The sequence below is a fragment of the Dendropsophus ebraccatus genome, chromosome 1, assembly GCF_027789765.1.
Source record: "Dendropsophus ebraccatus isolate aDenEbr1 chromosome 1, aDenEbr1.pat, whole genome shotgun sequence".
NCBI lineage: Eukaryota > Metazoa > Chordata > Amphibia > Anura > Hylidae > Dendropsophus > Dendropsophus ebraccatus.
In genome coordinates this window covers 35931780-36220137 of record NC_091454.1, presented here as the reverse complement: position 1 = coordinate 36220137, position 288358 = coordinate 35931780, and the positions used below count along the sequence as shown (strand labels likewise).

Below are 288358 nucleotides of genomic sequence, written 5' to 3'. Positions count from 1 at the left end.
TTTCCTCTACTTCCTGCATCGTCACTACCTGCTACTCATGGGCAGGAAACACTCGCTCAGTCAATAAGTGACTGCAGACTTGTCCCAACTCAGTCACTGACTGGCTGAGTGGGCATTTCTCAGCCAAGTCATGATGTTGCAGGAACAGAAGCTACAAGAGGCCAGTAGGGGTCTGGGAGCGGTGACACGGGGACGGGTAAGTATAGTTCTTTATTATGTTCCCCCTACTGCCTCTGCATTTGTAACTTTCGGTCAGCGTTCTAAATTAAAGTGGTTATCCAGCATTAGAAAAACATGACCACTTTCTTCCACAGACAGCACGGCTTTTGTCTCCAGTTCAGGTGCGGTTTGCAGTTAATCTCCATTCACTTCAATGGAACTGAGTTGCAAAACCTGCACCCAAACTGGAGACAAGTCGTGTTGTCTCTGAAAAAATGCAAAAATTTTGAATGCTAGATAACCCCTTTAAGTATGTTCTATTGTGATTTGTATGTATCAATTAAAATATTTACTGTATAATGATTTAGTAGGTCAGTTCATTTTAAAACCAAGTCACCTATATACTAAAACTAGCTATACACAGCTAAATGTTGGCCAAAGCTGACGATTTCAGCCGGACAACTGGACTATCTCTTTAATATAGGTAGTGATGGGAGAGCTCGAGGGAAATAATAGTTTACCAATTAAACTGCCTTACACTTTTGTTTTTAGGCAGGTAAGCTGCCATTGGAGCCATCTGGCAGTGCCCCTCCTTGCCAAAAGTCATGTGCCGATACTATTTGCTTTATTCAAAAACAGACATATCATTATGAGAGAGCATGATAATAAGCACTTTAGCCGTAACGGAGCGAGTGCTTTCTAAAAAGTGATGAGCTTATAATAATGTTGCATAGTTTCCCTGGATATCAATATAGTATTAAAATGGTATTTGGGTTCATAAGAATGTAAATATATGGCTGATAGCACTGTAAAGGTAAATTGTGATATACACCTACCCAGGTCCTCTGCAGCTCCTGTACCAGAGCCTTCTAGTCCTCTGGTCATCCCTTGTATGTCATCCCAGTGCCTATTTTGCAAATCACTGGCCAAAGTGGTGAGTAGCAGAGGACCAAAAGGAACTGGAACAGAAGTTGCGGGGTACCAGGGTTATTTTTACAGTGTCCCCAGCCATATATATGAAAATTATTATGAACACTGATAACCCCTTTAAGTATGCATGTGGCTTTTTGTGCACTTTGTTAAGGGTTGGTTTGCAAGTTCAGGAATTTTACACGAAAAAATTTGTGAACCTGACAAACAGAATTTTTTAAAACTTTGCTCATCTCTAATATATATATGTACAGTGGTACCTTGGTTTAAGAGTAACTTGGATTAAGAGCGTTTTGCAAAAAGAGCTCACAGTTTATCAAAATTGTAACTTGGATTAAAATAATTGCTTTGGTTTAAGAGCTCCCTGTACTGGGTGGAAGGGGGAGTGGGTGAGGCGCATGGCCTGCACAGGGTGGTCTACAGCACAGTATTCTGACCCGGGATGTCTCCCTCACCTTCCAAATAGTAGCAGATCCACTCCTGACTGGGGCTTGCATCAGGGGACTGGAGGTAATCTTTTTATAGCTGTAACCCCTGTATCCCCGGACTGAGAGTTCTTTTATTTTGTGCCCACATATACCCTGCTCATTCCTTCATACTCCCTGCAGTGTCTGTCAGTCCTTGTGTTTCCCATCCTCTCCATTCCTGCTATAATGTGCCTGCACTCACACTCAGCTATACACACTGCTGCTGTAATGTGCCTGCACTCACACTCAGCTATACACACTGCTGCTATAATGTTCCTGCACTTATACTCACTGCTGTGTAGAAAAGTTTTTGTCACTTTACTCCTGCACAGCTCTGTGATTTTTCCTTCCTGATTGGTCCATCCTGAACACACACACCCTTCTCCATTGCTGTCATGTGACCACACAGACTCTGACAAACTGCACCTGTTTTTCAGGTTTATGCACTTACCATACAATATACACCCCATGCAGATTGCTGTACTGTACAGTAACTTATAAAATCAAGGATTACAAGTGCAGGCCCGGAACAAATTATGCTTGCAATCCAAGACACCCCTGTCCACATATTTGTGTGTGTGTGTGTGTGTATATATATATATATATATATATATATATATATATATATATATATATATATACACATACAGGTATATATTGTCTGTCTTGAGTTTTGCCTTTTGTGATTGTCTGGTCATTAAAATACAAGCTGGGCTTGAAATTTGCTCTTGAGAGAATAATATGTGTGCAGATTCTACTAGTTCAAAGGTTAAGTGGCAATGCAGATACAACATGGAAGCTGCTATGCCCTATCCATATGAGGGGACAGTGTAAAGGAATTGATAAAACTGAAGTATAATATAGGGACCCAAGGAATGAACAAGGTGCACAGTGTCAGGTATACATGTCAGGTTAAGTTAAGTATGTGACACCTGTACTTTACTTATATGAAACATTTTAGGCAATGTTCTTATATAAAAAATATAGCTAGAATTAGATTGAAAAATGATTTGTTTTCTGCCCTAAGAAGACATTATATTTTTAATAGCAGATGGTTTTCACATGCAACAAAATAGACAATGAGCTTCCTATTTACCGGGTAACTTTCATATACAAATATATTCAATGGTCTGTTGTTGCTTTAAATTTAGAGCGTTTTATGGCTCTATGCAGTTCAGTACTTTATAGCACTTGCTATAAATCTTTAGGCCGCCGACCATCGAAATAAAATATAGTTATCACATAACATTCCCATCCTTTCTATGCAAGTTACAGTAAATGAAGTCAGTTTTGCAAATCCTTTGAACATGAGATTTATATGAATAACCTTAATCAGAATGAATGTTTCCCTGCAAATAGCGTATTCTGGTCATGTGTATGGAGACAGACTATTTCCTAATAAATCATGAGGGGAGCAGCAGGAGAGGCCGCTGTAGACCTGTTCAACAATGGTGTCTCAGTCCAAATAGCTTTTGAGTTTAATGAGAAGACTGAATGTGGATATTACACTTCTGACCCTGTGTTCGCTTTTATGTCACACTCCTTATATGACTCCCACAAAAAGAAAACAATGTGGATCCATTTCCATTTTATATGCAAGAGCACAACATAACAAATGAGTTCTTATTATTGCCAGATTTTCATAATTATGGACCATAAGATATATGGAGTAAACATGCATGTGCCTTTATATATATATACGTGATTTATGAAAACAAAATATACATATTTATATAGATTATTCCACTATACAAGTAAGACTTAATAGCACAAAGGAAAATAGGCAAAGGCTACTACAGTCAGTTGGGCTTATACAAATGTTCTCGAATAAACTGGCAACGTGCATCTTATAGCCCAATCAACAGCAGCTCAGACTGAAGAAAGATCAGGTCATTTAAGGCTGCCATCACACACAGCAGTTTTTTTGGCTTGGACTTATGTTTCTACTTACTTTTGGATCCACTTTTGGCTTTGGCTCAAAAACTGCAGTGGCAGTTTACAAACAACAAACAAACAAAAAAATGCCGGGTGTGCCAGCAGCCTTAAAGGGAATCACTAGGTTTATGGTGCCTTAAATGAGGGCAGCATAAACTAGTGACATAAATACTGAACAGAATGATATATTACTTACATCATTCTGTTTAGCTGTTCTCCTAATATGCAGGAGAATGGGATTCCTGCCACCTAGATAGATAGATAGATAGATAACTGCCAACCAGTAGCGAGTAGGAGAAGTTTGCTGAAGCTCATGAATATCCAGGACTACTGACCAAACTCAATGGAGAGGACTATGTATTGTCCATGTTATTCAGCAAGATATCTCCGAATCAGCTGCATGGCACAATGTAAGGGATACAGCATTCTGTTTTGCATAAACCTACTGACAGTGTCTCATTAAAGAGGTTGTCTGGCCAGGACTCCTTTTAAACAGGTAGTTTATAAAAAAAAAAAAAAAAAAAAAAACTTTCAAATCAACTGGTTCCAGAAAGTGCCAGATATTTGTAATTTACTTTTATAAAAAAAAAAAAAAAAAAAAAAAAAAAAAAAAAAAAAAAAAAAAGGCGTCTGCACTTACATTGTCTGCACCTTGTCCTATTTTATTCTTTATCATGGAGAAAGACAAAGAATTTTATCTGGTGAGTGCAACTCTATTTCCTCTTCTACATACATGACTATGTTATTTTTATATATTTTTTTTCACTCACCACTTTCCTGATCATAGAGTATAAAAGGACAACAAAAAACTTTAAAAGCAGTCTCTCTGGGCTAAAATAAAAATTAAAAATTCAGTTCCCACTGCTCATCCTCTGCTGTTACTGATCTCCTCCCGATCCAAGGAAGTACTGTACCTTCTGAATCATTCACAAATGGCAGCAGTGATCCATCTAGTGATTGGTTGAGCAGGCATTTCCTTGTGTTAAGAGGAGAATAGGAAGCGAGAAATTGATAGAACAAGCTTTTGAAAAATTTCGTAATATATTTAATCAATAAACATGCTTTTCTCTTCACTTTTGGGCTATGTTCACACACAGTCAATATGACATCATTTAACGGCAAATAACGGCCATTATTATAAGGTTTTATAAATAACGGCCATTATTATTATAACGTTTGGTGTTATAAAATGACAGTCATTATTTGCCGTTACATGGCAGCCGTCCAATAAAAATGGTTGTCATTTTGACGATGTGTGAACATAGCGATAAGGAGACTTTCCTTTTCTCCTTTCCTAAAAACAAATCTTTCCCTCTGAAAACCTTGCTCAAATCGACTCACTATAAGGTTTACATTCCAAATGCCCACCAATGTTTATAAAGAGGGGAATGGGGAGGCAGGAAAGTGAGTGGTCAGAGACAAAAGCAGGCACACACACACTTTAGCAGCTTTATTTCTCACCCTTTTGCAGCTTAGACTGCTCATTACTGCTCTACAATATCCTCCATGATTCTGCTGCTTCTGACAGTGTGCCATAAAGCTCTAGGGAAGCAGAATACCCTCTTCTGTGAGCTGTGTATAAGACACATAGCAGCTAATCTCCACCCACAGGCAAAAAATAGCCATGCTCCTTATACTGTACAGACATAAACACCTTATCCTGAAAAGCTACAATAATTGTTGTCACAATGTAATTTTCCCGCAAAGCAAAACAGTAGTGTTCAAATGTGTCCTGTGTTAATTTTTGTTCTTTTTTTGTGTTTCTTGTGAAGAGCTTTGTGGGCAAAATTATAGATTTTGTATTGTATTCTGAATCTGATAGACAAGCAGTGCAATTACTGTCACAGAGGCACTGGTAGAATGATAAGTAAGTTGAGGTTGGCTGCTGCATTTGGCATAGACTAGAGAAGAAGAATTTAGGTAGGCTTCCCCAAGTTGGCAATTATGTTCATACTGATGATAGTATAATCATAGGTAGCATGAAAAAAGAAGCATTCACACTTTGCTGGGGTTCATACAAACCCGAACGATTGGCTTTTGAATCCCACTGTTTGCTCGCTCCATGAACAAGGTGGATACAGCACAAGGATGGCCTGTAAAACATGGATACAGCCTATGGCATATGGCTGTATCCATGTTTTTAAGGCAGTCCTTGGGCTGTATCCACCTTCTCCATGGAGAAGCAGACAGCGGGATTCAAAAGTCAATTGGTCAGCTTCGTACGAACTCTAATAAGGCCTACTTCGCTCAACTCTAGTAGAGATCTGTGTACAGCAGCTTGGCTGCTTACATACAGTATTAGGTAGAGCAGGCACTGATAAGTAACATAGTTGCGCCTGCAATCGGGTCAAAAGTCATGTTCTGTTTTAAGTGTAGGCTGCAGGCCCAAAGCTGCCTATGGCTTACACGGACAGTTTAACTAGGTTTACCTTGATATTTTTGGACACAGCCTCAGTTTAAAGGCCCTATTACAAAAAGCAGTGTAATAGGAGCGACGGCAGCAGACTGCCGATATCTCCTATGGGCTGCCCGGACGATCTAAAGATCATCTGGGGGTCACCCCTGCTCGCTGTAATAGTGCCAGCAGTTAATGGAGGAACAAGGAGCAAGCAAATGCTCACCGGACAAGTCGGCGCTCGCTTGCTCCCAGTAATCGCCCCATGTAATAGAGGCCTAAAAAGACACAAAGGACAGACTCTGCCACCTTCAGGTGTAGTACAAGGAAGCCATCTATAGTACAATCATAAGGCTGTGCAGTTGGAGGGCCCCAGCCTATTGTTAACTGAACACATCCGGGAAGTAAGCATAAGGTTACGTTCACACAACGTCTTTTCCTAGCAGTATTATGCAAATTTATCAAAAAGATGGCCAAAATACAGGCACAAAAAGATGTTAATTGAATATAGCCTTAAAAAGCCAAAAAGCCAAACCAAAAAGATGTAGCTAATGAACATTTGTATGATTTCACGGAAAACTTGGTCTTAATGAACAGTGCCTATGTCAGGAACTGTCCAGAGCAGAATAGCTTTTCTATGGGGATTTTCTACTGCTCTGGAGTGTTCCTGACATGGACTGAGATGGCAGCAGAGAGCACTGTATCAGGCTGGAAAGAATACCCCACTTCCTGCAGGGCATACAGCAGCTGATAAGTAATGGAAGTATGAAGATTTTTTAAATAGTAGGAAATTACAGATCTCTGGCACTTTCTGACACCAGCTGATTTGAAAAAAATAAAATTGCTTGACTAACTCTTTAATAGGGTCAGTATACTTCCAGTGAAAAAAAAAAACAAGACAAGTGCTTTAACAGACAGTAGGAAAACCCAGTTGGCAACCTGTTCATCGTGTAGAAAAGAGTGAAAGCTTCAAAATTAATAGCGCAGCACCGACAATCTTTCCACATGCCTTGAAGTTACCATCATAGTGTTAAAAATAATCCACTTCATGGTCATCAGGTTACCAGATATAATTCTGAGATTTTAACATGGAATATATGCAGATTCTGAACCAAAGTTCACGTGCCATTCATTGTGTGCACATTGCCCTAAAATGTTCAGATACATATAGGACCAAAAAAAGAGGCAATTCTGCTTGAGACATCCAGCCCATATATACTCGAATGGGAATTCTGGGAAGAAAGGATATGCAAAGTATCTCTTTTATACAACTTTTTTAAGGTTGCTTTCCCTTTAAGACAGTGTTTTACTCCAAGTAGGACTCTTAGGTTGCCTATACTACTTTAATAATTCTAAGCCCAACAATCATCAGCCGACAGTTCTCTCTCCCATGCTCCCCATACACGTGAACATTCAGCATAACCAAACATTATTTCCAAGAATAAAGGGGCCGGGCAGAGAAATTCTATCATGCCTGACACCTATCTCCACCGATATTATCTGTCCATGGTGGAGACTTGGAAGGGCCGAAGCTCGTTCCCAGTTTGTTGCTGGCATTGTTACACGTACCGAAAGCTAGCAGGTAAGAGCGGGGGGGAGACACGTGAAGCTGCAGGAGGGGCTGCACTGGCGGCCCATAGGAGATAGCAGAGTTCCGCTGCCGCTGTTCCTATTACACAGAATGATGGCCAGCGGACCATCGCTATCGGCATCTTTTTTTTTTCAACGCGTTGAAAGACAACAATCGCATGTCGGCAGATCGTTGCCTTTTAACACTACCTATTACACCAATTATGGTTTGTAAGTGCTTATTGGCTGTTTATAGCCTACGGAACCACGGCCGTATGGATTTTATGCCGCTATTCATTAAACAGTGGCTGTACAATATAGACTGTGCACACAATTTAAAGTATGGCTCCCGGCTTTACGTTACATTGTGCTCTATGGCTTATTGGAGTGCCCGCATTCCAATTAACATGAAGTGATCATCACAGAACGGCTGCTGTTTTGCCATGTGTAAACATCGCCTAAAACCAAGAAAAAGCTAATAAAAAAAAAAACTGGGAAAGATGGGAAACTCATATACCTGATATGCCAACCGAAAATATATGGAGACTATACAGTGCATGGAATTTGGTAATTCACTGTATTATATTATTTTTAAAATTACATTATTAAACACTCCCAGTATCTTTGCTCATGCCTAAAGTTCTATTTGTAAAAATCTACTCCTTTGCAGTTTATAGAAGGAGCGAATTTCCGTTTAGCTGGAAAACGACAATTAATCACCAATTATAGAATGTTAACCGCCATTGTGAAATATGCAAATAACATTGTCTGTGAACAAGATCTAAATGGACCATTGTCTCTAGTTTTTTCATGGCTTATGCATACATTATTTGATTCTATAGTGGGACTTAGAGCTGCTCTGCCCGTATATTTAGTTTTATGAAGGGGTCTCATGTGCGCACTCAATAGGGTCATCCCTTCACCGGATTAAAACTGGGTCGTTTCCATATCCATAAAACTTTTCTCTCATAAATCTGCATAAAAGCTTCCCAAATTGTGTTATGCAAATAGGGAAGCATTGTGAAACAGAGGCTGCCTTATGAAATAAAAGAGTCATCCTTGATGGATATTTACATATATTTAACTTGGAGGGTACCTGGAAAAAAGTTGCCTGCAAGTATTTCAGAGTGCTTTATTTTTAAAATTTTATTATTATGACCATCTTTGTTCTAACAATTACTGTTGTTCTAACAATAATCTTAAGGCTTTGGGCTTTATTTGCATTTTTGATGTCTTTTGTTTTTTAATATTTGTCATCATTTATTTTCAGCTGTATTTTTTAGCATTTTGGGGCTACAGCAAAAGCTATAGCCTAAAATATGGATATTTGAATTTGGGCATAGTATGGTCATAAATGGCCACAAAAAGGACCTGCTCTTATATTTATGTAAACATTAAGGCCATACAATTAATATACCCGTATTTTTCGGCGTATAAGACGACTTTTTAACCCCGAAAAATCGGCGTTAAAATCGGGGGTTGTCTTATACGACGGGTATGGTTGCCCCATACGGTGGGAGGCTTAAAAATTGCTCCATCCCCACTGTATGGAACGACCACTACAAAAAAAACCCATTTAACTCACCGAGTGCCCGTTCCTGGCCTCCACGCGCCGTTCCCAGCGCAGGCAGTGTGACGTTCACTACCTGCGCCGGATGAGACGCTCGGCTGCCGTGGAGAGGTTCAGCGATCTCCGCCTCCGTCGCAGGTAGTGTACGTCACACTGCCTGCGCCGGGAATAGTACCAGAGGCGCGCTGATAGCGGGAACAGGCCCTAGGTGAGTTAAATGTTTGTTTTTTTATTTAGCTGCAGTTAACCCCTGCCTGACCACAGCAAAGCTCCGGTCAAGCAGGGGTTAACATTTTCCGGCGTATAAGGCGAACCCCTCACAATTTGCTTAAAAGTCAGGGGTCGTCTTATACGCCCAGTCGCCTTATACACCGGAAAATACGGTGTGAAAAGTCTTTTTACTATTGAGTGCAATAGTAACGCATGCATAGGAGGCATTTCGGCATAAGCCTTCCTCAGATATCTGTGGGCACTGCAGGATATTTTCTAGTATTCAGTCGGTACCAATATTATTGTCTGGAGACTATGTGAAGAAGAATACAATTACTGTGGGCCTCACAATGGTGGCGTGACAGGTGTTTTTCTAGTACATGAGTAGAGGGTTGGTAAATGAATGCTCTGCTTACCTGTAATTAACAATGTAAAATGAAATAATAGAGCGTAATTTAGCCTTCTGATTACTAAGGCTGGTTAAGACAATTGGATAAACCATAGGGAGCGCAAATTATCAAGGAAGTATTAGCTTAAGGCTCATTTCACACTGCATCTCAGGGTCCGTCAGAAGTATACGTATTATTATTACTATTTGTGTTTAAAGCACCCATGATTTCAGAGAATGTATGATAGATATCACATATTGCCTGTCACCAATATATATAGGGTTCTTTGTTTAAAAAAATAAATAAATAATTATATATATATATATATATATATATATATATATATATATATATATATACATACACACACACGCATACTTCACTGTGCAAACCATATTTTAATCTTTATGATGGCCTATCAAGTCTCATCTGACAGCTGTTGGGAGACAGGGATTGGCCGCTACTCCCATAGGCTTCATTCTATGGTTTGCCAGATTCAGCTGTCCGCCCGAAGAATGAACCCGCTCATTCTTCGGGTCGATGGCGGAATCTGGCAAACTATAGTTTTCCGTTGGGATTCCGTAGTGTGCACACACCCTAAAGCAGTAGCAGAAGCATGGATGCCATGATAAGGTTCACAAAACGATTTTCAACAGCCATTATATCCCTCTTCCTTTCTCCCGTATCCATAGACTGGTATTGCTTGTAATTTGATCCCTGAGCTAAATACTTTACATAAACAAGGATGCTGCTGAGCCAAATTTGCCAGTTTAGCATGAAGAGTGGGTGAGGAAAATTTAACAGAAGGAAGCATTTTTGTCTGATAAGATATATCATGTTTCTTATAGTCACTTGTATTATAGATTACATTTAAATAAAACAACAGTTTTTATCAGAGTAGCATAACCTTTGTAGTCTCCTTGACCCTTGCCTTCCATGAGTTCAGTGTATATTCTGTACCTGAAAGACGGTGTGGCTTTGACCATAGTAGCCCATTAGTGTTCAGCTTAGCCTAAATCTTATCAAAGCAATTGTACCATCATCAGGACTGAAATAGTTTTTTTGCAGTACCTGCTCGGCGACGCGACCCCGCTTCATTCTCATGGAAGGGGTTATCGATACACCAGGGGGCCCCAGGACCAGTGTTTAAGCAGAAAACTGTGCCAAGAACTATGAAAAAAGGACTGTGCCACAAGGATCTCCACGCTGATCCTGGTAATGGTACATTCTCTTAAAAAAAATAAAAGGCAAGTTGTGATTGGCTGCTATTTAGAAATCTGACTTTTTTTGGTCTAAGTTTTTAATTTATTTCCCCAGAATGTTTGCTAGAAAAAAGACTGTTTACCAATGGCATACTTCGATAGTAGCTGTGGAAGTACTGTAATTTAACTGATGTACAGTATATCTGGCTTACCTTGTTGATCCCCAGACAGGAGACCAATAATATTGTTTTGCCCAGACAGCTGTGGATGCTCATCCAGAAACAGTCAAGAATTCTGGATGTCTTGCTAAGAGACAATTGGAGAAACCCTTTGGCAGCTTTTTTTTTTTTCTGATCAGAAAATACTGAATTCACTACTGATGGTTTCCTGACAGTAATTACTGACTACTGTCAGGCAATACTGATGACTTCCACCAATCTGCCTACTGATCTGGATTTCCTGACAGTACAAATGGATATGTTGTGTGCATCTAGAGATCTTTGGGGGTGGGTCCCAGTGGTTTGACACCCTCACAATCTGACACTTATCCCCTTAAAGGGGTTTTCCAATTTAGAATACTTGTCCCCTATCCAAAGGATAGGAAACATGTATGAGATTGCGGGGTCTGACCTCTTTGCCCCATGGGGATCCCTCTATTGGCCACTTGGCTTCTTTGTTATAAATCGAGCTGCAGATCGACGCTTGACCTGCAGGTCTATTTATTCTCTATGGAGCTGCCGGAAAGAGCCAAGTGCTGTACATGACTCTCTCAGGCACAGAGGCTGGAGAGAGGCCCATATCTGTCCCTTATCCTGTGGCTAGGGGAATTTTAAAAAAAAATCACCAAACCCCTTTAAAATACAGTGTCATTTTATTATCATTTCATATTATTAAAATATTTAAAAAAAAAACAGAAATAGATGTGATGGTATTATACCTTATTAATTATATGACCTTTTTTATGCAGAAGTTCCATTATAGAATTCTATTTTAAATACATATTTTTTTATTTAATAGCAAACATTAAGTAAAATATAGGAACATCTGAAAAATCTGACTAGATATTTGTTCTTTTGGTTACAGGTTGGTTTCTATGGTTGCAGTGCTGGATACTTAGCAGACATACACACACTTTGATTTTTTTTCTCAATGCCTGTCAATTCCCATGTATAAGACCCGACCTCAGACATTATCCACATTAAAAAGTGAGATGTTCGTCCATATCATGTAAAAATAGTTAAAAGCTTATTAGAGTCATTCATAGCAGTATGATTTCCCCGACATCTCAGAAAGACCCCTAGTCCATCCTTTCAAGCTATTGTGGAGGGAGCAATTCAAATCTCCTTTTGTCAGCATGAATGACCACTCTTAAAGCTCTTTTATGCCAACATATTCCCTACAGGCATATGCCCTTTAGCTCTATTACTGATTTACCCAAGTATTCATCCTCTACCTTCTGCTTTTCTTTTTGACTTGCTGAAGTTCCGAATGACACGAGCCTTTTGGTTTTTTGCTCACCAAAATGTAGAGACCTAAAATGAAAACAGTGTTGTATACCTCATATCCTTTCTGTTTTAGGAAGGAAGATTTTCTAAATGATAGATTTTATTTCATTTGGTCCTTTAACTGAGTAGCACTTGTTTACAGAACCGACACAGGAAAGTTTCTCCGATCTTATGTATATAAAAAAAAAAAAAAAAAGTCAAACAATAAAATAGTAATAATAATAATAATAATAATAAAACATATTATATATATATATATATATATATATATATATATATATACATATACACACATATATAGCTCACCAAGTTCAGTGAACAATCAGGCCTCTTGAATAATTCACCATTAGTCAGTGGCATGAATTGTTTTGAACCTTCCTGCAGGGGTAGGACTTGTAAGGTGTTTGGATCCATCATACAAGGTTAAAATCATAAGCTTTCATTTAGTCTACTAAACACATGGGGGAGGGGGTATTTATTAAATGATTTCTGGTGTAAAAAAGTTACGGTTTAGTTGAAAAACTGAGTAGAGCACAGCGCTAAAGGGGCATGGCTAAGGCAGGCTGCCAGTTTTACTATGTTTAGTAACTAAGTAATAGAAGAAATCTATACCAGCTCTGAGCTAGCGTAGATTTCCTTGTGCAGCATATAGTCCAGAGTTATTAAGAAGACAATGGGGGAGATTTATCAAACATGGTGTAAAGTGAAACTGGCTCAGTTGCCCCTAGCAACCAATCAGATTCCACCTTTCATTTTCCAAAGAGTCTGTGAGGAATGAAAGATGGAATCTGATTGGTTGCTAGGGGCAACTGAGCCAGTTTCACTTTACACCGTGTTTGATAAATCTCGTCTAGTGCTTCTAAATGAAGCTTGCAAAGTAAAATGCATTAGGAATATGCTTAAAGTGAACCACTAGAATAGTGTACCACTAGATAAACATTTCCATATAAACTGATCAGTGCATCAGAACACACTGTAATGGTGCCGTCCATTCCTCATATCGCTGCCTGGTTCCCAAGATCTCTTCTGGTTTGTATATATATGCAAATGTGCTTGTTTGGTCCACTGGAGGCGGGCCCAGCAACCCAAGTGCACCGATATCTCATCACCTGGGTGACGGGCCACCTTCAGTATAAAGTCTGTCCCTGGCTGACACATCACTATGGGGAGGAGATATGAGTGCCCTAGGGAGCTGGGTCCACCTCCAGCACATTTCCATATATACAAACCGGAAGAGATCTCAAGAACAAGGTGGCAATATAAGGAATGGACAGCACCATTACAATGTGCGCAAAAACAGCAATCAGGTTATATGGAAATATTTATTAAGTAATTCTAGTGGTAAATTCACCTTAAGCAAATTTTTGGGGGAAAAAAACGAAAATCTGAATAAATCTAGTTGTACATTTGCTTTAAGGCAGGGATGTGATACACCAGACTTAGTCTAGTTGGTCTCAAAACACATCAGATTCAGGATCCACCAGAGGGCTCTTAGCTTGGGCATCCTGGATGCCACAACTAAGAGCCTCCTGGCTCAAAATGTACCAGCAAAACCACCAGGCCAAGTGTTTTTAAGGGACTTAATAAAGGTTATGATTTTAACTTTATGATTTAGCCTATATAGACAAGATTGACTGAACATATAGCATGTATAAGCAGTTAAGCACCCTTAGGCTATGTTCACATTACGTATCAGACCGGCAGTTCCGTGACCCCGGTTGGGTCACGCAACAGCTGGTCTCAGCCTGGATCATCCCGGACGGTACTTAAGTACCAGCCGGATGATCTTTCCTGGCCGCAGAGCTCTGATGCGGGCACATCAGCACGCGCTCGCATCAGAGCTTCCCATAGCCCACAGTGAAGCAAGCGTCCGGAGCTGCTTGCTTCACTGTGTGAACTGACATGTCAGTTTTTTCCGGCACTGCACGGGATCCCCGCCGGAGCGCATACGATATGTGTACGCTCCGCCGGGATCCCATTGAAAATAAGGCATTGTTCCACCCCTCAAAACTACGGCCGTAGTTCTGCCGCGAGAACTACGGCCGTAGTTTTACGTAGTGTGAACATAGCCTTATAGACAACCAGTAATGATAATGCTTGTTAACAGTCTTTACAAGGTTTAATAAACAGTGTGGCTGATCAGTGGATCATTTGTGCGGCTATTAGAATGCATCATTTGCTAAAGATCCCAATTAAACAGGGCGATGTGCAGCTGATAATAATTTGACAGTAATTTCTTGTTCATGGGCTGATCGCTGGCCCTTTTACACAGGCTATTGTAACTATTGGCACCAAGCATTTCTATGTATGCTCATCTGCACAATAATTGCCCCTGTAATCAGGCCCGCTTCTGCCATGAGGCGGAATGAGCCTTCCACCTCAGGCGGCAGATTTTGCGGTCCAGCAGGGGGCGGCATTATGTCCCCCCTGCTGTCATTTTTGTTAAGTATCACTTAACAAAAATGACAGCCGCCGCTCACCTGTCCCGTCGCCCGCGCTCTCCACATCCCGTCAGGTCCCGCGATGTCACCCTGCAGCTGTCACGGACCTCCAGGCTGTGATGAGTGCCCGGGGTCGTGGGGGACGCGCTGGGGTGATCGGATCGCGCGGGACCGCCCCGCGCGACCCGATCACCCCACTCACTCACCACAGCCTGGAGGTCCGTGACAGCTGCAGGGTGACATCGCGGGACCTGACGGGATGTGGAGACAGCAGAGAGCGCGAGCCGGCTGCGGTGTGGGACAGGTGAGTGGATGGCTGCGGCGGGGGGGGGGGGGTGCAGGCAAACCTCAGGCGGGCGAAACCCCAGAATCGGCCCTGCCTGTAATATTGCCTTAGGATATAGCTATATTCTGTACAGCAGATCTAGTATTTTATATGTTATCTCTGATGTGTGATTTCTTAAAAAACAAAGAGAACATATACTGTACCTGAAACTAAACTTTAGCAGATTCTTAGCAATTTTAGTTAGAACAAGTGCCTTGAGGTGACATATAGGCAACCCCCCCCCCCCCCCCCAAAAAAAAAAAAAAACCCTAAATGTCTGGGGATTTAACATGTATTTAGTTCTTTAATTTCTAAATATATAAAAAAAAACTTTTTGCTCAGACAGTCCATAATGTTATCAGTATCTCATTGTGGTAGCATAAAACATCCATTCTTCTAGTACTCCAGTACCACATCTACTACATATTTCCAGTAGTCAGTGCTTAACTAGAGAATTGCCCAAGGCTAACACAAAGAGGTACAGTAGTCAACACTGTAGAAGACTAGTTATGTAGCATTGTACAGTAGTCCATTCAGGATTAGTCCATCTCTAATTTTTATTATTTTGCAATTTGATTGTTTATTCATGTTCAAATGGATGGTCATTATATATATTATATTATATTATTTTTCACTATGCCATTTAGGTCACTGAGTGTACCCCATGTGTATCCAGTCCTGAGGATATTTTTAGCTTTCTTTCTCTGAAGCAAAATTATACTTATTTTTAAAAGGACACTACAGGAGGTAAGGGGCATGTACAGGAGCGGATACTCCTGTCAAGCAAGACCCTTGACAGGGGTACCTATTTAGCACAACAAATGTAGTAAGAGGCGATGCATGTCTATGTTGCCACTCACGTAGTTGTCAAAATCACTCGCTTCTGGCACTAAGAGTGGTTACATCTGTACATTATTCCCAGACCTTAAAGGGGTTGTCCGGCGATAAAAAATTATTCACAGAATAACACACATTACAAAGTTATACAACTTTGTAATGTATGTTATGTCTGTGAATGGCCCCCTTCCCCGTGTCCCACCATCCCCCACCCGTGTACCCGGAAGTGTGGTGCGCTATACATACCTGTCACGTGCCGACCACGGTCTCCGATCCTCAGCAGTGACGTCTTCTTCGGGCGGCCAGCGGATCTTCCCGAGTGCTGGCCGCCCTCTGCAGCGTCATCCGAAGCTCAGCCGCGATTGGCTGAGCATAACTGTGCTCAGCCAATCGCAGCTGAGCAGCTGATGACGTGGCCGCGTCATCAGCCGCTCAGCCGCGATTGGCTGAGCACAACCGGATTGCCGGTTGAGTACCGGGGCCATGTTTTACATAGCACAGTGGGAGTGGGGGTATGTTGGGGATATGGTTCAACAGTGCAGTGCCTGAGTGGCGGATGAGGCCGGCGGGGGGTGTTACAGCGCGTGGGTGCTGTGGGTGAATGCAAGGGGTGCCGTGGGGGGGGGGCGCGATGGAGCTGCGGCCTTGGGTGAATGCTGGGTGGTGGTGTATGATGGAGCTGTGGCCTTGGGTGAATGCCGTGGCGCGGGGGGTGGCGTTCTATGATGGAGCTTCGGCCGCAGGTGTTTACCGGGGGGGGGCAGTATGGGAAGTTGGGCCACTGTGGCTGATTGCTGGGGGGCAGGTTGGTCGTGGGTGAGCACGGGGGTGGTGGTGGTTGTGGCTGCGCTTAAGCAATGGGGAGTTCGGAAGCTGGGGTTCACACAGTGTAGGTGACCTGGCGGGGGGGCTGCTGTCAGAGAGGGAGACAGTGATCAGCGGCAGCGTCTCAGTGTCCTCCCATTGAAGAGAGGGAGGACACGTGATCCCGACTCGGAGGGTGGGGGCCAGGAGCAGGGAGCGGTGACGGGTTGGACTGAGATTTAATGATTCTATGCCTTTAGTGGGGGTGACTGCACCTATATAACAGCAAAACTGTGCAGAATCCATAATAAATTAATATTAGTAAGATGGAAAGCTATGGGTGGGCAACGTATTAATACCCCTTTAATTATAAATCCGATCTATACCATATTTGTTGAGTTGGATTATTGTACTAATGAATTTGTACCTATTGTTCCTGTTTATGTTTGTTATGATTATATATATTTTGCTATATATTGCTATGTTTGTGGATTAAATAGCTATATGGGCTGTGTAAGTAGACATGTGACTTACCTGGATCAGGTGCTCCCGTGTTTGGTGGGCGTTCCTCCTTCAGTTTGACGTCATCACATCCACATTTAAACCTGATGAAACAGAACAGGGGGGAGATTGCCGGTTAAGTGCTGGGGCCGCGGGAGTGCGCACGGGGGGGAAACGATGTGCCCCAGTGGGGGGGAGGGGGGCGATTGCCGATTGAGTTCCAGGGGCTGCATTTTACACTGCAGGGATGCCATGGATGCGCGGGGGGGGGGGGGGGGTATTGCCGGGTTGATTACCGGGGGCCACGTTTTACACAGCTTGGGGGGAGGGGGTATGTTGGGGATATGGTTCAACAGTGCAGTGCTGGGGAGGGGTGGTTGCTGGATGAGGCCCGCGGGGGGGGGGGGGGGGGGTTACAGAGCGGGGGTGCCATGGGTGAATGTGGGGGGTGCTGTGGGTGAGTGCGGGGGGGGGGGGCTATATGGGCTGTGTAAGTAGTCATGTGACTTACCTGGATTAGGTGCTCCCATGTTTGGTGGGCGTTCCTCCTTCAGTTTGATGTCACATCCTATGTTCATTTAAACCTGATGAAACAGAACAGGGGGGAGATTGCGGGTTAAGTGCTGGGGCCACGGGAGTGCGCACGGGGGGTGGGTGGGGGGGGTTGGGGCAACCGGTGTGCTTAGATTTAGACTTATTGACCAGGATAAAAATGGCAAGTAAATGTTGGCCAGTGTGCCAAAAAATGCCTCACAATCCTGGTGGATGAAGTGTTAGACTAGAGAGTTTATACACCATCAAAATGATGGCAGTTTTTATTGCATGGTCGTTATATGTTGTCAATTGACATCATTTTGACGGCCGTCATGTTGACGGTGTGTGAACATAGCCTAAGTATGCTATAGATTAGATAAACAGCCTGATACACTTTGATAAGTCTGGTGTATTCTTATGATCACATACATTATTTCCGTCAGATTTTTGGACACTCTTTTTTCAAACAAAATCAGGGGTGGAACTGTCTTTCCATTTTAAAAATTTGCACAGCTAGGCTATGTTCACACAACGTCAAAATGACGACCATTTTTATTAGACGCTGTCATTTAACATCAAATAACGACCGTTATGTAGGAAACAATGTCGTTTTGAAATAAAGGCTTTTTTTTTGCTGTTAGATGACGGCTGTCCAATAAAAATGGCCATCATTTTGATGGTGTGTGAACATAGCCTAGCTGTGCAAATTTTCAAAATGAAAAGTCCAGTTGAACTCCTGATTTTGGTTGAAATACTGTGTGTGAACATAGCAAATTGTCTAGTCTAGCTATAAAATATAGGGAACATTAGGATAGACTTGTTTTCTCTGTCAAATTTCTACTGCATACAAAGCAGGAGCAGAAAAGAGATCAAAAACAAATCAGGGCTCAGTGAAATAGGACGGATACGGCAATGCAGACAAAGTTCCACTTTCAGCCCCATGTCATGATTCACAGCTGCCGCTAAACTCCAATATTGAAATAAGTCCTAAAGTCCTTTCAGCGAGATTAAATGCAGATGACATAGTAACAGAAAAGTCAGTGTTAAAATAAACGATAGAATGCTAACAGGATAGAAAAGTGTGAAATCAATGCAGAAGGACAGAGAATAGCGGCCCATACAGACCTCTATTTCATACGCATGCATCTTAGACCAATTGACTCTGGACCTATTCAGATGGTCAGCTGGAGTCTTTTCAATACCTGAATGGACACATATTTGGAAAACACTATAATCTAGAAGAAAACACATACATGTACCAGACAGGGAAGAAGAAAGGAGACACCAAGCATGATCTGATACAAGTAATTAAAAAAAAAAAAGGAAATTAATAGTTATCAATGAGGAAAACATTTACTATGTGTATTACAGCATTACAACAATTAAGACTATATGCACTATCTACAACTTCTTTGCTGGCTCTGAAACCAAAAGGTGACAGTAGTGTTTGGTACAATGGTGACAAGAAAAACCATAAAGCCAGGGCTGTATTAAAGGGGTAGTGCGGCGCTCAGCAATTATCCACAGAATAACACACATTACAAAGTTATACAGCTTTGTAATGTATGTTATGTCTGTGAATCGCCCCCTTCCCGTGTCCCCCCACCCCCGCACGTGTACCCGGATGTGTGGTGCGCTATACATACCTGTCACGTGGCGACCCCCGTCTTCTGTTGATGCAATCTTCGGGAGGCCGGCCGACTCGCTGCTGCCGTCCCGCATGCCGGCCCCCCTCTGCAGCTTCATCAGCAGCTCAGCCGCGATTGGCTGAGCATAACTGTGCTCAGCCAATCACGGCCGAGCAGCTCATGACGCGTGTCGCGTCATCAGCTGCTCAGCCGCGATTGGCTGAGAATAACTGTGCTCAGCCAATCGCGGCTGAGCACAGTTATGATGCGGCAGAGGGGGCCAGCAAGAGCGGGTCGGCCGGCCTCCCGAAGATGACGTCTTTGAAGAAGATGGCGGACGGGGTCGGTCGACAAGGATCAGGTATGTATAGCGCAACACACTTCCGGGTACACGTGCGGGGGTGGGGGGACACGGGAAGGGGGCGATTCACAGACATAACATACATTACAAAGTTGTATAACTTTGTAATGTGTGTTATTCTGTGAATAATTGCTGAGCGCCGCACCACCCCTTTAACAGCTGCTGCTGCCCTAGGCACTAAACCTTAAAACGCCCCATCTTGGGGAACGTGGGGGACAATGGTCTCGGCCACATGCATTTTTCTACATGGAGAAACATTGCCTTAATCGCGTTTTTCATGGTTTTTAACGACTTAAAACAAACAATTTTCCACATTGAATCAATGATTAGAGCTGTCTGCATATTGTCTGAAGGAATTATCACCACAGGATTGGTAGACAATAACTTGAGGCGTCACATTTACCACCACCATACCAGACCTGACCAATACCTCCATACTGTGACTGGATACCACTGCCACACCACACCTGACCAATACCATCATACTGTGACTGGATAACATTACCACACCAGACCTGACCAATACCGCCATACTGTGACTGGATAACACTGCCACACCAGACCTGACCAATACCATCATACTGTGACTGGATATCACTGCCCCACTAGAACTGACCAATACCGCCATACTGTGACTGGATAACACCAACACCCCAGACCTGACCAATACCGCCATACTGTGACTGGATAACACCAACACCCCAGACCTGACCAATACCGCCATACTGTGACTGGATACCACTGCCATACAAGACCTGATACCACCATACTGTTACTGTATAACACTGCCATACCAGAAACCGAACAATATCAAACGGCCAGTTATTTTTAATGCCAGTTACTCTTGAAGTCTGAGCTTTAGATGTTCCATCTGTGTTGAAATGGTCATTGCTATTGTGCCGTTCCATGTGCAGTTCGGCGTGTAGGTACACAGCTTGTGTTGGGGGAATGGGGTTTCCAAGGCAACCGTCCCGCACCTGGCAAGTTCCATGCACTAGCCGTAAAAACAATAGGGATCATGCACAACATTGCCAGGCATGGGACAGTTGCCTTGGCATGAACTCTTCCGTGAAAAACCCATGGCAATGACCATTTAATAAAAAATAATTAAATCACCTTTACATTTAACATTTTAAATCGTGGCAATGACAATTAAAAAAAATAATAATTAAATTACATTTGCAATGCGCTATTCCAGAAATGTGAACTTTTGCTGCAAACAGTTGATCCTTAAAGCTTTGGTCACAAAGTCACATAGTCGTAGTTAAAGGCCATAGTGGGGTTCCTTATGCAAATTGCTTGATATCACTGTACGCCTGTAATGACATTTTACCTTTCAATACACAGAGATAATTTTATCCATACATGTTTGTTCTACTAAGTTAGCTCAATAACATTTCTGTTCTGAAAGCAATGCAATGCTCTGCTAGCTGCAGAAACGCTTCAGCTGTCTCACCAATGCCCGAGAGCTCAGATAGCTCCTTCAATTGCTTTAATGCTCCAATAATTGTTTTGTTAGGGTAACTGCTCACTATACACTTCAATGGTCTAATAGCTGTTTCGATAACTGTGCTGATAACTTCAAGCCCCTGATGGCGATATCTCTGCAACCATCAGTCGTATCAAGTAGAAATGTTGTATTCTTCTAGCGCAGAAACTGATTGCCTGTAAAACAATGTCATTTGATTAAACTTGTAATAGCTCTCCCTATTCTCAGCTTCAATACGACCTTGGTTGACCAGTGGCCATCCCAAAGCTGAGCCGCCGCTATTCTTCTCAGCATGTGACAATAGCATCTCAAATCCCCTTGATATATTTCTTTTGTTCATATCAATCCAAGGGTATCACATTAATTGTTAGCCTGTCATCTTATTATTTCAATAATAGCTTAATCTAATGAAATCTCTGCTTTAATCGTGCTCCTCCCAGACTAAAGAAGTTTTATTTAACAGGATCAGGAGAAGAAAAAAAATTCTGTAGAATTTTTAATGAATTTGAGCTAATTGTGAGTTAATTTCTGCAGAAGAACATTTGCATGAAAATAACATAATAGCACGCATCCCACATAGTAAGGCAAAATCCTTTACCACCTGATATGTACACGATACCCTAATAAACATAAACAATGGAGTAGATTTAATATTGTTAATGTACAAAAATAAAATTCCGCACATGATTTGCATCACCACATTAATTACAAATTTAAGGCTTCCCTTAGACAGCGATTTCTCTTTTTTATTTTTTTGGTCTGAAAAAAAAAAAGCCAGGCATTTCTCCTGCTTTGTGGTGGTTTATCTGACGTTCTCAATTTAGTGTCAATTAGCATATGAATTTTTATTAATGGGTTGTTATTATTATTATTATTATTATTATGAATAAAGTGATTCTTCCATCATGTGATTCCCGGATTTCTATTAAAGAATTGGGAATAAAATGGCAGAAAAAAAAATCCAAATGTATATAGTCATGATGTTTTCCTGGCACTTTAATCATTTTATAGATGTCTATCGGTAATGATAAAAACAACAACACTGCTAGGAAAAAAAAAAAGATTTTGCAAGACTGTGAAAGAGCAGTAAAATGCCAAAGCGGCCTGAAAGGAAAAAAAACAAAAACACCAAACACAGAAGCATAATGTTGACTTTTCATTTGATTTTTCCCCATTGAAAAAAACGCCCAGTCCACCCACCCATTTATTTTTATTTTTAAAGGTCGTCAAAAAGAGCATGAAAGCATGAAAAAAATGTACAGAGAGTACACTGATATACTGTGCACCACTAATCATTTTTATTAACCACATACACCCCTTTTAAGGACACACTCTCCCCTCACAATATAATGCCTCGTTTAGCGCTCCACATACCATATAATGCCCTCAAAGTGCCCTCACACGATATCAAGTGACGCAATGCATAATTATCTTATAACAATGTTGCAGATAAATATTACCATATTGCCTTCATCCTACTATTGAACGAAACAGAAAGATATTACCAAGGATTCCATTACAAAATCTCACACCATGACCACTACCACTACCACTATAGACCCTATAACACAGTGCAGTTACATCTAGTGACTCACGGGGGGGGGGGGGGGGGTCGTCTTCTCTGATCACAGTAGTTCACTTTTCCTTTTTCTCTCCATTCAGCCCAGGCCATTTTGAAGTCTTCTCTTGGCCATGAATCCTTTCTCCAGAATCTGCAGGAGAAAAATTTTAGACTCCTTGCACAAATAATAGTTAGGTCCACCCTATATAGTACTAAGGCCCCTCTGTGTCTCCATATCGTTTTAAAGCCCCCTGTCTCCCCACATAATAGTTAAGTATGCCCTGTACTCATATATAGTGGTATGGTCCTATATAGTACAGGCCCCTCTGTTTAGATTCCCTATAGTATGGGACCCCTCTTTCTGGCCTCAAGTAGTATGGACCCACCTCTGCAGGTCTTATATAGTACCTGGCTCCCCCTGTGCATCCCCCATTCCCACATAGGGCATGACCCCCCATGGGGGATGCAGCCCCCTTATGATATCAGCCTTTTCACCCTGTGCAGCCTTCTCATATGGTATAAGCCCCTCCGTGCAACCCCCATACAGTATCTTTCCCCCTCTTGCAGCCTCATATATCGCCGCCCCCCCCCCCCCCCCCCCTGCAGTCTCCTTATAGTATCAGTTCCCCATTCTCTGCAGGCCACATATAGTATTAGTTATCCCATTGCGGAAAAAAAATAAGAATAATAATAACAACACTCTTACTCACCTAGCTTTCACTGGCTGCTGGTTCCTCCGGCATCTTTTTCCTGCTCTGTGCCTCTTTGCTCTGATGCGCAGTGATGTTGATACATTGCGTCGGAGAAGAGCGGCTAACGCAGACATAATGTTGCTTGCGGTAACAAGACTTGCGGTAACTCACGGTGACTGAAAGTGCAGCCGGATGATCTTTACTGCTGCTGAATTCAGATGCGCAAAAGAAGGGTCCGTGAAGCCTCAGTTACGAGTCTCAAAACACGGGTGTGCCTGCAGCCGAATTCCTGGAGCCGCATGCTCAGTTTCTTGTGGCCGGAGTGTATACTATGTGTATACACTCCGGCTAGGATTCCTTAGAAGGTACCACTGCGTAAGTCCCATAACGGCTGTGATTATTACGAAACTTACGCAATAAGAAAGAAGAAAATGTAATAATAATACAATTATATACTATTTTAGTTATACACAGATAACTAAAATAGATGCTGGAAGGTATACATCATTTTCTATGTTAGATCAATAAGCACGCATAAAAATGATGCAATTAATGGTGTGTTCACAAGATTTTTAGTTGCAATTCGTGAAAACAAAGTCAGGATTGGAATTGAAAAGAGGAGAAATCTCAGTCTTTCCTTTATTACCTGGTCTCTGTTTATAGTCTGTTTTTGGCTTAGGCTTTAATATTTGCATTTAAAAATGTAAACACACCCTTAGACATCAGGGACAGCTGTAATGTAGAATACACAAATCTCTTGTGACTCTTTGGGTCCACATTGTATTGGCGTCTTCTTTAGGGCATAGACATCAACCAAAATACACCACACACAAAATATGTGTTGAAAAGCAGTTGTGGGAATCAGAACATGTGATGTCATCAGCATAGTTCAAAAAGGCTAATTAAGATTGACAGCAGAGAATGAGTGTACAGCGCTTGGCTATCTCTGGCGGTCCCAGGAACAATGAATGGAGCAGCAGTGCACATGAATTACTGCCACTCCATTCTAATGCGCGGCATTCTCGAGATTGCAGTGGAGTCCCAGCAGATGGACCCAAGCCTTCCCCACCATGAACATATACTTACCTCCTGTGGATAGCGCAAAAGGTGTTAATGGTGAGCAGGGGCGTAGCTAGGGGTTCAGCCTAGGGGGGGCGAGCAAGTCTGAGTGGGCCCCCAACCGATTATGTTACCCAAAGGGAACCTCGCTTGACAACAATGCTTTCTAAATAATAAAGGGTATATTCTGCTCCATTACTCATAGTGAATTAAGAGCAGTGTTAGAGGCTTCTACATTTACATATATAGACACATAAAATGAAACAGTGACTTACAAGGGGTGTCTTCTCATCGGAGTCGCTCACTATCCCAATGTCATGGATGTATGGGCAGTATAACAGGTTCACCTGAGATCTGTAGTTAAAACTGTAAAAAAAAGTTAAATCCATTATGCAAAGACTATTATTTTCCCTATACACTGACTGACCCATATACCATAGAGGTAGATAATTTGCATTCTGCCTAAGACAGGTGCATCACTCACAGGGAGGTACCGCAGGCTCAATCACTAGCTAACTCGGGCAGCCACTACAGGCTGCTGCACCCTGCTCTCTGTGATCCGAATCACAGCTTTCTGATTTAAACATACTTGTCCCTTATCCTGTAAGAGACTGGGGTGGAGGGGTCGGACCTCTGCCCCCATTCCCCCAGGATCTCCAGATCAGCCCCCAGCTCCTCTATGAAGCTGCCAGAGAGAACTGGGCCAAATAGGGTTAAATCAGAAAACCACTGTTTTCCACATGTCCAGCTCCCCCTGGTTTCCACATGTCCAGCTCCCCCTGGTTTCCACATGTCCAGCTCCCCCTGGTTTCCACATGTCCAGCTCCCCCTGTTTACCAGCTCCCCCTGTTTCCACATGTCCAGCTCCCCCTGGTTTCCACATGTCCAGCTCCCCCTGTTTACCAGCTCCCTCTGTTTCCACATGTCCAGCTCCCCCTGTTTCCACATGTCCAGCTCCCCCTGTTTCCACATGTCCAGCTCCCCCTGTTTCCACATGTCCAGCTCCCCCTGTGTCCACATGTCCAGCTCCCCCTGTGTCCACATGTCCAGCTCCCCCTGTGTCCACATGTCCAGCTCCCCCTGTGTCCACATGTCCAGCTCCCCCTGTGTCCACATGTCCAGCTCCCCCTGTGTCCACATGTCCAGCTCCCCCTGTTTCTACATGTCCAGCTCCCCCTCTTTACCAGCTCCCCCTGTGTCCACATGTCCAGCTCCCCCTATGTCCACATGTCCAGCTCCCCCTGTTTCCACATGTCCAGCTCCCCGTTTCCCCATGTCCAGCTCTCCCCGTGTCCACATGTCCAGCTCCCCCTGTGTCCACATGTCCAGCTCCCCGTTTCTACATGTCCAGCTCCCCCTCTTTACCAGCTCCCCCTATGTCCACATGTCCAGCTCCCCCTGTTTCCACATGTCCAGCTCCCCCTGCTTCCACATGTCCAGCTCCCCCTGCGTCCACATGTCCAGCTCCCCCTGTTTCCACATGTCCAGCTCCCCCTGTGTCCACATGTCCAGCTCCCCCTGCGTCCACATGTCCAGCTCCCCCTGTTTCCACATGTCCAGCTCCCCCTGTGTCCACATGTCCAGCTCCCCCTGTGTCCACATGTCCAGCTCCCCCTGTGTCCACATGTCCAGCTCCCCCTGTGTCCACATGTCCAGCTCCCCCTGTGTCCACATGTCCAGCTCCCCCTGTGTCCACATGTCCAGCTCCCCCTGTTTCCACATGTCCAGCTCCCCCTGTTTCCACATGTCCAGCTCCCCCTGTTTCTACATGTCCAGCTCCCCCTGTGTCCACATGTCCAGCTCCCCCTGTGCCCACATGTCCAGCTCCCCCTGTGTCCACATGTCCAGCTCCCCCTGTTTCTACATGTCCAGCTCCCCCTCTTTACCAGCTCCCCCTGTGTCCACATGTCCAGCTCCCCCTATGTCCACATGTCCAGCTCCCCCTGTTTCCACATGTCCAGCTCCCCCTGTTTCCACATGTCCAGCTCCCCCTGTGTCCACATGTCCAGCTCCCCGTGTCCACATGTCCAGCTCCCCCTGTGTCCACATGTCCAGCTCCCCGTTTCTACATGTCCAGCTCCCCCTCTTTACCAGCTCCCCCTATGTCCACATGTCCAGCTCCCCCTGTTTCCACATGTCCAGCTCCCCGTTTCCACATGTCCAGCTCCCCCTGTTTCCACATGTCCAGCTCCCCCTGTTTCCACATGTCCAGCACCCCCTGCGTCCACATGTCCAGCACCCCCTGCGTCCACATGTCCAGCTCCCCCTCTTTACCAGCTCCCCCTGTGTCCACATGTCCAGCTCCCCCTGTTTCCACATGTCCAGCTCCCCCTGTTTCCACATGTCCAGCTCCCCCTGTTTCCACATGTCCAGCTCCCCCTGTGTCCACATGTCCAGCTCCCCCTGTGTCCACATGTCCAGCTCTCCCTGTGTCCACATGTCCAGCTCCCCCTGTGTCCACATGTCCAGCTCCCCCTGTGTCCACATGTCCAGCTCCCCCTGTGTCCACATGTCCAGCTCCCCCTGTGTCCACATGTCCAGCTCCCCCTGTGTCCACATGTCCAGCTCCCCCTGTTTCTACATGTCCAGCTCCCCCTCTTTACCAGCTCCCCCTGTGTCCACATGTCCAGCTCCCCCTATGTCCACATGTCCAGCTCCCCCTGTTTCCACATGTCCAGCTCCCCCTGTTTCCACATGTCCAGCTCTCCCCGTGTCCACATGTCCAGCTCCCCCTGTGTCCACATGTCCAGCTCCCCGTTTCTACATGTCCAGCTCCCCCTCTTTACCAGCTCCCCCTATGTCCACATGTCCAGCTCCCCCTGCTTCCACATGTTCAGCTCCCCCTGCGTCCACATGTCCAGCTCCCCCTGCTTCCACATGTCCAGCTCCCCCTGCGTCCACATGTCCAGCTCCCCCTGCTTCCACATGTTCAGCTCCCCCTGCGTCCACATGTCCAGCTCCCCCTGTGTCCACATGTCCAGCTCCCCCTGTTTCCACATGTCCAGCTCCCCCTGCGTCCACATGTCCAGCTCCCCCTGTTTCCACATGTCCAGCTCCCCCTGTGTCCACATGTCCAGCTCCCCCTGTGTCCACATATCCAGCTCCCCCTGTGTCCACATGTCCAGCTCCCCCTGTGTCCACATGTCCAGCTCCCCCTGTGTCCACATGTCCAGCTCCCCCTGTTTCCACATGTCCAGCTCCCCCTGTTTCCACATGTCCAGCTCCCCCTGTTTCTACATGTCCAGCTCCCCCTGTGTCCACATGTCCAGCTCCCCCTGTGTCCACATGTCCAGCTCCCCCTGTTTCTACATGTCCAGCTCCCCCTCTTTACCAGCTCCCCCTGTGTCCACATGTCCAGCTCCCCCTATGTCCACATGTCCAGCTCCCCCTGTTTCCACATGTCCAGCTCCCCCTGTTTCCACATGTCCAGCTCCCCCTGTGTCCACATGTCCAGCTCCCCGTGTCCACATGTCCAGCTCCCCCTGTGTCCACATGTCCAGCTCCCCGTTTCTACATGTCCAGCTCCCCCTCTTTACCAGCTCCCCCTATGTCCACATGTCCAGCTCCCCCTGTTTCCACATGTCCAGCTCCCCGTTTCCACATGTCCAGCTCCCCCTGTTTCCACATGTCCAGCTCCCCGTTTCCACATGTCCAGCTCCCCCTGTGTCCACATGTCCAGCACCCCCTGCGTCCACATGTCCAGCACCCCCTGCGTCCACATGTCCAGCTCCCCCTCTTTACCAGCTCCCCCTGTGTCCACATGTCCAGCTCCCCCTATGTCCAGCTCCCCCCGTGTCCACATGTCCAGCTCCCCCCGTGTCCACATGTCCAGCTCCCCCCGTGTCCACATGTCCAGCTCCCCCCGTGTCCACATGTCCAGCTCCCCCCGTGTCCACATGTCCAGCTCCCCCCGTGTCCACATGTCCAGCTCCCCCTGCGTCCACATGTCCAGCTCCCCCCGTTTCCACATGTCCAGCTCCCCCTGCGTCCACATGTCCAGCTCCCCCTGCGTCCACATGTCCAGCTCCCCCTGCGTCCACATGTCCAGCTCCCCCTGCGTCCACATGTCCAGCTCTAGTCTATTCCTAAAGATACAGACTGCCTGTGCAGTCTGTATCTTATGCTTTTACCTATAGCTGTGTAGCGGAGCAGTAAGGCCGGGGGCGGCCATCTTGATGACGTCAGTGGTGCGTTCCAGCGCTGGAACGCAAGGGACGTCATCAAGATGGCGCCCGGCTTTACTGCACCGCTACAGAGGACTGGGTAAAGTATAAGATACAGACTGCACAGGCAGTCTGTATCTTCAGAAATAAACTTCATGAAGATACAGACTGCCTTTGCAGTCTGTATCTTATACTTTACCCAGTCCTCTGTAGCGGTGCAGTAAAGCCGGGCGCCATCTTGATGACGTCCCTTGCGTTCCAGCGTTGGAACGCACCACTGTGACGTCATCAAGATGGCCGCCCCCGGCCGTACTTCTCCGCTATACAGGATTAGGTAAAAGCATAAGATACAGACTGCACAGGCAGTCTGTATCTTCAGGAATAGACTTAGGGAGAGAAAATTCAATAGCGATCTGAGTGGGCCCCTGCCAGAGTGGGCCCGGGGGCGGCCGCCCCCCCTGCCCCCCATCAAATTTCGCTACTGATGGTGAGACAACTTGTTTAAAACTAGGAGATAAGGCATTACCGTAGCTACCAGGACCGCTATTTATTTCTGTCGACTGCTCAGTTCATCTCTTTCAGTCTTCCACTTTAGCCTACAGGCTCATCCAGAGCAGATAGACAGTCTCTTGTTCCTGGCACTTGGTTTATCTCACTGAAGTTTTGCTCTTAGGGTCCTATTCGACGAAATGATTTTTAACGATTAACGACTAACGATAAACGATCGCAAACAAATGTTAACTTGAAAACGTTCACCATATTACACAGAACAATAGTTGTTAGTTACGATCATTACTACGATCGTTTATTCCATCTGATCCCAGCAAAACAATGGACAATGCGCAATTACACTAAACGATTAGTGAACAAATACGGAACTTGAGCGAACGAATGTGGAATTACAGCGAACGATTAGCTAATGATTAGCTAATGATTTTAGGGTCAGATCTAAATCAACAATCAACGACACAAATAATTTTTCAATCGTTGCCTGCAATTACACAGAACGTTTACACAGAACATTACACGTTTAAATTCGAATGATATAATGAGTTTTTGCACGATAATCGTCCCATGTAATAGGGTCCTTAGGTCAGCCCAGCATCTTGTCTAATGGTGCCTGTGCACAGGCTGACTGTTTTGCTAAATTGCCAATAGCCTACCTGCTTATTTTAGGGCTGCTATAAACAGTCTTGTTCCTCTGTAATACACATACATGGATGGTTGTTGTCACACTGAACTCTGAAATGTCAAAAGAAGATGCTGACTAATACTTGCATGGAGAGGCATGGGTCCCATTAATTTCAATGGTCTAAACATAGTCAACTATTGAGCTGTAAGGGCTATTTTCCAAGCAAATAAATGTTTTGGCTCAGGCTCAAGAGCATGGATTTATTTACGTCAACTCATGTATACTTTGGGAAAATTATCCTAATCATTAGCTGACTATGGTCGGCCACTTTAAAAAAAAGGGGGCGATGCCTCTCTGTGTCAGCATGTCATTGTCAGCATGACGTTTTGATGAAGAATTTGTGCTATGGAGGGTACAAACATGATGCCTCACTTAATATGCCTTTTTCATGTACTACAGAAAAACAGCACCATCACACTGCTCCTACTTCTACATTGAACCCTGCATGGCAGCAAGGAACTCATGTCTTCCAGTGACCAGCAACACTAAGGCCTGTGGACCATAGACAATACAAGAGGCAACACATGGGGCCAGAAACACAAAGGACAACACAAATACTGTAAGGCTCTAGACACTCAAATGACTCCACTAAAGTCAATGGGGACTATGTACTGTTTGGGTCTGTCATATCTGTTGTTTTTAATTACCTGCTCCTAGGACAGAGCAGAACAGAAAACATTATGATGCTATTGTTATTCACTCAGTATTGTCCTATATTTACAAGGGCAACATGCAACTCACTGAGAAATCATGCAACTCACTGAGAAATCAGAGTCAATGCCGAACATACAAGTCTATAGAGAGGAGGGTGATAAAAAGGTAGATGCAATGGGAAGTGAGTGTTGAGACCAAAGGCAAACCGAGAGGCAAAAAGACTACACAAGAGTATTAGAAATCCCCTCTAGCTTGATTTACAGCTTAGACTGTTCATTGCTGCTCTAAAATGTCATTCATGCTGATGTGGCTTTTTAGGTGTCTTTAAAAGTTTGGTTCAACTTATAGGAACCACAGTAAAACAGTTAAATGATTACAGGCGTACTGAACCAAACTTTTTGCAAAGTTCAGAACAAATCTCGGTTTGTAAGATTTGGTTCGCTCATCTCTATTTGTGTGTATAGACAAGAACAGGACCGTGTTTTTTTGAGCAGCATAAAGAAACCATCATGGAGGTTGGGCTCCACCAACTAGGTAAGGGAAAACTGCAAATTAGAGATGAACTCTGCAGAGTAGAAAAATAGCCATATACAAGTTATACAATAGACATGAATACAACTACTCCTGTACACAGCTTATGCTTGGAAAAAAAAAATAATAATAATAATAAAGTTACATAAGGTTACTACAAAGGGTTTTTTTGTTTTAGAAAAAAATGTGCTTTAATTTTCAGTTTAGATTTTTCTTATGTTGTAAGTCTGGATGGCAACCTCTCTAACTCTCATTTACTGTTGTGAACCTAGGAAGTTGAATATATTACATTTTTTGTCTCTTCTTCCAGCGGGTGTACATCATGTCTGTGTTCCCTTTCCTTTTTTTATGTACAAAGGGCCCCTCCGTTTCCTAGAAATCATGGTTATATAAGCTTTAGATCCTCAATGAGTGAGGTTGAAGGGGTCATAGGTCATAACAGGGCATCACTCTCAGACAACCTCTCTTCAGCTGTTAATGTTAGCTGTGGAAACTGTTCTGAGCGCACATCCACTTGAGACTGTCCACAAGCCACTCACCGCTCTCTGAGGATTTATACTGTTGACTCTTCTGACATTAGATCCAGCTTCCCTTTAAGCCCCCAAGGTATGGAGGCTTAAAGACATTCATTGAAAAGGGAAGAAATCCTATTGCTGCTATTCTCTCCATGAAGGCAAATATACTCCAAACAGAACAAGAAAAAACTGCACTTCTGCCCTCTATTCACCTGCTGAAATCATTGCAATTGTCTAAAAAACATAAGGGCGCATTGTGTCTCTGAGAAAAACGACCCCTTAACAATGGTACTATTAAATAAACAAACACATGTAGAGCTTCTCACTCCAGAGCTTCCCCTATGTAATAAGATATTTTATCAGGTACACTTGTATCTAGTCATTCTAAAACATACACGCTGCAGTTGTATCATAATGGTCAATAGGTATTTCCTATTCCTACCATGCTTATATCTAAGATAGAGGATAACAAGCTGATGGTTGGCCTGGATCCCCAATGATCCTGTGAACAGGGGCGCAATTTCCCCATAGTGAATGGAACGCTTAGCGAGCCTGTGCTGCCACTGCGCTTCATTCATCCTCTATGGAGCAATTGAACATTTCCAAGTTTAACGCTTGGAAGCATTCAGCGGCTCCATAGAGAATGAAAGCCGACTGCGATGGTTGTGCAGACACACTGAAACCTCCCTTCACTGTGGGGCGATAGTCCCTTGTTCTCAGGATCGGTAAAGGTGTAGCTGGTTGGACATCGAGCAATCAGCTTATTTCCTATCCCATGGATGCCCAGATGAAAATACCCCTTAAAAGGGTACGTTCACACTTACCGGATCCGCAGCTTATTTTCTGCAGCAGATTTCATTTAAATAACTGAACACAGCATTAAATTTGCACCTTAAAATCTGCTGCGGATCTGCTGCGGATCCTGTAGGTGTGAACGCACCCGGGGGCTAGGTTCACACTATGTAACTGTGCGGCTGTATTTTTTATGCGGCTGTAAATGTGCGGATGAAACTCCGGCCGTGGGAAAAAAATAGACATGCGGCTCAAAACATACGGTCATTTACTTGGAAATCTGGTTCAACTAAAAATAACAAATAAAATCTTAAGAAAGTGATGCAAACACCTCTGGATGCATCTGGGAAAGCAGGGAAACAGTTTACATGAATTGCTATTACCGGGGTTTGCGATCCTCTGCACTATAGCCGATGTCTCTCATGGTTAATATATTAAAATAATGAAACACATTTTCGTTGTAATAAAGTGCCTTTCGTTGGTCAATAATTTAATTCTAACAAATCCATCATTTTGCAATTAAATATACTGTTAAAATAAATAGATATATAAATAAATGTATATTTATATATATATTTATTTTTTGACAGTATATTTAATTGCACAATGATGGATTCGTTAGAATTAAATTATTGACCAACGCAACTGAATTTATTTCAATGAAATTGTGTTTTATTAATTAAATATTAATTAGTACAGGAAGCTCCATAAGCCGTTAATTCATATGCCGGCAATAGAGCTTTCTGTACTAATTATCACTTTACTTTAATGAAAACATCAAATGTTTCTTCTAATTATGTTATCACAATAGCATTATTAGAAGAAACATTTAGAATTATATGTGCGCTCAGCTGATTGGCTGATCGGCTCAGCGCACATATAATGAGTCGGTCCGCAGTACAGTGACTTCATTGTGCTGCGGACCAGCGAAGAGGCAACATCGGGGTGAGTATAGAGCTCTCCCCACCCCCTCCCCAGCACTGCACCCCTCCCAGCAAGGAAGGGGGGGTCAGTTAACCCCTTCCTTGCTGGGATGGGTGCAGTCTGACATCAGTCTGGCCCCCAAGGGGTTAAGGGGGATGCAATACATCCTCCCTTAACCCCTTGGGGGCCAGACTGTAAGCAGCGATCTGTAAAGATGCTGCATACTGTAAGGAGCACAACACCGCTCACAATGATGGGTGTTGTGCTCCTGTTTGTGTGTTTTTTGTGTGTTTCTCCCTTTTTGTTTTTCAGATATCGGTATCCTGGGGATTACGTCGGATTCCGTGGACTACGTTGATGACCAGCGTTTTTTTAATGTTTTTTTTTTTATAAAATGGTCAATGAGGGGTGTGGGGGTGTTTTTATTAAAATTTTTTTACTTGTGTCTTGTCTTTATTTCTTTACTTTATAGACTTAGTAGTGGAAGCCGTCTAATAGATGGAATCCATTACTAAGTCGGGGCCTAGTGTTAGCCGGTATAAAATGGCTAACACTAACCCCCCATTATTACCCCAGTACCCAATACCACCAGGGGTACTGGGAAGAGCCAGGTGCCAGTGGTCCCGAAGCGTCAAAACTGGCGCTCCTGGACCGGGCGGCAGCAGGCTGGTAAGATTTAGGCTGGGGAGGGCCTAAAACAATGGCTCTTCCCACCCTGGTGTTACCAGGCTGCTGTCGTTTGGTTTTTAACCCGGCTGGTTATAAAAATAGGGGGAACCCTATGCGTTTTTTTTTATTATTTATTTTAAAAAAAACCGCATAGGGTCCCCCCTATTTTTATAACCAGCCGGGTTAAAAACCAAACGTAATAATAGGGGGTTAGTGTTAGCCATTTTATACCGGCTAACACTAGGCCCCAACTTAGTAATGGATTCCGTCTATTAGACGGCTTCCACTACTAAGTCTATAAAGTAAAGAAATAAAGACATGACACAAGTAAAAAAAATTTTTGATTCAAATAAAAACACCCCCACACCCCTCATTGACCATTTTATTAAAAAAAAAACATTAAAAAAACGCTGGTCATTGACGTAGTCCACGGAATCCGACGTAATCCCCAGGATACCGATATCTGAAAAACAAAAAGGGAGAAACACACAAAAAACACACAAACAGGAGCACAACACCCATCATTGTGAGCGGTGTTGTGCACCTTACAGTATGCAGCATCTTTACAGATCGCTGCTTACAGTCTGGCCCCCAAGGGGTTAAGGGAGGATGTATTGCATCCCCCTTAACCCCTTGGGGGCCAGACTGATGTCAGACTGCACCCATCCCAGCAAGGAAGGGGTTAACTGACCCCCCCCCCCCTTCCTTGCTGGGAGGGGTGCAGTACTGGGGAGGGGGTGGGGAGAGCTCTATACTCACCCCGATGTGTCCTCTTCGCTGGTCCGCAGCACAATGAAGTCACTGTACTGCGGACCGGCTCATTATATGTGCGCTCAGCCGATCAGCCAATCAGCTGAGCGCACATATAATTCTAAATGTTTCTTCTAATAATGCTATTGTGATAACATAATTAGAAGAAATATTTGATGTTTTCATTAAAGTAAAGTGATAATTAGTACAGAAAGCTCTATTGCCGGCATATGAATTAACGGCTTATGGAGCTTCCTGTACTAATTAATATTTAATTAATAAAACACAATTTCGTTAAAATAAATTCAGTTTCGTTGGTCAATAATTTAATTCTAACGAATCCATCATTGTGCAATTAAATATACTGTCAAAAAATAAATATATATATAAATATACATTTATTTATATATCTATTTATTTTAACAGTATATTTAATTGCAAAATGATGGATTCGTTAGAATTAAATTATTGATTAACGAAAGGGACTTTATTACAAAGAGAATGTGTTTTATTAATTTAATATATTAACTATTAGAGGCATCGGCATTCGGTATCATTGCCGGCTATTTTTGAAGTACTCCGTACGGACCGCCTGTCAATCCTCGGCCGCATCTCCAGCCGCAAACAATGGTCTTGTTCATTTTTTACGGGTCCGTTTACGATAGGGCCGTAGATTCATACATAGTGTGCACTGTGCAGCCGTATATCCTATACTTTCCAGCGTACGCATGAACCACCAAAAATACCGCCGCACAATTACAGCCGCAAATACAGCCGCACAGTTACATAGTCTGAACCTGGCCTCAAAGGGAATTTGTCAGGTCCCTGCCTTTTGGAGTTGCAGAGAGGAGTGGCATTTCAGATTCCAAGGAAAATTATACAAGCAGATAGCTGTGGCACTTCAGATTCTGAGGAAAAATGCAATTTTATAACTTTGCAAATGGCCATAAGCAAAGACAAAATTATCACCTGTTTTATCTCCTATCACCTATCTGCTCGTGTCTGTAGATCTGTACCTGTTACAGACCTGACAGATTCCCTTTAAGTCAGTGGTCACAAGCCTATAGAAATGATGAAGTTTCTAGATAAGGCTGGGTTCACGCTACGTTTTTGCAATCCGTTTTTTTCATCCGTTTTTTTTTTTCCGTTTTGATCCCTTTTTCCATTGACTTCCATTATAAAAAAAAATAAAAAAACTGATCAGTTTTTTTTAACATACACAAAAACGTAGCTGGCCCTACTTTTGTGTCCGTTAAAAAAAATTATCTGTTTTGATACAGGTTTTTTACAATGGAAGTCAATGAAAAAACACATCAAAATGGATGCACACAAGCGCATCCGTTTTTTCATCCTTTTTTTATCGATTTTTTGCAAAAAAACGGATGAAAATAACGGATTGCAAAAGCGTAGTGTGAGCCCAGCCTAACTGATGCAACATTATCTTAATTTCAGTAGAAATCTGTGCTGAGTAATGGATTGGGGGGGGGGGGGGGGTCTATGGGTTGCCCCTAGCAACCAATCAGATTCTACCTTTCAATTTCCAAAGAGTGTGTGAGGAATGAAGAGTGGAATCTGATTGGTTACTAGGGGCAACTGAGCTAGTTTTTTTTTCACTTTACACCAGTTTGATAAATCTCCCCCACTGAATCTAAAAATTTGCTGTAAAATTGCATGTACAATTAAACACCTATATATATGCATACACTTACAACTGGAAGACACTCATGCACAGAAATGTCTCAATACATATATACAATTGTGTCAGAGAGTGGTACTACATGGTGGTGCAGATACTAGAACGTGTCATGTTATGCCAAATGGTCAATAACCAAAGTAACAGGCCATGTGGTGAAAGTGCAGAGGCCAGTAGGATTACCAAGAACCAGTAATACGGCCGATTAGTATACTGCAGTGTTGCATCTTACTGTAGGTGCTATACAACAAATTCAGCTCTGCTACACATAGGTATTTGTACAACATAATTACACTATTCATATTAGAATTCCAATGCGATTGGCGCTTCTAAAAAGCAAAGACATGTTGCAAATCTTGTTGAACTTTTGTTCCACAATAAATATTAACTGACAATGTTATTACTTCTCGGGAGACATTTGTACAATGTATATTATCCCACTAAGAAAAAGGACTGGATGAGTTGGTGCAAGGGTGAGGTGCAAATGAGCCTATCCGACTGAAAGAAAGAAGGGTCGCCTAGGTCAACAGGGACATAAGCTTGGGTTATCCAAGTCATTCTTAGGCCAATTAGCTAGATTTACCCCCCAGGCTGACAGTCCTCAGCTACAGTCCTTGGCTTTTATTACAAGGGAAATATACAAAAATCACTAAGAAATGTCACCAGTTATAAGAAAAATAATATACCTTATTAAACCTCATGGAAACCTAAATATCAGATTCTTCAGATTTTGTTTTAGGGATCTAAAGTTACCAAAGACCTTTTAGTAATTTTCCGTCTTTATTGACAATACCCATCCTACATCCTCTGAAGTTCTGTATGTGCGTTTAGGATTTGTTGAAAATGTTGGCACAGATACAGCAAGGAGATCCATATCAAATCCTTTATCATTCAGCATCCAGAGATATTAAATGGGATATATTAAACCCCATTTAAAGGTAGTATAAAAACCTCCTTATGGTGCGTTCACACCTACAGGATCTGCAGCTGATTTTCTGCAGCAGATTTCATTTAAATAACTGAACACAGCATCAAATCTGCTGCAGATCTGCTGCAGATCCTGTAGGTGTGAACGCACCCTTATAGAATATTGATCACACTGTGGGTTTCATCTGCAGAATGCTTATAGTTGTTTTTGGTAGTTTTTTCTTTAAATTCCAAATGAAAACTTGGAGATAGAATTCTAGTTTAGGCTTATAAACTGCAAAATTCTGACCAAAATCAATGGACTAATGCACCATGTTTAAATACAGAGGTGATTAGTATACATTTTATTTCCCAATGCTTATATAGCACCAACATATTCTACATTGCTGTACAGAGGTAGCCATTACTGACATCAGTGAAACGTTGCTTTAAAAATATGAGCATATGTATGATATCTCTGATCACTATAACATCTAAAGTTGTGCACAACATACAGTATAAGGCTATGTTCACACTACGTAAAATAACGTACCGGCTAGTCATGAAACTGACCTCAAAATAACGGCCGTTGAAAATAACGGCCGTTATTTTGAGGTCAGTTTCATGACTAGCCGGTACGTTCGTAATTCTACGGCCGTTGTTTTGGCCTCAATACGCTACGGCCGTTATATTACGTAGTGTGAACATAGCCTACTACTGTATGTTGTGCACAACTTTATATGTTATAGTGATCAGAGATATCATACATATGCTCATATTTTTAAAGCAACTTTTCACTGATGTCAGTTTAATTTTGATTCCTAGCATGGTTATAAACGGGATGAAACAGGTCATTTACTTTAAATACTGCGCCCATCCCGAGAAACCACTCAGAAAATGTAACATTAAAATCAAGTTTAATTCGGCGGATATAAGTTTTACGTTCGCGGCCGCATTGAAATCCACGGCCGTTGTTGCAGTATTACCGGAAATAATTGACATGTTCATTTTTCACAGGGTCCGTATAAACAACGGCCGTTATCGGATTCGTAGTGTGAATTAAACGGCCGTAGTTACATTGCATTGCAGTCATTATAGGGAACCTTAAAACAACGGCCGTAGTTTTGCGGCGCGGACAACGGCTGTTATTTCACGTAGTGTGAACATAGCCTTAGGCTATGCTCACACTATGTAAAACAGCGGCCATTGTTTGACACGGCCATTGTTGGCAGAGTCAAACAATGGCCGCTGTTTAAGGCATGATTCACACTGCGTTTTTCCTATCCGTTCAACATATCCCCATCAACATATTTTAATTGGTTACTTTTAACGGACAGAAAAACAAAGTCAACTATATTTTTATGTATATAAAAAAGAAAAACGCATCTGTTCCAATCCATTTTTTTAATTTTTTTCAATAATGGAAGTCAATGGACGAACAGTTGGCACACAATTGCATCCATTTTTGCATCAGTCCCCCCCCCCCCCCCCCCATAAAACGTATATGTTAAACAGATAGGAAAAGCACAATATGAACCCAACCTAACATGTTCCTACAGCCGATACTGCATTATTGGCTGGTGGAACATTATTTAAAGCCCATTGAAATCTTCCGGACATATTGGTGTGCCTGAAAATAAATTAACAATTGATTTTCATGCACAATTTGGCTGTCAATTATTTGCAGCCTCTGTTTGCAAACGACAGCCGGAAATAATTGACATTTGCGGGTATTTTGCGACAACGGCTATTCTTGTCATAAAAAATACATTGTGTGAACACAGCATTATAGTAATGCTACAACTGTTACTACTGATCGATTCTTATCCGAACTGTGGGCATAAAGTTATGAGCTTTGCCTTAGGCCCTCACAACATGTTAGGCTCCAGTGCATGTCTGTTGAAAGCCTCTGTGTCACATTGAAGATGCTGGTAAACATTGTATTTACATGTAAAGTGATGACATCATGAGGACCTCATCCAAATGAAGCCCCTGGCTACAGATGTGGTCTGAGATTTACATAGAAAAAGCCTATATCCTATACAAGTTCACAAGGGATACACCTATTTGTTTAGGCCCTTTTATGCCATGTACAGAGGCAGCAAAATGCTAGTTGAGCACTGTATGATTATATATGTGATACACTATTAGGCTATGTTTACACTACGTATAAATATGGCCGTTGTTGCCATCGACAACAACGGCTGTACTTTATGCGCCTGTGAATACTGCCTATTGATCTATGGGATGGCGGCCGGAGTATATACACATAGTATACGCTCTGGCAGGGATCCCGTGCGGCGCCGCAAATAACTGACATGTCAGTTTTCTGCACCTGCAAATCAATGAATTGCGGCCGTAGGAAACCCTGTCAATTCACACAATGAAGCCAGCGGCTCCAGGTTGATCAGGGCAGAGCCGGTCGTTCACGTAATATGAATATAGCCTAAGAGGGGAGAAGTCGAAATAAAATTTGCAGGGCCTAAGATAAACATATACTGCAGAGTTATAAAGCATATACAGCTGTGGAGTCTAGGGACCCTCTTACATGGGGAAATAAATAGCTGAACAATTATCAGCTGACAAAAGAGGGAATGATACAACTTAAAGGGGTAGTCCGCTCATTATTGATAATGATGGGGCTGCAAGAAACATAAAAATACACGTATACTTAACCACCTGGGGAGTGCCTGGGAAGTGGGATGGGTAAGTACACATGTTCAGTATTTTCCCTTCAGCCCCAGAGACAGATTAAATTATTACTAATGACTGGACAAGCCCTTTAGAGGGGTACTCCATATATTTTTAATTTATTTCAGTTGCTCTCTGCTGCCACCTCTCTCCTTGTCAGGAAATGCCAGAAGAAAAAGAGGTTTGCAATCAAGATTTACTACTTCTCTGACAGTTCCTGACATGGACAAAGGTGGCAGCAGAGAGCACTGTGTTTGGGTACATGCATACTACGGAATCCCAACGGAAAACTCGTTGCAGATTCTGCAGCTCGCACCCGCTCACGGACTGTGGCTGCCACGCGAATTTCCACCTGTTCCATAGACTCCATTCTATGCACGAGCGATTCCGCCATCCGTCTAAAGAATGAACAGGTTTATTCTTTGGACGGACAGGGGAAACCACCTGACCATAAAATGAATTCTAAGGCATGAGCGGAGACGCCCGCGCCCGCCGGAGTCCACGAGCGTGTGCAAGCTGCGGAATCAACAATGGGTTTTCTGTCAGGATTTCGTAGTGTGCACGTACCCTTAGGGCCCTATTCCACCGGACGATTGTCGTTCGCATAATCGTTAACGATTAATGATCTCAAACGACCGCTATTGCGAAAGACCTGAAAACGTTCACTCATTTCTATGGAACGATAATCGTTACTTATGATCGTATTTGCGATTGTTTTTTCTTCGCTATTTCTTCGCTATTGCATTCGTATCTACTGCGAACGACATCTTATTCCATGCGAACGTTTTGTGATCGAGCAACGATAAAAATAGGTCCAGGTCTTATAAAGCGATCAACGATTTCTCGTTCAGTCGTTAATCGTTAACTGCATTTCAACTGAACGATTATCGTTATATATTATATAACGATAATCTGAACAATAATCGTCCGGTGGAATAGGGCCCTTACAGTGAAAAGAATTTTTTTTTTTTTAGAATTCATTTACAAATATGCATAACTTTCTGTCAACAGTTGTTTTTTTCCACAGTCCTGTCGGGACTCCCACAATCACACTGCTGATTGTTTTAGCTGACTGACGGCGATCTATGAACTTCCACCGTGCGGTCAATTCAGCCACAGGCAGGCTCTATGTAATAATCGCAGATAACACTGATCAATGCTATGCTATAGCATAGCACTGATCAGTTTCAGTAGTATAATGTAAAAATATAATAGTCCCCTAGGGGGACTTAGCAAGTTTAAAGTAAAAAAAAATTTAAAAAAACATGACATAGCCCCTCCTCCAATAAAAGTTTAAATCCCCCATTTTATTAATAAAACACATAAATATAATAAAATAAACATTATATATCACAGCATGCGTAATTGTCCGATCTATTAAAATAAAATAATATTGTTCCATCATGGTGAACAGCATTAACAAAAAGCTGTAAAAAAAAACGCCAAGATTGCAGATTTTTTTTATTACATTTTATATTTAAAAAAATTATAAAAACTGATCAATATATCCTATCTACAAAAATATGGTACTAATAAAATCTAGAGCTCATGTCACCAAAAAATGACATTCCATACAGAACCAAAGGCGAAAAAATAAGTGTTATAAGAGTTACAATAGGGCCATTTTAATCATACCTATTTGCAAAAAATTTTTACTGTTAAAAAAAAAAAAAGTAAACCGTAAACATGCATATTTCTGTATTCGGACTGACCTATAGAATAAAGATACTATGTCAGTTTTACTGTAAATATAAAAAACCTCCAAAATTAGCAGAATTGCATTTTTTTCTCAATTTCACTCCATAAATAATATTTTCGGGGTTCCTTCATACACTTTATGGTAGATTGAAATGTGCCATTACCAAATACACTTGCTCCTGAAAAAAAAACAAGCCCTTACATGGCCCTGTAGTTGGAAAAATAAAAGAATTATAGTTCTTAGAAGGCGAGGAGGAAAAAACAAAAACTCAAATTTGAAAATTGTTGCAGTCATTAAAGAGTCACTGTTGTATTTTTTTTTTTTTTTTTTTTCAGAAATCAATAGTCCAGGCGCTTTTAAGAAACTTTGTATCTGCATTTAAAAAGCCTTTTCCCAGGTCCCCCCCTCCCTCCTCTTTTCCATCCATTGCAAAAAATCAGGAAATTGTGACTTGTTGCATCAGACACAACCCAGTCTGTTCTAGGGAGAGGGGAGGGGGGAGGAGGGAGTTAGCCGACAGCAAAAAGCTGAGAACAGAGGATTACAGGCATGGAGCTGGGTGACAGCTGTAATCAGAGCTCAGAGAGGTCAATGGTGACTGTCAGAGGAGATAAAGGGTGATGTTTGTAGATTAACTCTTTGTTGTCCTGTTTTGGTCTTTTATTTAGCTCTCTTCATAGTAGAACAATGAAGACAGAGGGGAGAGCTTCAAACTGCTTTTTCATGATAAAAATGCATTTTTCGGCTAATAAACCCAAATATAAAGTTTCTTAAAATCGCCTGGACTATTGATTTCTGTAAAAAAAAAAATCACAACAGTGACACTTTGAGGTTATTTTAGGCTCTGTCCTTAAGGGGTTAAAGGATTTACTACCAACATCTTGGAGCCAGATAGCAAAACAAAATCTATAAACAGAGTCCCCCCCAAGTACTATTTATTATAATGGTCTCTTTCTTATGGTTTAAAGTACCTTTTGGGTGCATGATTATCTTTGCATCCCCATTTACATCCTGATTTAAGCAACACTCAAATATATTGGTGCCCAATTATACAGTGCAAAAGTTTTTGTCAGGTGTGGGAAAAATTTTGTAGCAGGGAGGTTGTTCCAAACATCTTTTGTAGCTGTAGACTTGCTGAAATCCTTCTGTATCTTCCAGACAGACTTCATAATGTTGAGATCAGGACTCTATAGGGCCATATTATCACTTCCAGGTCTCCTTATCCTTCTGGACAGTACAGTACCTGCATATGGAGCCATAGTATGGCATAATGCCTTATCCTGTAAGATACTACAACATGAAAAGGTGTGGTGTGTGAGGGTAATACTGTAAGCATGGAGCCAAGTAACAATTTTCTTAATTGGATTCTGGTTTGATGATATTACCCAAATCCTACAGTGAAATAGGATGCACAAAAAGTTGTTGCCTTGGGGAGGAGAAGGTTTGAGCTTTTCAAGTCTCTTTCTCTAAATGGAAAAATAATAGGATTTTTTCTAGGATTCAAACTGATCTTCAAATGAGAAAATCCTCTGTTTGCCTTTTTTTAAAACCATGAACACAAATCCAAAGCCGTCTTAAGCCAACTCTATGATCAGGTCTTTTGAACTAATTGCTAGTATTGTGTGTTATAGGGATGGATACAATTCTGTTGTCTGGAAAGGATTTCCAGCTTCTGGGATATGATCAGATTAACTTTATTACATTTCTGTACTTTTATTAGAAGTTTGGAGCAATTTATGATGATTTTGTGGAATCTTGGACAACAGAACTTAATTCATAAAAAACACACGGGCTTAGACTAATTCTTAGTCAGTGTTAACAGACTAGAGAAAAAACACCAAATTTAACAATGTGGATCAGGCTGCTTGATAACTGTGTTGTATTCATAAACTGACTAGCCTAAGGGCTCTAATACATGGCCTGATGCGCAGTGTAAGCTTACCGAGCCTATTGCACGACTCAATGTCTGTGTAGCCCTTGCTGGTTTTGCTGAGCCTAGTTGTGTATATAGAAAATAATAAAGTTATACTTACCTCTCCAGGCAAGGAGTGATGCGCAGTTGGTGGCCGATGATTTTTAAACTTGCTGAAAGACAACAATCAGCTGATGATCAGCTCCTCGGCTGATCACTCTCTTTATTACACCGGGCGATATCTGCCTGATTCAGTAGATACTCCCTCCAAGTAATATTGTTTGGGATAAACTGTGGAAGAATTGTGCACCAGAATTCTTGAGCATTTTTGACATGTTGTAGCATCTGAAGCCAATCCCTTTTATAAAGCCAACAACCGCTTTTTAATGCAAACTGTCATGGTCAAGAATTGTGGTCAACTTTTGCACAGTTTTTGTTTTGTTTGATTTATGAAGGAAAAAAAAAAACACACAAAAATGCCCAAGAAACTGACAACAGTCCTGGCAGAACCTGGACTCTTGGCAGCTATGTTAGTGTAATTCTAAGAAGGGAAAAGACAATGCTGCACATTATATACACTAAGCCACTGCTTCTCATCAAAATGTAAACTAATATTATGCTAAGTTTACACGGAACAATATCGCATTTGAGTGATAATCGTACCGTGTAAACCCAGCAAATGATTAAATGACGAGCGAGAAATTGTTCATTTTGATCTTTCAACATGTTCTTAAATCGTTGTTCACTGAAAATTCGCAGATCGCTTTGTGTAAGCAGTCTTTCACCGATTTATCCTATGTAAAAGATGGGCTTAAGCGAACTTAAAAATTATCGCAATAACGATTTTTCTTACGAATTTTCAAACAATTTTTCTAACAATTTATTCGTCTAAACGCTGAACGTTATAAAAACCAAATCATTGCTTCAAAATCGTTAAACGATCGATTGGGCAAATTATCGCTCCGTGTAAACGCAGCATTAGAAGTTAGCATTGCTGCAACGCTACAGAGTCCAAAGAAGAAGCAATCAAGTAGTCCAGCATCCCCATTGCAGGCAAAATAAGCAGCTCTGGGCCATAGTACCCCACCAGTGTAAACAGATAACCAAGTTCACCTTTCTATGTACTCCCAAGCAACTAACATAAGACAAGCTGGGTGTTACCTTCTTGCGCAGTCTCTGCTAATTAAAAACACCCAAGTATGGTTGAAGTGCTGAAACCAAGGTGGCACAATTTACTGTATGTTTAATGTAATTTAATTTAAGGTAATTCTAGGCAGACACGGCTGCGCATCCACATACTATATACTGTTCCACTGCTCAATAAAATGAAAACTAACATCAGCCATAGCCTACATTATATTATTTGCTTTGTTCCTTTAATTGCAGGCAGAAGGCATTGTTCTAATATAGTTTCATTTCATTATCCCGACATCTATCCCATCTTATGTGTTGTATATGTTAAAAAAAATACATTTTTAAAAACTAAAATCAGGATTTTAACTCTTTTTTGAACTCTGAATAGGGAAAATTATTTAGGAAATTGAGAAAACTGGCCACCCTGCAATCCACTCTGTCTCCTGCTCCCTCCCGCCTCAGGAGACAGAGATTATGTGACCACTGTCTCGCATTCAGTTTGTTAAGGACCTTTTATCATGCAATAAATCGTTGAATCGTTTTGATCTTCTGGTGTAAACCTGGCAACAATCAAATGATGAATGAAAATTTGTTCGTATGTCGTTGATCGTATCTTTTTAGTTGACCTCAAAAACATTGTTAATTGTTTGCAGGTCTTTCAGTGTAAACACGCATCATTCACAGTATTTATTACGAATGCAACTTTTCTTAGCGATTTATCTTTCCTTTGCGTTAAAGAAAAAAACATTGCTTCTCATTGCTAAATGAGCTCTAAAGAGATTTATCTGGATGTTTAAAGGGGTAGTGCGGTGGTAAAGGATTATTCACAAAATAACACACATTACAAAGTTATACAACTTTGTAATGTATATTATGTCTGTGAATGGCCCCCTTCCCCGTGTCCCACCACCCCCACCTGTGTACCCGGAAGTGTGGTGCGCTATACATACCTGTCACGTGGCGACCCCCGTCTCCGATCTTCAGTCAGTGACGTCTTCTTTGGACACCCGGCGTAAAGCTCCGACTGTCCCGAATGCCGGCCGCCCTCTGCAGCGTCCACCGATGCTCAGCCGCGATTGGCTGAGCATAACTGTGCTCAGCCAATCGCGGCTGAGCGGCTGATGACGCGGCAGAGGGGGGACGGCGGCAGCGATTCAGCCGGCCGGCCGAAGATGACGTTTGGCACAAGATGGAGGACATGCGCGACACGGATCAGGTAATGTATAATGCACCAACACTTCCGGGTACACGGGTGGGGGTCGTGGGACACGGGGAAGGGGGCCATTCACAGACATAACATACATTACAAAGTTGTATAACTTTGTAATGTGTGTTATTCTGTGAATAATTCTTTACCGCCGCACTACCCCTTTAAAAGGACCCATAGCTGAGTAAAGACTAAGGAACAGCAAGAGATACAGAGAAGGCAGAAAACTGCATCAGAGCGGGACTACTGTAAAACCACATGAATAGTATCGGGTAGGGGGGGGCATAGGTTAGAGCCTTGCATTGTTTGGAGGTTTTTTTTTTTTTTAACAAGGCTACATGGAGTTCTTTTTTAACATACATTTTAACCCCTTCAAGACCAAGCCTATTTGCACCTAAAAGACCAGGCTCATTTTTCAAAATCTGACCTGTCTCACTTTATGCGCTTATAGCTCAGTGATGCTTTAACATATGCTAGCGATTCTGAGATTGTTTTTTCGTCACATATGGCACTTTAAATAAGTGGCAAAATTTGGTCACTACTTTGTGTGTTTTTTGTGAAAAACATCAAAATATCATAAAAAATAAAAAAAAATAGCATTTTATGAACTTTGAAATTCTCTGCTTCTAAAAAAAGTTACTAAGTCACATTATCAATATGTCCTCTTTATTCTGTCTTCATTTCATAAACATATTTTACTTTTTTAGGGTGTTACAAGACTTAGAAATTTATCAGCAAATTACCACATTTTTGTGAAAGTTTCCAAAACAGATTTTTTTAGGGACCAGTTTTTTTTTTTAAGTTGATTTAGGAGGTTTGTATACTGGAAACCCCCATGAATGACCCCATTTTGGAAACTACACACCTTGAAGAATTAATCTAGGGGTATAATGAACATTTTAACCCTACAGGGGCTGGAGGAAAGTATTCACCATTAGGCCGTTAAAAATTGAAAAATTAAAATTTTCCAATAATATATACGTTTAGATGAAAGTTTCTAATTTTATAAAAGGAACATGAGAGAAAAAGCACCCCAAAATTTGTAACGCAGGTTCTCTTGAGTACTACGGTACCCCATATGTGGGCGCAAACCACTGTATGGGCACACAGCGGGGCTCAGAAGGAAGGGAGCGCCAATTAGCTTTTCCATTGCAGATTTTGCTGAAGAAGTTTCCGAGCGCCAGGTGCGTTTGCAGAGCCCCTGTAGTGTCAGCAGAGAGAAAAAACCCCATAAGTCACCCCATTTTGGAGAGTACACTCCTCAAAGAATTCATCTTGGGGTAAGATGAGCATTTTGACCCCACAGGTGTTAGAGGAAAGTATTCAAAATTAGACAGTAAAAATGAAAAACTCGAATTTTTCCAACAATATATTCGTTTAGTTTGAAATTTCTCAATTTCACGAGGAACAAGAGAAAACAAGTACCCCAAAATTTGTAATGCAGGTTCTCCTGAGTAAAAAGTTACCTCATATGTGGGCATAAACCACTGCATGGGCACACAGCGGGGCTCAGAAGGAAAGGAGCGCCAATTAGCTTTTTCAATGCAGATTTTGCTGAAGAAGTTTCTGAGCGCCAGGTGCGTTTGCAGTGCCCCTGTAGTGCCAGCGGAGTAAAATCTCGCCATAAGTCACGCCATTTTGAAAAGTGCACCCCTCAAAGAATTCATTTTGGGGTCTGGTGAGCATTTTGACCCCACAGGTATTAGAGGAAAATATTCAAAAGTAGACAGTAAAAATGAAAAACTCAAATTTTTCCAATATTATGTTCCTTTAGTTTGAAATTTCTCACTTTCACGAGGAACAGGAGAAAAAACTCACCCCAATATATGTAATGCAGGTTCTCCTGAGTAGAACGGTACCCCATATGTGGGCATAAACCACTGTATGGGCACACAGCCGGGCTCAGAAGAGAAGGAGCTCCAATTAGCATTTTCCCTACAGATTTTTCTGAAGAAGTTTCTGAGTGACGGGTGCGTTTGCAGTGCCCCTGTAGTGTCTACAGAATGAAACCCCCCAAAAGTCACCCCATTTTGGAAAGTACACCCCTCAAAGAAGTCATCTTGGGGTAGGATGAGCATTTTGACCCCACAGGTATTAGAGGAAAGTATTAAAAATCGGTCAGTAATAATGAAAAACTCGATTTTTTCCAATAATATGTTGGTTTAGTTACGGCAACCTGGGGTAGTTACAGGCAACCTGGGGTGGTTAGAGGCAACCTGGGGTGGTTAGAGGCAATCTGGGGTGGTTACAAGAAACTTGGGTTAGTTACAGGCAACCTGGGGTGGTTAGAGGCAACCTGGGCTGGTTACGGGCAACGTGGGGTGAATACGGACAACCTGCTGTGGTTACAGACAATCTAGGGTGGTTACAGGCAACTTGCTGTGGTTACGGGAAACATGGGGTGGTTACGGGCAACGTGGGGCGGTTACGGACAATCTGGGGTGGTTACGGACAACCTGGGGTGGTTACGGACAACCTAGGGTGGTTACAAGAAACTTGGGTTAGTTACAGGCAACCTGGGGTGGTTAGAGGCAACCTGGGCTGGTTACAGGCAACGTGGGGTGGATACGGACAACCTGCTGTGGTTACAGACAATCTAGGGTGGTTACAGGCAACCTGCTGTGGTTATGGGAAACATGGGGTGGTTACGGGCAACGTGGGGTAGATACGGACAACCTGCTGTGGTTACAGACAATCTGGGGTGGTTACGGACAATCTGGGGTGGTTACGGACAATCTGGGGTGGTTACGGATAAACTGAAGTCCTTATAGGTAATCGTGCGGTGGTTACAGTCAACGTGCGGTGGTTATGGGCAACGTGCGGTGGTAACGTGTATTCTGGGGGGTTACGTGCAATCTGGCGTGATTACGGACAACCTGAGGTGGTTACGGGCAACCTACGGTGGTTACGGGTAATCTGGGGTAGGGTTAGGGGTAATTTGGGAGTAAACTGCAATTATTACTATAATAAAAAGTGTGTTTTATTTTTTTGTATGTTTTTCACTTTTACACATTCATTTTCACTGTATTACTATGATAACTGTGATATTTTCTATCACAGTAATCATAGTTCAGTGACAGAGACCAAATTGGTCTCTGTCACTTTAAATTTTCAGAGTTGGCTGGGAAGCGCATGCACACTTCATAACCAGCCAGGACGCCGAGGAGGAAGGACCTCCCAGGATCAGGTGAGTATATGGGGTAGGGGGGGGGGGTGACTGGAGGGGTGGGGGGGCGACTTGGGGGACGGACACATCACTTTTTATCTCCTGTCACCAATCATTTATGGCGACAGGGGATAAAAAGTGCCGGCGGCACATGGCACAAGCGATCAGCGGTATATAGTATATACCGCTGATCGCTTGTATCGGGACCCCACAGGGGGGTCCCCGATTACTGCCCCATGCTCTCCGCTACCTCCGGTGGCGGAGAGCATGGGGCTTTCATTCATTTTTTCTTTTTGATCACTGTGAACAGACTTAGGTCTGATCACAGTGATGGCGGCGGCCATCTTGGATCTGATGGCCGCCGCGGGGAGGGGGGTTAGTGTGACTGGGGCACTAGGGGGGCTGATCTGGGGTCTGATTTTACCTATATAACCCCTTAACGACCGCGGGCGTATAACGACCGCGGCGGTCCCAGGTGCCGCTTGTAGCCCGGCACCGCAGGTATTAGCGGGCGCGGCCCGATCGCCGCGCCCGCTAATACAGTAATCGGATGCAGCTGTCAAAGTTGGCAGCTGCATCCGATTACCGTTTGCAGCGTCATCCCTGGTGTCTAGTGGGGAGATCGCTTCTCCGGGACGTTGTCCCGGAGAAGCGGTCTCCGTTTCTGAAGCCGGACGGGGACCGCTCCAAGATGGCGCCGTCCCCGGCTCGGCACTCGTTTACTTTCGGCTGCAGCAGCCGGAAGTAAACAAGTGCCTATCTCATGGATCTCTGCAGCATATCAATGCTGCAGAGATCTCTATGAGAGATCAAAGCACTTATACTATAAGTCCCCCAGGGGGGCTTCTAGTATAAGTGTAAAAGTAAAAAAAAAAAAAAGTATTGTTGTCAATAAAAAGCCCCCTCCCCTAATAAAAGTCTGAATCACCCCCCTTTTCCCAGGTTATAAATAAAAGTAAATAAATAAACAAACATGTTTGGTATCACGGTGGGGGGAGATGAAATACAGCGGCGGCACCGGTCCATTAGATCAGCGGTCACTAAGGGGTTAATAAGGATCTGCTGCGGGATCGCAGCTGATTCTCATTACCTCCGATGCTGCAGTCAGATGATGCTATCTCTGCAGCGATCCCGTTCTCATCATAAAACCCCGTCAGAGCAGGAACGTATATATACATTCCTACTGCACGGGGTATGTGCAATAGGAACGTATATATACATGTTACTGACGTGAAGGGGTTAATTAAGTGTAGAAGCCCACGCTCCACTTTTGCAGTTCCTGATTCATGTGGGTCCCTGGTCTAAATGGTGTGGTAATAATGGTGCACAATTATTTAGGCTGTCACGAAGCGGACGGTCTCTGAAAAGATCATCCTGGCCGATACTGCAGTAACAGCCAGGCAATCTTTCAGCCCACAGAGTTCTAATGCGGGCGCATGCGTGCGCGCCCGCATCAGAACTCCCCACAGCACACAATGAAGCAAGCGGCCAGAGCCGCTCGCTTAATTGTGTGAACTGACAGAGCTTTCTGCGGTCGCTAGGGATCCCGGCCGGGATCCTATAGAGAGCTAAGCCGCTCACTTCATTGTATGAACTGACATGTCATTTCTTTGCCGCACCGATATACTATGTGTATATGCTCCGGCCGGGATCCCATAGAAAGCTAAGCAGCGTAGCTTTTCGTAACAAGTACGGCTGTTGTTGTCGAGTGCAACAACCGCCATGCTTTTATGAAAAGTTACGTTGTGTAAACATGGCCTAAGGCTGTGTTCGCACATCGTAGTTTCTTGCTGCACTGTTATTTCAGTGAGAACACTGCAATACTGCATCAGTACCGCAATGTAACTGCCACATATATGAACAAAAGCTAAAAGTTTTTATGCAAGACTTTTACATTGACAGCCATCAATGTCTAATTAGATGGGTGCATTTACATAGAGAGATTTATCTGACAGATTTTTGAAGCCAAAGCCAGGAAGAGACTTTAAACAGAGAACAGGTCATAAAGGAAAGGTTGAGATGTCTCCTTTTTTCAAATCCATTCCTGGCTTTGGCTTAAAAATCTTTCAGATAAACCTGTCTGTGTAAACGCGCTGTGTGCTGTGCTGCACAAATTTTATTTCCGTTAAAAACAACTGACACAAAGAAGAAGTGAATTATCTATTATGGAAGCTGAGCTGCCGCAACCCAGCACATCCTTTACACCAGGGATGGGAAACCTTCGTCCCTCCAGCTGTTGAAAAACTACAATTCCCATCATGCCTGATGGGCAAGTTTCACTTTACACCATGTTTGATAAATCAATCAGTCAGTTAGTGCACTAGGTCCATTTTACTAATGCCTTGTAGTAAACTCATCCAGGCCTGCATCTACGGCGTAAATCATGATAAATCCTCCGCTGCCTGGCTGTCCCCCCGCCCTGTCCGCCCATCAGGCGAGCAGGGAATACGGCAGGCACATGCCAGGAAGAAGGGGCAAATGGGTGCCTTGCATACACCAGGGGTGCAATCAAATGTCCCCTCAAAAGGGGAAAAAAAGTACAAACAATGTCCAAAAATAAGGACAACAGAAGTACATCCATATAATTAAAAAAAAATAGAAGGAAAACCCAGCACCCGCTATTTTTTGCAATGTCTTTTGTTCCATGAATGGAAAGTACTCACACCGGATGCGTTTTGGCTCATCAGTTAGCCTTTATTAACTGTGTAATTACATACATTAAAATGGCATCTTATATAGAGGACAACAAGTCGCAGCATTATCACGCCATGCTGGGTTGCATGATGTGATAATTGCAAAAAATTGCGAGTGTCGGAAATTTCTTCTATTTGCTATTTGCTCAGTGGGAGTGCCGACCTTCTAAACTTCTGCAAGTCTGCATCACACCAATCAAATATATATACACACACATATACATACATATCAAAGAAACAGATTCATTTTTGTAGGTCGCAACAGGTTGCAGAAAAAAATGCCCTTATTGCAGTCTTTTAGTTTTTTTTTTTTCTATTTGATTTATTTTCTACTTAGATTTTCTTAACTGGACAATAGTTTGAAAACAATCGCTGTACACATTTGATACATCAATGAAAATAAATAAAATAAATCAGAATTCATCATTTTTTTTAAACAGGTTCGAGTGAAACCATTGGCAACCCTGGCAACGCTATCGGTTACATCCGATTTTTTTTTTCCGCTCCACAGTTGAGATATATTTACTCCCAGCCCATCCCACTCGGCTTTTCACTCCAACAGCCTCTAAACTAGAATGCTAATCTGGACATTGTAATGTAAATAGGCATATGAAGTGCCCACTTGCTGTTGTGAGTTCTTGTATACCCTGCCAATGTTTTAAGAAAGGCTCCATTCAATGTCTAACTGAACAGAAAATTAGCTAAGTCAAATCTCCAACTGTAGACAAGTATCTGGGCATATTAAAGGTTCATTTTGCAGAAAGGCCGTGTGCATGTTAAGTGTCCTGTCACACCATCGAGACGGGAAACAATCCAAGTGCCTCATTTAAGTGTTTGTAGATGTTGCCAAGAAGAGTGTCCACATGAGTCTCTCCGGGTGATTCTCTCAGCTCAATGGTTTAATGAGTTGATAACTGCATTGGCTTTGACATCTACAATAGAGTATTAAAATCTATTTATTTGCTTTTAATTGTGTTCCTTGAGGATTTGTTCATACAAGCCATCGCTACCATTTTATGACGGTGTCATCATCTCTTGTGTAGTTGATGTTTATGGATTTTTTTTGCTTTTCTAACACATTTATAAAGAATTCTTGCTTAGAATTATTTACCACCCATTCCAGAAGACTCTTTAAGTTTTAAGTATGATGCTAGATAGACATTTCTCAGTTAAAACTTTCACATACTCAAGTGTGTCTTTTATTTTCCGTAGGATAGCTGTCAAAAATCTCTTTCAAACCATCTACTCCTTTAAAAGGGTCTTTGATCCTTTTAGCCATTGGTGCAGGCAGCAGTCAGTGACCTCAGGTTTGCCTCCTATAAAGTGCATAGTGATTATCTGGGTATCCTCTCCAGTAAGACAGTACACCTCCCCCGATCAGAATTTATAGCATGTATGTCACGAGCCATCAAGCTGAGACTGTGTCCAAAAGTGTGAAAGGGAAATGTCCTGGCCTAAGGATCAATAATCCCTAGGTCACTTTGCTTTTCATAAGGATCAGTAAAAGAGGTCAGAGTGACCAGTGAAAACTACTCCGAAAGTGGATTCAACCGGTCAAGATGTCACCTTAAAAAAAAACAAAAAAAACCACATATGCCATTGCTTGTTGTGTTATCTTTTGTACAGTACAGTGCTCTAAAAAATCTAAGTGTTAATAGTTTATTTTCATCAATTAATAAAAAGCCAGTATCAATGGTAGAGATGAGCAAACCTTGCGTAGACTTGGCTTCCTCTGAACCCGAACATGCAACATTTGATTAGCAGTGGCGAAAGAAACTGGTTGCAGCCCTAGGGAGTCCTGGAAAATATGGATACAGCCATAGGCTATGTTCACACAATGTTGTACGACGGCCATGAATCTTACAAAAATATACATTACCTCTCCATCTAAAGGATCCCGTCCGGAGTGTATATGCATAGTATACGCTCTGGCCGGGATCCCTAGCGGCGCCGCAAACAACTGACATGTCAGTTTTCTGCAGCCGCTATTCAGTGAATAGCGGCCGCAGAAAACCCTGTCAGTGCACACTATGAAGCTCCATAGTCTGCTGTGGGGAGTTCTGATGCGGGCGTGCACGGATGCGCCCACATCAGAACCCTGCGGCCGAAAAGATCATCCTGCCGGTACAGCAGTACTAACAGGGATGATCTTTTCAGAGACCGGCCAGAACAGCCGGTCTTAGACTATGTTCACACGTCGTAAGAGACCGGCCGTTCCGTGACCCCGGGCCGGGTCACGGAACGGCCGATCTGTGCCCGGATCAGAGGTACCTGCCGGATGATCTGTCCGGCCGCAGAGCTCTGATGCGGGCGCATCAGCACGTGCCCGCATCAAAGCTTCCCCCTGTACACAGTGAAGCGAGCGGCCGGAGCCGCTCGCTTGACTGTGTCAACTGACAGGGTTTCCTACGGCCGCAGAAAACTGACAAGTCAGTTATTTGCGGGGCCGCATGGGATCCCGGCCGGAGCGTATACGATGTGTATACGCTCCAGTCGGGATCCTATTGAAACTAAGGCATTGTTCCACCCCGCAAACACTACGGCCGCTGTTGCCATCGGCAACAGCGTAGTGTGAACATAGCCTTATACATAGTCTGCACATGGCCATAGACTGCATCCAAGCTCTTCAGCCAACCGGTAATCAAATGCTGCATGCACAAATTTCGCTCATCTCTAGTCAATGGACCTCTTTTACTAACGTGCTTTGGTCATCTAATTGATTTTTTTTTTTTTTTTTTTTTAATTTTTTTTTCCTGTGGGTTTCTTGTTTTTCCACATTTACCAAAGTCATGTTCCCCCAAAAATCTCTGCAAACTAACACAATCATCATTTTGTGTTTTAGGGTGCGTACAGGATCCGCAGCAGATTTGATGGTGCAGATTTGATGCTGTGTTAAGTTATTTAAATTAAATCTGCTGCGGATCTGCACCATCAAATCCGCAGCTATACGGTACATGTGAACCCACCCTTAAACCCAAAAAGTGTTAAAAACCACCATAACCAACATACTTATTAAAGAAACTGTTACCTTTTTGACGGCCTTTAAAAGATGAAAGATCAAATGGCATTAGTGATGAAGCCTTGACCACAGTTTTCCAGTAAGTGAGAGACCTACTGGCTGAATGTATAGCTTTGTATTTCATATAGAAAGCAGACAAAAAAATAAATAAATGAAGTAAATTGCAAAGATACAATATATCACCTCCCCTTTGTTTGTCTTGATAGCAAGTACCACCATTAGTTTCTATCCTTAATTGATTCAATTGTTAAATAAAATCTCACTGTGCCTACTCTTTACTTGAAAATGATAAAGAAAATTACCTGCAGTCAAATAAAGATGTCTTGTAGAATAGGAATCATATTTTTGAATGCTGTGCCCATGTCCCTTTGTACAATAGTTGACATCCAATTAGAAATGTAACCCTAACCATAGTCTATATTAACCTATTCTTTCCTGAATAATACTTGAGGAGGAGCAGCAGGCAATTTTTTGCTGATGCCCCTTCAAACATCTATCAGATGCAAATTGTAGGAGCCTGTCAGCATTTCTAACCATGATTGAGATGCACAAACAAGAGTCATGTACTTATATGTGTGGCACATAAAGGATCAGAAGAAGCCCACTGTGTTGGCTGTACTGGAGGAGAATGAAGTAGAATGAGAGCGGAGTGGAGTTGCCTCTTATTAGCAGAAAAATGCACAATTGCAATGAGGTTCAATTTACCAACTTGTTCATTTCTTGTTGGAGGGAGAATAGATTTTATTTTCTTCTTGATCTTTCTAGCCTAGAAATCTTTTATATCTCAACTTTTATATTTTTTTTTTATTTGTTTAGTTTACCTATAAAACAATCAGCCATAACAATTAAATCCACCTGCCTAATACTGGGAACCATGGAGAAGTGGAGATTCCTTAGAACCCAGATACAAGTGAATGAGTATGCCCTGGTGGGTGCATGTGAGACCTCCACTCCCTGCCCTGCCATTCAGTGCTTTTCTTGTGATGCAGGTGCATTGATAATATGTGGTATGTGCAGATAACACTGCGTTAGCACAGACTGGTTAGTATGTTCTAAATGAGACAGCTGAGACAGTGTATTCACTAATAAGTCCAGGGGACCATTTATCAGATTTTTGGGTTTTCTGTGGTGTACGCCAGGCGTAAGCCCTGCTCACCTGATGGACAGGCACAGCAAGGCTAATGCCTGCAAACAAGCAAAAGCCATAGCAGAAATCTACACTGTATGACTACACCAGTCCCCACTGAGTATATCTATTAATAAGTCTAGGGGGCACAGTATATATCTACTAATAAGTCTAGGGGGCACAGTATATATCTATTAATAAGTCTAGGGGGCACAGTATATATCTACTAATAAGTCTAGGGGGCACAGTATATATCTACTAATAAGTCTAGGGGGCACAGTATATATCTACTAATAAGTCTAGGGGGCACAGTATATATCTACTAATAAGTCTAGGGGGCACAGTATATATCTACTAATAAGTCTAGGGGGCACAGTATATATCTACTAATAAGTCTAGGGGGCACAGTATATATCTATTAATAAGTCTAGGGGGCACAGTATATATCTACTAATAAGTCTAGGGGGCACAGTATATATCTACTAATAAGTCTAGGGGGCACAGTATATATCTACTAATAAGTCTAGGGGGCACAGTATATATCTACTAATAAGTCTAGGGGGCACAGTATATATCTACTAATAAGTCTAGGGGGCACAGTATATATCTACTAATAAGTCTAGGGGGCACAGTATATATCTACAAATAAGTCTAGGGGGCACAGTATATATCTATTAATAAGTCTAGGGGGCACAGTATATATCTACTAATAAGTCTAGGGGGCACAGTATATATCTACTAATAAGTCTAGGGGGCACAGTATATATCTACTAATAAGTCTAGGGGGCACAGTATATATCTACTAATAAGTCTAGTGGGCACAGTATATATCTACTAATAAGTCTAGGGGGCACAGTATATATCTACTAATAAGTCTAGGGGGCACAGTATATATCTACTAATAAGTCTAGGGGGCACAGTATATATCTATTAATAAGTCTAGGGGGCACAGTATATATCTACTAATAAGTCTAGGGGGCACAGTATATATCTACTAATAAGTCTAGGGGGCACAGTATATATCTACTAATAAGTTTAGGGGGCACAGTGAATATCTACTAATAAGTCTAGGGGGCACAGTATATATCTACTAATAAGTCCAGGGGGCACAGTGAATATCTACTAATAAGTCCAGGTGGCACAGTGTATATTTAATATCAAGTCCAGTGGACACAGTTAGTATTGTAGTTATTTCATAGGAGATAGCTTGTGACATTATTATATCCAGGGACACATTGTTTTGGTGAATTGTATTCAGGGGGCACAGTTTGTGTACTAGTATTATATGTAGTGGGGAACAGTATGTACCACTATAGAGAGTATGTCTGAGGCAGGGCCGTATAAATAGCTGCTTCTTCCCTAGGCACTAAACCTGCAGACTCCCTATCTTCACTCACCAATTAGCATCAGGATTTTGCAGTTTCTAAACATCATATTCATATCTGATCAGTCTTAGGCCGCGTTCCCACATTAACTGTACATCACCAATAGGCGTATGGCCAATAATCCTGGTAACAGCACATGACTACTGAGGAAAAAATGGCTACCTGGTTTCGGCCACATGCATTTCTCTACATGCAGAAACATTGTCTGAATGGTGTTTTTCATAGTTTTTAACTGCTTAAAACATAAACAAATTTCCACATTAAATCAATGATTAGAGCCGTCTGCATATTGTCTGAGGGAATTCTCACCACAGGATTGATAGATTGGTAGGTAATAGCTCCAGACCTGACCAATAATGCCACACTGTGACTGGGTAACACCGCCACACCAGACCTGACTAATATCGCCATACTGTGACTGGATAACACCACCACCCCAGACCTTACCAATATCGCCAGCAATATCGCCATACTCTGAATAGATAACACTACCACACCAGACCTGGCCAATACCGCCATACTGTGACTGGATAACACTGCCACACCAGACCTGGCCAATACCGCCATACTGTGACAGGATAACACCACCACACCAGACCTTACCAATATCGCCATACTGTGAATAGATAACACCACCACACCAGACCAGGCCAATACCACCATACTGTGACTTGATGACCGCCATTCCAGACCTTACCAATACTACCACCATACCCCCTGTTCCCCTCGGAAAGACACCAGATTTACTGGCATGTCTGAACGGGAGGTGGGGGACTAAAGAAATAAAAAAAAAAAAAAGTTGTTTCCTTCCCCCTGCTCCCTGGTGCTGCCCCCCTGCAAGGTGCTGCCCTAGGCACTGGACCGTGGGAGGAACCAAAAATGTCTAAGCAACAAGCCCAGAAGATGTCATGGACACCAGATGAACCAGATGAACCAGAAAAGGAAAACAAACTAGAACACATGCAGAGACTGTAGAGACGGTATCTACCACTATATAGGCAATGTACCAGAGGATATTGGTCTGTGTATAATGTGTTTTATTTATTAACACTAGTGGTAATATGTGGCCACTATGGTCAGGTTCTACCCCCCCTCCCCTCCTTGATGTGTTCTGTCCTATTTATCCTGCATTCCTTTCCCCGCAGGGAGATGAGGGCAGGCAGGTCTCAGAAGCAGCTGGAGACTCTTGAGGCCTACAGTACAGTAGTATGTGCAATACTACTTTTTAGGAATGTGTCACTGATTCAAAAGCTCTGAGCATCATTGCAAATTCCTAAGTTCAGTCTGCTCAGCAGTCTATTGTGACATTTTACAAGCCCCCCTACAGAACAATTGGACACTTCCTTATCAGTTTGACTTTTGCCCTGCTAGTTTGTGCTTGGCAATTTCCATGACAAAGAGACAACAATTTGCCTTGTACTGTAGAAGGAATTTGTACTTTTCTTTCTATGTGTTGAACATTGACAGTAGAAAACTGTTGTCCAAGCTTAGAATGAGGATTCGCTTTTCCAGTTACAGTGCCACCTCTGTCCATTGGCTGGGTCTGGTATTGCAGCCTATTCCTACTGACACTGCTCGACGCTGCTCTTCAAAAGATTTGTTTATAGATGTTTCCCACCACTGGTGGGGTGCTCACTTGTCCAAGAATCCAAGACCTGCTCTAATCCAATATAATGATGAAGAGAAAAAAGAGGGCACTCACCACTCCAAAAATGTGACTTTTATTTGTTAGTGCAGATCAGCATCCATCTCTTGGCAGCTTGTGAGGACGCTTAACACCTTGCAGTCAGTGACAGCTGATCCTTCATAGGTTAGACAGTGACATGCCATAGGTTAAATACCTACAGTGATGACGTGCATGGAGAGGGTGTTACTGTGATTTTTAAAAAAAATGGCAGCAGGTGTTTTGGACAGGCTGGAGAGCGGTAGAATAATAGGTGTCTGCAGGCCACAGTAAAGCATAGTTTGGTTCTGTGCAAGTTCTGTGCTATATCTTCCTTCTTCTCCTGCTCTCTAAAACTCAACATAGACAAAACGGAATTAATCATCTTTCCCCCATCTTGCTCCACCCCACCGTCTAATCTGTCAATCACTATTAATGGCTGCACTTTGTCCCCTGTCCCCCAAGTCCGCTGCCTTGGGGTCACCTTTGACTCTGCCCTTTCTTTTAAACCACATATTCAGACCCTGACCACCTCCTGCCGCCTTCACCTCAAAAACATTTCCAGAATCGGCTCTTTTCTCACCCCTGACTCTACCAAACTGCTGATACATGCTCTCATTATCTCCTGCTTGGACTACTGTAACATTCTCCTCTCTGGCCTTCCATCTAACTCCCTTGCTCCCCTCCAGTTTATCCTTAACTCTGCTGCCCGACTAATCCACGTTTCCCCTAACTTTGCCTCAGCCTCTCCCCTCTGCCAATCCCTTCACTGGCTCCCCATTGCCCAATGTATTCACTTTAAATTGTTGACCATGATGTACAAGGCCATCCACAACCTGTCCCCTCCGTACATCTCTGACCTGATAACCCGCTACCATCCCTTACGCAACTTTCGATTCTCCAGTGACCTCCGTCTGCACTCCCCCCTTGTTCATACCTCGCACAACCGTCTCTAAGATTTTGCCCGAGCCTCCCCCATACTCACTACCCTGACACATCCGGCTCTCATCCACCATCAAGTCCTTCAAAAGTAACCTGAAAACCCATCTATTCAAATTAGGCTACAACCTATAATTCTGCATCAGCCTTGACTGGCTGCACTTTACCTCCTGTTTCTCTCCCATTACCTTAAAGATTGTAAGTCCTCGGGCAGGGTCCTCTTCCCCCATGTACCAGTCTGCCATTTGCTTTCAAGTAATGTGTTTTTGATCTTGTAATGTTCCTGTTTGTTACCCCCTATCTCTTGTATAGCGCTCTGGAAATAAGGGCACTCTATAAATAAATAATAAAGTTTGAGTTGGCGATTTGGTCAGGATTAATGATGTCATCAATGCTAAGAATTACAGAAAGATACTTATTCATTACCCATCCGGGAGGTGTCTGATTGTCTCCAAGTATGTTCTGCAGTAGAACAATGACCCTCAAACATACAGTCAATGTTATTAAGAACTGCCTTCATCCTGAAGAACGTAAGAAGCGATGGTAAGGCCACCACAGAACCCTGATTTCATCATCATTAATTCTGTCTAGGTTACATGATGAGACAGAAGAATCTGAGCAAGACAACATCTACAGAAGATCTTGGTTCATTCTCCATGATGTTTGCAACAACCAGAACTGATGCTGTTGTGGCAAAGGGCAGTCACACCAAATATTCATTTGATTTAGATTTCTCTTCTGCCCATTCACTCTCATGTCTCCTTTCTACTTACCATTTACCACTTTTAGCTGTGTTGGTTCCTCCCTAGAGTTCTATACGTGTTTCCCCTTTAGGGGAAATATTATGCCTAAAAAAAAGTTACGAAAGGTGGAAGGATTCCCGCCGGTTGTTCTTCTGAAAATAAAGAATTTAAAAAAACCTATAAATAAAAAATATAATAATAATAATAAATCTTTATATCAAACATTTATTTTTTAGAAACAAGCTTTACTTCCTGTGTTGTTGAACGTTCTTACTGAAAATGAATGAATGAATGAATGAATGAGAATGTTTCTGCAAGATGAACATGCCTCTTCAGATGAAATCTCTGTAGTAAATCTATTGAGTGTGAATACGGCCTTAGGCCAGGTTCAGACTATGTAACTGTGCGGCTGTATTTGCGGCTGTAATTGTGCGGCGGTATTTTTGGTGGTTCATGCGTACGCTGGAAAGTATAGGATATACGGCTGCACAGTGCACACTATGTATGAATCTACGGCCCGATCCTAAACGGACCCGTAAAAAATGAACAAGACCATTGTTTGCGGCTGGACATGCGGCCGAGGATTGACAGGCGGACCGTAAGGAGTACTTCAAAAATAGCCGGCAATGATGCCGAATGCCGATGCCTCTAATAGTTAATATATTAAATTAATAAAACACATTCTCTTTGTAATAAAGTCCCTTTCGTTGGTCAATAATTTAATTCTAACGAATCCATCATTTTGCAATTAAATATACTGTTAAAATAAATAGATATATAAATAAATGTATATTTATATATATATTTATTTTCTGACAGTATATTTAATTGCACAATGATGGATTCGTTAGAATTAAATTATTGACCAACGAAACTGAATTTATTTCAACGAAAATGTGTTTTATTAATTAAATATTAATTAGTACAGGAAGCTCCATAAGCCGTTAATTCATATTGCCGGCAAAAGAGCTTTCTGTACTAATCATCACTTTACTTTAATGAAAACATCAAATGTTTCTTCTAATTATGTTATCACAATAGCATTATTAGAAGAAACATTTAGAATTATATGTGCGCTCAGCTGATTGGCTGATCGGCTCAGCGCACATATAATGAGCCGGTCTGCAGCACAGTGACTTCATTGTGCTGCGGACCAGCGAAGAGGACACATCGGGGTGAGTATACAGCTCTCCCCACCCCCTCCCCAGCAAGGAAGGGGGGGTCACTTAACCCCTTCCTTGCTGGGATGGGTGCAGTCTGACATCAGTCTGGCCCCCAAGGGGTTAAGGGGGATGCAATACATCCTCCCTTAACCCCTTGGGGGCCAGACTGTAAGCAGCGATCTGTAAAGATGCTGCACTGTAAGGTGCACAACACCGCTCACAATGATGGGTGTTGTGCTCCTGTTTGTGTGTTTTTTGTGTGTTTCTCCCTTTTTGTTTTTCAGATATCGGTATCCTGTGGATTACGTCGGATTCCGTGGACTACGTCGATGACCAGCGTTTTTTAATGTTTTTTTTTTATAAAATGGTCAATGAGGGGTGTGGGGGTGTTTTTATTTGAATACATTTTTTTTTTAACTTGTGTCTTGTCTTTATTTCTTTACTTTATAGACTTAGTAGTGGAAGCCGTCTAATAGACGGAATCCATTACTAAGTTGGGGCCTAGTGTTAGCCGGTATAAAATGGCTAACACTAACCCCCTATTATTACCCCAGTACCCAATGCCACCAGGGGTACTGGGAAGAGCCGGGTGCCAGTGGTCCCGGAGCGTCAAAATTGGCGCTCCTGGACCGGGCGGCAGCAGGCTGGTAAGATTTAGGCTGGGGAGGGCCTAAACCAATGGCTCTTCCCACCCTGGTGTTACCAGGCTGCTGTCGTTTGGTTTTTAACCCGGCTGGTTATAAAAATAGGGGGGACCCTATGCGTTTTTCTTTAATTATTTATTTATTTAAAAAAAAAAACGCATAGGGTGCAATTAAATATACTGTCAGAAAAAAAAAATATATATAAATATACATTTATTTATATATCTATTTATTTTAACAGTATATTTAATTGCAAAATGATGGATTAGTTTAAATTTAATTATTGAACAACGAAAGGCACTTTATTACAAAGAGAATGTGTTTTATTATTTTAATAGATTAACCATGAGAGACATCGGCATACTGCAGAGGATCGCAAACCCCGGTAATAGCAATTCATGTAAACTGTGTTCCCTGCTTTCCCAGATGCATCCAGAGGTGTTTGCATCACTTTCTTAAGATTTTATTTGTTATTTTTAGTTGAACCAGATGTCAAAGTAAATGACCGTATGTTTTGAGCCGCATGTCTATTTTTTCCCACGGCCGGAGTTTCATCCGCACATTTACAGCCGCATAAAAAATACAGCCGCATAGTTACATAGTGTGAACCTAGCCCCCGGCAGTGTTCCCACACATTATTTTGGGCTATTTTTTTTAACCAATAATGGATGGAGAAAAACGAGCAAAAAAAACTCTTGAAAAACTTGTTGGAACATAGCCTTATACAAATAGGCTGAAAATATGGACCAAAAAACTGAGTGGGAACATAGCCTTAGACAGTTTTCCTAATCTTGATATCTCAAGTGCTACTCCACTTACTGATGATAATCTTCACAGTGTCCGACGCCTTTGAAATCCTTTTATTGAATGTGTCCTGATTCATATCTTCTTAAGATTCTTTACTGTCTAATGCGGTATTCCAATTTCCAACATATATGGCATTTACAGGGCATATGTTATTATAGGATATATGAAATAACCCTTTTATGGTACAACAATATTATTAGGTAAGCATACCGTAATAATAGCGACTACTTTTTAATGGACACCTTGTAATTTTAAATGTGTAAATCAGATTTTAGCAACCAAAAAAACACCAACAGAGGAAATCAATCACACATACAAACTACACCCCTATTCATCATCCTGCCATTCTCTTATCTCACTACTGTTGACCTAAGGAGAATTAGGTCTAAATTTAAATAAAGATAACAATAATTTTCCACCAAACCAATACATCACTTGAATCAGTCTAGATCTTACATTAAGTGGCAATAAGAGTCATGAGCCTGATGGAATCTAAGCATATATATCTCTGTAAAACCTTTGAGAATACAGATAGCATGTGGCATAGTATTAATAGTCAGAAGCTTTCAAAACACATTGGGGGGATTTATATAAAAATTTTATTTTGTATGCCAGGTTTAAGGTAAAAATGCTACAAGTTTATTATCCCCTTCTCGACCCCAAATTTACCATTAAATGTATTACAAAGCCAGAACATTATATGGCAAAAGAGAAAGAAAAATAAATTAGGCTGGGTTCACACTGTGTTTTTGCAATCTGCTTTATTTTATTGATTTTATGCAAAAAATAGATGCAGGTGTGCATTTGTTTTTATGTTTTTTTCCTTTGACTTTCATTATAAAAACAAAAATGCATTAAAAAATTATTCAAAACACAGGCTTTTTTTAGCGTACACAAATTTGACCACATTTTTGTGTATGCTAAAAAAAATGCATTTTGATCTTTTTCATAACTGAAGTCAATGGAAAAAATGATCAAAATGGATGCAAACAAATGCATCTGTTTTTTCAATCTTTTTTTTTTTCCATAGAACAGATGACATTTTTTTTTTTTTTAAATGCCAGCCTTACATGCTTTATTTAATCAAATGGGCTGTGCAAATCTAACAACACTAAATTTGGATACTTTTTGTTCTATTGTACCTGTGGTGGACTTTTTTTACATTTACCCTCGGCCGTGTAGGTGGTAATTCGTGACACCAGCACTGTAACAGTACACAGGTGTGATGTTAATACCTGCTTTGTATGGTCGGTTTGTTGTCCCCAAATGGTCGGTAACCTCCAGGCTTGTTACAGGTCCCTTGGCCACTTGTCTCGGCAACCAGGAGTGGTAGTAGACCCATCTGGGATGTCGGTACCGCAACCCACAGAGAAGGGGAAAAATAACCCAAGGTGGATGGTGGTGTGTGTGTGCAGGTGCAGTAATACAAAACAAAGTCCTGTGTGTTTCATACAAAAATAGAACAGTTTACTGGATAATGTTGCAAATAGTACACGTAATGCAGATAAGATAAATATTACTGTACACGCAGTGCAAATCTTGATACAAACTTGGGTGCTGACAATAAAGAGAAGATAAGAGAAAGAAAGAGCTTTTGGTAGAAGTAGTAGTGCTTTGTATGGGTAGAGAGAAGAGGGGAGGAGTTGCCAGAGGAGTCCTTGCCCAATGTAGATCCTGTACTTTTCCGGAACTGTAGTGTAGATATAAGTAGATAAGCGATACTCGTACCACCTTCTGCCCCCTAGTATTGTAGAACCCATTATAGGTGGGTAGCAGGAGCCCCAGTTGTCAGTTATCTGGGTGTAGCAGGTGCTTGAGACTTCCCAGTTGACCCGCGATACGCACTAGGATACGTAGACCTATTACTGATCTAATTTCCTTCATGAGTTTAACTATTCTAAACCCTCCTGTGAGTGGTGGGGATGAGTGTGAATAAGAGAGAGGGAGAAAAAGATAGGACAAAGCACCTGTGAGTGGTCAGCATAGAAACACGTGACACAATACAGTTAACCCATATTGCTCCTTCAGCTGTGTATAGGAAATATATATAAATAATAGTGACACCTAGTGGGGAAACTAAAGTACTACATACACCACTTTAACCTGAGTGAGAACTTTAGGACAGGTGCACAAGAGGAAACACCAGTGGTGGGACACCACATACTATTAAAAAAAAAAAAATCACCATGTATCACCATGTTCTGACTATACCATTTTTATTTTACAGTACGTCATTTTAGAAGTGGGATCAGGAATATGGTAATTAAATAGTATAAACAAATCCGGACAGAGTCCTCCATTCTTCAGCATGCTATAGCCATGTTGTATCAGCAGATCGGTCACAGCAGGCATTGAGGCCTAGGGCTGCTTTGACAATGCACTAGCATCAATAATGATCAATGATGCATCTAAATACTGTTTAAATGCCGCAATTGCTGTTGATCGCAGCATATAAATGACCATTATTGGAGAAATCACCAATGTTAGTGTCAGCTGTACATAGCCTCCGGCACCTGCCAGTATAGCTTGGCTCCTGAGTATGCTCCCTCACTAGACCCATGTTGTACCTGTATATTATGGGTCAGGAAGGGGTTAAGATACACAGGTCACATAATAAATTTCACACATCTGTGACTATGTGTCATGAAACTACTAGGTCTAGGAGACACTGAAGTCTCTTCCATCCATGAGCTAAAGCAAACTTCTGCGATACTGTACATTATAGTAAATTTCAATATATTATAAATTGAAGTAGGGTGTGTTATGGGAGGCCACACCCCCTCCTAATAAGTCCTGCCTATTTCTTAAAACCGGCATTAACAGTGCAACAAATAGAAAATTTCTGTACTAAATTATTGTTACCCCAGAAAACGATCAACGATCAAGCATTTGTGACTATACACATCAATATTGCACCACCAGCCATAACTAAAGAGGTCCTGATCCTAATGGTCACAAAAGAAGCTTAACCCCTTAATGGCTATACTTACATCTAAACAACAAACGCCACCATCTTAACTTCTTAATGACACTGTAGATTTTGCCCTTAAGGGCGAGGCCAATTTGTGCCTATTTTTTTATTAGTACCATATTGGTGTAGATAGGATTTTTTTTATTGCTTTTTATAATTTTTTAATTGTATTTTACACTGATTTTCCAAGTGATAGGAAGCTGAAATCATGAGATGTCTCGCACGAAAAGAGCTGAATATGGTGACCCAACACAGACTATGTTTAACATCACAGCCTGAATCCAGGGAAGGAAGGAAGGAAACTTCTTAATTCATGCCATTGTTATGGAAGTCACAGTGACATTAAAGGTGACCGTATGACACATGGGGCAGGTTTGGGTACTTGGAGGATGTATCTATGTCCTCCCAGGATTCCTCTATATGCAAATCACTGCTGATACTGATCTAATTGTTGCTGGTCATAAGGTCACTATTGAGTTCATACAGTAAGGGAAAAAAAAAAAAAAGGAGGGTCCCCATCTCACTGGGATATGATTAAAAGTGGTTAAAAAAAATTGTTACAGCTTCGGCTGTCCAGGCATTATGGGAACTAAAGGGGTTGTCCTGTGAAAATATTTTTCTTTTAAATCAACTGGTGTGAGAAAGTTATATAGATTTGTAATTTACTTCTATAAAAAAAATCTCAAGTCTTCCCATACTTATTAGCCGCTGTATGTCCTGCAGGAAATGTTTTTTCAGTTTGACACTGCCCTCTGCTGACATCTCTGGCTGAGACAGGAACTCTGTCTTGGTTTTCTATGAATCCCCATAGAAAACCTCTCCTGCTCTGGACAGTTCCTGTCTCGGCCAGAGGCGTCAGTAGAGAGCAGGGTGTCAGACTGAAAATAAAACAACATTTTCTGCATGACAGACAGCGGCTAATAAATATAAGAAGACTTGGGATTTTTTAATACAAGTAAATTGCAAATCTATATAACTTTCTTACACCAGTTGATTTAAAAGAAAAAGATTAGACAACCCCTTTAAATTTGTACAACAGCAGGAGGCTGCAGTTCCCCATCGCGGCTTTATAGAGGCATTCTGAGTCCCCTCAGATCCATGTGTTACAACTATTTTCATTTCTTTCCTCATTTTGGTTTCAAAATACCGATTTACAATACTGGCCAAATCTGTAGCATGTTAATAAGGTCTTAATATGACCATACACCTTCAATACCTGTTTCCCAAACTCGGGCTCCAGTCCCCCCCACATTCTACATTCAGCTAAACGTTCATATATTCCCAGTGATGGATTCAGCTCTCTTTAGTATGAAGTGTATGGGCACCTTTACACTGTCAGTACAGTGGATGAGATCGTATAGTTAATTCATCAGCTGTAAGCTGTAAGAAACCGATTAGGTCAAGGAGACACATGGCACCTTTCATATATCCAGTTGTGCTTCCAGAACACAGTAAAATGCATTTATTTTCTGTGCAAAATGTCAAAAGGATTTTCCAAAGCTATTGAAGTTTAGCAAGCTAGAATACCTCCTTGATCCCCCTCCCATCCCTGACCCTGCTTGGGACACAGACTTCAGATAGCTGTCAATCAAGCAAGCAAGATCAGGGGTAGAATTTGGAGAATCCACAGTAAAATCTGCAGCTCTTTGGTGCGAATCTGCACTCTTTGGTGCGGATCTTTATTTCTGTTGAAACGTTGAACATATTTCACCTACAAATCGGGCAACTTGCCCACTTCCTGCGATAATACCCTTATGGTATGCAATAGCTGTCAATGTTATATAAGCAGCACTAAAAACAGCACAAATTTTCAGAGCGTAAGTCTTAAGCAGTATTAATAAGCACATTGGTAAATCCTTTAACTTAAAGTTATACAGATTTGTAACTTCTAGTTAAAGATCTCCAGCCTTCCAGTACCTATCAGCTCCTTTATGCCCTGTAGGAAGTGGGGTTATTTCCAGTCTGACACAGTGCTCTCTGCTGCCACCTCTGTCCCAGACAGGAACTGTCCAGAGCAGTAAAGGTTTTCTATGGGGATTTCCTACTGCTCCGAACAGTTCCTGATGTAGATAGAGGTGGAAGCAGAGAGCACTGTGTCAGACTAAAAAGAATACACCACTTCCACTAAGGATTTTTAAACAGAAGTAATTTACAAATCTGTATAGCTTGCTGAGAACAGTTGATTTAAAAAAATGAAAAATAAAATAAAATAAAATTGCCAGAGTACCCCTTTAATAAAAATCAGCACACTTTTGTACATATTTTAAAATCTTGAAGGGAAAATAATGTTTGATGAGCATTATTATAATACATAATACGTTGTTATATATATTACATTATTTCTTATGTGCATTTTTTAGATATTTTGGTACATCCATTTTCATTTACTATCACCCTCATAGCGTGACAAATTTGTTGTATTCATATATTTTCAAAGCATTCCTCTCTGTATTATATCAGCGAACACACAACAAATAATTATGAGTTCAATGGAGTGATTTCCTCCGCAATATCCCCAAAGGAACCTGCAGAAGACAAATTGACTTTTCTCTAGTGTCATGCTATTCATCATTCTTTGACATCTGCACAACAAGCCTCAGACCAGAATAGACCTGAGTGACCTGCTTAAGCAGGTTACCTGCCCGACATACAGGGGGCTGACTTATAAATGGCTGAGGGCTCTGGCTATGGTACACAATTGTCAAGTTACATGATAATGTATGGTAGCCAGGCAAACATTGTTTTGTTGTGCATGAATGACTAACAAATTGATGTGCGGAAAACAGTAACATCTGTCCCTTGACCAGTGCCTGTGCTATACACAAAACCCAGGGACTGTGACATGCAGTATGTTAGTATTAGAAAATAAAGTGGAACAATTTTTAATTTACAGGATACATTTTTTTTATTGAGTTTTCAAGCAAATAATCGTGTTTATTTTTTATTTATCATTTTATTTTTATTTTTTTTAAATATAAAGTAGGACTAACATTTTGGATTCATTAACTTTGATATATATATATAATATATATATATATATATATATATACATATATATACATATATATATATATATACGCCAATGTAGTTTCAGGGTGTGTTCACGGATTTCACGTTGCGATTCACGTACTGTCAGTTTGAATATAATTACATACTCGCAGCAGAATTTTCAACCTGCTGCGAGTATGTGAATGCTGTCCCCCTTTACCAGCGACGGCCCAATGAATACTTTACCGGTCCGTGCTTCGGCCAGCTTCTGTGGCTCTCTGCATCCTGACGCCCCACTAAGCCAATCAGTGTCCCACCGCAGCCACTGATTGGCTGAGCAGAATGTCAAGATGCTGGGAGCCACAGAAGCAGGCCGGAACGCGGACCAGTAAAGTATTCACCAGGGTGTGGCGGGTTAAGGAGGCGGGGTTTACATACACACAGTGGGATGAAAATTTTGCTGCGAGTATGTAACCCTATTCAAACTGACAGTGCGGGAATTGCAGCGTTATGTGTGAACCCACCCTAAAACGGGTTGTCGAAGTCTAGAGAAACATGGCTGCTTTCTTTTAGAAACAGCACCTCTCCTATCTTCAGTTTGGGTGTGGTTTCGCAGCTCAGTTTCATTGAAATGGAGTTGAATTGCAATCACAAACCACATACATGCAAGGTTTACATCCCGACCTAAGGAAAAAATGCATGGAAAAATCTATCTTTTGCACCACCTGAGCGTGCCCTTGTGTAGGCAGACAGATTTACCATATCTTAAGTTTTGTCAGAAATTGATGTAAGTTGTGCAGAAATCTACTCCAGCTTTGAGCAGATTTCGAAGTCTAGCACAAGTGAGAGATGTGTCAAATTGTAGAGACTCGTGTGGCTCATGTTACTGTATGTCAAACAACTTTTACTCAAGGTGAGTGGGCAACATAAGATGCCACTCTTAATACATTTCCCTCATGGTTATTATTAGGCCCAATGATGCCATGACAGCTGAAAGCAGGTGCAGAAGCATTTAATCGAAAACTGCAGCACCTGAATGTGTAAAAAGGTGTCTGAAAATTTAAAGATGGGGTGCTGATGTAACCATGCACAGACAGACATGTGCCACATTACTTCCTTAAAGGGGTTATCCAGTGCTACAAAAACATGGCCACTTTTGAAAACAACACGACTCTTGTCTCCAGTTCAGGTGTGGTTTGCAATTGAGCTCCATTCACTTCAATGGAACTGAGCAACAAAACCCGCCCAGGCTGGAGACAAGAGAGGGTCTGTCTTTGGAAGAAAGTGGCCATGTTTTTGTAGTGCTGGATAACCCTTTAATGACCTAAACTTGCAACATAGAGTGCCATCACACTATTTTTATGCCCTAAGTGAACAAGGCTAAGGTATAGTAACTTACATAGATGCATGTATCACTGTATTGTAATCACAGGGAAGGGGCTCTCTCTTTAGTTTTGCTTATTGGAAGGAGGTCCCTGATGTGGTATACCCACCCATTACACATTGATGGTCTACATAAAAGGGGTTATCCAGCGCTACAAAAACATGGCCACTTTCTTCCAGAGACAGCCCCACTCTTGTCTCCAGCTTGGGTGCACATTTTGCTGCTCAGTTCCATTAAAGTGAATGGAGCTTAATTGAAAACCGCACCTGAACTGGAGACAAGAGTCGTGTTGTCTCTGAAAGAAAGTGGCCGTGTTTTTGTAGCACTGGATAACCCCATTAAAGAGATCAGCACTCGTGTCCTGTTTGTTTTAGTAACTTGTAATTCCCCATGAGATAACAATTCTCCATTCCAAATATTCTTAATAGAAATGTAAAATAGAAATAGAAATGTAACCAGCTACTTTGGAGTTGTGTCTCTAATTAGGTAGTGTGAGACTGATCAGGAAAGATAAAGGGTTCTCTTTAGGGCTCAACCAGGGGTATTCTGATTTTTGTAAGTTTTATAAAAAAAAATGTGATCTGCCTGTTTTTCCACAACCAGTCCCACTGTAGAAAACTTCTTGTGTTCATGTTTTTACTTTAAAGGGTATTCTGCCCATTCATACCTTTTCGCGCTCCCCCAGTGTCCTCTGTCAGCATGTTTTGGTCCTTGCCGAGACAATCTCACCTCCATTTTCGAGATGGACTCATCCTGGGGAGACAGCCCACTCAGCCAATCACTGACAGAGATTGGGCAGTGTAGCAATTGTGCATGTGGCCCAATGTGTGTGAAATGCTAATGCCACCTCTATGTTTCACTTGGAAATTTTCTTATTTCCATTCACAACATCTGCTTTTAGGCTGGGTTCCCACTACGTATATTTCAGTCAGTATTGTGGTCCTCATATTGCAACCAAAACCAGGAGTGGATAAAAAACACAGAAAGGATCTGTTCACACAATGTTGAAATTGAGTGGATGGCCGCCATTTAACCCCTTAAGGACCGGGCCTGAAATGGCCTTAAGGACCGGAGCAAATTTTATGAATTTGACCAGTGTCACTTTATTCATTAATAACTTCGGGATGCTTTTACCTATCCGGCTGATTCTGAGATTGTTTTCACGTGACATATTGTACTTCACATTTCTTGTAAATTGGAGTCGATACTTATAACGAATCTTTATGAAAAAAACCAAAATAGCGTGAAAAATTGTGAAAAAATGCATTTTTCCAAGTTTAAAACTTTTCTGCTTATACAGAAAATGGTTATACCACATAAATTATATATTAAATAGCATTAGCAACATGTCTACTTTATGTTGGCGGCATTTATTAAACTATATTTCATTTTTTATAGACAATAGAAAGCTTAAAACATTAGCAGCAAATTTCCAAATTTTCAGTAAAATTTCAAAATCAGATATTTTTAGGGAACTGTTCAGGTTTAAAGTGTATTTGAGGGGACTGTGTGTTAGAAAGCCCCACGAAGCACCCCATTTCAGAAACTGCACCCCCTAAACTCTGCAAAAGCACATCCAGAAAGTTTTTTAACCCTTTAGGGGAGTCACAGAAATAAAAGCTAAGTGTGTAAGAAATTTGAAAATTTTAATTTTCTGTGCAGAGATTTTATTGTAATCCAATATTTTTCATAATTATAAGCTTATTACCAGAGAAATGCACCCCAATATTGATTGCCCCGTTTCTGCAGTTTATAGAAATACCCCATATGTGGCCCTATTGCGCTATTTGACGCAACCACAAGCCTCAGATATAAAGGAGCGCCTAGTGCATTTCAATGGCTCCGTTATTTTTGGTCATTTTTGACTGTACCACTTCAGGTTGGCAGAGGCTCTGGGGTGCCAAAACCTAAAAAACACCCCTAAAGGGACACCATTTAGAAAACTACACCCCTCAAGGAATGTAACAAGGGGTGCGGTGAGCATCTGGACCCCACAGGTGCTTCACAGATTTTCCGAACAATATGGCTTGAAAAAAGACTAAAGTATTTTTTACACTAAAATGTTGTTCTAGCCTTCAATTTTTCATTTTCACAAAGGGATAAAAGGAAAAAACAAAACACAAAACATGTAGCGCAGTTTCTCCCGAGTACAGAAATACCCCACATGTGGACATAAAGTGCCAAGTGGGCGCAGGACGAGCCTCCAAAGGGAAGGAGCGCCAATTGGCTTTTGGAAGCTGGATTTGGATGGAATGGATTTCAAGGGCCATGTCGCATTTACAGAGCCCTCGTCCTGCCAAGACACTGGAAACCCCCCACAAGTGACCCCATTCTGGAAACTACACCCCTCAAGGAATCTAACAAGGGGTGCAGTGAGCATATGGACCCCACTGGTGACGGGCACAAATGTGGAAAAATGTGACGTGAAAGTGAAAATTTTCATTTTTTCACTTTCATGGCACAAATGTGCCCGTCATCCAGGGGTCCATATCCTCATTGCACCCCTTGTTAGATTCCTTGAGGGGTGTAGTTTCCAGAATGGGGTCACTTGTGGGGGGTTTCCAGTGTTTTGGCAGCACGAGGGCTCTGTAAATGCGACATGGCGTTCATCATCCATTCTAGACAAATCCAACCTCTAAAATCCAAATGGCGCTCCTTCCCTTCGGAGGCTTGCCCTGCACCCACATGGCGCTTTATGTCCACATGTGGGGTATTTACGGACTCGGGGGAAATTGCTCTACACATTTTGTGTTTTTTTTTCTCTTTTAACCCCTTGTGAAAATGATAAATTCAAGGCTAGACCAACATTATAGTGTAAAAAATGTAATATTTCATTTTCACGCCACATTGTTCCACATTTGTGCCCGTGTGTGTCACCAGTGGGGTCCATATGCTCACTATACCCCTTGTTACATTCCTTAAGGGGTGTAGTTTCCATAATGGGGTCACTTGTGGGGGGGGTTTAACTGTCTTGGCAACACAGGGGCCTTTTGAATGCAACATGGCCCCTCGAAATCCATTCCATCCAAATCCAGCCTTCAAAAACCAAATGGCGCACCTTCCCTTTGGAGGCTTACCCTGCACCCGCATGGCGCTTTATGTCCACATGTGGGGTATTTCCGTACTCAGGGGAAATTGCTCTACACATTGTGTTTTTTTTTATCTTTTATTCCCTTGTGAAAATGAAAAAATCAAGACAAGATCAATGATTTAGAGTAAAAATTTCAAAAAAATTAAACTAAATGTTGGTCTAGCCTTGATTTTTTTCCATTTTTACAAGGGGTTAAAAAAGAAAATAAAAGCAAAACGTGTAGGGTAAATACCCCTACACGAAAATACCCCACATGTGGACATAATGTGCCATATGGGCACAGGGCAAGTCACCAAAGGGACAGAGCGCCATTTAGAGGCTGGAATGGAGGATGGAGGCCATGTCGCAATTACAAAGCTCCTGTGCTGCCAGGACAGTAGAAACCCCCCACAAGTGACCCCATTCTAGAAACTACACCCCATAAGGAATCTAACAAGGGGTGCAGTGAGCATATGGACCCCACTAGTGATGGGCACATGTGTAGAACATGTGCCGTGAAAATAAAAAATACCATTTTTTTCATTTTCACGTCCCAAATGTGGCTGTCACTTGGGGGCCATATACCCGCTGCCCCACTTGTTAGATTCCTTATGGGGTGTAGTTTCCAGAATGGGGTCACTTGTGGGGGGTTTCTACTGTCCTGGCCGCACAGAGGCTTTGTAATTGCATCATGGCATCCTCTAATGGGAATGGCGGCCATACCTATTTAGCTGGGGAAAAGGGACAATTCTAATTTATTTGGGGGTATTAGGCCAATTATTAGTTTATAAGGTTGAAAATGACAGGTGTCCATCAAATTCAACCTGTGTTGATCCAGAGGAAGGCAAAAAACCCTCGTGAGGCAGACGACAGTAGCCTCATCACAGGGTAAAAATTCCTTCCCGACTCCATAATAGCGATCAGAATAATCCCTGGATCAACGTGACCCCTGAAATAGGAATAAGGGACAGAATTTAGAAAATGTAGAACCCCAATGACGTGTGGTGCGCCTTGAAGCGATCCAGTATGCAGAGGCCGGGGGGATCAGGACAGGTGTCACACTGGAAAATGGTGTCCTTCCTGATCCCCCTGTTACCCCACACTCTACACTTCTTCTAGGGTCTCCCTTTCTCCAGTGTGGGGGACGTCACCTGGAAAATGTTGTCCTGGTGCGATACGGGGTCCCTCATATCCAGAAGCGCTGGGTCTGCTCCATGGCTGCTAAATATTAGGGCTCTATTACTGCTTCTGATATTTACGGATCGTGCCGCAAGCTACAGTAGCTCGGGCAGCGAGGGACCAGAAGAGGGGGTGCTGGTATAAAAGTTATCCCCGTACAGGTGGTAACCTTTATCCAGCAGTGGGAAGATCAGTTCCCGGACGATCTTCCCACTAACTCCGAGGATGGGGGGGGGGGGGGGAGGGGGCATCTGGGGGCTGGATTCGGGTGTCCCTTCCTTCATACACTCTAAGGGTACGTGCACACTGTGGAATCGCGAAGGATAACACTTTGTGCATTCCACAGCTGGCACCCACCGGCGGACTGATGCAGGCGTGCGTCTCCGCCCGTGTCATAGACTCCATTCTATGCACGGGCGGATTCCGCTCTCCGTCCAACGTGTTGATGGAATGACGGATGATGGAATCTGCCCGTGCATAACATGGAGTCTATGACACGGGTGGAGACGCGCGCCTGCATCAGTCCGCCGGCGGGTGCCAGCTGCGGAATGCACGAAGGGTTATCCTTCGCCATTCCGCAGTGTGCACGTACCCTAAATCTGTAAGAGTACCCTGAGGTACGCTCACAGAGTTTGTAGAATTTCACGCCATACAGTCATCTCTTATTGGGATGGTACTGGCGGAAAAGACGTGTCTGGGGGGCAGCGTACGCTACGCTACCCCCAGACACGTCACTGGATGATGAGGAGGATGAGGATGAATGGAGGAAAGAAGGACCCCCCATTCATCCTCACTGGCTGTTTCAGTGTCGGAGGCAATAATAACGTATGCGTCCGAAACCGAAAACACGCCGGGGGCCACTTTTATATAGGGATTGGTATATGGGGTATGTAGTGGTGTAGTGTAAAACTTTATTCAATGTAGTGTAGTGTGGTGTAATGTAGTGTTTTTTTACGTGTTTTTTACAGTAAGTATAAAAAAAAACCTACGCCAAAAATGGTGTTGCTGATAAATGCCGCACTTATGTTCGGCACTTATCAGCAGACCGTGGCAGTAGGATATAAAAAAAAACACCCTACGCCAAAAAGGAGGAGTTGCTGATTAGCAGCACACTTTCGTGCGATGCTGATCAACACTCAGCGGCGATAGGGTGCGGAAAATGGAAAGAAAAAAAATTGGGAAAAAAAAAATTTACTACATTCTGAACATCCCTGTAGTGGCTGATACGTGTATTACACTTATCAGCCGCTAGGGGGCAGCAGAGCGCAAGATCCGAAAAAAGACGACGCTGGAGCCGGAAAAATACGAAAAAAGACGACGCTGGAGCCGAAAAAAGCCGATCGGGACGTCACGGAAGAAGCCGAAGACCCGACAAGATGAAGAGGACGCCGGGAACCCGGAAGACGCCGATCAGGACCCCGGGACAGGTGAGTAATGTACAAATACCTGCTCTGGACCCCTCAGCTACCTAGCTGAGGGGTCCAGAGCAGGTATTTATTACTTGTGGGGACTCTGATCGCCGTGAACGGCCGGCCGGCCGGGACGGTGGTACCGTGACCACCATTACTTTTTACAGTAATGGCGGTCGGTGCCGTCCTCGGACAGCACCGACCGCCATTTTTTTCCGGGTCATCGGGCCACCGTTGGCCCGGAAAGGTTCCGAAGGCCGCTATGGGCTTATCAGCCAATAGCGGCGATCGTCGGCATGGGGGGGGTTAACAACCCTCCATGCCGACAGGGAGAGATGGCCTGCTATGTATTATAGCAGGCTATCTCCCCCGATCGGGACCTGGCCGGCCGCGGCGCCCTCTTAAAGGACCCGCGTACCGGTACGTCATGGGTCCTTAAGTGACAGTGATCCATGACGTACCGGTACGACATGGGTCCTTAAGAGGTTAATGGCAAATACTTGCTGTTATTTGAGAACAACGGCTGTTGTATTGAAATAATGGACTTTATTTACTGTTATATGGCGGCCATCCACTCAATTTCACCATTGTGTGAACAGAGCCTTTCTGTGTTTTTAATCCACTCCTGGTTTTGGTTGCAATATGAGGACCACAATACTGACTGAAATATACGTAGTGTGAACCCAGCCTTAATGTGGAGAAAAAGGCTAAAATAGGACATGAGTGTAAAGGTGTCCACATACTTTTAAGTAGCTATGCCTTGGCCCCTTCCTTTCCCGTATGCATGTATGCTCAGCTGGGCATGCATGTGTTTTTGCGATTGGGGGAGACAATGTTGTCATTGGTTTATTTCTATGGAAGAGAAAATTATGAGTTGTTAAAAAACTTCATACACACTGGGTTCCTCTAATGTCTAGTATGGAGTGGTACAGTCAAATAGCAACAAAGAAAGCTGTAGTTCGGCACTACCAGTAGTAGTCAGCAACGACAATGATGGTGCTCAGTTGTGATAATAGAAATCCAGCCAAAGTATCCAGCCACAGTAAACAGGAGAGCCACTCACCAGTTACTGTCCTCTTGCTTTATTGTAGAAATCATGTAAAATTCATAACTCGAACAAATACAGGTGAGGGAGGACAAACACACAATGCATAGCAGCAAGGGGCGTTTTGCGCGATGGCGCACTTCATCACGGCTAGGTACCTAGTATGGAGTGGATCCAAGGTTTTATTGTAAAACAATAGATATGTGAACCTGCTGATACAATTTTAATATTATTAATGGAAACAAGAGAGATACTGTTCCCGTTGATTCCTGTCAGAATTAAATACATCAAATTGTGACTTCAAATTGTTTAAAACCATATCTACATCCGCTTAGTCAAATCTTGTAAATTTTCAAAGAAAACTCCTAATCCTATATGTCACGTGCTGACTTATCCCAGGCCAGCATTATTAGCCCGACTTACAAATCAGTTTTTTTTCAAAGCCGCATTTAACCTAATCATAAAATCAGAATGGGATCAATGGTTCATGCCTACTTTGTACCTGTGCTCAGCTTTCACTCACAAAGGGCGAATTCACAAGGGATTTGATCTGTATAGCTTGGATTTGCACACCTGTAGGGGCTATAGATGGTTGCTCGGCAGGGTTTATATGAGTCCTCCGTGTGGGAGGGCTAGCTGCCATCCATGTTTTAATCACTGACAAGCTTTTGTACAGTGAGCCACATGTCATTTACCTCCTGTTGTTAATGGATGTGCTACTGCATAACAATACCTTAGGATTCAAAACTTAAAAAAGTGTTGCCTCCAGCTGATAGTATTGAAAACTAATCCACAGTTACATCATTAGTGGGGTTTAAAAGGACATAAGTCTATCAAGTTCAACCTTTTCTAGATCTCCTTTATGTTAATGCAAAGGAAAGCAAGCCAAGAAACCGCAGGAGAGATCTCTAAACCGCCTCTGCTTTGAGTCGTGCATGTAATGTGGTTGTAGCTATGTGTTTGTATGTGGGAGGCAGATTTGCTGAACCAAAATTCCTCACTTGACTTTGTTGTCCGTGCTGACACTCGGATACATGTTTTACTGCAAGAAACAAACTGTTGGCTGAAAAGAAAGGACAAGCAAAGAATTCTATATTTGTGAAAGGAAGACGCTGATGACGGCGGACAGCTTATGCAACCACCTTTTTTGGGTTTTGCAATAGACAAAACAGCTGTATAGGAGGCTATGACATCCAGATGTCGCTGTATACTGTGTATAGTTGGCAACCTAGTACACATGCATATGAAGTGGTAAAAATTACTCCATTCTGGACTGAGCTCCCCCCCCCCCCCCCGAAAAAAAAAAGATCCAGTTGGCTATTTGATCTTTATTTGGATCTCAGGTTAGGTCATCATTATTCATGATATGCAAATGAAAGCAAGACTTTATTTTTTTTTTTTTTAAGTAATTGTCAATATGATCATATTTACCTAAACTATAAGATTAAAAAAAGATGACTAATTTAGGGCTATGTTCCCACTTGATAATAATTATATTGGTGGAGGCGGCCATTTCGTTAACTAGACGGCGACTAATAAAGATCATGATCATTATTAGCAGCCATCTATATTACAATTTGTACTGGGTTCACACTACGTATATTTCAGTCAGTATTGTGGTCCTCATATTGCAACCAAAACCAGGAGTGGATTAAAAACATAGAAAGGCTCTGTTCACACAATGTTGAAATTGAGTGGATGGCCGCCATATAACAGTAAATAACTGCCATTATCTCAATATAACAGCCGTTGTTTTAAAATAACAGCAAATATTTGCCATTAAATGGCGGCCATCCACTCAATTTCAACATTGTGTGAACAGAGCCTTTCTGTGTTTTTAATCCACTCCTGGTTTTGGTTGCAATATGAGGACCTCAATACTGACTGAAATATACGTAGTGTGAACCTAGCCTTATAAGGGTATAAACACACACACCATATACGCAGCGTATTTACTGCTGCGATACGCAGCAAATACGCAGCAGATTAGATCTAAATAACTGAACACAGCATCAAATCTGCACCATCAAATCTGCTGCATATTTGCTGCATATCTGCTGCGTGTATGGTGTGTGTGTTTATACCCTAGAATGACAAAATCCAGCGTAAAAAGTACCATCCTCAGCAGTGCATGACATGAGGCCAGTTATTGGCTGCAATGGTTATATGGCTATATGGCATGGTATCAATACAGCCAAGTAAGCAAAGACTAGAGAGTAGGACTGGAGAATAGGGTATTTTTTCCTCACCTCAATATTTTTTTTTCTTAATTTGGAAAAGTTTTTAAAGGGGTATTACCATACCCAAACGTCCTCCTCTACCCACAGGATAGAGGATTATCCCCACCGATATTGAGAATGAAATGCTTCATTAATTTAGGCTTTCTGAATATCGCCAAGCTCAGCCATCAGCAATACAGAACAATGAATTAAAATGTACCTGTCGTTATAACTTTCAAAACCTATATCAACAGTAGATGTAAAATAAAGCCGTTTTTCACTTTATATTTACATACATTTATATATATATTTTTTTAGTTATCATGGAAACATGGCACTTACTGTTTTCTGTTTTTTTTTCAATGAGTCTAAACACAGGAAGTCCAGTGTTTCCCAGGTCATCTGAACACTCACAGAGAAGGCCATCATATGTTTGATGGACACATTGAGCCGTGACTCTCTGTACTGACCGGGACTAAAAATCTGCATTCAGGAGACTGGACCTTGACTTCTGGTAAGTATAGCTTTGTTTTTCAGGATGATAACTAAAAAAATAATAATGAATGTATATTGCAGACAATGGCCATGCATGCATATGTGCTCTTCATCCATTTGGGAGAACAATTTTCCTCCATTCTCATGAGCAGTAAGGGTCTCAGCAGCTGGACCTCCAACAAACAGCTTACAGAAAAACTAGTCCATACTCGTGAATGCACAGCTAGCAAATACAAGTTCAGCACCAACTTGAAGAAAAAATATCAGCAAGTTTAATTGCACTTCCTGTATGCGTTTCCAGCAGCGACATACCTCCTCCTCTTACTGGTGCTGGTCTCCTGAAGCTTGTAAATCCTGCAGTTTGAGAAATTACATTTAAAATTAAATTCTACAACTTGTTCATTAAGTAACCCCTTTGGAGCACTAGGGGTATTCCTCAGCCCCTCAAGAGCACCATTTGGCCCGCCCACCAGCTTAGATGCTCACACCTACCGATGCATACTTCAGCCTGCTGCTTAAGCATATGCTGGCAGGCAAGTCAAACGGTGGCCTGTGGCTGCCGAGGGACTACCCCAGTTCGCCTAATGAGTTAATTTGCATATTTTTACAAGACTAAATTCGGCAGGACTCAGAAGAGCAGCCTCAGTAAGATGAGGTTTATACTACCCCGGGCAAAGGGGAGGGGGGGGGTATTATTCTTAATCACAACCCCACAGGAACTACCTGCTCAGCCAGTCAGTGACTGCAGCAGTGTCCCGCCTTAATCACTGATTGGCTGAGTGGGCTCTTCTGAGTGAGGCAATAAAGTTACATGATCAGGAGCCTGGTGGGGATCTGTTCTTGCTTGCCCCACCCCCTGGCCCCCGCCCCCATACAGAAGTTTTTCACCATTGTCAGGACTATCTCAGCTATTATTTTACCAGAGCTCATTAATATTTGAAAACTGAGCTCTTATTGATTGCTATGGGCAACATTCATACTATATAACTGCTTAATAAATATCCTGCATAATTTTTAAAAATGTATCTTCATTAGTGGCTTATGTATAAAATGTAGTGGTCAGGCCATATATACATCTATGTCCCTGTAATGTACATAATGCTCAATTCAACAGTGTATCCAAGTGATCTTGCTAATAACACTAATTCTGAACAATGTGGATCACACATTATACAACACATTGCCGGAATGGTGCTAATTTGTGTCCTTATATTGTTAAATCCTACCTTTTTTTTCATCATTTCATTGTGGGTTTTACATTTACATTTCTCATTATTTTCCATTCATTTAGAAGACCACTGACTAATGACTAGGGGCTTGCAAAGCTGTATATTTCTATTATTTATGCATGCACAACGAGTTTTCATTAACTATAGCATGTGGTTTTGAAGTATTGATCATATTGAGTATTTAGGAGGGACAATAACAATTACGGTTATATGGAAACTGGGAAATGACATCAAATGCTGCGTTTTAAGGTATGGTTTTATGTAAGGTAATTGAGATACAAAAAAACATCTACACAAACATATTGTTTACCTGCAAAACTATGCAGCCATTATTGAATAGACATTGCTGAGAAACATGCAAAACTGTCCAAATATTTTTGGATTCATTCCAATTTCATATAATCTCTGTTTCATGCTATATTGTTTCTAAGGTAAAACATTTTATAATTTTGAATCAAATTAAATATATTTATGTTTGAGAATCGACCCATAAGAACCAAAAATAGAATACATAACCTCAATGAGTGTCCAGCAGGGAATGACTGAGAGCGAAGGCACCCTATACTTAACATTGAGTTTCGATTAGAGTCCGCAGCAGGGATACTGCTTAGGATTTCCGCCTATTATTATTTATTTATAAAGCGCACTTAATTCCAGAGCGCTAGCCTATTTTCCTTAGGGCCCTATTACACCAACAGATTATCTGATATTTTTTAAGCCAAAGCCAGGAATGGATTTGAAAAGAGAAGAAATCTAAGTATTTCCTTTATTACCTGTTCTCTGTTTATAGTCTATTCCTGTCAGATAATCTGTTGGTGTAATAGGGCCCTTAGTCTGCACATAACCTAGCATTCCACCATTGGCCATTGCAAACAATCATTTGTGTTAAATTTTCACCACTTGTCATTATCTATTACGTACACTATGTAATGTCAAAGAGGGTTTTCCAGGATTTTCTTTATTTCTTAGCACAGGACATCAATATCGGACCAGTAAAGGGTGCAGCTCCCACCACCCCTGCCAATCAGATGATTGGACCACATTATTGTTTATGTTAAAAAAAAGGATGCATTTTGATCCCTTTTTTATCCTTTTTTTTATAAGGGAAGTCATTGGAAAAACAAATCAAAGTGGATGCACACAAATGCATCCATGTTTTCATCCGCTTTTTGCATAAAGAGGATGGAAAAAAAAAACGGATTGCAAAAATGCAGTGGGAACCCAGCCTACCCCTTTAATTCCTCGAATGTTATTTTTCCCTTTGCATTTATACATTTTTTTGACATTTAGGAATATTTTTACTTAATAACTACCTAATAACATTTATCTAACAATAACAATTATCCTTAGTATTGTAACATATTGTAACAAAACTGAAAAAAATATTATCATGTAAGGTGATATTTTTGAATATAAAGTTGAGGTTTTCTGATTTGTTCGCTATACACAGAATAGGGAAAAATTATAGGATCACAGGGGGAACAACCTCTGGGCCCCCTGGTGGTCACTAGATTGGCACCCCAGCTCCCTTGCTATAAATGGAGCCGTGGGTCGGCTTGTAAACCACAGCTCCATTCATTCACCGGAAAGAGTCGAGTGTTGGTTGGCAAACCCCTTAAAAAAAATGTAAAAAGTATTTTTAAAAGCATTCACTAACTCACCTCTTTAGGATGAAAACATTTTTAATAATTTTAATAATTGCTTTAAAAGCCGGACATTATTTTTCGGTCGTATTTTTGGACAGCCATAATTTTGATGTGACCATATTTTGGTAATTACAGCCACAAATAAAGAGAATGATAACTATTTGGCCATAATTACCAAAATACGTATTTTTGCCTCCAAACATCATCTGTACAAATACGGCCCAAAAAAAAAAAAAAAAAAAAGTTTTGTTGACACATCTCAAAGAGAATAATTCTGCCAACCACTTTATGATTTTTTTTTTAGAATAAATTTTCTCTTGTTACAATATGTCATTCAATGTATCTATTATTTTATCATTATTACATTAAAATGTATAAATCAATATATATATATGTAAGAAATCTGAATAAATATGAATATTAATATTAATTTTTAAAAGATCAATAAAAGATTTTATACTTGCCTTCCTGAAAGAAAAAAAAAGCATAAAAATATACCACCAACATTTTGTTTAGCTACTACATTTGTAGGCAGTTTGAAGAACAAAAAAACACACAAAAAAACACACAAAAGCAACTTTTAAGGGCAGTAAAAGATGGCACACTGCACTTTCACCTCTGAACTTTCATAAAACTCACTTTGTCACTATCCAGGAAATAGCTTAAAACTACATGGAGAAGACTTATCGTATAGACAGACAAGCAAAAGGTGACCAGCAATTAGAAAATTGAAGCAACTATTGTATCACAAGAGCTGAAACAGAATTATTTTGGTCACTTAAAAGAAAAAAAAAAAAAGCTAAAGTCATATATATTGTTTTGGGTGCATAAAGCTCAGTGAGCCTCCCGTATTTTCCCCTTCAGCCATGACACATTAGATTATTCTACCACAAATTATCCCATCTGTCCCTTAGTTTCCAACTTTTTTTTTTGGCTCTTCCAGAATCCACCCCCAGCTTTCGTTCACTGTCTCAGCTATTCTTTGGGCTTTAGACTAAGTGTAAAAGTGGCAGGGGGCCCTTATTAAAGGCTGCCCCTCCTTCTTTCCCTCAGCAGCGGCCTTCCAGCCAAACTGCTCTTGTATTACTTTTTGATGAGTTTTCAATTTAGGCCTGCAGACAGGGGGAGAAGGCAACTTTAAAAAAAAAATGCAACAGATGGGGCCGATTGTGTTCTATAGGCAAATTAAGGAAGACATCTGTAGCTTCAAAATACTGGTGGTCTGAAGCAATTAGTCCTCAGTGAAAAGGGGCCTCTCACTGCCTGCTCCATCCAATCGAATCTAAGGGAGGGCTCACATTACAATGGCCTTGACCACAATTCAATGAGCCAAAAAAAAAAAAAAAAATTAATCTAAGAGGAGCTACAAGCAAGGCAGGAGTTGGAAAGCTAAAAGAGGCAAGGTTACTTAGGTTTCTGCATCGGACGTCTACTCAGTTTTAACTTTTTTCTTTTTGTTTTGGTTTTAGTGTTTCCGTAAAGTGGTGACTGTATTTTTGTAGAATAAATGTTTTCCTTTCGCGCTCGTGTTTGATAGTTTAGAAAGTGGACACTGAAAAGACTCGACAGTCTGACAAAGTCCCAGCATCAGAGCCTGTTACACAGAGCCTGTTCTCTAATTACAGCGACTTCTATGATTCTGAAGTGTCACCTTTAACACACGAGCGATGGACACCGGCTGGGTTAATCCAAGGAGTTAATCTCTAAAATACAATCTATCTTCACATTGGAGATATTTTCTGAGGATTAATTCTATTGATCAGTCCGGTATTTCAGCTTATTCATGCGTTAGCTTGCATGTTTCAGAGGGGGAACAGAGGGTGAAGGAAACTGTCACCTCGCAGTTACACCTACTGCTATTGTTCACCTGAATGTGTACAGCTAGTGCTTTTTCTAATATATATATATATATATATATATATATATATATATATACCTCTGTGATGCATATGGGTGGATAAAACAAACACTTTTTTTCACATACATGAAGTACTTTGATTATCTATTATATATATATATATATATATATATATATATATATATATATATATATATATACACATACATAATTTTATGCCAATCAGCCATAACATTAAAACCAGGTGAAGTAAACATTGTGACAGGTAAAGATTATCTCATGACAATGGCACCTGCCAAGAAGTGAAAGTCCAAGGCAGAATAACTGGTAAAACTGCAACAGTGTCATGGACAGTCAGGGCTCACTGGGGCATTGTATTAGTGATCTGTTCCAATCCAGTAAAAGAGCTACTGTAGCATAAACTGCTTCAAGGGGTTATCCCCCTAAGAGCTAAAAAATGAAATGCTCCCAAGCTTAGCTGGTCTTACTCACCAAGTCTCCTGAGTATTTTGAGCTGTTTCCAATCTTTCTAGCTGCTGCTGTTCCTTAGTTACAAGTTGTTTTTTTTTGTTTGTTTTTTTTAACTGATCTATACCCTAGATGGCGCTGACCAGCAAACTACATTTCCCATCATGCATTTCCCTGATTGATCCATTTGCATACTCGCCCCTTTACTTTCTTTCCTGCCCGCTGCTGTCATTACTATTGCACAGTAAACACAGGATTGTTTTTTCATTGATTTAGCATTACATCATCCCAGTATGTATTCCATACTACCTGATGATGTAGCAGAGCTGATGATGTTGCTGAGCCATTTTTGGTTATACATGTATACTAGACAGAAGGTGGTAGTGGGAAGGGGCATTGTTTAGAACATTGCTTTTGTTACCCAGATAGCCCCTTTAACCCTTTAAGGACACATTCTGCGCCGCAACCCCGCTCTAAATCCCACTGTGCTATATGCAGCCGGGGACCGCGGCTATTATCGTCAGTTTATTTAGACAGTTAAATCCCCTTGATTGCCCCTCTGTGGTGGTCTAGTGGAGAGATTCCCCCCCCCCCCTCCCGTGATGCGAAGGGGAGATCCCTTCTTTTGAGCCGGCTGGGCCTCAGCGACTGAATGACACTGGTCCCGGCGTGTCAATCGATAGATCTGGTCTGCAGCAGTCCAGAGGAATACAGCACTGATTTAATGGATCTGTGCTGTATATTTTGTATACTACACTGATCTATATGATATATTAGTGTAGTTATATTAGAAGTCCCCCAGGGGACTTCTAATTAATGTGTGTAAAAAAGAATGTTTTTATTAATAAAAAAATCCCTTCCCTTAATAAAATTTTTAATCACCCCTCTTTTCCCATTTTATAAATAAAAATAAATAAATAAAAAAGTAAAACATATTTGGTGTCGTAGTGTGTGTATTTGCCCAAACAATAAATGGTGTAAGTGCAAAAATGTGCATTTTTGGTCGCATCAAATCCAGAAAAACTGTAATAAAAGCAATCAAAAAGTTGCATATAAGGAAGCAAGGTACCGATAGATAGTACAGATCATGGCGTCAAAAAAATTACACCTTACAGAGCCCTATAGACCAAATAATAAGAGCGTTATAAGCATGGTCATAGAGCATTAATGCAAAATTTAGATCTGCCACTGCAAAGTTCAATTAGTGGTGCAAAAAATAAGGGTTGATGTGGATCTGTAGGTGAAAAAATGCAAGTGCTATGGCCTTTTAAACATGAAGAGGAAAAAAATGAAATGCGAAAACTAAAACTAGATCCGACCCTTCCCTTCAGTAATACGTATATATGTGTTCCTACTGCACATACCCCATGCAGTAGGAATATATATATATATATGTTCCTGACTGAGGGGCTTACTGATGTGTGCGGGACCGCTGCAGTGTGTCCAGGGCCGGAGGTAATAAAAAGCAGCTGCGAACCCGCAGCTGCGCCTCATTAACCCCTTAAATGCTGCAATCTATAGCGATTGCGGCGTTTAAGGTACACAGTTACAGAACATGCATCAGATCAGCCATCCATGCGTAGAGTCTGCTCTCAGGCAGGCTCTATGCATAGATCACCGATAACACTGGCATAGTGAAAAAAAGTGTAAAAAAAAGTGTAATGAAAAAAAGTTTTTAAAACTATTAAAAAAAAAACCTTATAAACCCCCCTCCCAATAAAGGTTTAAAATACCCCTTTGCCCATTATAAAAATAAAAATATAAAAAAAAAAAATAAATATATTACATATCGTAGGGTCCAGAATTGTCTGATCTATTAAAATATAACATCATTGTTCCCGCAGGGTGAACGGTGTAAGCGGAAATTTAAAAAAAAAAAAAAATTATAAAATGCTATCAAAATTTTTCTGTTACACCAATATGATAGTAATAAAAACTAGAGATCATGGCGCAACAAATTAAACCCCAACCAGTTCTGTAGGTGGAAAAATAAAAGCGCTATGGCTCTTAGAAGGTGGGGAGGAACATTGCGTTAATTTGACCAGGACATCTGTGCATGCTCTGTCTTGAAGGGGTTAAAGGGTTAAGGCCCTATTCCACGGAACGATTATTGTCCGTATTCGGCCGATATCGGCCGCTACGGATGATAATCGTCCCGTGGAATAGAGTGCAACGATCAGCCGACATCGTTCATGTCGGCTGATCGTTGCAGTCGCTTGTTTTTCAACATGTTGAAAAACAAGCAACTGATATAGCAGCGATCTTCTGCCGGCGCTCCGTTGAACAGGAGCGTCGGCAGCAGACGCTGCTATATCCTATGGGCTGCCCGGACAATCAGCGATCACCCGGGCAGCCCCCCAGCAGCTCCCCGCCGCCCCCTCCCGCACTCACCCGCTCGCTGCAGCCGCGATGAATAGCGGCAGCAGCGAGCGGGGAACGAGGAGCAAACAAGCGCTGAGAGCGTTCGTTTGCTCCTCTAAACAACCTGTGTAATAGGCCCTTTAGATTGGCACTGATGTTTCAAACAGTTTTTTCCATCTGATACCCTATGTGAGTCTAAAGTTTTGGCCAACGCCTAAACCTCAAAGAAGATTATTTACACATTAAGACAAAAATGCTAGAATGCCAGAAAAACACGCATGCACCACATTGACATTTTTGTGGCATAAAGAGCTTAAACAGCAACAGCAAAGCAAGGAAGGGGTTAGACTAAGGACTGAACTGCTGCTGCTAATAAACTAAAGAGAGGAGGAGTAAAATTTTATTGAGGAGGTGGCACTGTGTACATTAGTAGGGAGAGCTGCCCAGAACTTTGGGCTCTCAGAAACAAATTGATTTACCTTTTAGGGACAGCGTGAATCCTCTGTAGGCTCACAGATTGCAAATAAACACAGTCCAGGCTCTTTCTCTCTTCTGCATATAGCAGTAGCTAAGCCCTACCTACACTTCCTGTGTTTTGTCTTGGTCTCTCTGTTACTAGAGGCAGGCTGAGCCTAACAACAGGTAGTGAATAGCGGATCGCATGGAAATGAGACAGGTAGTGGTCATGTCTTCGGTTTATTTTTATTTATTTATTGGGGGGGGGGGGATTACTGAGACTATCAAATGAAGCTAAAATGTTTGAAACAGCAGTGACCATTTAAGAAGAGAATCAGACTCCCCAACAAATGACAACTAAACAATGTTGTTTGCTAAGACATATTGAGGGAATTACTTGGTAGTAGCATGTAAGTCTTGTGTGACAATGCTGCGATGCCACTCTGTAGAGATGATCCACTGGTTGTAGGAATAAATAAAATTTATTTTTTAGAGGTGTGATATTCAATATCACAATGTGTGGTTAGTGGCAATCGCAAGCTGTAAAATGTAGAGCAATCACAACAGTAAATTGCATTAGGGGGGAAGAAAGATGATTAAGCTGACAAAACACAAAAAACTATTAACAGCAATAGTACACAAAAAGCTAACTATTCAACCCATTTACAACAAAAAGGGCTCATCATGTACAACACTGGAATTTATAGCAGAGTAACCATTGAAAATGGTTTGTATCCAAGGTTAAAGTCAAAATATCCAAAATACAGCAGAGACACAAAAGGAGGTTAAGAATTTAATTGTGTGTTAACAGAAAAAGTAGGATGGTCAAGCCTTTCATGTGTCTTCATGAGTCATTCATTGAATCTCTATGGGAGTGTGGCATCAGACAACAAGACATATAGGACCCAAGCCTGTATCTATCTTACATTGTTCTGTCTGATAGCATCGCACTGTACTGTCCAAGAAGGGCATTGAAAGGATGCAGAACATCTTAAAAAAAGGGAATCATTGTTATTGTAGACTAAAAAAAATTAACACAGGACTTTTTAATATAAAACATCCAGAAATGATATCTTAGGAACCCTTTTTAAAGCATACTTGTAACAAATTCTGAACCTGGAGCAGTGTGCAAGAACCACACTGGGTTGTTACTGTGTGCAACCCACATTCTGATGCAATTGAAGTTGTGCGCATTACCGACCTGGTGTGGGGGTCTCCATGGGTATCCATATATCCCACAACCAATGGATTGCATGCCGGATTCAGACTTCATGAAAGGTACAGTTTAAGGGGTTCTCTAATGCCCTAATTTTTTCAAAGGTTTAAAAATATGGGCCGCCTCTGACTCATCCAATTAATTTGCAGGACTCGATAGCATATGTATAAAAGTGGCCCAAGTGGTCCATTAAAGTGAATGAGACCACAACAGAATAAGTCAGCATCCATGTTTTGACTGGATCCAATATGCAGCTGGGACCAGTGTCGGACTGGCCCACCAGAGGATCCTCCGGTGGGCCCCCAGCTTTAGAACCTGCACAAACACTGAATTACATGTTGTTTTTCACTGGTCCTTCATTGGTGGGCCCCCAGGATCATTTCCTCTGGTGGGCCCAAGACACCCCAGTCCGACACTGGCTGGGACGCAGTGCATTTTAATTTTTGCGTGCCTATTTTCCTCCCTGGTTTTTAAAAAACATAATTCTGTATTTTTTTATTTATAAGGGCTTGTTTGGTCTCAGTTCTATTTATAAACCAGTATTCAGCAGACAAATATTTGTTAGATGCGACTTTTTTTTTAATCTGCCGGTTATGAGTATTCACCCAAAAAGTTCCTATAATCCGGGATTAGCGCCCAATTTATAATTTACGACTTTTTAAAAAGTCACACAAACAAGTGCAGGCTTACGTCTGGTCAGTACCACATGAAATATAACTGCGCAATTTTTTCATTTTTGTGACTTTTTTGGAAACTTTTTGCTTCGATACATTCACTATGGCCGTGCTACATTCTAATGAATCAGATATTGGAACAAAATATACACCAATCCCCATTAGAATAGCTGCACACATTAGACTTTCACTGAAAAAACACAGATCCATAATAACTACAGTTGTATGCATGAGGTCATAAAAATCAATAGGTCCGCAATCTGGACAGGATATGTGAATGAGTGAAGGGGGCGTAACTTTTTTTATTTTAAATAAATTAGCAATATATATGAATATCCACTTTATAATGCACTTAGGGTGTACCTTACCCTATATTGTTTTTTTGTGTTTTTTCCCCCAAAAAATGCTGACTTGAGATGACTGGAGGAGTTGCTTGGTGGTACTGTATCTGTACGCAAGGTTTCAGAGGTCACTCCCCCTTTATCAAGCGTGAATCTCAACTCTCGAGCCTCCATTTGGACATGCAACAACAGAGTTTGATGCGTGTCTGTGCACTAGGATGATTTAACATTTTGTTAAATCACCCAAGTGCATCTTATGCGAAACGTGCGTTGGGGTAAAAGCCGTGCACACATACACCGTGGGTGAGTTTGCACTAGAATATTAATGATTACATTCAGAGGCGTAGCTAGGATTCATGGGGCCCCATAGTAAAAAAAAAAAACGATATGCCCCCCCCCTCCCCTACACACTAATATATATATTATATTAGTTATATTATATTACATATTATATACTCGGTGATGTGGTAAAAAAAAAATTGTCTTGTGGCCAGAGGCAGAATCCTATAGTTATATACATAGGTGCAGGAGAAGACTACTTTTTGCTTAACCCTTTATTTACTGCAGTGTGTGACCCAGTGTTCTCTTACATGCTGCAACACAAAAAAGGGTTAATACAGAAGACAATTAGCTCTCTCCCTCCTGCACTGATAACCCCTGACCTCTGCAGGAACTCAGAGAACAGAGGTTATCGGAGTAGTCAGGCAGAGAGCTAATTGTCTTCTATATTAACCATTTTTTTGGGTTGCAGCATGTTAGAGAACATTGGGTCACTTACACACTACAGTAAATAAGGGGTTAAGCAAAAGGACACAGGAGGCTCTTATCTTCCCTGGGCCCCCTCCCTCCACGGGCCCCATAGCAACCGCCTTCCTTGCCTCTATGGTAGCTACGCCACTGATTACATTTTAACCTGGCATATTCCATGGTGCGCTATGCTAATAGCATACCGTGCAAGTGCAATTGATTATGGGTGCAGAAGACTCCAGTGTAATGCTGGACTTCATGCTCCTGTACTCTATGGGGTGCTGCTGTGTCATCTGTGTCTGTGTCCTTTTAAACGCACAGAAACAGCTGATAGGAGGCAGAGGGCAGGGTGCGACAACCTCTCTGCCTTTCACTGATCGTAGCAGTGATCTGGAACAGCTAGTAATGTCTTCCTGGTCAGCCTACTCCACGAAATAGGCGATCAGCCTAAATCCGGAAGCATCTAGGGGAACACAACAGCTTGGGAGTGATTGGTGGAGTAGTGTTTTTTTTTTATTTACTTTGCTTATGAAATCTATCCAGGAGATGGTGAACAAATATGGGGGATTATGACTACATGAGGAAACAAGAAGGGGGGATTATGGCTACAGGAAAAGACATGGGGGGGGATGAGGTTGGTTAACTACATGAGGAAACAGGAATGGGGTTTTGACTAGAGATAAGCGAATCACCTCTTTTGATCTGCGCTCCGCTCATCAGACCGTCAACTTTCAGCGTTGCTCCAATCTCTGACACTCCTCCCAGGATGCTGGGAAAAGCCGAATCCAATCCCGGGAAACTGAGAGGAATTTCCCAGGATTGGATCCAGCTTTCCTCAGCATCCTGGGAGAAGTGTCAGGGAGTGAAGCAGTGATTAAAGGTTGGCGGCTTGATGAGCGGAGGGCAGACAAAGTGTTTTGCTTCGCTTAGATTAGATCATGTTTAGTTTAGACTACATGAGAAGGGAGATTATGACTACATGGGGACACAGGAGGGGATGACTATTACTACATAAGGAGACAGGATGGGATTAGGTCTACAGGAGGACGCAGGAGGGGATGATTATGACTACATAGAGAGAACAGGGATTATAATAGTGTGGAGGTGCAAAAGGATCTCACCTAGTGTCAGGGCAAAGGGGAGTTATTTACAGCATGGACGAAAAGAAGGAGCGGATTACTGTGTGGGTGTCAAATAGGGGGAACTACAATAGATGCTGCGGGGACAAGTCAAGGCTAATATAAGTCTTCATGATGGCCTAGACCGAGAAGAAAAGCAAGAGTGAACGACTCTGAGGTTAGAACATGTCCCCTCTGAGTCACTGGATGTAATTGCACCCTGATCACTATACTATGTGGGGGTAATGTTGTACAGTGGTTTTTATTAAGCAGCAGTATTAGTGGTATTGTTCAGTCATTAGTAGGGGTAGCATGTTCAAGATGTGGTGGTATTATTTTTCCCTTGTGTAGTAGTAATATTGGTGATAATATTTAGTCATTATGGGGTGGTGATATGTAGTCATTGTGTGGTTTTATTATTTGGTGTTTATATGATGTTCTCAGTATATTGAGCTTTGTTCAGAAGCGGTATGATGGTAATATGTATGGTGATTTTCTGCATGTAGAACTTCCCTTACTTATACACTATTTCAGTTCTTGTCTCTGGCAGCAGAAACGCTAGAATCAGCCCTGTATGAGAGCTGAAAACCAACCGAGAAATGAAGCCTTAGCTGTGATTGGTTGCCATCTATCTGAAACAAAGTCAGAAACATTTTTGTCATATTGTGGGCCAATGTATCATAAAACAACTGCCTCACAAAAACTTGGATAAGTAAAAGTTTTCCCAAGCTATTGGCATGTAAATTGGCACACATCAGATTTGTAAAATGTTAGTTGGTCATATGAGGGCAAAAATACCCCTTTTCTGAAGGGGTAATTAAGTCGGTGTCTCTACGTTAGACTCCCCTATATGAGTCAGAGCAGAGACAATATGTATCAGCTGCTCAGTTGTGGTGAGCCTGGCTTATATGTTTTACATGGATAGCCATGGCAAATGAAGTCATTTTAGAAAATTGTTCATATTCGATATTTCCCTTTTTTTTAACAAATGAGGACAATAAGCTAACATTTATGATTCTGGTAATATTCCCTTAAACTTGCAGCATGCAACCTTTTACTAACCGTACAGCCTACATAATTTAGATGTTGTTTTAAAGACTCACAATTGTATTTGGCCTTTTTTTTAGTTGTCAGTCTCTGTTGTAACCACAAATAATTTTCTAAAGAGCACAAACCCTTCAAAGTGAAGTCTTACTGTCTAAAGTGGCAATTTGTAAAAGTCAACCTTAAAAGGATTAGAAATTAACCATGCATGGCACCGTCATTGTAGAGTCTCAGCATGGATGCTCCAGTCTACAGTATGCATTACCGTGCTATTATGGCCTGCAGGGACCATTGTCTAAGAAAACATGCATTTTGTACGCCTCATATTCCTATTCATTCAAACATTATTGCACATGTGTCCATCTCTACAGGCAGGGCCTGATGCGACACATTTTGTGTCACGGTGCATACGTTTATGCCGACACCCCCTCCTAGTCACACACTTTTTATATATCCTACACACAGCCTACGGTAAACTACACTGTATATAAAGTAGAGCACAACATTGTTAGTTTTGCTAATTTATTGGCCACTAAGAATTTAAAAGGCTATCGGCCATTCAAAATGACTCCGTATGCTAGGATATCACCAGGTTGTGTGCTGATCAGTCACAGACCCACACTGATCTTAAGAACAAAGGGAGTGGGAGCCCTTCTGCATTTTATCTTAAGAGAACAGTGAAAGATACAGGGAGATCCAAAGGGCCACTGTTCTTTATTGTTACATCCTAGTAATATGATGTCCTAGCAATATGCTGTCACCAGCCCCAATGGAAAGAGTATTCCCCAATTAAAACAAATGTTTCCTTGGCCCCCTAAAATTTTAGCACTTTAATTTTTTCCTCTTTTCTTCTAAGAGCCATAACTCTTATTTTTCAAACTACATAGCCATAAATTATACTGTGATACATGAAATAAATTGTCAGGTGAAACTTTAACCCTACTCGTATATATAAGGCCATAGCACTTGCATTTTTCTACCTAGAGACCCAGATGAGCCCTTATTTTTTGTGCCATTAATTGTACTTTGGGGGTTGGGGGGGTTGTTTCTACATCATTTGCCCTAGGGTAAAACTGATGTTTTTTATGTTCCTCAAGTCAGTACAATTACAACAATATGGAACTTGTATAACTTTTATTTTATTTGATGGCTTTTAAAAAATGAAATCCTGTTAAAAAAATAAATGTTCCTATTTCCATGCTTATAGCGCTTTTATCCTTTGGTCTATGGATCTGTGTGAGGTGTCATTTTTTGTGCCATGATCTGTACTTTCTATCGATACTTTGATTGTGTATATGCAACTTTTTTATCACTTTTTATCACAATTTTTCTAGATTTGAAGCGGCCAAAAAAGCACAATTTTGCACTTTGGAATTGTTTTGCGCTTACGCCGTGCGAGATCAGGAATGTGATAATTTAATAGTTCAGGCGATACCAAACAGGTTTATTTATTTATTTTTGGGAAAAGGGGGGTGATTCAGACTTTTATTAGGGGAGGGGATTTTTAATTAATAAAAAAAAACCTTTTTTTTAATTTACAAACTAACTAGAAGTCCCCCTAGGGGACTTCTAGTATAACTACATTGATCTCTCATTGGGATCTATGCAGTATATATACTATTATCTATTGCTCTCGGCTGCTGCAGCTGAGGACAATGGATTACCGAGCCGGGAATAGCGCCATTATGACACTTTGCTAGTGTGAGATCTGCAGTAAAAATGCACTGGGTGAGGGGAGAGGCTATGTGAGTGGCCTGCTTAGTCACTATGATGTGTTGGTGGGATCGGAAGGGGAGAGTCCTGCTATATGACTAGGTAATGTTCAGTATGTAATGGTAAAGGTCAGGAGGGGGAGCCCTGCTATGTCACTACTGTGTTAGGGCAGGGGGCTGGAAAGAGAGGGGGGGTCTAGGTTTGACATCCATTTAAAGGAAAGGGCTGAAGACCTACTGTGATAACAGTCTGCAAACGGTCTGGCCTGGCATCTGAATGTATTTAGTAATCTGGGGTTATAATTTATTTAGGGGTCTGAGTTTATTTGTATTAATATAGAGAGGAGTGATGTCTGCAGAAGGGAGGAGCCATATATGTATCAGAAGTAAAAAGAATTGATCATGATGGTTTGAGAAAGAGAACAACACTGATGAGACGGACAGAAAACATTATAGACATCCTGACATGTCTGTTATAGAAAATAACTGTATTATCCATGGGATAACATTTCTGGAACATCTTTATTATATACTATAACTCTGTGTTAAGGCCTTCTTAGACTCCCTGTGCAGCCCAAGTCTAATTAACATCTGGGGGTTACCAATCCTCTGGTCTGTGAAGTGTACGAAGCGGAAAGGTAACACACAAACAGGAGAGGTGCTGTTTCTGGAAGAAAACGGACATGTTTTTCTAAGCCTGGATAACCCCTTTAACCCTTTGAGGACCAGGCCCAAAATGACCCAGTGGACCGCGCAAATTTTGATTTTAGTGTTTTCGTTTTGCCCTCCTCCCCTTCTAAGAGCTCTAGCACTTTCAGTTTTCTATCTACAAACCATGTAAGTGCTTGTTTTTTACAGGAATAGTTGTACTTTGTAATGGCGTCATTCATTTTACCATAACATGTATGATGGAATCCCAAATATATTATTTATGAAGATATAAATTGGTGAAATCGTAAAAAAGAATGCAATATGGTAAGGTTTGGGGGGTTCCTGTGTCTACCTAATGCACTATATGGTAAAAGCGACATGATACCATTGTTCTATAGGTCAGTCCGAACACAACCATATGCAGGTTTACGCAGATTCTCTAATGTTATATATATTTTTTAAATGAAATCCTTTTTTTTGGCAATTAATTATAAATAAAATGGGACTATTGTGACGCTTATAACAGTTTTATTTTTTCACCTATGGGGCTGTATGGGGTGTCATTTTTCCACCATGATCTCTAGTTTTTATTAATACCTTATTTGTGAAGATCGGACGTTTTGATCACTTTTTATTAATTTTTTTTTTATATAATGTAACATTAAATCGGTAATGCGCGCACTTTTTTCCCTCTTTTCGTCTACGCCGTTCTCCGTTCGCAATGACGCTTGTAATATTTTAATAGATTGGACAATTACGCACGCTACGGTATATTATATGTTTATATATTTATTTTTATGTTTTATTTATAAAATGGGAAAGGGGGGTGATTTCAACTTTTATTGGGGGAGGGGTTTTGGGGCAGTCTGTTAGTGTTTTTAACTTTTTTTTTTTTACACATTTGAAGTCCCTTTGGGGGACTTTTACATACACTAGTGTGATTACACACACTGATCATTGCTATGCCATAGGCATAGCATTGATCAGTGTTATCGGCGATCTGCTCATTGAGCCTGCCTGTGCAGGCTCAGTGCAGCAGATCGCCGATCGGACCACACGGAGGAAGGTGAGAGACCTCCGGCAGTCCGTTTTACCGATCGGTAAGTGACAGGGGACTCTCCCTGTCACTTACACTTAAACGTCGCAGCGTTTAAGGGGTTAATGACACGCGGCAGCGCGATCGCTGCAGCGTGTCATTACCGGTGAGGTCCCGGCTGCTGATTGCAGCCGGCCCCCACCTGCTATGAAGCGGGAGAACCACCCAGGACGTACAGTTACGCCCTAGGTCGTCTGGGGACAGACTTCCATGGCGTAACTATACGCCCTGGGTCGTCTAAGGGTTAATAATACTATGCAGAGCACCAGTTTACACCTAGTATATGATTAATATATGCTCAGTGTATGGCGGTTAAATTGGTGCCTGTATGGTAACTGCATATACCTGTGGCTGGCTATATAAGTAAGTGTTCCTATATTCCATATTTTTTATTTTCTTCTTGTCCTGATTGTGTGGTTTGTAAGGGCCCTATTACACGGGACGATTATCGTGCAAAAAATCGTTAAATCGTTTGAATTGAAACAATAATCATTCTGTGTAATTGCAGGCAACGATCGAAAAATCGTTCGTATGTCGTTGATCGTTTATTTAGATCTGAAACTTAAATTATTGTTAATCTTTGCTAATCGTTTGCTCAAGTTCTGCGTTTTTTCACTAATCGTTTAGTGTAATAGCACATTGTTCATTATATATATATGTATATATATATATATATAATGTATATGTATATATATATATATATATATATATATATATACACTCACCGACCACTTTATTAGGTACACCTGTCCAACTGCACGTTACCACTTAATTTCTAATCAGCCAATCACATGGCGGCATTTAGGCATGTAGACATGGTCAAGACAATCTCCTGCAGTTCAAACCGAGCATCAGTATGGGGAAGAAAGGTGATTTGAGTGCCTTTGAACGTGGCATGGTTGTTGGTGCCAGAAGGGCTGGTCTGAGTATTTCAGAAACTGCTGATCTACTGGGATTTTCACGCACAACCATCTCTAGGGTTTACAGAGAATGGTCCGAAAAAGAAAAAACATCCAGTGAGTGGCAGTTCTGTGGGCGGAAATGCCTTGTTGATGCCAGAGGTCAGAGGAGAATGGGCAGACTGGTTCGAGCTGATAGAAAGGAAACAGTGACTCAAATAGCCAACCGTTACAACCAAGGTAGGCAGAAGAGCATCTCTGAACGCACAGTACGTCCAACTTTGAGGCAGATGGGCTGGAGATTCGCATCATGGATCTGCAGCCGACAAATCTGCGGCAACTGTGTGATGCCATCATGTCAATATGGACCAAAATCCCTGAGGAATGCTTCCAGCACCTTGTTGAATCTATGCCACCAAGAATTGAGGCAGTTCTGAAGGCAAAAGGGGGTCCAACCCGTTACTAGCATGGTGTACCTAATAAAGTGGCCAGTGAGTGTATATATATATATATATACTGTATATATATATATATATATATATATATATATATGTATCCAAATCTCCAATGGTCCCCTGGAGCACCATCAAGTACATTATCATCAAATGGAAAGAACATGGTACTACAACCAACCTGCCAAAAGAGGGCTGGTTACTAAAACTCTCAAACTGGGCAAGAGAGGCATTAAAGCACAGAGACTAAAAGTAACCCTGAAGGAGCTACAGAGTTCCCAAACAGAGACTGGAGTATCTGTCCATCCGACCAGAATAAGCTGTGCACTCCATAGAGCTGGGAAGAGTGGAAAGAAAAAAAAGCCGTCATATTTAAAAAAAGAGAAGGCTCATTCTAAGTTTGCCAAAAGGCATTCAGGAGACTCCCCAAATGTATAGAGGGAGGTACTCTGGTCAGGCAAGACCAAAAATTTTTACTTTTTAGACAAGGAAAACGCTGTCACAGGCACAAAACCAACACATCTCATCCCCCTAAGAACACCAGCCCCACAAGGAAACATGGTGATGGTAGCATCATGCTGTGGGGATGTTTTTTAGCAGCAGAGATGGCGAAACTGGTCGAGGAGAAGATGGTGGTGATAAACATAGGGATATTCTTGAGCAAAACCTGTTTTAGGCCATGTTCACACAACGTAAGTTCCGTACTAATCACAGCCGTTGTTGCAACGGCCGTGATTGGTACAGAAATTACGTTGTGCTGCAGGCCAATGTGTAAATGTATTGGAATGACCTAGTCAAAGGCCAAACTGTAATCCAAATGAGAAGCTGTGGTCAGATTTGAAGACTGCTGTTCACCAGCCTATGCCAATCAAACTGAACAAGCTGGAACAAGTGGTAAGATGTGGCAGCTCAAAGACTTATTCAAAGGGACTTGCAGTTTTAATTGCTGCAAAAGGTGGCTTATAAATTACTGACTTTAATGGGGTGAATAGTTTTGCACACTGAATTTCTTGCCCTATTTGTTGTTTGCTTCACAGCCTTAGGCCATGTTCACACAATGTATATTTTCGTAAAAGTACAGCCGTTGTGGCCGATTGCAATAACGGCCGTGATTAACCCTTAGAGGACCATTTCAATTTTTGCGTTTTCGTTTTTCCCTCCTTGTGCTTAAAAGGCCATAGCACTTGCATTTTTTCACCTAGAAACCCACGTGAGCCCTTATTTTTTGCGCCACTAATTGTACTTTGCAATGACAGGCTGAATTTTTTCATAAAGTATACTGCGAAACAGGAAAGAAATTCAATGTGTGGTGAAATTGGAAAAAAAAACAAAAACAAAAAAAACGCATTTCGTCCCGGAGGAGCGATCCACCCCACTAGACACCGGGAAACGGCTGCATCAAGTAATCGGATGCAGCTGTCAACTTTGACAGCTGCATCCGATTACTTTATTAGTGGGCACGACGATCGGACCGTACCCCCTAATAGCCGCGGTCCCGGGCTACGAGCGGCACCTGGGACCGCGGCGGTTCAGAGCACAGCCCCGCTCTGGGGCACCAGGGTCACCTAGGGGTTAATACGAAAATATATGCTACCTTGCCGTCTATGGAATCCCGGCCGGAGCGCATACACCTAATATACGCTCCGGCCGGGATCTCTAGCGGCGCAGCAAACAACTGACATATCAGTGCACATGGTGCACACAGTGGAGCGAGCGGCTCCAGCCGCCTGCTCCATTGTGTGCAGTGCAGTGCAGTGGAACGGCCAGTCTCATACAGCGAGTGAACATAGCCTTAGGGTACTATTACACGGCCGATTATCGCTCCGTGTAATAGACACAACGATCAGCCGATGATCGTTGTCATCGGCTGATCGTTAATATAGGTTCTGACCTATAATTGTTGGCCACCGACCGCGCACCGCTACGTGCAATAGCGGTGCGTGGCCGGCGGCTGACGATTTGCAAAATAAATACATTATCTATCCTGGTCCAGGGCTCCTCTTCTCCCCGGGTCCCACGCGCAGCAGCTTCAGAGCGGCCTGTCTTAGCTGACAGGACGCTCAGCCAATCACAGGCCGGGACCGCCGCGGCCAGTGATTGGCTGAGAGCCATGTCAGTTAAGACAGGCCGCTCTGAAGCTGCTGCGCGTGGGACCCAGGGAGAAGCAGAAAGCAAGAGGAGCCCTGGACCTAGGATAGGTAATGTATGCCATACATCTTCTTGGTAATGTATGCCAGTTTAGCAAGGGCTACAAGGACATCAGTAACGATCCATGCAGCCCTTGTTAAACAATTATCAGGCCGTGTAATAGGCCCAGTAAACGAGCGCCGATCTAGCAAATCGGCGCTCGTTTACAGTTATTATTGGGCCCCCATCAGCCCGTGTAATAATACCCTTACAGAAGACAAGTAAATTCACATCTGCTGCTGGTATTGTATATCTATCTAGAATAATGACAAAGTCAGCTGCTGGGACTGGATGTTATTGTCATGTCAGAATTCCTGCTTATCAGAGGATCTTCTGGTCAGCTGAATCATCAAATCATCAAACATAGTGCATAGTAGAATAAAATTCTAATGTCAATTAGAGTACAAACGATTACCATAGTTCACCATCCTGGGTGAGAAGCATATGCATAATAGCTGTATATCTGTACTGTTAGGTAGAGAGACAGACTATCCATTAGGTAAATAGACAGACCCCCATCTAGCTTGTTTCACACATAGCAGTTTTTTTTTAAACTGTCAGTGCAGTTTTTGTGCAAAAGCCAGAAGTGAATTCAAATGGGATGGAAAATATAAAGGCAGGACTTGTACTTCTCTTTCCTGTTGGATCCACCTTTTGGTTTTGGCACAAAAACTGCACTGGTAGTTAAAAAAAAAAAAGCCATGTGTGATACTAGCACCAGGCAAATAAGCATAACACCCATTAAATACATAGGCAGACCCCCCCCCCCCCCCCCCATTGAGTATATAGGCAGAACCAGTGTCCCTTGCAAAAAAAAAAAAATCTTCTGGTTCTTTTGCATCAGGTACAGCAGTATGCTTCACTTCTATGGGAGTCTTAAGAAACCAGTTCTCATTGGTCTTTCTGCTGCAATCATAAACTTCTCTCTTTCCCTTAGGATAGTGGGCCCTCCTGGATAAAAATGACATGGAAAGGACCTAGAATTTTTAGTTGACAGTAAATTCAACTGTAGCAACCAGTGGCACCTGAAGGAAAAAAGGATTCATCAACACAGAAGAGATTCTTTACTGAAAGAGCAGTGGAAATGTGTAAGAGATGTGACTGTTCACAACCACATCAGGTGAGCCGAAACCTGGATGTGTGCTACACATATTTTTAAAGTGCTATACTGTGTCACCCTATGAGGCGCTCTTGCCTTGCATTTTTTCTTTCTATTTCCCATATTAACTCTATAAGAGGAAGTGGTCATGAAGAACTCAATGGAAAAGCCTTAAAGGGCCTGGGTGCATTTCTAGAATGTAATAATATTATAGGTTGTAGTTACTAGATTCTAGAGTCATTGATCCAGAGAGTTATTCTTATTTTTTTATTTTGCTACATTTGGAGTCAGAAAGGAATCTGTCTCCCCAAAAAATGGCTTCTACCTCATGGAGTTTTTGGTTTTCTTTACCACAGGATGGGAATATGTCTTTTTTTTTTTGCCTTACAAACAATGCTACTATCTAAAATACCCTTATAGAGGGAACTTTTTGCCTTTATTATATATAGGCAGAAACCTGGCAACCAGCAGCTGGTGGGTGGGGAGATGGCAGTGCACGTAGCTCACGGCACAAACAAATGCTGGTTTTATGAGATTCACTACAGAAAAAATGTAAGTCATACATGGTTAGAATCAGGGTCTCCATCACTAGTTTATCCTGCCCTCAGATAGGACACCATAGACCTAGTCACAGATTCCCTTCATTCACCTCCCAATATTTAAGGAGCTCTCTGCAGATGACACCCACCATCAGCAGCTGTCATCAGCGATAACTCCAATTCCTGCCATTTAACCCCCCCAGTGTCCAGGGCTTGTTGTCAGGAGGGAAAAATATAACATTAGATATCAACACATCCCACAGTGAATGCAGTAAACATTGATTTAAAAGCGAGCAAAACTCCCATCTACATACCGGACCCACACAGTTCAGTATTTAGAAAAATTTAAAAAAATTATAAGGATCAGAATATAGCAACACAAAGCAATTATTTTAAAATACAGTCATAAAACAAAAACTACATAAATGGAAAGCCTCACCCTCATGGAAAAGGGTTTGAACAGAAAACTGCAGGAAAAACGTTAAAGAAGGTCAGATGTTTCCTCATAGGCTGTATTTTTACAGTGGCTTCAGACACAGAGATTTGTATTTTCTTATCAATAGGCAGGTAAAGTATACACGAAACAACAATATTGGCTGCAATAAAACAATTAACATTCAAAACTGACCATTATAGATAACACTTTGAATGGAACTGTCTATAGCACTGGCATAACTAAAGGATTTGGCGCCATCTCCTGGACAAATTTCTGTATAACACTTTACAATATATAGCTCGCATTCACTGCTGCAGCTATGTTTGTTTACAAGTTAAAGGGGTTATCCAGCGCTACAAAAACATGGCCACTTTTCCCCCTACTGTTGTCTCCAGTTCAGGTGCAGTTTGCAATTAGGCTCCATTTACTTCAATGAAACTGAGTTTCAAAACCCTACCCAAACTGCAGACAACAGTAGGGGGAAAGTGGCCATGTTTTTGTAGCGCTGGATAACCCCTTTAACCTCTTAAGGACATAGGACGTACCGGTACGTCCTATGTCCTCACTTGCACTTCAAAGCGGGGCCGCGCGGCGGCCCCGCTTTGAAGTGCCGCGATCCCGGATGCCGCGTGTAGCCCGGGACCGCCGCTATTAGCGGGCACGGTCTGATCGCCGTGCCCGCTAATTAGCTAATCGAAAGCAGCTGTCAAAGTTGACAGCTGCCTCCGATTACCGGAGGCAACGTTTCCCTGGGGTCTAGTGGGGGAGATCGCTCCTCCGGGACCTTGTCCCGGAGGAGCGATCTCCGTTACTGATGCCGGCCGGGGACGCGTCCAAGATGGCGCCGTCCTCGGCTCGGCACTCGTTTGTTTCCGGCTGCAGCAGCCGAAAGCAAACGAGTGCCGATCTCATGGATCTCTGCAGCATATCTATGCTGCAGAGATCTCAATGAGAGATCCAAGTGTATATACTAGAAGTCCCCCAGGGGGGCTTCTAGTATATGTGTAAAAAAAAAAAAAAAAGTGTTGTTTATAGTAAAAAGCCCCCTCCCCTAATAAAAGTCTGAATCACCCCCCTTTTCCCAGGTTTTAAATAAAAGTAAACAAATAAATAAATAAATAAACATGTTTGCTATCGTGCGTAATCGCCTGAACTATTAATTAATCACATTCCTGATCTCGTACGGTAAACGGCGTCAGCGCAAAAAAATCCCAAAGTGCAAAATTGCGCATTTTTGGTCGCATCAAATCCAGAAAAAATTTAATAAAAAGCGATCAAAAAGACGTATATGGGCAATCAAGGTACCGATAGAAAGATCACATCATGGCGCAAAAAATGACACCTCGCACAGCCCCATAGACCAAAGGATAAAAGCGCTATAAGCCTGGGAATGGAGCGATTTTAAGGAACGTATATTGGTTAACAACGGTTTGAATTTTTTACAGGCCATCAGATACAATATAAGTTATACATGTTACATATCGTTTTAATCGTAACAACTTGAGGAACATGCATAACAAGTCAGTTTTACCCCAGGGCGAATGGCGTAAAAACACATTTCCCCCAAATAAAAGAAATGCGTTTTTTTTTTCAATTTCACCACACTTTGAATTTTTTTCTGGTTTCGCAGTGTACTTTATGCAAAAATTCAGCCTGTAATTGCAAAGTACAATTAGTGACGCAAAAAATAAGGGCTCATGTGGGTTTCTAGGTGGAAAAATGCAAGTGCTATGACCTTTTAAACACAAGGAGGAAAAACCGAAAACGTAAAAACGAAAATGGGCCATGTCCTTAAAGGGTTAAGGGGTTTTGTTCAACACATTAGTACCAGCCCAAAATTGGCTAAATGACCAGGCTGATTTTTATTTTTACATTTTTACATTTTCCTTGTCCTTGCCTTCTAACACCTAAAGCGCTTTTATTTCTCCATCTACAGGGCCATGCTTTTTTTTCCAGGAACTAGTGTACTTTGTGATGGTGATTTTCAATCTACCATAACATGTATGACAGAACCCCAAAAATATTTATGGGTCGAAATAGGAAAAAAAGCTATTTTGTTCCTGTGGAAACGTAATGTACTTTACGGTATAACTGACATGTTATCTTTATTCTATATGTCAATCCAAATGCACCAATAGATAAACAGTAGTTTCATAGCTTTTTTTTTCATAGCCTGTCAAAGTTGACAGCTGCATCTGAAAACTTACTGCAGCCTATTCCCTGGTGTCTAGTGGGGCAGATCGCCCCCCTGCGACACGATCACGGAGGGGCGATCCTTGCTTCTGACCTGGGCCGGGGTCTGCAACGTAATGGCGCTGATCCCGGCTTGGCACGCTATCGTTTTGGCTGCAGCAGCTGAAAGCAATCGAGTGCCGATCTTATTGATTTATACAATATTACTATACTGCATAGATTTCAATGAGAGATCAGTGTACTTATACTAGAAGTTCCCCAGGGGAAATAACCCTAACCCCAGGGGGGCCTCTAGTATAAGTGTAAAAAAAAACAACCTGTTGTTATTAATAAAAAGCCCTCTCACCTAATAAAAGTTTGAATTAGCCCCCTTTTCCCATGTTATAAATAAAAATACATAAACAAACATGTTTGGTATGGCCGCGTGCGGAACGGCCCAAAATATAAATTTATCACATTCCTGATCTCGCACAGTAAACGGCGTAAATGCAAAAAAATCCCAACGTGCAAAATTGCGCATTTTTTAGTTGCATTTAATTCAGAGAAATTTTAATAAAAAGCGATCAAAAAGTCGCATATGCGCAATCAAGGTACCGATTACATCATGGCGCAAAAAATGACACCTCACACCTCAGCCCCATAGACCAAAGGATAAAAGCGCTATAAGCCTGGGAATAGAGCGATTTTAAGGAACATATATTTGTTAACAATGGTTTGAATTTTTTAAAAGCCATCAAGTAAAATAAAAGTTATACAAGTTACATATCATTGTAATCGGACCGACTTGAGGAACATATATAACAAGACAGTTTTACCCCAAGGCGAACGGCGTAACCCCCCCAAAAAAAGTGTTTTTTTTCCATTTTCACCACACATTTAATTTTTTTTCTGGTTTCGCAGTGTACTTCATGAAAAAATTTGACCCGTCATTGCAAAGTACAATTATTGGGGCAAAAAATAAGGGCTCATGTGAAAAAGTGCTACGGCCTTTTAAGCACAAGGAGGAAGAAACGAAACCGCAAAAATTTACATGCTGCGATTGCCTCATTTAAGGGGTTAATGACGGGCTGCAGCGTGATTAACGGTGAGGGCCCGGCTGCTGATAGCAGCTGGTATTCACCTGCTATGAGGCGAGCTCAGCTCCGGAGAGAGATCTCTAAATAAGAATTGAGAAAGGCGGTGGAGACCGCAGAAACGTTGCATCAGACTCGCTTTTTCTGTGTTGCACTGTAATTTTCTAACTTTGAAAATGGAATAAATCACTTTGTTTGATCTACAAGATGTGCTGTGGGGAATTCCTTAATATAACTAAGTGGCTTTTGGTCAGAGCCGTCCCTGCTGGCACTCGAACTCCACAAACTGGTATAGTGCTACCTGTATACTGTGATATTTAAAGGAGTAGTTTAGTACACGTGGGTATGCCTGAAAAAGGCAGTGGAGATTGCAGAAATGTTGCATCAGACTCACTTTTGCTGTGTTGCACTGTTATTTTGCTAATTTTGAAAATGGAATAAATCCCTTAGTTTGATCTTCAAGACGTGCTGTGGGGAATTCCTTGATATAAATAAGAGATCTCTATATAATTATAACACTGTACACTAACATTAGCACAACAGACTTGGTGTAACTTAGAGTGTGAATAACATAATATAAAGTTCCAAGGTTAAATTGTGGAATTGATCTGCTCTTTATCCCATCCCTTGAATCTCCCCTGATGCCTATTCTAAAGCATATTTACACGGAACAAATATCGTTTGAATTTGCACAATAACGATCAAATTCGAATGATAATCGCATGTGTAAACGCAGCGAATGATCAAACGATGAGCGAGAAATCATTCATTTTGATCTAACAACATGTTCTTAAATCGTTTGTCGTTTGTAAAAAATTTGCAGATCATTCTGTGTAAACAGTCGTTCACCGATTTTACCTATGTGCAAGATAGGCTTAAGCGATTGCAAAATTATCGCAAAAATTTTTTCCGTACGATATATTGTTATGTCTAAACGCTGATCGTTATAAAAGAAAAATCGTTACTTCGAAATTGTTAATCATACGAACGGGCGAATTATCGCTCCGTGTAAATGCAGCATTACTCGTTCTGCTTCACAGTGCTACGGTACAGTGCTAATGACAAAACTTTCTTAAAGGGGTTGTCCAGGCGAAAATCTTTTTCTTTACATTACACTACACTATCTTTTTCTCTACATTACCAGGTCCCCGCTCCTGCTTGCTTCGGCGGCTCCCGACACGTTCTGCCCAGCCAATCAGTGCGCCGCCGCAGCGCACTGATTGGCCGGGCAGGCCGTGAAGACACCGGGAGCCCCGAAGCAAGCAGGAGCAGGGACCCCGTAATGTATAATGTCCGGCGGCTAGGGGGTTAATGGGGAGGGCTGCAGACAAAATCCTTGTCACATCCCTGCTGCGAGTTTCTCTGCTAATGAAAGTATAGGGCTGGAATCTGCAGCGAGTCTCGCTGCAAAAACGCAGCAAGGAGACTCGCTGCAGATCCGGCAAGTGGGTTTGTACCCTAAAAGCTGTGATACACTCCTAGGAGTGCAAAGGCTGGATGACGCGTTTCGCGCATGCGCGCTTAATCATGTCTGCAAGCCACAACCAGGTGCATAGATTAAAAGACCAAGGTTGGCCAATTGGAAAGATTGTAGTATATCACATGTTTATGAACAAATATGTCGTCATCCTACAGCTGCATAGGCTTAATAATCGCTTAATAAGTCGCTACAAATGTACAATATACAATATTTTTGTTTAAACTTGTATCTACGCTTCTGCAACTGTTACTTTGGATATCAGGAAAACCTCTTAACATGTTACGACTTAAGCTGCAATTGCTATACATGACCATAAGAGGCTAACATAACATGCATATATAAGACGCAATGGCAACAGGATTAGCATATAATCGAGCATCAAAAGAGCACACTAAACAAACATCATAAATCAAAAGTCAAAATTTGAAAGTTGATACTTAAAGCCACATCACATTTAAACCATATGTCCGTCTGCTGACTATACCAACAGGATTAACATGTGTAAACAGGCGTCAAAGAAACGCACTAGCCAAAGATAATAAAAAATTCAAAATTAAAAAACAGAAATCAAGCAGCAAAACTGAAATCAAGCAGCAAAAATCAAATTTGAATGTTTACGTTTGCTAGCTATCAAATGCAATTCAACAGCACATAGGTTTGAAAAATGAATTATCAGGTGTATATATGATGTTAAAACTCCCCCTAGTTGTGATAAATAGGTATATATAGCGTAGATTAATGGGTGTGCATGTGCACCTTTCCCACCAACCTAACCAATATTGAAACCAGAGAAGCACATGCAATCTGAATAAGTCTCAAATTTCTTTTGGATATTTATATATGAAATTTGCATGTTAGGTCCTCTAATAGTGGAACAACAAATCATTCTTAAAGGGGTAGTGCGGCGGTAAAGAATTATTCACAGAATAACACACATTACAAAGTTATAAAACTTTGTAATGTATGTTATGTCTGTGAATGGCCCGCTTCCCCGTGTCCCACCACCCCCACCCGTGTACCCGGAAGTGTGGTGCGCTATACTCACCTGTCACGTGCCAACACCCGTCTCCGATCTTTATTCAGTGACGTCTTCTTCGGCCGGCCGGCGAACAGCTCCGTCTGTTCCGAATGCTGGCCGCCCTCTGCAGCGTCATCCGATGCTCATAACTGTGCTCAGCCGATTGCGGCTGAGCACAGTTGTGACGCGGCGGAGGGGGGACGGACGGCAGTGACTCGGCCGGCCGTCCGAAGATGACGTTTGGCACAAAATGGCGGACGTCCCTCGACGCGGATCAGGTAATGTATAATGCACCAACACTTCCGCGTACACGGGCGGGGGTGGTGGGACACGGGGAAGGGGGCCATTCACAGACATAACATACATTACAAAGTTGTATAACTTTGTAATGTGTGTTTTTCTGTGAATAATTTTTTTGCGCCGCACTACCCCTTTAAAATTTAAGCCCCTTGGGGTCCTTGTATGGAGACGAAATATGTTCTCAGCCTCGATGTGGAGAAGCTTTTTTTGCCAATCACCTCCTCTGATAGGTTTTTTTACCTTTGCAATGTTAAGAGGTTTTCCTGATATCCAAAGTAACAGTTGCAGAAGCGTAGATACAAGCATAAACAAAAATATTGTATATTTTAAATTTGTAGCCTCTTTGCAATTAAGCCTATGCAGCTGTAGGATGACGACATATTTCATAAACATGTGATATACTACAATCTTTCTAATTGGCCAACCTTGGTCTTTTAATCTATGCACCTGGTTGTGGCTTGCAGACATGATTAAGCGCGCATGCGCGAAACGCGTCGTCCAGCCTTTGCACTCCTAGAAGTGTATCACAGCTTTTAATCAAGATGAAATAAAGTTCAAGCTTTTAGCAGTATATCCTTTTTTCTTTTGGAAGTGCTGGATCCATCTACACATTTTCCCCTTGGAGTTTCTCTTGTATATAGATTTGTAATTTACTTCTATTTAAAAATCTCAAGTCTTCCAGTACTTATCAGCTGCTGTATGTCCTGCTGGAAGTGGTTTATTCTTTTCAGTCTGACACAGTGCTCTCTGCTGACATATCTGTCCATGTCAGGAACTGTCTAAAGCAGCAGCAAATCCCCATAGAAAACCTCTCCTGCTCTGGACAGTTCCTGTCTCAGACAGAGGTGGCAGCAGAGAGCACTGTGTCAGAATGAAAAGAAAACACCACTTCCTGCAGGGCATACAGGAGCTGATAACTATGGGAATACTTGATTTTTAAATAGAAGTAAATTACAAATCTATATAACCTTTTGAAACCAGTTGATTTGAAAGAAAAAGATTTTCACTGGTTAACCCTTTAAATCTAATGTCATCATGTGATTCAAGGGAAAAAAGGCAATATGCACATAGACATGACATTTTTTTTCTGGTGTCTCCCCTTCCCATAGAGGTCAATGAGAGAAAAACTGCAATGTTTATTGAAAAAAAAAACACCCAAACGCAGGCCCTGTTAAACATACTGAAAAACGTCAGACTCCCCTGAAACAAATGTGGGTATTGCAATTTGTTTTCCACGCTGTCTCTAAGCTACATCTAGATGCAATGTTTTTGAGTTTAGGCTTAGGGCCCTATTTCACCAGACGATTATCGTTCAGATTATCGTTAAATCGTTTGAATCTAAACGATAATCGTTCGGTTGAAATGCAGTTAACGATTAACAACCGAACAAGAAATCGTTGATCGCTTTATAAGACCTGGACTTATTTTTATCGTTGCTTGTTCGCAAATCGTTCGCATTGAATAAGACATCGTTCGGTCATTCGTAGTAGATACGAATGCAATAACGAAGAGAAAACGATCGCAAATACGATCATAAGTAACGATTATTGTTCCCTGGAAATTAGTGAACGTTTTCAGGTCTTTCGCAATAGCGGTCGTTTGAGATTGTTAATCGTTAAGGTTTATGCGAATGATAATCGTCCGGTGGAATAGGGCTTATAGCATAGCCTTAGGGCTTATGGCATAGCCTTAGGCTATGTTCACACAACGTTTTTTCAGCTAAGTTTAAAATTACGTCCATTATTTTGAGTCAGAAATAAGGGACGTCCGTTAGCAGCCTGGCCTTCCCTTAGTGCAATGACGGCACATTATTTTAGTTTGGGGTTACTAATTGGACTTTGGGTGTGGCTTAATTGAAAAATCCATTGAATTTAATAGTAAACCCTTAACGACATCGGGCGTAAATTTACGCCCCCGCGCCCTAGTACTTAGCGCAAAAGTAAATTTACGCCCGATGTTTCCCTGATCGCTGTGTTCTCCCCGTGCCGACGATTGCTGCTATCGGCTGATCAAAAGAGATCAGCCGAAAGCAGCTGAATACAACTTTCCGGGTCATCGGTGACCTGGAAAGCAATGGCGATTGGTGCTGTCCGAGACAGCACCAATCGCCAATAGTGTACTGGGGAAAGATGGCGCCGGTGCCATCCCCACGATCGCCATGATAGGCCATCCAGTACCGGCCGGCCCATAACGGCAATCTAAGAGTTAAAAAAAAGTGTCCGGCCGGGTTCTGCACCCCTCAGCTAGGTAGCTAAGGGGTGCAGAACAGGTGTGTATAGTGTAGTGCACTATACTCACCTGATTCCGGCGTCCGGAGCGAAGATCTGCGGTCCCCCGGCGTCCTCTTCTCGTCGGCTCACTTCCGGGTTCGGTTGGTCTTCGCCAGAAGAAGAACCCTGTATCGCACCAGGACATTTTCCAGGTGACGTACCGCACACTAAAAATCTGGAGACCCCAGAAGAAGTGCAGAGTGTGCCGTAACAGGGGAATCAGGAAGGACACCATTTTCCAGTGTGACGCCTGTCCTGATCACCCCGGCCTCTACATACTGGATCGCTTCAAGGCGTACCACACGTCATCGGAGTTCTACATTTTCTAAATTCTGTCCCTTATTCCTATTTCAGGGGTCACGTTGATCCAGGGATTATTCTGATTGCCATTATGGAGTCGGGAAGGAAGTTTTCCTCTGTGATGAGGCTACTGTCGTCTGCCTCACAAGGTTTTTTTTTGCCTTCCTCTGGATCAACACAGGTTGATTTTGATGGACTCCTGTCCTTTTCAACTTTATAAACTAATAATTGGCCTAATACCCCCAAATAAATTAAAATTGTCCCTTTTCCCCAGCTAAATAGGTATGGCCGCTATTCTCATTAGAGGATGCCATGATGCAATTACAAAGCCTATGTGCTGCCAGGACAGTAGAAACCCCCCACAAGTGACCCCATTCTGGAAACTACACCCCATAAGAAATCTAACAGGGGGGCAGCGGGGATATGGGCCCCTGGTGACGGCACATTTGCGCTGTGAAAATGAGAAAAATGGTATTTTTTATTTTCACGCCACATTTTCTACATATGTGCCCATCACCAGTGGGGTCCATATGCTCACTGCACCCCTTGTTAGATTCCTTATCGGGTGTAATTTCCAGAATGGGGTCACTTGTGGGGGGTTTCTACTGTCCTGGCAGCACAGGAGCTTTGTAATTGAATCATGGCCTCCATCCTCCATTCCAGCCTCTAAATGGCGCTCTGTCCCTTTGGTGGCTTGCCCTGTGCCCATATGGCACATGATGTCAACATGTGGGGTATTTTCGTACTCAGGGGAAACTACCCTACACGTTTTGCATTCATTTTCTTTTTTAAAACCCTTGTGGAAATGAAAAAAATCAAGGCTAGACCAACATTTAATGTAAAAAAATGTTTAACTTTTACACTAAATCATCTTGTCTTGATTTTTTCATTTTCATAAGGGGTTAAAAGATAAAAAAAAATTCCCCCAAGCGGGTGTAGAACGAGCCTCCAAAGGTAAGGAGCGCCAATTGGCTTTTGGAAGCTGGATTTCACGGGCCTTGTTGCATTTAAAAGGCCCTTGTGTTGCCAAAACAGTTGAACCCCCCACAAGTGACCCCATTATGGAAACTACACCCCTCAGGGAATGTAACAAGGGGTGTAGTGAGCATATGGACCCCACTGGTGACGGGCACAAATGTGGAACAATGTGGCGTGAAAATGAAATATTAAATTTTTTACACTATAATGTTGGTTTAGCCTAAATTTTTCATTTTTACAAGGGGTTAAAAGAGAAAAAAAAAACAGTCAAAATGTGTAGAGCAATTCCCTCCTGAGTCCGTAAATACCCCACATGTGGACATAAAGGCCATATGGGCGCAGGGCAAGCCTCCGAAGGGAAGGAGCGCCATTTGGATTTTGGAGGTTGGATTTGGCCAGAATGGATGATAAACGCCATGTCGCATTTACAGAGCCCTCGTGCTGCCAAAACACTGTAAACCCCCCACAAGTGACCCCATTCTGGAAACTACACCCCACGAGGAACCTAACAAGGGGTACAGTGACGATATGGACCCCTTGATGACGGGCACATTTGTACTGTGAAAAAATGAAACTTTTCCCTTTCACTTCACATTGCTCACTGCACCCCTTGTTAGATTCCTTGAGGGGTGTAGTTTCCAGAATGGGGTCACTTGTGGAGGGTTTCCAGTGTTTTGGCAGCACGAGGGCTCTGTAAATGCGACATGGCCCTTGAAATTAATTCCAGTGAAATCCAGCTTCCAAAAGCCAATTGGCACTTCTTCACTTTGGAGGCTCGTCCTGCGCCCGCTAGGCACTTTATGTCCACATGTGGGGTATTTCCGTACTCAGGAGAAACTGCGCTACACGTTTAATGTTTTTTTTTTCTTTTATCCCCTAGTAAAAATGAAAAAGTGAATGCTAAAACGACATTTTAGTGTAAAAATTGAATTTTTCCTTTTTTACACTACATTGTTCTGAAAATCTGTGAAGCACCTGTTGGGTCCAGATGCTCACCGCAGCCCTTGTTACATTCCTTGAGGGGTGTAGTTTTCTAAATGGTGTCCCTTTAGGGGTGTTTTTTAGGTTTTGGAACCCCAGAGCCCCAGCCAACCTGAAGTGGTACAGTCAGAAATGACCAAATATAACGGAGGCGTTTAAATTAACTAAGCGCTCCTTTATATCTAAGACTTGTGGTTGCATCAAATAGCGCATTAGGGCCACATATGGGGTAGTTCTATAAACTGCAGAAACGGGGCAATCAATATTGGGGTGCATTTCTCTGCTAATAGGTTTATAATTATGAGAAATATTGGATTACAATAAAATCTCTGCACAGAAAATTAAGATTTTCAAATTTCTTACACACTTAGCTTTTATTTCTGTGACTCCCCTAAAAGGTTAAAAAACTTTCTGGATTCATTGTGTTGGCCCCTCATGGGCGCATGTCCTTTCTTGATATTTCTTCAAAATTGCTGCACCTCAAGGTGCTTTGTTCATTCTATTTTCATAGCGTGGATGCGTAGCTACCCTGTGTTTCATTATGCTCCTTACGTTGCTGCAAATTATATGTAAAACATGATGTGCTATGTATCACGGTTATACTTTATGCCACTATAACTGAATTTTTTGGTCATTGATTTGACATGTTGTACAATTTTCTCTGTTGGCTTCTTAATAAAATCAGAGTGAACACTAAAAAACTTTCTGGATGTGCTTTTGCAGAGTTTTTGGGGGGGGGGTGCAGTTTCTGAAATGGGGTGCTTTGTGGGGCTTTCTAACATACAGTCCCCTCAAATTCACTTTAAACCTGAACAGGCCCATAAAAAATATCTGATTTTGAAATTTTACTGAAAATTTTAAAAATTGCTGCTAATGTTTTAAAGGGAACCAAATTGGCTATAAAGCTAAGGAAATGTGCTGGTAGATAAGTCAGCACACTTCCTAACCATCCCCCTGTCCCATGTACATAGAGCCTGCAAAGTTAGTTTATTAGTCTCCCGGGCTCTATGCAAATTACAGTACTGCGCATGCGCAGCTTAGTAAAGACAAAGGTCTCTATGTACAGGGGACGGAGGGGACAGGGGGATGGTTAGGAAGCGTGCTGGCTGATCTACCAGCACGTTTCCTTAGCTTTATAGCCAATTTTTGTGTGATTGGTTCCCTTTAAGCTTTCTATTGTCTAAAAAAAATTAAAGATAGTTTAATAAATGCCGCCAACATAAAGTAGACATGTTGCTAATGCTATTTAATATATAATTTATGTGGCATAACCATTTTCTGTATAGGTAAAATGGTTTCAAAGTTGGAAAAATGCATTTTTTCACAATTTTTCAGGTTATTTTGGTGTTTTTCATAAAGATTCATTATGAGTATCGACTCCATTTTACCAGAAATGTAAAGTACAATATGTCACAAGAAAACAATCTCAGAATCGGCCGGATAGGTAAAAGCATCTTGAAGTTATTAATGAATAAAGTGACACAGGTCATATTCATAAAATTGGTCTCTTTCCTTAAGGCCATTTCAGGCTCTGTCCATAAGGGGTTAAAGTTCCCGATAAAACTGTCCGTTATTCAATGCATTGTGTGCATTTGACGTCCGTCTTCCCATTGACTTCAATGCAAAAGCAGACATTTTTTTAAATATCAAAATCGGACCCCTTTTCTCTATTATTGACATTGTGTGAACATAGCCTTAGGGTGCGTTCACACCAACAGGATCTGCAGCAGATTTGCAGCAGATCCGCAGCAGATTTGATGCTGTGTTCAGTTATTTAAATTAAATCTGCTGCGGATCCGCAGCAGAAAATAAGCTGCGGATCCGGTAAGTGTGAACGTACCCTTAGGGTGCCTTTACACAGAGAGATTTATCTGACAGATCATTGAAGCCAAAGCCAGGAACAGACTATAAACAGGGAACAGGTTATAAAGGAAACACTGAGATTTCTCCTCTTTTCAAATCCATTCCTGGCTTTGGCTTCAAAACTCTGTCAGATAAATCTCTTTGTGTAAAGGCATCCTTAGGATGGTGCAACAAATAAATTAATGAGGCCAAATGCATAAATGTAATAATAATTTGGAGTAGAAGGTGAAATGTTTTAACACACAAACGAAGGTGTCATGCTGCGTTTACACGGAACGATAATTTGCCCGATCGTACGATTAACGATTTCGAAGTAACTATTTTATTTTTATAACGATCAGCGTTTAGACGGAATGATATATCGTACGGAAAATTCGTTTTGCGATCGCTTAAGCCTATGTAAAATCAGTGAACGACTGTTTACACGGAACGATCTGCAAATTTTTTGCTAACGACGAGCGACAATTTAAGAACATGTTCAAAGATCAAAATGAACGATTTCTCGCTCGTCGTTTGATAGTTCGCTGCGTTTACATGTACGATTATCATTCGAATTCGATCGTTACCGTGCAAATTCGAACAATAATCGTTCCGTGTAAACGCAGCATTAGAAAAAGTGGTTAAAGCATGAGAGTTGTGCCAGGTGTTATAAAACATCATTAGGTCCAACCTGATGTTGTTTTCCCCCCATGACAGATTCCTAAATTGGATAGGGCACCGCTAATAAATCTCCCCATTATCTATAAAAAAAATCTTCAGAGACCAAATAATAAGTGAAAGTGAAATACAAAGTTTAATCACTTACTTAACCCCTTAACCCTTTGAGGACCAGGCCCAAAATGACCCAGTGGACCGCGCAAATTTTGATCTTAGTGTTTTCGTTTTTTCCCTCCTCCCCTCCTAAGAGCTCCAGCACTCTCAGTTTTCTATCTACAAGGCCATGTAAGTGCTTGTTTGTTACAGGAATAGTTGTACTGTGTAATGGCGTCATTCATTTTACCATAACATGTATGATGGAATTCCAAATATATTATTTATGAAGATATAAATTGGTGAAATCGTAAAAAAGAATGCAATATGGGGGGTTCCTGTGTCTACGTAATGCACTATACGGTAACAGCGACATGACACTATTATTCTATAGGTCACTCCGAACACAACCATATGCAGGTTACACAGATTCTCTAATGTTATATATGTATTTTTTTTTATGAAATCCTTTTTTTTTGGCAATTAAATATTAATAAAATGGGCCTATTGTGACGCTTATACCGGTTTTATTTTTTCACCTACGGGGCTGTATGGGGTGTCATTTTTTCCGCCATGATCTCTAGTTTTTATTAATACCATATTTGTGAAGATCGGACGTTTTGATCACTTTTTATTGATTTTTTTTAATATATAATGTAACAAAATCGGTAATCTGCGCACTTTTTTCCCTCTTTTCGTGTACGCCGTTCACCGATCACAATGACGCTTGTTATATTTTAATAGATCAGACAATTACGCACGCTACGGTATATTATATATTATATCTATTTATTTATTTTTATATGTTTTATTTATATAATGGGAAAGGGGGGTGAATTAGACTTTTATTGGGGGAGGGGTTTTGGGGTAGTGTAATAGTGTTGCCATAGGCATAGCATTGATCAGTGTTACCGGCGATCTGCTCATTGAGCCTGCCTGTGCAGGCTCAGTGTAGCAGATCGCCAATCGGACCGCACGGAGGAAGGTGAGAGACCTCCGGCGGTCCGTTTCAACGATCGGGACCCCCGCAGTCACACTGCGGGGGTCCTGATCGGTAAGTGACAGGGGACTCCCCCTGTCACACTTAAATGCCGCGGTTTAAGGGGTTAATGACACGCGGCAGCGCGATCGCTGCATCGTGTCATTACCGGTGAGGTCCCGGCTGCTGATTGCAGCCGGCCCCCACCTGCTATGAAGCACGATCCGCTCCGGAGCGCGCTTCATAGCGGGAGAAACACCCAGGACAGACATCCATGACGTAACCCTACGTCCAGGGTCGTCTAGGGGTTAAAGATGTGACTAATTTAGTTTTTTCCTCCTTGTGCTTAAAAGGCCATAGCACTTGCATTTTTCCCCCTAGAAACCCACATGAGCCCTTATTTTTTGCGTCACTAATTGTACTGCAGTGACAGGCTGAATTTTTTCATAAAGTATACTACAAAACCAGAAAAAAAAAAAAGTGTGGTGAAATTGAAAAAAAAAACACATTTTTTTTATTTGGGGGATGTTTGTTTTTACGCCGTGCGCCCTGGGGTAAAACTGACGTGTTATATATATTAACAAATATATGTTCCTTAAAATTGCTTCATTCCCAGGCTTATATCGCTTTTATCCTTTGGTCTATGGGGCTGTGTCAGGTGTCATTTTTTGCACCATGATGTGTCCGACTTTTTGATCGCTTTTTATTACAATTTTTCGGGATTTGATGTGACCAAAAATCATAAATTTTTCACTTTTATGCTTTTGCCGTTTACTGATCAGAAATGTGATATTTTAATAGTTCAGGCGATTACACACGTGGCGATATGAAAAGGGGTCTGATTCAGACTTTTATTAGGGTAGGGGATTTCTTATTGATGAAAAACCTTTTTTTATTTTTTCAACTGTAACTTTTAGTCCCCCTGGGGGACTTTTATTATTACTGCAGTGATCTCCTATACAGATGACTGCAGTGTACTTACAATACACTGATCAATAAGATCGGTGTTAGATTGCCTAGGGCTGCTGCAGCCAGAAGCAATCTATTGCCGACATACAGACGCTGAGGCCCGGCCCGGGTAGGAAGAAGGGATCGCCCCTTCACGATCGCATCGCGGGGGGGCGATCTCCCCCACTAGACACCAGGGATGGGGCTGTAATGTTAGTTAGATGGAGCTGTCAGCTTTGACAGCTGCATCTAACTAGCTAATTAGTCGGTCGCAGCGATCAGCCGCGGCGGCTAATGCGTGCGGTCCCTGGTTGTACAAAACAGGCGGGTGCCACGTGCTGCAGAGAGCGCCGGGAGCCCTCTCTGCAACTCCTTAACGGCGGCATGGCGGGTATACCCGTCATGCGTCGTTAAGGGGTTAAAAAGCTACAAAATCCTTTAATAGAAACCATCTAGCTGGTCTGTGACCATCCACTTGATGTTCTCTGCCATGCTTACCTGTATTGATGCTCATTATATTTGCCTGTATGTATGATTTTTTGTGTTTTACACATTGAAAATCTGCTGGTATGTCTAGCGACAAGGCAGGTGTGCCTTTTAGGAGATAGCAGTCTGATGGATATAGGCAGAGTTCATTTCTATAATTTGTGGTGTAATATATGATCATAAACATTCTATTGTTAAAAGCAGTACTCTGGAAAAAATGTTTTTAATTAATTGGTGCTAGAAAGTTATATAAATTTGTAAATTATTTTTATTTAAATATCTCAAGCCTTCCAGTACTTATCAGCAGAAGTGGTGGATTCTTTCCATTCAAAGGGTGGGTTCACACTATGGAATCCGCACGGATAAGTTCTGGTGGATTCCGTCGCTTGTACACACTCATGGTTATTACTTTCGGCGGACAGTGGAATTCACCCACCCATACAATTGAGTCTATGGGACGGGTAGAGGTGCGCGCCATAAGCGGGTATCAGCAACTGAATCCGCCAGAACTTATCCACGCAGATTCCATAGTGTGAACCCACCGTAACACAGGACTCTCTGCTGGAACCTCTGTGTGGCACTGGGGATTTGTTACTGCTCTGAACAGTTCCTGACAAGGACAGAAGTGGCAGCAGAGAGCACTGTGTCAAACACAGTTTTTTACAAATCAGATTCAAAAATTTTTTTTTCCCTTCAGGACTGCCCCTTTAAAGGTTCTCTACTATCTATGCTTTCATACTATGAATAGTCATAAAAAAATGTCTAATTTGGGGTAGAAAGTGTATTCTTTTGGGATACCTAGAACATGCCTACCTCATCAATAAATAGCTAAAGGTCCTTTAAGAAACATAAAAAAAGGTCTTCTTAGCACCCCTCCGGCTACGTCACGACCCTGCTGACGGATACCATGCTCAGCCAGTCAGTGACTTGGGGGGGTCCCTAACGACACTGCTGCAGTCACTGACTGTCTGAGCGGGCTAAATGTCGTAGTGATCAGATTGTGCAGATTCTTCTGCAAATAAGCTTTCTCCCAGGGGAGAGCTACTTTGCACATGTACCTGCAGAGCAAGCACAATCAGTAATTAAAGAGATCACTATCGTGGGACATGGACATTTTCTTTAAAAACTTCTTTGGTCTTTCTTTTGCCTTTTTTTGAGATGCATCTATATGTCATAAGAGGATGCTCGCTATAGTACAGAACCTCTCTCACCCTCGCAGAAACCTTAGACACTTTGACATTCAAACACTCTGACTCCCTCCTGCCACTCTCTACTATATCTTATTTCAACTAGACAGATTCAGCCGCAACCTTTAACAACTCCACAATTACCTCATCTCTTGACTCACGGCACTCGAAGAAACCCTACTTCAAGAAAGACTTCCAGATCTACAAGCAAGCACTCCTTAAGTTTAAATCTGCCCTCACCACTGCTAAACAGGACTACTTTAAATCCCTCATATCTTCTCTCTCTTATTGTTGCTCAGCCAGGTAGTGACTGGGGTGGGACACCGCTGCAGTCACTGATTGGCTGAGCAGGCTAAATCCCACCCATCTGTGATGTCAAGTCCGGCTCGTGACATACCCGGGAGAAGGTGACAGCCGGTGGGGTCCGGGAGCTCTGTGATGCAGAGCAGCACAGACTAGGGGTGCAGTAAGCATCGCAACATTTACACGTCAGTGACAGGAATGGCTCCTGATCGGTTTCCCTGACTGCAGGAGGTATAATACTTACTTCTATCATCCAATTAGTGATCTTCTCTTAGAGCCTGCCTCAGGAAGACTCTATGAGAAGAGCGCAATTAAAACTAGTAAACAGACAATACAGAAATTCATATACCAAGACAGAAAGCAACAAAATAACAAGTGTGCATGCACACTTGTTCTGAGGAAAGGAGAGGTTTCTTCCGAAACATGTCAACCTCGTGCTTTTAAATAAACTTTTATTTTTGGTTTTCCATTACATGAGTATTCCACATTGGTTTTTGGCAGCAGCGCTGGATTCACGCTACCTAATATTTCTTTTTATCTTTTTTATTTTGTTGCATCTATATATGGGCCCCTTTTGGGAGTATCTTGCTGCTGGTACTTCTAGCTCAGCAGCTGCCGTGACCCTAACCTCCTACTTCAGACGGACATCCAGTACCCCTTTTGGGGTGATTTTGCATCAAGTCCAAGTGGCTACAAGGTGAGCACAATATCTCCCTTCCTATTTTCTACAGCACCCTCTGGTATCACACGAGGAGCCGGTGCCTTGTTTTTTTACTCTCTCCCTTTTAGTAAGACATAAAGTAGAAATTAATCTTTGGATCTGTCTAGATGTATATATTTTACTCCAACAATAAGTATAAGCAGCCCCTGCAATAATATATAAGATAAGAGAGTGCACATCTCAACTGACTGGACCTCGACCAGACAAAATCATCTAAATGAGCAATGGAGACAGCACATGTTGTGAGGAAAAAAACTTGACTTTTACACCCTCTTGTGCAATGTTTCAGCTAAACTTTAGCTTGAGAAAGGCTAAAGTATAGCCGAAACGTTGCACAAGATGGTGTGAATAAGTCTTGTTTTTTTCCTCACAACCACAAGTGCTGTCTCCATTGCTATTTTTGAAGTCACAAAGGTTACGTCTGAGAAGCTATAATGGAAAGAAAAAAATAGTATATTCACAAAGGATTAGGACACAGAAAAAGATTAATAAGATCATTACCATGCTGTGTGTACAGGGAACTGTAAATTACAGTAAGTATAAATCTGTGTAAGTAAAAGACAGGAAGAGGTCTGGGTGTATAGGGAGTCTAATGTACTGACAACAGAGCACTGGGTGGATGTGACACGCTTCTGAGGTAAGTTGCTTTAGCAGGACCTGCTTACCTAGATAATCATTGCATTAAGCACTGTGCCAGCCCAGGCCCTACTTAGATGTCCTGTCTTGAAAGTAGAAACAAGCAGTGACGAAAGGGTGGAGCTGGATAGGGAGCTGTGGGGAATCAGGATAGGTGGGCATCACTCATTTTTATTTCACCTCCAGAGAAAATATCAAAAATTGCATAAAACAGAATAACCCAATGAAGATGTATGAAGTATTTACAGTCACTGGCTGTACTTTCAATCAATGGTATAAAGCCTGCACTGTTCGAGAATAGAGGCCGTTGTTGACCACATTTCTGTATACGCAAAAAAAAAAAAAAAAAGAACAGATGCGTTTTGATCCTTTTTATTAAAATGGGAGTCTATGGGAAAACAAATGCACACAAATGCATCCATTTTTTAATCTTTTTATTGTTGCAAAAACAGATGAAAAAAAAAACAGATTGCAAAAAGGTTGTGTGAACCCAGCCTTATTCTGACATATTTCAATTGCACAGTCAACAAAAAATTACGTTTCGAAATCCATCATGTGAACTTGTAAAAGATGGATGCAACTCTAGAGCTTTCTGGAAAACATATACAGTATACAGCCATAAAAAACCTATGACAATATCCCTGTTTTCCAGGCAGCCCTAGGCCTGCATCCATCTTCTCCAGGCAGCAGGATTTAATAGCTGAGTTATCAGGTTCGCGCGTACCTGAATTTACTGTAAATTCGCTCATCTCTAACATTTTATGAAACATGGCATTTTCGATCTATAGTATATATAAGTCCAAAAAAGTAAAGCAATAACTGAATGCAATCGTTCATTACAAGGTTTCCATGATCCACTTTTTTAGAAATGTTTTTCCTCTTATTAAATATTAGCTATTTGAGTAGAATATCTAGAAGGGAAAAAAGTGCCATAAAACCATAGAGATCCAAAAAGCAAAAGTAAAGTTAATTACTTTAAATGAAGAGTGACATATTTGTATCAGCCATATGGCACTTCACAATTTTATGAAATTGGTTTCTTCAATTCATAAAAATCCAATAAAATGCACATTTTAGCTTTCAGTCAGTTTTAAAATATAGCAATAAAATTATCTCTGCTGGCTATACCTGTTACTTAGTTCAACATGAATTCTTTACTCCTCCGCCATAAAGTTATGTCACAGCTGTCCGAAGGATAGTCTAGGCTGCATATGCATGGAGATTGCAAATCTTCCCATCATAATATTAAAGTCTCCCTCATGACTCCTGGACACATTATTCATCTGATAACCAGAAACACCTGGCTACAAGGAATTTCCTGCTACAATTCTGCCTTCATTTCCTCCAACAGTAAAAACCTAATGCTTGTAAAGGTGAAAGAAAACAGCCCTTAATCACATAACTCACCACTTTTGCCACCATTACACTGATACTACGCTTTAAATTAAATTTTAATTCCCACCTGATGTCTCACTATGAATTATATTTATATGAACCATTCGCCTCATACGCATTGTCTGTTTGGGATGATTTGTAACCGTTTCATTAGTAAAACTATTTTGAAGTGGACTTTTTCCCAAACTGCATGGACGGAGAAAACATAACATCTCAGTATGATACCACTGCTGATCTGCCCTCAAAAAAATGATTGCTTAGGGAACGTATCACTAACATTTTTCCCAACCAAAATACTATATATATATATTTATTTTTTTCCCCCCAATCTGTTCCTGCGTATGGGTAGGTTCACACATAGCGACTCGCAGCGGATTTCACATTATGAGTTTGGCGGTGAAACCTGCTGCAATTCCTACTACTGTGAGTTTGAATGAGGTATGTAAATGCCAGCCCCCTTAACCAGCCGCCGCCCGGAGAATACTGTACCTGGTAACGCTCTGGCTGCATCTGAGGCAGGTTCTGCTCAGCTAGTCAATGACTGCGGTGGGGCTGTGCACTGATTGGCTGAGTAGGGCCTACGGGAGCCTCAGATGCAGCCGAAGAGTGGACGAGGTAAAACATGCTCTGGTCAGTGGCTGGTTAAGGGGACCGGCATTTTCAGACTCGCAGCAGAATGTAACCCCATTGCAACTCACAGTGGCGGGAATCGCAGCGGAAGACAGGAATGACTAATTGACAAACCTGGGAGAATACTGTGGGCATGGTGTGAGTGCTGAATGACTTTTTGAATGACTGTTTTTGTTTGATAATAGATACAAACCCATAAAATCTATGTTCACAAACCCAAAAACCTATATTACAGTTTTATTGCCAATGGGTGTTGTCATCTTGGATAAAATAACACTGAATACATATTTCAGAAGAAGAAACAGCTTCTAATAGACAGTAGGGAATGTGTAGAGCCCAGAATAGATATACTGTAGTATATTGCCCTGCTACACAAAGCAAAGATATCTAGATGGACGAAACATTGTATTCTGGCTAGAACATTGCTGTAAAACCCCTCCCCCATGTATCTATACCTTCAGCCACCATCTTTGTAATAAAAGTAGGCACAAAATAAAAATGCTGCACATATATATATACTAGGATAGATAGATAGATAGATAGATAGATAGATAGATAGATAGATAGATAGATACTATAAATAGTGTGTTGCCCTGATACACAAAGAAAATATTTTTAGCGGGTAAAGTCTTGCATCAAAATCATTACTTTTCTCCTCCACATGTATCTTGGACTCCAGCCAAACCAGCCTCTACCCATCTAACAAAATCGAAAACAAAATAAATATACTGCATGGGATGGATAGGTAGATAGACGTTATCATTAGCAATTATTGGCCCATATAAAAGTTAGATATAAAGTTCAGATCAGACATATTAAAGTTTGACGCAAAATGTGAGTGGATTATACTGTAATTAATCACCAGATTGCCATTTCACAAATAATGATTGCTAAGTCAATCAGTAAAAAGTTGATGTCTGCAAGCCTTTTGACTTTTTCTAAGGTAGAACACTCTGGATTACAAAGATAAAACTTCATTTTTAGTAGTCAGTCTTAAGCTATGTTCAGACATTGTTGGACACCCAGCCGAGTCACGGAACGGCTGGTGTCAGATAAGATCATCCCGCCCGCATGAGAATTCCCCGGAGCCGCACGCTTCACTGTGTGCACTGTGAGGTTCTCTGCGGCCGCTATTCAATAAATAACAGCCGCAGAAAACTGACATGTCAGTTTTTTGCGGCGACGCTAGGAATCCCAGACTGAGTGGATACTATGTGTATACGCTACACCCGGGATTCCATAGACGGCAACGTAACGTATATTTTCGCATTAATCACGGCCGCCCATTGTTGCAATCTGCAACAACAACCATACTTTTACGACAATGTACGTTGTGTGAACATGGCCTAGAATTGAAAGGAAAAATGGCTGTTTTGCAACGTATCACTAATCAACCCACCTAGGAGGGAAGACTTCACAGTGACTGCATTTGTAGAACATTGACAAAGGCCAAATATTATGGTTAAAGGGGGCACAAGAAAATTATATAAATTTGTAAATTATTTTTACTTAAAAAACTCAAGTTTTCTAAAATGTTGTGTCTTGAAGGAATGGCTACTGATGTGATGAAAATTGTAAAAAACTGACTTTCAACATTAGTCTAAAGATTGTGTAAGACATGACCTTGTGTAAACATAGCCCTACAGTATAATTCTTCAGTTAGGATTTATTTAAAAAAAAGCTTTTACATTAAAACAACTTTTAAGAGTCTTGACACAAGAACATTGGGGGGGATTTACTAAGGTGTTATCCAACGATAATCTTTATTTCTTTCAAATCAACTGGTTTTAGAAATCTACATAGATTTGTAATCTATTTCTATTTAAAAATCTCAAGTTTTCCCTTATCAGCTGCTGTATGTCCTGCAGGAAGCATTGTTTTCCTTTCAGTCTGACACAGTGCTCTATGCTGGCATCTCTGGCATCCCTCTGCCCCCTCATATTTCCGCCGCCGTCCGCCTTATCGGATCTGACAATATTCCCCTACCCTCCCATACTGACCCAGTGTTTATACCTTGCCTCTCTCGTATGTACCATGCCATATTGTTTCTCCCCCCCCCCCCCAGCTTTCCCTCCTATTGTCCCCCTATACCCACTTGTCCTTTTCCCTACTCTCCCCATAGAATGTATCCTCTGCATGCTACTGACCTATCTTACTTTGTGTCATTATGTAATATAATGTTACATGCTATACTGTATATCATGTTATGTATATCCAGTCACAACTTGTAGATTTTTAGCACAGTATATTTTATGATTGACCTCCATCCCTATGACAGATATGTGACTAGTCTTTACCGTATACCTTCTAGTAGATATTATACCCCCTATTTGCTAACCCATTGATTGTGGATCCAGAAGATCACTCACCATAGATTCTGTTATAATACTGTGGCCACAATTTTGCTAGGTGAACATTACATGTACTATGTTTTACTTATTAATTATTTTACTTTATATACTAGGTTACTTTATGTACTAGGTTATTTGTGATTTGATCTTGCATTGCTTCATTATTATTATTATGCATTGCATTATTCACACCAGGTACTCATATGCATGTTCTTTCTTCACAGCGACGTTGAAAAAGACCCTGGCAGGGTCGAAACGTCATCAGTCGCCCAACAAAACTAATAATTCTATATTCACCAGTGTGGTAATAAATGTTGTATACATACCTGGCCTATTCCTTTGCACGCTGTAAATAAATTGTTCAACATTTTTGCATGAAAAGAGTGCTACGGAGTCTTCTATTACTATATATTGGGGCGAAAACCCGTCCGTAGAAGCACCTACCATCTATACCCGTTGTGCACCCCTACCTCTACCTATAGGCATCTCTGGCAGAGACAGGAACTGTCCAGAGCAGTAGCAAATTCCCATAGAACACCATAGAAAATTAAAGGGGTAGTCCAGCGAAAATCTTTTTTCTTTCAAATTAACTATTGTCAGAAAGTTAGATAGATTTGTAATTTACTTCTAAAAATCTTAAGTCTTCCTATATTTATTAGCTAATATATGTCATGCAAGAAGTGTTGTTTTATTTTCAGTCTGACACCACAGTGCTCTCTGCTGACATCTCTGGCTGAGACAGGAACTGTCCAGAGCAGGAGAGATTTTCTATGGGGAGTGCAGATCATAAGATCGTTTCCATTTTGCTATTGTAAACTGTAAATACCAAAATTAAAATGAAAATATGCTGCAATAGGTAAATATATGGTAAAATAGCCAGGTGGTTTTAATGCAAAAAGATTGCATATAATATATTAAAACAGCATATTTTATGCTTAAAACAGCAAATTTTTCTTTCAGTTTTGCTTTTGTAAGCGCAAAATTTGAACGAAAATATGCTGTACTACATAAATAGATAGTAAAATATCTGGCTCCTTTATTGCATTATACGCAATCCGCTTACATTGACCCCTTCTCAATACGTATATATACATTCCTGCACTGAAAAGGCTTTTTATGTGTGCAAGGCCGCTCCAATGCAAGCATGGCTGTGGGGGTCCCGATCACTTACACTGACAGGCGGAGGAGATCTTCTTACCTCCGTCCTGTCGAATCAGCCATCTTCTGATAGAGTCTGCCCTCAGACTCTATTAAAAAAAAAACACACACACAGAGGGAAAAAGAAAAAAACGGGATTGTTGATTTTTTTTAAATTATTTTCAGAAAAAAAATAAAAAAACGATCAAAATTTATTTTACACCAATATAATACCAATAAAAACTAGAGATCATGGCGCAAAAAATGACACCCCAACCAGCCCTGCAGGTGGAAAAATAAAAGCGTTATGGGGAGGAGGAGAGCACTGCTTCATTATGACCTGGGCATCCGTGCATCAATGACCTACGGTCATGAAGCCGCTAGCTATTTTACTACATACAGCATATTTTTGTTCTAATTTTGCAATTTTTAATGTACAGTAGCAAAAGTAAAAAGAAAATATGCAGTTTTAAGTTAAAGGGATTATCCACCTAAGCTAAAAAATGAAATGATAGCTGTTCTTACCATGTTGCCTGGAGTATTTTGAGCCATCTCCTGTCTTTCTAGCTGCTGCCATTCCTAAATTACAAGTTTTTCAAAAAGCCGGTCTATATCCAAGATGGCGCTGGCCAGGAAACAACACTTCCCATTGTGCATTTCCCTGAATGGTCTGTTTGCATACTCGCCCATTTAGCTTTCTTGTCTGCCCACTGCTGGCATTACTATTGCACAGTAAACACAGGACAGTTTTTTTCATTGCTTTCGCATCACATCACCCCAGTATGTATTCCATACTATCTGATGATGTAGCAGAGCTGACATGCGCATGGTGTAGCAAAGCTGATGCGCACATGGTGTAGCTAAGAGATGCACAACGGGCATCTGTTTACCGGGGGTGTAGTGTAGGTTTATATCTCTGCTTGCTGACTGTAAATGAAAACTATCTAGTTCCATCCAGACTCTAAGAACGTAACACTTACAATATACAAAGCTGTGACACAAAGACAGGTACATATGCCTGCATTCACTGACAACAAGCAGAGATGGAACTATAACCTTTCATATTACAGAAACCCAGGCTCAGGGATACACGTAATGCTGCTTTTACACAGAGCAATATGGAGACTATGGAAGCAGCACTTTCACTATTAGTGAACAGGTGCATGCAGATGTCTCTAGGGTGTCGGATTACCAAGTCAATAGACAGCTAGCCCGACCCCAGAGAGGAGATCACATGCCCTGTGACTTCAAAGGGAGGGGGAAGAGGGAGCAGCATATAGTCAGAGTGGACACAGAATAGATGATGAAGTCCAGAGCCGGTAAATATGAGGGGGGAACTGTAACTTTACTGTAAGAGCAGTGAGACTGTGTGAGTCTGTAGGTGAATGCAAATCACTTTCAAACACAAAGAATACACAACCCCTGCTGCATTCTTTAAAAAGAATTGCAACACTGCCTCTTAAAAATAAAACATAAAAAATGATAAAAGTCTTATGTACCCCAGAAGCGACAAGTCCGGCAAACAAACAAGTTATCGTATAGGGATGTCAACATTATGTTTTTTGGAAGAGGCAGGGGCGTAGCTAGTGTGTATGGGGGGGGGGGGGGAGCAAATGTGTGTGGACTTGTGCACCAGCAGCCTTTTCATTGGCTGGAGCGCATCACATGGCTTCCAGCTTGCCCTGATTGGCTGAGCAAGCAGGAAGCCATGTGATGCGCTCTATCCAGTGAAAATGCTGCTGGTGTGCATGCGGATCAGCAGCCTTTTCTCTCCCATTCACTTCACTGCAACCTGGAAGTGAGGGAGTTTAGAGGACAACGGCAGGAGATTCAAGCGGCAACCGAGGGATGGTGGGTATAAAGTGTGTGTGTGTGTCTGCGTTTTTTTTTTTTTTTATGGTATCGCCGAAGTTGTCCTTTAAAAGGTGTCAGCTGGTTGTGTTCTTATGCTGGGATCATACATGTATGTGCAATCCAAGATATGTGATGAGCTGCTAAACATCTATTTCCTACTGGATCTCCCTCCCCTATCTCCTATCATCTATCTAGTATCTATTTGTCTAATATCTATCAGATAGCTATCAGGATAGCTGATGGGCCTAGCATTGGGTACATATATACTAGCTACAGGGTAAAGCATTTTTAGTGTACATAAAAAATAATAATATATATATAATATTAACCCCTTAACGACATTGGGCGTAAGTATACGCCCCCGCAGGGTGGGCTTTAACGCAAACGGGCGTATACTTACGCCCGATGTTTCCCCGATCGCTGTGTGTTTACACACAACGGTCGGGGAAGATGGCCTGCTATAATGTATAGCAGGCCATCTCTGCTCGTCCGAGTTAGTGGGGAGATCATTCGGGAACTGATCTTCCCAATGCTGGATAAAGGTTACCACCCGTACAGGGATAACTTTTATACCAGCATCCCCCTCTTCTGGTCCGTCGCTGCCCGAGCTACTGTAGCTTGCGGCACGATCCGAAAATATTTTCCATTTTGCTATTGTAAACTGTAAATACCAAAATTTAAATGAAAATATGCTGCAATAGGTAAATATATGGTAAAATAGCCAGGTGGTTTTAATGCAAAGGGATTGCATATAATATATTAAAACAGCATATTTTATGCTTAAAACAGCAAATTTTTCTTTCAGTTTTGCTTTTGTAAGCGCAAAATTTGAACGAAAATATGCTGTACTACATAAATAGATAGTAAAATATCTGGCTCCTTTATTGCATTATACGCAATCCGCTTACATTGACCCCTTCTCAATACGTATATATACATTCCTGCACTGAAAAGGCTTTTTATGTGTGCAAGGCCGCTCCAATGCAAGCATGGCTGTGGGGGTCCCGATCACCTACACTGACAGGCGGAGGAGATCTTCTTACCTCCGTCCTGTCGAATCAGCCATCTTCTGATAGAGTCTGCCCTCAGACTCTATTAAAAAAAAAACACACACAGAGGGAAAAAGAAAAAAACGGGATTGTTGATTTTTTAAAAATTATTTTCAGAAAAAAAATAAAAAAACGATCAAAATTTCTTTTACACCAATATAATACCAATAAAAACTAGAGATCATGGCGCAAAAAATGACACCCCAACCAGCCCTGCAGGTGGAAAAATAAAAGCGTTATGGGGAGGAGGAGAGCACTGCTTCATTATGACCTGGGCATCCGTGCATCAATGACCTACGGTCATGAAGCCGCTAGCTATTTTACTACATACAGCATATTTTTGTTCTAATTTTGCAATTTTTCATGTACAGTAGCAAAAGTAAAAAGAAAATATGCATTTTTAAGTTAAAGGGATTATCCACCTAAGCTAAAAAATGAAATGATAGCTGTTCTTACCATGTTGCCTGGAGTATTTTGAGCCATCTCCTGTCTTTCTAGCTGCTGCCATTCCTAAATTACAAGTTTTTCAAAAAGCCGGTCTATATCCAAGATGGCGCTGGCCAGAAAACAACACTTCCCATTGTGCATTTCCCTGAATGGTCTGTTTGCATACTCGCCCATTTAGCTTTCTTGTCTGCCCACTGCTGGCATTACTATTGCACAGTAAACACAGGACAGTTTTTTTCATTGCTTTTGCATCACATCACCCCAGTATGTATTCCATACTATCTGATGATGTAGCAGAGCTGACATGCGCATGGTGTAGCAAAGCTGATGCGCGCATGGTGTAGCTAAGAGATGCACAACGGGCATCTGTTTACCAGGGGGTGTAGTGTAGGTTTATATCTCTGCTTGCTGACTGTAAATGAAAACTATCTAGTTCCATCCAGACTCTAAGAACGTAACACGTACAATATACAAAGCTGTGACACAAAGACAGGTACATATGCCTGCATTCACTGACAACAAGCAGAGATGGAACTATAACCTTTCATATTACAGAAACCCAGGCTCAGGGATACATGTAATGCTGGATATGAAGGACCCCGTATCGCACCAGGGAAACATTTTCCAGGTGACGTCCCCCACACTGGAGAAAGGGAGACCCCAGAAGAAGTGCAGAGTGTGGCGTAACAGGGGGATCAGGAAGGACACCATTTTCCAGTGTGCCACCTGTCCTGATCACCCCGGCCTCTGCATACTGGATCGCTTCAAGGCGTACCACACGTCATCGGAGTTCTACATTTTCTAAATTCTGTCCCTTATTCCTATTTCAGGGGTCACGTTCATCCAGGGATTATTCTGATCGCCATTATGGAGTCGGGAAGGAATTTTTCCCCTGTGATGAGGCTACTGTCGTCTGCCTTACGAGGGTTTTTTGCCTTCCTCTGGATCAACACAGGTTGAATTTGATGGACATCTGTCATTTTCAACCTTATAAACTAATAATTGGCCTAATACCCCCAAATAAATCAGAATTGTCCCTTTTCCCCAGCTAAATGGGTATGGCCGCCATTCCCATTAGAAGATGCCATGATGCAATTACAAAGCCTCTGTGCTGCCAGGACAGTAGAAACCCCCCACAAGTGACCCCATTCTGGAAACTACACCCGATAAGGAATCTAACGAGGGGAGCAGTGGGGATATGGCCCCCTGGTGACGGCCACATTTGGGCCGTGAAAATGAAAAAAATTTATTTTTTATTTTCATGGCACATGTTCCACTTATGTGCCCGTCACCAGTGGGGTCCATATGCTCACTGTACCCCTTGTTGGATTCCTTATGGGGTGTTGTTTTCAGAATGGGGTCACTTTTGGGGGGTTTCTACTGTCCTGGCAGCACAGGAGCTTTTTAATTGCGACATGGCCTCCATCCTCCATTCCAGCCTCTAAATGGCTCTCTTTCCCTTTGGTGGCTTGCCCTCTGCCCATATGGCACATTATATCCACATGTGGGGTATTTTCGTACTCAGGGGAAATTACCCTACACGTTTTGTGTTCACTTTCTTTTTTAACCCCTTGTGGAAAAGGAAAAAATCAAGGCTAGACCAACATTTAGTGTAAAAAAATGTTTAATTTTTACACTAAATCATTGATCTTGTCTTGATTTTTTCATTTTCACAAGGGGTTAAAAGATTAAAAAAAACACTAAATGTGTAGAGCAATTTCCCCTGAGTACGGAAATACCTGACATGTGGACATAAAGCGCCATGCGGGTGCAGGGTAAGCCTCCAAAGGGAAGGAGCGCCATTTGGCTTTTTGAGGCTGGATTTGGCTGGAATGGATTTCGAGGGGCCATGTTGCATTTAAAAGGCCCCTGTGTTGCCAAGACAGTTGAACCCCCCCACAAGTGACCCCATTATGGAAACTACACCCTTCAGGGAATGTAACAAGGGGTGTAGTGAGCATATGGACCCCACTGGTGACTGGCACAAATGTGGAACAATATGGCGTGAAAATGAAATATTAAATTTTTTACACTATAATGTTGGTTTAGCCTTAAATTTTTCATTTTCACAAGAGGTTAAAAGAGAAAAAAACACACAAAATGTGTAGAGCAATTTCCCCCCGAGTCCGTAAATACCCCACATGTGGACATAAAGCGCCATGTGGGCGCAGGGCAAGCCTCCGAAGGGAAGGAGCGCCATTTGGATTTTGCAGGCTGGATGTGGCCAGAATGGATGATGAACGCCATGTCGCATTTACAGAGCCCTCGTGCTGCCAAAACACTGGAAACCCCCACAAGTGACCCCATTCTGGAAACTACACCCCTCAAGGAATCTAACAAGGGGTGCAGTGAGGATATGGACCCCTTGATGACGGCCACAAATGAAATGTTTCCCTTTCACGTCACATTGTTCCACATTTGTGCCCGTCACCAGTGGGGTCCATATCCTCATTGCACCCCTTGTTAGATTCCTTGAGGGGTGTAGTTTCCAGAATGGTCACTTGTGGGGGGTTTCCAGTGTTTTGGCAGCACGAGGGCTCTGTAAATGCGACATGACCCTTGAAATCCATTCCAGTAAAATCCAGCTTGCAAAGGCCAATTGGCGCTCCTTCCCTTTGGAGGCTCGTCCTGTGCCCGCTTGGCACTTTATGTCCACATGTGGGGTATTTTTGTACTCGGGAGAAACTGCGCTACATGTTTGGTGTTTTTTTTTTTTTTCAATGAATGCTAGAACAACATTTTAGTGTAAAAAATAGAATTTTTCCTTTTTTACACCACATTGTTCTGAAAATCTGCGAAGCACCTGTGGGGTCCAGATGCTCACCGCACCCCTTGTTACATTCCTTGAGGGGTGCAGTTTTCTAAATGGTGTCCCTTTAGGGGTGTTTTTTAGGTTTTGGCACCACAGAGCCTCTGCCAACCTGAAGTGGTACGGTTAAAAATTACCAAATATAACGGAGGCGTTGAAATTCACTAGGCGCTCCCTTATATCTGATGCTTGTGGTTGCGTCAAATAGCTTAAAGGACAAGTGCCATGAAAAACTTTTTCCCAGTAATTGAAGCACATTACAAAGTTATATAACTCTGTAATATGCTTCAATCACCTATCTGCCTCCCTTCCCTGTCTTTTCCCCCCTCCACCCCCCACCAGGAAGTGTCCTGACTCACACAGACCTGATTACTGTGGTCACAGTCACCAGGCAGCTCCTTCTTGTGAGGATGAGTCATCAGCAGGAGGGCTGCTCTAGGTCCTGTTACACCAGCCTCCCCCTCCCCTCTTTGTCAGGTGACTCTGCTTGCTCAGCTTATCTTCTCTAGTGACATGACTCCTTCCCTGAGTCCACCAACAGGAGAGAGGGTATGAGGGGAGGGGGGAGCTGCCTATGTGCCAGAGTCAGTCTGAGGGAAGATAAGCAAGTGAGATGTGACAAGTGATGGCTTGCAGTTTTTCAGCCAATGGGAGCTGAGCAAGCCTGTCACCTGACAAGGCAGGGGAAGGGGGAGGCTAATGTAACAGCAGAAGGAGCTGAGAGAAGAGCTTGGTGATGGTGACAGTAATCAGGTCTGTGTGAGTCAGGACACTTCCTGGTGGGGGGTGGAGGGGGGAAAAGACAGGGAAGGGAGGCAGATAGGTGATTGAAGCATATTACAGAGTTATATAACTTTGTAATGTGCTTCAATTACTGGGAAAAAGTTTTTCATGGCACTTGTCCTTTAACCCTTTAAGGACATGGCCCATTTTCATTTTTACGTTTTCGGTTTTTCCTCCTTGTGTTTAAAAGGTCATAGCACTTGCATTTTTCCACCTAGAAACCCACATGACCCCTTATTTTTTGCGTCACTAATTGTACTTTGCAATTACAGGCTAAATTTTTGCATAAAGTACACTGCGAAACCAGAAAAAAATTCAAAGTGTGGTGAAATTGAAAAAAAAAAACGCATTTCTTTTATTTGGGGGAAATGTGTTTTTACGCCATTCGCCCTGGGGTAAAACTGACTTGTTATGCATGTTCCTCAAGTCGTTACGATTAAAACGATATATAACATGTATAACTTATATTGTATCTGATGGCCTGTAAAAAATTCAAACCGTTGTTAACCAATATACGTTCCTTAAAATCGCTCCATTCCCAGGCTTATAGCGCTTTTATCCTTTGGTCTATGGGGCTGTGCGAGGTGTAATTTTTTGCGCCATGATGTGATCTTTCTATCGGTACCTTGATTGCCCATATACGTCTTTTTGATCGCTTTTTATTACATTTTTTCTGGATTTGATGCGACCAAAAATGCACAATTTTGCACTTTGGGATTTTTTTGCGCTGACGCCGTTTACCGTACGAGATCAGGAATGTGATTAATAGTTCGGGCGATTACGCACGCGGCGATAGCAAACATGTTTATTTATTTATTTATTTGTTTACTTTTATTTAAAACCTGGGAAAAGGGGGGTGATTCAGACTTTTATTAGGGGAGGGGGCTTTTTACTATAAACAACACTTTATTTTTTTTTGTTACACATATACTAGAAGCCCCCCTAGGGGACTTCTAGTATATACACTTGGATCTCTCATTGAGATCTCTGCAGCATAGATATGCTGCAGAGATCCATGAGATCGGCACTCGTTTGCTTTCGGCTGCTGTAGCCGAAAACGAACGAGTGCCGAGCAGAGGACGGCGCCATCTTGGATGCGTCCCCGGCCGGCATCAGTAACGGAGATCGCTCCTCCGGGACAAGGTCCCGGAGGAGCGATCTCCCCCACTAGACACCAGGGAAACGTTGCCTCCGGTAATCGGAGGCAGCTGTCAACTTTGACAGCTGCCTCCGATTAGCTAATTAGCGGGCACGGCGATCAGACCGTGCCCACTAATAGCAGCGGTCCCGGGCTACTCGCGGCACCCGGGATCGCGGCACTTTAAAGCGGGGCCGCCGCGCGGCCCCGCTTTGAAGTGCAAGTGCGGAGATATGACGTACCGGTACGTCATATGTCCTTAAGAGGTTAATAGGGCCACATATGGGGTATATCTATAAATTGCAGAAACGGAGCAATCAATATTGGGGTGCATTTCTCTGCTAATAGGTTTATCATTATGAAAGATATTGGATTACAATAAAATCTCTGCACAGAAATTAAACATTTTTAAATTTCTTACACACTTCGCTTTTATTTCTGTGCAGTTTCTGAAATGGGGTGCTTTGTGGGGCTTTCTAACATACAGGACCCTCAAATACACTTCTAAACCTGAACAGGTCCCTAAAAATATCTGATTTTGAAATTTTACAGAAAATTTGGAAAATTGCTGCTAATGTTTTAAGCTTCCTATTGTCTAAAAAAAATGAAATATAGTTTAATAAATGCCGCCAACATAAAGTAGACATGTTGCTAATGCTATTTAATATATAATTTATGTGGTATAACCATTTTCTGTATAAGCAGAAAGGTTTCAAAGTTGGAAAAATGCATTTTTTCACAATTTCTCTTGTTATTTTGGTGTTTTTCATAAAGATTCATTATGACTATCGACTCCATTTTACCAGAAATGTAAAGTACAATATGTGACGAGAAAACAATCTCAGAATCGTCCGGATAGGTAAAAGCATCCCGAAGTTATTAATGAATAAAGTGACACAGGTCATATTCATAAAATTTGTCTCTGTCCTTAAAGGGGTAGTCCACCCCAAAAAATTTTCTTTCAAATCAACTGCTGCCATGAAGTGCCAGAGATTTGTAATTTACTTCTATTAAAAAATCTCAAGCCTTCCAGTACTTATCAGCTGCTCTATGCCCAACAGGAAGTTGTATTATTTCCAGTCTGGAGAGCAGGAGAGGTTTTCTATGGGGATTTGCTCCTGCTTTGGACAGTTCCTGACATGGACAGAGGAGGCAACAGAGAGCACTGGGTCAGACAGGAAAGAAAACACCACTTCCTGCTGGACACACAGCAGCTGATAAGTACTGGAAGACTTAAGATTTTTTAATAGAAGTGAATTACAAATCTCTGGCACTTTATGGCACCAGTTGATTTGAAAGAAATTTTTTTTTGGTGGACTACCCCTTTAAGGCCATTTCAGGCTCAGTCCTTAAGGGGTTAATATTGTTACGTATATTATTAATAATAATGTTGATAATCCCCATACAGGGACTGGATAATACAACTAAACTTTCACTGCATAATATCCACTATATAAAGACCAATATTCTCCCTAAGCAGTGACCATGTAGAGGTAGATCCAGCTGTGCAAAGGTTACGCAGACCTTAGAAGTGATCTTAGTGAAGTAACATCCAGTGACTCACAGTAAGCGTCTTCTCTGTATATTGCAGAGGATGTTTTTGCTAGGAGTTAGCTTTTTCTTCTCTTCTCCATCAGGCTCGCCCATCATGAAGACTTCTCCTGGTGATGCCTCGTCTCTGCAGTATCTACAAGACAAACAGCTCCTTGCTCCTGAACCATCTCCATACAAAGTCCCCATCAGTATTGCTCCCCAACGTAACAGTGCCCATTTTATACCCACAAGTAATATTTAGAGCCAATGTGGCTCCTCATATAATACCCAGGCTCCCTCATATAGTAGAAAGGCCACCATCTGTACCCTCATATAGCACATAAGCACCACCCTCTCATGCCTTTATATAGAAGATAGACCCTCTCTGTCCTCCCTATATAGTAGTCAGGCCCCTCTGTGTCTCCATATATTATTTAGATCTCCATATCTATTCTTTATGTGAAAATCCTCCTCCAGTATGTATTACCTATTCCAAACCCCCCAATTCCCCCCAAACAAGGGAACCATTTTGTAGTTTTTCATGCACCCGGAGCAAAGATTCAGTTTGGCACCCCACTTCAGGAAAGCTTCTTTTAGTGCCCAATAATGCACCATTTGAATATAATACCGCCACACACTGGCACCTTTGACCACTTAAAGTGACTCTGTACCCACAATCTGTCTCCCCCAAACCACTTGTACCTTCGGATAACTGCTTTTAATCCAAGATCTGTCCTGGCGACCATTCGGCAAGTGATGCAGCTATTGTCCTAAAAAAACAACTTTTAAACTTGTAGCCCCGTGCCCAACGGCCGTGGCTTAGAGTGTCTGTGCATTAGGCTGGCACAACCTCTTCATCCCTCCTACCGCCCTCCTCCTCATTAGCAATGCTCCAGGCAGATTTTCTCCTATTCATCAGCTGTGTGAACACAGCACATGGGCTGGATCTTTAAGGCATCAGTGTAGTTTTCACTGCAGAGGAAAGAGGGTGGGGAGGAGGGACGGAGGGGTGGTGCAAAGTTAGGGCACAGATGCTCCAAGCCATGGCTGTTGGGCACAGGTCTGCAAGTTTAAAAGTTGTTTTTTAGGACAATAACTGCATCACCTGCCAAACGGACCCCAGGACAGATCTTGGATTAAAAGCAGCTATCCGAAGGTACAAGTGGTTTGGGGGGCAGATTGTGGGTACAGAGTCACTTTAAGACAGTACCACATAAATATAATACTGCCACACACTGAACTCTTATGGAGACAATTGTTTTGTCAGGATTGGTGTGGGTCCCAGTGGTCATCTACAGTTAGGGGATAACAAGCTGTAATGGAAATACCCCTTTACTACACATGTTCGTAACAGTCACACATACACCACACTCAGTAGACCCATTTAGCATAAACAAATAGGGGGAAATTTATCAAACTTTATGCAAAAGAACAATGCTGAGGTTGCCCCATGCAACCATATTCCAGCTGGATCCTGACTGGTTGCTATGGGCAACTAAACTTTCTGCATAAAGTTTGATAAATCTCCCCCATAGAATCATACAAACACAAACAGAGATGAATGGCCTCTCTTACCTACATACATGCACCCTCACTCACACATACATACACCCTCACTCACACATACATGCACCCTCACTCACACATTCATACACCCTCACTCACACATTCATACACCCTCACTCACACATACATACATGCACCCTCACTCACACATACATACACCCTCACTCACACATACATACACACATACACCCTCACCTACTCATACATACATACAGGCACCCTCACTCACACATACATACACCCTCACTTACTCATACATACATGCACCCTCACTTGCACACATACATACATACACGCACCCTCACTCACTCATACATGCACCCTCACTCACACACATACATGCACCCTCACTCACACACATACATACATACATGCACCCTCACACATACATACACCCTCACTTACTCATACACATACATACACCCTCACACATACATACACCCTCACTTAATCATACACACATGCACCCTCACACATACATACACCCTCACTTACTCATACACCCTCAATTACACATGCATACATACATACATGCACCCTCAATCACACATACAAACTCTCACTTACTCATACATACACACATACATACATACATACATGCACCGTCACTCACTCATTCATGCACCCTTACTCACACACACATGCACCCTCACTCACACATACATAAACCCTCACTTACTCATACATACGCAAATAAATAAATGTACCCTCACACATACATACATGCACCCTCACTCACACATACACCCTCACTTACTCATACACACATACATGCACCCTCACTCACATACATACACACTTACACATACATACATGCACCCTCACTCATACATGCATGCACCCTCACTCACTCATACATACATACACCCTCACTCACCTGGCTGTGCAGGGTAAGGACCTCCGATAAGGACAGTAGTCAGGCAGTGGAGGCAGCTCTGCAGGGGGCCTCCCTGACGATGACGCTGTGCAGGCTTGTGCTGCGTGTCCTCTCCTCCCCCATGCCCCAGACCAACCGCCAGGGCAGCCTCAGGGACAGCAGACAGTGATCGCTAGATCATCCGGGCAGCCCATAGAGTATAGTGGCAGTCTGCTGCCGCCGCTTCTGTTCCACAGTCGTTTGTCCGTCAACCTGTTGAAAGACAAACAACAGCAACGATCAGTCGACATCATTCATGTCGGCTGATCGTTGCTTTCAATTACACGGGGCGATTATCGGACGAATACGGCTGATAATTGTTCCATGTAATAGGGCCTTTAGGCTGACATGTCTCCAGACTTCCCTTCTGTCAGTGCCCTCTGTGCTGTGCTCCCGGCATAATGTTCAGGTAAAGTAGCACAGGGACACTGATGCAGCACTCAACACTGCCTCACAAAAAGCTAGGAAAATCAGCTGCCTCATAGAAGACCCAGCGAGGGAAGATAGCTCCTCCCATACATGAGACTGGTCACATGGGCATGACATCATACGTTTTAGTCTCAAGGCCTATGCCTACTCCCCCTCTCACCCAGGGCAGCTGCCCCGGACCTACAGTGCCGACATCTCCCCCCTGTAGTTATCTCCTCACTGCTCTGTAGGCACCCCATCTGGCACACAAACAAAAAAGAAAGCCATACTTACCTGGTGCACGGCTCTGTAATTAGGCTTTGTCTCTCTCCCCTCTCCTGCACTGTGTGCTTGGGAGGGAGCGGCCTCTAGTGGCTGGAGGCAGAATACTTCTGCCTCCGGCTATTACAGTGATTGGCAGACTGGCAGCCTAACTCTGCCATTCACACTGCAGTGTGGTTTGTGCTCCTTAGGAGACCATGCAGTTAAATGCCCAGGCACAGCACCTGTCAGAGGAGTGGGCCCCCCCCAGGAGCAGGGTGCCTGCCAGGTGCTGACGCCGGGCGCCACAACTGCCAAAAGACGTCTTAAGGCTGTCTGGAGTGTTCAGTGCCGCAACCTCACCCCTCTCAAATTTCACTAGTATATACAATATAATCTCTGACAGGTATGGATATAGTTTATAGTATCTGGCAGGTGTGGATATAGTGTAAAGTATCTTGCAGGTATGGATATACTGTATAGTCTGGCAGGTGTGGATATAGTGTATATACTGTATACTAGTCTCTGGCAGGTGTGGATATAGTGTATATACTGTATACTAATCTCTGGTAGGTGTGGATTCAGTGTATATAGTGTAGTCTCTGGCAGGTGTGGATATAGTGTATATCCTGTATACTAGTCTCTGGCAGGTGTGGATATAGTGTATATCCTGTATACTAGTCTCTGGCAGGTGTGGATATAGTGTATATACTGTATACTAATCTCTGGCAGGTGTGGATACAGTGTATATAGTGTAGTCTCTGGCAGGTGTGTATATAGAGTATAGTCTCTGGCAGGTGTGGATATAGTGTATAGTCTCTGGCAGGTGTGTATATAGAGTATAGTCTCTGGCAGGTGTGGATATAGAGTATAGTCTCTGGCAGGTGTGGATATAGTGTATAGTCTATGGCAGTTATGGATATAGTGTATACACTGTATACTAGTCTCTGGCAGGTGTGGATATACGGTAGTCTCTGGCAGGTATGGATATACTGTATATAGTCTCTGGCAGGTATGGATATACTGTATATAGTCTCTGGCAGGTGTGGTTACAGTGTATATACTGTAGTCTCTGGCAGGTATGTATATACTGTATATAGTCTCTGGTAGGTGTAGATATAGTGTATATACTGTATATAGTCTCTGGCAGGTGTGGATACAGTGCATATACTGTAGTCTCTGGCAGGTGTATATATACTGTATATAGTCTCTGGCAGGTGATAGATATACTGTATAAAGTCTCTGGCAGGTGTGTATACACTGTATATAGTCTCTGGCAGGTATGGATATAATGTATATAGTCTCTGGCAGGTGTGGTTACAGTGTATATACTGTAGTCTCTGGCAGGTATGGATATAATGTATATACTGTAGTCTCTGGCAGGTATGGATATACTGTATATAGTCTCTGGTAGGTGTGGTTACAGTGTATATACTGTAGTCTCTGGCAGGTATGGATAATAATAATAATAATAATAATAATAATAATAATAATATAATAATAAATTTATTTGTATAGCGCCAACAGATTCCGCAGCGCTTTTTTTCTATGCATACAGTACAGAGGTACATAATACGCAGTTAAATTGGAATAAATAAGTACATAGTTAATAAAAATAACAAAAAATACAAAATACAGAGTATAGACGAGACCTGCTCGTTGGAAATTACAGACTAATTTTCATAGACACCAGGCATAAGTGCTTTATTTGTCCATGGTCCAGCCATTGTACATAATTAGAATTACAGGATGAGCCAGTAACAACGCCAATGTCTGATGCAGGTAAACATATAAAGTGCAGGAACAGTCAGAGAAATAGAGCAAGGGAAACAGAAGGGGGAAACAGTTTAGGGAACGTTATAAGCGAGCCTGAAGAGATGAGTCTTCAGGGCACGCTTGAAACTGTGGGTATTGGGTATTAGTCTGATGTGTTTGGGTAGGGCATTCCAGAAAATTGGTGCAGCACGAGAGAAGTCTTGGAGGCGGGAATGAGAGGTTCTGATTATAGAAGATATTAAGGTTAGATCATTTGCAGAGCGCAGAGCACGGGAAGGATGGTAGGTGGAGATGAGGGAGGAGATGTATGGAGGGGCAGAGTTGTGGAGAGCTTTATGGGTGAGGGTGAGGAGCTTGAAGTTGATTCTGGATTTGATGGGTAACCAGTGCAGTGACTGGCACAGAGGAGAGACATCGGTATAGCGGCTGGAGAGGAAGATGAGTCTGGCTGCTGCGTTCAGGATAGACTGGAGAGGGGAGAGCTTAGACAGAGGAAGACCGATTAGTAGGGAGTTACAGTAGTCAAGACGGGAGTGGATCAGGGCGACAGTCAGAGTCTGAGCAGTGTCAGTGGTGAGGAATGGGCGGATTCTGGAGATGTTTTTGAGATGGAGATGACAGGAGCGTGTAAGAGCTTGGATATAGGGAGTAAAGGATAGATCAGAGTCCAGCAAAACCCCCAGACATCGAGCCTGATGCACAGGAGTGATGCTAGTACCACAGACTGAGAGGGAGATGTCGGGTTTAGGTTTGTTAGAGGGAGGAAATTCAAGAAGTTCAGTCTTAGAGAGATTAATTTTGAGAAACAGAGAGGTCATAGTGTTAGAGAGAGCGGATAGGCAGTCACTAGTATTTTGCAGGAAGGCAGGGGAGACATACACGGGAAGAAGTGTATAACTGGGTGTCATCAGCATAAAGATGGTATTGGAAACCAAACCTGCTGATGGTCTGTCCGATGGGGGCTGTATAGAGGGAGAAGAGGAGGGGACCCAGGACTGATCCCTGGGGAACCCCAACAGTAAGAGGTAGGGGACTGGAAGTAGAGCCAGAGAAGGATACACTGAAGGAGCGGTCAGAGAGGTAGGAAGAGAACCAAGAGAGAGCAGAGTCCTTGAGGCCAAGAGAGCTGAGCATGGAGAGGAGAAGCTGGTGGTCCACAGTGTCAAACGCTGCTGAGAGATCCAGGAGAATCAGCAAGGAGTAGTTTCCTTGTGACTTGGCCTTCAGGAGGTCGTTTGACACTGTGGTGAGAGCAGTTTCAGTGGAGTGAAGGGGTCGGAAGCCGGACTGTAGAGGGTCAAGAAGAGAGTTATCAGAGAGATAGCGGGTTAGGCGAGAGTAGACAAGACGTTCCAGGAGTTTAGAGATGAAGGGGAGATTGGAGACAGGCCGATAGTTGGCTGCACAGGATGGATCTAAAGAAGGTTTTTTCAGCAGTGGGGTTATAATAGAGTGTTTGAATGAGGAGGGAAAGATACCAGAGGAGAGGGAGAGGTTGAATATTTTGGTGAGGTGAGCAGTGACAGCAGGAGAGAGGGACTGGAGGAGGTGCGAGGGAATAGGGTCACTAGGGCAGGTAGTAGGACGAGAGGAGGAGAGGAGCTTGGAGACTTCTTCCTCTGTCACTGGGTCAAAGGCTGAGAGCGAAGGGGGAGAGGGAAGGGGACCTATGGGAGAAGTAATAGGAGCTATGGGACTTTGGGGCTGGGAGGTGATGTCGGAGCGGAGAGTGTCAATTTTGGTTTTAAAGGAGGCCAGGTCTTCAGCGCAGAGGTCAGTAATGGGTGTCTGAACTTTGGGCTTAAGAAGAGAGTTAAAGGTGTTGAAGAGGTGTTTTGGATTGTTGGAGAGGGAAGAGATGAGAGAGGTAAAGTAAGCCTGTTTGGCAAGGTGGAGGGCAGAGTAATAAGATTTGAGGGTGAATTTGTAATGAATGAAATCAGCGGAGGTTCTCGATTTCCTCCACGGACGTTCGGCCATCCTGGAGCACCGCCGAAGAAAGCGAGTTTCCGGGGTGTGCCAGGGATATATTGTATATAGTCTCTGGCAGGTGTGGATATAGTGTATATAGTCTCTGGCAGGTGTGGATATAGTGTATATACTGTATATAGTCTCTGGCAGGTATGGATATACTGTATAGTCTCTGGCAGGTGTGGATATAGTGGATATACTGTATATCAGGTGTCCTCAACTGGCGGAGCGCGGTCCGGACCCGGACCGCGGCAGCCAGCTGTCCGGACCCCCGCCGCGGCGCTGCTCCCTGCACAATAACTATCTATGAGCGCTCGTAACGAGCGCTCATAGATACCGGGCAGCAGCAGCACTGACAGAGAGGAAGCCATTGGCTCCCTCCCTGTCAGTCACCTCTCACTGGCCGCAGCGGTCACAAGACGCCGTGCTCCCCCTCTGGTGTCGGTGCCGAGTGATGTTCCTGCGCCGGCGGGGAGAGCGGCCTCTAGTGACCGCTGCAGTGCGGCCACAGGAGGAAGAGAAGAGGACGCGCAGGACTTAGGTGAGTATGTGTTTTTTTTTTTTTTTTATGCTATATGAGAGGGGGAGGGGCTATATACAGGGTGGGAGAGCACAGGGGGAGAGAGCACAGGTGGGTCTATATACAGGGGGAGAGAGCACAGGGGGGCTATATACAGGCGGAGAGAGCACAGGTGAGGCTATATAAAGGGGGAGAGAGCACAGGGGGGCTATATACAGGGGGAGAGAGCACAGAGGGGCTATATACAGGGGGAGAGAGCACAGGGGAGCTATACACTGGGAGAGAGAGCACAGAGGGGCTATATAAAGGGGGAGAGAGCACAGGGGGGGCTATATACTGGGAGAGAGCACAGGGGGGCTATATACTGGGAGAGAGCACAGGGGGGCTATATACTGGGAGAGAGCACAGGGGGGCTATATACTACAGGGGGAGAGCACAGGGAGGCAGCACAGGGGGGCTATATACTGGGAGAGAGCACAGGGGGGCTATATACTGGGAGAGAGCACAGGGGGGCTATATACTGGGAGAGAGCACAGGGGGGCTATATACTGGGAGAGAGCACAGGGGGGCTATATACTGGGAGAGAACACATGGGGGGCTATATACTGGGAGAGAGCACATGGGGGGCTATATACTGGGAGAGAGCACAGAGCGGCTATATACTGGGAGAGAGCACAGAGGGGCTATATACAGGCGGAGACAGCACAGAGGGGCTATATACTGGGAGAGAGCACAGAGGGGCTATATACAGGCGGAGAGAGCACAGAGGGGCTATATACAGGGGGAGAGAGCACAGGGGGGCTATATACTACAGGAGGAGAGTGCACAGGGGGGACTATATACTACTGGGGGAGAGCACACAGGGGCTATATACTACTGGGGGAGAGCGCACAGAGGCTATATACTACTGGGGGAGAGCGCACAGGGGGGGGCTATATACTACAGGGGGGGGGCTATATACTACTGGGGGAGAGCTCACAGGGGGGGCTATATACTAGTAAGACAGTCACCCCCTGTGTACCTAATTTCAAAGGGCCGGTGAGAGAGAGAAAATGACAGTTTTCCCACTAATAAGCAGCAATTCTGTATGTAAATAGTTCAACGTTTGTGAAAAGTAACAAAACACATTTACTACTGATGGCAGGTGTGTATATTCTGTAGTTTCTGGCAGGTGTGTATACACTGTATATAGTCTCTGGCAGGTGTGTATATACTGTACTCTCTGGCAGGTGTGTATATACTGTAGTCTGGCAGGTGTGTATACACTGTATATAGTCTCTGGCAGGTGTGTATATACTGTAGTCTCTGGCAGGTGTGTCTATACTGTATACAGTCTCTGGCAGGTGTGTATATACTGTATATAGTCTCTGGCAGGTGTGTATATACTGTATACAGTCTCTGGCAGGTGTGTATATACTGTAGTCTCTGGCAGGTGTGTGTATATACTGTATACAGTCTCTGGCAGGTGTGTATATACTGTATACAGTCTCTGGCAGGTGTGTCTATACTGTATACAGTCTCTGGCAGGTGTGTATATACTGTAGTCTCTGGCAGGTGTGTGTATATACTGTATACAGTCTCTGGCAGGTGTGTATATACTGTATACAGTCTCTGGCAGGTGTGTCTATACTGTATACAGTCTCTGGCAGGTGTGTATATACTGTAGTCTCTGGCAGGTGTGTGTATATACTGTATACAGTCTCTGGCAGGTGTGTATATACTGTATATAGTCTTTGGCAGGTGTGTATATACTGTATACAGTCTCTGGCAGGTGTGTATATACTGTATATAGTCTCTGGCAGGTGTGTATATACTGTATACAGTCTCTGGCAGGTGTGTCTATACTGTATACAGTCTCTGGCAGGTGTGTATATACTGTAGTCTCTGGCAGGTGTGTGTATATACTGTATACAGTCTCTGGCAGGTGTGTATATACTGTATATAGTCTCTGGCAGGTGTGTATATACTGTATACAGTCTCTGGCAGGTGTGTATATACTGTATATAGTCTCTGGCAGGTGTGTATATACTGTATATAGTCTCTGGCAGGTGTGTATATACTGTATATAGTCTCTGGCAGGTACGGCCATACTGTATACTTGTTACATGTACAATGATCCTGATGCAGATCTCCTCCCAGGTACAGAGCCATGAGGCAGGGCCCGCACACTGCAGCCTGTCCTCCGGGACCCCCGCTCTCTCCCGGCCGCACACTGCAGCCTGTCCTCCGGGACCCCCGCTCTCTCCCGGCCGCACACTGCAGCCTGTCCTCCGGGACCCCCGCTCTCTCCCGGCCGCACACTGCAGCCTGTCCTCCGGGACCCCCGCTCTCTCCCGTCCCCATGGATACAGGCGGCCCCCGGCTCCCCTGACACGGACACACCGGAGCCCGTACTGCAGACACAGGCGCCGCCGACCAATAGCGCAGAACCTCGTGTGTTAGCAACAAGGAAGACTGGAGCAGCACCAATGGCGAGCAGCGTTACAGCCCCGCCGCCTAGCAGTGACGGAGACACCGAGCGCTCCTCACCCTGAGCATTCCTGTCAGCAGCCGCCGCCTCACTACACGACCTGATGGGATGTGACGCCTCGGGCCGCGCTGCATTGTGGGACTGAGTGACAGCCGCCGCCGCTGCTGCTGAGTCTTTCCAGTTCATGCAGGGACCGAGCGCACAGACAGGAGACATTATACTGTAAGTAACAACCATGTCCTGCATAGAGGGGCCGCGGAGCAGTGTCTGTGAGAGCGCCCCCTAGTGCTGGAGAGATCCAGGGGGCTGGAGGTGCCTGCACCGGGGCTCAGCTGTCACCACCTGCTGCACTTGTCACTTCTATCACTTCTACATCATTGTGTGTATGTGATTGCTGCTCTGTCTCCTTATCTGACACCTCTCTCTCTCTCTATACACCATGTATAACAGTTGTCACATATGGAGTATATACTGGTGTATACTGACACAATGACATCACATCTCCATGGATTCATGCTCTTCGGGTGCCCTTAGCTTTTAGCATAGGACACTGGTAACACTGTGCAACAAGTTTAGAAAAGTCATGAAACATGTTCTATAGCAGGACTGTCACCACAGCCGACCAGTCACCAGAGCCGACCAGTCACATGGTGAGGGCTCGGTCACATTTAGTGTCATATATCGATATTATGACCGAAGTTCTGGTCCGACCATTGGTCTAATCATCCCAACTGACTGCAGCCTAGTGTGAGAATATTCCACTAATATAATATAATAATATGCTAATATAATATACTAATATATACTAATATGCTAATATAAATGCTAATATAATATACAAATATGATAATAAAATATACAAAACTAATATAATATGCTGATATAATATACTAATATGTTCAAGAACGAGGATACAGTTTCTTTTCAAATGCAAGTGCTCTTGTTCAAAAAAAGTGAAATCACAGACCATAATATGGTGACACCTTTCTATAGGAGTCTATGTAGAACATACAAATGTGTCAAGGTATAAAACATGTAAAGTACATACACAATACAGTATATACACAATGGAACAGTAGGTAATTCTAGTATAGACCAGGTGTAGGTAGGGGGCATAGACTAGGTAGATGATAGGTATAGCTGTGAATAAAGGTACATAATGTTATGGTGGGCTATGGGAGAACCGCTGTTATATGGCTCTACCTACATATACTACCGTCTTGTATTCTTTCTTCTACCATCTACTAACACAGGTACCTCTCTACTTTATAACCCCTCAGACCTTCTACTGATGCTACTTCTGGCTTACTGTAACCTGTATAAATATACAGTTACTACCATTTGTTTATAGCCTCTATATACCTATGATACACCATCTGCCACATCTCTGATGTTTTATATTGATAGACTCCTATAGAAAAGTGTCACCACCGCAAGAGCTCTTGCATTCGAAAACAAAAACTGTATCCTCATTCTTTGGCATATTAGTATATTATATTATATTAGCATATTAGTGGAATTTCTCACACCCAGAAGTCGACTTTCGACGTGCTGTTCTTTCAGTCCCTTACTGCATCAGTGTATGCCTCCTATGTATGGCCACAATGGGGAGAATATACTATATACTGTAGTGCATGTTTTCTAGCTGCCTGGTCTCTATTGTGTCAGTGGGAGCCCATGTCTAAGGGCCATATTACACAGGCAGTCACAGGGACATGTCTTGGTGGGGGTGTCATTGCTGAGACAATCGGGAGAATGAGCCAGGAGAAGTGCACCCCCTTGCACTCAGCTATGTCCATCTAGGTAGCCCCATTGTAAGCCTATGGGACTGTCTGGATGGAGATGATTGACAGCCTGTTCATTCTCCCGATCTGAGACCCCCACCGGTCAGAACTTTTGGCATGTCGCTGTGACATGTTAGATGTTTGTATTGGTGAGGGTTAGAGACCGCCAACTGCTCCCCTTCACTTCCGCTATAACCAGTACAAAACTTTGAACATGTTGTACACTTTGTGATGAATTGCGCTAATGGACCAGACACAGTTCTTCTTTATAGGGGGCAAGCTGTACTAAATAAGTGGAAAATTTCTCACACGCTCAGTACTTGGAACTCATTTTAGGGTACAAACACACACCGTATACGCAGCAGATACGCAGCAAATACGCAGCAGATCTGCAGCAGATTTGGTGGTGCAGATTTGATGCTGTGTTCAGTTATTTAGATCTAATCTGCTGCGTATTTGTTGCGTATTTGCTGCGCATCGCAGCAGTAAATACGCTGCGTATACGGTGTGTGTGTTTATACCCTAAGTCAGTATTTTTTTTACCAAAATTGGAGAAACAGAATAAAGCTATAATGTGAAGATTTGCTTATTATTCTGTGTAGCTGCTTCCACCTGAGCATATTAAGTGCAAAATTGGGCAGCAGTACTACAAACACCAGTCCTGAAACTTAAATGAAATAAAAATTAAAAAAAAAAAAAAAGTAAAAAAAGAAGAATCCAAGCCCTGATATTTACCTGAATTGTACAACACTGTCCAGTCATCACAGTGCTTAAAGGGAACCTGTCACCCCCCGTACCGGGGTGACAGGCTCCCGACCCCCCGTTAGAGACCCCTATACTTACCTCATCCCGCCGGGTCCCGCTTCTGGATTCGGTCGGGTCCCGGAGATCTCAGCCGCTGCAGCCCGGCGCGCGCGCTGAGAGATGAGTCCAACACCCATAGAGAATGACAGGAGAGTCCAGCGCTCCGTCATTCTCTATGAACGGGGGGTGACAGGTTCCCTTTAAGGGGTTTACTGGAGACATTGTTCTATACAGTTAATGGCGGCTCTGCAGGGCGGCAGCTTCTATAGTATTCTAGTACATTACATATAGGACTGTGGTGGTGAGAGGTGGAATACACACAGGTTGATGTATATATGAAGCTGTAACTTAGTTACAGGTACTTAAGGAGTGAACTTTGTCTCTAATTATAGGGAAAAGAATGAACACCTGAGGTCACAGCAAGGAGCGCGTCTTCTCTCTAATACAACCTGCTGTAATTCTACAAACTAGAAAATTCTCACTTGTGATCTTATGACTTTAATATTTCAATAATTGTTTGATTCTTTTCCTAATACTTCAATGATCTCTCTCCCTTCCCTGTGACCTTTCCCCATATCTTATCAAACTTTGATCATCCTATAATTCTTTCAGTATTGCTGTGACTCCTCTATTACTCCTCTGACGCTTCTAGTATTGCTTTGACTTCTCTATTTCTCCTCTGACTCTTCTAGTATTGCTGTGACTCTATTTCTCCTTTGACTCTTCTAGTATTCTTGTGACTCTTCTATTACTCCTCTGACTCTTCTAGTATTGCTGTGACTCTTCTGTTTCTTCTGGGACTCTTCTATTTCTCCTCTGACTCTTCTAGTATTCTTGTCACTCTTCTATCACTCTTCTGACTCTTCTAGTATTGCTGTGACTTCTCTATTTCTCCTTTAAATCTTCTACTGTTGCGGTGACTCTAATACTTCTCCTCTGACTCTTCTAGTATTGCTGTGACTGTTCTGTTTCTCCTCTGACTCTTCTAGTATTGCTGTGACTTTTCTATTTCTCCTCTGACTCTTCTAGTATTGCTTTGACTTCTTTATTTCTCCTCTGACTCTTTTAGTATTGTTGTGACTCTATTTCTTCTTTGACTCTTCTAGTATTCTTATGACTCTTCTGTTTCTCCTCTGATTCTTCCAGTATTGCTGTGACTCCTCTGTTTCTCCTGGGACTCTTCTATTTCTCCTCTGACTCTTCTAGTATTGCTGTGACTCTTCTATTTCTCCTCTGACTCTAGTATTTTTGTCACTCTTCTGGCTCTTCTAGTATTGCTGTGACTCTTCTATTTCTCCTCTGACTCTAGTATTTTTGTCACTCTTCTGGCTCCTCTAGTATTGCTGTGACTTTTCTATTTCTCCTTTAAATCTTCTACTATTGCGGTGACTCTAATACTTCTCCTCTGACTCTTCTAGTATTCTTTTGACTCTTCTAGTATTGCTGTGACAATTCTATTATTTCTCTAACTTTTCTAGTATTGCTGTGATTCTATCTCTCCTCTCACTCTTCTAGTACTGCTGTGACTCTTCTAGTATTCTTGTGACACTTCTATTTCTCCTGACTCTTTTAGTATTGCTGTGAGTCTTCTATTACTCCTGACTCTTCTAGTATTGCTGTGACTCTTCTGTTTCTCCTCTGACTCTTCTAGTATTGCTGTAACTCTTCTGTTTCTCCTCTGAGTCTTCTAGTATTGCTGTGACTCTTCTAGTATTCTTGTGAGTCTTCTATTACTTCTGACTCTTCTAGTATTCTTGTGAGTCTTCTATTACTTCTGACTCTTCTAGTTTTGCTGTGAGTCCTCTATCTCCCCTCTGACCCTTCTAGTATAGCTGTGACTTCTCTATCTCTCCTCTGTCTCTCCTAGTATTGCTGCGACTCCTCTATTTCTCCTCTGACTCCTCTAGTAATGCTGTGCCTCTCTTCAGTAATTTCCTGGACATTCCCTGTTAGGAGGACCCATTAGTGTTGTTGCCCCCCCCCCCCCCCCCCCCCCCCCCCCCCCCCGCTGGTAACACCACCAGGTCTAGACAACATAGGACATCGTATTGCTGGGATAGCAGGGGAAACAAAGGAAACAAACTTGTGCCCCATACTGCGTTCTCTTGTTGGAGTGGGGCCCAGCATGACATCTTTATGGACATGGGCTGAAGTGATATCTGGATTTCATAATCCAGAAAACCATATTCAGTATTTTTCTTCAGGTGTATACGGTACGGCTAAAACATATACAGCTGTACAGCACTAGGTATATCCATGACTTTCAGTGCAGAACAGCAGACTACCCTATTCTCTATTAGAAAAACAAAGCAACCTATGCAAACCTGTTAGACGTATGTACCCAAGGGAAATTTCCTTGGAACAGGTTTGGTCCATGGAAGCATGTTGGCACGTTAGTATATGCTTGTATACCCCTCAGCTTTGGTATGCAAATATGCCAAGCAAATACACTGTGCACAAGGCAAGCAGGGACTGACATCTACTGTAGTCTCTTCATGACAACTAATGTTCTTACTATTTAAGGATTAAAGCTTACTGTACATACAGTGTCCAGTTCACCCTACATAATGTACCTCGCCTTATACTATATACGTTGTGTTATGACTTTATGGCGGCAGCTTATAATATGACTTCTTGGGGTTAAAGTCCTGTAGAGTTTTTCACCATTGATACTCACTTCCTGTTTCTGCTGTTTGCATACACACAGGATAATATTCTTAGTTTTCTGTGTATTATTAAGCGTTTGATCTATCCACAGGTTGTATAACACACCATCAGGATGTCAAGCAGAGGTGGAAAAAAGAAGACCACCAAGACCTCAAGGTCAGCAAAGGCGGGCGTCATATTCCCGGTGGGGAGAATGCTGCGTTACATTAAGAAAGGCCACCCGAAATACCGGATAGGAGTTGGAGCACCTGTCTATATGGCCGCTGTGCTGGAGTATCTGACCGGTAAGCGTGCCTGTGTGCCGTACATTACAGGGTACAGGAGCTCATGTCCTGTCATAGTTTAGGCTTTTTTTACACTGTATCTCACTGAACTTATTCTGGGAAGGATTCCTCTGATGGATCGCTTGCATCACCTATAGGCTTCCATTGTAAAAAAAAAAAAAAAAAAAAAAGAAAACTAAACATATAACATACGATATATGGTATTTTTACTAAATGCCTTTGTATGCAGTCAAACAGCTAATAAACCCTGAAGTATTTTATCATAACAGAGCCCAAAATGTCTCTCCTTGTCTCTGTCGAGGAATGGGCTACTTTAGGTACATAGGGGGAGATCAAACATGGTGTAAAGTGAAACTGGCTCAGTTGCCCCTAGCAACCAATCAGATTCCACCTTTCATTTTCCAAAGAGTCTGTGAGGAATGAAAAGTGGAATCTGATTGGTTGCCAGGGGCAACTAGGCCAGTTTCACTTTACACCATGGTTGATAAATCTCCCCCATAGACAGATGTGGGAACATACATGCAGCACTCTCTGTCCAGGGAGAGAAGGGTTACAGCTATGAAGAGATTACCTCCACAGTCCTGTCCCCTGATGTAAGCCCCAGCCTGAAGTGGATCTGCTATGATTTGGAAGGTGAGGGAGACTTCCTGGGTCAGAGTACAGGGCTGTAGACCACACTGTACAGGCCATGCCCCTCCCCCACTCGCGCTCCCACCCAGTACAGGGAGCTCTTAAACCAAAGCAATACTCTTAAATCAAGTCACAATTTTGAAAAACTGTGAGCTCTTAAACCAAAACACTCTTAAACCAAGTCACTCTTAAACCAAGGTAGCGCTGTAATAGATTTCTTTGCAGTAGTAAATAATCCCCAGTATGTCTGACTGGTAGCGGCTTTCCCCGACATAATCACTTGTTGGTCATATTAAACAGGGATTAAACAGAAATGATATATGACAAAGCTTTATAAAGAACACAAGGTACATACAGCAGAGTAAGAAGTCTATAGGATACAGCAGTCTACAGCCTGCTCCCCTCCCCATGGACATGCAGCATGGAGCATCTCCCTGGGATATAAGACAACGCTGTGTGCTTACATCACCTGAGAAGCAATCAATGTATATTTGTTTTCTAGTTTCTGATTGTTACCTTTTAACCCCTTAAGGACGGGGCCCATTTTCGTTTTTGCGTTTTCGGTTTTTCCTCCTTGTGTTTAAAAGGCCATAGCACTTGCATTTTTCCACCTAGAAACCCATATGAGCCCTTATTTTTTGCTTCACTAATTGTACTTTGCAATGGCAGACTGAATTTTTGCATTAAAGGGAACCTGTCACCCCCCGTGCCGGGGTGACAGGCTCCCGACCCCCCGTTAGAGACCCCTATACTTACCTCATCCCGCCGGGTCCCGCTTCTGGATTCGGTCGGGTCCCGGAGATCTCAGCCGCTGTAGCCCGGCGCGCGCGCTGGGAGGTGAGTCCAACGCTCATAGAGAATGACGGAGCGCTGGACTCTCCTGTCATTCTCTATGGGTGTTGGACTCATCTCTCAGCGCGCGCGCCGGGCTGCAGCGGCTGAGATCTCCGGGACCCGACCGAATCCAGAAGCGGGACCCGGCGGGATGAGGTAAGTATAGGGGTCTCTAACGGGGGGTCGGGAGCCTGTCACCCCGGTACGGGGGGTGACAGGTTCCCTTTAAGTATACTACGAAACCAGAAAAAAATTCAAAGTGTGGTGAAATTGAAAAAAAAAACGCATTTCTTTTATTTGGGGGAACTGTGTTTTTACGCCATTCGCCCTGGGGTAAAACTGACTTGTTATGCATGTTCCTCAAGTTGTTACTATTAAAACGATATATAACATATATAACTTATATTGTATCTGATGGCCTATAAAAAATTCAAACCATTGTTAACAAATATACGTTCCTTAAAATTGCTCCATTCCCAGGCTTATAGCGCTTTTATCCTTTGGTCTATGGGGCTGTGTCAGGTGTCATTTTTTGCGCCATGATGTGATCTTTCTATCGGTACCTTGATTGCACATATACGACTTTTTGATAGCTTTTTATTAAATTTTTTCTGGATTTGATGCGACCAAAAATGCGCAATTTTGCACTTTGAGATTTTTTGGCGCTGACGCCGTTTACCGTGCGAGATCAGGAATGTGATTAATTAATAGTTCGGGCGATTACGCACGCGGCGATACCAAACATGTTTGTTTATTTATTTATTTATTTGTTTACTTTTATTTAAAACCTGGGAAAAGGGGGGTGATTCAGACTTTTATTGGGGGAGGGGGCTTTTTACTATAAACAACACTTTTTTTTTTTTTTTTTTACACATATACTAGAAACCCCCTGGGGGACTTCTAGTATATACACTTTGATCTCTCATTGAGATCTCTGCAGCATAGATATGCTGCAGAGATCAATGAGATAGGCACTCGTTTACTTCCGGCTGCTGCAGCCGGAAGTAAACGAGTGCCGAGCCGGGGACGGCGCCATCTTGGACGAGTACCTGGCCGGCATCAGTAACGGAGATCGCTCCTCCGGGACAACGTCCCGGAGGAGCGATCTCCCCCACTAGACACCAGGGAAAGGTTGCCTCCGGTAATCGGAGGCAGCTGTCAACTTTGACAGCTGCCTCCGATTAGCTAATTAGTGGGCACGGCGATCAGACCGTGCCCGCTAATAGCGGCGGTCCCGGGCTACACGCGGCACCCGGGACCGCCGCGTGGCCCCGCTTTGAAGTGCTAATGAGGACATATGACGTACCGGTACGTCATATGTCCTTAAGAGGTTAAAGTGAATGTACCATTGTTTTTTGTTTTGTTTTTTTACAGTAGCAGATTGGCGCTGGCGTGGGGTTCCCGATGGTGCTGACTTTTTTTTTGTTCTTTTTAAAATGCTGTACTCGACGATGTTCTTTGGCCGTGCACTAGCGCTACCATATGTCCTCCCATCTATGATGTGGTTCCATTAGATTCAAAGGAGCCACGCCACAGAGGAGAGGGGATATGGTCCCACTGGGGTGCCGCAGGCCTGCCCCCAGTGCATAGGGCCAGGCCTGGTGCACGGCCAAAGATTGGCGGCGAAAAATGTTTTCATTCAAATCAGCTGGTGTAAGAAAATAGATTTGTAATTTATGTCTATATAAAAATCTCATGTCTTCCAGTACTTATTAGCTGTTGTGTGTCCTGCAGGAAGTGGTGTATTCTTTTCAGTCTGAGACAGTGCTCTCTGCTGCCATCTGTGACAGGAACTGTCCAAAGCAGCAGAAAATCCCCATAGAAAACCTCTCCAGCTTGACAGTTCCTGACATGGACAGAAGTGGCAGCAGAGAGCACTGTGTCAGACTGGAGCGATCACACCACTTTCTGCAGGACATACAGCAGCTGATAAGTACTGAAAGGCTTGAAAATGTTAAATAGAAGTAAATTACAAATCAATACAACTTTGTGATTTGAAAGATATAAAAATCTCCCAGAGTACCCCTTTAATAGTTAAGTATCAGAAACTAGAAAACAAATATGCCTTGTGTATTAGGTCTGCCTGATTGCTTCTCAGGTGATGTAGTCACACAGTGCTGTCTAATATCCCAGGGAGACGTTCCTGCATGTCCATGGGGAGAGCAGCAGGCTTTAGACCGCTGTATATCCTATAGACTTCCTACTCTGCTGTATGTACCTTGTGTACTTTATAAAGCTTTCTCATGTATCATTTCCTTCAATATGACCAACCAGTGATTATGCTGGGGAAAGCCGCTACCAGTCAGATATATGGGGGAGATTTATCAAACTGGTTTAAAGTGAAACTGGCACCCAATCAGATTCCACCCTAGCACCCAATCAGATTCCATCTGACATTTTCCAAGTCTGTGAGGAATGAAAAGTGGAATCTGATTGGTTGCTGGGGGCAACAGAGCCAGTTTCACTTTACACCATGTTTAATAAATCTCACCTAATACTTCTAAATAAAGCTTGCAAAAATTCTTAAAATACATTAAGAATATGCTTAAATTGAATGTACCACTAAATTTACTTAATAAACATTTCCAAGTAAACTGATCGGTGCTTCCGCACACATTGTAATGGTGCCGTCCATTCCTCATATCGCTGCCTGGTTCCCAAGATCTCTGGTTTGTATATATATGCAAATATGCTAGTTTGGTCCACTGGAGGAGGGCCCAACAGGTGATAAATCTCCCCCATAGGGTCTAATTTACTAGTGCAAAGAATTCTATTATGTGTTTTAGACCTAACTTCAGCGACTCTTTTGAGCCTTGAGTAACGCATGTGGCGTAACATTTTGGTGTAGAGCAAGCCTTCTAATAGTTGTTCTATACTAGACAGTCCACATATGAACCAGATTTACCATCGGCTTGAAACTCTGTGGACTGGTTAATTTGTAGACTGTCTACACGGTACTGAAACCTGAAGCTTTGTTACCAGTTTTGACTTGTTGAAGTTAACTGGTAAAATCTGCAGTATCTTAGTCGTATTAGAATATACGGTACCCTAATGCCGCCTTCTCACATGTACAGCAACATATTCCCCCATTTGCTACCAGTAGCCGCACAATGTTACCGGGATCATCAACAACATCCCAGGCTATTGGTGACAGCACGGGAGCATGGCTTAGGCCGCATGTGGGGACTGGAAATGTGGTTGAAGTTTTCACAGTCCAACAATTAAACAGTATTAGTTAATCTTCATCATAGTATTTCATGGAAACCATTTATCTGTTTGTCTACTATTACAAGACTCTCTCCACCCCTAGAGAGTGATCCTGAGCATGGCATCTATGACGTTCATCTTGACATGTACAGTCATATGGACAGATGTCGTGATGGTAGTCTTGTGTTTTAAGACTCTGATATATTCTCTTGTTCATTTATTGAGTCCGACAATTTACCCACAAGTCTTTACCAGATCTGCAGGCCTCAGGTCTAACTGAAAGAACTGTTTGCCATATGAGAGGTGTGTAGATTTCAGCTACACCATTTGCCAGCTCTCTGGCCTCTGGGGTTGCATGAGGCCACGGCCCCTTTACAATAAACCCCACCTATTTTTATTTATTTTATTTTTTTAGTGCTATTGTGGACGTAAAAAGACAACAAGTCAGAAGTCAGAATTTTGCATAATTTAATGTCAAAAACCTGGCAGACAAGTATGATGAATTCCCCCTTTTGTATTTCAGCGGAAATACTGGAATTGGCTGGAAATGCTGCTAGAGACAATAAAAAGGGAAGAGTGACTCCCAGGCACATCCTCCTCGCTGTAGCAAATGATGAAGAACTGAATCAGGTGGGTAACTACAAACTGTGGTTTAACCTCTAGGACATACATGTACCTCCAAATATATCCAGATGAACAGCAGCTTAAACGGATACTGACTGCATGGATATGCATATATTCACACTGCCAATTTCTAGGTGCCGATCACAGAAGCATCACATAATAAAAAATAATAATAGTAAAATTTTTTATTTATTTAGCATCTGCAGATTCCGCTCCACTTTACAATCCAGGGGATAAATACATAGATGAAAAACAGACATAACAGAGATACACGTGTAATTATTTAGCCTTACATGAGGAGTAAGGCCCTGCTCGCAGAAGCTGACAGACTATTAGGGACGTACAACAAACAAATAGTAAAATATGGAAATCAGCTCACCTCATAAACTCTGTGTGCTCCAAGGAAAGATAGGAGGGTGCACGATATTCTCAGGCGGGACCAGAGAAAGTACAAACAGTGAAGGTATCCGCCACTCTAGTAAATTAATGAGAGACATAACTATGCCCATGTTCTGTGATCTTGTGTCTTTGCTAAAAAGCATCTTTATTCTGGGCTAATGATGTTACAGAGGGGTGTCTGTGACACTGTCAGCGCTGTATGTATGTTGAATATACAGAGGAGGGCAGGGTGGGTGCTGACAGTGTCACAGACACACCTATGTAGCACCATTTTTACCGACGCAGGATCACAGAGCTTTGGCAAAGGCTTTAAAGGAAATCTTACTACTTTTATTCTGTCCTATGTATAAAATAGAAATACCGAGATATATTTACTTTGTAAAAATGGTGTATTTTGCCTGTTATTCCCACCATATATTGCTAGCACATGACGTCGCTTTATGATCGATGGAAAACTGATATTAGTGGCCCCTACTGATCTTTAGAATGAAGGGTATAGTGCTGGTATATTAGTGTCACCTTGACTGCATCTTCTCTTCAAGGTAGGGCCCAGGTACCCATCATACAGGGCAAAGCAGTGTGGCCTCTTTTTTAAGGTAATACAGTCGGCAGAAGTAATGACACAGGCTTGAAGCTGGGATCATTGCTGTGCATTAAAAATATATAGGGAAGCAGGGCTAAACCAGGATCAGTGGTGTTGCAAGGTTCAAAACCCCACTGGTCATAAAGTTATGACAGGTCCTTTAAGCCAATTGTATAATTTAATGTTGGACACTAGGTGGCGGTGTTGTATTATGTATCAATTTACTTATTACAAAATGTACTTGTATTTTATCTCATTTGTGATATATGGTATTTAAAGAGAAATTTATGCATATTTTTTTTTAGCGATTTAATTTTAGAAATAACTTTGTCGTTATATAATATATAAGCTTATGTCACAACTAACACTTCTCATATCGCTGTGAGTACAGAGGTATAAGTGATGCATAGACTGGACTAGCTACAAAGCATTAACGTGGTTCAGGCAGACTCAACATACAATGCTATAGACAGTCAGGACCTGCAGCACATGTGAATAATTTACTTGTAAAAACCCCAGTATTAGTGACTGCAGTGATTGGCTGTCTAGTATCTCCTATCTACAGTACAGTGTGATATTACATGTCCTGTGCTGCTCTTTTCCTTTGCCAGGATGAGCTGCTCCTTTAGGGACCCTGTGTGATCTGTACAGGACCCTAAAACACTCCAGTTCTCTACATAGAAAATCATTTACAGTCTCCAGTCGCTCTGACTGTTGTATGTAAGGACTTTCTTTATCTATATGAGTTGTCTGCTTACTTTTCTTTAATTCTTAATTTTTTTTTTTCACATTTTGCATAGATTTTTTGGAAAAATGAACATTTGGGCACACAACTGTATTTTATTTATTGCTATTATACAATGTTATATCTGCAGTTTTCCAGACTGTAATCTCTATTGAAGTAAATGAAAATCCCCCAAAAGGAGAGACAATAAGGGAAAGATAGAACGTGTTTAAATTAGCTTTAACAATCACATGAATTTTCTGCTGATTTGATATAAATGTATTTTTAGTTGCTAAAAGGTGTCACAATTGCAAGTGGTGGTGTATTACCAAATATTCACCCTGAACTGCTGGCTAAGAAGCGGGGATCCAAAGGAAAACTGGAAGCAATCATCACACTGCCACCAGCCAAGAAAACCAAAACCATTTCACCAAAAAAGTCAACGGCAAAGAAGCCAGGTGCCAAAAAGGGGGTGAGGAAATCCAAGGTACGTTACTTACTATAATCTATATCATAAAAATGAAAGTCTGTCTGTCTGTCTGTCTGTCTGTCCCGTATAGACTTCCAAACGCCTGAACCGTTTGACCCCAAATTTGGCACACAGATACATAGGGTGCCCGGGAAGGTTTTAGCGAAGGTCCCGTCCCTGCCAGATGTACAGGAGAGGAGGGGGAAGAGCGGCGCCCCATAGAGATGAATTGGAAAATCTCCACACTGTACACAGGAGATATAATTAGCTGCAGCTGCCCAGAGAAAACGGCAGTTGGGAGCCTTAGCAACCAATAGGATTACTGCTTTCATTTTCACAGGGAGTTGTGGTTGCTAGGGCAGCTGCCTCACAACATCCACAGAAATAACTGATAGACCCCCTACTCCATCTATACAGTATATGTATATACAGGACCCCCTACTCCATCTATACAGGTATACAGGGCAGTATTACCAGATGCTGCTGCCTTAAAGGGGTAGTTCACCCCAAAAAAATTTCTTTCAAATCAACTGCTGCCATGAAGTGCCAGAGATTTGTAATTTACTTCTATTAAAAAATCTCAAGCCTTCCAGTACTTATCAGCTGCTGTATGCCCAACAGGAAGTTGTATTATTTCGAGTCTGGACAGCAGGAGAGGTTTTCTATGAGGATTTGCTCCTGTTTTGGACAGTTCCTGACATGGTCAAAGGAGGCAACAGAGAGCACTGTGTCAGACAGGAAAGAAAACACCACTTCCTGCTGGACACACAGCAGCTGATAAGTACTGGAAAACCTGAGATTTTTTAATAGAAGTGAATTACAAATCTCTGGCACTTTATGGTACCAGTTGATTTGAAAGAAAATTTTTTTGGGTGGACTACCCCTTTAAGCACTAAACCTAAGGATGCCCCATCCTCACTCACCAATTAGCAATTAATCTTGCAGTACATTCATCCAGCTATAAATAAGTGACTGCCTTGTGTAAGTCATAGAGCAGGGGACTGTTATATTAAAGCGGACCGGTCACATTTACACCCTCTAAATTGCCACCATAAGGTTATTTATAATGTTTCCTAGATAGCGTGTGCCCACACAATTTCATTTTTTTCCTTTATATTGCAAGAGACACAGTGGCATATTTTGGAAATATATTCCCTTTGTGTGTAGCGTTACAGTGGCTGTTTAAATGGTGAAGACGTAATGACAGGTTCCCTTTAAAGGGACTGTGAACTTAGTCTTTCTGGATAATATTTTTTCACTGATTAAAAGGCACAATAGTAATACAATATCATTACTCTGCATTCTTCAAAGGTTTTCCTGGGCAAAATGTATTGATGATCTATCCTCAAATAATACCCCATATGTGAGGAGCCAACATCCTGTTTGCTAGGCCTGCCATACACAGTGAAACATTGCAGATGGCTCCATGCATTGGGTAGTGGCCATTCTGGGTTATTGCATCAGCTCTCATTAATTGCTATGAATGCTGAGACACAGTAGGGAGCCATCTGCGTCCTGCTCTCTTTCACTGTATACATCAGCTCCACAGCTTTGGCAAAGTGCAGGATGTTGGGTCAATCTGCGGGATGTTGGGTGTCAGGAACCCACCAATCTTATATTTATGACTTATCTTGAAGTTAGGCCAGGGATGGGGAACCTTAGGCCCTTCAGTTATTGAAAAACTACAATTCCCATAATGCCTTTTAGTTTTAGCTTTACCTTAGCCTGTCCAAGCATGATGGGAATTGTAGTTTTGCAATAGCTAGAGGCCCGAAGATTCCCTTTCCCTGGGTTAGGCCATAAATCAATTTTATTTGGTGCACCCCTTTAAGTTTTAGTTGACTCTTGTTAATTTCCAGTTTGAGAAATTTCTGATTCTGATTTTTCCTAATGTGCAGCTAATTTACTATAATTTTTTTTGTATATGTGTGTAGAAGAAACAAGGAGAAGTCAGCAAAGCAGCTAGTGCGGACAGCACAACAGAAGGGACACCAGCAGATGGATTCACAATACTGTCCACCAAAAGTCTTTTCCTCGGGCAAAAGGTACGATTTATTTAAACAAATATACCAAATCATTTATTATATATAACAAACTTAGATATAGATTAGTATATAGTTGGGGCAGTAAATAAATAGAATGTAAAATACATATAAGTACCCAACCATAAGTTAACAAAGACAAAGTGGGTCAAACATCAGGATGCCAATGTTGAGGAGCTGTGCCCACACGATCAGGATCTGGAATATGGATTCATACTATATCTACCCTAATGCTGTAACAGCAGAGCAGAGGGAGCACCCTGTCAGTGACAATAGGGGCGCCTTCATGCAATTTTGTGTTGACGTGTAACGTTTTGTAAACAGTACATAAAAATATAAGTTCACAAATGCTAGTCAGGTGACAGGACCAGATGTTCTTCTTTATTTCTGCGGGCACTTTTGGCAATTTAAATGCTTTACATGGATGGATGGAGCCTGCAAGAGCAAAAGCCATTTTTGCAGAGCGTCTTTCCATTGTGGCTCATAAAGAGGAGGTCTTGAAGGCAAATAATTGATTTGGACTTTTTAAGGGCATTAAAGATTTCCAAAGGGTCAAGGGACAATGTCAAAGGCCCACCTATCATTATACATACTGTTATAAGTTAGATTTTTGTCTGCTGGGCTAACCAACCATCTAAGTGAATGGGAGCCTCCTAAATGATGGAAGGAATGGTCAGTTGGGTTTTACTCCGTCTTCTCTTTTTAGCCTGATAAGCCGATGCCAGATACCTCTTCACATTCAGAACACATACATGGCCCATTTGTATCTACATGTGTATGGAAGGATCAGAAGAGATAGCTGTTAGCCAAACACTTGTTTGGCCAACAGCTATCAAAAGTGTGTGGCCAGCTCTGGTTTGGTTGTCCTGACCTTTGACCCACCTTGTATATTGCATATCAGCTATGATTACCAAAGCCAAAGAGTAATTCCCATTCCTAGAGATGGCTCTACAACAACAACAACAGTAGAATATATAAAACACACAGCTGCTAGCTAGATGGTTGGGTTCTTATTCTTAAGACCCAATGCTGATCATGCTCCGCCACTTTTGGTGCCCCTCACCATTAATAATGTATTGCATGAGTTGATTTTATTGAGAATAATGCAGTTATTATATGCCAGCTTTATATGTATGAGATGTTAGACTTGTTTTGAGCTAATTGTTAGTTCATAGAAACGGTCAGCAAACTAACCAGGACGCAGTCACGCTATAACCTGTTTTTTATTTGTACTTGCATTTTAATTTTGGTGGTCGTGCATCTATCTCTGTCGCTTGCTACTTTGCTGCTGTCCTGGTCTCTTCCCGCTGCTCTACTACTTCCCCGCTCATGCTTTTCTTTGCAGCTGAACCTTATTCACAGTGAAATCAGTAATTTAGCCGGATTTGAGGTGGAGGCTGTTATCAACCCTACCAATGCTGACATTGACCTTAAAGATGATATAGGTAAATGGGCTATGGGTTTTATAATAGCTAATGGTTCAGAGATAATTTTAGATTCCAATATTGGCAGAATTACATTTAGAAAACTCAAATAAATCTATGTATTTAACCTCATATTTGGAGTTATTAGCCTATTTTTTATCTAAAAAACTACATTATGGGCAGTTCCCAGTATATGTTTTGTTATTGCCTCCTATAGGAACATTGTCAGTAGAATACAGGCGCCAAATACAGAAACTGGTCTTCTGAGAATGGACAGATCACCCTGACATAGTTTTAAGAATATCTATGAAATTGGTTCAAAGGGAAAAGTAGAGGAGTTGGGTATAGAAATCATTTTCACAAACACGGTAATGTCAGTGCTTAGGCCCTATTACATGGAGCGATAATCGGCATAACCTGGCAGATTTGGATGATTATGGCTCCGTGTAATAGAGACAACGATCAGCCGATGACAACGATCATCGTCTGATCGTTGGTTTATGTTTGGGCCTAAAATTGTTGGATGCCAACTGCGCATCGCTGTGTGTAATAGCGATGCGTGGTCAATGGCTAACGATTGCCCAAACACCTGTTACCTTACCTCTCGCCGCTGCCAGACTCTCCTGTGCTCTGCAGCTTCCCGGTCCCAGCGGCTGCATCGTCTGAGCATCCTGTCAGCTGACAGCCCGCTCAGCCAATCACAGGCTGCAGCGGTCCCTGCCTGTGATTAGCTGAGCTGCCTCTCAGCTGACAGGACGCTCAGACGCTGCTGCCGCTGGGATCCAGAGAAGACCGAGAGTGGGGAGAGGTAACAGGTGTTCACTAACGATGTCCATGCAGCCCTTACTGCCCAATTATCGGGCCGTGTAATCAGTCCAGTAAATGAGCTCTGATCTAGCAGATTGGCGCTCGTATTTAAAAATGATCAGGCCGTAGTGTAATAGGATCCTTACTATACGCAACTGCCCAACTTTTCCAAAAGCTTTGATAAATGCGAACCAATGTGCCTGTATTATAATGACCTGTGTAAATAGTATACACACAGAATACAGTCTACCAGAAAGGAGTATGCTCAAGGCTAAGTTAAATAGAAAAAAATCCTATACCCACCAGTGATTGCCTTAGCGGGCAGATCCTCATGCCATAACCGACGCAAGGAGGTGATTTGCAGCAAAGCCAGATTCCGTGACAGTGGCAGTAGAGCGAGGAAGGTAAGTGTGGGATAGTTTCTGTTTAATTGTGCCCTGAGCACAGTTACGTAGAAATAATCCCCCATAATAGCCTTGTAATGGCACTGAGATGTCAGTAGTGCAGCATCATTCACTCTAGATTTAATCAAGCTTCTAAAGGGAACAATTTCAAAGGTCATTATTATGGGAATTACCCATAATGCAGTAGCCAAATATAGCATCTGAATACAATACTAAATGGTGACATTTTGTTCTACAATTATCTCGCACTATTAGCTGCCTTGTTTTTTCTTTTCGCTTATGGTATTTATTTGCACTCTGTTTTGCAGAAGATCATTTCTCAATTTAACCTCTATCTATAGGAAATACAAGTCTAATATACAAGCGGATGTGATGCTGCCACAATTGACACTATAGGATTGTGCGTGTCACACTAATTAATTATTATTACATGTGTCTGCTCATTGCTTCCATTTGTTAGGCTGGGATGATATCTACTAGGCGCATTCCGATAAAAGAATTTATAATTTTTTTTTTTTCAAATAACATTATCACTCTATGATATGAATTTCTTATATAGTGCAATTTTTTCAGTCAGTAATTTACTTCTAATAAAAAAAAAATCCAGTCTTCCAGTACTTATCAGCTGCTGTATGTGCTGCTGGAAGTAGCATATTCTTGCTGACACCCCTGTCCATGTCAGGAACTGTCCGGAAGTACTGGAAGGCTTGAGTTTTTTAATCAAAGTAAATGTCAAATTTCTTACACTTTCTGGCACCAGTTGATTTTAAAAGAATTAATTTTTTTTTTTTTTTGCTGAACTACCCCTTTTATAAGATGACACAACAGTTGGAACAGTAATTATTTATGCTATTGGCTGCTTGTACCATTATTGTACAAATAAATTGCAAGAGCTGAACATCCTGCTAATTTTTAAAATGTTTTAAAGTTGCCAATTTTGATCAGTTTTTTGGCATGTCATGAGTAAAATTGAGAAATATTTTTTGCGGATGCTGATAATTTACTTCCACTTCTCTCTTGGTTTTTATGTAAGTTAATGGAGCTGGTTGTAGTAATTACATTACTCAGATTGAAGAGGGTCACTCACAGATAGTACTGGATGCTTGTTCGATAGCTCACAAAGTCATTATTTTCTGTCAGGTCTGATGTTGATATAGCACAGGCCCTCAGGAATAAAGGTGCCAAGCACCTATGGTTCATTCTGTTTGGAACATAATAAAAAAGAAAAATAGGATGTCAGGCACCTGGGCAGCCAAAGCTTTAACTTAGTAGAGATGTTTCAGATAAAAGTCACCTTCCTCAGGATTTGGCAGTCTTGATCTTCTCTCTGCTTTCCCCAGTTCATGACACTAGGGAAATGCCTCAATCTACCTGCCAGCATAACCCTGAATCACAGAGCATAGGTTTTAGAGGATTCATAGTTTTAAGAATGGAAATACTAAAAGGGCAGACGAGATGGACCCAGTGGTCTTTTTCTGTCGATAACCTTCTTTTGTTTCTATGCTTTCCTTGACTCGCTATGAAATAACAATTCTGGGGTATCTATTCTCTGTTAATTATCTATTATTCTTTTTTTACAATTGGTAACGTGTGTAAATTGTCAACAGGGTGTTATTATTCTTTTTGTCAATAGGGTGTGTTTTAAGATTTTCTGAAGCTGTCAGCCCAGACTGCATAGTGTCAGAGTGCATAGTGTCACTAACTATTAAAAAGTAGTGTGAATAGTATGTGACACTATGCAGTCTGGACTGACAGCTTCAGAAAGTTTTAAGACACACCCTGTTGACAAAAAGAATGGTAACACCTATTTGTCAATTTAGTCATACATTTCCAGGAGGAAAAACAGTGGATGGTTAAAATGTGGAATTCTAAGATAGAAAGTTCCAGAAGGCTGTAAAGAGACTTGACTAGATCTTAAAAAAATCATCCACATGCTTCTCTGCAAATTCTGGGGCTTTAAGTACATTTTTCAAGTACCCTTCCTATTTACTCAATGTCTGTGCCATTAGTTTTGCCATTGGATATGCTAATGAGGGACTAGTCTGTCATATGGGCAGCCACCACTTTGAAAGTCTCTGAATATCATTGCAGTTTACAGCTGTCAGTGGGACGTGTATATGGTGCTCTCCACGATTAAACCTAAGCAGTGTAGATGCCAAGTTGACAGTGTAGGCCCTCATTAGAATATCGTATGTCCAAAACTACAGCACCAATAGCTTAGGATCAGTGAGAACTATAATTTGTATGGAGCAATGGCTGAATGGCGGGGATAAAGTTTTTAGAAGAAGCCACATGTCCTCTTTTAAAGAACTGTATAGCTCCATTGCCCAGAAAAAAATACTTATTTTAAGTAATAAGTACCGTATTTTCCAGCGTATAAGACGACCCCCAACTTTTCCAGTTAAAATATAGAGTTTGGTCCATACTTGCCGTATAAGACTACCCCTCTTCAAACGCACATGAAATAAAAATTATTATAAAACATTAGACAGCAGCGAGATCTGAGAGGCAGAGAAGTAAGATGTACGGTAATACCGGTAGGATACAGGGGCGCACCAGACGGGTGAAAGCGGTAAGTTTTTCTGGGCACAGTGCCCTTCTACCGTATCTCCTTTTTTCTTTTTCTTTTTTTTTTAATACCCCAGACGCCTGCAGCTTGCTCTGTCCTTCATATGGTAAGATGACACCTGGCCTATAAGACTTCCCTGACTTTTGAGAATATATATATATATTTTTTTTTTGGGGGGGTGGGTGGGGTTAAAAGTAGTCATATATGCAGAAAAATACTGTAATTTTGTATTCTGAAATAATAAAACTGGCAAAAATTAAAATAACTGTTCAGAAAAATTGTGTACCATTGAGCAGCACATCGATCAGTGACTGACCCTCTTTAACAGGCACAAGAATTTCTGGAAGTAGATATGAGGTAAAATATATGTGATTATACAGTAATATCTTTCCTACAACCAGCTTGCTTTTCTTCAGGACCAATATAGTAATGGATATCTGCAGATATCTGTAGATAAATCAACCACACTGCTGTGTACATGTGTAAGGGAATCTGTCAACTGCAATTGACATTCCAAACTGCTGACACTGTTAGATAGCCAATAGTACAAGGAGACACGTGGTACCTTTCATATATCTGTCTGTGCTTCCAGAATGTAGAAAAAATGCTTTAAGTCTTCAGTGTAAAGTATTTCCCAAGCTCCTGATCTGCTGCAAGCTGAAATACCTCCTTGCTCCCCCTCCCGTACCTGACTTTGCTTCCAGACCATGCTGACTGTCAGTCAGGCCAAGACAGGTATGGGTGGGAGGGGGAGTGAGAAGGCATTCCCGCTAGCAGCGTTTCAGGAGATAGGGAAAGCTTCTCTTTGCACTAAAGAATAAAAGCATTTTTCAACAGTATGAATGCACAACTGGATATATGAAAGGAACCATGTGTTTCCTTGACCTAACAGCTATCTAACAGGGTCAGCAGTTTAGAACCTGAATTGTAGCTGACAGATTCTCTTTAATGTGGACAATAATGAGAGACATGAATGGCTGCCATGACCTTAGATCTGCTTCTGCCTATCTGGACAGCTGTTTCTTTTTTCCTAAACTTTTAAGGAAGGACGACCAGGCAAGAGGTAAAATCATACTATATGTCCTTTGTGTTCCTTACCCCTCGTGGTTGACGTACATGTGTTTGCCTATTATAGTTGCAAGTTGTAAAGGCTGACATTGCCACCCTGGAAAGTGATGCTGTCGTTCATCCGACAGGCTCTGACCTCTACACCGGTGGTGAAGTAGGTAATGAAAAGTTTAGTGATGCAGAGTTTCATATATGTATGCATGGTTACTTAGGAGCAAAATCTTACTAACTTCTCCAGCTAACCAAATAAGTATTGTATTTAGACCTTTACCTAATCATGGCGAGACAATATTAACAAATGCATGTAGCCTTATCAATACTCCTGGGAGCCATGACAAGCCTATGGCAGGCCTCCTAGCATTCTCAGGAATATTGATTCTGATCACAGAATGGCTCCTCCCTTGTATATACATATAAGTCATGGTTTTATTTCTCTCAATGATAAACTCTTTGCTTTTTAATTGCAGTGTATCTGTGTCTCCTACATCACATCTTGTACTGGTATCAGGGTCCACCATCTCTAAAATGAGAAAGTGAGAATGATTTGGCCCGCCACTACTTTTCTTTCATTGCATCCCTAAAAATAATGTTTACTACGGTTCCCCTGCAGGCTTTCTTATACCTGCACCAACACCGAGGCCATCAGGGAAACAAAGCTGTCAAGATAATCCTGTATAAACTGGACCCCCCCCCCCCCCCCTTATTGTGCCAAGAGATGGGGGACCCGGTGCCAATAAGGGTTGTGGAAACAGGAGAGCTACAGATTTTACAGTTCTGTTTTAACCTAGCTTGTCCATGTGGTTGTTTAAAAAATATTTCTTAAAACTCTAACTGCTGTTTTGTTTTTAAATAATTGAAATCTATAGGAAAATGGCCAAAGAAACAGTACAAGGAATACTGTAATGTAGTGCGAAAAAACTTGTGTCAAACAGCACTTACACAAGGAAGCTTGAAACTAGATTATACTGTACATAATCCTAAAATCTTGCAGTTTTCATTCTCACCACTGGTACTTAAACTAAGCTGAGACTTCCTGTTGTGTCTGTGGTGATAAGAGGAGGCTGCAGTAAAGTGATCTGTATAGCATTACAGTGTCATGTGACACCAGTACATAGAGGAGACAATAGCAGCTCCCTGTGGAATGACCTCTTCAAAAGTCACAGAGTATGCTCAGTAATGTTTTAACATTCATCCCAAGGGAACAGACTCTTGTCTGTTGTCGTCTATGTCCATGAGCCAGGCTGTAACGCATGTCACTAAATGCTGTTGAAAACAGCTCAGGTAAGATGGTCGTCCCCATAACAATGTACAAAAATTGAAATAAAAAAAATGACAGTCAGAAAATAGAAACAGATTAGAAGAAAAGAACAAGTTTTAGTAATACAAAATCTAGGTGACACATTCCCTTTAACCGCCAAGTCACTTCCAATGTCCACCCTGCATCCCAAAAAACATGGAATAAAAAGCAACCAAAAACTTTTACCCTAATAAAAACTACAGCTCACCCCACAAAAATAAGTTCTTACACAGGTATCTCCACCCTTCCTTTTTAAAGGAAAAGTTGTGATTTTTTTTTTAATGTATTATATGGGGAAAGGTTAAATTAAAAACATGACCAATTCAGCAAAAAACAAGCCCTTATTATGATAAAGTTAAGTGTTATGGCTCTTAGAAGTAAAAACAACAACTAAATTTGGCTACATCCCTTAGTGGTAATAACTTTATTTTTTTTGTGCCTAATGATTGTAAAAACCCTGTTGGTTCTTACTTTTGTGTATATTTTTCTGCATTTTTAATGTAAAAGCTGTAACGGCGGTTTTAATTAAAAACGAGTCCCCATATAGCGTTAAGAATACAAATGCTGAGAACTCAAACAGAACAGATGTCCACCTTACCCAATACATACTCAGAACGCTTTCTTCCACTACCTTTCAATGTCGCCGTGACCTCTGAGAGCTGTTTCTTGAATGGTGTGATAATATGGCAATTCTCAGGAGGGAAGAATGTATATTCAACTGTGATGCAAATCCTTGCAGCTGTTATATACGGCAAATACGTCAGCACATCATCTGCTAATAAAATACCAAGGAGCACCACGTCCATTCATTCTTTATCTAAACATTCCTAAATGGCCCCTCTCACCCAGCACATTGGGGTCTGCTCCTGCTCATTTTACACTTGCCGTAACCTGAGCTGGATGAATTAATAGATTTTCGAAGGCTATGTGCACTCTCGCAACCATTATGTTATTGTTCCAATATAACTAAAATGCAAAAAGAAACAACTTTGCTAATAATATTGATTAATCATATCCTGCCACTTTTCATCTCTACCGCTTCAATGCAGACCTTTAAATCTCTCTAGTTACAGAAATAAACCCTGTGTGGTCTAATCCTTCAGCTAGGTCACTGTACATTGACTATAGATGCCTGCACTGTGTTCTTCCTTATATCTGAGCTCACAGCAATTTTTATAAACAGGCTACAATATGGTAAAGGGGTACTCCGGAGAAATTATTTATATTTTGCTGATACATTGCTTTAATAAAGTTATATGAGTTTGTAATATAACTTTATCAAAGTAAATGTATAACTATTTACTTTTTCACTTCCATTGCCTGGCAGCGTTAAAGCGACACTGTACCCACAATCTGTCCCCCCCAAACCGTTTGTACCTTAAGATAGCTGCTTTTATTCAAAGATCTGTCCTGAGGTCCGTTCGCCAGGTTATTCAGTTTTTCTCCTAAAAAACAACTTTTAGACTTGCAGCCCTGTGTCAAACGGCCGTGGTCTAGAAAATCTGTGCCCTAACTTTGCACCACCCCTCTGTCCCTCCTCCCCACCCTCTTCATCACCCTTTTCACCCCCTAGAACATTTTCTCCTCTCTGAACATTGCACAGGTGCCTTAACGATTCAGCCCATGTGCTGTACTGACACAGGTGATGAATAGGAGACAATATGCCTGGAGCATTCCTAATGATGGAGAGGGTGGGGAGGAGGGACGGAGGGGTGGTGCAAAGTTAGGGCACAGATATTCTAGGCCACGGCCGTTTGACACAGGGCTGCCAGTTTAAAAGTTGTTTTTTAGGACAATGACTGTATCACCTACCGAACGGACCCCAGGACGGATCTTGGATTAAAAGCAGCTATCTGAAGGTACAAGCGGTTTTGGGTGGGGGGGGGGGCAGATTGTGGGTACAGAGTCTCTTTAAAGGGAAATATATTCCCCTCTGTTGGCACTATTAGTGTTAGGAATCTTAGAAAAAAAATGAACTCAAGAACTAGGGTTAGTTAGGGGAAAGATCAGAAGCAACATGACAAAATATTACTTTATTAAAAGAGTAGTAGATGCCTGTAACAAGCTTTCAGCAGAAGTGGTTGGTAGATCTACAATAACACAATTTAAACCTGCCTGGGATAAACATATATCTATCCTAAGATAATAAGAAGGAAAATGCTAAAAGGGCAGACTAGATGTACCTAGTGGTCTTTTTATATTTTTCTGTTTCTATGAATTGCTGGGCTGTCCTTGATCACCTGCTCTGATCAAGCACTGCCATCCAGCGCTATATAGAACAGGGTCCTATTCTCCCATGTACTGTAAAGTCTTATAAACAGTACACGAGGAGAGGCTGTCCAACACGATTGCTATGCGGCCCGTTCTTGGGAATAAACTGGCAGCATGCACAGGAACTAGGCCGCGGTTTAAAAAAAGGACTGCGGCACCGGCATCCCCATGCTGGCGCCAGTCTACTCATGGAAAAAAAACAAAAAACAATGTACCTAATTGTACATTCGCTTTAATAAATCTGACTGTTAGGGCCCTATTACACCAACAGATTATCTGAAGGATAATTTTTAATCCAAAGTCAGGATTGAATTTGAAAAGAGGAGAAATCTCAGTCTTTCCTTTAAGACCTGTCCCTTGTTTATAGTCCATTCCTGGCTTTGGCTTAAAAAATCTGTCAGATAATTTGTTGATGTAATAGGGCCCTTAGTGTCAAAACTCACCACAATACAGACTGATTGAAAAGAACATTGGTTTACAGGCTTCAGAGTTGTGACCCGCTGCGATCCTGCGTTACAGACTAGGGGAGTGCATGGCAGCTGGCCGAAGGTCTGACTCTTTTTTGCTTCACAGACTGTAATGAAGGGAAAGAGTTGGATTTGTGACAGCCGGGGAGAGATGCATGCTACCATGCACATTTTCCCTGACTGTATGTCAGGATTGCAGTGGGTCTGATCAGTGAGGCAACCAGTAACCTTAGACTTGTCTGATGACATCCAAAAATAGGAAAGTCTGTATTTTAGCCACAGTGGCATGCAAACTGCACAATGTGAACAGAGGTGTTGGAGTTCTGACCATGCTGGGTGTGTGTGGGGTCTCTTTAAGCTCTTAGTCACATATAACTTGTTCTCTTCGTTACTGCCTCTGGGACAAACAAGGCGGATGTTTTGCCAGCCTCCCATCGGCTGTATCTCTGGGGTTTTAGCAGGTCTCAGGAGTGAGATGCACTGCAATCAGTTACTTTTGACATGTCTTCAGACATGTCAAAAGTCAATGGAAATTACAGTTACTGTAGGTTTAAAAAAATGTTAACTGGTGACCATTATTACTAGAGATGAGCGAATTTGCCGAAGTTCAGGTTCGTATGCACCTGAACTATCGGCTTCTGATTCCCGCTGTCTGCAGCCTCTGTAAACAGGGTGGATACAGCGTAAGGACAACTGGACAGTGCCAATGTCTGTATCCCAGTTTTCCGGGCGGTCCGTAAGGGTGTATCCACCCTGTTCACAGAGGCTGCAGACAGCGGGAATCAGAAGCCAATAGTTCACGTTCATACGAACCCGAACTTTAGCAAATTCGCTCATCTCTAATTATTACCTAAATTCTTAGATTACTAAAGGGGTAAGGTAAAATACATTCTGAATTATCCCTTCTCCTGGGGGCTAACAATTCATTTCATACATGCCATATCTTTTCTGTCTCCTTCCTCCAGTTTTAAGCCTGCTGCTTTTGCTAAAGACACAAAACCGTACGTGAGCTGTTCACTTTGTCTCCCCCTCCTCCCTTCCGAGACGGCTCATGTAAATAGAGTCCCTGGCAGGCTGTTTCTGCTTTATTTGAGGCCGGGAGGATTAATAACTGTGAGTTCACAATTAACCTGACTTTAGATCACCCTCCCAGCATCATAGAGTATAGGAACAGCCGACCAGGGACTCTGTTTACATGAGCTGTCTCAGGAAGAAGGGAGGAGGAGGGGAAGATGGAGAGAGCAACTCACAATACAGTTGTCTGTGTCTTCAGCAAAAGCAGCAGGCTTAGAACTGGGGAAAGGATTTCTCTAGGAGGAGGGATGATTCAGCATTTATTTTACCAAACTAAATAACCCCTTTAATAATCCAAGTGTTTTGGTAATAATGAACAGTCACTGCTTAAGATTGTTTTTCCTATTTTTCTTAGAAAAATATAAATTTCCCAAATTTTTTACTCTTCAAATGACTAAAATGGGTTTCTCACTTTGATATGTTACTAGTACAGGTAGCTGGCTGTGCTTTTGTTTTTGGCATAGGTCCCCAAATTAGACAAATGTTATATTAATTTTCTCATTTGGACGAAAACAAACAGAAGAACAAACCTCTCTCTGTACTATTGTTTGGGGGCAGCCTAGTATTCGGACAGATCCGCTTTAACGTAAGTTTGTTGGTAAGGGTAATTTTTACATCTTGGTCATTTTCACCAAAAAAGAGTTGGTCCCTACTCTCATAACAGTCGACACTGGCTAAATGTGTAGCTTGCTGCTCCTTCCACATGATGCAAAGAACATTGAAAAATAAGCCACTGTACTTGACAGGTGTCAGTAGAGGCTGCTGCTAAACCTTTTAACAAAGTTGTTGGAGCAAGAATGGAGGCAGGTTCATAGAACGCGACACTTAACTCGGTAATTAATTAGCGATTATCGTAAATCAACTAAAAAATTATTTTGTTAAGCCATAGCCCAGAATAAGGTTTGCTCTCCTATATAGACTTTAAACTGGATTTTCTTGATAGTTGATATTTTCATGTGATTCTCAGTCTGGATTGTTCTGTCTCTACATTAATTTACGCTTTATGACAAAAATCAATGAATGTGACGTTCGTAAATTGAAAAGTGTAACTATATCTGCATTTAACTGATACATTGTTTCTTTATAGGCAGTGCCTTAGAGAAGAAAGGAGGGAAAGAGTTCCTGGAAGGTGTCATTGAACTGAAGAAAAAGAATGGGCCCTTAGATGTAGCTGGAGGTAACAGCTTTACGTTGTGTTTTTGCTAGAACGTTTATACTGACTATCAATCCTTAAAAAAGATAATTATTGTGAATTTGGTGGGGAGTGAACTACCAGAACCCCCATTATTAAGCACATAAAAGCTGGGTTCACGTTACGTTTTTGCAACTTTTTTTTTTTTTTTTTCAAAAGGATGAAAAAACAGATGGAGAAACGAATGCATTTGTGAGCATTGACATCCATTATAAAACAATAGAAAGGATTAAAACGCAATTATTTTTTTTTTTTAACTTACACAAAAATGTTGTCGACCACGTTTTTGTTTACGTAAAAAAAGACAGATGCATTTTCATTCCTTTTTTACCATCAGTCAGGTCGTGACGTGTGCTGCATCAGAAATCTGGGTGGGGGTCCCGGAGCAGCGATCTGGGGCTTAAAAGGCACTGTGAGAGGTGTGGTTCAATACTGTTTGTTACTTTCCCCATGCCCCTGCCTTTAAAAAAAAAAACAAAAAAACAGGCCTCTCTTTTAAGGCTAAGTTCCGTAGTAGTCATGGCCATTGTTGCAACGGCCGTGATTAGTACGGAACCTACGTTGTGCTGAGGGAATCCTGGCCGGAGTGTATACACATAGTATACACTCTGGCCGGGATCCCTAGCGGCGCCACAAGAAATTGACCTGTCAGTTTTCTGTGGCCGCAGAAAACCTTGTCAGTTCACACAATGGAGTGTGCGGCTCCGGCCGCACGCTCCATTGTGTGCAGTGGGGAATTCTGATGTGGGCACGCACAGATACGCCCGCATCCGAATTCAGCTGCGATGAAGATCATCCGGCTGGTACTGCAGTACCGTCCGGGATGATCTTTTCTGTGACCGGCTGTTCCGTGACCCAGCCAGTCTCTTAGGCTATGTTCACATGTTGTAAGTCTATAAGCTCTGATTGCTTAGAAAGTTGAGTATTTATTTGTAATGCAGTAATGGTTCAGTATGTGTCTGTATGCACTGTAAGTAAAAGCAACACCATTGCCCAGGCCATATAAGCAAAAAAGCTTGCTTTAGAAAGGCTCCAATGATCTGATTCTTGCAGTTGCACACATGTAATAGGGGAATACCTTACCATATTAATTCACTGAAGTGCTGAAGTGTGTGTGTTTATGGTCACACATTTTTACATGGTTAAATAATAAGCAAAGAGCCTGCAGAAGTTAAATAGGAGCCTGTTTCTCTGTAACCAATGAATTTTATTTCATTGTATTTCACTCTTCCGCTCAGTTGCATTTACAGTTGTGATAATGGTTTACACAGTATATAAACCACTGGCTGCTTTTTGTTACCCTGCAATATTCCCCCTAGTGTGTGCACTTTCAAGGACAAGAAAACTTCCCAGACACACACCATGGATAACTTCTAATTCTGCAAGAAAAGTTGTAGTGCTAAGGTGAAACGCTTAAGTTGCCATATTGGCCCCATTTTGCATATAATTCCCCATCTGATTACAGGAATGTCAGGTTGTTTTATTAGATTTCTCCTGAATTTATGAAGCATTCTCCATATGCCAAATGAAACAGTGGAACATAAATTAGAACAAATTGGAAATGTCCAGAGCTCAACTTCTTCAATATGTTAGGGAACAACGCCCAACTGCACAATTGTTCCTGGTACTCCCCTTACTCTATGAAATTTATAGGTGACCCGGGTTTTCCTGCAATCACTTTAATTTTGGTCCTTGATGATGGCTCTTTTATGTCCGGGCAGAAAAAGAAAAAGCAATAACATCGAAGGAATGAGCGTGTTCATACCAAATAAAAGCAGGTTTTTTGGTCACCTCCTGAAAGATGTTGATCTGAAGAACACTGGCTTTCAATTATGTGCGCATATTGCAATATTATTGCACAGCAGTGTCTTGAATTGTTTAACTTTAAAGCTGCAGATGTATCATGACACGGATCGGTGAAGTGTAACTGTGAAAATCACCGTTTCGATAAGATTTTATGACCATGTTTGCTAAGAAATTTCATAATTGCGATCTTTGAAAGACGGCTGTGAGCACACATGTGTGGAGACCGCAGGATAAATGACTTCTATAGAATAACAGGGCATACATGATAAACATGGATTTGTGTAGACCGGGGAGCATCAAAGGCACGCAGTCATTACTGATAATTTGTGTTACAGGCTAAAATATATTGGTTCGCTCGCAAGAGCAGATGATTTGATGGCAACTTATTACCTAGAGAACATCTGCCATACATCCATAAATCTGAAGCGTCCTTCAAGCTCGAGGTGCTTTAGTAAATGTAGGTCAGAAGCATAGAATACTGTTTCTGATGTAACAGGCTGTTGGGAATGCAGTCGAGTTGGAGTTCATAGGTAATATTTTATTAGGATAATGTATAACAACTGACTAAAGACAGACTAAGATAGTTCTCTTCAACACTAAATATCTCAATAATGGTATGGTTCCAATGAAACCTTTACTGAGCATGTATAGGATATGAAAAAAGACACTGTAAATGGGCTACCTGTATATATCTTTTATGGGTCTGCCTTGTGACTGAGTGCCACTTCACTATTTTAGTAGTGTTCCAGTGTTGTCTACTACAGGACTCTTAACGCTGAGCTGATGATCTCTAGAATGCGCCCTCGATTACTGATTGTTGAGGGTCCATCTACAGATAATGAGGGACTTAAAGCGACTCTGTACTTACAATCTGACCCCCCAAAACCGTCAGCTGCTTTTAATTCAAGATCTGCTTGGGGTCCGTTGGGCAGGTGATGCAGCTATTGTCCTAAAAAACAACTTTTAAACTTGCAGCCCTGTGTCAAATTGGCATGGCCAAGAGTGTCTGTGCCCTAGGATTGCACCGCCCCTCTGTCCTTCCTCACCGCCCTCTTCACCATAAGGAATGCCCCAGGCAGGATTTGTTCTATTCATCATCTATGTGAACACTGCACTTGTGTTGGATAGTTAAGGCACCTGTGCACTGTTCAGGCAGGTGGTGAATAGGAAAAATCTTGCCTGGGGCACTACTAATGATGAAGAGGGCGGGGAGGAGGGACGGAGGGGTGTCGCAATCCTAGGATATGGGTACTCTAGGCCACGCCAATATGACACAGGGCTGCAAGTTTAAAAGTTGTTTTTTAGGACAATAACTGCATCACCTGCCGAACTGTACCCAAGCAGATCTTGGAGTAAAAGCAGCTATCCGAAGGTACAAGCGGTTTGGGGAGGTCAGATTGTGGGTACAGAGTCGCTTTAAGGCTCTATTACACAGAGATTTATCTGACTGATCATTGAAGTCAAAACCAGGAACAGATTATAAACGGAGAACAGGTCATAAAGGAAAGACTGAGACTTCTCCTCTTTTCAAATCCATTCCTGGCTTTGGCTTCAATAATCTGTCAGATAAATCTGTGTGTGTAATAGGGCCTTTAGTGTGAGTTGATGCCCAACAGCATTGCCCACCACCCAGTGTGCAAACACCACTAATCTCCAGTATGTAGGATTGCCAGGAAGATACTACCAGTCAGCACAAGCAATGATAAAGCACCTCTATTAGTGATGTGCTTGTCAGTGTAATAGCGCCTCTTTACTGTGATACTGTGATACTACATTACTTGTGCCTGGTTGAGCCTCTCCAATGAAAAAAATGAGAATAGCTTGATTTTAGCATCTGTCTACCTAGACATAGTAACTTAAAGTGTCTTTCTCGGTCTGTTGTTTCTTTTCTGCTCAGCCGCAGTTAGCTCTGGTCACGGATTGCCCGCAAAGTTTGTAATCCACTGTAACAGCCCGAGCTGGGGCTCTGATAAGTGTGAAGAGCTTCTGGAAAAGACTGTGAAGAACTGCTTGGCTTTGGCAGATGAGAAGAAAATCAAATCGATTGCTTTCCCTTCAATTGGCAGCGGAAGGTGAGTGATATCTTACTGTTACAGCTGGTACCAATGATGTGCAAATTCACATTTTACTGTGTACAAATATAATCTACATAAAAATGTTATAAAATTTTCTTGTCTAGTACTGAATTATCACTGGCTTTATAATTTGTACTCACAATTCTTCAGGCTTCAGAGCGGAAATCTCCCATCATCACCTGCTCGCTTACTGTCTGTACCTATTCTGATGATTGCCTTTTTAAAAGTGATCCTTTTCATTCAAAGTAGAGTATCTCTTCAAGTGCAGTACAGCAGAGGTCAAACTAGAACTCCTTACAGCTGTTAGCCTGTCTGTGAAGTGTTGATGGTCTCCAGTAATATGTTATATGTTATAGAATTCTGAATGCAGCTCTGGGCTATATTAGTGCTAAATTGTCTTATTAAACATTAAGCAGTTTGATCTATGGGCATTATGATACATAGCAGGAGGGCCCATTCAAATCAATATATAGCTTTGTAGGAAAAGATTTAGTATGTCTTTTCTAGTTCTAGTGCTTATTCTGCATTTAAGAGTCCAGTGGGTAGTACTGATCAGTAACATACAGCTATCTCTTTATGCTTATACCGGCCCTCGTGGACTCCTAAAGGGAATCTGTCACTAGGTTTATGGTGTCTTAAATGAGGGGAACATAACTAAGTGACAGAAATGCTGAACAGGACAATATATTACTTACATCATTCTGTTCTGTTGTTTTCCTTATATGAAGGAGAATATGATTCAGCCCACACCTCTCTCCCCAACCCCACCCTCCAGCTGCTGATTGACAGTTAACTGCCTATACACAGCTTGATAACTGCCAGTCAGCAGCTGGTGGGCAGAGTTTGCTGGTGCTCATGAATATCCAGGACTACTGAGCACACTCACTTAATTTATTGTCCATGCTTTTCAGAAGGATATCTCCAAATTAGCTGTACAGGACCATGTAAGTGATACATCATTCTGTTCAGCTTGTCTGCCACTAGTGTGGGCCAGTTCACACTGACTCCGCTGTGGAATTACGACGATTTTGCTCATTGTTAACTGGCTCTTATATAGGGTGGCATAAACCTACTGACAATGTCTCTCTAAAGTGTACCTGTCACTTGTTTTTTAGATTTGATTGGTAAGGGTCTCAGACCCCCACCGATCACTAGAACAAGCAGCATATGAAGCATGCACATAACCAAGAAGATGTCAAAGACTTCCATTAGGAGGTTGTCTCTGTCATGTGTCTCACAGAGATGAGAGAGAGTGCAATTAGCACGCATATCTCAAAGCTAGTTCTAGCAATTAGAGTCTAAACAGTCTAATTAATCTCTGTTAAAGCAACTCTGTATTTACAATCTGACTCCCCCCCCCCCCCCAAACCGCTTGTACCTTCGGATCGCTGTTTTTAATCCAAGATCTGTCCTGGGGTCTGTTCGGCAGGTGATGCAGTTATTGTCCTAAAAAACTGCTTTTAAACTGGCAGCCCTTTGTCCAACGGTCGTAGCCAGATTGTGTATGCATTAAACTGGCACAATCTCTCTGTCCCTCCTCCCCGCCCTCCTCATCATTAGGAATGCTTCAGGTAGATTTTCTTTTTTTCCTCACCTGTGTCAGCACGGCACATGGGCTGGATCGTTAAGGCACCTATGCAATGTTAAGACAGGAGAAAATGTTCTTGGGGCATTACTAATGATGAAAATGGCAGGAAAAAGGGACGGTGCAAAGTTAGGGCACAGATACTCCAAGCCACGCCGTTTGAGTCAGGGCTGCAAGTTTAAAAGTTGTTTTTTAGGACGATAACTGCATCACCTAACGAATGAACCCCAGGACAGATCTTGGAGTATAAGTGCTATCTGAAGGTACAAGTGTTTTGGGGTGGGCAGATTGTAGATACAGAGTCGCTTTAAGCTCAGAATGATCAGTTTTTTATATCAGCTAAAAGGATACAAGTTATAGTAAAACTATTTTAATAGTTTTGTTTTTATCACCATATTCAACTGCACTTTGTAGTTCTAAGGGTAAAGAGACAAAATTAGAGATGCAGAGATACACATGTAACCATCAAATATCAACTAAGTGAGGACCTTGGTGGCAAGAGCCTAAATCTTTTCCCATAAAACTGTACAGTGGTACCTTGGTTTAAGAGTAACTTGGTTTAAGAGCGTTTTGGTTTAAGAGCTTACAGTTTTTCAAAATTGTGACTTGGTTTAAGAGCATTGCTTTGGTTTAAGAGCTCCCTGTACTGTGTGGGAGCGCAAGTGGGGGAGGGACATGGTCTGTATAGCGGGGTCTACAGCACTGTACTCTGACCCAGGAAGTCTCCCTCACCTTCCAAATCATAACAGATCCACTTCAGGCTGGGGCTTGCATCAGGGGACAGGACTGTGGAGGTAATCTCTTCATAGCTGTAACCCCTCTCTTCCCGGACAGAGAGTGCTGCTATACTGTGCCCACATCTGTCCTGCTCATTCCTTCATGCCCCCTGCAGTCTCTGTCAGTCCTTGTGTTTCCGATCCTCTCCATTACTGTACAGTAACTTATAATATCACATATTCTGCTGTTTCTGAATGTTTGTTTCAGTTGTTTTACATGTTATTCAGAATAATAAATCATTATTTTGGGGTGTGGAACCAATTGTTTGCATTTGAATGATTTCTTATGGGAAAACACTGTATATGATTCTGCTCATTCCTGCTCTGTAACACAATGCTGGTGGATAGGACTGCATTTTCATGGGGACAAGCTCCCTTTAAATATTACAGCACAGCATCAAGGTAAGTAATGAAAGGAATGAATTCTAGAATATCAAATATACTGGGATGGGTGACATCCACACGTACAATTAAATATACAGTCATAAAACATACAAACTTTACTTACTCTGTGATTCTTAGCAGTCAAGGCATTGGTATAGCTACTCTATACACATGGTGCATTCACCATACCAGCACAAAAGATGCTTTTATCTCTTTTACCTGAGTTGATTATCAGCAGTGAACGTGCCAGCCAATAATTGTCTGTGTAGTGATTTTTAGAATTTTCTATATTTCTAGCAGTAAACACTAAAATTACTTTTCATGGCAATCTATTTCACTAGTCCTAACTAGCTGTAACTTTTCCATGAGAGATGTAGAAGCTCATATGCTATAAAATGCTTGCAGTAGACGTTAGAAGGGTTCAGCGTACAGTGCACATTGTTAGTGCTTCTTCACTTTTATGCCTTACATGTACTATAGCTCAAGGATGTAATGTAGCCATCAAGCTATTAGGCAAAAACATCATTCATTAACCTAAATTATTTAGTCTGACACTATGTATATAGGTTTGTCTGCAATCAGATTTACAAGGTGATTTCCAATTTTTATTTCCTCTTCCCACTGTCGTCTAAAACTAGAACCCTATGCAAATTTCATCTCCAATTCCAGAAATCTATTAATAAAAGAACCAACAATAATAGTTATACTTCTTATTCCTGCATACAATAAGTATATAGTGGGCTTTATGGACATTGATAGGAACTCATATTAACTTCATGGAACCACACTAGTTACTTGGTAGAATGTTAACCTAACAGTACATGCTGTAAGTACATGTCATGAAGAAGTATACTGGCAAAGAAAGTGGGTTCTTATTGATATCATGTTAGTCATATCTTTATAAGCTTCTTTTACTGCTCCTCAGTTGCACTGCATAGAACATCAGTAGATGGGGGTGGGGCTTAGCTATTGCTTTGTGCAGGAGAATAGGAGAAAGACTCTGCAACTGTAAGGTTTCCATCCTCCAGGTGATCTTTACTGTCCAAGGTAATTCAAATCTCCCTCTTTCCTTTATCTAAGCAAAAGTAGTAGTAGGTTCAGTGCTTAGTGTAACTTCTTCCTTGCTGTACTGCGGTTGTATGTACACAGTGTTGCCTCCTGAATCTAATTTCTTCCTCCATTTAGTATGCAGGTTTGTCTTTGGCAGTCACTCAGCGCATAATGTAACACCTTCCCGAATGTGCTGCTGATGATTAATTTCTACTAATATAGCCTTTTGCAAAACAAGTGCATCAATGATCCCCTCTCCCCCTCATGCCATTCATAGTACTGTACTGTCTAAGTCATCAGCCCAGCTCAGTGCTCTCAGCCTTGTTCAGTGTACTTTCACTAGCACTATGTCTTGGCATAACAGAGAGAAGTCCTGCCTGTGCTGTGAATGAATAAAATCAGGAAACCTGGAAACTGCCTAGGAAGAAAGAAGGTGCTTTTGGGACAAAATAGGAATAACAATGATAGCTTTATTTGGACAATGCATTTTTAGGGGTTTGCACTCCTTTTGGTCAATTCAATGATAGATGGGGTATACAAAATTAAATACATAAAAAACCAGAAGGGAACACCTTCCTTAACACAAATAAAAGTATCATACAAAGAGTCAAAACCCCACTTACATATTTAAAACTTACTTATATTTAATTAGAATGTTGTCTATTAAGAGGGTTTCTGAGCGATAACTGGCAGATTCATGTGTGAAAAGAAAAATCAAAATGAATATCTCATAGTAGAAACTCTTTAATCAAAATAACCCTATAAAACAATGACATAACTGGAGTGAGTCTGTATGTTCAGAGATAAATGCAACAACTCACTGCCAAGCTAAGCAGCACTATGTTGGGCATATAGCAGAAAGATAGACTTGGTGAGGAAACTGATGACATGAAAACACATTTTTACAGGTTAAAGGGGTTATCCAGCGCTACAAAAACATGGCCACTTTTCCCCCTACTGTTGTCTCCAGTTCAGGTGCAGTTTGCAATTAGGCTCCATTTACTTCAATGAAACTGAGTTTCAAAACCCCACCCAAACTGGGGACAACAGTAGGGGGAAAGTGGCCATGTTTTTGTAGCACTGGATAACCCCTTTAAGTGCTGCCTTATTTCATACACACATACACACAGTGGTGCCTTGGATTAAGAGCAAAATTCGTTCCGGGTCTGTGCTTGTAATCCAAATCCACTCTTAAACAAAGCAAATTTTACCATAAGAAATCATTGAAACGCAAACAATTGGTTCCAATACCCCAACACCCCCCCACCCCCACCCCACCCCCAAAAAAAAAAAAAATTATTCTGAATAACAGGTAAAATAAATGAAACAAACATGTGGATATTTGGATATAGTTGGATATTTAATATTATTAAGTTAAGTTACATTAAGTTACTGTGCAGTATAGCAGTGATTTTCAACCTTTTTTGAGCCACGGCACACTTTTTATACTTAAAAAATCCCGGGGCACACCACCAACCAAAATGGCACAAAATGACACTAAAACAGTACATATTATACATATAGTTAATAATATAGATTCTAAATGTATTTATACTCACTCAGTGTGAAACCTGGGCCTGTTTTCTTCCCCCCCCTGTGCTTCTCTCCTGTGCTTCTCTCTACCATACTTCTCCCCCCTACTTCTCTCCTGTGCTTTTCTCCCCCATACTTCTCCCCCCTACTTCTCTCCTGTGCTTCTCTCCACCATACTTCTCCCCCCTACTTCTCTCCTGTGCTTCTCTCCCCCATACTTCTCTCCCCCATACTTCTCCCCCCTGCTTCTCTCCTGTGCTTCTCTCCTGTGCTTCTCTCCACCATACTTCTCCCTCCTGCTTCTCTCCTGTGCTTCTCTCCACCATACTTCCCCCCTGCTTCTCTCCCCCCTGCTTCTCTCCTGTGCTTCTCTCCACCATACTTTTTCCCCCTGCTTCTCTCCTGTGCTTCTCCCCCCCCTGCTTCTCTCCCCCATGCTTTTCTCCTGTGCTTCTCTCCCCCATGCTTCTCTCCTGTGCTTCTCTCCCCCATGCTTCTCTCCTGTGCTTCTCTCCATCATACTTCTGTCCCCCCTGCTTCTCTCCACCAAACTTCTCTCCTCCCTGCTTCTCTGCGCTGTTTCTCTCCCCCCCCCCCTTCCTCCTCACCTCCTCTGAGATGGTCGCCGCTGCTGTCCGCCTCACCTACTGGCTGCCCGTAGGGCCAGGACGTGATCCTCCAATCAGCGGAGACCGGGAGCGTGGTGCGCTGCGGCGGGCTGTGATTGGATGCGTGCATCACGGCCCGCCGCAGCGCATCACGCAACCACCCACATTATAATCCGCCACTGATCGCTGCGCATTGCCGGGGAACAAAACACAGGGGCACCATAGTTTGGGGAACTCTTCCGGCGGCACACCCGACCATGTGTCACGGCACACTGGTTGAAAATCACTGCAGTATAGCAATCAGCATGTGGAGTATAATGTATAGTAAGTGCGTAAACCTGAAAAAACAGCCGCAGTGTGTATAGCTGAGTGTAAGTGCAGGCACATTATACCAGCACTGTATATAGCTGATTGTGAGTGCAGGCACATTATAGCAGGAATGGAGAGGATGGTAAACACAAGGGCTAACAGAGACTGCAGGGAGCATGAAGGAATGAGCAGGACATATGTGGGCACATAAATGCAGCACTCCTGAGAAAGAGGGGTTACAGCTAGGAAGAGATTAGCTCCACAGTCCTGTCCTCTGATCCAAGCCCCAGCCTGAAGTGAATCTACAGAACGTGTAAATGTAGCCTAAGGGCGGACGTCCTATGTGAGCACTGCTAGTGAACAGCTCAGCTCTGGTCCCACTGAACTTGAGAGAATGAGAAATAGCTGTGCACCATGGAGGGGACCCTCGGGGGCTCAATAAGAGCAGTGAGACAACTAAAATCACTTTGTCACCAATTTGAAGGGTTACTTGAACAAAATCATACAGGTTTAAAAAATATATATTTTGACACAATAGGTACCTTTTAAATAAAAAAGATAAGATAATAGAGAAGAGTACACTGTGTGACTCTCGTGCAGAAATAGACAATGGAGTACTGAGATGTAGTGGCAAATGTTCAAGAAGCTTCATCTATGAACACCTACGCAGATCATTTAGCATTGCTTGTCCAAGAAGCTTCATCTATGAACACCTACGTAGATCATTTAGCATTGCTTGTCCAAGAAGCTTCATCTATGAACACCTATGTAAATCATTTAGCATTGCTTTTTAGCTGAGTTGACTTCTGTGCCAGTATGTTGAGTCTTCTGTCTTTCTTATTGTCAGTGGTAGTCATGGACCAGGCCCTGTACCTTATTACTCAACTAGGAATAGTGAGATAAGAATACCCACATTACAGAACATGTGCATTGTTAGCATTAGGAAAGAAAATTCTTCTTCTTGGGGTTTCCATTCATTTCAATGAAAAGAGCAGTCTCTTTAAAAAAACAATAGAAGCATTCCTTCCATCTACCTGTGTATTCACTGTAGTGCAACCAGAAATGTTTAGTCTTTTCTTCCTGTGCATTAACTCTGTAAATGTTTGTTTGTTTATTTATTTATTTATTTTGAGGGGCGCCTACATATATCGTTATGAAAGGTTATTCAGGAGCTAAAAATATAGCTGCTTTCATACAAAATAGCACCACACTTATCCTCAGGTTGTCTGTGGTATTACATCTCCACTCCATTCACTTCAATAGAAATACAGCTATCACACAGAAACTGTAGAAGAGAGTGGCACTTTTTCTGGAAGGAAGCAGCTAATTCTGGATAACCCCTTTAAAGCTTGATTCAGTAGAGTGCAGGGGTCTAGCTGTTACAATACTGTAAGGGGTTTATACAGGATTAGAATAAAAGTGTCTGCTTATTTTCCAGAAAAGCATCAAATCTGTCCTTATTATTGCAGCTCATCATCATTGTAATGAACTGAGCTGCAAAGCCAGATGCAGACCATGGGCAAGGGCGGCCTACATCCTGCTCCTCTTTACCACATGAGTCTCTCAACGGCTGAGGTAGAGAGTGATCCCTAGACCTCCTTCCTCCTCTGTGTCTTCTGACACTGCATTTTACTAGCTAAGGAGGTGTCTGAACATCTAGAGAGCTTGCAAGCAGGGAAATGGGGACTACTAGGTGCCAGAAGGTGAAAGAGATGCCATTTATTTATTTAAATATATTTTCATTTTTAAGCATCGTAATGGTTTTTGAATTGTAAGTGTCTGCCATTTTTGCTTTGCTTTCACCTGTAAAGTCATAGAATTGCCCCATTATAGGCAATGTTGATCAAGATCATTTTCCAAAAATGATCTTATTAGTAAAGGACCTGAGAATCAAAGTGCATTATGAGAACACTATACAGTACTTTTAGTGGTGCAGCTGCTGAACTGAAAACATCTGTCGGGCAGACACGACTTCTGAAAGCAACAGAAACAGCTTAATTCCTCTTTATAACTGCAGAATAGGATTATGCTTTGGGCAGAAGGATCAAATAAATCATGTTCTACTTCAAGGAGAGAAAAGAGAGTTATGTTCACATAGCTGAAATGAAACACAACTTTTGCGCAGTATTTTTATATGTATGGTGTTGGTACAAATCCCACATTTGTACTTTAAAAACCTTTTTTTTTCCATTTGTATCCATCATCAATAACCCATCTGTCACTTTCTATAATTTTCTTCATGATAACTATAATGATGGTATCATTTTCTATTTCGAATTGTAAAACTAGAATATAAATGATTTTTTGAAGGGAAAAAAAAAGAAGCTTGTTCCAAAAATGAAAAATGGAAGTTAAAGTTCATCTACATCCAGGGTTTTACTTCACAATCCAGGAAGATCACGTTACTGTGGGTACTTCACTTATAGTTCTACTTAGCTGTTCAAGTACCTACTGTACCTGTGACAGTGCCGACTCGGAGACACTGTGGCCTTTAATTTTTCCCCTGAGAAATCAAAAGTTTTTTTTTTGTTTTTTTTTTAAGTTTTGAAGGTTTAACACATTAAATATAATTTTGCACTTGAGGGGCGGCCATCTTGTACACCCTGTTCCAGTGCTTAATGTACACAACAATGTTACACCTTCTTTGTAAGGGCACTTTGACAAACCATGCAAATAACATAAACTCTGTTCACATTTACATTGAAGGCTCCATTTAGAGCCCCACATCTCACATTTTATTACATTTGACATAAAAATAGTAAAGCATATGGCCCTGTTTTAGTGCTATTTCCAGTTAAGTAAGGTAAATGGGTTCTATCCACTGCTTGCCTTTGGTATCCATTGTGAAAAAGCCATCATAGCCATCCTATGAGGGAACAGAAAAATACAGTTCAGAAAACACGTGACAACATTCTTACAGGTCTTAGAGTGGGATACTGAGCTTCAAAACTAATTTTCACAAAGGTTTAGATTTACATTTATTAGTGAGCACATTTATAGAAGCACTGTGTAAAGGCCGTATTACATGGCACAATAATGAGCGCGAAGTGAGTGCCAAACTGCCATGTCAGCTATTGCTTCCTCCTCGATCCCCGCTCGCTGTCTGCACAGAGAGGCTGCTGAGAGAAGCAGGAGGGGCTGTCCGGACGATCCTTAGGTCCTTGCCTATTTAAGTCACTGGCAGTCTGCTAACCCCGGCTCCTATTACACATCGCGACAAGCAGTAGACAGGCCAGAAATCGGCCAATTACAGTGAATAATCGTTTGGTGTTATAGGGCCTAAAGTCCAGAGGTACATAATGGGGAAAACATCAAAGTGCCTGAATTAGAATGGTATTTACTTAGCCAGGAGCATATTTTTATAATGTGGCCTGGGGTACAGAGAACATAAAAAACAGGTGTACTTACCTAGTTTGCTCCCCCGCTGCAGCAGTTTGTTCACCACCCAGTCTCGGCACAATCGTCCTCTTCTGTACTTCTGAGGATGTGGACATGAAATGCAAGCTCAGCATGAAGAAGAGGAGGACTTCAGTGGAGACTGGGCGGTTGGAAAACAGGTCGGGTAAGTTTACCTGTTCCTTACTTTCCTTGTAGCCTGTGACATGTTAAAAAAAACCTGTTCCTGGCTGGACTACCATTTTTAAAGGGACTATTGTAAGATGCAGTGTTTTAGGTGATACAATAGGTGAGATAAGTGTCTGATCAGTTGTCTCCCAACTTTCGGGACCCCCATCAGTCACAAGAACAAACATCCCAAGTACTTATTTCAATCAAGGTGATAGTGAGAGAGCACACTGCCATAACAAGGGACTGCCAAGCACTGCTTCATCACTGAAACAGCCAGTACTTATCAGGATAGGTGAGAGGAGAAGACCAAAAGAGAAGAGCGAGGACAATTCTGAACATAAATGTTTACCATAGGTAGTTGTATCATGGGACTGGCAGAACCCACACCTGTAAAGTTTACATGCCCATTGATTGTAAATGCCTTCTTTATTTTATGTGATACTCCTGTGCTGTACAAGACCTAGAATTGTGGCCTTCATCCCCATCCAATGGGTTTCTTACCACATAACCCCCTCCTGGATTCCTCCAACTGGATATATCTTTAAAGGAGAAGTCAGGCGAAAATTTTTATTAAAGTATTGTATTGCCCCCCAAAAGTTATACAAATCACCAATATACACTTATTACAGGAAATGCTTATAAAGTGCTTTTTTCCCTGCGCTTACCACTGCATCAAGGCTTCACTTCCTGGATAATATGGTGATGTCACAACCCGACTCCCAGAGCTGTGCGGGCTGTGGCGGCTGGAGAGGATGATGGCAGGGGGACACTAAGAAACACAGGGCGCCAGAGGAACACTGAGCATCCCTCTGCCATCATCCTCTCCAGCAGCCACAGCCCGCACAGCTCTGGGAGTCAGGTCGTGACATCACCATTTTATCCAGGAAGTGAAGCCTTGAAGCAGTAGTAAGTGCAGGGAAAAACACTTTATAAGCATTTCCTGTAATAAGTGTATATTGGGGATTTGTATAACTTTTGGGGGGCAATACAATACTTTAATAAAAAATTTTGCCGGACTTCTCCTTTAAGTATGAGATGAAAAATGCTGTGCTTTATAGGTGTGTGATCTAAGATATGCCAAAAACATGATAAAATAGATTGTATAGTAGTAAATATAAAAAGGCAATAGTGTGCTGAATGTACATTGTGAAGATAAAGAATGCATTTTGTTTTTTGTTTTTATTTTTACATTGGGTTGTAAAATAGAAGTAGAGGATTTAAGTCCTTTTGTTTAGTTTTTGTTGAATGTTATTGATATTTTTACTCTCTACCCCTCTGGTTTTACAGAAATGGCTTCCCGAAACAGACCGCCGCACAGCTTATCCTGAAAGCGATATCCAACTACTTTGTGTCTACAATGTCATCTTCAATCAAGACTGTGTATTTTGTGCTTTTTGACAGTGAAAGCATAGGCATATACGTGCAGGAAATGGCAAAGCTCGATGCCAACTAAGCCTCTCAATCCAGCAAACCCCTTCTGCCCAACTCTTCTCTGTACTAAAAATACAACATTTAGCCCTTTTTGCAAGACTGCGCCACGGTTTTTAAAAACCAGGTTCATTTGGGAAAGCGAGGATTCCACTTGACCTTTCCAAATAGTTTTCCTTTGGCACTGATAGCTGGCATTACATTTTTTTGATGCACTATATCTGAGGCGTTCTCATTAATTTACAAGATTTTTATAGTTTTATTTTACTGAGGTATGAAATTATACAGATTGTAGTCGGGAGTATATTGTATTTTGTATGTGGACGACACAGAAGAACTATTTTGTAAATGTGTTGTGGTGCTTTTATTGTTAAGTATGTGGTGTTCTATTTTACCCCTTTGTAAAGAGAGATATTCACATTGTGTCTAATGTCTTTTAGTCCCTTATTTAAACACAAAGTTGTCTTTCTGCTTCTTTTATGGTAGCCCCATTGAATCAGCTTTCTAAGTAACCTCCAATGAATAAAGCAATGTCCGTAATTCTGCACCATTAGCTCATTAGGGATATTTTACAAGCACAAGTAAAGTAAATGTAGGAAGTTAGAGCACTGTTTTAGGACCCAGCAGTAATGAAGCCATCTGTTATTGAAAAAAGTAATAAAACAGATGGGTGGTGAACTTAGAGGGACATTGCTATGGATTACATATTCTGTGCATTAAAATCATGAATTTGCTAAATAAATGTCACATTTTGTTCTCTTTCCTGTTTTTATGAATTTGACTGTGTGCTGTAAACAATATATGGGCCATGCCATTCCCAATATGTGTTTTTAGTGTCTTTATTACAGCCAAACGTCTGCTGATCACCATACGCGTGTACTATAGACACTAAAATGTGGCCACATTCTTTTATTCTGGAACCTGCCTTAAAGGGGTTGTCCAGGGAACAGAAGATGGCTAAAGCTTTCTGCTCCTTGGTGCTTAAACCTTTTCTTTCCCCCAAGATGTTGGGGGACAAGGTCTCAATCATTACATGTAAGCTTGAAGACGCAGTGCAGCTATTTGACACCGCAACTTAGCCCCATCCCTACTTTAGATGTGGAGTCTCGGGAAGTGAGTTCTGGGAAGCAGAAGGCTTCAGCCATCTTCTGAAATCTGGACAACCTCCTTTAAGTTGTGGACATACATAGGTTTTTCATTTTTTAGACCTGTGTAACATTAAGAATACAGTCTAATCTGCCAGCATCATGTTTAAGAGCAGAAGGAGCTGAATTTCGGGCCAGGTAATTATATAGGTAGTCCTACTGTTTGACAGCTTGTATATGTTTGTAAAAGTTTAAGGAGAACTGTCAGTCAATCAGTTAAGACCGCCTACATGGCAGAATGAACAGTGATTTACATTAATAAATGACAAGTTATCCTGGAACTTCTCAACAAGATGCTGGCAGATTAGATGGCATTTTCAAAATAGATTCCTTTCATTTTTTTAAAGTTTTTTTTTTTTTAGCACAAAATCCTTATGTTGCATGTTGATCAAGTCTGATCAACGCTCAAGATCAGGAGGGAAATATCTCCTTTTTAGAGAAGATTTGTTTATGGCTTCTCTTATACTGGATCAAGGTGGGAAAAGGTCTAAGGGTCCTATTACACGGAGCAATTTTTAACGATAAACGATCGCAAGCGAGATTGTTTATCGTTAACCTGAAATTGTTCACCATATTATACAGAACTATGGTCGTTAGTTATGATCGGTACTTCGATCATTATTGCGATCATTACCATGATCGTTTATATCTTCTGATCACAGCAAAACAATGAACAATGTGCAATTACACTGAACGATTAGTGAACAAATGTTGAATTACAGCGAATGACTAACGATAATTTTAGGTTCAGCTCTAAATCAACGACATAAGAACCATTTCTTGATCGCTGCCTGCAATTACACAGAACGATTATAGTTTAAATTTGAATGATATAACAATTTTTCGCACGTCCCATGTAATAGGGCCCTAAAGTTGCTTATGCTGCTCCTCTTTTTTCCCTCATCCACTTGGCTGAAGTTGATCAAAGTGAGTTTTCTTTTTTGTTTCTTCAACCATATGAACTATGTAACATTTGCTTGTATACAATAAGTCTCATGTACATGCACCTTTCATGAGGTTATAGCACAATAAAAACCAGCAGTTCATAATGAAAAATCATGAAAATCTTTTTCTTTTTTGTACATGATATACTAGCATGCTATAAATAAAATTCTTTACATAGAGTCCTCCTTAAATCTGCTTCAGTGTATGGGTAACCATTTCAGGCCTTCATAGAAGGTACACATGTGTAGGCAGATATTCCATTGTTATCTAATTATAGGTGTTTTCCACAGATAAATATAAATTTACTATGTTAGATGTTGTATAACACATTTTTAACTAGACCCATTTAAAAGATGCTCCTCTAGATATTTTTTACATAATTTTTATAGCTCCCTCTGGTGTTTGTTAGATTCGCTCTCAGAAGATCCACCTAATGTTTTCAGCATAGGTCACACATGCTCTGTAGCCCAGTCCTACTTCCTGGATCCACTTGTACACTGGCTATAGAGTCATTGCCGCTATAGTGTAGTCCAAGCAATAAAAAATCAGTGCTCTAGAAGTTTTTTTATTACCAGATTTAAACCTATTAGGTGGAGGTTCTCAAGGTGAAACAAAAGACCAGGAGGGGGCATCATAACATGTATGTTATTTAATCACTACAGACAGGAGATTTTTTATTAATGACTGACATAGTAATATAATTTTGTAAAAACTAAAAAAAAAAAGACATATGCCCATCTAGTTCAGCCTATTACCTTATAGTGTTGATACAGAGAAAAGTATTAAAAAAAAAACAAACACTAGAAATGATCAAACCTTGAGCATGCTTGGGTTCGTCTGAATCCAAGCGCGCAGCATTCGATTACTGGTGGCTGAAGTTGGATGCAGCCCTAGGAAGTCCTTGAAAACTATGGCCTATGGCTGTATCTATGTTTTACTACCTATCTTTTTAGCCACCAGTAATTAAATGCTGTACACGGTGGTTAGCACATCCTCTAATAGACACCAATTTTCCTCATCATCTAGAAAAAAAAAAATCTTTCCCATCCCCATCCTGAATCAACAACTCTTCTTCACCATCTAGTAACTCTACCCTGTAATATTATACTCCAAAAACGATTCAGGCCCCTTTTTGTTAGGTTTACCATGAAAACATTGTCTTGCAGAGAGTTCTATAGTCTCACTACTATTACATTAAAGAATACCTGTCTATTTTAGTGTAGAAACATTCTTGCCTCTAGACAAAGGATGCCCCTTGTTCTTGAGCAGTGTTTCTCAACTCCAGTCCTGTAGACCCACCAACAGGTCATGTTTTGCGAATATCCCATACAACGAACAGCTGTGGCAGTTACTGGTGCATTGACTATAATTATATCACCTGTGAAATAGTCACAACATGATCTGTTGGTGGGTCTTGAGTAGAGATGAGCGGACCGTCGGACTTTTGGCCCGACGGTATCGGCGCTCTCTGATCATGCCTGTGATCCCGGCCGCATTCTTGCGCTCCCGTGAATATGCGGCCAGGATATTCCAGGGAATTCAACAGGGATTCCCTGGAATATCCTGGCCGCATATTCCCATGAGCGCAAGTATGCGGCCAGGATCAAAGGCATGATGAGAGAGCGAACTGCTTTCGGACCAAAAGCCCAAGCAGTTCGCTCATCTCTAGTCTTGAGGACTGGAGTTGAGAAACACTGTTCTAGAGCATGAGTCTCCAAACTACGGTCCTCCAGTTGCAATACTACATTTCCCATCATGCCAAATCCAAAGCTTTGGCTGTCTGGGCATGATTGGAATTGTGGTTTTGCAACAGCTAGAGGGCCGCAGTTTGGAGACCCATGAACTAGAGTGTAAATTGACAGGTGATTTAACGGAGTAAATTAAAACGGATCTAGCACTAACCTTGTACATATGGGGAGACATTTATTATGTGGTGTAGCTTTCATTTTGTGTCGCACAGTGCCCACTTCGGAATAAATCTATTTCCAAATGCCTGTTTTGCGAATTATTCATCCCCAAGTGGGCTTTCTGCCCAACTCACATCAGAGGGGCGGGGGGGGCGTAACGGGTGTGCGGCTGCACGTGGAGGGGGGGTGGCCTCTGTGTGCTCTGCATCTAACATTTTTCCGGTGGAAAAATTTTACAGAAACCTACTCCAGCACTGAACTAGCATAGTCGGACATTTACATTTTTCAGGGAAGTGTGCAGTTGATAACAATAATTTTAATCGCCACACAAGCCACAAGCATTTTCTCTGTACATGGGCCGGTTATCGAGAATAAACTATTTGCTTTATGTAGCAGTTATAATGTCCCCTTTCTTGTTATAAAATGTAGCAGTATTTATTGTCTGGGTTGGATAACAGCACATTTGGCCTCAGCCTCATACTGTGTACTTATCAAGACAATGAGAAATATGTTTAAAGGGGTACTCCAGAGAAAACAAACATTATGGGGCATTTATGAAGACTGGCGTGCAAGTGCACCGGTCTTAAATTAGGCCTCGCCTCCAATTAATTTGTCAGATTCACAAAGGCGCACTCCTGAGCAGTACTAGATCTCCGCCTGCAAGCAGGCGTAAATCATGGTGAATTTGGTGCAGTAGAATTTGGTGCCACGCCTCCTCCCCTCCATGTTACCGCACGCCGGCCCTTTAGACGAGCAGGGGATACAGCTGGCGTACGCCTGGGAAAAGGGGCAAATCTGCCCCTGGTGCCAAGTTATTCACAATTTAAAATTACTTCTATTTACAAAACTCAAGCATTCCAGTATTTACCAGCTGCTGTTTACTGTGCAGTAAGTGGAGTTTGCTTTCATTCTGACACTCTTTACTGTTAGATTTGTCTCTGAAAGAAACATGTCAGTTTTCTGCGGCTGCAATTCATTGAATAGCGGCCGCAGAAAACCCTGTCAGTGCACACAGTGGAGCGAGTGGCTCTGGCCGCAGGCTCCATTGTGTGCAGTGGGGAGTTCTGATTTGGGCGCGCACAGATGCGCCCGCATCAGAACTTAGCGGCACTAAAGATCATTCGGCCGGTACCGGCCAGGATGATCTTTTCAGAGACCTGCCATTACGGACCCGGCTGGGTCATGGAACAGCTAGTCTCATACGTAGTGTAAACATAGCCTAAACATGTCTTGCCAACCACAGATAACTGTGTATCCGCTTCATACACATTAAGGCTATGTTCACACTATGTATCTGTGCGGCTGTATTTTTTACGCGGCTGGAAATGTGCGGCTGAAACTACGGCCGTGGGAAAAAATAGACATGCGGCTGAAAACATACGTATGTATGCAAACATACATATATATGCAAATCTGGTTCAACTAAAAATAACAAATAAAATCTTTAGAAAGTGATGCAAACACCTCTGGATGCATCTGGGAAAGCAGGGAAACAGTTTACAGGAATCGCTATTACCGGGGTTTGCGATCCTCTGCAGTAATGCCGATGCCTCTCATGGTTAATATATTTAATTAATAAAACACATTTTCGTTGTAATAAAGTCGCTTTCGTTGTTCAATAATTAATTTAAACGAATCCGTCATTTTGCAATTAAATATACTGTTAAAATAAAAATAATATAATAAATATATAAATAAATGTATATTTATATATATATATTTATTTATTTTTTGACAGTATATTTAATTGCACAATGATGGATTCGTTTAAATTAAATTATTGAACAACGAAACTGATTTTATTACAACAAAAATTGTGTTTTATTAATTAAATATTAATTAGTACAAGAAGCTCCATTAAACCGTTAATTCATATTCCCGGTAAATAGAGCATTCTGTACTAATCAACACTTTACTTTAATTAAAACATCAAATGTTTCTTCTAATTATGTTATCACAATAGCATTATTAGAAGAAACATTTAAAATTATATGTGCGCTCAGCTGATTGGCTGATCGGCTGAGCGCACATATAAAGAGCCGGTCCGCAGTACAGTGACTTCATTGTCCTGCGGACCAGCGAAGAGGACACATCAGGGTGAGTATAGAGCTCTCCCCACCCCCTCCCCAGCACTGCACCCATCCCAGTAAGGAAGGGGGGGTCACATAACCCCTTCCTTGCTGGGATGGGTGCAGTCTGACATCAGTCTGGCCCCCAAGGGGTTAAGGGAGATGCAATGCATCCTCCCTTAACCCCTTGGGGGCCAGACTGTTATTTATTTATTTTTTTAAATAAATAATTTTTAAAAACCGCATAGGGTCACCCCTATTTTTATAACCAGCCGGGTTAAAAACCAAGCCACAGCAGCCTGGTAACACCAGGGTGGGAAGAGCCATTGGTTTAGGCCCTCCCCAGCCTAAATCTTACCAGCCTGCTGCCGCCGCAGTCCAGGTGCGCCAATTTGACGCTCCGGGACCACTGGCACCCGGCTCTTCCCAGTACCCCAGGTGGCATTGGGTACTGGGGTAATAATGGGGGGTTAGTGTTAGCCATTTTATACCGGCTAACACTAGGCCCCGACTTAGTAATGGATTCCGTCTATTAGACGGCTTCCACTACTAAGTCTATAAAGTAAAGAAATAAAGACAAGACACAAGGGGAAAAAAAATTTTATTAAAAAAAAACACCCCCACACCCCTCATTGACCATTTTATTAAAAAAAAAAACCAAACAACCGCTGGTCATCGACGTAGTCCACCCAATCCGACGTAATCCACAGGATACCGATATCAGAAAAACAAAAAGGGAAAAACACAAAAAAACACACAAACAGGAGCACAACACCCATCATTGTGAGCGGTGTTGTGCACCTTACAGTATGCAGCATCTTTACAGATCTTTACAGATAAAAATAGGGGGGACCCTATGCGTTTTTTTTTTTAAATTATTTATTTAAAAAAAAATACATAACAGTCTGACCCTCAAGGGGTTAAGGGAGGATGCATTGCATCCCCCTTAACCCCTTGGGGGCCAGACTGATGTCAGACTGCACCCATCCCAGCAAGGAAGGGGTTAAGTGACCCCTCTTCCTTACTGGGATGGGTGCAGTGCTGGGGAGGGGGTGGGGAGAGCTTTATACTCACCCCGATGTGTCCTCTTCGCTAGTCCGCAGCACAATGAAGTGACTGTACTGCGGACCGACGCTTTATATGTGCACTCAGCCGATCAGCCAATCAGCTGAGCGCACATATAATTTTAAATGTTTCTTCTAATAATGCTATTGTGATAACATAATTAGAAGAAACATTTAATGTTTTAATTAAAGTAAAGTGATGATTAGTACAGAATGCTCTATTACCGGGAATATGAATTAATGGCTTAATGGAGCTTCCTGTACTAATTAATATTTAATTAATAAAACACATTTTTGTTGTAATAAAATCAGTTTCGTTGTTCAATAATTTAATTCTAACGAATCCATCATTGTGCAATTAAATATACTGTCAAAAAATAAATATATATATATAAATATACATTTATTTATATATATTTATTTTAACAGTATATTTAATTGCACAATGATGGATTCGTTAGAATTAAATTATTGAACAACGAAAGGGACTTTATTACAAAGAAAATGTGTTTTAATAATTTAATATATTAACTATTAGAGGCATCGGCATTCGGCATTATTGCCGGCTATTTTTGAAGTACTCCGTACGGACCGCCTGTCAATCCACGGCCGTGAATTTGCACAGTTCCAGCCGCAAACAATGGTCTTGTTCATTTTTTATGGGTCCGTTTACGATCGGGCCGTAGGCTCATACATAGTGTGCACTGTGCAGCCGTATATCGAATACTTTCCAGCGTACGCATGAACCGGAAAAATACGGCCGATGATTTACAGCCCGCAATAGAGCCGCACAGATACATAGTGTGAACATAGCCTTATATTGTATAATCAGGTCTGACTGTGAATTCAATGTATCCAATATTACAAAGCTTTGCTCCTGACTTCGATGGGGTAACCCTTTCTATTCCACTAAATTACCAGAATGCACCAAAGTTGATTTCTCTGCTATGAGCAGCCGGGTCCTCACTATCCGCCCGTCATTAACCCCTAAAATGACACTGACCATGGCATTTAACTGCCAGTGACCGGAGCCAAGCATCCAAAACTGTTGGATAGGGACCCCTGCAGTGTGACGATCACCACATGGCGATCTCCACATATAGAACCCAGCCTAAGGGTACAAACCCACACACCGTATACGCAGCAAATACGCAGCAGATTTGGTGGTGCAGATTTGATGCTGTGTTCAGTTATTTAGATCTAATCTGCTGCGTATTTGCTGCGTATCGCAGCAGTAAATAAGCTGCGTATACGGTGTGTGGGTTTGTACCCTAAAGATAAAGACCTATGTACCAGAGGACTTAATCGTAACACTACTGGTTTTGTGTTCTTTACTTCTACTGTATTAATTTTAGGTTGCATTTTCCAATGAGTATTTTATGGCAGTAGTGACTTACTCTATATGTTTCATTGTTGTCTAATCGGTCAATACCATTTCTGTCCAAAATATTCGTACAAATATATATGCTATCCAGATACTGATATAATTTTAATAATGTATATATTATGATGCCAAGCAAACAATACATTGTCCCATCTATTGTGATATTGTGATGTAAGTAATATTCAAAGTTTATTCAGTTCTCTGAAAAGTTTTATTATTTTATTGCAAATAAATTGGTGCTAATATAGTTTACTTGATTGTGATTGGTCAGACTTTAAGGACAACTCCCACGGGACCTGAAAAAAAACAAAAAACACAGACACACACACACACAATACTCACCATCCCTCTGGTGACGATCGCCACTTGAATCGCCCGCTGTCCGCGTCTCTGTCACCTCCAGCCGCCGTCTTGGGAACTCCCTAGCTTCCGGGTCCATGGAAGAGAAAAGGCTGCTAGTGCACTGGTGCACCAGCAGCCTTTTCATTGGCTGGAGCGCATCACATGGCTTCCAGCAAGCTTAGCCAATCAGGGCTGAGCAAGCTGGAAGCCATGTGATGCACTCCAGCCAATGAAAAGGCTGCTGGTGCGCAAGTGCACCAGCAGCCTTTTCTTTCCCGTTCACTTTACATGAAGACGCCGAGGAGGAAGAAGACCTGGCCCGCCCCCCGGCTCTGACGTCGTCGTCACAAGATGGCGCCCGGGAGAAGAGGACCGTGATGACCATAATTGGTAATGTATACTTTATATAACTTCGGGGGTCCGAAAGTGGGGGAAGGGGGCCAGACCGGTTATTTAAACACATTACAAAGTTATATAACTTTGTAATGTGTGTTAAATAAGCTAAAAAAATTTTCGTCGGAGTTGTCCTTTAACACTTTATATAATTTGGGGAAGTGGGTGTGCGTGTCTGTGTGCTTATGTCCGTGTAGGTGTGCCTAAGTCTGCCTGTGTGTGTTGTATTTTAGGTCATACTCTCTCATTAACATAGAGTGAAGGTAATTCCCCATTACCATTACTACCATTATTACCACTGTCCAGTTTTGCACTTTAGATATCCTATATGATATAAATTGTATTTTATTAAAGCTAGTTTAAATTTGCCATCATAGTCACTGGCGAACTTGGAAGAGACATTGGTCCATTGTAAAAATCTAAATAAATCTGTGATTATTGTTCTGGCTAATGTCCACCCAGGCAATAATTTGGACCTTAAAGGGGAACTCCAGATAAGAAAAACTTGTTTTCTATTAAAAGTACATTTAAAAGTTAAATATATGTGTCTATACAATGTATTACCGTATCTGTACGGTTCTGCCACACTGATCGCTGATAGAAATCCAGGAAGTGAAAAAAAATTGCCCCTCTGCAAATCCACTTTGTCTCCTGCTCCTGCTGCTATCCCCCCTTAGGAGACAAATCTTCCATGCCTCTATCTGACATTGTGTGTGTTTTCTGAGATCAGGCTGATGATGCAGACAGGGCGTGATGTCCCAGGAGGCTTGGCTGGATCCCCCAATGGTGAGTGATTCACCATCTCTGACCAGCCAGAAGCAGGTGTTGCACTGATTTCTCTAATTGTGCAGAAGTGTGCAGTGAAATTAGGGCTGTGTTCACACATTTTGGAGTGTCATTGCAGTACTGCAGCATATTCACAAAATGATGCAGTAACACAAGTAAATAATGCTAAACGGCAGAGAGGATCAGAGCCTTATTGTGGGACTCAACTTCAAAGATAAAAGATGCTTGATCATAATATGTGCGCAGAAACGAAAAGGAAAAAAAAATTCAAAAAGTTCTTTACTTTATTCCAATATCATTGTTACAGGTGGAGAATACATTGTGCTGTGTAGTGTTACAGGTAGAGAATACAGTGTGCTGTTTGGTGTTACAGGTAGAGAATACAGTGTGCTGTGTAGTGTTACAGGCAGAGAATACAGCATGCTGTGTGGTGTTACAGGTAGAGAATACAGTGTGCTGTGTGGTGTTACAGGTAGAGGATACAGCGTGCTGTGTGGTGTTACAGGTATAGAATACAGCGTGCTGTATGGTGTTACCGGTAGAGAATACAGCGTGCAGTGTGATGTTACAGGTAGAGAATACAGCATGCTGTGTGGTGGTACAGGTAGAGAATACAGCATGCTGTGTGGTGGTACAGGTAGAGAATACAGTGTGCTGTGTGGTGTTACAGGTAGAGAATACAGTGCGTTGTGTGGTGTTACAGGTAAAGAATACAGCATGCTGTGTGGGGTTACAGGTAGAGAATACAGTGTGCTGTGTGGTGGTACAGGTAGAGAATACAGTGTGCTGTGTGGTGTTACAGGTAGAGAATACAGCGTGCTGTGTGGTGTTACAGGTAGAGAATACAGTGCGCTGTGTGGTGTTACAGGTAGAGAATACAGTGTGCTGTGTGGGTGTTACAGGTAGAGAATACAGGGTGCTGTGTGGTGTTACATGTAGAGAATACAGCGTGCTGTGTGGTGTTACAGGTAGAGAATACAGCATGCTGTGTGAGTGGGACCACAATGAAGCAATAAGTTACTGCAAATAATTCAGTAACACAATGAAACTGCAATGTGTGAACACAGCCTAGATGGTCTGCAACAGCTTTGGGTGGGGAATAGGCAGGGTGGGGGACTGTGATGAACAGATGAGGAAAAGCATTGCATTCTGGAACCTGTAGTACTGTGTACAACTGATAAACCAGGAAGTGCAGAAACACAAAACAGAACAAAACCCCCCAAAACAAATGGATTTTTGGTAGTTTCAAAAATGGAATAGATGGGTATGTAATGCTTTATGCTTCTGCAGAAGTTTCATTTTTTTAACCTCTACCTGGAGTTCCCCTTTAAGGGGATATTCCTATCTGAGCTCATCATCCATTATCAATAGGACCAGGTGCACTAGTTCAAAAATGTTACATGCAGAATTACTTGATCTGGTGCAGCCATCCCAAGGAGAAAAACCATCAGCCTTTAGGGCAGTGATGGGGAACCTGTGGCACGCCAGCTGTTGCAAAACTACAATAACCTGGGAAGCCAAAGCCATTTCTTTGGTTGTCCAGGCATGATGGCAAATGTAGTTTTGCAAAAGTTGAGTGATTAAAGTTCCCCATCGCTTCTTCAGGGCATCGGATGGGACACTGGGTGAAAAGCATCCAACTGGTTGTATCCAAATTCGCTTCAGACCACTGGAGATATGCAAAGCTGGTCTAAGTTGAAGTAAGTCAAGCCTTCATTGTAGAATTGCTACTGAAGGGTATTAAGAAGAAGGTGATAGCTGCACAGGAGATTTCTAGGCTTAAAAAAAAAACACATCTGTTTAATACCAGAAAGAACACTACTCTTGCCTCCAATTTGGGTGTTTGTAGCTCAGTTCCATCAAAGTGAATTGAGCTAAATTGCAATATCACACACAACCTGAGGACAAGTGTGGCGCTATTTTTCCAAGAAAGTAGTTGTGATTTTCTAATCCTGGATAACCCCTTTAATCTTTACTCTTTCCCCTATGATACAGTTGGGGTATATAAAAAATTACAGCAAAATTGTCTTTCCCACAGCAACCAATGAGAGCTCAGCCTTCACATGTTAAAGAGGTATTCCACCTAATAGCTAAAAAATTAAATGCTCTCAAACCTAGCTGGTCTTACTCACCTAGTCCCCCTGAGTATTTTGAGTGCCCCCCCCCCCCCCCGTCTTTCTATCTGCTGTTGTTCTTGAGTTACAAATTTTTCTAAAAGCCGCTCCACATATCCAAGATGGCGCTAGCCAAGAAACTACATTTACCATCATGCAGTGCTTCTCTTTCATCAGTCCAGTTGTACCTGCCCCCCTAGCTTTCTATACTGCGCACAGCTCGTCTTTTCTACATTGCACTAAACACAGGCCTGTGGTTATTGTGTAACTGAAGCTGCAACTGAAAGAGAGCAGCCCTGACAGAGCACACCAATCCCTGACAATAGTAATTAGTGAAATCATTATAAATTATAGTATTATATACCTTCAAACACCTCTTGGCATTACTCATGCAACACCTCCCGTATTATATGTCTGCAACACCTTCTGACATTAAACTCCTGCAACAGCTCCTGGTATTCTACTAATGCAACACTTCATAGTGGGGGAGAGGGGGTCACACAGCTATCATGAAGGGGGAAGGGTTGTGGTCAGTGTCAGTGCCATACAGTGGAAAACACTGTCATAGTCCATCAGAGTGCCATCATCCGCAGCTACACAGTGATGGGGGGGGGTTGCTGGAGTTGCTGTTGTCAGAGAGACAGAGACACACAGTGTGGGAGACAGAGAGAGATGGAGACACGCAGTGATCTGCAGCAATGGCAGTCAGGTGTCCTCCGTCACTTCAGTGGCCAGGGTTATAATGGCTAACCCAACCTAGTGAAAAAAGGGTGGACATGTGATCCCCGACACGGATGGTGGGGTCCAGGAGGAAGGAACGTGTCAGAGAGGACTCCATTGAGGTCATTTTTTGCATCCAGAGGGGTGAGTCGGCAGAAAAAGTGACAAAAGGGGGCAGAACACATAATTACTTGCTTTGACCAAAATGTGAAGCTGTGGGTGAGCTATGACATAATGTAAAAAAAAAAAAGAATTTAGGTGGAATACCCCTTTAACAATCACTGTGATTGGTTGCTGTGGGAATGCCATAGAGTTTTGCTGTTTTACTTATTTCCCTCATGTTTCAATCAATTAATTTGATGTAACAGCAAAACACACTGTAAAATATGTTTCCAAATAATATCCCCCTTTCTATGAATTTACCGTGAATGATGAAAGTTTAATATTTTGGACGCATTCAAGTGAGAACAACATTATACACAGTCTAAAACGCTGTGTACCAGTTTCCGCTAAGTGTGTCGTCTCCTCCACCAACTTCCATCATGGGTATTAGAAAGTTTTAGCCACTAAACACTTTAATTCTTCTCTTGTTATATGACTTTCTGCTGCAGAGAATACAGTTAGAAGGGGCTATTACTTGGCTATGCATGTTACATTTTGCACATGGTTGGATAATACCTAAATTGGCCAAGGAACTGTAAGGCACGAGGATAATTGATAGATCTCAGTAGTACAGGTAAGTAACAGGATTGCTGTTATATCCCTGGTGTAAAACCTACTTGGGAACTGACATGTTTTGAAAAGCTCGAAAAATTTAAAATTGTGACTGATTCCTCCATGCGCTGTGTTGTTCAGAGATTTGTCTCGTTCCTCTCTACAATCCAACTTAATGCTTTTCCAACCTCATGTTTAACCATTGCAAAAAGCTCCCAAGTCAAAATGCCACCATTACATCTTGAAATGGGAATCATCCACATATGACATTACTTGAGAGAGTTGCATATCAAATTGTGTCAATATTCCCCAGAAAATCATAAAACCTGTAAGTTTGACTGGTGCTTTTCACTTCCGCGCTTAAAGTCGGAAAATGGCATTTTTGTACCTTAAAATTACAAGAAGCTTTTGGCTTAAAAGAATAAATTAAATGTGAGCCAAACTATACCTCAGCTGTGATGCAAGGACCAACTGATTTGCTTTCCATCTGGGAGATTAAATCCCACAGCCAAAAAATGGCACCACAATAATTAGCTGTCAATCAAAGAGCAAGAAGACAGACTGCTTAGGGTAATTGAATGGCCTGCAGCTTCTCATTACATGTTGGAGTGCTTACACTTTCATCGCTATATAGGGACCAGCAGAATTGTAAAAAAAAACGATAGGGATTTTTCCGTGGAAAAAAATGTACTTTATTGAGATGCTTTGTTTAAAGATATAGTAGTTTGATGCTATATAGTAGATACAGTAGGTTAGATACTGTAGATAGATTGCAGCACATAGTGTAAAAATGTAGAGGGGTACATCGTATTCCAAAAATGTGGACTCAGTATCCAAAAAATAGTACTGCGGCACTCAATACTCAATTTTTACGAATTAAAAAGAATTGATAGCATGCCATGTGCAAAAAAGAAAAAAAAGCATAAGTGTATAGTACATACAATGGGTATGTGGTGCATAGTAAAATGATGTGCAAATAGAAAGATACAGAAATGTATCTTGATTATTAAAGTGTATCTGTCGTTTAATATTTCAATAGTACAGGCAATTTTAAGAAACTTTGTAATCGGGTTTATTAGCAGAAAAATGCATTTTTTCATGAGAAAGCCGTTTAAAGCTAAAGAGTTGCTACCAAACAGATAACATAGGAAAACCTCATCTACTGTGCATCTATCTATATTGAAAAACTCGCTAGTGTTGTCAGGAATGTGCAGTAGCCTGGTGTGAACTGGGCCTGTTTTTGCTTTTGTGTGACACACCCGCTTGCTCTTCAGGTTCCAGCAATGCAGGATTGACACTGAGCTCTGCCAGACTTAATTGCTGCAGCTGAGCAAGGCTTTTGATTGACTTTTTTTATGAGGATCAAGAGCCCGGGCAGGCAGAGGAAAAAGTCAATCAAAAGTCTTGCTCAGCTGCAGCAATCAAGTCTGGCAGAGCTCAGTGTAACTTCTGCATTGTGTCACACAAAAACAAAAACAGGCCCAGTTCACACCAGGCTACTGCACATTCCTGACAAGCGTGCACTCATCAGCTGAACAACCCCGCAGGATTCCACTCAGCGGGAGATAGGGGAGAACGCCCCTCCATCACTGCAGTCTGGAGAAACGAACGCCGTCTGCTAGCACACGGTTCAGAGGCAGAAGTCTATTGCCCGGTTTGAGACTCCAGTAGTAAGTAATTTATATCGGATGTGGAGATGACCACGGAGTCGACTCGAAAAGTAAGATTCAACTTGCTAGAGGACGGGTGAGAGGAGGCTGTCCACCAACTTACAATATAGAGATTTATAACATCCTATGCCAATAAAGAGTTACAAGCTATATAGACATTACTAATACCTACCTATAATGGTCTATCTTGAGAATGAGAAATGTATGACACTATAGTTCGACAGATACACATCCTTTTCAGACAGCTTGCAAGGGCCCTGCAATGCTGCAATGTGAGAGATATTTTTTACAATTTTTTCTGTAGAAATCCTATGTTATCTATTATATTCTAAATTATTTATACATCAACTGTTTGTAATTGTATGCGATAGGCTAGGTTCACACAACGTTCTTTTTAAGTAAAGAACGGACGCTGATTGCAATTGCCTCAGCGTCCGTTCTTTACTGCAGGGGCGGCATTGCTTTGAAGTCAATGCAATGCCGCCCGCTGTGTTCTCACATTGTTATTCTAACGCCCGATCTTTAGAATAATGCGCCTGTCAATTATTTCCGGATGCTGTTCATGAACAGTGTCTGGAAACATCAGCTGTTCACACAACGCAATGTGCAGCACATTGCATTGGAGTGAATGGCTAATTGATTTGCGGGCACAGCCGCCGGTGCCCGCAAATCAATTGTGAAAAAAAAACGTGCCTGCAGCCAATATGGAGGTATCGACTGCAGGAATGGGCTGAGTGTAGCCCGGCGGCCAGCTGTTTAACAGCGTCCGTTGCTATGCAACGGAGGCTGTTAGACGTTGTGTGAACATAGCCTTAAATTGCATATATGCCGAATGTATACAAACATTTTTTAAAATACTGTTTTTTTTAATTATTATTTTTTTTAAATACTGTTCTTTATTAAAATCACATTTATATTTATGTTTTAAGCGGAGTTTTCTGGAAAGCCTACCACTATTTTCCATTGTGAATATTGGTGCTATGTAGATTGTATTTAACATATTGTAATTCTAACTTTAATGGGATCTCTTTTGTTAATTCCCCTACATATTATATTTTTGTGGTTTTTTTTTTTTGTGTGATACAAATAAAGAATATATTTGCATTACATTTGTAGTACATTTGTCCAGCATTTTTCTTTTGATTGTTTTTTTCAGGTCTTGGTTGTAGTCCTCCTTGTGTCTGTACCATTTGTGTTTCTTTGTTTCTTCAATCTCTCTTCGTTGTTTGTTCAGATGATGTTTGAATTTACAGTTCAGAAATTCTTGGTCAGGTATAGAACTTTTTAATGATGTTTCTAATTGTCCAATTTTTTTGATGCATAATAGATATCTCTTTTTGTAGAAAATCAGTATTCAGCAATAAAATGTCCATGAGCACATCGGTGTGAAATTTGTTCAAACATTTTTTTAAATCATCATTCATAGTCATTAGCATGTCTTTCAATTGGGATATCATAACTCGGGAATGTGCTTTGACTTGTAGTACTCTTCAAGGGTTGTCAAGGGTATGTCCAGATTGGTTTCTGCTTCATATTGATATTGATATCAAGTATGGATGAAGAAATTAAGAATCACTTTTGAGACCATCCAGGATGGAGTGCCCCAATACTTTTTTTTTTTTGGTAGATAGATAGATAGAGAGAGAGTGAGAGAGAGAGAGAGAGAGAGAGAGAGAGAGACATTATTGTCAATATTGTGTACTATATAGAGAAGATATTTTCATACATTTTAAGGACTTTTTATATTTCCTATACACCAGTGATATACGTATGCTTGTTTGATACTTGATTTTGAGCTTCAATACAGCTATTCCTTGTGGGACCAATTATTATTTTTACTCCTACACATATTCTCTTATATATTGGAGAGGTCACAAGGGCTCTGTGACCTACTCTTACTGTGACCAGATTGCCTATTTTTTAAACAGTTTTTGTACTAAAAAATGAAAAGAATGTATCCTTCATTCAGATCTTTATGTTAAAAGGTCAATGTATCCACCGACGCATTTCAGACGCCATATCAGTCCTTAGTCATGATTATGGCTGAAGGTGCATACAGCATCCAAAATCAACCAAAGAATGTAAAAACTCGAATCCTTTATTCAGATGATCATGTTAGAAAGTTAGTGTAGCCACCGACACATTTTATATGCTGTATACACTCATGACCACAACTAGGGACTCATGCAGTGCCCAAAACACATTAATTAGGCTGGGTTCACACTATGTATATTTCAGTCAGTATTGTGGTCCTCATATTGCAACCAAAACCAGGAGTGGATTAAAAACACAGAAAGGATCTGTTCACACAATGTTGAAATTGAGTGGATGGCCGCCATTTAATGGCAAAAATTTGCTGTTATTTTAAAACGGCTGTTATATTGAAATAATGGCAGTTATTTACTGTTATATGGCGGCCATTAACTCAATTTCAACATTATGTGAACAGATCCTTTCTGTGTTTTTAATCCACTCCTGGTTTTGGTTGCAATATGAGGACCACAATACTGACTGAAATATACGTAGTGTGAACCCAGCCCTTAGGGAGCAATGACCATAAAAGATTCAAGTTTTTACACTGTTTGGAGGCTGAAAGTATTGTCTGTGCTCCAAATACGTGGACTATACTGGAGACTGGGAATAACTGTTGTTGTTCTATTGTGCATTAGGCTATGCTCACATTTTTCTATTTTCATTTTCATTTTGCTATTTAAAATAAAGTCCGTTTTTGCCTCGATTTAACCGACTGCAATAGCAATGCATTGAAGTCAATGGAAAGAAGGACATCCAATGCACACAATGTATTGAATAACGGACGTTTTTTGGCGCACAAGCCAAAATAATGAACATGATCATTAATTTCGGACGTCTTTTGCAAATAGCGGATGTTTTTTTATCAGTTGTTCACCCGCAGTTTTTCTTTTTTCACCGTACTTTCTCCATTTTTACTATTAAATTCAAAGGACTTTTTAATTAAGCCACACCCAAGGCCAATTAGTAACCCCAAACTAGAATAATGCACCAACAGCCGTCATTGCACTAAGGGGAGGCCAGGCTGCTAAATGACGTCCGTTATTTTAGACTCAAAATGACGTAATTTTAAACGGAGCTCAAAAAACGTTCTGTGAACATAGCCTTATTCTGCAGATTTTATTGTAAGTTTTAATTTTATTCCCATTGGGATGTATTGATTTTATTAACCCCCATTCTTACCAGTTCCAACATATATATATATATATATATATATATATATATATACATACAGTATATTTATTTATTTGGAACTCACTTGGCTAATCGTGCTAAAATTATTCAGTCTGGGAAGTACAGGAAGGAATGTTCAGCGGCTGACCCCATGGGAGTGTGGTTAGGTAAGAATAGTATACCTGTTAATTTTTATGCAGCCCCAGCAATAGCAAAAAAAAATAAATTATATAACCGGACTACCCCTTTAAGCCAGTTACAGATGGAGGTTTGCAGTAAAGTAAGCACTGCGGCAGCTAACCCCACAGCCCTAAGCAGACATCAGTATCATTAGCTCTGGATGTTGCAGACTTTCCGTAACTCAAACTCGGCCATATATCTCAACAAAGCTTGTTATTAATAGACAACTAATTATAATTACTGTCCCCTTTCATTTTTTTTTACCTTTTGCTGCCACTATTTGTCAGCAAAGAGTACATAAAGATGAAAAGTATGTGTGCGCTGTAAATAGGATTAAAGGGGTACTCCGACCCTCCTCCAGGAAAATAAAAACAACCATTGGTAATGGGATTCAGTAGTCCCCTCCTCTCTGTCAAATTTTGAAAATCCTTTTAGACGTGATGTAAGCAATTTACCATGGACTACAATGTTTCCGGTAGTGGCTCCCAGCATTGAAATGTTGGTACAGTATCCATCCAAAACTTTTATATACAGTAAATTACAAAGCTATATAACTTGGGATTATGGCACCATATTTAATTATAGTCTTTGCCCAGAATAACCCTTTAGCTCTTCACCTTCTGCCAAAAAATACAATCAAAATGAAAAATTAAAGATAAGCCTATGGCTATGTTCACACTTTTTTCCTCTCCATTTTTAAAAAGAAAAAAAGATGTCCGTCATTTTGCTGTTTTGCCGTCCGCCAGTGAAGTGACGGCTGCTGGCACATTATTCTAGTTCAGGTGGACTAATTGGCCTTTGGGTGTTTTTATTTGAAAAAGTCCATTGAATTTAATAGTAAAAATGAAGGAAGGTCAGTGAAAAAAGAAAATCTTAAAGGACAACTCCCGCGGGACCCCCCCCCCCAAAAAAAAAACACAGACACACACAGACACCATACTCACCATCCCTCCGGTGACGATCGCCACTCCATTCGCCCGCCGTCCGCCTCACTGTCACCGCCGTCCGCCGTCCAGCGATGTCTCCGATTTCCGGGTCCTGGGGATGGAAAAGGCTGCCAGTGCGCTTGCGCACCGGCAGCCTTTTCATTGGCTGGAGCGCATCACATGGCTTCCAGCAACCTCAGCCAATCAGGGCTGACGAAGCTGGAAGCCATGTGATGCGCTCCAGCCAATGAAAAGGCTGCTGGTGCGCATGTGCACCAGCTGCCTTTTCCGTCCCATTCACTCTCTATGAAGACGCCGAGGAGGAAGAAGACCCGGACCGCCCCCCGGCTCTGACGTCGTCGTCACCAGATGCCGCCCGGGAGAAGAGGACCGTGACGATCGTAATAGGTAATGTATATATTCTTTAACTTCCGGGCGGGGGGGTCGGGGGTCTGAAAGTGGGGGAAGGGGGCCAGACCGGGTATTTAACCACATTACAAAGTTATATAACTTTGTAATGTGTGTTAAATAAGCTAAAAAGAAATTTCGTGGGAGTTGTCCTTTAATAAGAAAAAAAAATAAGAAAAAAATTACATGATTGTTATTTTGACGTCCGTGCAGACAACGTCCACCATTTTATATATTGTGTATGTTGGACGTCCGTCATTCCATTGACTTCAATGCATTGAAGAAAACTGACAGTACTGGAACACAGCATATTGGCCAATATTCACACACAGATTAGCCCGATTATAATTCAATTATGCTAAGCAGCCTTTTTCTATGTGAAATAAATAAGAACATGTTCATTTTCAAACAAATCCTTGATTTTACCTGGGACACATAAATAGGGTATTAATACCTCATTCAAATGCATTGCCGGAGGAATGTCACCAGATTCTGTTAGGATTAGGCACGGAATCTGCGCCTAAATCCTGACAGAATCCTAAATATGTGAACACGGCCTATCCTGCAGTCTGAGCATGGCCAGTAAAATAAAGTGGCAGGTGAAGCCTACTTAGAGAATATGTCACTTGGATTATATATGGGGCAATAAAACTCCAGCTATAAATTATAAGAATATTAGCAGTCAGTGAGAGGCTCCATGACCTCCTGTCCTTCTGTAGCAGATACATAAGGTCCACCAGAACGAAAAAATATTATCTAATAATATGTGATGTTTAATGTTAGATTCTAAGAAGCACAAACAAGTGTGTATGTATATATATATATGTCTGCATACAATAACTAAGTGAAAAAAATAAATACAAAGCAATAGGTGAGCTACACGATACAAAGAACTAAACAGAAATATCTAAAACAACTAAATACACTTAGTTATTCCATAATAATTACAAACAACCTGGAGGAAGGGGTGGGCCTTTCCTGGCTGTTATTCAACACCTGGAGCCAGGGCCGTTTTAATACATTGGTGGGCCCAGTGCACAGCCCTCAAGAGTGGGCCCCCCCTTACCTTTCTGCACATTGTATAATGTACTGAATTTGCCCCCACACTGTATCAAGAGCCCCAATACATACAGTAGTTACCTTATAACACTATTTCCACCATTCAGTGATTACATATTACATAAAAACTGCACTAAACAAAACAGAAAGATATCACCATTGATACCATTACATAATACCGCCACACCATGACCCCTAACACTACAACCCTATAACAGAGTGCAGTTACATCCAGTGACTCACCGGGGGAGTCTTCTCCGATCAGAGTCTGTCACCTTTTCTTTTTCTCTCCATCCAGCCTGGGCCACCTTGAAGTCTTCTCCTGGCTGTGAATCTTCTCTCCAGAATCTGCCAGACAAATATTTTAGGCTCCAACACATACAGTAGTTAGGTCCCTTGTACCCCTATACAGTAGTTACACCCCTCTGTACTCCTACATAGTTACACCCCTCTGTGCCTCCATAGTTTTAAGGTGTCCCTGTAGTATATAGACCCTCATGTGCTCCTCCAGTTATATACAGCCCTCCTGTGCGCTCCCCCATTAGTATAAAGCCCCCCTGTGCACTCTCCCCAGTAGTATATAGCCCCCCTGTGCTCTCCCACAATAGTATATAGCCCCCCTGTGCTCTCCCCCAATAGTATATAGCCCCCCTATGCTCTCCCACAATAGTATATAGCCCCCCTGTGCTCTCCCACAATAGTATATAGCCCCCCTGTGCTCTCCCACAATAGTATATAGCCCCCCTGTGCTCTCCCACAATAGTATATAGCCCCCTGTGCTCTCCCACAATAGTATATAGCCCCCTGTGCTCTCCCCCAATAGTATATATGCGATGCCCTGGCCCCTGGGGGCCACTTCCGCAGTGCTGGTGTTATGAGCGGGCAATGACCGGGGCAGCTGCAGGGGTTATACTTGTCACGGTATAGGCCTGAGGGCAGCACAGCTGTAGGGCTGGTCTGTGGAATCTGCGGGTGATGATGGGCATGCGATTATTCGCTGCACTTAGTCAGGGCACCAGTTAGTGGACACCAATGCCAGTGGTTCAGTAACAGCGGTTTTATTATAGATGAAGTAACTAGTAGCAACAGTTCTGTCCGGATGCAACCGGGTATATAGCAGGCTTTGACAAATAAAGCAGGAGTGGTGCTGCATAGGCTGTGAGAATACGTGCCGGATGATGGGAGTAGGAGTATGAGAGAAATAGCGTTGCTGGGTGGATTAGCTTGAGAATAATACTTGCTGTGAATCCTTGCAGCGATGAGGAGAGATAACGGAATGACACCCAGATGAGAGAGGAGAATCCGGTCACTTGAGCAGGCAGATACAGCCGAAGACTTGAATATAGCAGCAGAATCAGTCACTCTTCTTATGGTGAAGAGGCTGCAGAGAAGAAGCCCAACTCCTCTGAGGCAGGAGAGGGACGACACACATCCTCCTTGCTTGGAAGCAGGGGGAAGACTCACTTGTTAGGAGGAAGTGGGAGGTCACATGGTTGCTCCTGGCCAGAACTAGTCGGCCATTGGAGGAACCATGGTTACAGGTCACGTGATCAACAGCCTTGCATACCACTGTACACTGTAATAATACACAGGAATACATGACAATACACATGAAAATGCACATTACCAGAGAATACTAGGGGAAAACCAGCAGCAGTTGCAGTGCAAACACTTACCAGAACAGGCATTGACACAGCAAGAGAAATGGCCATAATAGGAGTAGTAGTCTGCATGTTCTGGGACACTGCATATAGCCCCCTGTGCTCTCCCCCAATAGTATATAGCCCCCCTGTGCTCTCCCCCAATAGTATATAGCCCCCCTGTGCTCCCCCTCAATAGTATATAGCCCCCCTGTGCTCCCCCTCAATAGTATATAGCCCCCCTGTGCTCTCCCCAATAGTAAATAGCCCCCCTGTGCTCTCCATAATATATAGCCCCCTGTGCTCTCCCCCATAGTATATAGACCCCTGTGCTCCCCAATAGTATATAACCCCCTGTGCTCCCCATAGTATATAGCTCCCCTGTGCTCCCCCATAGTATATAGCTCCCCTGTGCTCCCCCATAGTATATAGCCCCCTGTGCTCCCCAATAGTATATAGCCCCCTGTTCTCCCCCATAGTATATAGCCCCCTGTGCTCCCCAATAGTATATAGCTGCTATATAACATTGAAAAAAACAAACACTGTTATTCACCTAGGTCCACGCGTTCCTCTTCTCTTCCCTCTTGTGGCCGCACTTCCTGCGGTCACAAGAGACTGCACTCCCCTTATCCTCGCGCCGACGCTCCAGTGACGTCGGGCGCTAGAGGGAGAGTGCGGCCTCTTGTGACCGCAGGAAGTGCGGCCACAAGAGTGACTGACAGGGAGGGAGCCAATGGCTCTCTCTCTGTCAGTGTCGCTGCTGCTGCAGCGCTGAAGCGCCGCAGCAGCAGCGAACGGGGGCAGCGGCGGACGGGGGGGCCCTGCAGGGGGCGCCATGGAGGGGTAAGTAGATTACCCATCCATGGCGCTCCCCCCTGACAGGCTGGTGGCTGGAGCCCTGTGCGACCGCATTGGTCGCACATAGCAACGGCCAGCCTGCTCGGGGGGGCCTCCTTTAACCAGTGGGCCCGATGCATGTGCACCATGTGCCCTCTGGTTAAAGCGGCCCTGTGTGGAGCCCGATAGTATTTTTACAATATCACCTGCATAGATCCATCATGATGTTCCAAAGCCCATAGAATAATGGTGTCTCTCCCTTTTATACAAACCTGAGCCTTCTAGAATTTTCTAGAACAGGGGTAGGAAACCTACAACTACAACTCCCATCATGCCTAGACAGATGTAGTTTAGCAACAGCTAGAGAGCCAAGGTTCCTTACCCCTGGTATAAAAAGATTAACCTTATGGGGTATTTGTCAGATGTAATTTACTTACCAAACTGCTGACACTGTTAGATAGCTGTTCGGTCAAGGAGACACCTGGTACCTTTCATATATCTCCCTGTGCTTCCAGAACATAGAAAATGCCTTTATTCTCTAGAACAATGAGTCAAAGAGGTTTTCCTGAGCTCCTGAAGTGCAGCAATCTCCTTGCTCCACACCATCTTAGGTAGTTGTCCACACAGTTTCAGAACAGAAGACTTTGTAAAAAAAAAAAAAAAAAAGAAGTAATTGGTATGTACGATAAAAAGCTAAATTCAGAATTGACCCTTGTATACTCTGTATTATATACATTAAGGGTGGGTTCACACGTAAGAGACCTGCAGCTGATTTCACCTGCGGATCTGTTTCGTGTGAACCCACCCTTAATGGTTGTGTTCGGGCTGGCCCCCTCTTCCCCCCCCCCCAAAAAAAAAAAAAGTTACCATATTGCATTCTTTTTTTTTTACAATTTCACCAATTTATATCTTCATAAATAATATATTTGGAATTCCATCATACATGTTATGGTAGAATGAAAGACGCCATTACACAGTACAACTATTCCTGTAACAAACAAGCACTTACATGGCTTGTAGATAGAAAACTGAAAGTGCTGGAGCTCTTAGAAGGGGAGGAGGAGAAAACGCAAAAATAAAAATTTGCGCGGTCCACTGGGTCATTTTGGGCTTGGTGAACTGAAGTTCACTTGGACTACAGAAAAGGTCTGGGTTTTGGGGTCATAATATGAAGGTAAAGGTAAAGGTAAAATGCGTCCACATTACAGCCCTCTACAAGTTACCATCAGATGTTAAATTGGAGAAAATCCCAGGTGAATCCCAGAAATGACTGAGGCTTCAATGTTTATATGAAACATCTGCCCTACAGCATGATGTGAACACGATTCTACACATACGCTATGAAATCTTTAACTTTCACTTTCATTCACAGCGGATTTGATAAAAAGATTATATCATGTAACTTATACAGTAAATCCCACAATGTCATAACTGGAATTTGAGAAGTAAGGACAGATAATTCCTTTTTCTCTACATTCAATGTGAAATGGAATAATATCTAATTAACATTTGTTTAATATAATATAATATTGGTATAAAATCCTATTATTATCAATTAAGAATGTCAAATCGTTACATAAAGTCTTGGTGCTTTATAATAGACAATGTCACATCTGCCTTGCATATATATATATATATATATATATATATATATATGTATATGTATAATTATTATTATTATTATTAATGATAATTTTTTAATTTAACTCTGCGTCATCTGGTTGCTGTAAAATGAAAAAATGTGTGAAAAAAAATATTTTCCTTTGTTTAAGAAACACCCCAAGCCATTTCTAATGGGATGGGGTTCAAAACTGAAACTTTGTCCTGGTAAAGGAAAGCCTATATATGCCTCTAGTTAAAGGAGAAGTCCGTCGAAAATTTATATAAAAGTATTGTATTGGCCCCCAGCTGGGGCCGGACGCTGCGGCAGCTGTCAGGCCAACATGTGGAAACCATGTCTCGGGTATGTCCAGGAAAGCTCTGCCCCCGTCGCGGGAAGCCCCGCCCCCTTCCAGCACGAGTGAACTCACTTATGCAGAGCAGGGAGAGGAGTTGCTGGGGGACTAGAGGAACTATACAGGTGAGGTAAGTATAGCTGTTTTTTGTTTTAAACACAGATGAAGGGGCAGGAGAATGATAAAGTGGGTAGTAGTATGGTGATGAAGGGCAAAAGGATGAGAGGGAAACTACTATGATGATGGAAGGGCAGCAGGATAAAGGGGGTAGTAGTATGATGGGGTAGGAGGATGATGGAGGGGTAGTAATATGATGGAGGAGCAGGAGGATGAAGGGGGTAGTAGTATGATGATAAAGGGGGCAGTGTGATGATGGAGGGACAGAAGGATGAATGGGTAGTATTATGATAATGAAGGGGTAGTATGATCTTGGAGGTGGAGAAGGATGAAGGAGGTAGTAGTATGATGATGGAGCTGCAGGAGGATGAAGGGGTAGTAGTATGATGAAGGAGCTGCAGCAGGATAATGGAGGTAGTAGTATGATGATGGAGCTGCAGGAGGATGAAGGAGGTAGTAGTATGATGATGGAGCTGCAGGAGGATGAAGGAGGTAGTAGTAGGATGATGGAGCTGCAGGAGGATGAAGGAGGTAGTAGTATGATGATGGAGCTGCAGGAGGATGAAGGAGGTAGTAGTATGATGATGGAGCTGCAGGAGGATGAAGGGGTAATAGTATGATGATAGAGGAGCAGGAGGATGAAGGGGTAGTAGTATGATGATGGAGCTGCAGGAGGATGAAGGGGTAATAGTATGATGATGGAGGAGCAGGAGGATGAAGGAGGTAGTAGTATGGTGATGGAGCTGCAGGAGGATGAAGGGGTAATAGTATGATGATGGAGGAGCAGGAGAATAAAGGGGTAGTAGTAAGATGGTGGAGCTGCAGGAGGATGAAGGGGTAATAGTATGATGATGGAGGAGCAGGAGGATAAAGGGGTAGTAGTATGATGATGGAGCTGCAGGAGGATGAAGGGGTAATAGTATGATGATGGAGGAGCAGGAGAATGAAGGAGGTAGTAGTATGATAGAGGGGCTGGAGGATAAAGGAGGTAGTAGTATGATAGAGGGGCTGGAGGATAAAGGAGGTAGTAGTATGATGATGGAGGAGCAGGAGGATAAAGGAGGTAATAGTATGATAGAGGGGCAGGAGGATAAAGGAGGTAGTAGTATGATAGAGGGGCTGGAGGATAAAGGAGGTAGTAGTATGATAGAGGGGCTGGAGGATAAAGGAGGTAGTAGTATGATGATGGAGGAGCAGGAGGATAAAGGAGGTAATAGTATGATAGAGGGGCAGGAGGATAAAGGAGGTAGTAGTATGATAGAGGGGCTGGAGGATAAAGGAGTTAGTAGTATGATAGAGGGGCTGGAGGATAAAGGAGGTAGTAGTATGATGATGGAGGAGCAGGAGGATAAAGGAGGTAATAGTATGATAGAGGGGCAGGAGGATAAAGGAGGTAGTAGTATGATAGAGGGGCTGGAGGATAAAGGAGGTAGTAGTATGATAGAGGGGCTGGAGGATAAAGGAGGTAGTAGTATGATGATGGAGGAGCAGGAGGATAAAGGAGGTAATAGTATGATAGAGGGGCAGGAGGATAAAGGAGGTAGTAGTATGATAGAGGGGCAGGAGGATAAAGGAGGTAGTAGTATGATGATAGAGGGGCAGTACCTAAGACCCTCCAACTACAACAGCTGCAAACACTACAATTCCTAGCATTTACTGATCTGCATCCCTCAGGATATGCTGGGAGTTGTAGTACATATGAGCTGCCACTGTACAGAGATATAGTGCTGGACCTTTAGGGCTGATGGTTGTAACAGATTACGGCCACCAGAAGCTTCTGCACAACAATCAATTATTAAAGGTTTGTTCTCTCTGAAACTACAACTCCCAACATACCCTTCATTAAAGCTTCATGAGTATAGGGTATTCTGAGAGTTATAGTTCGACTGAAAACATGTCATTCACAAGGGAGTTGTCGCAGATTCAGATGAATCCAGGACAGGGCCGGGTCAGTATGTTGCTTTTTACCGATTCTTTGGTGGACCCCAAGGATAATTTCCTCTGGTGGGCCCCAGGTATCCCAGTCCGACACTGCACTTATTATGGGAAATGCCTATAAATTGCTTTTTTCCCTGAACTTACTCCTACATCAAGGCTTCACTTCCTGGATAACATGGTGATGTCACAACCCGACTCCCTTAGCTGTGCGGGCTGTGGCTGCTGGAGAGGATGATGGCAGGGGGACACTGAGGGACACAGGGCACTGGAGGGACACTGAGCATCCCTCTGCCATCATCCTCTCCAGCAGCCACAGCCCGTACAGCTCTGGGAGTCGGGTCGTGACATCACCATGTTATGCAGGAAGTGAAGCCTTGATGCTGTAGTAAGTGTAGGGAAAAAAGCACTTTATAAGCATTTCCTGTAATAAGTATATAATAGTAATTTGTATAACTTTTGGGGGTCAGTACAATACTTAAATAAATTTTTTTGCCGGGGTTCTACTTTAATCTCCTGGCACAACAAAAAAAAGTGTACTTTCTGCAGGTGTGACATTATGTGCCTTTCATGCATCATAATACCTCTTTACGGAAATATACTTTGCATAAAAAAGAGACCCCCTACTATTGTTATTTTTTGTTCTGTTAGGTGGAGGTGTATTCAAAAGTGACACAGAGCACAATACACCGCTATTCTTGCTGTAATACTCCAAAGTGTCATCTAGTGGTAGAAATAATCATTGCAACAATTTATACTTTTCTTTTCTCAGCTAATTTCCTGATGTTTCCACAATGTCCACATGTGCAGAAAGCTAGTGATAATACATTATGGAGCACGCTATATCTGTAAACTGCACACTATATCTCTTTTGGAAGACAGTATTGAATAAAACAAATCTGAAGAAAGGATAATAATAGCAAACTTTTCAGCCTTCATGGTATTTCTGGATGTTTTTTTCTCTATATGAAGATGCTAACTATACACAGTCATCACCCTATACACTATACACCCTCACTACCCAATACACTATACACACTCTATATCCAGTACACTATACAAAATCATTACCTAATACACTATACACAGTCATGTTCTTATACACCAGGGGTCCTCAACTGTCAGAACTCGGTCCGAACGTGGACCACAGAGGCCAGCTGTCCAGACCCCTGCTGCAGCTTAGTATACCTGTATACTGAGCTATGTTGTTCCCCTCTGCACAGTAACTGTGAGTGCTTGTAATGAGTGCTCATAGTTACCGTGCAGGAACAGCACTGACAGAGAGGGAGCCATCAGCTCCCTCCCTGTCAGTTACTCTTGTGGCCAGAGCGGTCACAAGAGGCCGTTCTGTCCTGTCTCTGGTTTTGGTGCTTGAGTGATGTCACTGGAGCACCACGCCATGCAAGGAGAGAGCGGCCTCTTGTGACAGCTACAATGCCGCCACAAGAGGGGACGAGAAGAGGAGACGCCCGGACCCAGGTGAGTATAAGTGTTTTTTTTTGTTATACGCTATATGGGAGGGGGAGCACAGGGGGGCTATATACTACTGGGGGGCACAAAGCGGAGGTCTCTATACTACTGGGGGGAACAGACACGGGGGGCTATATACTAGTGGGGAGCACAAAGTGGGGGGTCTATATACTACTGGGGGAGTGCACAGGGGGGCTATACGGGAGGAGGATAGTCATTACCTTATATCAGGGGTCTCAAACTCAATTTACCCGGGGGCCGCTGGAGGTAAAATCTGGGTGAGGCTGGGCCGCATCAGGTTTTCAACAAGAAAAGCTCTTACAAAAACATTCCAATGTCATCAAATAGTTGCTGACTAGAGAAATGTAATTTTTATTATTCAGATTCAAATGTCTGTATTGACAGTTCCTTAAAGAGAACCAATCATGGGCGAAAATTAATTTTTTTTTCAATAATTAGATTAAAATTGTTATTTTATTAATATTTGTAATTAGGATTAATTACTTTTATGGCGCGTTTTTGCAATATACACATTTTCTTTTCCTATCTCGCGCCGGCTCTTTTCAAAAGAGCCGGCGCGCGACAGGAAGCTCCCGGCATGCCGAGTGGCGGGAATGGCTCCCATGAGCCTTTGCCGCCGCTCTGTAAATACACAGTGATCCTGCGCTATACAGCGCGAGATCGCTGTGTATGTCTATCCTAACTGGGCCTATTAGTCTGTCCCCGAAGATACACACTGCCTGTGCAGTCTGTATCTTATGCTTTTACCTAATCATGTATACCGGAGCAGTAAGGCCGGGAGCAGTAAGGCAGGGGCCGCGGCCATCTTGATGACGCCACAGTGGTGCGCTCCAGCACTGGAACGCAAGGGATGTAATCAAGATGGCGCCCGGCTTTACTGCACCGCTACAGAGGAGTGGGTAAAGTATAAGATACAGACTGCACAGGCAGTCTGTATCTTCAGAAATAAACTTCATGAAGATACAGACTGCCTGTGCAGTCTGTATCTTATACTTTACCCACTCCTTTGTAGCGGTGCAGTAAAGCCGGGCGCCATCTTGATTACGTCCCTTGCATTCCAGCGCTGGAGCGCACCACTGTGACGTCATCAAGATGGCCGCCCCCAGCCTTACTGCTCCGCTATACAGGATTAGGTAAAAGCATAAGATACAGACTGCACAGGCAGTCTGTATCTTCAGGAATAGACTTAGGGAGAGAGAATCTTTTATTATAGGGACAGTTAATATCAGGTGATTGGTTCTCTTTAACATTTAACTTTCTGAACATGAATGGAACACACACACACTGCCTGACCCCCACCACACACACACACACACACACACACTGCCTGACCCCCGACACACATACACACACACACACACACACTGCCTGACCCCGACCCCACACACACTGCCTGACCCCCACACACACACTGCCTGACCCTCACCCCACACACACACACACTGCCTGACCCCCACCACACATACACACACACACACACACTGCCTGACCCCCACCACACACACACTGCCTGACCCCCAACACACACACACACTGCCTGACCCCCAACACACACACACACACACACACACACACACACATCTTTTGCATTAAAGCGGTACTCCAGGCTGGGGGCCCCCAGCCCGGAGTACCCCTCCAAGGAACCAGCAGGCCAAGTGTCTATTCCCCTCCCCCCTGTGGCCTCCCCCATGTCTCCTCTCTGGCCTCCCCCCCACCGGCCTCCTCCTTCTCCCCACCGGCCTCCTCCTTCTCCCCACTGGCATCCCCCTTCTCCCCACCGGCATCCCCCTTCTCCCCACCGGCATCCCCCTTCTCCCCTTCGGCATCCCCCTTCTCCCCTTCGGCATCCTACCTCTCCCCACCGGCCTCCACGCTCCCTCCCTGCGCTGATTTGATTGGACAAGGATGTTCGGGCGCTACATCAGGTGGGCGGTGTGTGAGGCGGAGGGGCAGCTGCGGCGACCTGCGAGCCAGATGCGGCCATCAAAAGAGCCGCATCTGGCTCGCAAGATGCCGGGGAAAAAAAGATTTGGGGCGGCAGGCATTTAATCCGGGGCTGGGCCGCATTTACAGTAAAATTACCATTGAGGTGGGGGCCGCAAACTAGTGTCCCGAGGGCCGCAGTTGGCCCGCGGGCCGCGTGTTTGAGACTTCTGCCTTATAAATTTTACAGTCTTTACCTAATACACTATACACAGTCATTACCTTATACACTATACACAGTCATTACCCAGTACACTATACACAGTCATTACCTTATACACAGTCATTACCCAGTACACTATACAGTCATTACCCAGTACACTATACAGTCATTACCTGTTATGCTATTCAGTCATTACCAATAGTTGCCAACATTTGAAATTTTTTCCAGGGACACTTCATCTTTGACAACAAGAGGTGTGGCTTATTGCAGGTGGGGTTTGTCACTGGTGGGTTTTTGCAAAATGTTACTGTTCATGTTGTATGGACCTTACAGATAGGACAATAGAGAGAGAGCATTACAGACCCTAGTATCAGGCCCCAATATATTACAAACCCCAGTATCAGACCCCAGTATATTACAGGCCCCACTATCAGCCCCCAGCATATTACAGACCCCAGTATCAGGTCTCCATCATATTATAAATCCCAATATCAGGCCACCAGCATATTGAAAACCCCAGTATCAGGCCCCCAGCATATTATAGACCCCATTATTAGTCCACCAGATGTCATCTTCTTTACTCTATACCCTTCTCTGACACTGACAATTTACCAACAGCCGTCCCTGCAGTAAAGGAAGGCTAGACAGCTAAATGATGTCCGTTATTTTAGACTCAAACAGGGCTGAAAAAAGGTTGCGTGAACTTAGCCATAGACAACTTTGATTTGACTGCCTTATGCCCTATAGTGTTTAATTACCCGTCTCCCTAGGGTAGTACGAGGTCCCAGGTCCCTACTCTGGGGTGAGTAGACTTTCCAAGGTTTCCTGAGAGGACGTCCTCCCTCCTGTGAGGTCCAGCACTGCATGCTAGCTACATGCTCTCTTGCTCTCTCCAACACTTCTAAAGAAAAAGACCAACAAAAGACCCTCCCACCAGGGACTAGCTCCTTTTTATAGGGTTCCCTTAGCTAGTGTAGGATTGGTGGGGCTGTGTGTGTGTGAGAAAGAGAGAGAGAGTGTAGATGTGATAGGGTAGAAAAAAAGAGGAAAAACAGGCCTGCATCTGTGACAGAAGAACAAACATGTGACATAAAACAATTAACCCAATACTACCTTCAGCTGTGATCAATATAATACATACAAAGACTACAACAGCCACACCTAGTGGGGAGAAATGAACAATACGCTTCTCCTTCATCCCACTGTGAGAACCCGAGTGAGTTAATTTGTCTAAGTGCATAAGAAACTTAGTGGCACACCTGTGCTGCGACACTACATTACTACCAGGGTACAATGGCTACATGGTGGGGGGGAGGGTGTGCTTACTACCAAGACAGGACACAATGGCTACTTGAGGGGGAGGGGAATTACTACCAGGGGGCAATGGCTTCATGGGGGTAGGAGGCATACTAACAGGACAGGAGACAACTACAGGAGGCTTAACTACAATATGGGGGACAGAGAGGCCTTACAACTATATGAGGAAGACAGAGGGTCTAACTGCAATAAGAGTGCACAGAGGTGGCTTATCTACTATATGTCTGGCAGATTCTTTGAAAACAAGGCATTGCCAGGAGTGGTCTTCATGATGGACGGGCCAGATGGAGAAGAGAAGAGAGTCACTGGATTTAACTGTACTGTAATCACTAATATGGTGTGCAGTGCCTGTGCACCATTTTTATCTACCGCCATATGGATTAGTGTATTGAGAGATACTGGTCTTTGTATAGTGGATGTTATGTGTTATTAGTATGGCAGTATAAGTCACTATGTGGTCAAGGTGTGGTGATACTATTTGTTTCTTATATAATGGTAAAAGTTGATGTGGATATGGGGGAAAGGTTATAGGGATGTGGCTATATTGTTCTGGGGGTGTGGTACATTGCTATAAATGTCCCTTTTTCTTCTTAGCAAGAATTGGGAGATATGCTATACAGTCATTACCCAACACACTATACAGTCATTACCCAGTACCTTATACATTCATTACCTATTACACTATACACAGTCATTACCTAATACACTATACAGATATTACCCAGTACACTATACATTCATTACCTAATACACTATACAGTCATTACCCAGTACCCTATACATTCATTACCTATTACACTATACACAGTCATTAACTAATACACTATACAGATATTACACTGTACAGTCATTACCCATTACACTATACATTCATTACTCAGTACACTGTACAGTCATTATCTAATACACTATACACAGTCATTATCTAATACACCATACACAGTCATTACCCAGTACACTATTCATTTATTACCCAGTACACTATACAGTCATTATCTAATTCACTATACACACTCATTACCCAGCACACTATACAGTCATTACCAAGTATACTATTCATTCATTACCCAGTACACTATACAGTCATTATCTAATTCACTATACACAGATATTACCCAGTACACTATACAGTCATTACCCAGTACACTATACACCATGGGTCTCCGAAGTGTGGCCCTCTAGCCAGGGCCGTATTTACCACTAGGCACTCGTGGTCCGGTGCCTAGGGCAGCACCTTTCAGGGGGCAGCATCAGGGAGCAGGGGGAAGGAAACAACTTTTGTATTTTTTTTTTATTTTTTTTAAGTCTCCCACCTCCAGTTCAGACTTGCCAGTAAATCTGGTGTCTTTTCGAGGGGGGTGGGGGTGTATGATGGAATTGTTCAGGCCTGGTATGGCGGTGTAATCCAGTCACAGTATGCTCTAATCATTGATTCAATGTGGAAATTTGTTTATTTTTTAAGCCGTTAAAAACCTTGAAAAACGCGATTCAGACAATGTTTCTACATGTAGAGAAATGCATGTGCCCAAAATCACCCCTCCCCCGGTCCCCAACATGGGGCGTCTTCAGGTCTAGTGCCTAGGGCAGTAACAGCTGATAATACGGCCCTGCCTCTAGCTGTTGCAATACTACATTTCCCATCATGCCTGAACAGCCAAATCCAAAACCTTTTTCTTCTTAGCAAGAATTGGGAGATATGCTATACAGTCATTACCCAACACACTATACAGTCATTACCCAGTACCTTATACATTCATTACCTATTACACTATACACAGTCATTACCTAATACACTATACAGATATTACCCAGTACACTATAAATTCATTACCTATTACACTATACACAGTCATTACCTAATACACTATACATTCATTACCTAATACACTATACAGATATTACCCAGTACACTATAAATTCATTACCTAATACACTATACAGTCATTACCCAGTACACTATACAGTCATTACCCAGTACCCTATACATTCATTACCTAGTACACTATACAGATATTACCCAGTACAATATACATTCATTACCTAATACACTATACACAGTCATTACCTACTACACTATACAGTCATTACCTAATACACTATACACAGTCATTACCTACTACACTATACAGTCATTACCCAGTACACTATACAGTCATTACCCAGTACCCTATACATTCATTACCTAGTACACTATACAGATATTACCCAGTACAATATACATTCATTACCTAGTACACTATACAGATATTACCCAGTACAATATACATTCATTACCTAATACACTATACACAGTCATTACCTACTACACTATACAGTCATTACCCAGTACACTATACAGTCATTACCCAGTACACTGTACAGTCATTACCCATTACACTATACACAGTCATTACCCAGTACACTATACAGTTATTACCTAATACACTATACACAGTCATTACCTAATACACTATACAGTCATTACCCAGTACACTATACACAGTCATTACCCAGTACACTATACAGTTATTACCTAATACACTATACACAGCCATTACCTAATACACTATACAGTCATTACCCAGTACACTATACAGTCATTACCCAGTACACTATACAGTCATTACCCAGTACACTGTACAGTCATTACCTACTACACTATACAGTCATTACCCAGTACACTGTACAGTCATTACCAATTACACTATACAGATATTACACTGTACAGTCATTACCCATTAAACTATACATTCATTACTCAGTACACTGTACAGTCATTATCTAATACACCATACACAGTCATTACCCAGTACACTATTCATTTATTACCCAGTACACTATACAGTCATTATCTAATTCACTATACACACTCATTACCCAGCACACTATACAGTCATTACCAAGTATACTATTCATTCATTACCCAGTACACTATACAGTCATTATCTAATTCACTATACACAGATATTACCCAGCACACTATACAGTCATTACCCAGTACACTATACACCATGGGTCTCCGAAGTGTGGCCCTCTAGCCAGGGCCGTATTTACCACTAGGCACCCATGGTCCGGTGCCTAGGGCAGCACCTTTCAGGGGGCAGCATCAGGGAGCAGGGGGAAGGAAACAACTTTTGTATTTTTTTTTTATTTTTTTTAAGTCTCCCACCTCCAGTTCAGACTTGCCAGTAAATCTGGTGTCTTTTCGAGGGGGGTGGGGGTGTATGATGGAATTGTTCAGGCCTGGTATGGCGGTGTAATCCAGTTACAGTATGCTCTAATCATTGATTCAATGTGGAAATTTGTTTATGTTTTAACCCATAGCTGCACCAGGACGTTACTGAACGTCCTCATGCCGCTATGGGAGTTCAGAGGGGGGTCGCGCGGCGACCCCCCTCTGAACTGCCGCGATCCCGGGTGCCGCATGTAGCCCGGGATCGCGGCTATTAGCGGGCACGGTCCGATCGCCGTGCCCGCTAATTAAGTACTTAGAAGCAGCTGTCAAAGTTGACAGCTGCTTCTAAATACTTGCTAATCTCCATACCTGGTGGTCTAGTGGGGGGATCGCCCCCCTGCGGCGCGATTGCGGGGGGGCGATCCCCGCATCCATCCCGGGCCGGGGTCTGCGCCGTAATGGCGCTGATCCCGACTCGGCATTCTATTGCTTTTGGCTGCAGCTTTTGGCTGGATTCATGCAGTATAACTATACTGCATGGATCTCTATGAGAGATCAGAGTGCATATATTAGAAGTCCCCCAGGGGGGCTTCTAGTATATGTGTAAAGTAAAAGAAAAATGTATTTTTAATAACACAAAATCCCCTCCCCTAATAAAAGTCTGAATCACCCCCTTTCCCCATTTTATAAATAAAAATAAATAAATTAATTAATAAACAAACATGTTTGCTATCGCCACGTGCGTAATCGCCCGAACTATTAATTAATCACATTCCTGATCTCACACGGTAAACTGCGTCAGCGCAAAAAAATCTCAAAGTGCAAAATTGCGCATTTTTGGTCACATCAAATCCAGAATAATTGTAATAAAAAGCGATCAAAAAGTCATATATGTGCAATCAAGGTACCGATAGAAAGATCACATCATGGCGCAAAAAATGACACCTCACACAGACCCATAGACCAAAGGATAAAAGCGCTATAAGCCTGGGAATGGAGCGATTTTAAGGAACATATATTTTCTTTAAAAGGTTTTAATTTTTTACAAGCCATCAAATCAAATAAAAGTTATACATGTAACATATCGTTGTAATCGTAACAACTTAAGGAACATATATAACGAGTCAGTTTTACCCCAGGGCGAACGGAGTAAAAACAACCCCCCCCCCCCAAATAAAATAAAAAACATTTTTTTTTTCAATTTCACCACACATATAATTTTTTTTCTGGTTTCCCGGCACATTTTAGGCAAAAATTACATCTGCCATAGCAAAGTACAATTGGTTGCGCAAAAAATAAGGGCTCATTTGGGTCTCTAGGTGGAAAAATGCAGGCGCTATGGCCTTATATACACGAGGAGGGAAAAACGAAAACGCAAAAATGAAAACTGGCTGTGTCCCCTAAGGGTTAAGCCGTTAAAAACCTTGAAAAACGCGATTCAGACAATGTTTCTACATGTAGAGAAATGCATGTGCCCAAAATCACCCCTCCCCCGGTCCCCAACATGGGGCGTCTTCAGGTCTAGTGCCTAGGGCAGCAACAGCTGATAATACGGCCCTGCCTCTAGCTGTTGCAATACTACATTTCCCATCATGCCTGAACAGCCAAATCCAAACCTTTAGCTGTTCCGGCATGATGGGAATTGTGGTTTTGCAACAGCTGGAGGGCCGCAGTTTAGAGACCCATGCTATACACAGTCATTACATAGTACACTATACAGTCATTACCTTATAAACTATACATTAACTACCTAATACCTTATACAGTCATTACCTAATACACTATACAGTCATTACCCAGTACACTACAGTCATTACCTAATACACTATACAGTCATTACCCAGTACACTCTACAGTCATTACCTAGCACACTATACAGTCATTACCTAATACACTATACGCAGTCATTACCTGATACACTATACACAGTCATTACCCAGTACACTATACAGTCATTACCTAATACACTATACGCAGTCATTACCTAATACACTATACACAGTCATTACCCAGTACACTATACAGTCATTACCTAATACACTATACACCAGGGGTGGGGAACCTCCGGCCCGCGGGCCGCATCCGGCCCCTGAGACTTCCGGATGCGGCCCGCAGCTCCCCTGTGATGCGCGCCGCTCTGGAGGAGGAAGGAGCCGGCGCACACAGCATCCTCCTGTGTCTGTGACAGCTGCCGGACACAGGAGGATGCTGTCTGTGCCGGCTCCTTCCCCAGCAGAGCGGCGCGTATCTTCCGTCTCCTGCGGGGCACGCGCGATGACGTCATTTCATCGCGCGCCGCCTGCAGGGGAAGACCGCCACAGAGGGCCTGGGACAGAAGAGGACCTGGACAGCGTAGGAGCGGAGGTAAGGTGAATGGGATGTTTATTTTTTTTTATTTGGGGGTTAAATAGGCTACCAGGGACATGCCTGATGGGGGTTAACTAGTCCACCAGGGACATGCCTGATGGGGGGGTTAACTAATCCACCAGGGATATGCCTGATGGGGGTTAACTAGGCTACCAGGGACATGACTGATGGGGGGTTAACTAATCCACCAGGGATATGACTGATGGGGGTTAACTAGGCCACCAGGGACATGACTTGGGGGTTAACTAGACTACAAGGGACATCACTGGGGGTTAACTACAATAGCAGGGGCATCACTGGGGGTTACCTACAATAGCAGGGGCATCACTGGGGGTTAACTACAATAGCAGGGGCATCACTGGGGATTAACTACAATAGCAGGGGCATCACTGGGGGTTAACTACAATAGCAGGGGCACTAGGGGAACAATACTTTGCCTTGCCCTGGGTGCTTCAAACCCACACTACTAATTGCCGTGCACGGTATGCGGCCCTCAAATGATTTTATTAATGCCCGACCGGCCCTCGACATGGAAAAGGTTCCCCACCCCTGCTATACACAGTCATTACCCAGTACACTATACAGTCATTACCTAATACACTATACAGTCATTACCTTATACACTATACACAGTCATTACCCAGTACACTATACAGTCATTACCTAATACACTATACGCAGTCATTACCTTATACACTATACACAGTCATTACCCAGTACACTATACAGTCATTACCTAATACACTATACGCAGTCATTACCTTATACACTATACACAGTCATTACCCAGTACACTATACAGTCATTACCCAGTACACTATACACAGTCATTACCCAGTACTCTATACAATAATTACCGAATATATTATACAGTCATTACCTAATACACTATACTGTCATTACCTAGTACACTATACACAGTCATTACCCAGTACACTATACAGTCATTACCCAGTACACTACAGTCATTACCTAATACACTATACACAGTCATTACCCAGTACTCTATACAATAATTACCGAATATATTATACAGTCATTACCTAATACACTATACTGTCATTACCTAGTACACTATACACAGTCATTACCTAATACACTATACATAGTCATTACTTTGGCTCTTTCAGTTGCAGGTCTTTCTACAGAAGAGGGAGCTAATGTATAACTTAAAATTATTCAACAATTAACTTGCTTCATATTTTCACATCTATATTCATTTGAGAATACGGGAAATGGCAAATTACGCGTTTCCAAGGATTGTAACATGAAATCCAAATGTCAGACAATGAAAACTAAGAAATGTGTTCATCATGATTACATGGAAAATGTTTTATCCTATTAAGAATATGGAGCCTTAAAGGGAAGTTATTCTGTAATTCCACATTTTACAGGATTACTGAGAGAAGCCGATATATCAATGTTTCCTAAACATTTCCTAAGTAGTCACAATCAAGACCTTTAGGATGAGCTATTACATGACATTAAGAATGAATGGGTGCGCTCAGATAATGCTTCAGCAACGGTAGTGATAACTCTACCGCAGTGAGCAAATAATAAGTGTAAATGGTGGAAGTAAGAAAATCAGGTATGTTATAAAAAGTTCCATAAACATGTAAAGTGCCAACAAAATGGGAATACAGGAGTCAAGGAATATATATATGCTTCACTAAGAACACCTTGCCGAGGTAAAGATATGGGATGGAGGAACGCTAGGTAAGCATGGGTCTATTGTATGGGTCTCCAAACATCGCTCCTCCAGCTGTTGCAAAAACTACAATTCCCATCATGCCCGGACAGCTAAAGCTTCGGATTTGGCTGTCCAGGCATGATGGGAAACGTAGTATTACAACAGCTGGAGGACTGCAGTTTTGAGACCCATGGTCTATTGGGTCAATAAATTGTTTTCTAGATCCTTTTGGAATAGGAAGTTTTACCATAGGTGCAAATGCTCACCAATTCTCTATTTCAGGTTCACTAACTCAAATAATAACACAATAGAACCACAAAACACTACTAGAACCACTGACAATGAAAACTATAAAAAAAAAGCAGGGAAAAGAACACAATGATGATATTTCTATAGAAAATGTACCAGTAGCACCCCAAATCTCTAAGCAATCGCCCCTGATAAATTTATAACTAGTATGTATGAACAAAAAGTTGAAAGCAGCATGTAATGTCCATTTACAATCACAAGACTGAAGGCTATGTGTATTTATAACAGTCATGAAACTCCAAGGCTGTGTTCACACATGCAATGTGAATGCCTCATTTCATTGCAATAATTGATTGCCATCCAGCCGTTCTTCATTGTGTTAACCCTTTGAGTACCAGGTCCAAAATAACCCATTGGACCGTGCAAATGTTTATTTTTGTGTTTTCGTTTTTCCCTCCTCCCCTTCTAAGGCTGTATGGGGTGTCATTTTTTGCACCATTATCTCTAGTTTTTATTAATACCATATTTGTGTAGCTCGGACGTTTTGATCACTTTTTAATACATTTTTTATATATATAATGTATCAAAAAATTGGTAATCCTGGCTCTTTTTTCACCCTTTTCATTTACGCCGTTCGCCGTTCATGATGATGATTGTTATATTTTAATAGATCGGACAAATACGCTCGCTACGGTATATAATATGTTTGTTTATTTATTTCTATATGTTTTATTTATATAATGTGAAAGGGTGGTGATTTTAACTTTTATTGGGGGAGTGGCTTTGGGGTACTTATAAAAACATATATATATATATTTTTTTTACACATTTTAAGTCTCCCTGGAGGACTTTTACCTGCAATCATTAGATTGCAGACACTGTACAATGCTGTATCAATGTTATAGGCATTCTGCTCATTGAGCCTGCCTGTGGCAGACTCAATGAGCAGAAAGCCGATCGGACCGCACAGAGGAGGGTAAGAGACCTCCAGTGGTCTGATACAGCGATCGGGACCCCTGCAGTCACACTGTGGGGGTCCCGATCGGTAAATGACAGGGGACTGCCCCTGTCATTTACACTTAAACGCTGCAGCATTTAAGGGGTTAATGACACGCTACAGCGCAATCGCTGCAGCCTGTCATTAACGGTGAGGGCCAGGCTGCTCACTACAGCCGGCCCCCACTTCCTTTGAAGCGCACTCTGCTTCGGAGTACGCTTCATAGCACAGGATGTCCCGGTACGCCCAGGGTCGTCTGGGGACCATTACATCCTAGGTCGGCTAGGGGTTAATGCAATGAAACTCCAATGTGTGTGAACAGACACCAAGGTGACATTTCTTACCATTTAAAATAGTGGGCTTCATTACTCTTTATGATAGACATTGCAGCTACTGCAGAACCTTTTTTTGAATAGTAAAAGGAAGATCTCTGCACACTATTGAGTGACGTGAAATCTCCATATTATTTTTTAGCTGGTGAGGAGGAATTTTTTACACACTCCCAGAAACACGTATAACACTTCCTGACTTGAAACACTGGTGTGGCTATAATAGAAGAGCTGGAGCTTAGACCTATCTTGTTAAATCCCAGAATCTTAGCTTTTAGGCTCCAAGCTCTAGGTGTGATATTCGGAGGGCAGCACTGATCTGGAGTCAGAATGCGACATGGGAAATTTTACTTCCTGGTTTTGTTTCTCAAAAGAAGGAGGCAGAAAGCTGGAAATGACATCAAGAAGGAAGATCACAACTGGTTAGTACCAGTTCTCCTCTCTATACAACCTCCAGTGACCACAGTAATGGATACATAGTTACATAGTTAATAAGGCTGAAAAAAAAACAGTCCATCAAGTTCAACCTACAGAAAACTTACCATACTGAAGGCAAAACCCCCTATGAGGCAGATGCCTATTGCACCATCACAGGGCGAAAAATTCCTTCCCGACAACAATGGCACTCATAATAATCCCTGGATCAGCGTCCTATCACATGAAAGCTAATGCCCATAACTTGTAACATGATATTTTTCAAGAAAAGCATCCAGGCCTCCCTTGAACTTATTTAAAGGGGTATTCCAGCCAAAAGCTTTTTCCCAGTAATTGAAACACATTCCAAAGTTATATATCTGCCCCCCTTCCCTATCTTTTCCCCCTCAATCCCCCACCAGGAAGTGAAGTAAACTCATTCTTACCTAATGACATCAAGAAGGAGGCAGGTCGAAGCCCTGTTAGGCCAGCCTCCCTTTGTCAGATGACTATGGTTGTTCAGCTCTGATTGGCTGAACAAGATGTAAGCCATCTAACAGTTTTTCAGAATCAGTTAGACATCACATGAGACAAAGTGCATCATGGGAAAGCCCAAACCAGGAAGTAAAGAAAAAATGAAGACACCAACTGGAGCTTTAGGGACCTGCAAACAGCGAGAAATTCAAACGGAGACAGACTCCAGAGGGATGGTAAATGTAAAAGCTATGTTTATGATTGATTGATTGATTGATTGTTTTTTTTTATCAGCACTGGAGTACCCCTTTAATGAATCAGACATGACAACATGTGTCAGAGAGTTCCATAGTCTCACTGCTTACAGTAAAGAATCCGCGTCTGTGCTGATGATGAAACCTTCCTTCCTCTAGATGTAGAGGATGCTCTCTTGTCATTGTTACAGGCCTAGGAGTAAAAAGATCACAAAAAAGATCTCTGTACTGTCCATTCATATGTACATTGTGATCAGTTCGCCCCTAAGACGTCTTTTTTTTAAGCTAAATGGCCCCAAGCTTGATAATTTAAGAAAAGAGAATATAATATCTAATCAGGCCACAAATAATTACTGCAGCTGAATATAATTAAAATAAACAAAAAATAATATAAACAGAAATATATCTCTTTCTATAGAGCAGAGTTTATCCAATTCAGCACTGATAATAAGTAACTTTACAGTCCACATAAATAATTCATTTAGCTCCTCTACAGGCTATTATTTCCCATTGTGCTGCCATTGTTCATGCCCATAGTGTTTGTGTATTCATGCACAAATCTCCTGTCTTTGTTTCCATTTCAGCTGAATGATTTTGGTAATAAGTGTTCTATGATAACCAATCCTGGATTCATAGCTGTTAGTAGAGCTTGTAAGAAGTGTTTATGGAGTTCCCCTTCAAATATAGATTGCAGGGCAGAAAAGACTTTACTTTTTCTTTTACACACAGTGGGACAAAATCTTGATAGTTGCAGACTATGGCAAAGTACTAAGGCAAAGTACACTTTGTCAACACAAACAAAGGTGCCACTAGATATTGAATCTTACTGAACACAATAGCAGGAAACCAAGAAAGCTGAGTATGGCTTCCCGCCCCCTCCCCACTTGTATTAGCAACATTTTAAAGACTCATACTGGGGGGGGGGGGGGGGGACCTCTTAAAAGATGTATTAAATTGTTCACTACTGTTGCCAGGATCCATGCATTGCTTCACAGGTTCTTTAACCCCTTCGTGCTGCAGCTAGTTTGGGCCTTAATGACCAGGCTAATTTTTCAAAATCTGACCTGTCTCACTTTATGCTCTTATAGCTCAGTGATGCTTTAACGTATGCTAGCGATTCTGAGATTGTTTTTTCGTGACATATGGCACTTTATGTTAGTGGCAAAATTTGGTCACTACTTTGTGTGTTTTTTGTGAAAAACATCAAAATATCACGAAAAATTAAAAAAATTTGCATTTTATGAACTTTGAAATTCGCTGCTTCTAAAAAAAAGAAAGTCGTAGCACATAAATTAGTTACTAAGTCACATTACCAATATGTCTTCTTTATTCTGGCATAATTTGGTAAACATATTTTACTTTTTTAGGGTGTTATGGGGCTTAGAAATTTATCAGCAAATTATCACATTTTCGTGAAAGTTTCCAAAACTGATTTTTTTAGGGACCATTTTTTTAAATGAATTTAGAAGTCTGGTATCCTGAAAACCCCCATAAGTGACCCCATTTTGCAAACTACACACCTTAAAGAATTAATCTAGGGGTATAATGAGCATTCTAACCCTACAGGGGCTGGAGGAAAATATTCACAATTAGGCGGTAAAAAAATGGAAAATTTAAATTTTCCAATAATATATACGTTTAGATTAAAGTTTCTCATTTTCAAAAGGAAAATGAGAGAAAAAGCACCCCAAAATTTGTAACGCAGGTTCTCTTGAGTACAACGGTACCCCATATGTGGGCGTAAACCACTGTATGGGCACACAGCTGGGCTCAGAAGGAAGGGAGCGTCAATTAGCTTTTCCAATGCAGATTTTGCTGAAGAAGTTTCTGAGCGCCAGGTGCGTTTGCATAGCCCCTGTAGTGTCAGCAGAGAGAAAACCCCCATAAGTCACCCCATTTTGGAAAGTGCACCCCTCAAAGAATTCATCTTGGTGTGAGGTGAGCATTTTGACCCCACAGGTATTACAGGAAAGTATTCAAAAGAAGACAGTAAAAATGAAAAACTCGAATTCTTCCAATAATATGTTCATTTAGTTTGAAATTTCTCAATTTCACGAGGAACAAGAGAAAAAAAAGTACCCCAAAATTTGTAATGCAGGTTCTCCTGAGTACAATGGTACCCCATATGTGGGCGTAAACCACTGTATGGGCACACAGGAGGGCTCAGAAGGGAAGGAGCGCCAATTAGCTTTTTCAATGCAGATTTTGCTGAAGAAGTTTCTGAGCGCCAGGTCAGTTTGCAGTGCCCCTGAAGTGCCAGCGGAGTAAAATCTCCCAATAAGTCACTCCATTTTGGAAAGTACACCCCTCAGAGAATTCATTTTGGGGTGTGGTGAGCATTTTGACCCCACAGGTATTAGAGGAAAGTATTCAAAATTAGACAGTAAAAATGAAAAACTCGAATTTTTCCAATAATATGTTGGTTTAGTTTAAAATTTCTCAATTTCACGAGGAACAGGAGAGAAATGTCACCCCAATATATGTAACGCAGGTTCTCCTGAGTAGAACGGTACCCCATATGTAGGCATAAACCACTGTATGGGCACACAGCAGGGCTCAGAAGGGAAGGAGTGCCAATTTGCTGGAGCAAAACTGCAGCTAGTAATGGTTATTAGAATAGCGCAGTTACTAAAATAAAATAAAAAAAACTGAGATTACAGGTAATGTGGGGTGGTTACGGGCAACCAGGGGTGATTATGGGCAACCTGAGGTGGTTACAGGTAATCTGGGGTGGTTACAGACAACATGGGGTGGTCACGGGCAACCTGCTGTGGTTACGGCAACCTGGGGTGGTTACAGGCAACGTGGGGTTGTTACGGGCAACCTGCAGTGCTTACAGACAATCTGGGGTGGTTACGGGAAACGTGGGGTGGTTACGGGCAATGTGGGGTGGTTACGGATAAACTGAAGTGCTTATAGGTAATCTCGGGTGGGTACCTGTAATCTGGCATGATTACCGCAATATGGAGGGGGTCATTGGCAATTTGGGGTGGTCAGAGGCAACATGCAGTGGTCAGAGGCAACCTGCGGTGGTCGGAGGAAACCTGCGGTGGTCAGAGGCAATCTGCGGTGGTCAGAGGCAACCTGCGGTGGTCAGTGGTGACGTGGCATGGCCAGAGGCGACGTGGCGTGGTCAGAGGCGACGTGCGCTGGTTACAGGCAACGTGGGGTGTTTACGGGCAACCTGCTGTGCTTACAGACAATCTGGGGTGTTTACAGGCAACGTGGGGTGGTTACGGGCAACCTGCAGTGTTTACAGACAATCTGGGGTGGATACGGGCAACGTGGGGTGGTTACTGGCAACCTGCAGTGCTTACAGAAAATCTGGGATGGTTACGGGAAATGTGGGGTGGTTACAGGCAACCTGCAGTGCTTACAGACAATCTGGGGTGGATACGGGCAATGTGGGGTCGTTACAGGCAACCTGCAGTGCTTACAGACAATCTGGGGTGGATACGGGCAACGTGGGGTGGTTACGGGCAACCTGCAGTGCTTACAGACAATCTGGGGTGGTTACGGGCAACGTGGGGTGGTTACGGATAAACTGAAGTTCTTATAGGCGATCTGGGGTGAATACCTATAATCTGGCATGGGCACCGCAATCTGGAGGGGGTCATTGGCAATTTGGGGTGGTCAGAGGCAACGTGGCGTGGTCAGAGGCGCCGTGGCGTGGCCAGAGGCATCGTGGCGTGGTCAGAGGCATCGTGTCGTGGTCAGAGGCAATGTGCGGTGGTCAGAGGCAAGGTGTGGTGGTCAGAGGCAAGGTGCGGTGATCAGAGGCAACGTGCGGTGGTCAGAGGCAATGTGCGGTGGTCAGAGGCAACGTGCGGTGGTCAAAGGCATCGTGGCGTGGTCAGAGGCAACGTGCGGTGGTTACGTGCAATCTGGGGGGGGTTACATGTAATCTGGCGTGATTACGGGAAACCTGGGGGGGTTATGTGCAACCTGGAAGGGTTACAGACAATCTGGGATTGTTACTGATAAATTGAAGTGCTTATAGGTAATCTGGGGTGGGTACATGTAATTTGGGGTGGTTACGGGCAACGTTCGGTGGTTATGGGCAACGTGCGGTGGTTACGGGTAATCTCGGGGGGTTAGGGGTAATTTGGGAGTAAACTGCAATTATTACTATAATAAAAAGTGTGTGTTTTATTTTTTTGTATGTTTGTCACTTTTTGTACTTTATACATTCATTTTCACTGTATTACTATGATTACTGTGATATTTTCTATCACAGTAATCATAGTTCAGTGACAGAGACCGAATTGGTCTCTGTCACTTTAAATTTTCCAGAGTTGGCTGGTTGTGAAGCGCATGCGCAATTCACAACCAGCCAGGACACCGAAGAGGAAGGAGCTCCAGGATCAGGTAACGTATAAGGGGAAGGGGGGGGGGGGGGTGACGGGGGGGGTGGGGGGACATCCACTATAGTGGATAAACAGTGCCGGCGTTTTAGCTGCCTCCGATTAGCTAATTAGCAGGCACGGCGATCAGACCGTGCCCGCTAATTAGCTAATCGGAGGCAGCTGTCAAAGTTGACAGCTGCCTCCGATTACCGGAGGCAACCTTTCCCTGGTGTCTAGTGGGGTAGATCTCTCCTCCGGGACGTTGTACCGGAGGAGCGATCTCCGTTACTAATGCCGGCCGGGGACTCGTCCAAGATGGCGCCGTCCCCGCCTCGGCACTCGTTTACTTCCGGCTGCAGCAGCCGGAAGTAAACGAGTGCCTATCTCATTGATCTCTGCAGCATATCTATGCTGCAGAGATCTCAATGAGAGATCAAAGTATATATACTAGAAGTCCCCCAGGGGGGCTTCTAGTATATGTGTAAAAAGAAAAAAAAAGTGTTGTTTATAGTAAAAAGCCCCCTCCCCCAATAAAAGTCTGAATCACCCCCCTTTTCCCAGGTTTTAAATAAAAGTAAACAAATAAATAAATAAACATGTTTGGTATCGCCGCGTGCGTAATCGCCCGAACTATTAATCAATCACATTCCTGATCTCGCACGGTAAACGGCGTCAGCGCAAAAAAATCCCAAAGTGCAAAATTGAGCATTTTTGGTCGCATCAAATCCAGAAAAAATGTAATAAAAAGCGATCAAAAAGTCGTATATGCGCAATCAAGGTACCGATAGAAAGAACACATCATGGCGCAAAAAATCTGACACAGCCCCATAGACACCTGACACAGCCCCATAGACCAAAGGATAAAAGCGTTATAAGCATGGGAATGGAGCGATTTTAAGGAACGTATATTTGTTAACAATGGTTTGAATTTTTTACAGGCCATCAGATACAATATAAGTTATACATGTTATATATCGTTTTAATCGTAACGACTTGAGGAACATGCATAACAAGTCAGTTTTACCCCAGGGCGAATGGCGTAAAAACACAGTTCCCCCAAATAAAAGAAATGCGTTTTTTTTTTTTCAATTTCACCACACTTTGAATTTTTTTCTGGTTTCGTAGTATACTTAATGCAAAAATTCAGTCTGCAGTTGCAAAGTACAATTAGTGACGCAAAAAATAAGGGATCATATGGGTTTCTAGGTGGAAAAATGCAAGTGCTATGGCCTTTTAAACACAAGGAGGAAAAACCTAAAACGCAAAAATGAAAATGGGCCCCTTAAGGGGTTAACGTTAAACGGCGCGACCGCAGCGTTTAAGTGTAAGTGACAGGGGGAGTCCCCTGTCACTTACCGATCGGGACCCCCGCAGTGTGACTGCGGGGGTCCCGATCGTTTAAACGGACCGCCGGAGGTCTCTTACCTTCCTCCGTGCGGTCCGATCGGCGATCTGCTGCACTAAGCCTGCACAGGCAGGCTCAATGACCAGATCGCCAATAACACTGATCAATGCTATGCTGGCAGGTCTCTAGACAGGTGAGTTACCCCTAGACCACAGCTCCCACACATTAGGGAGGAGAGATTCTTTCAGAGATAAACTGCCTACAGAGGACTGATCTGCAATCAGCTGACAGCTGAGCGAGCTGGAGGCCGGGCAGCATTGATTATTCATGAAGAGGGAGGAGGATGCATGACAAGTGTGGCACGAACATCTGCTCTGTGACAGTAGGAGACATAAGATTGTACATAATCCGCTGCACGGAAAATTACCAAAAAGGCACCATGCTCACTGGGGGACCGCCAGCTACAGCACACTGTCAGCACCTTAGGTAGTGCCCGGGAGCTGACGGATTCCCTTTAACTATGATATTACAATACTACTGCTACTTTTGTACATTAATACATTTCTACCCATATTTGGGTATTTGGTGCCTACTCTTATATATTATAGTGCCAGTATGGAGATAAAAAAAAACCCAAATAACATGCAGCATGAGACTACATAACACCAAAACTATGTGATCCCAATATAGTGCTTTAAGCAGACTGTTTTAGTTCTGGTAATATGAAGCACAACGGTATACATACAGAATAGCTTCATGTGGTGCAAGCAATGAAGGTAGGTAGATACAATGTCTATTTGTAACAGAATCCAGTTAAATCCATGCTGACATCAGCTAGGGTGGCCCATTTTCTCTGTAAATTACTTGATCTTGCAACCAAAAATCTGTCAGTGTTCTATCTTTTGTCAATGATTGGTACATAATGAAATATAGAAAATATAGCTATGAACCATACACCTGAAATATGGAAGCTTAGCTTAAAAAAGTGAACCAATAATGGAGAATAAAGCTGAAGCGGGGGAAATAGAAGGAAGTTCTGACTGCACCACCATTTCATGGTCCATTAAAAACAAATTAAATAAACCTAAAAACGATCAACTTACCCTAGAAACACCAGTATCCCAGGTAAAACCATTTTCTTGCAATTCATACTATACCATTCACATTAGTAAAAACATTTTTTTTTTTCTTTTTGCACTGGACGGAAAACAGTAATTTTATGGATTTGTTGTTAAATGAATGTGTCCAATGTGTAAAAATAATGAAACACACACAATGCTCACAACCGACTGGGCCAAATTATTGCAGCTCTGGGATCAATAACATATGTGCCAACAAGTAACTGTGTATGCATTTAGTGCACTCATTCAGTCTTGTATACAATAAAATGTTCTTTTTAATAGTGCCAAAGATAGCTTTGCCCTAGTAATCCCGCCGTGCGTACAAGAAGAATCGTTACAGCAGAGAATGAATTTTCCTTCAGTAATATAGAAATATATTGTTAGCAATGAAAACTGCCATGAACCTGTTGGTTTATTTCTTCTGCTGTAATCTGAGATCATTGATTAGATTCTTCTCTACTCCGATCCTTTCTTTCTGTAGAAATGTCTGAATGAGGGACTCGGTCAGACATTGCAGACACAGTGCATCCACTATTACCTGTACTGAGCAATTAATAATATCCTAGTAGTGGAAGAATGAAAAGTCATCTGAAAGAGATTGTCAAATAAACTTACCTATTCGACACAAACTCAACCAGAGGACCAATTGTCCAAAAAACCCTATGATATCAATAATAGTGGCTGACTGTCAATGGTGGGACACATCATGGGTGCTGTGGCACCAAATGTCCATCTGCTAAACACCTGACAGTAAGTCAGCCAGATACAAGTTGTGTAATGAATGTGTCATCTGTTTTTGAGTGAGTTCACACTACGGATAACCCGCCGTGGATTCCATCAATCACCCCTGCGCGTATCTCTCCCATGACATAGACTCCATTCTATGGTCGGTTGAATTTCGCCCTCCGCCCAAAGAATTGACATGTAAGTAGACCATCTTCTTAACCTACCATCTGCCACCAATTGCATAGGCTATACCTGAAAATACCACTGTCCTACTTTGTTCTAATCACAAACTATACACATACACACTTACCGCTACACTACTTACCACTACAACAGAAACAGAGATAAAATGGATAAATGCCGCCTGTCAAGGAACGGGATATATCAGGCAGCAAGTGAACAGTCGATTTATGATGATGGCTGGATGACTTTGACAGGATGTTTGCACAGTCTTGCTGACCCATGTCAACAAATGGAGTCTACAATAAGTGTGTGAGCATCATAACTGGACCATAGAGCAATGGAAGAAGGTGGCCTGGTGAATAAATAGGGAAAAGTATCTACCTGGTGGATCAATCTATCAATCTGCCTACCTGGGGATACTATTTACCTACTGGCTACTGGGGACACCTACTTTGCACTTTCCCTTTCCACTTATCTATCCACTTTAATGTAGTAGACTGCAAGGGGGTGGGGGTGGGGCACATTATTGCTATTTGGGGGCAGAAGGTGCAGCTGTACATCCTGTAACTATAATTCATGGGGCCCCATAGCAAAAAACTGTACGCCCCCCCCCCACGCACAACACAAAGCACATATATATTTGCTATATATATACAGTGGTGCCTTGGATTACGAGCATAATTCCTTCCAGGACCATGATTGTAATCCAAATCACTCTTAAACCAAAGCAGATTTTCACATAAGAAATCACTGAAATGCAGAAAACTGGTTCTACACTCAAAAAATAATGATTTTTTAAAAATTCTGAATAACATGTAAAACAAATGAAACAAGCATTTAAAAACAGCTGAATATGTGATATTATAAGATATTGTACAGTATAACAATCAGCCTGTGTAGTATAATGTATAGTAAGTGCATAAACCTGAACAAACAGCAGAGATTGTAGAGACAGGATGGACCTGCAGATCCCCATAATGCAGTAGCGTAGTACAGGATAGAATAGCAAAGCAGGGCTGCTGTCAGAGGGCTGTGTGGTCACATGACAGCAATGGAGAAAGGGTGTGTGTTTAGCTGGACCAATTAGGAAGTGAGAATCACAAAGCTGTGCAGGAGGACAGTGACAGAAACTTCTCTATACATCAGTGTGAATGGCTGACATTATAGCAACAGTGTGTATAGTTGACTGTAAGTGCAGGCACATTATAGCAGCAGTGTGTATAGTTGACTGTAAGTGCAGGCACATTATAGCAGCAGTGTGTATAGCTGAGTGTAAGTGCAGGCACATTATAGCAACAGTGTGGATAGCTGAGTGTAAGTGCAGGCACTTTATAGCAGGAATGTAGAGGATGGGAAACACAAGGGCTGACAGAGACTGCAGGGACCATGAAGGAGTGAGCAGGGCATATGTGAGCACAGTATAGCAGCACTCTCCAAGGAGAGAGGGGTTAAAGATATGAAGAGATTGCCGCCAGAGTTCGCTCTCCTGATGCAAGCCCCAGCCTGAACAGTGGGTCACTTACTGTACACACTGCAGAAGATAAGGAGCTAAGCAGAAGGACACAGGCTGGCTTTTATCTTCCTGGCCCCCCTTCCCCATGGCCCCATAGCAGCTGCCTGCCCTGCCTCTATTGTAGTTATGCCACTGTCCCCTAGTACACAGGGGGGTATGTGGCCAACAAGTGAATATTTTTTCATGGGTCAACCTGATCCGCATTTGTCGGCGGTGTTCAAATTCCACAGGGAGACATTGGCCTGTAAGCCCCTTACAGTAGGAAATCCTTTGTTTTATCCCCTCCCTGATTTTCATTAAGGATAATAATGCCTTACCCTAACATATAACTATTGTAATTTATGTCCTATAAAAACTACCTGTATGCCATAGAGATTAAGTCCGAAACATATTGCTAAAATGATTGATTTGAATAAATTGTGTCTAATAAAGCAATAACCAAATATATACTAATGAATCAGAAACTAGTTATGACATTGTAATACACTCAAATTATATAAAGTCTCTGCATTACATATAAAATGCATAGAACATAGTTACCTAATCTGGACTGATCACTTATTAGACGCATTTAAACTGTAGGGCTCCAGTTTAACTACATTTTTATAGACTTGTATAAAAGGAGAGAGTACTTGTTGCATAGTCAGATGCTAGAAAGCCAATTCACATAAAAATAGGTACAACATAAGATTTTGTGAAGCGTGTTTAAACTACCATGAGTCAAGCTAGTAAAGATGGCCCCCGAGTCGGAGGATTTAGAATGATCTTTACTATGTTGAAACCTAATATACATGAGAATTGAAATGCATATAAAGCCGCAGAGGCTGACATTTCATAAACTTTCACCTAAAATCCATGGAGTGCCACACACATCCAACCACTTTTTTCCCCTCAAATGAATATTGGTATTCCTTTTCAAAAGTTAAATATATGTTTAAAGAAAAATTGTACATACAAAAGGAAATATTTGTTAGCCCCATTTTAGTGTTAGTAGTTAGTAGTCATGATACTGGACCATCTGTGAGGCTGAAGTTAAGGAGGCCACATAGGACTCCAGTACACTCACACACTCACCCCTACTAGTTATCTTATTCAGCCAAAAAGAGGTAGAGAGGTGTCCATGCACAGGGCCATCTTAACGGCATTATCGGTAGAGATGAGTGAACTTTTCAAAAGTTCGGTCCGACCGAATTTCGGATTTCTTCGGATTTCATAGTTTAAAGCATCTATATGATAAGGGGGAAGTGTATTTGCTTTAATTTAGGGCTCTACATGTCAGTAACATCGGTATCGTTTCAATATCTCAAAGTCATTTTTTTTTTAGACTTCAATATTTACCATTACAGGGTCTATGCAGGAAACTCACCATTACAGGGTCTATGCAGGAAACTCACCATTACAGGGTCTATGCAGGGAGTTCACCATTACAGGGTCTATGCAGGAAATTCACCATTACTGGGTCTATGCAGGAAAAAGATCACAAATGCAGTGAAGGAGCAGCAGTAGTCATTGGAGGCCAGTGGAGGTCCAGCAATAGTCATCTAAGGCCAGTACAGGAGCAGCAGTAGTAAACATGGAAGCCAGGCAGGAGCAGCAGGAGCCAACATGGAGGCCAGGCAGGATAAGCAGTAGCCAACATGGAGGGCAGGTAGGATCAGTGGTAGCCAACATGGAGGGCAGGCAGGATAAGCAGTAGCCAACATGGAGGCAAGGCAGGAGCAACAGTAGTCAACATGGAGGGCAGGCAGGATCAGCAGTAGTCAACATGGAGGGCAGGAAGGGTCAGCAGTAGTCAACATGGAGGCCAGGCAGGAGCAGCAGTAGCCAACATGGAGGCCAGGCAGGAGCAGCAGTAGCCAACATGGAGACCAGGCAGGAGCAACAGTCAACATGGAGGGCAGGCAGGATCAGCAGTAGTCAACATGGAGGCAAGGCAGGAGCAGCAGTAGCCAACATGGAGGCCAGGCAGGATCAGCAGTAGCCAACATGGAGGGCAGGCAGGATCAGCAGTAGCCAACATGGAGGGCAAGCAGGATCAGCAGTAGCCAACATGGAGGCCAGGCAGGAGCAACAGTAGTCAACATAGATGCCAGTTAAGTTCCAGCAGTAGTCAACATGGAGGCCAATTAAGGCCCAGCAGTAGCCAACATGGAGGCAAGGGCAGGCACACCAGTAGTCAACCTAGATGCCAGTTAAGGCCCAGCAGTAGCCAACATGGAGGCACATGCAGGCACACCAGTAATCACCCTATATGCCAGTTAAGGCACAGCAGTAGCCAACATGGAGGCAAGGGCAGGCACACCAGTAGTCAACCTGGATGCCAGTTAAGGCCCAGCAGTAGCCAACATGGAGGCAAGGGCAGGCACACCAGTAGTCAACATGGAGGCAAGGGTAGGCACAGCAGTAGTCAACATGGATGCCAGTTAAGGCCCAGCAGTAGTCAACATGGATGCCAGTTAAGGCCCAGCAGTAGCCAACATGGAGGCAAGGGCAGAAACGCCAGTAGTCAACCTAGATGCCAGTTAAGGCCCAGCAGTAGTCAACATGGATGTCAGTTAAGGCTCAGCAGTAGCCAACATGGAGGCAAGGGCAGGCACAGCAGTAGTCAACATGGATGCCAGTTAAGGCCCAGCAGTAGCCAACATGGAGCCAAGGACAGGAACAACAGTAGTCAACATGGAGGCCAGGCAGGAGCAACAGTAGCAAACATTGAGTCCAGGCAGAAGCAGCAGTAGCCAACATGGAGGCAAGGGCAGGCAAAGCAGTAGTCAACATGGATGCAAGTTAAGGCCCAGCAGTAGCCAACATGGAGGCAAGGGCAGGCACAGCAGTAGTCAACATGGAGGCAAGGGCAGGCACAGCAGTAGTCAACATGGATGCGAGTTAAGGCCCAGCAGTAGCCAATTTGGAGACCAGTGAAGGCACAGCAGTAGTCAACATGGATGCCAGTTAAGGCCCAGCAGTAGCCAATATGGAGGCCAATGAAGGCACAGCAGTAGTCATCATGGATGCCAGTTAAGGCACAGCAGTAGCCAACATGGAGGCCAGTACAGGAGCAACAGTAGTCAACATGGAGGCCAGGCAGGAGCAACAGTAGCCAACATGGAGGCCAGGCAGAAGCAGCAGTAGCCAACATGGAGGCAAGGGCAGGCAAAGCAGTAGTCAACATGGATGCAAGTTAAGGCCCAGCAGTAGCCAACATGGAGGCAAGGGCAGGCACAGCAGTAGTCAACATGGAGGCAAGGGCAGGCACAGCAGTAGCCAACATGGAGGCAAGGGCAGGCACAGCAGTAGTCAACATGGAGGCAAGGGCAGGCACAGCAGTAGTCAACATGTATGCCAGTTAAGGCCCAGCAGTAGCCAATATGGAGACCAGTGAAGGCACAGCAGTAGTCAACATGGATGCCAGTTAAGGCCCAGCAGTAGCCAATATGGAGGCCAATGAAGGCACAGCAGTAGTCATCATGGATGCCAGTTAAGGCACACCATTAGCCAACATGAAGGCCAGTACAGGAGCAGCAGTAGTCAACATGGATGCCAGTTAGGGCCCAGCAGTAGTCAACATGGATGCCAGTTAAGGCCCAGCAGTAGCCAATTATGAGGTAATGAAAGGCACAGCAGTAGTCAACATGGATGCCAGTTAAGGCACAGCAGTAGCCAACATGGAGGCCAGTACAAGAGCAGCAGTAGTCAACATGGAGGCAAGGGCAGGCACAGCAGTAGTCAACATGGATGCCAGTTAAGGCCCATCAGTAGCCAATATGGAGGCCAGTGAAGGCACAGCAGTAGTCAACATGGATGCCAGTTAAGGCCCAGCAGTAGCCAATATGGAGGCCAGTGAAGGCACAGCAGTAGTCAACATGGATGCCAGTTAAGGCACAGCAGTAGCCAACATGGAGGCCAGTACAGGAGCAGCAGTAGTCAACATGGAGGCAAGGGCAGGCACAGCAGTAGTCAACATGGATGCCAGTTAAGGCCCAGCAGTAGCCAATTGGGAGGCCAGTGAAGGCACAGCAGTAGTCAACATGGATGCCAGTTAAGGCACAGCAGTAGCCAACATGGAGGCAAGGGCAGGCACAGCATTAGTTAAGATGGAGGCCAGTGAAGGCTCAGCAGTAGCCAATATGGAGGCCAGTGAAGGCCCAGCAGTAGTCAATATGGAGGCCAGTGAAGGCCCAGCAGTAGCCAAGCTGGAGGCTAGGGCAGAAGTAGCAGTTGTAATGGGGTGACATGAGCAGCAGAAGCAGAATAATGAGGTCCATGGACAGGCAAGAGGTAGCAGGGCAGCAGGAATGGTGGAATGACCAGTAAGGTCTAGTTCACATATAGGCCTTAAAAGATGCAAAAAAGGTCCTACATCTTGGTGACAACAGGACCAAATCCTACTCTGTGGTATCAGGAGCAGGTGTCACAAAGTCCTTATCTATCCATGTAGCGTTCATTTTGATGAAAGTCCGGGACAATCTGGTTCTCCTGGGACTGACAATATGACCTGCTGCGCTGAAAACTCTCTCGGATGACACTCTGCTGGCCGGACAGGAGAGTATGTCCAAAGCAAATTCAGCGAGTTGTGGCCAGACATCTAATTTTCCCACCCAGTAGTCCAGGGTTTCCAGCACGTTAGGTGGCAACGTAGAGTCCAAAAACACCTGGACTTGCTGTTTGAGGTGTGCCACTATGTCCTGCTGCTGTGTGGGTGCTCCCGTTACCCCGGCATGAAAGCGTGCATCATGGACATCAGGCTCAGACTGGTGCCGCTGCTCATGCCACCCAAGCGGCTAGAGGAGGATGTGGAGGAGGCAGCGCTGCTGGTGTGGCCCTGGTGGGAATGGCGTGAATGAGAGCGCTGTGTTCCAAAGGCTGCCACTAACTGTGCACCCATCTCCTCTCTATAATAATTAATTTTTTTTCCCGTTGGGAAGGGTGAATGAATTCACGCTGCTTGTTGCGATACAGTGGGTCCAGTAGTGTGGCCAGCCAGAACTCATCCTGTTGACGAATCCTTTGCAAGCGTGGGTCAGCCCGAAAGCATATCAACATGCTCTTATCCATTTCCACCAGGGAGTGGGACGGAGTCCCCGTCTCCGTCTCCACAGCATACTGCCAATGGGTACTGCCTCCATCCTCCTCATCCTCCTCATAGCCCTGCGTATCCTCCTCTGGCCCCCCTCTTGTCTGGCAGGAAGGCTCATCTCCTTCTCCTCCACCCGTCTCCCCTAAGAGTTCCTGTGTGTTCAGGTCCTCCTCCTCCTCTTCCTCAACTTCCTCTCCCTCCTCTTCCGCCAAGCCTTCCTCCAGCGACCCAGGCTGCAACAGTGGCAAGACCTCTTCCCCCCCGCCACTGAGTCGCATCAGCATTAGCTCCAGTACATGAAGTATGGGTATGATGGCGCTCAGTCCTGTGTCTTGCCCACTGACCAGGAAGGTGGCCTCCTCAAAGGGTCGTAGCAAGCGGCAGGTGTCACGCATGAGCTGCCACTGTCCGAGCTCCAGGTTTCACAGGGTAGTCGCCGTGTCTGCCTGCATCAAGAGGAAATAAGTCAAGGCCTTCCTCTGCTCATAGAGCCAGTCCAGCATGTCGAGGGTGGAGTTCCAACGCGTGTTTACATGGAAAATAAGGCGATGGTTGGGAAGACCATTCCTCCGCTGCAGGTCGAGGAGGATGTGGTGAGAGCGACTTCAATGACTGAAATGGTTACACAGCTTTCAAGCCATTGACAGCACAGTCTGTAAATGGGATGAAGACATTAGAAAGAGTGTAACTATTAGGTTTAAAACGTGGCATACACGGGGCGTGCCTCATACCTCCTCGACGCAGTGCGGAGAGAATGTTGCTCCCATTGTCACTCACCACCGTCCCAACTTTAAGATGGCGTGGAGTCAGCCACGAGAGGATTTTCCCTGTGTGTCTCCTTTCACCCAGGCAGGCTAGATGCAGCACAGTGTGACACCTCTGTGCTACACCCAAGTGGTACAAGGGAAGAACACTGGCGGTTGAGGAGGTTTTGGACCTACTATAGGAGGTGGAGGAGGAACCCTGCTGTGACAACGGGGTGGTGTCATCGGCCTTCCCTGACCAAGTTGCTGGGGGTCAACCAGCCATATTACATTTACCTACTGAGCAGTAATGGACATATACTGCCCTTGCCCGTAATTACAGCTCCAGATGTCTGTGGTTAAATGTACATGTCTGCTCACTGAATGGCTCAGCGAGTCAGCAACCTTTTCGCGAACATAGCTATACATGGCCAGGATAGCTGTGTTGGAAAAGTAGTGTTGACTCCACCCTCCACCGTGGCTCCGCACGCAACATCAGTTCACGGAAAGGTGCCGAGTCGACAATTTTAAAAGGCAGAGCCTGGAGCACCAGCAACTTGGCCAGGTGGGCATTCAGCTTGACTGCTGTGGGATTGCTGGGTGCATATGTCTGCCTCCGGTATAGGGACTCCATGATGCCAGGCTGCCTACTGCTAGTAACACAGGGGCCACCAGCCAAAGAAGGGAGTGAAGCCACACTCCCTTCCACAGAGGAGACCCCCTGACTACTGCTGCTTCCTGATGCTGTTGACCGCGGGTCTGCCTGGGCCTGCTGTGACCCACTATCACCCCGTTTCTCCCAGGCGGAAAGGTGGTGGCACTTCATATGGGCAGCCATGGCGCTGGTGCCAGAATGGAAACTCTTGCTTCTTTTAATTCGCCTGTCATACAGGTGACAGATGACCACATAGCAGCTTTTTGTCAATGATGAGCTCTGTGCACTTCTAACAGTATGCTTCCTTTCTCTCTCTCTCTACACACTGCGTGGTGCGGTCATGTGACCGCTCCTCTTAAAGCAATACCGATGTCACACAGGGGGTGGGCTAGTGCAAGATCCCTGCTGATTGGATGTGTTCCGTACATCATGGGAAAGCGCTTTTCCCGCCTGGAACACTTTCTGCTTTATAGAATGGCAGCTGCCATTTTAGAAAGCAGTGGGGGGAAAAAATCGGAGCGGATTTCCAAAAATCTTAATCCGATCGGACTCGGATTTTTGGAAAAATCCGAAGCGGATCCCATACCGGCCGAACCAGTTCGCTCATCTCTAATTATGCGCCCCTGGGCAGAGCTGTGAGCTGTGAAATTGCTCATCACATATTTTTCATCCCCTTTCCTCATGATCCTCTGCAGTTCAGCTGAGCCAATTCAACTCATGCATACAGCCTGACAAAATGGAGGGTAAGCTCTGGTATTTGTTTGCCTCTGACCATCAATGATTTTAGAAATATTGAAATAAACTTTGTACTTCTATATATTAATTGCAGAAGCTGGACAGAATTTTTTCTACTTATATGTGTGAACCTGTGGATTGCCTGTGTATCTGATCAATATCACGTCCAATGGTTATATCTGAGGTACTGAATTGCTAGATTACCATGGTCATACAAGTCTTTATTTTGTTAACGCTTGTAGTGCATTTAAATCGGTTATCCATAGAGCAGAAATAGTCCTACCTCCTCTGCTCTTCGGCGCTAAACTTCCTCCCTCTTCCGATCTGCGCTGATAACTTCTGCAGTCAGGAGGGGGGTGGAAGCATGTTTTGGACAATGCGTGTATTACGTGCAGGAGAATCCACACCCATACTCTGTGATAAATAACATCGCTGAGACAGATAACATCAGGCAGCCATTGGTCATAGCCCGCAACTTGCTTATACCCCTCTCTCGTCTGTGGAAGTTTTCAGAACAAATGGGGTATCAGAGATCAGACGAGGCAGGACCTTTCCTGCTCTCTAGATAATCCCTTTAACAGTTCACTACAGATGTGTGTATAAAGTAAACAAAAAAAATAAAAAAACATGAAATGAAATGATAGGAAAATTACTTAAAATGTGGTATTTGTTGATATATTAGGTTAAAATAGACAGGTGTATAATTTTATGCAGATTTCTACAAGACATTTTCATAGCTTCTGAATTTTTGGTACATCCAATATACAATAGACTAGGCTAAGTTCACACTATAGCTTATGTGGGCATTGCAGATAACCGTCAAAATTACCTCAGATATTTGCCAATGATCATAATCAGACGGCTGTCATTGACAAATATTGGATGCCTTTTTGACAGCCGTCGGCAGTGATGGCCGCAAAATCCCATTAAGTGCACTTAGCCCTTCCCATTAACTCGTTGAAATTGTCCGACAGTTACAAATCCACAGTGTGAATATTTCGCTGATCAGATTTCATGGAATCAAATAAGGATTTGAGAATCTAAATTCTCAACTTTATTATCTCGGCTTGTAACTTTGTAATTTAAGTGTTTTGCTACTTAATTTTAGAACACACATGTTTTATGTTTTGGAAGGATGTAACCTCTCAGTGTATTACTTTTTGTTCTCCACCCACCTATCCACAGGTGAGCCAGTAATTGTTGGCTATAAAGTTTCCTTATAAAAGTTCTAAAATGAGGAGGCTTTCTCTTAAAAGGAAAATGAAATACACATTAAAATTAGAAGCTGGTATTCTTAAACCATTGGCTTTATAATGATAATAATCTGCAAATATTTAGTGCCAACATATTCCAACATGGTGTTTAACTACTGCAACAGTTACTAACAAGTAAAATGCCAAATAATCTATTTCAATGAACAGTTAATTTAGGGGTAAAATGTACAGTTAGATGTGTGGATCCTGTCCATAAGACCTTACTATCTACATTGCTATCTTATAAAAATATCATTTTCTACATAATTTTACACATTATTTACATAAAATACATAGAAATAATTGTGTTATTATCCTATTTAAGGGAAACCACCATGTGGAAAGTAGGAGCAGGAGGAGCTGAGCAGATTTATAGATTTGTGGGGAAAGTATCAGGATGCTCTGCTTGTTCTTGGATAAGTATTCAAGTGAATGGACCTACTTAATTATTGACAATGTTATATGCACACTTATTCACATAAAGCTGTCAGTCACACATTAGACTTGACTATTTGACTATTCAATTTACATGAATGAAGAAAAGTATATATTAACCTGCTCAGCTTGTCCTGCTGTATAATATGTCACCTGCAGATAGAATTTCATTATCATGTGACATATTCTTTATAAAAATATAGGAATAATAATTATTATTATTATTATTATCCCCTACATTTCTGTACATTATTACAGAGATCACTCCAAGAAGGAAAGGTGATGGAATTATGGAAATCACAGGACTGATAGACATGTTAGTGATATAAAATTATAAAAAAAAAGTCCGGAAATGTTTCGGCCACACAAACATTACATGTGGCTTGGCATTAACATGTTGAAAAATGGGTCCTGTGACACACCGTCCATACACCTAGTTCCATAACTAATATAACACTGAGCTTTTAGTGTACTTAAAATGAAGACCAGAGGGGTCTTTGCCTCCCCACACCATAATCCTGGCAGAAGGACAAGTGTGACCTTTTCTTGAAAAGGCTTCTTCATGAATAGAAGCATAAGAAAGCAATACTTAAAGGGAATCTGTCTGCACCCGAGCCCTACCCGAGCTTAATTTTAAAGCTAATTTGGACCTACTGTAATTAGGAATTCTTAGCACTTTTAAAATTGATACACGAGGGGGAAAAAATAGCTATATTTCATCTCCGTCAGGGGAATCAAACTCAGGAAAAAACTGTCCTTGATCTTAAGACGGGTGATTTACCCCTAGACCAAAACTTCAACACTGTTAGGCTTTGAGACTCAACTATATCTGATTGCAGATTAGTCTTCTGTAGTCAGTTTAGGGCTTTGTTCACACATAGTATTTCCATCAGTCTTTTGGTCAGTGGTTTGAGAACACAGGAACACATAAAAATTTTGCCCTGTCACTTCCATTCCAGATTTTGGTTGAAAAAAGACTGACCAAAAGACCGGCAGAAATACTGTGTATGAAAAAAGCCCATGACATCAACATTCAGACACTGGCTGACAGTATGAGTGAGCAGGTGCCACCGCAGCAGAAATTCTTCATGAAGAAGAGGGAGGAGGAAGCAGTAGAAAAGCGTGCTAGAGTGCTGCACAAACGTTGAGACACAACTCCTCCTTAACTCTTCATTACAGTTCAAAACTGAGATGTGCATGTGAAACTGTGCATAGTCCACTCCATGGACAAATTGGCAAAAGGTAACATGCTCACTAGGGGACTGAAACTACAGCACACTGTCAGCATTTCAGTACTGGTGACTGCATAAGCTGGATGCAGCCCTAAGACTGCCTTGAAAACATGGATACAGCCATAGTTTGTATCCATGTTTTCCAGGACTCTCTAGGGCTGCATCCATCGATAATCAAATACTGCACGCTTAGGTTCGGACAAGTATGCTTGAGGTTTGCTGATCTCTTCACACAAACTGAACACAAAGGGAAATAGCAATAAGGATTGAAAGAACAATGTGGCATACTTGTATGGGTACAGGCTTGTGGAACATATGTCACCTTTATGAACTTTTCCAAGGACAACATGGGGGAAACACGACATTAAGAAACCATTATTAGGGCATTTACCAAGCATCATGTGGTGGTAATATATATATATATAAAATACACCACAAACTATACCTACTTCACAATTTGGTACCTAACTTATTCTATGATCTGAGAAAATTCAGTCAGAATAATATTATAATATTATTTAAGGCAGGAAATGTGTATATTCCTTTTCAGTCCATTATATTATATGTTGAAACTTTAAAATCTATTACTGCCAGTTCGAAATGCCACCAAAATAGTTGAAAGCTACTTGAATATTAGATTATATCCACATTTCCTGTGCGTCTTAACCCCTCCTGACTACTAAAGTTTAATATATTGAAGAAAATATATGTATTACTGAAAATTCTTAACTGCTATCATAAATCAGTTCAAGAAAAAAATATTCAAGATAAAAAAACATAAAACTTAGTTATTTTCAATGTGTATTTCATATGAATTACTGAAAGATAATAAAATGCACCAAAATAGTAATATGAATACTAATATAATATTATATAACAGGATAGAGCTAAAATTTGAAGGCGTTGAATTATTATTTTATAAAATAGATAGTAAAATGAAAAAAGTCACCAAAAAAGGGAAATGTACCGATTGAAATTGTGATCCCCCCCCCATAACTTGGTCAGCACCTGCACAAGGATCCTGGTGGCGCGGTGGATTTTTCAAGATGTCGCCCGGTTCCCGCGATTGACCCTGGTTTCTTCATGTGCACCAGCAAGTTCTAAGCATTGGAGGTGGACCATGTGCTCTCAGTGTAATGACATTCCCTCCCATTGGTGACAAGCCTCCATTGTAATCCATTGGCGCCGATCACAGGAACCAGGTGGCATTTTGAAAAATGGACCATGCCACCGGGATCCCCAAGCCAACACCAATCTGGTAGTAAAAAAAAAAAGTCACTTCTTCAACTAGTACATTCACTTTAACATAAAAAAAACGTGATAAAAAAAAATCATTTTCTGATGACCCATAGCCCAGACTTACTAAGATTAGTAGTCTTACCATGTGATCTAGGCAATATGCTGAGACAACACTCACCACTAAAGGGGATGTACTGTTTTATTCTAGTAACTGGTGGCAATGCAAGGAAGGTGGATGGCCCTAGCTGTTTTGCCTGGCCCTCATGTCATCTCTACACATTGTCATTTAATGCTACTACAAATTTAATGGCAACACACATTAAAACAAACTGTTGTAGGTACATACACTACATATACTGCTGAGTGCGGCAAGGTGGGGAGGAGGCATGGTCTCATTCCATGCCAGATTTATCACGATTTATCCCCATTGCAGACATGAATCATGATACAAATCTACACCTGCAATCTAAGAGGCATGCCTCTTAGTAAATATGGCCGGGAAAAGGGGATGGGGCTTTATTTAAGATAAACAATAAATGTCTCCCTTTCTGTTTATGGAATTGAGAGGGTTTTTCCCTCTTGCTTCTTCCAGATCCTGTGTGACCCAGGTCCTGGGATATCCCCCCTAGTCTGTTGCCAAGTTTCCTAGCCTGGACCTCAAATAATATTAATAATAATGTTTTTATTTGTATAGGGCACACAGATTCCGCAGCACTTTACATAGTATTGCCAATTATTGCTCCCTGTCCCCATGAGGGCTCACAATCTAAATTCATCTATCTGTATGTTTTGGGTGTGGGAGGAAACCGGAGTACCCGGAGGAAACCCACGCAAACACAGAGAGAACATACAAACTCTTTGCAGATGTTGCCCTTGGTGGAACTTTAATACATCACTATTTGGCTATGTTCACACAACGATTTTCAATGCCCGTTATTTAATAACAGAACAGCCATTATTTTGAGCACATAATAAAGGCTGTTATTTCACATACTTGGGCGGCAGTCATTCCAATGGTACATTATTTAAGTTTAGGTTGAATGATGGCTGCATTTAACACCCTTTAAGGTCCATTGAATTTTGTAAAAAGACAGTAAAAGGATGGCCCCAAAAAAAAAATAAAAAATCTGTGTGTGAACAGCTTAATATAACGTTCTTCACTAAATAGTGTCTGCCAATAAATGTCCTGAAAATTCATTAAACAGCCGATGCGAACAACAGCCATTATGCTATGGATTGTGTGAGCTGATGGTTGTTTCCATAGACCTCAATGGAGGTTTACTTTATGATGCTCCAAAGTTTGTATCACACCATCCAACATGTCTATTTGAACTATTTGATCTAGTAACTTTAAGCATCCTAACTACTGTATTTTCCAGTGTATAAGATTTTCAGGGGTTCACCTTATGTGCCAGCTGGAGCCCTGCTGCGGTCAGGCAGGGTTTAACTGAAGCGGGAGGCAGAAACCCCCACAACGCCCGACTCACCCCGGCAGCAGGGCCCCCATTGAAAAAAAATTTGTCTCCCGTCATGTTCCCGATGCAGGCAGTGTGATATAGTGAGAGACTGCCTGCAGTCTCTCACTATATCAAGCTGCCTGCGCCGAGAACATGACAGGAGAAGTGCGGCTGCCGGGAATGGGTGACAGGTTGAATCGTCCGTTTTTTATAGTGGTCGCTGCATATGCTAGAGATTGTTCGGGGTTTAAAAGTAGTCTTATACTTCGGAAAATATGGTGTATTGTTATTAAGACATTCAACAAATTTTGACAACATATTTTTACAGGGAGAAGATCCTTTTTTTTGTCTGGTTCCAGTCATGGCTATAGAAACACTGCAAGCAAAAACTGCAAAGAGATGGAAAAAGACATGTGACATTGACCATATAGTGATATGGTATGCAGGAAAATAAATCTATATAGATAAAACAAAAATCTAAATCCTGCAAAGGTGGTCACTCCACTTTAGGATTATAAAAGCAATGGAGGGGGGGGGGGGGGTCGTCAGGGAGTGTATGATACCAACTAATGTTGGCAGAAGAAATCTTTCATTTTTTATAACTCACTCTGTAAAACAAAAATGCAATATGTACATTGTAAAAATGAAGAAAGAGCTCTAAGGCTAATAATGTCCTTATGTGAACCAGGCAGTTTCTGCTGAGTGCGATGGTTTCACAAGTCTTAGGTATGTCGCAAAAGACGTCAGGAACTATTGAAACTCCTTTTTGATCAAACATGTCTATGTTTTCCGATTTTTAAACTCTATATGTCGAGAATATTAATTTTCCTCACAGTATCTGATTGCTTAATAAGTCAATTAGTCTGAATCTGTCCTAAGGGAATATGGAGTGTGACTATGAACTGAAGTAAACTTTGTCTCATGCTCATAAGATATTATGTGACTCGCATGTAGCACTTGGAGTTCCTCCGTTCTTCTGGACCGGCCTCATGGAGGGTCCTCAACTCTTAATGCGTTTATCATATATATGTTAAACAATGAATACGAGCACTTGGTGTCTCCAAAACGCACCAGTCCAGGAGCTGACCTTTTCTTAATATGGAGAAAAATAATGAATATTGTTGTATATGGAACTGGAGACTTTTAGTCAAGTGTTGTTTATTATGAGACATTGCCTTGAATCTGGAGGATGTCTTCCATGTTTCCTGGAGATAACAATATAGGATAATGATGGAAAATTATTTCTTCAACATCTATTGTAGACAGGTGGAAAAGGGAGACTAACTAGATATAACAGTGAACATGGGATCTATTAGTAAAATCTAAATGGTGATCAGTGTAAAACTTCCAGTCTGCATAATGGAAGAAAATTTGATGTCTGATTTAAGCCTTAATGGACCACTGGAGTACATACACCAGGAGCAGATTAACTTTACCATAGGCCCCGGGCTGTTCGCCAAGCCTGGGCCCCCCAACCCACTGTAACTTTGACAGCACTAGCGTAGTGTCCATATTACAGGGTAGATAATGTCATGATGCCCGTTTTTGCGGTAAAAAAGCAGCGATTTTTTGCAAATCATGGTAGAACTGTTGCTAGGAGACAGTACACCACTGAAAGTTTAAGTCTTTTTGGGTGGCCATGGGCCCCCCAGGCGCTCAGGGCCCCGGGCTACCATCCAAAAAGGACTTATTATAATCCAGTACTGACATACACCCAGACCTAGAGTCATATTGGTGACATAATATTTACAATGCTTACTACCCCTGTCCAAATCACTAGTCATACCAGGAGAATGTGTACAGCTCAAGCACCAGTTTGTAAGACAGACATGTTGTACTGGGGGTTTAAAGTTGTACTAAATGGAATGAGAGGACTACAATACCCAGAGGGGTATGAGATACCCATAGATCTAATATCTATGTATAAAAGTATTGGGAACAACACAAAGATCTCTTTCATGATCTATTTATACCCAGGATTGTAACTGTAATGGGGGGCATCCCCTTTATCTAAGCAAGGAAAGAAGTTTCTCTGCCAACATTCTTTACTGGAAGGGCATTTTTACACATAATAAAATGAGCATGGCTTTTCAGGTAAACAACACACATTTATCACCACAAAAACAATACTGTTTTTCACTTGAAAACCACCTTCCTTTGATTTCTATTGGGGGTCTCCTAAAAAACACTTGGTACCATTATAGTCTATGGCTCTGCAGATTTTCAAGGTAGTGACAGACAAGTTTAACTAATTAGCTGTTGTGTTGGTAAAAATAATAAACAGCAAAGGCTTACCTGCCTCTCCCTCATCTCGCTCCGCTTGAGTCTCCGGGTCCCTGCTCACTGATGGCCCGCTCACCCAACCCAAGCCTGTCAGTCCAATGACGGCTGTTGGTACATTATTCTTGGTGGACTGATTGGCCTTTGGCCATGTCTTTAATTAAAAGTCCATTGAATTTAATAGTAAACAAGGACAGAACAAGGACAGTAAAAAAAAAAACAACTGTGTGTGACCAACTAAAAAACAACTTTGGCTGTTTGCAATAGACTTCCTAAAATAATTGTCAGTGATCATTATTTTGAAGTCCATGCAGACAATGTCCGTCATTTTATACATTGTGTGCATTGGACGTCCGTCATTTTATTGACTTCAGTGTATTGAAGTCAATCAAATTGCGGCAATAACAGACGTCTTTTTAAATAGAAAAGGCGGATGTCTTTTCAGTTTTTTTTTTTTGTGGTTGTGTGAACAAAGCCTTACAAAGGAAGTGTCTCTTTTTGCTGTCACATTACTGCCACTTATTTGACTAGAACTACTAACATGGTTTTGGACACTGGTTTGTGTGTGTGTTTTGTTTATTTTTTTTTACTGTATTTTTGCCTGATGGTTTACTTAAAGTCATATGCTGGTAGTACAACTACTTTTTGTGGAACTACAAGATTGATTTTAACTACTGACAGCTGCAGTCCACAAGATTGCATTTAATTTTGCATTAACTGCCTGGGATCACAGCTGTAGCCTGGTGGATAAAATCTACAGTGCTACAAAATGCTACTAACGTATAATCCTCGCCTGAGGGACCTATTACACCAACAGATGTCGGACAGATTTATCTGACAGATTTTTGCAGCCAAAGCCAGAGATATAGAAATTGACAGGGATTGCAGCTATAAACAGAGAACTGGTCATAAAGGAAAGACTGAATGTCTCCTCTTGTCAAATCTATTCCTGGCTTTGGCTGTAAAAATCTGTCAGATAATCTGTTGGTGTAATAGAAAGTCTAAACCTCCTTATTGGTGTTAAGCATGAAGACCACACAGTCCATTATTGGTGCAGTTCCTTTATCTTCATACACTTTTTTTTTTATCAGCCATCAGTATATGTATGTATATGTTTATAGAAGTCTTCTAAGACACAAGATGATGTTGGGAGAGATACTGGTTAGGCTTGATGAAATTTTACTGACAGACCCCCTTTGTTCATGGAGAAATAAGCCACTGCCAGAGCTTTGTGACTGAGCCCTCCTTCTCCATAGAGAACACAGGAATGTTTATCCATGCCAATCATTCACGTGTATGGGTCTGAAGGGTGAGACAAGTGTCTGCAGAACAATAGACATTAAAGGAGGATGGCTACCTTCAGTTCAATCTGTTAGTTACCCAGAGGGTCTACTACACCTGTTGGCCTTGCTCCATTGAAAAGTCTTATTATTCAATATCTTTGTCAAAAGAACAATGCTTACATAATTCTAATACGGCAATGCCCACGAACTAGGACAGAGCTATACAATAATGATATGACATATTCGCCGGGCTCCTGAGAAAAATACCTGCTAAACACAAATGATAAAATAAGCTATAGAGGAAATTCTAGTACATTAAGATGCAGCCAAGTTTCTTCATTTTGGTGTTTTTATCTTTCAGCCAAGCAGACTTTAAACTTTGCATGACCCGCTGTTACAATAGGAGCGTCTGCTCTTTGTTAATGCTGTACATGTCTAGCAGATTCATACTGGAGGTGTTCATCGTGAAAACAATTGTAGTCAATAGATTTCTTTTTATAGCTCAAAATTCCTTTCGTTATTCAGATTTGTAATTTGCAGATCTCGGTGGCTGGACAATGAAGGGTCTTTATATTGTGTGACTGGTACTGTAGTTTTCTATAACAGGGTCTTACAATAAATTACTCTCAATATTTCATTTGGATTTTCCTGTAATATGAGCTATTAGTATAACTTCATATGTCCTATATTTAGAATGTGAAACCCATAAAACAGCCGGAGCCCCAGAATACTTGCTGTGGGTCTATCCTCTTATTTTACCATAAAAGAGAACATTTAGTTAGTTATACCATATACTTCTAGTTTGGGGAGACCGAAGCTTTGGGTCATATGATGAGGGTACCAGACTTCTGTCAGCTAATCTCATTTCACTGGGGTGTAATCCTTGTAATTTAAGTTTATTACATTGAATAGACCAACCAGATAGTAAGAATAATACAAGGATGGATGGACACCCACAGAGATACCTTCACAGACACCACTCACACAGGCATTGGATAATATCACTTGCTTCAATGAAATGTGTACATTATTATATTCGTAATGTGATCGTGAACTTGCCTTTTCTTTTTGGCATGTTTTTAGATGACCACATCTTTCCGGAGGCAGGGGACACCACACAATAACACTTGTGAAAGGAACCATAGTTACTGTATACAAAAGCAGCTCGTGCCCTGTTGTATATACATCACCTTACATATGGGAAATTCACAGCAATGCTACTTTTAAGGCAAGTCTTAAAGTATTTTAACAAACTTTTAAAATGCGTAACAACAGTAGTTTGTATTGGTGGGGGTCCAGGTGCTGGCACCCTCACTGGTCACTAGAACAAAGGGGCAGAAGCATTTGATAAGGCGAGATTTGCTTTTTATCTGCCTTATTCCCAAGTGACTATCCCTGTCCAAATTAAGTAAGCTGAGCGCTAGCGACGAGGACATGACACCAGGCAAAAAGACGGTATAACCTCCTCTCTCAGCTGGGTTCGTAGTGCGTAATCGACGCTTTATTTGGTTTTACATGAAATATATAAACTTTTAGTAAAGGCGGGGTTTCAAGTCACAAGACATATACATATCACACTCTGATAGGTCGATCCATAGATGGTCAGTAGTTTCCTGTCCTGCGCAGTCAAGCTGACACAACGTGTTGTTTACCATAAATTGTTTTTACACAGAATGATTATCGTTCGCATTTGAGCAATAATCGTTCCGTGTAAACACGGCAAACGATCAAGCAACGAGCGAAAAATCGTTCATTTTGATCTTTCAACATGTTCTCAAATCGTCGTTCATCGTTCGCAAAAAATTCGCAGATCGTTTTGTGTAAACAGTCTTTCAAAGATTCACCCTATGTAAAAGATGGGCTTAAGCGATTTTAAAAACAATCGCATTAACGATTTTTCTTACGAATTTTCTAACGATTTATTCGTCTAAACACTGATCGTTATAAAAACCAAATCATTGCTTTAAAATCGTTAAAAGATCGATTGGGCGAATTTTCGCTACGTGTAAACGTACCATAACAGTGTCTCCTTCTTGCGTCTGTATTGTGGCTGCGATGTAGGTTCATGGTGCTGCGCTCATTGGCCTGCTGCCAGCATTCCTTTCCTTCCTTCAGTAGCAGATACAAGGCTGAAGCCATTTTAAGGATTACAATGTTGTTACCCAAAGTAACATCACCTTTATGGCCACCTTCACACATTCAGCAGAATTATAATTGAAATCTATGAGACTTCCGGCAATTCTGCATACAGAAAGTCCCATAGACATTCAATATAACAATACTCCAATTGCAATAGCTGTTTAGAGTAGAGATGAAGGGACACAGTGCTGCTGCTGAGTGCTTGTGTCTTTTCATTCTAGCAAAAGCACTCAGACTCCCACCAATATAAACTTCTCTTGTGTTGCTATGACATGTCAAAATTTGGTTATGATTGAAAATGTTATTTTATTATTATTATGTATTGTATTAAAAGAGTTGCTATTCTGCCAAACTAGTAAAACTGGTAAAAATTAAGTTAGTTGTAATATAGATGTATCAATAGAAAGTATAATGGTAAGTTATATGAACCCCAAAGTGATGGCATTAAAAAGAAAATTTTTTCGCACCAAATCTCTCATATTTCTATGTCAATGGGAAAATAAATTATTCAACATCACATACTAAGAGCTATAACTATTTTAAGTTAAATAAACTATTTAAACTAGTTAAATTTAACTATTTTTGTTAAATAAAGAGCAGGTCTTTAACCCTTTCAGGACCAGTCCAGATAGTGCCTTGAGGGCCAGAGACCATTTTTAAAATCTATCTGACCAGTCTCACTTTATGTGGTTATACTTTCGTAATATTATAACTTAGCCTAGCAATTCTGAGATTTTTTTCTTGTGACATATTGTATTTTAAGTTAAAAATTTTGTAAAATTTGGCCAATATCCGTACAATTTTTGTGTTAAAATTTCAGTTTTTTTTCTGCGGTCACCATGCGGGTTTAGTTATGTGATAATTTTATTGCCAGCGTCATTACCCACGAGGCAATACTGAATATGTGTACTTTTTTATGTATTTTTTTTTTTTTTACATTTGTTATTGCATTGGGGGCTGTGGGGATTTTATGTGTTGTGTACTTTATTTTTTTTATTTGTGTGTAGGCTTTATATTTACTGTTATACTTTATTTTACTGTCCTGCCATAGAGACACCACTATTTGATTGCCTGATTACAGGCACATTACATTGCAATGCAAATCTGCATTGCATTGTAATGTGCCTGTAAAATAGGCATAGCTGACCAGGCTCGGCCTTAGGCTGAGCCTGATCAGCCACCGTAGTTATGGCACAGGGGGCTTCAGGGAAGCCTCCTGGTGTCATAGCAACCATCAGGGCTGTGCTATCGCTTCTGCACAGCCCAGATGGTAATAGAGACAAGATTCTTCCTCTATTCTATACTATGGGTGCTGCGATCGGCCTGATCGCAGTACCTATAGGTTTAACTGCTGCAATCCATGCCCAGGTCGCAGTAGATGCGGCGGGGGCCCGGCTAACACTGACAGGGATGGCACAGGCACAGCTACTGCGCCCGTTTCATCCTAGGATGTAACTGTATGTTCTTGAGTGGGAACCTACCGCAAAAAAGGACATACAGTTACGTCCTTGGACCTGAAGGGGTTAAAATTCTATTCTTTATTGATTGTCTAAAACCCAATTCCCTGTGAATCATGAAACTAAAGAATAGAATCTACCACCTCTTTAGATGTAGGAATCTGTGAAGACAAGAGCTTTCCTCTCTGCACTCTGCCTATAATAAGTCCCTCTTCCTGGTGGATCCTAGTCCTACTCAGCCAACAAACAGCCAAAAATGGGAGGAATCAAGATGAAAGTAGAAGTTCATCTAAAACTGGGATAATTCTATAAATAATTCTTCTATATATCTCCCAGGAGACAATCTATTGTCTCCATTCTCACAAACAGTGTCTCTGCCTCTAAAATAACTGGCTGCAACCCGAGGCCCCCCCCCCCCCCCCTTGAGACACACACTTTCCCTAACTAAATAGGATACCAGAAATTCTAAGCCCCTCCCTTCAACAGAATATTTTCTTCCTCAGGCATCTGTCAACCCGTGTTCAAGGTATCCTCAGGCATCTGTCAAGGTCTCAACCCGTGTTCTCTGCAGAATTTACATAAGACGTTTCATTAAATGCAGAAAACTCTTGCAAATGAACAGAATAAAGATTTTTCTTTAATTTCATTCTTTATTTTTAGGTTTTGCATTTTTTTTTCTTTTTATATCGCATAACATTACAGTTTATACACATTTTCTCTGCTTTCTATGGTATCTACCAGTGCGGATGATCGTGTTCAGCGGGTTACTCTAATACTCTTGTAGAATTTGATATTTTTGTGACATTTGTCAACTTTACTATGAAACAAGATGCTACTTGGCTGAAGCTGACAACAGATGAAAGCATGAACAAACTTCATTTCCTTTACAAGTATCCTTGATATCACTATCCAAACGCAGTGGTTTTAAAATAAACCACGGACACATGTCTGACATATCTTTTATGCTTTGCCCTATAGTTTCCTCATCATCTATTACTATCACCAGTCGTAATAATCAGCACAAACACTCTAAATATTACTCAGAATTTGAAAAAAAAAACTAAAAGAAAAAGCATTATTCTTTTTCATGGGCTGTGTCTGTTGGTGCCCCTCTGTCCTATTACTTAAACCCTTAATGAGTGACAATATGCCTGTATACAATGGTCTTCATTCTGGCCACTACACATATTGTAATAGCAAAAAAAAAAACTACACATATTGTAATGACACAAGAAGAATGAGACACAATCAGAGATTAAATGAGGGAAAGGTCAGAAGCAACATGAGAAAATATTATTTTATTGAAAGAGTAGTGGATGTTTGGAACAAACTTCCAGTGGATATGGTAGGTAAATCTACAATAACTGAATGTAAACCTGCCATGCATATATGTATCCTAAGATAATAAGAAGGGCAGACTAGTCTTTTTCTATTGACAATCTTCTATGTTTTTAAAATATGTCCGTAGTTTGGCCCAGAAAATGTTGCGTGAACATAGCCTAATAGTTCTGCTGATATTCAAATCCATGTAAAAATTGGTTTTTTTAATCATATAAAATATGATATATTAAATCTTATCCTATTAGGATAAATGGGCTCTTTATGGGAGATGTATGGCTGGGAGAATTTTTAGCTAAGGTCGGAGAAACTAGAACTACAGCTGATCGACATGGGAGACTATTTCAACAGTAGGATGTTCACATGTTCAAACCTTTCAAACTTTGTTCACAAGAATTACAATGAAAAACCTAAATATATAAACTCACCCTTAAAGAATGGCTTATTTTAATGGGAAGTCTCCTTTAAAAAGCTTTGCTTTGACTCCCACCTAACACATTCTTCTATGAAGAAGAGCAAATCACTTGCCTGTTCATGCATTACATGTTCGGCCATTTGTTTTAATGGCAGCCTAACATACCAGCATCTGTTTACATTGTGGGAAAAAATGTAATGCAAAAAGTGTCCAAATACCGTCACGCCTAATTATTCACTTAACGTGTACATTTAATGCTGTTTAAACAGATTTACATTCAAATTTGTGTTTGTAAATCCATTTACTGCATTTATGAGCAGCCTGAGCCGTAATAATAAAGGTCATATTCCGTTTATTAATTTATGCCAGCCTATATGAGGGTAATGACTGTGATTCACTCTGCAGATTATGAGCTTGTAGGGGGTGTAATTCTTTAATATTTCTTACCCCTTTTGCCTGTTCACAGTAATCGAAACTCTGTCTAGACTCAGTGACTACTGGTCATAATCCAAGCTATATCAAATAAAATCACAGTGAAAGGGGATAGCGCAATTTATCAGGATAGGGGGATTACACTCTTTGAATTGTGTAGTGTATACTTGTACATTCATCTACTGTGTGTGATTCTGAAGACACAAATACAATTTGCAATTAATTTGCGAGAGAATTTTTTCTTTAATTATAAATATTTAAATTAGTCAAAAGCCATTAACTTTCTGGGAATATGGTCAAACGAAGAGGTCGATGCAGATGAAAGCAACGTACTTCTGGAGTCAAAGATACTTCAGTGAAGCTATGGGTAAGAAGTGATGGATTCTTTATACCTTATCTGCTTAACCAATTATAATCCTTAAGGTTTCCATGTTCTGTATTGTGACCGGTATTAGATAATAATTAGTTAAAATTTAATTATTGATAAATGAAGTGTCATTTAAATGTCATGGCTATAATAAGGTGATAGAATTAGTTACTATAGAATCATTTGTAATTGTCTCATTTCTAAAGTTTAATTCAGAGTTGAAAAGGAGTGAAATAAAACTAAAAGGTTTTTTTCTAAAAAAAAAAAAAAAAAAAAGAAACTTGACAAAACTATTTGTTAAAATTTTTGTACAAAAGTGATTGGTAAGGTCTTATGTGAAGGCAACCACTCAGCTTAATAAAGAACCAAGAGGCCTGGATGCACAGATACACCTGAGTATACGTATCTTTAGCTTATAAAACCAATGCTTTACAGGTCCTACAATAGTATATGACAAAATAAGGGTGACTACAATAGAATACTACAACTGACTAGAGTGACAACTTACTACCGAGTGACAACTGACGACAGAGTGTCAACTGACTACAAAGTGACAACTGACTACCGAGTGACAACTGACTACAGAGTGACTACTATTCCTAAATAAAGTTGGAAAAGAGTGAATTGTTTTCACTTTCTCTCTATCCATTCATCTAATATCCTCTAGCTATGTATCTGCATAAAACTTACTTTATTTCCATCAATACATATGAAACTTGTCTTAGCTAACAAGTCACATAACAGGCTTTAAAGGGAAGATTCAGCTTTAAACATCTTCTGTCACTGACATAAATGTCATCAAAGAGCAAAGGCACAATTTGAATCTCAGAAAAATCTATTCTCCTCCTCCTATATGGAAGAAAAAGCAGCCTAAAGCAGTACAGTGATTGATAGAAGGAAGGCGATAAGGTTTGCATAAGCAATGCAGCCCTATGGTTCTAATGATTCGTGTTAGCCACAGTACATGTACCCCTATTACTGTGGTTTATCTCAGTGACATATGTTTGACCTAAAACATCATAATATTAAAAATATTATTTAAACATTTTTACTACCAATGTTAACCTTGACAGTCACATGATCACTAAAGCTCTACGATAAAGGCCTCGCTGTTGGGTCCAACAGTCTAACAAACGTAACAAGCAGCATATGGATATTCATACACAGTAAAGAAATAACATACGTTTTTAATTGTGAGTGAAAATAAAACAATGTGTGAACAGGTGAAACAAACAACAACAAAAAAACGGCTGTATTTTGCAAAAGCAGGTCATAATGAGCATGTTGATTATTTGGACGTTCATAATCAATTACAGCCGTTATTCTACACGGTGTGTGCACTGCTGGATGATTTCAGATTGAGCTGAAAATGATGCATTTTTCTTTTATTTTACTGTGTGTGGGCATAGCCTAAGACTACTTTCACACAGCAGTATTTTGGACAGCATTTTGTATCAGTATTTTTAAGCAAAACATAAAAGGTTTTTTTTGTAGGTTTCACTCTAGTTTGGCTAAGAAATAATGATGCAAAGTGCAGACCAAAATAATGCCATATGAAAGTGGCCTTAGGCTATGTTCACACGGTTTTTCGGGTCCGTTTAAAATTACGTCCGTTATTTTGAGTCTAAAATAACAGACGTTATTTAGCTGTCTGGCCTCCCCTTAGTGCAAAAACAGTAGAGGGCTTCAAAACCAGCCTAGGCAAGTTATTAGACCAAAATAATATAAATGCATATGTATAGAACCTATCACCCCTCCCCCTTCCCTGTATCCATCCCCTCCTTGGTTGAACTTGATGGACATGTGTCTTTTTTCAACCGTATTAACTATGTAACTATGTAACAATGACTGGTGTTTGTACATTATCCTAGTTTTAGGTTACTAATTGGACTTTGGGTGTGTCTTAATTGAAAAGTCTATTAAATTTAATAGTATAAACAAAGAGAGAGAACAGTGAAAAAAGAAAAACTGTGTGTGAACAACAAATAAAAAACGTCCGCTGTTTGCAAAAGACGTCCGAAAATAATGATCATGTTCATTTTTTTGACACCCTTGGCAAAAATGTCCATTATTAAATACACTGTGTGCATTGGACGTCCGTCTACCCATTGACTTCAATGCATTGCCATTGCTGTCAGTTAAATCTCGGCAAAAACTGACTTTTTTTATAATATGAAAATTGGCCGCCTTTTCAATATTTTTGATGTTGTGTGAACATATCCTTACCCTGTATAACTGGGATGCAGTGTCATCTAAAGCGACATAGAGAAACTCATAGAAATGTACAAATAGAAACAAATATCAACAGCATATTACTCAAGTTTTTCTTTGGGAAATGTAAAGGAACAATATCTTTTTTTTTTGATGCGTGTAGGTAGACAAAAAAGTCCAGCACTCTTTTTTTTTTCTTTTTAAATCAGATAAATTTTTTTTATTAACTCTCACATTGCAGTACAATTGCATATAGATCACATACCATTTGCATGGTCCAAAGTAATGTCGTCTGTACATCAGAATATTACAGTAACACAGATTACATAAAGGAACAATATCTTGATCAAATCAGATAATATCTATATGCCTAGCGTTAACTCCAAAACTTTAGCATTAATAATTTTACAAAAATATACGTTCTGGGAACATAGCCTTAGGCTGGGTTCACACGGAACGATTATCGTTTGAATTTGCACGATAATGATCGCATTTGAGCCATAATCGAACCGTGTAAACACAGCGAACGATCAAGCGATGAGCGAGAAATCGTTCATTTTGATCTTTCAACATGTTCTCAAATCGTCGTTGATCGTTCGCAAAAAATTTGCAGATCGTTCAGTGTAAACATTCTTTCAACGATTTTACCTATTTGTGAGATGTGACATTTAAAATAGTTAATCGTGCAATCGGGCGAATTATCGCTTGTCTAAAAAGGACCATAAGACAAAAATGTGTCAGATTTTTATATTAGATTGAAAAATCTGGGCCAATCTTTGATGAAGGCCTCCAGTATGACTAAACCTAGTCATAGTGTTTTTTTCATATCTGATTTAGACTTTTTAAATGAATTTCATAACTGACCATCTCAAATGAATATATAAAATTAAAATAAAATAAAAAATAAAATAAAGATAATAATAAACAAATGAAATAAAAAAAAAAAAATAAACTTTAAAATAAACATTTTGTGGGGAAGCTTCATTGGAACTGATGTTATTTTTACTGTCTTTGTACAGATTGCATAGACTATGTTGGCAACATATGTAAAATATTTGCAAGAGAGCAGATATAAACCATTGTAGGAGTAACTATGATAAACACTATGGGGGAGATTTATCAAACCTGGTGTAAAGTGAAACTGGCTCAGTTGCCCCTAGCAACCAATCAGATTCCACCTTTTATTTTCCAAAGAGTCTGTGAGGAATGAAAGGTGGAATCTGATTGGTTGCTAGGGGCAACTGAGCCAGTTTCACTTTACACCATGTTTAATAAATCTCCCCCTATATTCTAAAAACAAAATATAAGACAGCGCTCCATAGTGTAATTCAGACATGGCTGAAGTGGTGAAAGTAAGTACATAGAACTCTCACCTGAGTAGGTTGTGCTGATGTAAGGCACAACTCTTACTGATAGCATGTGAATGAACCGCAGCCACTCCCGACTAATCTCCACAAGGATAAAAGACAGTCTCCTCCTCCACTCCAAGGCGGGTAAAACAGGCGCAGGTCCAAGGGGTAATAGTGATATAAAATGTCATAAAATTTATTAAAAGAATTATGTTAGCGACACAACGCGTTTCGAGACCGGTCCGGTCTCTTTATCAAGTGTCTAATACCATGATAATTCAAAGGCACATATACGGAGAGAAAAAAAATGGATACTTTTTTTTTCTCTCTCTCTATATATATGTGGCTTTAAATTATTATGGTATTAGACACTTGATAAAGAGACCGGACCGGTCTCGAAACGCGTTGTGTCACTGGCATAATTCTTTTAGTACATTTTATGATATTTTATATCACTATTACCCCTTGGACCTTGTTGCTTCTTTCTGTCAATGTATATAACTTTATACAATTTCACAATGTAATGCTTTACATTTATAGAGGCCAAATATTCAATCTCTACAACCACATTTTAAACCTTGAAAAAGTAATATCTATAGCTTTCATCGTGGTGGTCTCCTGGATGGCAGACAGGCTCATCTTAAATTCATATAAATTAAAGAACACACATTGGTTTTAAAAAGGAAAAGTCCCTCTATACATTATTTTATGGATTGAACTAGACAACCTGCCAAACTTTTCTTGTACCATTTCTTGTAAAACATTGAGGATATCAAGAGACTTTGTAAAACTAAGCATAGGTCATATTTACACCTGATTGGATTTCGCTTCATATTGCACCAATCTAAAAAATAAAATAAAATTTGCGGTAAAATTTACAACCATATTGATCTCTACATAATTGTTGCATTTCAGCATCAATTAGAGTTAAAACATGAAAGGAAGTTGCACTTCACTTATATAACCGGAGTTTCTTCTATAACTTCGATATTAGAGCCTTTATAGCTTAGACACAAATCAGGTTCACTGTCAGGTCATCACTTTTTTGTTATCTGCATCAAGTGTATGAATTTTATTGTTGCGTTCTCAATACTATATGCAAAAAGAAATAAGCGCCACTTACCAAAATGAAGTCACTCTCGTGTCAGGCGTGACAGCCCGCTTAGCCGATCATTGACTGAGACAGCACTGTGGACAGTGATGGAATGACTGGGCTGTTCTTCTTGCCTCAGGAGTGACAGCTTGCTCAGTTGATCACTGACTGATTGAGTAAGGATAGTGCATGGCCAGTGACAGCCCACTCATCCATTCAATGCCTACAGTGCCGTCTCAGTCAGTGATTGGCTGAGTGGGCTGTCACTCCCAGGAAGAGAGTGACAGCCCAAAGCCAATCACTGACTGACTGAGACGGGACAGTGCCAAAGCCAAAGATTGGCTGAGCGGGCTGGAAACATCTGTGAGGGTCATCGGAGACCAGAAAAGGAAGAGACCAGGGGAGCGCAAACAAGTAAATACCTGCAATCGTTTAGCGGTTTTAGTGCCGTTCATTTAAGGTTTGGTTTGGACTGTAACATGTGCTTCATAGTGCGGCAAACCTGCTGACTGGCTTTTGAGAAGTTCACTCATCCCTATCTACTATGTATGAATATACAGTTACTGAAGTTTGAAGATACAAGACAGAACTGCTTGAACAACTGTATAATATTCACAATAACTGCAATGGCCACACGAAAAACTGACATGTCAGTATTCTGGGGCGCTATTCACTGAATAGCTGCCACACAAAACATGTCAGTTCACACTCCATTCATGCTTCATTGTATTCAGCGGTGAGGTGGGATGCGGGTGCACACAGGTGCGTCCACATCTGAATTCACCAGAAATGCAGTACAGGTTGGGATGATCTTCAGTAACACCGGACGTTCTGTGACCAGGCCCGTGTTTTTAGGCCATATGAACATGGCCTAATAGTGTACATGTCCATCAGAGCTGCTCACCATTACAGTTTGTAGTGATGGAAACCTCCCTCCATAAGGTCTGTGTTCTCTAAGGCCACGTCCACACATTGCCTGATTATCGGCTATTGTTTGACTCGGTCGGTGTTTGATGTGTCAAACAACAGCCGATGTCTCAGATGTTTACCCAGTCGATACTGCAATATCGGCCAGGTGAACATCACTTCATTTTAATTGGGATGCGGGCACATTAGGATGTGCCCACACTTTAATTAGCCATAGAGCACAATGGGAAGTACGTCCGGGAGCTTTAATTTACATTGTGTGCACAGGCTATCTTGTGCGGCCGCAGTTCAATGAATAGTGGCCACACAAAATAGACATGTCAGTTATTTTGTGTGTCCACCAAGTACCCCGGCCATACTGTATACGGTGTGTGTTCCATAGGCTGCAATGTAATCGGGCGCTATCATTAAACAACAGCCATTATTGCAACAACGGCCATTGTTTATTGTAAAAATAGGTAGTGTGAATGTGGTCTAAAAAGGCAACAAAACAGGGCAACAAAATTCTATATTTTTATACTCTGGAAAAATAAATAAAAACTACAGACTTAAAAACATGCAATGAGAGAAGCCGTAGTATACATGATACAATAGCCAGTGCCATGTTTGTTTGATGATGTCAGGCACTTAAAGTACTCAGCCTGAAGTATTTTTTTTATAGTTTAACCATAGTTTGTTTCGGCTATTACTACGTTACAGCAGATAACAGCAAATGAAACTCCAACCCAAATTAAACAGCATCGAAATATCCATGCCAGCGGTTTTATGTCTTTTTTTCTTTTTGGTTTATGCCTTATGCCATATTGCATGGACCCCTATCCCCCCCCCCCCCCCCCCCCCACTGCCCCCATCACATTTACTTTAGATTTAATTGCTCTGAGAAAGTTAGTATTTAGGAAAGACACAGATGTAAGAGGTTTTATCAGAAGTCATAAATTCCCCAGCTGTACTGCATTTGTCCTGAAAGCTCATTGTTAGCGATATCTAGCACACCATAAAAGAATAGACAAGAGACTTACATTCGCTGAAGTTTCTTCATTTCTCTGACAATCTCATGCAGAACCTTATAAAATGGACTAGCACCTTGATATTTATGTAGTTGCTATGGAGGGGTGACTGTTATTCCTTGTAGACCATGTGCATCCAGATAGAAAATGATAGACCACTTCTGATGTGTCTGAAGACTAAAGCTCACACAAAAACTCATCAGATGTTTGTTACACGACCACTGCTCCCATGTGTGCTGCTTTTCTCAGGGTTTTCCTAATTTTTGCTACTGGAAATCTTTATTATGGAATTCAGATTCCAGGGATGACAAGAACAGGATTTTTTCCTTTTACTTCTTAACAGCAAATGAGATTTAAAGTGATTTTACACATGCAGACAACTTGTAACTATTATATGTTTCCATACTCCTTTTACCTGTATTTTAGATATATGTTAAAGTGTCACTGTCGTATTTTTATTTATTTATTTTTGCCAAAATCAATAGTGCAGGCGAATTTTAAGAAACTTTGTAATTGGGTTTATTAGGCAAATATGCCATTATCTGCATTGAAAAAGATTTTTCCTAGCCCCCCCCCCCCCCCGCTCCTCTTTTCCATTCACTGCTCATTATCAGGAAATTGTGTCTTGTTGCATCAGACATGCCCCTGTCTGTTTTATGAAGAGGGGGGGGGGGAGGAGGAAGGAGGGAGGGAGATTAGTCGCCAGCAGAGAGCAGAGAACATAGGATTACACAGTGGGAGCTGTGTGCAAGCGGTATTCAGAGGTCAGAGAGGTCAGTGCTGACCTCAGAGGAGATAGCCCGATGATGTAGCTGTAAATTAACTCTTTGTTGGCCTGTTTTGGTGCCTCATCTCCCTCCACCCCTCCCTCTCCATAGAGAACAATGAAGACAGGGTGGAGAGCTTCAAACTGCTTTCTTATGATAAAAATGCATCATTTTTCGGCTAATAAACCCAATTACAAAGTTTCTTAAAATTGCCTGTACTATTGATTTCTTCAAAAAAGAAAAAAAAATTTAATGACAGGTACACTTTAACACATTATAATCTGCCACTGTGCTATTTCAGCACTGTTTCTTCTCTGTTTTATAAGACATGTTGAAACCCAATTGTCCTAACATTTTAGAGGGATTTGGATATTTTAGCAATCCAGTAACCATTCTCTAATAACAGTACCATTACGATGCTTCCACAGTACCTCTATTAAAGAGAACCTGTTATGGTGAAATGGAGTCTAATCGGCAGGCAGCATGTTATAGAAGAGGAGGAGCTGAGCAGACTGATACAGTCTACTGCTCAGCTCCCTCCTGCTCTATAACATGATACCATCAAATTAGATTTCATTTTCAATGTGACAGGTTCCCTTTAGTGCTATCCAATCTGTGGCCAGAAATTTGGGTATCCATGGATAGAAATACACTGTGACTTTAATGCATGGCCCTATTCTGATCAATTAAAGTCATCGCCGATCGGGTCAGCAGACTTTGTGACAGTACGCTTTGAGGCACACTAATATTTTTTCTTTCTCTTGCATACAATAGTGAGAAAGTCACTGTCCACAGAGAATCACAGTAAAAAAGAAATGGTAAAATGGCATCACAGGATTCTTTGTATTTTTATGCTCCATGCAGGGCAGCACTATGGTTGATTGATGGCAGTGGACCAAATATTTAAAAGTGGAAAAAAACAGATAAGGAAATGGAGAGAGAACCTCAAAGTGAAAGCATACTATGTTGATTTATTTGTGACAATATCTAAAATCTGTATTCATAAACCTCATGTGTAAAAAATAGGTATAGATATAAAACATATAAAATAGATATAAAACAGATATACAAACAATATTAATATATATATATATATATATATATATATATATATATATATATATTGCATCCGATCTTATATAGGCAATAAGGAGCCTTATATAAGATTGGATGCGATATTATTTTTTTTTTTTTATATTTTTGTATATCTGTATCTATTTTATATGTTTTATATCTATACCTATTTTTTACTCCTAAGGTTTATGAATACAGATTTTAGATATTGTCACAAATAAATCAACATAGTATGCTTTCACTTTGAGGTTCTCTCTCCGTTTTCTTATCTGTTTTTCTCCTTTACCTGGTGTGAACAGGGACACACCGCTGAGAGTTACCCAGTGACTGCAGCAGTAATTTTGTGGTGGCACGTACCTATCTATTTTTCTTTAAATATTTAAAAATACCTCTTTAAATAAATAAAAAAGTGAATGGGGATAAGTTAGAAAGCTTCAACGAGACGGTCTAAAAATGCACCATATTTAGGTCCCATTCACACCAGGTTTTTATTCTTTTCGCTTCCTGACAGATACCTCCCCATTTAGTTATGGTGGATGCTGCTTTATACCATCTGTTCTACATAAACTCCCAAAATTCATACTGCAATACCTCCCGTTCTTGCTTTTCATTCTGAATCATACTGCTAGGGCTCATGATTGTTATCTGTCTAGAATGTGGAACACGTCTAGATTTTCTGTTTTGGACAAATTGCATAGTTTTCTTCTGCAAAAACATAAAACACTACTACTCTCAACGTGACCATAATACATTATTATTATGCTACATATAATATGTAACATATGCTACACATAATAGAAGTATTTCTATTATACCCTCCGCATAGAACACCACAACCCCCAACATAAACTGATAACTGATAACTAGACAAGAGCATAATACAAATTTTATAGCCATCTATTCCTACAGCACTACAACCACCAATATGACCATAATCGATTTCTATTATACCCTCTGCATAGAACACTACAATCCAACATGACATGACCACTGTGCGAGAGCATAATACAAATCCTATAATACGCTATACCTACAACACTACAACCCCCAATATGACCATAATCTATTTCTAATATACCCTCAGCATAGAACACCACAACCCGCAACATAACCTGACAACCAGACAAGACCATAATACAATTCTTTTATTGACTATACAAAAAGCACTACAACCCCCAACATGACTATAATGAGCCTGCTCAATAGGACCCTACTGCATTACCAACATGTATGTACATAGGAAGGCAGGAAGAAGGTCTAGGTTCAGAACAACCTTGCTGCCTTCTTGCAAAAACAGCATCACACCTGTCCACAAGCTGCAGGTGGAGTCCTATTCATTTCAATGGAGCGGGCTGCAATTGCAAATACAACCCTATAGACAGGAGTGGAGCTGTTTCTGGGAGAAGGCTGTGTACCTGTTTTTAGGCTATGTTCACACTACGTAAAATAACGGCCGTTGTTCTGGCCACAAAACAACGGCCGTTGTTTTGAGGTTCACTAATATGACTGCAATGCAATAGAACCACGGCCGTTGAATGCACACTACATATCAAATAACGGCCGTTGTATTTACGTCCCCGTGAAAAACGAACATGTCAATTATTTCCGGACGGTAATGCTCCAACAACGGCTGTGGATCTCAATGTGGCCGCGGACCTAAAAATTATATATGCCAAATAAAACTTGGTTTTGATGTAAAAAATTTTTTTGAGTGGTGTCTTGGGCTGGGCGCAGTATTTAACCCCTTAAAGGGGTAGTCCACCCAAAAAAAATTTCTTTCAAATCAACTGGTGCCATAAAGTGCCAGAGATTTGTAATTCACTTCTATTAAAAAATCTTAAGTCTTCCAGTACTTATTAGCTGCTGTGTGTCCAGCAGGAAGTGGTGTTTTATTTCCTGTCTGACCCAGTGCTCTCTGTTGCCTCCTCTGTCCATGTCAGGAACTGTCCAAAGCAGGAGCAAATCCCCATAGAAAACCTCTCCTGCTCTCCAGACTGGAAATAATACAACTTCCTGTTGGGCATACAGCAGCTGATAAGTACTGGAAGGCTTGAGATTTTTTAATAGAAGTAAATTACAAATCTCTGGCACTTCATGGTAGCAGTTGATATGAAAGAAATTTTTTTTGGGTGGACTACCCCTTTAAGGACAGAGCCAATTTCGATTTTTGCGTTTTAGTTTTTTCCTCCTTGTGCTTAAAAGGCCATAGCACTTGCATTTTTCCACCTAGAAACCCACATGAGCCCTTATTTTTTGCGGCACTAATTGTACTTTGCAATGACAGGCTGAATTTTTGCATAAAGTACACTGCGAAACCAGAAAAAAATTCAAAGTGTGGTGAAATTGAAAAAAAAAATGCATTTTGTTTATTTGGGGGAAATGTGTTTTTACGCCATTCGCCCTGGGGTAAAACTGACTTGTTATATATGTTCCTCAAGTCGTTACGATTAAAACGATATGTAACATGTATAACTTATATTGTATCTGATGGCCTGTAAAAAATTTAAACCATTGTCAACAAATATACGTCACTTAAAACCGCTTCATTCCCAGGCTTATAGCGCTTTTATCCTTTGGTCTATGGGGCTGTATGAGGTGTCCTTTTTTGCGCCATGATATGTTCTTTCTATCGGTACCTTGATTGCGCATATACGACTTTTTGATCGCTTTTTATTACAATTTTTCTGGATTTGATGCGACCAAAAATGCGCAATTTTGTACTTTGGGATTTCTTTGCGCTGACGCCGTTTACCGTACGAGATCAGGAATGGGATTAATTAATAGTTTGGGCGATTACGCACGCGGCGATAGCAAACATGTTAGTTTATTTATTTACTTTTATTTATAACCTGGGAAAAGGGGGGTGATTCAGACTTTTATTAGGGGAGGGGGCTTTTTACTATTAACAACACTTTTTTTTTACTTTAACACTTATACTAGAAGCCCCCCTAGCGGACTTCTAGTATAAGTGCTTTGATCTCTCATAGAGATCTCTGCAGCATAGATATGCTGCAGAGATCCATGAGATAGGCACTCGTTTACTTCCGGCTGCTGCAGCCGGAAGTGAACGAGTGCTGAGCCGGGGATGGCGCCATCTTGGAGCGGTCCCCGGCCGGCTTCAGAAACGGAGATCGCTCCTCCGGGATAACATCCCGGGGGAGCGATCTCCGCCACTAGACACCAGGGAACGGCTGAATCCGGTAATCGGATGCAGCTGTCATGTTTGACAGCTGCATCTGATTACTGTATTAGCGGGCACGGCGATCGGACCGTGCCCGCTAATACCTGCGGTCCTGGGCTACAAGCGGCACCCGGGACCGCCGCGGTTCAGAGCGGGGTCGCCGCGCGGCCCCGCTCTGAACGTCCTTACCGGCATCAGGGCGTAAATATACGCCCGATGTCGTTAAGGGGTTAAAGTAAATGACCTGTTTCAGCCCGCTTATAAACATGCTAGGAAGCAAAATTAAACAGCAGCCGTAGTTTCACGACTAGCCCGTACGTTCGTAATTCTACGTCCGTTGTTTTGGCCTCAAAATAACGGATGGTGAAAATAACGGCCGTTATTTTACGTAGTGTAAACATAGCCTTAACATGCATTTTTAATGGTGAACTTATTGAAAGACTTGAGAGTTCACCAACCAAATCGCATCATAAACGCACAGTGTGACCCCTGCCGAAAGCTGCCAAGTCTAATCATATAGCCGCGGAGAGTCAACCGCTGAGGGTTTGGGTTTGGATAACGTTACTGAACTCCTCAGCAATATGTGGAATATATGACATTTCAGCTTCTTTATATAATGTATATAAAAATACGAAGTGGGAACTGTGGCGTGTATTGTAGGTTTGCTCATCACTAGTAGTGTTACATGCCACCCATACTGCTTGTCTTTACTCTAGAGGATTTCCAGGTAGGGATAGCCTCCTTCTCTATTCATTTCAACAGTTTCATTTATAATACTCTTGGGCATACTCTACAGACAATTACATCAGATTGTCAGTGCTCTCCTTCATGTTAACAAATCCACCGTTTATAACTGTATACCAGTGGATTTTAACAGGAAATGCTGGGAATTATAGTGTATAGAAATATCTGTGAACCACAAGTGTCCCTCCGAAAAGTTGGGAGATATGGAGGAAGGGCTGACTGCAAAGCATTATGGGGAAGCTTGATGTCATGTGTTTTCAGTCATCATCATCATCCTAAGCTTTACAGCAATGGAGCAGCTTTTAATTTTAGAGTAATTTGAGAAACGAAAGCTGAGCTGTGATTGGTTGCTATGGGCCACAGCAAACCATATTATTTAGTGTTCTTAGTGTGGCCTAGCCATAGGCTGTTTGCTTGGCCACAAGTGTGTTTAGTGACCTCTGCAGTAAAGCGCATTGCCAGTCATTAATGGGTTAATGCTTCAGATGTGTTTACCTGCAGTAACCATGGCAACCATGCACTGTGATGACAAGCGCTTATGTCATGCTTTATACAGTTCTGCAATTGTGCTGCAACTCTGCAGTTGGGTTCATTGCTTCCCTTTAAGGTACCACATGTCTTCTTGACCCACCAGCATCTAACAGTGTCAGCATTTTAAAACACGAATTACAGCTGACAAATTCCCTAAAGGAGAAGTCTTATGAAACTAACAAATGACTGTCAGGCAGTGGGGTGAGAGAAAATAATAAAGAAAGTATACTTACCGGTCCCTGTGCCCCCATAGCGCTGCTCTCGGGTCTCTCTCACAGCTGCAAGAAGTAATTTTCGCCCCAGGTTCGGTGTACACTATGACACCCCCCACCCCCCCCGGCTCCTAAAGCTGCAATGTCACAGATGGGCTGATGAATTGCCTGCTTAGCCAGTCAGTGACCGCAGCAGTGTACCGTTCCAGTCACTGATTGGCTGAGTTGGTGATCCATCAGCCCAGTATGTAACGTTGCAGCTGGAGGAGCTACAGGAGGCTGGCGTCTCATGGATATCGTAATGGAAGAGCTATGAGGGCATGGGTAAGTATACTTTCGTTATTATGTTCCCGGCTAGAGATGAGCTAATACTATTCGATCAAACAGCTATTCGTTTGAATAGTGCGCAATTAGAAACAGGAGTGGAGCTGTTTCTGGGAGAGGGCTGTGTTCACACAATGTGCATACAAGTGGTGCCTTGGATTATGAGCAAAATACGTTGGGGAATGTGCTTGTAATCCAAATCCACTCCTAAACCAAAGCAAATTTTCCCATAAGAAATCATAGAAATGCAAACAATTGGTTCTACACCCCAAAAATAATGATTTATTATTCTGAATAACATGTAGAACAGATTAAATAAACATTCAAAAACAGTAGAATATGTGATATTATAAGTTACTGTACAGTAATGGAGAGGATGGGAATCACAAGGGCTGACAGAGACTGCAGGGAGCATGAAGGAATGAGCAGGGCAGATGTGGGCACATACATGCAGCGCTCTCTGTCCGGGGAGAGAGGGGTTACAGTTATGGAGAGATTACCTCCACAGTCCTGTCCCCTGATGGAAGCCCCAGCCTGAAGTGGATCTGCTATAATTTGGAAGGTGAGGGAGACTTCCTTTGTCAGAGTACAGGGCTGTAGACCCCACTATACAGATCATGCCCCTCCTCCACTCGCGCTCCCACCCAGTACAGGGAGCTCTTAAACCAAAGCATTGCTCTTAAACCAAGTCACAATTTTGAAAAACGGTGAGCTCTTAAACCAAAACGCTCTTAAACCAAGTTACTCTTAAACCAAGGTACCACTGTATATCTGTTGCGTTTATAACATGCATTTTGATTGGTGAACTTATTGAAAGACTTGACAGGTCACCAACCAAATCATAAATAGAGATGACCAAATACTATTTAATCAAATAGTACGCTATTCGAGGTATTCGACACAGTAAAAATTCGAGTTGCCCTCCCACATTCCATGGAACTTTTTTCCAGCCAATGAACATGCAGGGGGTAGGGACAGGCACTAGGAGTAGACAGGACTTAAAAAAAACCTCTAACTGTTATTGGCTGGCTAAACCATGTGACCTCCTGAATAAAAGAATAGTGATTTGAGATTCGTGTCACTTGGTGGTTGGAACTAGAGAGGGACAGTCTGTAAAGCAGGGAGAGGAAGGTTTTAGGTGAAGTTAGGTAGGAAGAGACCCCTAAAAGTCCTTGTTAGGGCTGAAACTATATAAAAACAGACATTTACAAGCTGTTATGAGACAGGCAGTGTGTATACACACACTGTATAAGCTGTTGTGAGACAGGCAGTGTATACACACACTCATAGCTCCCAACCGTCCCAGATTCCGCGGGACAGTCCCGTTTTCGGGGTGCTGTCCCGCGGTCCCAGAACGGCACCTAGTGTCCCGCATAATATGTGGCCCCACCAAAAAAACAATAAACCAGTAACTCACCTGTCCGCCGGTCCCAGCAGCTCCTCTCCCGGCAGAGCGCGCACTCCCGTCATCCTCCGGGGCGGGCAGCGGGGTATACAGACATTGACTGTGCCGGAAGTGATTCATGACAGAGGCTGCAGGTCACTTCCGGCACAGTCAGTGTCTGTTTTCCCCGCCCCGGAGGATGACGGGAGTGCGCGCTCTGGCGGGAGAGGAGCTGCTGGGACCAGCAGACAGGTGAGTTACTGGTTTATTGTTTTTCTGGTCGGCCCACACAAATGGGAGGATTGGCTACTATGTGGGGCACTATAGGGGGGATTGGCTACTATGTAAGGCACTATAAGGGGGGGTTGGCTACTATGTGGGGCACTCTATGGGGGATTGGCTACTATGTGGGGCACTCTATGGGGGATTAGCTACTATGTGAGGCATTATATGGGGGATTGGCTACTATGTGGGGCACTATAGGGGGGATTGGCTACTATGTGGGCACTATATGGGGGATTGGCTACTATGTGGGGCGCTATATGGGGAATTGGCTATTATGTGGGGCACTATCTGGGGGATTGGCTACTATGTGGGGCGCTATATGGGGGATTGGCTACTATGTGGGGCACTATATGGGGGATTGGATACTATGTGGGGCATATATGGGGGCATTGGCTACTATGTGGGGCACTATATGGGGCATTGGCTACTATGTGGGGCACTCTATGGGGGATTGGCTACTATGTAGGGCACTATATGGGGGGATTGGCTACTATGTGGGGCACTATATGGGGCCATTGGCTACTATGTGGGGCACTATATGGGGATTGGCTACTATGTGGGGCACTATATGGGGGATTGGATACTATGTGGGGCACTATACGGGGGGATTGGCTACTATGTGGGGCACTATATGGGGGATTGGCTTCTATGTGGGGCACTATATTGGGAATGGCTACTATATGGGGCACTATATGGGGCATTGGCTACTATGTGGGGCACTCTATGGGGGATTGGCTACTATGTGGAGCACTATATGGGGGCATTGGCTACTATGTGGGGCACTATATGGGGGCATTGGCTACTATGTGGGGCACTATATGGGGCATTGGCTACTATGTAGGGCAATCCACGGAGGATTGGCTACTATGTGGATCACTATATGGGGGCATTGGCTACTATGTGGGGCACTATATGGGGGCATTGGCTACTATGTGGGGCACTATATGGGGGCATTGGCTACTATGTGGGGCACTATATGGGGATTGGCTACTATGTGGGGCACTATATGGGGGGATTGGCTACTATGTGGGGCACTATATGGGGGATTGGCTACTATGTGGGGCACGATATGGGGGGATTGGCTACTATGTGGGGCACTATATGGGGATTGGCTACTATGTGGAGCACTATATGGGGGGATTGGCTACTATGTGGGGCACTATATGGGGGAATTGGCTGCTATGTGGGGCACTATGTGGGGATTGGCTACTATGTGGGGCACTATATGGGGGGATTGGCTACTATGTGGGGCACTATATGGGGGGATTGGCTACTATGTGGGGCACTATATGGGGGCATTCACTACTATGTGGGGCGCTATATGGGGGATTGGTTACTATGTGGGGCACTATATAGGGGATTGGCTAATATATGGGGCTCTATATGGGGGCATTGGCTACTATGTGGGGCACTCTATGGGGGCATTGGCTACTATGTGGGCACTATATGGGGGATTGGCTACTATGTGGAGCACTATATGGGGGCATTGGCTACTATGTGGGGCACTATATGTGGGCATTGGCTACTATGTGGGGCACTATATGGGGCATTGGCTACTATGTAGGGCAATCTATGGGGGATTGGCTACTATGTGGGGCACTATATGGGGGGGATTGGCTACTATGTGGGGCACTATATGGGGGCATTGGCTACTATGTGGGGCACTATATGGAGGGATTGGCTACTATGTGGGGCACTATATGGGGATTTGCTACTATGTGGGGCACTATATGGGGATTGGCTACTTTGTGGGGCACTATATGGGGGGATTGGCTACTATGTGGGGCACTATATGGGGATTTGCTACTATGTGGGGCACTATATGGGGGCATTGGCTACTATGTGGGGCACAATATGGGGCATTGGCTACTATGTGAGTCACTATATGGGGGCATTGACTACTATGTGGGGCATATATGGGGGATTGGATACTATGTGGGGCACTATATGAGGCATTGGATGCTATGTGGGGCACTATATGGGGGCATTGGATACTATGTGGGGCACTATACGGGGGGATTGGCTATTATGTGGGGCACTATATAGGGGGATTGGATACTATGTGGGCACTATTGGGGGGATTGGATACTATGTGGGGCACTATATGGGGGCATTGGATACTATGTGGGGCACTATATGGGGAATTGGCTACTATGTGGGGCACTATATGAGGCATTGGATACTATGTGGGGCACTATAATGGGGGATTGGATACTAAATAGGGCATTTTGGGGGGGATTGGATACTATGTGTGGCACTATAATGGGGGATTGGATACTATATAGGGCATTTTTGGGGGGATTGGATACTATATCGGGCACTATATGGGGGATTAGCTACTATGTGGATCACTATATGGGGGCATTGGCTACTATGTGGGGCACTATATGGTTGCATTGGCTACTATGTGGGGCACTATATGGGGGCATTGGCTACTATGTGGGGCACTATATGGGGATTGGCTACTATGTGGGGCACTATATGGGGGGATTGGCTACTATGTGGGGCACTATATGGGGGATTGGCTACTATGTGGGGCATGATATGGGGGGATTGGCTACTATGTGGGGCACTATATGGGGATTGGCTACTATGTGGAGCACTATATGGGGGGATTGGCTACTATGTGGGGCACTATATGGGGGAATTGGCTGCTATGTGGGGCACTATGTGGGGATTGGCTACTATATGTGGCACTATATGGGGGGATTGGCTACTATGTGGGGCACTATATGGGGGGATTGGCTACTATGTGGGGCACTATATGGGGGCATTGGCTACTATGTGGGGCGTTATATGGGGGATTGGCTACTATGTGGGGCACTATATAGGGGATTGGCTAATATATGGGGCTCTATATGGGGGCATTGGCTACTATGTGGGGCACTCTATGGGGGCATTGGCTACTATGTGGGCACTATATGGGGGATTGGCTACTATGTGGAGCACTATATGGGGGCATTGGCTACTATGTGGGGCACTATATGGGGGCATTGGCTACTATGTGGGGCACTATATGGGGCATTGGCTACTATGTAGGGCAATCTATGAGGGATTGGCTACTATGTGGGGCACTATATGGGGGGATTGGCTACTATGTGGGGCACTATATGGGGATTTGCTACTATGTGGGGCACTATATGGGGATTGGCTACTTTGTGGGGCACTATATGGGGGGATTGGCTACAATGTGGGGAACTATATGGGGATTTGCTACTATGTGGGGCACTATATGGGGGCATTGGCTACTATGTGGGGCACTATATGGGGCATTGGCTACTATGTGAGTCACTATATGGGGGCATTGACTACTATGTGGGGCATATATGGGGGATTGGATACTATGTGGGGCACTATATGAGGCATTGGATGCTATGTGGGGCACTATATGGGGGCATTGGATACTATGTGGGGCACTATACGGGGGGATTGGCTATTATGTGGGGCACTATATAGGGGGATTGGATACTATGTGGGCACTATTGGGGGGATTGGATACTATGTGGGGTACTATATGGGGGCATTGGATACTATGTGGGGCACTATATGGGGGATTGGCTACTATGTGGGGCACTATATGAGGCATTGGATACTATTTGGGGCACTATAATGGGGGATTGGATACTAAATAGGGCATTTTGGGGGGGATTGGATACTATGTGTGGCACTATATAGGGGGATTGGATACTATGTGGGCACTATTGGGGGGATTGGATACTATGTGGGGCACTATAATGGGGGATTGGATACTATATAGGGCATTTTTGGGGGGATTGGATACTATATCGGGCACTATATGGGGGATTGGCTACTATGTGAATCACTATATGGGGGCATTGGCTACTATGTGGGGCACTATATGGTTGCATTGGCTACTATGTGGGGCACTATATGGGGGCATTGGCTACTATGTGGGGCACTATATGGGGATTGGCTACTATGTGGGGCACTATATGGGGGGATTGGCTACTATGTGGGGCACTATATGGGGGATTGGCTACTATGTGGGGCACGATATGGGGGGATTGGCTACTATGTGGGGCACTATATGGGGATTGGCTACTATGTGGGGCACTATATGGGGGAATTGGCTGCTATGTGGGGCACTATGTGGGGATTGGCTACTATGTGGGGCACTATATGGGGGGATTGGCTACTATGTGGGGCACTATATGGGGGCATTGGCTACTATGTGGGGCGTTATATGGGGGATTGGCTACTATGTGGGGCACTATATAGGGGATTGGCTAATATATGGGGCTCTATATGGGGGCATTGGCTACTATGTGGGGCACTCTATGGGGGCATTGGCTACTATGTGGGCACTATATGGGGGATTGACTACTATGTGGAGCACTATATGGGGGCATTGGCTACTATGTGCATCACTATATGGGGGCATTGGCTACTATGTGGGGCACTATATGGGGGCATTCACTACTATGTGGGGCGCTATATGGGGGATTGGTTACTATGTGGGGCACTATATAGGGGATTGGCTAATATATGGGGCTCTATATGGGGGCATTGGCTACTATGTGGGGCACTCTATGGGGGCATTGGCTACTATGTGGGCACTATATGGGGGATTGGCTACTATGTGGAGCACTATATGGGGGCATTGGCTACTATGTGGGGCACTATATGTGGGCATTGGCTACTATGTGGGGCACTATATGGGGCATTGGCTACTATGTAGGGCAATCTATGGGGGATTGGCTACTATGTGGGGCACTATATGGGGGGGATTGGCTACTATGTGGGGCACTATATGGGGGCATTGGCTACTATGTGGGGCACTATATGGGGGGATTGGCTACTATGTGGGGCACTATATGGGGATTTGCTACTATGTGGGGCACTATATGGGGATTGGCTACTTTGTGGGGCACTATATGGGGGGATTGGCTACTATGTGGGGCACTATATGGGGATTTGCTACTATGTGGGGCACTATATGGGGGCATTGGCTACTATGTGGGGCACAATATGGGGCATTGGCTACTATGTGAGTCACTATATGGGGGCATTGACTACTATGTGGGGCATATATGGGGGATTGGATACTATGTGGGGCACTATATGAGGCATTGGATGCTATGTGGGGCACTATATGGGGGCATTGGATACTATGTGGGGCACTATACGGGGGGATTGGCTATTATGTGGGGCACTATATAGGGGGATTGGATACTATGTGGGCACTATTGGGGGGATTGGATACTATGTGGGGCACTATATGGGGGCATTGGATACTATGTGGGGCACTATATGGGGAATTGGCTACTATGTGGGGCACTATATGAGGCATTGGATACTATGTGGGGCACTATAATGGGGGAGTGGATACTAAATAGGGCATTTTGGGGGGGATTGGATACTATGTGTGGCACTATAATGGGGGATTGGATACTATATAGGGCATTTTTGGGGGGATTGGATACTATATCGGGCACTATATGGGGGATTAGCTACTATGTGGATCACTATATGGGGGCATTGGCTACTATGTGGGGCACTATATGGTTGCATTGGCTACTATGTGGGGCACTATATGGGGGCATTGGCTACTATGTGGGGCACTATATGGGGATTGGCTACTATGTGGGGCACTATATGGGGGGATTGGCTACTATGTGGGGCACTATATGGGGGATTGGCTACTATGTGGGGCACGATATGGGGGGATTGGCTACTATGTGGGGCACTATATGGGGATTGGCTACTATGTGGAGCACTATATGGGGGGATTGGCTACTATGTGGGGCACTATATGGGGGAATTGGCTGCTATGTGGGGCACTATGTGGGGATTGGCTACTATATGTGGCACTATATGGGGGGATTGGCTACTATGTGGGGCACTATATGGGGGGATTGGCTACTATGTGGGGCACTATATGGGGGCATTGGCTACTATGTGGGGCGTTATATGGGGGATTGGCTACTATGTGGGGCACTATATAGGGGATTGGCTAATATATGGGGCTCTATATGGGGGCATTGGCTACTATGTGGGGCACTCTATGGGGGCATTGGCTACTATGTGGGCACTATATGGGGGATTGGCTACTATGTGGGGCACTATATGGGGGCATTGGCTACTATGTGGGGCACTATATGGGGGCATTGGCTACTATGTGGGGCACTATATGGGGCATTGGCTACTATGTAGGGCAATCTATGAGGGATTGGCTACTATGTGGGGCACTATATGGGGGGATTGGCTACTATGTGGGGCACTATATGGGGATTTGCTACTATGTGGGGCACTATATGGGGATTGGCTACTTTGTGGGGCACTATATGGGGGGATTGGCTACAATGTGGGGAACTATATGGGGATTTGCTACTATGTGGGGCACTATATGGGGGCATTGGCTACTATGTGGGGCACTATATGGGGCATTGGCTACTATGTGAGTCACTATATGGGGGCATTGACTACTATGTGGGGCATATATGGGGGATTGGATACTATGTGGGGCACTATATGAGGCATTGGATGCTATGTGGGGCACTATATGGGGGCATTGGATACTATGTGGGGCACTATACGGGGGGATTGGCTATTATGTGGGGCACTATATAGGGGGATTGGATACTATGTGGGCACTATTGGGGGGATTGGATACTATGTGGGGTACTATATGGGGGCATTGGATACTATGTGGGGCACTATATGGGGGATTGGCTACTATGTGGGGCACTATATGAGGCATTGGATACTATTTGGGGCACTATAATGGGGGATTGGATACTAAATAGGGCATTTTGGGGGGGATTGGATACTATGTGTGGCACTATATAGGGGGATTGGATACTATGTGGGCACTATTGGGGGGATTGGATACTATGTGGGGCACTATAATGGGGGATTGGATACTATATAGGGCATTTTTGGGGGGATTGGATACTATATCGGGCACTATATGGGGGATTGGCTACTATGTGAATCACTATATGGGGGCATTGGCTACTATGTGGGGCACTATATGGTTGCATTGGCTACTATGTGGGGCACTATATGGGGGCATTGGCTACTATGTGGGGCACTATATGGGGATTGGCTACTATGTGGGGCACTATATGGGGGGATTGGCTACTATGTGGGGCACTATATGGGGGATTGGCTACTATGTGGGGCACGATATGGGGGGATTGGCTACTATGTGGGGCACTATATGGGGATTGGCTACTATGTGGGGCACTATATGGGGGAATTGGCTGCTATGTGGGGCACTATGTGGGGATTGGCTACTATGTGGGGCACTATATGGGGGGATTGGCTACTATGTGGGGCACTATATGGGGGCATTGGCTACTATGTGGGGCGTTATATGGGGGATTGGCTACTATGTGGGGCACTATATAGGGGATTGGCTAATATATGGGGCTCTATATGGGGGCATTGGCTACTATGTGGGGCACTCTATGGGGGCATTGGCTACTATGTGGGCACTATATGGGGGATTGACTACTATGTGGAGCACTATATGGGGGCATTGGCTACTATGTGCATCACTATATGGGGGCATTGGCTACTATGTGGGGCACTATATGGTTGCATTGGCTACTATGTGGGGCACTATATGGGGCATTGGCTACTATGTGGGGCACTATATGGGGATTGGCTACTATGTGGGGCACTATATGGGGGGATTGGCTACTATGTGGGGCACTATATGGGGGATTGGCTACTATGTGGGGCACGATATGGGGGGATTGGCTACTATGTGGGGCACTATATGGGGATTGGCTACTATGTGGAGCACTATATGGGGGGATTGGCTACTATGTGGGGCACTATATGGGGGAATTGGCTGCTATGTGGGGCACTATGTGGGGATTGGCTACTATGTGGGGCACTATATGGGGGGATTGGCTACTATGTGGGGCACTATATGGGGGGATTGGCTACTATGTGGGGCACTATATGGGGGCATTGGCTACTATGTGGGGCGTTATATGGGGGATTGGCTACTATGTGGGGCACTATATAGGGGATTGGCTAATATATGGGGCTCTATATGGGGGCATTGGCTACTATGTGGGGCACTCTATGGGGGCATTGGCTACTATGTGGGCACTATATGGGGGATTGACTACTATGTGGAGCACTATATGGGGGCATTGGCTACTATGTGGGGCACTATATGGGGGCATTGGCTACTATGTGGGGCACTATATGGGGCATTGGCTACTATGTAGGGCAATCTATGGGGGATTGGCTACTATGTGGGGCACTATATGGCGGGATTGGCTACTATGTGGGGCACTATATGGGGGGATTGGCTACTATGTGGGGCACTATATGGGGATTTGCTACTATGTGGGGCACTATATGGGGATTGGCTACTTTGTGGGGCACTATACAGGGGGATTGGCTACTATGTGGGGCACTATATGGGGATTTGCTACTATGTGGGGCACTATATGGGGGCATTGGCTACTATGTGGGGCACTATATGGGGCATTGGCTACTATGTGAGTCACTATATGGGGGCATTGACTACTATGTGGGGCATATATGGGGGATTGGATACTATGTGGGGCACTATATGAGGCATTGGATGCTATGTGGAGCACTATATGGGGGCATTGGATACTATGTGGGGCACTATACGGGGGGATTGGCTATTATGTGGGGCACTATATAGGGGGATTGGATACTATGTGGGCACTATTGGGGGGATTGGATACTATGTGGGGCACTATATGGGGGCATTGGATACTATGTGGGGCACTATATGGGGAATTGGCTACTATGTGGGGCACTATATGAGGCATTGGATACTATGTGGGGCACTATAATGGGGGATTGGATACTAAATAGGGCATTTTGGGGGGGATTGGATACTATGTGTGGCACTATATAGGGGGATTGGATACTATGTGGGCACTATTGGGGGGATTGGATACTATGTGGGGCACTATAATGGGGGATTGGATACTATATAGGGCATTTTTGGGGGGATTGGATACTATATCGGGCACTATTCAGTCAGCAGCATGTGGTGACTGTAGGGGAGTGGCTATGGAGGGCTGCTATGGGGGCGTGGCTATGGAGACACGCTACGGGGGCGTGGCTATGGAGGGTCGGTATGGGGGCGTGGCTATGGGGACCGCGGCGCACATGTCCCTCTTTGCTCTTTGCAAAATTTGGTAGGTATGCACACTGTATACACTGTTGTGAGACAGGCAGTGTGTCTACACTGTATAAGCAGTTGTGAGACAGGCAGTGTGTCTACAGTGTATAAGCTGTTGAGAGACAGGCAGTGTGTATACACACTGTATAAGCAGTTGTGACACAGGCAGTGTATACACACACTGAATGAGCTGTTGTGAGACAGGCAGTGTGTCTACACTGAATAAGTTGTTGTGAGACAGGCAGTGTGTATACACACTGTAGAAGCAGTTGTGAGACAGGCAGTGTGTCTACACTGTATAATGGAGACATGCAGTGTGTATACACACTGTATAAGCATTTGTGAGACAGGCAGTGTACACACACACTGAATAAGCTGTTGTGAGACAGGCAGTGTGTATACACACTGTATAAGCTGTTGTGAGACAGGCAGTGTGTATACAAGCTGTATAAGCAGTTGTGAGACAGGCAGTGTGTATACACACTGTATAAGCAGTTGTGAGACAGGCAGTGTACACACACACTGAATAAGCTGTTGTGAGACAGGCAGTGTGTCTACACTGTAAAAGCAGTTGTGAGACAGGCAGTGTGTCTACAGTGTATAAGCTGTTGTGAGACAGGCAGTGTGTAACTGTGTATACACACTGTATAAGCAGTTGTGAGACAGGCAGTGTATACACACACTGTATACACTGTTGTGAGACAGGCAGTGTGTCTACACTGTATAAGCTGTTGTGAGACAGGCAGTGTGTATACACTGTAAAAGCAGTTGTGAGACAGGCAGTGTGTCTACAGTGTATAGGCAGTTGTGAGACAGGCAGTGTATACACACACACTGAATAAGCTGTTGTGAGACAGGCAGTGTGTCTACACTGTATAAGCTGTTGTGAGACAGGCAGTGTATAGACACACTGTAGAAGCAGTTGTGAGACAGGCAGTGTGTCTACACTGTATAAGCAGTTGTGAGACAGGCAGTGTATACACACACTGAATAGTCTGTTGTGAGACAGGCAGTGTGTCTACATTGCATAAGCTGTTGTGAGACAGGCAGTGTGTATACACAGTGGGGGAGATTTATGAAAGGGTGTAAATATACACCTGGTGTAAACTGCCCACAGCAACCAATTACAGCTCAGCTTTCAGCTCTGGTAGAACAAAAGTGGAACTGTGATTGGTTGCAGTGAGCAGTTTAGACCAGGTGTATATTTACACCCTTTTATAAATCTCCCCCTGTGTGTATACCCACTGATAGTCTATACGGCTTTATACTGTAAGTGTGGGATAATACCTTTTATCTTGCTGCCACAAATTTGCGCAGTTTGCGTCCAGTGAAGGTGTTGACCAGCCCTTTATTTCTATTGTTTTAAAAACAATTTTATATCCGATATACGGCTGTATACT

General features: G+C 42.2%; 1 protein-coding gene and 1 long non-coding RNA gene across 3 annotated transcripts; one reads left to right on the top strand and one right to left on the bottom strand.

Annotated features, from left to right (window-relative positions):
- Positions 1-80370: 80370 nt before the first annotated feature.
- Positions 80371-138600, bottom strand: LOC138792335 (uncharacterized). The gene is made up of 3 exons (XR_011363127.1): positions 138368-138600; positions 135956-136078; positions 80371-80457 (listed from the first exon to the last, which is right to left on the bottom strand). It is a non-coding gene; the product is annotated as an uncharacterized lncRNA (long non-coding RNA).
- Positions 138601-145740: 7140 nt separating this feature from the next.
- On the top strand, positions 145741-190758 carry MACROH2A1 (macroH2A.1 histone). Of its 2 annotated transcripts, none has more exons than XM_069969623.1 (9): positions 145741-146034; positions 151159-151351; positions 156546-156652; positions 158642-158839; positions 160756-160866; positions 162209-162308; positions 173332-173421; positions 177140-177314; positions 188417-190758. In XM_069969623.1, exons 2-9 carry the CDS (start codon positions 151180-151182, stop codon positions 188580-188582), a joined length of 1119 nt encoding a protein of 372 aa, XP_069825724.1. In that variant the 5' UTR covers positions 145741-146034; positions 151159-151179; the 3' UTR covers positions 188583-190758. The 2 variants fall into 2 exon arrangements, with proteins under 2 accessions (XP_069825724.1, XP_069825717.1); XM_069969616.1 differs by lacking the exon at positions 162209-162308 and adding an exon at positions 167203-167293 and having other exon boundaries at positions 145783-146034; positions 188417-189319.
- The last annotated feature ends 97600 nt before the right edge of the window (positions 190759-288358 follow it).

Coding starts and splice junctions, on each gene's coding strand:
- MACROH2A1 (XM_069969623.1), top strand. CDS start 151,180: ATGTCAAGCAGAGGTGGAAAAAAGAAGACCACCAAGACCTCAAGGTCA. Junction 156,653..158,641: donor ATGATGAAGAACTGAATCAG/GTGGGTAACTAC, acceptor ATGTATTTTTAG/TTGCTAAAAGGTGTCACAAT. Junction 162,309..173,331: donor TGACCTTAAAGATGATATAG/GTAAATGGGCTA, acceptor GTTTCTTTATAG/GCAGTGCCTTAGAGAAGAAA.